The sequence below is a fragment of the Hyperolius riggenbachi genome, chromosome 8, assembly GCF_040937935.1.
Source record: "Hyperolius riggenbachi isolate aHypRig1 chromosome 8, aHypRig1.pri, whole genome shotgun sequence".
In the NCBI taxonomy this organism is placed as follows: Eukaryota; Metazoa; Chordata; class Amphibia; order Anura; family Hyperoliidae; genus Hyperolius; species Hyperolius riggenbachi.
In genome coordinates, this window is record NC_090653.1 from 69,928,895 (window position 1) to 70,217,252 (window position 288,358).

Sequence of the window (288,358 nt, forward strand, 5' to 3'; positions counted from 1 at the left end):
CTTGTATGTTTGGTGCAAGAGGACTGCGATCCAATATAGTATATTTAATGTTTTTTTCACAGGTGGACTTTATTTCAGAGAATTCATTTACAGGTGGACATTTTTTGATTGGTGGTGCATAGACACCTTGAGGGGGGTTTGGTAATAGATACGTTAAAGGCCCTTGATTGAATAGAGGGCGGAATTATTGCACCATTGAGCGCACTTTTTTTGACAAGAGTACATAGATAAAAACAATTGATTGCGCCAAAATATTGGTTTATTAAAATCTGATTGAATTTACTTTCCCATCCCCCACCCCCAATTTTTGTTGGTTGGCGATGGTGGAAAATTCAAATGTATGATACATTAGTTACATTTTTCAAAGGTTACAATCGGTCCCAAAAAATGTTTGTAATTCAAAAGAAATATAAAAACTGTATAGTGTTTTGCCACCTTAACCACGCTATTACCCACTTTTAGAGGGAAAGGGGGAACCTTAGAATATATATATTTAATAAACTTTTTGATACGTGTTGTAAGCAGACACTTGTGGAGTTTTGAATTGTATTTACCTTACAGAGTAAAGCTGCTTACACACTTGAGATTTCTGTCGAGGATTGAGACACAATCCCTTGGGCAACAGTTCATAGCCGAGGCTGAATAGACGCGTCTCTGTTCTGTCACTATGGAGGGTGGCGGACGTACGCATTGGGAGAACAATGGAGTTGGGATTTGTTTGGTGATCTGGCATGATATTGGTCTGTAGCCCCACCCTCCCAGTGAGGTTTAGCTATTTAATATGCAGACTTCTGCCCCAGAGCACTCCATAGAGACCAGGGGCCGTATGCAACTCGCTTTTTCTCCTCTGAGATCATTTTTCATCTTCAAGTTATAATAACTTTTTAGCACTTTACTATGGAAAAAAAAATACCAAAAAGTAGGTGAAAGTACCGTCAAAATTTTGAGTATTTGTTTGCTTGTTGGTGGTTTAAAAGGCATTTTATTTATGTTGTGAAAATGTCCCCTAGGAAAAAAAAAAAAAAAAAAAAAAAAACAGGAGAAAAAAGTGAACTGCATATGGGCCCAGGTGCTATTTTTGCTTACTTCGGAACATACAACAAAACCGCAGTGATGCACCTTGCCAGCACTTAAAGAGAACCAGAGGTGGGATTTACTTATGCTAGTGGGGCACAGAGGCTGGTTGTGCACACTAACGCCAGCCTCTGTTGCCCCATGGTGTGCTTTCAAGACCCCCCTGCGCGCCGCTATATCCCCCGCAGTGCTGGCGACACGCAGCGTGTCGCCAGCACAATGTTTACCTAAGCCTGTCTGTTAGCGCCGCTCCCCCGTCTCCTCCGTATCGGCGCTACCCGCCCGCGTCCCTTCCCTCCCGCTGATTGGAGGGAAGTGACGTGGGCAGGTAGCGCCGATACGGAGGAGATGGGGGAGCAGCGCTAACAGACAGGCGAGAGGTAAACATTGCGCTGGCGACACGCTGCGTGTCGCCAGCACTGCGGGGGGTATAGCGGCGCGCAGGGGGGTCTTGGAGGCACACCATGGGGCAACAGAGGCTGGCGTTAGTGTGCACAACCAGCCTCCGTGCCCCACTAGCATAATAAAATCCCACCTCGGGTTCTCTTTAAGATGTTGCCACCTTTGATTTAAGAATGTAAATCAGGGTGAGGAAAAAATTAACAATGAGCAAACACTGACTACTTTATAAATATTGTAAAATATAAACAATATTCAATCATTGTGTTACATTCAGCAAAGTTCCCTTCAATTCAACCTTAAAAAAAACACATATATCCAGGCACATCGCATCTAGTTAGGACATTAAATAAGTTATTAACCAGTTCACCCCCAAGGGTTTTTATCCTAACGGACCAGAGCAATTTTCAGTTGTCAGCGCTCCTCCCTTTTATTCCCTAATAACTTTATTACTACTTATCACAAGAAAATGATCTATACCTCGTTTTTTTCGCCACCAATTAGGCTTTCTGTGGATAGTACATTTTGCTAAGAATTTTTTTATTCTAAATGCATTTTAATGAGAAAAACAGAAAAAAAAAGAAAAAAAATCATTATTTCTCAGTGTTCAGCCTTTATAGTTTTAAAATTAAACATTCTCCTGTGGATAAAACAAACACGTTTTATTTGCCCAGTGGTCCCGATAATTAAACCGTTTAGATTATGTCCCTACCACAATGTATGGCGACAGTATATTATTTTGAAATATAAGTGGTTATTTTTCTGTTTGTTCTGGCCATAATTACAAGCCCCTATGTAATAAATTAAAATTAATTTTCCCCCATAAAATATAGAATAAAAAAAGCTGAGTCCCTAAGGCAACTATTTATTTATTTTTTTTAAGCTGATTTTTTTTTTTTACAAGTGTTTTTTTTGGGGGGGAGGGTTGGAAGTGTAATTTTATTAATGATGTGTATATACTTGAAAATTTATGTATTTTGTAGGTGTAATATACTTTTTGGCCACAAGATGGCGCTGGTGAACACTCATAGGACGTGTTCACTTTTTTTTTTTTTTTTTGTACACACTTTATTAAACTGTTACATTTCCTGTTTATGTGAATGGACGTAGCCGCTGTTCGCGGTCACGTCCATTCACTCCAGGCACTGCGATTGGGTAGAGGACTGTTCAGTCCTCTTCCCCAATCGCCCAGCACGGGATCCCGACGGTAATGGCGGCGGTAGCGGCGGACACACGGCGGTAGCAGCGGCGGGAATGCGCGACGTATTAAAACGTCATGTTGCTGTTAATAGCGGTAAGCATGACGTTTTAATACGTTAGGATGGCGGTAAATGGTTAAGAAAAGGGGGAGCTGAAGGGGGTGTGGCTAGAAAACAGCAAAAATCTATTAACCCTTCGCACTCTCGCATGCAAATGTTCAAACAAATGCATTCACAGATTTACTCATCCAGGCACAACTATTATCCCTACAGCGAAGTTAAAAGCAGGGGTCTTAGTTCACAGAAGAATGAATTCTTATGCTTAGTCACCTATACTGCGCAGAAGTACACAGGTAAACATAGGTGTCCTAACTCTGGCCCTGTAACATGCATAGTGCAGACATGCAAACACATTCATTGCATCAAACCTATCAATGGATTAGGAGCACACATCCTGACGTCCTCTCCTGGGACAGATAGTGTATCTTACCAATCGCACAAGGGGGCTTAATGTATCCATGTGCACCATGCACATACACCAGCATAAGCTGTGTGCATGCTGACAAACACATACAGGAGAAGGAGGAAGTGCACTGAATTAGACCCTAGCCACAGGGGAGTTAGGACACCTATGTTTACCTGGGTACTTCTGCGCAGTATAAGTGACTAAGCATAAGAATGCATTCTTCTGTGAACTAAGACCCCGGCTTTTAACTTAGCTGTAGGGATAACAGTTTTGCCTGGATGAGTGAATCTGTGAATACATTTGTTTGAACATTTGCATGCGAGAGTGCGAAGGGTTAATAGATTTTTTCAATTCAACCTTGGCCCCGCCTCATCCACTTCCCAAAAGCATGGGGAGCACAGTAGTTAGCACTCACGCGTTGCAGCGTGGGATCCTGGTTTGATTTCCAGCCAGGGCACTATCTGCACGGAGTTTGTATGTTCTCCCGTCTCTTTGTGGGTTTCCTCTGGGTATTCTGGTTTCATCCCACATTCCAAAAACATACAGATAAATTAAGTGGCCCTAGACTACGATACATACACTACACGTTACATACAGACATAGGACTATGGCAGGGATTAGATTGTGACAAGACAATATACTCTGTACAGTGCTGCGGAAGATGTCTGCGCTAACTAAAAATACTAATAATAATTATTGGTTTTATTTGTAATTACTAACCAATCTTGAAGTTGTGGTGCTCAAGTCACTTTAAAATTTCATTTTCACTGGGTTTTAGCCGCCCAAATCTCTGAATTATAATAATTCCAGTATTTGTATAGTGCTTTTCTCCTGTTGGACTTGAATCGCTTTCAAGGCAGCAAGTAGAGCACATTCAGTAGGCAGTAGCAGTGTTAGGAATTCTTGCCCAAGAACTTACTAAATAGGTGCTGGCTTACTTAATAGGAAGAGCTTAGGTTTGAACCCTGGACAGAGGCAGAGCCCTTAACCAGTACACTATGGTGTTTACAGTGTTTTTTATGGAACATGACTGTACGTCACAAGATCAGACCACACTTTGTTAAAGAAAAAGTAAGTTTAATGAATTTTACAAAAAAAAAAAAACGTAACAAGAAAACCGAGTGAAGAAGACAAAACAAAACTGTGCAAGCACAACAGTCACATTAAAATGTAAACAAATACAACTCATTAAGACCTGTAATAATTTTTTTTTTTTTTTTGTTAAACTCAGCCAACCAGCAGCTTTCCTCGGTCTACACTAGAGACGGTCAGTGAGAGGTCAATCATGTCAATGCAAAGGTTTTAGGCTTAGACCCATCAAAATCATGAGTTCCTGCATTTGATTGGTCGAATTCCCTAGCAGCATAAAAATTAAAATTTGCATTAACTTGAAATTATAAACATCTCACGGACCATCTCTGGTCTATAAGCTAAAGAAAGGGGTCATATTTGTGTCTGTGGGAACCTCAGGTAAAGGAATCATCAGCGAATCTATGCTACCCCCAGATCTACTTACCTGTGGCTTCCTCCAGCCCCTTGCAGTTGAGATGTCCCACGCCGCAGCTTCGCTGTCAGACCCCAGCTGGAGTCCCAGACGGTGTCTCACCAGGCCGTCCTCTACTGCGCCTGCGTGAACGCCGCTGTCAATCAAGTCCACGCTGTCTGGACTGCGCAGAAAAGTCAGGGCAACGTGGACTTGACAGTGGCGCTCACGCAGGCGCAGTAAAGGACAACCTCGAGGATGCCCTCTGCACCGGCAGGGACCCTGTGCCAGCAGCTGAGAGCGGGCTGCGGCGTGGGACATGTTAGCTGCAAGGGGCTGGAGGAAGCCCCAGGTAAGTAGATCAGGGGGTAGCATAGATTCGCTGAGGATTCCTCCTGAGAGCCAATTGGCTGCAGCTTCGTGTTTCTTTACATAAACCCATCTGCCATTGCGGAACAGATTTTAAAATAATCTACTGCTGATATAGGCAGTGTTAGGCAAGGAGAGTCAGAACACCTAATCTGTATGCCCGTTCTGGGACAGCGATTTAGAAAGCAGTTAAAATCTACGGATCAGTGCAGCAGCCAGGCAAGTACAGGTTTGAGAATAAAAGATGAAATTACAGTTTTCATTAGCTCCTATTCAGTAATCTATCAGCCTTCCATAGGTTGCTGCACTGTCAGATACGTAGCAATGTGTCTCTGAATGACTGACATCATCACTCAGCACCAGCAGCGGATAGCTTATATATTATTCATGTTCAAGAGCAATTGTCTTTGGAGATTTGTTTGATATTTGCTAGCAATTTGTACACTTTAAAAACAACAATTTCTTTAGTTGTGCCAGCAGAAAAGCCGGAATTACATAAAAAACAATACACTGCAATTAAAGTGATCATTATTACACAACCTTCATAAAAAATATGTCCATCAAAAAGTAATGCAACCATTTATAGTGACAGATAATGGCAACAAGCGGTTTAATAAAAAAATAATGATACTTGCCTTTCCTAGCCTCTCCCCATCCCTGCCTGCCCGAAACTGTCTGGGTGTCAGGAGATTCCTCATTGGCCAGGGACCCTGACACCCGATTCAGAGTGGTGGGGACCTGGAACCAGGGGAGGGACTTAGGTTCAAATAGGCAGGTATAATTTTAGCTACCGCCTACTCTCCATGGAGCGGTCTTCATAATACACAAAAAAATAAAATTATTTTAAAAATCTAAAAACAGATTGGTTGCACACTATCCCAGATTGATTAACATTTGTTTCAGCTGCTCTCCAGTGCACATATATCACTGGGGCGTTTTCACAGTCCTGTATCTGTCATTTATCTCACAGCACCTCCTTTGCAGATTTTAGCCACTCCTCAATTTTCATTGCGATTTCCTGCAGAGGAAAATAACAGATTCATTAAAATGCTCATCAGATGAATGAAAATTACTAGAGCAAAAGCAGAAAAAAAAAAAAAAAAAAAAAAAAAAAAAAAAATTTATATATATATATATATATATATATATATATATATATATATATATATATATATATATATATATATATATATATATATATATATATATATATATATATATATATATATATATATATATATATATATATATATATATATATATATATATATATATATATATATATATATATATATATATAAAAAATATTGTGCAAAGGTTTTAGACAGGTGTGAGAAAAGTGCTGTAAACTAAGAATGCTTTCAGAAAGCGAAGTCTTAAAGTAAACCGGAGGCAAAATAATAATAAAAAAATTACACGTATGATATACTGTAATTGTATGTGGAGTACGGATAATGAATAGAACATTAGTAACAAAGAAAAGTCTCATATTTTCAGTTATATAAGCACAAACCACACTCTTTTAGGCTATAAAGCTATAAAACAAAGCAGACATAATGACCCTTTGAACTTCCCTGCAGTAAAACCTTATTTCAAGCTGTCTCTCCCTGTTACTTGCCTGTTTAAGTGCTTCAGAAAACAGGACTGTATTTGACCCAGTGGATCTAACAGCTCAGAGAAGCTCTATTGTACCGATAACTACTGAAGTTTTTCAACAATTCCTGTACTGGAAAACAATGAGACGCTTTTCTTTGCTACTATTCTATTTTTTAGCTGTCCTAAACATACCAATTCATCATATCAGAAGTCTATTATAGCTTCAGTTTTCTTTAATAGTTTATATTTATCGATTAGCTTCAGACAAAAGTCTGTATCAGCACCTGAACCTGACGCTACATCCTGATGCAGGTTTCCTCCCACCCTACAATGAATGCAGAGGGTGGGTGGAAGTGCTGGAACAGCTGGCCTTGCAAGGCTGTTCCCTTACAAGCTGCATGGACACACGCATTTAGGGTCAGTAAGGCTGCCCATATGCTACCCCACTGTCTATGCATTTTCGTTTTCTATGCTTACTAGTTCTCTTTCGTAAGTGGAGATTTATGTTATGTGGGAGTTAAGCTCTTCTTTCCTGTTCAGCCATAGTATGTAAACAAGACAGATAACATTTATATTGCAAGTTTCTCCTGGCGGACTGAAAGTGCTTGAGCTGCAGCCACTAGGGCGCAGTAGGTATACAGCGTTAGGGAGTCCAGCCCAAGGACTTCTTACTGCATAGGTGCTGCCTTACTGAACAGGAAGAGCTAAGATTTGAACAAAGGTCGCCTGTGTAAAAGGCTGAGCCATCAAAGGAAACCTGAAGGGAGTAAAATTATTTAAAATAAACATGATATACCTGCAAATGATTATTACATAGTTACCTCGCTGTCAGTTATATATATGTTGCTGCCAGTTAAACCGGAAAGGACAACGGACGTGCAAGGTAGAGGCCTGCAGCGGGTCGTGCACCCGCGGGTCAACCGAAATGAGGGTCGCGTGCGGGTACCCGAATGGATCTGAGCTGCAGGTCGGGTCGCGGGTAGCGTGCCGGGAGTTGCGGGTAGTTTAAACATACATAAGATATTTTCTTTTGCCTTCCCCAAATCTGTGATTAATGCTGGCACCAGAACACTTTCTTGCTTCTCATCTTTAAAGAGAACCAGTGATGAAAAAAATAACATTTATACATACCTGGGGCTTCCTCCAGCCCTATCAGCCTGGATCGCTCCCACGCTGCCGTCCTCCACTGCCTCTGTCCGCCGGTACCGGGTCTAGTCATTTCGGCCAGTTGACGCAAGCGCAGTGCGCTCCCTCCTTACTGCACAGGCGCACAGAGCCGGAGGGAGCCCCTGTGCATGCGGAAGACTGGCTGCGTCCGGCGGAAGTGACGGGACCCGGTACCGACGATAGAGGCAGCGGAGGACGGTGGTGTAGGAGCGATCCAAGCTTATGGGGCTGGAGGAAGCCCCAGGTATGAACATCTTTTTTACATTTTCAACATACGTTAGTCTCTGGTTCCCTTTAATGCTTCCTGCTCTCAAGCGGAGACCTTCCCTCCCCCCATACTGGTGCATATAACTGGGAATATGCCAGTGTGAGAATGAAGATGTGTTTTTCATAGATGGCCAGAAATCACTGGGGCATGCTCTGTTAGAAAAGGTGCATACCCCGCAACCGCCCTGATTTCATCGGGATTGTCCCGGTTTGTGAGGCTTAATCCCCCCTCCCGCTATAGCCTGCCTGAGTCCCGGGCTGAGCACTCAGGATGGAGAGTGGCAGAGGGATTGCAGAGAACAGAGCTGTCACCGCGGGACTTGCATCCGCTACAGGAGTAAAGATTTATATTTACAAAGCCCCGCGGTGACTGCCCAGCTCTGCAGATATTCTCCGCACCTCGCTGCCTTTGCTTTACCTGATGGGCAACAACACTGAGCGCTGTGCAGGAGGGTGGAGAAGGGGGAGCAGAATGCGGAGAAGAGAACCTGGGTGACACCTGCTTGTAGGCCAGGCACTAGGAAGATACGGGCAGCACTAGTAGATACTCCCGGGTGCAGAGACAGAGCAGCATGCTAGTTCCCAGCTACTGCATCCAATTCTGCTGGCTGTCTATTCATTGCCCCGCCCCTCAAGCATGTGTTCCTGTCACTATCGTGGAGAGGAAAGCGAAGAGGACTCCAGTCTCCATCCCTGAAGTTATGGATCCTGCCTGACTACTCAGGCAGCTGCTGATCCGGAGTCCGTGCTTCATGCACGCTGGCTGCACAGTGTGTAAGTGTGTTGTCTGTGCAATGTGTGTGAGGGCTTGTTTCCACTGTTGCGACGCGATTTCGGCCGCATTCCGACGCTTGTAAAAACGCATGCGGATGCGTTTCCACATGCGTTTTTACCCGCGATTTCGCATGCGATTTCGCATGGCAGGGTGCCATGCGAAATTAACCATGACACTGCCAGGGCTAAATAAAATTGAAAAAGGTGCGAAATCGCACGCGAAATCGCAGGTAAAAACGCATGTAACAAACGCATGCGTTTTTACTATTAAATACATTAGCGGCGATTCGCACGGATTCCCGACGCAGGCGAAATCGTTGGCTCTTTTGTGCGTTTTTTTCACGCTGAAAAAAACGCACCTCAACAACGCTACAGTGGAAACAGGCCCATCCACTTGTATTACATGTGCGGATCTGCATGCGTTGGACGCATGCAGATTCGCGATAGTGGAAACGAGCCCTAAGTGTGTTGTCTGTGCAATGTGTGTAAGTGTATTATCTGTGCAATGTGTGTGTGTTCTTTGTGCAATGTGTGAGCCACTGTGCGTAACATAGCTCCCAACTTGTCCCTCTTTGAGAACCCTGTCCCTGTTAATTTTTTCTACTGAAAAAGTGTTTAATTTACTGTAAACTTGATTCCCATTCTTTAAAAATTGATGAATTTTTTATTTTTATATGTTAATATGAATGGAAATGAACGAGGATAGAAGGAATCAGTGTGGTTTGCATTATAAAACATTTTTCCTACAAAAGGTTTACGATATGCGTGACTAGGGGTGTGTCTGGGGCGTGAGTAGGGGTGTGGCAGGGGTGTGGCTTAAGTGTCCCTCTTTCTCATCTCAAAATGTTGGGAGGTATGAAGGTGTGATAGGAAAGCTCTGTCAGTTAATGACAGGGGATATTTGATGTTAGTGACTGGGGATATTTGATGTTAGTGACTGGGGATATATGATAGGACAAGAGCTAGCGAATGTTCTGGCATGTTCACTAAAGCTGGAGGGAGGAGGCAGAGAAGCACATGGCAGATAGAGAAGCACATGCCACATGTGACAAGATCTGCAGACAGTGTAGCTGCATCCACAGCCATCTAGCACACACAGGTATGTGTTTGCTGTATATGATAAGAATAATTAAATACAGGATTTTATTATCAGACAGGTACAGGACAATGTGGCAGATTTATCAACACAAGAGCATGCAAAATGGTGGGAAACCTATTGCAAAAGTGAAACGATTGATGTGTGTGCTGCTTTTTATTTTCTTTTGGTTGTGATAAATCTGCTCCTGTTAACTTTGATTCAGATTGGTGAGTCCCAAGTAGGTGCGCATTTACAGTATATTTGTTCTCCCTGCTTAAAAGCTGGCTTGTTGTACTCTTATGCAATCCTGATTTTCTTAATGAATTACCATTTATTTTGCTGTTGAGCTACAGTAATGAAGAAAAGATCATTTAGGGTATATATACACATCCAATTTGGATTGGCCAATTATCTCCCAATTTTACATCTTCCATGTAGTATGAGAGATTACCTACTCAATTTTCTCATGGTCGTTACAGCGGCATGAAGCAAAGCCTAGTCCACCTAATCGCACACACTAGAACCCACGTCGTTACAAGACAAGTTCATTTTGGCACATAATATTTCTTCTCAAACCTACATGCTTTTGCGCAGGTAGATCTGCCAAGCACCCTCATTCAGCAGTAGCTAATCATTAAAGAGATTCTAACATCAAAAAGGTCCCCTGGGGGGTACTCACCTCGGGTGGGGGAAGCCTCCGGATCCTAATGAAGCTTTCCACGCCGTCCTCTGTCCCACGGGGGTGTCGCTGCAGCCCTCCGAACAGCCGGCGACAGAGCCGACTGTCAGTTCAATATTTACCTTTGCAGGCTCCAGCGGGGGCGCTGTGGCTGCTCTCGGCTCCGAACTACACGGAAATACCCGATCTCAGTCGGGTCCGCTCTACTGCGCAGGCGCCGAAAACTTGCGCATGCGCAGTAGAGCAGACCCGACGGCGATCGGGTATTTCCGCCTACTTCGGAGCCTGAATGCCGTCAGAGCGCCTGCGCAGGAGCCAGGAAGGTAAATATTGACGTCATTTTTCTCAGAGGGCTGCAGCGAGACCCCTGAGGGACGGAGGACGGCGTGGGAAGCCTCATTAGGATCCGGAGGCTTCCCCCACCCGAGGTGAGTACCCCCCAGGGGATCTTTTGACGTTACAGATCCGCTTTAACAAATTCCACTAGATGTAGTGTAGATGAAGAGCAGCCTACAGCACACAGGGACAGGGATGTGGGTGCTCTGCTGTTTGTTGTTTGAGCAGGACTGTTACTTCTCGTTTATTGATTTATATAAGCTTAAAAAAAAAAAAAAAAGTGTTACAGTTTTACAGTCTGCTGAACTGTAAGCTTTTTTTTTTTTTTTTTTTTTTTTTTTTATTAAATGGAGGACGGAGAATTCCTTTGATCAGTCAACAAACATAACGTAGGAAAGTAAGAGATTGAGGCGTAGACTACACAGGAAGTATGACATGTACATGTTTATTTTGACTTAATTCTCAGTACAGGTTTTCTTTAACCACCTTGGTGGTAATGACAAGCTCAGCTCGTCCATTACCGCCGAGGTGGATTGCTCAGCCCCTGGATGGTCTTTTTTTATAACATTTTCTGTACGGGGTTTGCTAGCACTTGGCTAGCTACATCACCCCTCCCCCCCCTCGATCACCGCCAGCCCGCTCTGACCTCCCCTCCCCCCCGATCACCGCTGAATACATACACCCCCACCCCGGAGCCAGTGCAGCCTCTCCATAGCCTCCAAGGGTCGCTATGGCAGCAATCAGAACTGCGCATGACGTCGATGACGTCAGACGTCATGCCCGATCCTTGCCATAGCAACGCCTGAAGCTATGGCGGAAGTCTCGCCCATCGCGGGACCACGGCCAGGTAAATATCACCAGCGGTGATCGGAGGGGGTGGGGCAAGTGCTAGCTACACTAACAAACACTAAAAAAAAAAAAAAAAAAAGCCACCCGCGGCCGCAATAAATGTAACGACAGGGTGGTTATCCAGTACACTATCCAGCCACTGACATGTAATGGAGAAGTGATTCAACCCTGAATGGTCAAAGAACAAGATCACATTCCTTGATGTTAGAATCATCAAGGATCATGGCAGATTCAGACCACATTTTTTCAAAAACCAACTGACAAACAGTTTGTTACACTACGACAGCTTCCATCCTGAACACCTTAAACAATCACTTCCCATTCCCAGTGATATATCGATATCGCGATACTTCACTAGTGTGGCCGCTACTATATTAACACAGTATCGGCCGCACTAGTGAAGTATCGCGGTATCGATACATCACTATGGTGCGGCTATTATAAGCAGTGCCCGGTGCTTATTTACGCACGCTATGCTGCCACTAGTGTGCGTAGCATGCAGAGAACTAACATAAAAAGGACTCACGAGGCAAAATACTAAAAAAAGTTAAATACCTGCATGAAATTTGAATACTCGGAGGACGCCATCCGCGCCGTTCCGTTGGGTTGCCACAGCCCGGGTTGGGCTCTCCTGCCTCCACCAAAATGGCCGCTGGAGCTGGCCACGGCGGCGCAGTCCGCATAGATGCGAGTGCGGCTGCGCAGCTCTAGGGCCTCCCCCCGATCCATGCTACAGGAGCCAGCCTGTAGCGTTGATCGGGGGGGGGGGGGGGGGGTAGATTGACCTAGTGTATGGTAAGATGTGATAAAAGCCTAAAATGTTATTTACTGACCTTTCTAGCCTGCTGCAGGGATGGAGGGTCTGTGCTGTGAGAGGGGCTCATGTTGGCACAATGGGCTGTTCCATTGATGTAGATGGCGATTTCCGAGCGAGATTGATTCTTCAGCACACTAAGCGCATGCCAAGGATCTACATCACCTGGGGAGGAAGACACAGGATGTAACAAAGAACAGCCGCACAGCAAATGCAACATGGTTTCCTTTATATAGGCATATCTAATGCATTTCAACTGCATAGTTCAAGCAAATCTGAAGCAAAAATAAACTTCTGAGATAACGAATTGTATGTGTAGTACAGATAATAAATAGAATATAAGTATCAAAGAAAAAAAAAAAAAAGTCTCATTGTTTTCCAATACGGGATTAGTTAAACTTCATTCGTTATCTATGCAAAAGAGCTTCTCTGAGCTCTTCGACCAACTTGGGTCAAGTACAATCCTGTTTTCTGACGCACTTAAACAACCAGAAAGTAGTCAGAGACCGCTTTAGATAAGGTTTTACTGCAGGAAAGCTCAAATGGTCATTATTTCGGCTTTGTTTTATAGCTTAAAAGACAGTGTGTGGTTTTAAAACTGCAACTGTCACAGTATGATGCAATGTTGGGGGGGGGGGGGGGGGAGATATATAAATTGAAAAAGAAAGAAAACATGAGACTTTTCTTTGCTGCTAATGTTCTATACATACTACACATGCAATTCTTTGTATCATACACTTTTTTTTGCTTCAGGTTTGCTTTGGGTTGTATAAATAAAATAAATTAAACTCTGCTCAACATTGCCACTATGACATTTCTTAAGTCCTCTTATGTTTTTTGTAATAAAGAAAATACCTGCTGCACCTGCGCGGCTTAAGACCGATCTGGGAAGTAAAGTAAAGCCAACCATACACTAATCACAAGATTTTATTTTCGTTTGATCTATATTACAGTTGACCCAGTGAGTGACCTTCATTCAATCAAGCAATGTCAATAGAATATGAACAATTTAAAATCTTCTCATGATCCATCAGATGGAAAATGTTGCATCGACTGTCTAATCAAAATAGCAACGAAGATTTTGCATACTCTGTGTACACGATCAATATATATAAAAAATAAACAGATATCATTTATGTATTTTCCATGTAAGGAATCTTAAAATGATAGATTTTATATTGAGCATGTGAAAAGCATATGAACTGCCACCTTATCGATTATTATATATTTGAAAAAAAAAAAAATTATCGATCAATCTTTCAATCAGTTTTTAGCACTTAGGCTAATTTCACACCAGGACGTTGCGTTAGAGGGGGCGTTAAGGTCGCATAACGTCCCCCTAACTCAACGCCTGGTGGTGCTGGATCTGGACGTCAGAGTGAGCCGTGTTGTGCAGCTCACTCTGGCGTCAGTGATGCCGTGATGCGCACTCTTGTGCGCATGCGGCATCACGTGGTCCCGCCGGCCAATCGCCGCACAGAGCGGCTGCTCCAGGATGTAAACACTGCACGTCACAACGTGCAGTGCATAATAATTAGCCATGTGCCTGGCTGCTCTCCGCTCCTCCCCAACATTACTGAGCATGTGCAAGCAGTCTAACGCGGCTCAACCGCGTCCAAAGTACTGCATGCAGTACGTTGTCTTGTGACGCAGCGTTACAATGTAACACAACGTCCGCACTGTGAACAGCCTCATTGATTTTTCATTGCTGTGCGGTGGGCTGCGTTACAGGCTGCTCTAACGTGCGCCTGTAACGTCCCACTGTGAAACCAGCCTTAATATGGATTGAGAGAAGTTACATTATTTAGCGATCGCGTGTTTAAAAATTGACTTCAATTCCCAATTCATTCAACATTTTGTCTAATCGAACGTCTAATTAGCAAATAAAATCAAATTGTACAGTGTATGGCTACCCTTAACCAATGGCTGGATGTTGCTGATGGCCTATACACTAGCGCTGCAGTTATCTGTACTTTGACAAAAACACTGCCACTTATAAAAAAAATGCACAAATAAAAAAAAAAAAAAAAAAAAGTTTAAAAAGCTTGTGTCTGGTCCAAAACAGTTGTATCTGTGCCTAAGGTCACAGGAGAGCTTTTTCGGATTTATTATCATCTCCATGCATAGAGGTTTCTGACTAAACAGGATATGATGTAACCATGCACAATGGCTCGTTTCACACTAGATCTGCTAGAAGCAGAGTGACAGCTTCTCCAAACAGTATGGATACACAGTACCATGCTGCAGGTACATTGCAGTGTCTGCTGCTCCTGTAGGTAAGTAATGATGCTACCCTCAGTGGCACACTCCATTGAGAAACTCCCTTATGAGGGTCATTTAAAAATAAATAATAATAATTGCAGTAGTGCTTGGTAAAGGTGTTTAAAGGGACCCAAACACTTTAATATAAGCATATGATTTTCAATTAATGGTGACCATATACTAATAAATGGGCACCCTGTGTGACCAAAAGATCACTATCTGATCAGCGAGGGGCAGAATCCTTCCACACTCTAGATACAAATTGTTCATAGATTTCTGACCCTTCCAGACACTATTGAAGTTCAGAGATCAGCAGGACAGCCAGGCATTAGTTTTTATAAATTAATAAACATGGCAGCTTCCATATTCTCCTCTGTTCACCTATAAATACCATTAACAAAGATGATGCGGCTGGATTTTGGATGATCAGCTCCATAATATTCATTGGTGAACTGGACGGCTTGGCTGACAGAGTCTGTAGGGATCTGGAAGACTTGTATGCAGAGGTCCAGCTGGGACTGAAGGTTTATCCGGGGGGAGAATGGACAGGACACATCCTCACAGGTCTGATCTGTAGGAGGGAACATGTGTAGTGAGAAATGACTAAAGGCTAAAACAATGGTTGCATGTAAAATGTTGTGTTACCAACACTCACAGTATCCGAACTCCGTGCAGGTCTGGTAATACCACTGCCGGTCTCCAACACCCTGTAGTTTCAGGTCAGTTTTCTTTAACTCCTCCAGGGCTTTCTCATGGGAGTTTTCCACACACTTTATCCCTATGAAATCCATGTACTCCTGAGAGGGAAACACACTTACAATTATTCATGTATTAATCCAAATGATGGCCCAATCTAAGGCCAGGTACACACCATGCAATTTTCACTTCAGATCCTATTTGTGACCGAGAAAATGATCAGATCTGGGGGGGGGGGGGGGGGGGGGGGGGGTTGGGAAATATATAATATACAGCCTACTAATAACCAGTGACCGATCCCAAGCTCGATCTGAAGCAGATAGGACATGCTGGAAAATAGCGATGGAAATACTGCCTATTGTTGCATGTGTATGTCCTTTTCGATTCATTGTTGGTTTGTTGCTTACTGAACAGGAAGAGTTCCCTTTAAGAGTACTATGTATAACTAAGGTCTCCTGTGTCAGAGGCAGAGCCCTTAAAGAGAATCTGAAGCGAGTATAAAACTCGCTTCTCTTATATTCAGCAGGGACATGTGTGCCCCTGCTAAACTGCCGCTATCGCGCCGCACAACGGGGGTCCCTTACCCCCCAAATCCCCTCCGTCCTCGCCGGGGATCTCTTCCGCATTGAGGCAGTGCTAACGGCTATAGCCCTGCCCCACGCGCGTCTGTCAGCGCGTATCTCCGCCTCTCCCTCTCAGTCTTACTTCACTGAGAGGGGCGGGGGAGAGGCGGCGATGCTCCGCTGATAGACGCGCTGTGAGGCAGGGCTGCAGTCGTTAGCCCTGCCTCTAGGAGTAGCAAAATCTACGACCAATTTGGTAGTTGATTTTGCAGGGGGGGGGGGGGGGATTGGGGAGTAAGGGACCCCCGTTGTGCGGCGGGATAGCGGCGGTTTAGCAGGGGCACACATGCCCCTGCTGAATATAAGAGAAGAAGCGAGTTTTTTTACTTGCTTCAGTGTCTCTTTAATGGGAACCTGAAGTGAGAGGAATATGGAGGCTGCCATATTTATTTCCTTTTAAAACAACTAGCCAACCCGCGTTGTAGCATACGCCGCATCTATCTATCTAATAGAGTACGTGCCTCAACCTTGAAGCAAGAAGAAGTAGGCTTTCCATGAGAAAATGTATGCGTGCTCAAACACCAAGTTTAACCCCAGCAAGTCTGGCTTTGCAAATCCGGCCTAATTGGCTATTCATGAGGCAATGCTCATGCAAATATGCATTTGCTTTCGCATGCCAAACTATGCAGGGTCAAAAAACCAATACTGCAAAGTGCTCTCTCGCTGCCTGGGAACCACAGCGGCACCCCGGAGTGGGAGGCTGGGTGGCGCAGCCGCCCCCCCCCCCCCCCCCCCCCCCACACACACACACACACAAGCGTGGCCAGCGCTGGGGAGAGCCATCCGCACCCACCTCCTAATATTAAAAACCCATTGGGGTACTCTCGTGGCCTTTTCAATTAGTTTTCAATTAGTCTTTATGTTTGGTAACCTCACCCATTTGGTGATATACTTGTCCCATATGATTGGCACCACATGGATATTCTCTAGGGTGCCTATTTCATCCATGGGACACATTATCTTATGTCATGATATTGTATTGGCTGCTGCCCTATATGAATATGAATCTGTTTTAGATAAAAGGCTAGTTATAATGCAATGATAGAATATTTGAATTTTGTAATCATTTGATTATTGACGTTCTGTGCGCGCTTCCTGTGCGTCCCTGCCGCCCGATCCGGCTTCCTGGTCTCCCTCGCCCCTGTCCCCGGGCCTGCGTGCGTGCGGGGGGGCGGGGCTTGGCGGACGCGCCGGGCGCACCATTGGTTGGCTCGCCCGTCGCGTCTGCCCGCCCCGCCCCCCTGCTCGCATTGGCCGGGGGGCGGGGGCGCGGGTGGCAGTGTGGTATGGCCGGATTGGGCGGCGGCGACTACATAGGAAGCGTGTCACGGCTTTTCGGACACGCCTCCTGAAGAAGCCGGTAGTAGCCGGCGAAATCGATCGAGGACGCCGTCCTCTATGGCGGTGGATCCCCCTGGCACCTGAGTCCCCATGCTCCTCTAGGACATCACCTCCTCCCAGCCTACACCGCTGCTAGTTGCCGGAACCTGCCCGGATGAGTAAGAGCCCACTGGGCAATCACACACCATTTATTTATATGCTCGGCTGACATACAGTGCTATTATGCTTCATGGCCATTGCTGCTGCTGATTTTTCATCTACTGGCTGTTTGACCTGCTTTCAGCAATGATGTGCTTTCTTGCAAGGATCTGCTAACATCAATACTGCCTACATCTGGTAACCTGCTTGTGGCCATCAAGCCCCTGCTGCATGGACTTTTGTTTCCATTTATGCTGCTACATACTAGCCCTAGTGCTTCTGCAGATTTGCAAGGAACTGCTGGCAATAACGCTGTTTTCATTTATCTGCTGTCTGCTAATGAGCCATTGCTATATGGACTTTTTGCTTTCAACTAATGCTGCAATATATTTGCTCTTGGTGTGTGTGCAACAACTAACAAGCTGTCAGAATTGACTTGTCGGCATGGTGTGCTGGGAGTTGAGGATACCTGCTCCTTGCTTTGACCTCTCTCTACACCGGAATGTTTATATCCATTAGGTGACCAGTCTGAACTCCTTTATTGCATCCTAATTTTTGATTCTTGATTTTTGAGTTTTTTGCTTATGCTCTGGAGATTTTTTGATTTTTTGATTTTTTGTCATTAAGCTGCGCAGCTTTGAATCATTATATATGTGCACTAAGTCCACTGGCTGGATTTCATCAGAGTAGAGGGTTCTGGGTATAGCGGGTTTTGGGGTGTGGGTGCTTTGGGAGCTGGGGGTTTTCCTTCTGCTATACATGGTTTTATGTTATTTCTGCATAGTGTCTTTTGTAAATGAATAATAAAGTTTTGTATTTTTACAAATATCTGAGGTGTTTGTATTCAATCAGGCCATACCCCTTCCGCATTATATCTCACAAGTATGTTTCCTAATATTAAAAACAGCCACTTACCTTAACGTCCATTGGGTTCTGCTACATGCACATTAATTTTCTAATGGAAAGCATTTTGTGCAGTTTGTATCCTTTGGAGGCAGGTGGTGGATGGCTTGCTCCGGTGGTGTGAACCCTGGAGTGAGTGTGCCTGTCCTCCCTCCCTTCCCCTCTGGAGTGCTGTATGTGAGCCAGCCCTGAGCTCTAAAGCTCGGGGTGACCCATGCTTCTCTCCTTTCTCATGTGGTGCCCCCAAATTAATGCGCATGTAGCAGAACGCAATGGACGTTAAGGTAAGTGCCTGTTTTTAATATTGGGAGGTGGGTGCAGACGGCTCTCCCCGGCGCTGGCCACACTTGGGGGGGTTGTCCATGCCACCCAGCCTCCCCCTCCGGGGTGCCGCTGTGGTTTCCAGGCAGTGAGAGAGCCTGGGACCCTGCGGTCCCCCAAGTTGTATAAAAAGGGGGCATTGGGAATCCTCCCCGTGGCGCTCCTGGAGGCCTGGAGCACACCAAAAACTGCTAGCAGATCCGCAAAATGCTAGCAGATTTTGAAACGCTTTTTCTTATTTTTCTGTAGCATTTCACCTAGCATTTTGCGGTTTTTTAAAGCGGTTTTGGTGTAGTAGATTTCATATATTGTTACAGTAAATCTGTTACTGAACAGCTTCTGTAACAAAAACGCCTGCAAAACCGCTCTGAACTGCCATTTTTCAGAGCGGTTTGCGTTTTTCCCATACTTTACATTGGAGGCAGAAACTCCTCCGAAATCCAAAAAATGCCTCACCTCGGGAGTATGTGTTTCAGCAAAACGCCTCCCGCCCTGGTGTGCACCAGCCCATTGAAATACATTACCCAAGCGTAGCCGCAAGTGGATCGCAAAACGCTGCCGAACCGCTCTGGTGTGCACTAAGCCGGATAGTGCTAATGTAGCATGTAGCAGGGTGACTGCTTTGTGGTATTGGTTTGTGCATGCATTTGCATGAGCATTGCCTCATGAATAGCCAATTAGGCCAGATTTGCAATGTCAGACTTGCTAGGGTAAGGCCTCTTTTCCATGGACTGTGAATAGGCAGTGAAATGGCTCTCAAACTCTCACAACTGCTCGCTGCTGCTGCCTGGTAACTGCTCGCTGCTGCTGCCTGGTAACTGCTCGCTGCTGCCGCCTGGTAACTGCTCGCTGCTGCTGCCTGGTAACTGCTCGCTGCTGCTGCCTGGTAACTGCTCGCTGCTGCTGCCTGGTAACTGCTCGCTGCTGCTGCCTGGTAACTGCTCGCTGCTGCTGCCTGGTAACTGCTCGCTGCTGCTGCCTGGTAACTGCTCGCTGCTGCTGCCTGGTAACTGCTCGCTGCTGCTGCCTGGTAACTGCTCGCTGCTGCTGCCTGGTATCTGCTCACTGCTGCCTGGTATCAGCTCACTGCTGCCTGGTATCTGCTTGCTGAGCACACAGCTCAACAGTCCGTGGAAAAGAGGCCTTAAACTTGGTGTTTGAGCACGCATACATTTTCTCATGCAAATTACTACTTCTTCTTGTTTGAAGGTTGAGGCACTTAGTTATATATATATATATATATATATATATATATATATATATATATATATATATATATATATATATATATATATATATATATATCTATATAGATATAGATATATAGATACCAGTTGCCTGGCAGCCCTGCTGATGTATTTGGCTGCAGTAACTGTTCAGTAAGCAAGCACCTATTTAGTAAGGAGACCTTGGGTAAGACCCTGCTACTGGCTCCTAAGCGTGTCCTGGTGGCTGTAGCTTTAGTGCTTTGAGTCCGCCAGGAGAAAAGAACGATATAAATGTTGTGTCTTTTACACACTGCCTACACCTTTGAAAGTATCCACTTGAAAACTCACTGAATTTACGATTTTCAGCCCTTGGTAGGGAGTGCTGGCCTTCACCATGGTGTCACAAATCTTCCTGACGTCACTGCTCGGGATCTCGTTGTTGTACTGCACGGCTCCCATAAATATGTCGGCCAGGTTGCTGACAAACTCGGTGTAGTCATCAGGCGCGTGAAGAGGATTACAGGAGGAGAAGTCCTTCTCTAACTGAGTAGCATTCCCAGCCTGGAGAAGAGATTCCACCACTCGGAAGCTCTCCCTCACTCTGTCCAGACACTGTGAAGAGATCAGGGCTGTTACATTGCAGAAGATCAACTGCATGCAAACAACAGACAACAGCTCGCTATGCAAACAGCTTGCATCATTTCTACAATTTTTGGTACATTTGCTTCTTTCCTCCAATCACAAAATAAATGCAGCATGTCTGCCCAAATCAGTCAAGCCCAAATATCTTTTCCCCCAAAAAACTGATGGTCACATGAGTTTGGGATCTGTTTTTGCTATGCCATACCTGTTCAAACATACAGGGAGTCTCACACTTATAAATGCCCAAGACGCGAACGATTTGCCACTCCTGCTGCACGCCTTGGGGACTCCCATTGTGTTACCTTCTGTCCCCTTGCACTCCCCAAGCACAGAGTATATTGCCTCTGGAAGCTGCTCACTCCCCACTGGAGTCTACCTTCCTCTCCACTCACAGCTCCCTCTGGTGCCAGCATTTCCTGCTGCATGACGCGCAATTCCAGCGGCAATATATTCTGTGCTCAGGGACCACAAGGGGGCAGAAGGTGACACAGAGGGATAAAAAGGACACAGTATAGGCACAGGGGGACACACTGGAAGCACAGAGGACGTACAGGGGACAGAGAGGGAACAGTGTTCCAGCTCATACAGATTCAGGTTAAGAAAACACCTACAGACCCCATCTCGTTCATTAAACAGGCACTACAAATCTTGTTGACAGTTCACACACACGCAACTCGGCTGCAAATGTCTACCTGGTGTTCAGCTGATCTCTTTGATGGGCTGGACACTGAAGGCTCATACACACCTATAACTTTACCAAGTATGCACAGGTGTATCCTGAAGCCTGCTAACACCTATTGGGCAATCAGTAATGCTGGAAGCCCAAGCCCAATCACAGCCACAGGAGCTGAGAGCTCGCTCCCACAACTACAACTCCTATTTTCTCTACAGAGTCCAAGGACTCTGCTTGACCAGAACCAAACAGCATTTTTGTTCAGCTATCGTTCCAAAACTTCCACCCAAAAACGATATGTAATAAGTGTTTAGGGCCCAGTCACACTTAAAAGCGTTTTGTGCAGGTGATTTTACTGTGATTAGCGTGGTAAAAAAAATCACTTTACGCTCTCGCTATCAGCGCTTTTATAAGCAGTGTATTGCGATTGCTCCTGAATTGCGAGAAATTTTAATTGTCAAACACCCATGATCAGCAGCAATGAGATCACTGCTATAGGGTTAATACTGCTCTAGCGCTTCAGCAATTAGTGGGGATCACCTGCTAATCGCTCTAGTGTGAATGGGCCCTTAGGGTGACAACAGTTTAAAGTGTACCAGAGCTGATAAATGTAAAAGATGTTATACATACCTGGGACTTCCTCCAGCCCCATTCTCTCCGATCACTCCCACGCCGCCGTCCTCCGCTGTCCGCAACTTCGGGAGCCGGGTCACCGCACTTCCATCAGTCGGAGCCAGTCTAATGTATCTCTCCAGCAGCTGCTGGAGAGATACGTAGAGGGCGCACCTCTCCTGCGCAGCTGGCCGCGACTGACGTCAGTGACGGGACCAGGTTCCTGAAGCTGCGGGCAGCAGCATGGGAGTGATCGGAGCGAATGGGGCTGGAGGAAGCCCCAGGTATCTATAAAATCTTTTACATTTATCAGCTCTGAGCCCCTCTAAAGAAGAGTGTACAGGCACCAGGATATTGGCATGAGCACTATATATAGAGAATTATGAGATTATTGCGTGATGTGTACCTGCTCTGATCCTCCAATGACTGGGTCTGATAAGCTGAAGGCCACCACCTGGGGAAAACACAAACACAAATTAAATTTATTTAATCTCTTTAATGTTGGCCATACATGGTACAATTTTTTCATCCAATCTTACCATTTCTATGTAATATAAGGGAACTGCCTAAATTATCCTTTCAGTATATTCACTTAATTTACCCTTATACTACATAGAAATGGTAAGATTGGATGAAAAAATTGTACCATGTATGGCCACCGTAGATTAAGCTTATTTTTAAATTCCAGGCAGCTCAGCACATCACAGTCAACACCCCCACCCCCCTCCCCCCAAAAAAATTACCCTTAATGAGGAACTGTAATGAAAACATGAGTAAAAGCTGCTTATTGTTTACAATATTCATTTATAAATTATTAAGTCAGGGTTTGCCAATTGTAAAATCTTTCCTCTCCCTGATTTGCATATAATAAAATGTATCACTGGTGGTGACATCTCTAGTTCTGCCAGGTGATTTGTGTGGGAAGTTTGTAAATGAGAGTTCTATGCAGAGGGAGATATTGCTTGCTTGGCAGTTGGAAAAAAACATTATTTCCTACAATGCCACGACAGCAAAGTGTCAGGACCATGGTCATGACATCACACTAAGGGAGGGGGTTTCACCACAATATCGGGGGTTGGGGTATTAGTTTGGGTATTTGGCTGAGTTCAGATCCTGTTTATTGTATCTACATACATCCTAAGACAGTAGCCAGATTTAAGCATTTGCAGTATTGGGTAAAAAACAAACAAACATAAAAATGTGCCCCTTTCTATAGTACTAATCAGGAGGGTGGGGGAAGTGGCCAACATAAATACAGGTAGGCCCGTTAATCTCAGATGTCAACTGACAGTCAACCTATTGTTACCCTCACTGGTCGATTTGCCATCAGATTCGACCAACAGATAGATCCCTCTCTGATCGAATCTGATCAGAGAGGGATCGTATGGCTACCTTTACTGCAAACAGATTGTGAACCGATTTCAGCCTGAAACCGCGCCGGCGGAGCAGGTAATGTATGCGGGCTCTATTGTGTCGGTCGTCGGGCACTCGAACGCCGCTAGCGACGCGCTCCCTACCCACGGGCGATCGGCGGTAATTTTCCACACAGAGCGATCGGACGGGATAGATCGAAATTCGGCGTGTAGCGGGAACGATGTGACAGCAGATTCGATCCCAGTGATCGAATCTGCTGTCGATCTGGCGGGAATCGGCCTAGTGTATCGCTAGCTTTATTGTTGTATCTGTTTTCCTAATGCTGAATACACACGGTTCATTCCCGCATCGAATGCGTTGCTCAATTCCCGACGAATCGTTTATTCCCAAACATTTCCGAGCGCATTTCGATGATTTTTAGGTCGATTGCCATGTAAAGTATGGCAAATCAACCTAACGATCCATTGAACCGCAAATCGGACATGTCGGAAATATACGAATCGACGGGAATAAAGCGGCGCATCGACGGGAATCGAGTGTGGGAACGAACCGTGTGTATCCAGCATTAGACTGTTGGTTGATGTGATGTTATTTTAAGCTGTATGCATTAAAAATAGTGTTACCCAAAAAATACTCTACGCCTCTTCCAATCAAAAAAATAAATAAATACTGAGAAGCAACTATACCCACCCCCCAGATAACACTAAGGCTGCATTTCCACTTGTGCGGTATCGCCGGGAAATCACCGCAGACGAAATCGCATGCGTTTTTTCCCGCGATTTCGCATGCGATTTAGCATAGGGTAGTAGGTGGGCGATTTTAACCATGTCACTGCCTGTGTAAATTAACATCACCTCCTATGCGAAATCGCGGGGAAAAACGCATGCCAAAATCGCATGCGATTTCCCTATTAGATACATTGAATGCGATTCACTTAGCGGTGTGCGGGGAGCGAATTCTGACGGCTCTGCCGTGCAGATTTTCCCCGCACACAAAAACGCTCCGCACAACGCACAAGTGGAAACAGGCCCATCCACTTGTATTGGCTGTGCGAATCCGCATGCGGATTCGCTATAGTGGAAATGAGCCCTGAGGGAGGCCAAGCCACTGTGACCTCCCCAAGAGCAACATTCAGGGCTCGTTCCCACTGTTGCGACGCGATTTCGGCCGCATTCCGACGCTTGTAAAAACGCATGCGGATGCGTTTCCACATGCGTTTTTACCCGCGATTTCGCATGGCAGGGTGCCATGCGAAATTAACCATGACACTGCCAGGGCTAAATAAAATTGAAAAAGGTGCGAAATCGCACGCGAAATCGCGGGTAAAAACGCATGTAACAAATGCATGCGTTTTTACTATTAAATACATTAGCGGCGATTCGCACGGATTCCCGACGCAGGCGAAATCGTTGGCTCTTTTGTGCGTTTTTTTCACGCTGAAAAAAACGCACCTCAACAACGCTACAGTGGAAACAGGCCCATCCACTTGTATTACATGTGCGGATCTGCATGCGTTGGACGCATGCAGATTCGCGATAGTGGAAACGAGCCCTAAAGGTACAACATTTTCCTCAAATGTGAACATTTGTTCAGATTCTTACACTTGAAAAAACAATGGAGTATGTGGGGGGAAAATAAAAAATCAATGTGAAATGATCCTATGGGCGACTGGAATACAGAATTTTGTTGATCCAAAAGTTGGATTTTATTGTTAAAAATGTGAAATATCACCTAGGTGAAAGCTCAGGAGAAAAAAAAAAAAAAAAAAAAGGATTGGTTCGGGCCCAAAGTGCCTGAACTGGCCCATTTATGGGAATAACCGATAATTACCTTGCAATAACTTACGAAAATATAATCAAATTATTGCATCTGAAAAAATATTGTATGGTGAATGGCCACCTTAACAAGACAAGGCTAACAGACACCATGTGACATCACCAGATGGTTTAAAGCGGATCCGAGATGAAAAACTAACTATAGCAAGTAACTTGCCTATATTTCTTATCCAAAGTTTAGATAGTTTACACAGCGAATCTAGCTGCAAACAGCTTCAACAGTATATTATTATTATTTAGTAGTTATACAGCGGCGACATAATCCCTACCATTGCCATATGTCTATATTATGTAGTGTAAGTACTGTAGTCTAGGGCCAATTTTTAGGGAGAGCCAATTAACTTATCTGTATGTTTTTTGAATGTGGGAGGAAACCGGAGTGCCCGGAGGAAACCCACGCAGACACAGAGAGAACATACAAACTCTTTGCAGATAGTGCCCTGGCTGGGATTCGAACCAGGGACCCAGCGCTGCAAGGCGAGAGAGCTAACCACTTTGCCACCGTGCTGCCCATATGATTATATGATATATGATTATTTCTTCCTGTGATACAATGAGAGTAGTCATATTCTGCTTGTCATTAAACACAGGCAAGCTGCTCTGCATCTCCACCCCTCAGCCTGTGCAAACTCCACTCCTCTCTCCACCCCCTTGCCTCTGAAGTCTCTGGCTGGTAACACCTCCTCCTCCCGAGACAGAGCTCCCATGAGCTCTTGCTACATGGGTCTCCGAATGCCTGGGCGCTTTAAAAGCTGTGGGCCCGGCTTGTTTAGTTTATAGGGAATTAGGTTATTAAAACAAACAAAAGTATTTGGCTTGAGGAATGCCCCATAAACTATACGTAAGGGGCACAATTGTGCAATGAGTAAAAATTCACCTTGGATCCACTTTAACCTTTTTACGTAATGGTAAGCTCGCAGTAATGAATGGGAAAAAAAGCTGTTAAGTACTATATAGGTCTATTTTTAAGGTCCCACACAACTCCTTCTCAAACCAGATCTGCCGTTTGTCACTTTTAGGTGGTATCTAATTATAAAAGTAATAGCCATTTGTTCCAGGACCTTGTTGTAACCTTTGAAGTTCAGCTCGGCTCTGACCGGGGCAGAGGAGGCCACAGCTGCATAAACCAGGTGGGGGAACTGTAACAAAAATAAAGAACACAACATAAAAATGTAAGTATTAAAAAAGGTGGCAAATCTAGAGAATACAATTTAAAGTGAACCAGTGACGAAGCACCTATATTATTATATATATATATATATATATATATATATATATATATATATATATATATATATATATATATATATATATATATATATATATATATATATATATATATATATATATATATATATATATCCTGAGCAAACCCAGACTGAATGCTCAGTCAGGGATTTTATCAGGTCTGATTAGAAGCAGGCTGAACAGTGATGAATGGAAACAGAGAGCACGGTAGGTGTTTTCTCTAATGTTCCCACTGATATATATACTGTATATGGTAAAATACATGAGAGGTGCTTCGTCTCTGGTTCACTCCAGAGATCATTTGTGTGTTACTACTGCATAATCCCACAGGATTAGATTCCACATACAACTCAATATCTGGAAAATCCAAACCAGGGGATCACTGATCATAAGTAAGGCCTCTCTTCCATGAGCACCTGACAGGCGGTAAATTCCAAGCCCGTCGGCTGCATCTCTCCCCCAGCAGGGGACTTGCTAGTGGTGGACAGGCCCATGGAGTTGAAGACGCAATAGGAGACGGTTTTGCGCCGTATGGTAACGTCACCACATGCCAGCCCTGGTCACGCATGGTGTTATAACCCCTGCAATTCGGCTGCATTACAATTGCACCCGAATGGCATTCATGGGTGGCAGACGGGATTCTGAACTAATCGACAAATGAGCAACTCAGAAGTCCGTGGAAAAGAGACCCAAGATGGCCAATGGCTGCTTGATGTCAGAGGCACGCGCAAATCAAGTCAGGTGCCAGTCATCAGACCCCTGAGCAAGGTTAACTTATGAGTCACACATTCAGTGCAACACTTACCTTTACGCATGCACATCGCCTAAAGCTTCATTTTAGTACAAAGGAACAGGTGCCAAACTGCCTCTGAATTATTATGAAGCTTGTTAATCAGACGATGGCAGCTTCTATCACACAGCGATTCCTTTAACCTCCCTAGCAGTACAATTACTGCAGATTTTAGGGTTGAAAAGCAGTGCAATTTTTTTCACAAGCTTTTTAGACCCTAAAACCAGTAAAAAAAAAAAATGTATATATTATATAACGTTAGAGAGATTGGATCCAGCGCTGCTATTCTCCCTCCGTCCCCGGGTGTCGCCCTACCCCTATTGCGAGATCACTGTCTGTCGGCGTCTGAAACCCAGGGGATGCGAGTTACAAACGCCCGCTGCGCGCAGGCTCTGCATATTCCTCTTGAGGCCACCACAAGTCAGGCTCGGGGTTACTGCTCTGAACCAACCAACCCCATCACTGCCACATAACGCCAGTCCTGCACTCCCTTCACTGGCTACCTATAGAATGGAGGGTCCTATTCAAGATCGGCCTACTGACATTTAAAGGGACTCCGAGCAGTACAGAAACTATGGAAAGATGCATATCATTTTAAAGCTCTCTTTCTCCTCTTTCCAATGATATATAAACCGCCACCCTACGCCTTTTAGTTTTTGCTATTTTCGCGATCGAAATTGCTGCGGCCGCGATTTCGAGCGCAAAAATAGAGAAAACTAAAAAGGCGTATGGCGACGATTTAGGTGTCGTCAGAAAGAGGAGAAAAAGCTTTAAAATGATATCCATCTTTCCATAGTTATATTGTATTACACAGGGCGACTTTTTCTCAAAGTCAGCAGCTCCATTCCGCGGCCATTTCGATCGCGAAAATAGCGAAAACTAAAAGGCGTAGAATGGCAGTTTATATATCATTGGAAATTGGAGAAAGAGAGCTTTAAAATGATATGCATCTTTCCATAGTTTCTGCACTGCTCAGAGTCCCTTTAAATCACTGAATAATCTGGTCCCTGGATACATGAAAGATATGTTGCAGCTGTGTAGCAATCCCTGCATTCTCAGATCCACAGGTTCTAATAATCTAGTCATACCCAGAGTCCACATGGAAACTTTTGGTCCCAGAGCCTTCTGTCATGCTGCTCCTACGTTTTGGAACTCCTTACCTCAACAGATCAGGACAGCTCCATCCCTGGACGTGTTTAAATCCAGACTGAAAACCCACCTGTTCAGTTTGGCATTTGCAAAATTATAACTTTTGTTGTGTGAATACTTCATCCTATTACCAATTACTGAATCTGAGAGAGCCTTAGCGCTTGGAGTCCTATGGGAGAAAAGCGCTATAGAAATATTATTGTATTGTATTGAACTGCGGATTTCTGGCCAGAGCCTGAATAGGGACTACCACGAAATTAAACCACCACTTAAAACAAGAAGTTTACCATCCACATGCCACCAGCCTTCGGGTGCATTTACACATCCAATTTTAACTGCAAATGTTACCGCTTCCATGTAGTAGGAGAGCTTACCTACATAATCTGTTCAAAGTATTTCAAATCTGTTTGACCTCATGCCACATAGAAGTGTTAAAATTGGATGTGTGTACGCACCATAAGCACCAAACATGGTGTAAGAATGAAGCCTCACCTTTAATCTGAACCAAGCAGAGAGAGATCCGGGATAGGAGCCTCCAAAGCAGATCCAGCTGTTATGCTGGGTTAGGTTGTACTTCTGCGAGATGTAGAGGTGGAAGGAAGCCAGGTCTGCAAGTCTGACAGAGACAAATGTGTGCACAAAATCAGTGGCAGAAAACCATGTCCCATTTCATACAACCCTGTATAGTTCATTTATGTGTCTCCCCATTACCAGGATGGGAGGGATAGCTTTACATACACTGGTAAATGCTTTAAAGTGGACCTGACCTGACCTCATGCACAGGACACAAAAAAACACAGATTAATGCACCCAGTTTGTGTTAAGAGTAAAGAGCCTGTCTAATTCCACCTTAGCTGCAAGTAATCACAATTGTTAGCTTATGAATTCGGCAGAACAGCTATTTTTTAAACACAGGATCTTAACCCTTTATCTGCTTCCATGAAAGCAGGAAGCAGACACACTGCAAATTTTTTTTAGGAAGTCTGTGGCCTGTAACAAGTTCTGAGTTTTCTGTAAAAGTTATTATGCTGTTGCTTATCTTTTAGAGTGGGAGGGGAAGTTCTGAGTTCAGGTCCGCTTTATGGATGATGTGATGAATAGGTTTTTAAGGGCAAAATCAGGCCAAGCACTGATATAAACAGGTTATGCGTGGCACACACAGTAATGTGTCAATCATGGAGTCAACATGCTCTGAGTCAGGGCTGCTAATTCTGCCTTGTTGGGTACTACCAAGCTGTTCAAATTGTCAGGGGAGGGGCACAGACACAGCTTTATCCGGAAACTGCAACCTACAGCTGTGGAAGTCCATTTTCAGGATGTGTCCCACATAAAAACCATTCCCCATTTCAAGACCCAATAAAAACTTTTTCTTCTTAACCTCCTTGGCGGTACATTGTTTTTGCCAATGAGGCTGCATTGCAATTTTTTTGTCATTTTTTTTTTGTTTCATGTAGCTACCTGAGTGGTAGCTACATGAAACGCCACTAGAGGTCGCATATGCCCCTCTAGTCCGATCGCCGCCGGCAACAACAGCAAACAGGAGATTGCGTATAGAACGCGATCTCCTGTTTGGCTTCTCCTGTCGCCATGGCTATGATCGGAATGACGTCATGGACGTCAGCCGACGTCCTGACGTCAGGAGCATCCGATCCAGCCCTTTGCGCTGCCCAGGACTGATAGGTCCGGGCTGCGCAGGGCTCTGGCAGGGGGGCCCTCTTCCGCCGCTGCGTGCGGCTCATCGTCGATCAGGCTGTACACGCGGCTAGCAAAGTGCTAGCTGCGCTTACGGCAGTTTACAGACTGAAAAGCGCCCCACCAGGGGCTGAGATATCCTCCGCGGCGGCTTACCCCGTGTCCAGCACGGGGTTACCGCTAAGGAGGTCAAACAAAACAGACATTAAAACAAAATGCCAGCACTGAAGCATTTCAAAATCATTGGGAAGGTCTATAGGTCAACACGGAAGCATTTACTCCAGTGGTCCTTCCCACTTCATTGAATGCTTCACAATGGCATTTTTTTTTAAAGGGGTTCTTTTGCGAAAAAAGTAGGCAGTTAAAAAATGTGACAGATGACAGGTTTTGGGCCAGTCCATCTTTTTATGGGGGATTCTCAGGGCTTTCTTTGTTTTCAACAGCATTTCCTGAACAGCAGTTTTACTGCCAAAATAGCAAGATACCAGCCAGCCTCCCTAATCACTTGCACACTATTATGTCAGTTAGATTTTGCAACTGTTGTTCAGGAAATGCTGTTGAAAACAAAGAAAGCCCTGAGAATCCCCCTTAAAAAGATGGACAGGCCCAAAACCTGTCATCTGTCACATTTTTTAACTGCCTACTTTTTTCGCGAAAGAACCCCTTTAAGTCCCTCTCCAGGCAAAATCTGAAAATATAACCAGAGGTGTAACTACTAAATTACCAGTCCACCCAGCAAAAAAAGTCTTAAATCCACCCCCACATGCATCCTGCCATCTCTTGGTGACTCCTACAGTCAGGAGGCACACCAGTCAGAGATTTTTAGTATTTATATAGCGCTGACATCTTCCATAGCGCTGTATAGAGTATATTGTCTTGTCACTAACTGTCCCTCAGACTGGCTCACAATCTCTGTATGTATCGTGTAGTGTCTAGGGCTAATTTAGGGGAAGCCAACAGCAATGATTATATAGTAATTCAAGTCTATGGCGACGCAGTAAGTGTAAACGACAGGAGTGCATTGCCTGTGGGCATGCGGACCAACGGGAATCCCAGTGAAGTACTTCCTGTCCAGCAGGAAATATGTCACAGAATAGGGGCGGGCCTATGCAGGTGACCATGTCGTTGCACTCTGTCGCAGGGTCATTTAAAATGAAGATTCATGAGGTAATCCCATGGCAGTTGTCTGCACATTTCTCCTAATTACTTTGGGGGTCCAGCCAGTGAGTGAGTCCTCATCTAGTGAACAGCTTATGAATGGCAAAGAAAAAATATACTTTTTCTAAATAAATACGGAAGCTTAACCACTTCACCACTGAGGGGTTTTACCCCCTGAGCACCAGAGCAATTTTCAGCACTCCTTCCATTCATTCGTCTATATCTTTATCATTACTTATCACAATGAAATGAACTATATCTTGTTTTTTCCGCCACCAATTAGGCTTTCTTTAGGTGGGACATTATGCCAAGAATTACTTTATTCTAAATGTGTTTTAATGGGAAAATAGGAAAAATGTGGGAAAAAAAATTATTTTTCAGTTTTCGGCCATTATAGTTTTTAAATAATGCATGCTACTGTAATTAAAACCCATGAAATTTGCCCTTTTGTCCCAGTTATAAAACCGTTTAAATTATGTCCCTATCACAATGTTTGGCGCCAATATTTTATTTGGAAATAAAGGTGCATTTTTTTCAGTTTTGCGTCCATCCCTAATTACAAGCCCATAGTTTATAAAGTTACAGTGTTGTACCCTCCTGACATAAATATTTAAAAATGTTCAGTCCCTAAGGTAACTATTTTTTTTTTTTTTTTTTTTAAATTTAAATTACAAAAAAAAAAATTAAAAAAAAAAAAAAAGGGGGAGTGTGGGAGGTAATGAGTTAATTTTTTGTGTATAATTAATTAATTTGTATGTGAAAAATGTTTAGGGTGTAGTTTTACTATTTGGCCACAAGATAGCAACAGTAACTTTTTGTTTAATGCGACCTCCAAGCGTCCTTCCGGATGCTTATAGGAAGTACTAGGAGGCTGGGTAAGCTGTTTTTTTTTCTCACAATGATCGCGCTGCTTAGCGGAAAAGCAGCGGATCATTGCGGGGCTTAGAACAACGAACGGGAATGGATTTTCCCATTCATTGATCTCCGGGCGAGCGGTGTGTTTACCCGCGGGAGTGCGCGCTAGAGCGAACGGGAGCGCGGGCAGCGGCGGGAGCGCGGAAAGTACGGATTTCTCCGTCCCTGGGGGTTAAAGGATGGAAAAAGGGACGGAGAAATTCGTACGGGCGGGGGTAAACTGGTTAAACTCCTCTTCCATCACTGCTGCAGTAAAGAAAGCTCTAACATTCAGATAAAAGAAATGAGGAAGAGATGATTAATTCCTGCTGAACAAAGGAGTTCTTTTATCTTTTCCACGTAGCAATAAAGCAAGAAGCCTTCCTGCTACAGAAGCTGCCAAGCTGTGATTTGTGTATACGGAAGCAGAGCATGTAAAATTATGCCCGTTATACTCTATAGCAGTTTTTATCCTAAGCCCCGCCTTCCAGTACAGTTCAGTGCCAGTCATGCGGGTGGAAATTCTAATTACACTTAGACATTAGGCAGAACAAGGAGGTCACAGTGCTCCTATTATGAAAACCAGCAATATAAACCGAAGGAAACTAAAGGGGAACTCCAAGTCAGGGCTGCAACAGTACCAGTCTCTACATTACATTAGAGTAACCAAGCAGCTCGGGGTGACCCACACCACAAGGAATGTATAGGGCAGTGATGGCAAACCTTTCAGAGGCCGAGTGCCCAAACTGTGACCCAACATCAACTTATTTATCACTGAGTGCCAATGGAGGGGGGGGCGCTTGTATGCGAGTATATACGGTATCTGTATATGTAAAATGCTTTAGGGTGTAGTTTTACTATTTGAGCTACTGAGCCTGCGCAGTACAGCCCGGAGGATGTCCGATGACATCAGCGCGCACCAGTGAGACGCAGATTGGAGCGCAGAAGAGGCCCGACCTGGCTAGAAGAGGCCCGACCTGGCGCGCCACCGGAGGGTACCTCCTGCCTGCCATGGGCTGGAGGAAGCCCCAGGTAAGTGGATGTGGATTTTTATTTTTTTTGGATCTTTCCTGAACCTTCCCTAAAGGTTATTATGCTGATGATTATCTATTAAAGCAGTGAGGAAGTTCTGAGTTCAGGTCCGCTTTAAAGGGGAACTTCAGCCTAAACAAACATACTGTCATCAAGTTAATTAGTTATGTTAATTAGAATAGATAGGTAATATAATCTCTTACCCACCCTGTTTTAAAAGAACAGGCAAATGTTTGGGATTCATAGGGGCTGCCATCTTTTTGGTTGAAAGGAGGTCACAAGGAGCAGGAGACACAGTTCCAACTATCCTGTGTCCTGATTACCCCTCCCAGCTGCACACGCAAGGCTTCAAAATGTCAAATTCAAAATGTAAAAAAAAAATAAAATAAATATTTGCACCAAAATAGCAGAATGAGAATAAAATCAGAAATCCCATCATGCTTTACACAGCATCAGGGGAAAAAAGCCCAGGCAGTTTTCTTCTGTGCAGCTAAAAATGAGGCTTGTATAAAAGAAAAAAAAAGTTCTGATGCTGTGAAACTGTTAAAGAAACACAAAGCCTTTTCAGTGCTGCTGAGTCGATTTTTAGTCCGGAGGTTCACTTTAAGATGTGATGGCAAAATAATGTACATTTCATCATAAAGTGCAGCTGCAGAAGTGGTCAAGCCTGTCTAACAAGCAGAAGTGCGAGTGGGCACTGAAATGTTACAGGATATTGTGGTTTTCTGGACTTCCCCTGTTAAGTGGTTTGATTTGATCACACTGTGACTAGAAGCAAGCCTGACTATTTGCAGTTGGCTGACGTGAGCTGTGGATGGACAGTCCATGATCAGTTTGTCCCGCCCATTGTTTATGCCTCAATACTTACGCCTGTTGACTAGACAGGTATCTAATGGCTTCCAGGGTGAGTCCATCTTTGTTAATGCTGGCTCCATAATACCGATGTTCCAGGGACACTAAGAGTGCACCATGCTTCTCGGCCAACTCCACATGCTCTCCTAGATAGACAACACAGAAACTCTGGTGGGCATATTATCTTATATATTGGAGGGGAGAAGGTGAGGATCACACTACAAGAGTAACACTGCTTTTATTCCTTAAAGAGTAACTGTCAGGCTGCAGAAGCTAATTTAAACCTCTATTCTCCTGTGTTAAACAGTTTAGAAGGAAGCCAAAAAGGCATTACCGAAGATAAAAATCTCTCTTACCTTTGATGTGTGCTTATCAGCAAAGCTGTTAGACCCAAGCAGGACGCAAGCCGCATACCATACTGCAAAGCATTCTGGGGCCCTCCCCTCGGCTGCTAATGAGACTACAGGATTGAGTTTCAGCAGCTTGTAATCAGTCCAGCGCATAGCACTGATAAATCTCCGGGCAGAGTACACTGCAGGAGTCCGCTATTGTTCCTAGCCACATGGCTAATTAATATTCACTGCACACTGTGTTATTCAGTACGAGCTTTTCTGTGATCAGGAAGCAGGCAGGACTTGACGACACATTTGGCTTCATAGGAGACAGACAATCATGGAACCTGCCATGAGCTGTCAGGAGCATCAATCTCTGCATATACTATATAAAAATTCTGTGAAATTCAAACCTGGACAGTGAAATGCATATGTAATGTAAGTACAGCCAATCTTTAGCTACTGATATATGTGTTTATTTTCTCTGAGACCTTATACCTAACAGCTCCTCTTTAAACATTAAGCCCTGTACATAAGCTCAAGCAGTGTTGCTCAATGAGGACCGGGATCTAATTACTGGGGAGACATTGCAGGGATGAGGCTGTGCGGTCTGCAGCAGCTGGCAGCACAGTGTTTGGTCTTACGGAATTGGGGGGGGGATGATTGGGGCGTGAAGCAGCAGCACAGTTATGATGCCACACGGCAGGCAGAACGATGCTCTTAGCCAAAACTGGTCGAGAGGGGTTCATGGCTGCCGTACACACGGTGGCTTCTCATTTACAGAGCTTCACAAACATCACCAGCTAGTCACTATGTTTAGAAGTCTATCTGAACTTAGCCTTGCTCAAAGGAATACATTAACTTTAGCTTCCTATCTGCATAGCCAACAGAATTCTGAGATGAAAGAAGGGAGACACAGAAAGCCTGATATACTGTAGTATGTACTGGAAATGTGAGATTGAAAGGGTAAGTATAATGTTATACTGACGTCTAGGTTAACATCCAGGCAACCACTGTATAGGCAGGTGGGAAGTATTAGACCTGTCCCCACTCAGGAACAAGAAGTCGCTCTCTGTAGATCGGAAAAAGTGGCCAAATCCCCTCCACCAGGGGTGGACACGGTAATTGTACAGTTGTACAGAGGCGCCAATAAGAGAAAAAATAAATAAATAAAATTATATTTCAACAAAAACAATTTACATACTCTAGACAAGTGCAATGCGTTTCGCGGGTATATCTCACTTCATCAGGCTATAATTTAAAGGCTATAAAAACTCATGCAATCTAGTAGCAAGCTTAGCGCCTCTGTTTAGAGGCCAAAATGCGCTAAGCTTGCTACTAGATTGCATGAAAATGTTTACTCCACATTATAACCCGATGAAGTGGGATACGCCCGTGAAACGTGTTGCACTTGTCTGGAGCATGTAAATAAATTGTTGTTGAAAAAAAAAAAAAAAAAAACACAGCATCTTGTGCTTACCTCAGGAAGGTAAGTCTGGTGGACGAACACCCCAGTTTTTAATCTCTCTTTTACAGTACTGGCGCCTCTGTACAACTGTAGAATTCTGAGATGAAACAACATTCATCCGCCATGTCCAGTAAGGAGTAGCTGGCCATAAGCACAAAGTGATGTGATATGTCAAATATTTTGGTACCAACCTGCCAGGACTGAGAATTCAGATTCAGCACTCTCGCCACCAATAAAAAGGAAAACAGGTCCTCCTGGACGCTGCCAGAACTCTTCGTTAATCCAGAAGCGCTATATACGCAGGAAGAAAATAGGATAGCATAAGCAACAAGAAACTAGTTCTACAGACCCATACAAAACAAGCAGTATTCACCCTATGTAGAATACAATAGCAATCATCCCAAAAAATCCAACATGGATGATTGCTGAAGACTAAGCAGCAGGGGGATGTGTGCACACTTGGTACTGTCAACTGAAAACAGTCATGAAGGACCATTTTGAGAGAGACAAAAGGTTACTGCAGCTGAAGCGTAGCTAAGCAGTCCATTGTTGGTATTCCATTCCTTGCAGCAAGTGTTGCAATCTGTGAATCTGTAGAGCTCTGGAGAGGCACTGACCGCTCACAGCAAAAAGGAGCACAGGGCACAGATGCTGCATGTTTCTATACAAACTCCATGCTGCAGTTAGGGTTGGGACCCACTAGAGCAATATTGGCAGCGTTTTCCGATCGCTGGCAATCCCAAAAAAAGCATTGCCAGGGAATTCAAATGGTGGGGAACCCAAAAGTGTGATTGTGATTAGGGTTAATCGCAATCACAGGATATGCAGTATTTCGGGCAATCAATGCTATGTATAGAAGCACTGCAAAATCACGTTTTGATTTTTAAATAAAGTTAATTATACTTACTGAGTGTTCCCATGTCCTGCTTCCGCTCGTAGCCCCGCTTAAGGTGCGTACACATGAACTACTTCCGCCAACGGCGGGTCCGTCAGACCCTCCCGCTGAGCGGATCGTTCAGAAACAGCCTTATCAGTCTGCCGACAGCACGTGCACACGCGCTACTGTCGGCTAATGTCCGCCCAGCGGGAGGGTCTGACGGACCCATCATTGGCGGAAGTAGTGCGTGTGTATGCACCTTTAGCAGAAGAGACCACAGGCTCTTCTCTGATTGGTCCTAGAGAAGCACCTATGTCCTCTTCCATTAGGGGGTGGGGCTATGGATGGAAGCCGGGTCACCGGTTAATAAGTTAATAACGTTTATTAAAAAAAAAAAAAAAAAAAAAACACACGCAAATTGGAAGTGATGCACTTGCGCAATTTAAAAGTGCTGCAGCGATTCCTAGTGGGTAACAGCCCTATCAGTCTGCTCTTCACTGACCCATGTAAAGATCTGCCCCTGTATCCACTGACCTGCTGGTAGGTGCCGTTGTTCCTTCTGTTGAAGTGGTCCAATGGTTGCGTGATGTAGCCTTCTACAGCTGGCAAATAGGAAGGTACTCCCCTTGGTACTCCAAAGCGCCTGCTGATGGATTTATAGTTCTGGATCTCTCTTTGCTGGAGAATCTTATTCCGGATCTGCCTCTGGTTCCAGGCTGCAGGGAAATAGAAGATGGGTAACTTCATGAGAACTGGGATTACAATAGAGCCGAGGCTTAGATTTCACTCGCTGAAAGCTTAAAAAGTAGGAAAACAGCTCAATACACAATACATCTAACGTGAGGTGTTTTATTTGCCAACATGCTTCTAACTCTATGTAGCTAGTCAGGCCCGGCCATGATGCCACCTGAATGACGTGAATCAGGCGGCATCATGTGTCAGGTAGCGTCCTGCTCTCCCTCCGCAGCAGCTGCTCATTTGCCTTCTGAGCAGCGGCCGCCGCCTCCAGGATAGCTTGTCCCCCTCTTCGCTACTACTACAATAGTCCTCAGATCAGCAGCGACCTGCAGCACCTCACTGACGGGAGGAAAGAGTCTCCCATAGTGGTGCATTACAAGAAGAACTTGCTTCCTATATATGCACCGCTACCAGGGGAACCGCACTCCTGCCTTCACAGTGAAAGGAGGGAAGTGGTTCACCTGGTAACGGCACATATACAGGAAGTAAGTACTTTCTGGAATGCGCCATAGCAAGTTTCCCTCAGGCAGCAAAAAGTCTAGAACTAGCCCTGTAGCCAGTCCTGTCTGGTTCTAGACAACCCAGCAGCGTAGAGAGAGAACAGCAAACAAGCAGACCATGTGTCGTACACAAGCTAGATAACATCTGTTGCATGCTTGTTTAGGATCTATGGCTAAAAGCATTAGAGGCAGAGAATCCACAGGATAGCCAGGCAACTGGTATTGTTTAGAAGGAAATAAATATGGCAGCCTGCATATCCCTCTTGCCTCAGTTGTCCTTTAACGTGAACTTGAACCAAGTAAAATTATTATTAACAAACACATGTGGTACCCACAAATGAATATTACCCACTTACCTCGCCCTCAGTTCCTCTCAGAAGCTCACCACTTTCTTCTAACAATTTCTTTCAGTTCTGACAAGATTTTGTCAGCACTGAAATATATCAGATGCTGTCAGTTATACCTGAAAGGCCAACTGGTGAGCAAAGGAATGTCCATGTTTCACTATGGCTTACTATATGACCATATTTCACTATGTGCTGATCTGGGTGCAGTTATGTGGTCATTGCCATTTATAAAATGGAGGACGGAGAATTCCATTGATCACTGTGGACAAACAAGATGTGGAGAGAAGAAACAGATTGAGGAGCAGACAACACGGGAAGCAAGTATGACCTGTGTATGTTTATTTTGACTTTTAATACTTTTCAGTTCAGGTTTTCTATACATTCTTGTAAGAATTGATCTAGCATAGATCAGCAATGCCGGCAGCCATGGGCAGGAGCGCAGGGCACTCAGAGAATGGGTGCAGGATTTTTGTGGGTAGGAATGTGGAGAAGCTGTGCATGTAAGATATCCGATTGGTCACCATAGGTATCTTTCCAACTTTAGCTTGAAGTTATAGATATTAGCCCTTTGGAGAGTATAGATCTCTGTGAGAGGCCACAGTACTGGGTGCTGGTAGAGTTCCTAGTGATGGCCTATATGAATTAGCAGCAGTGGGCTGGCCAGTGTCTGTGCACTAGGGTTTAGGGCAAGGCAGGGCAGAGGGAAGTAAAGGGGGGGGGGGGGAAGGAGATCATTAACAAAAACAGCTGACAAAATCTCAAGCTTCATACGCATAAACTGAGACCAAAAATACAAAAGTCACACTATCTAGTTATCCATTTCAGCATTACACAACAGGCCCCACAGAGTGACGACAGCATTTCAGTCACGCGTCTCTAGAGCTTGCCTCAGCAAAGACAATCTCACTTCACCAATGGGGAAGCGATGCAGGAAACTCTATAGCCTGGTCATGAAACTTAGAGGAGAGCTTTGGGGCACTCTGATCCACAGACAGCACTGATCCACTCCTGGCTTTCATACAGGAAATTATAACTGAAGTCAAATAAAGGTTATGGCACACAAAAGCAGGGCTGTGGAGTCGGTCCAAGAATCCACCGACTCCGACTCCTCAGTTTAGGATTCCACCGACTCCGACTCCACGACTCCGACTCCTCTAATTTGCATATTACAATTTTGTTGATTAAAAGTATGTAACATGAAATTCGTCTCTTAACTGCCAACGCTTAGGAATTTTACAAGACAACTGAAGTGAGAAGGATATGTAGACTACTATATTTATTCCCTTTAGACTAAAACTAGTCCTTGGTAAGAGTACTTGTAAAAGGTACAAACCGGAACAAAGAACATCTATCAGGCCCTAGGCAATGTAAGTGTGGGTACATGTAAGAATGATGTGCAGGTACTCTGCAGGGGAATGAGGAGATTCTTCCTCTATTACACATTCTTCATGCACAATCTGAACAAGGTTTATGGGTGACAGACAACACCTCTGTGTTCAATGTGCACAGCATTCTCAGTGGATTCCTGCAGCTCTGTGGGGAGTGCATATGTAGAGTATAGTACTACTGTGTAACAAAGTAAACCTGAGACAGATGAAATTAAAGTTTTATACATACCTGGGGCTTCCTCCAGCCGCCTTCAGGATAATCAGTCCCTGTATGTCCTCCTCCACCACCTGGATCTTCTGCTATGAGTCCAGGTACTTGAGCCAGTCAGGCGTAGTGCGCATGCACACACTCCGCCGCCAGGAGCATACTACACCTGTGCAGCACTATTGCGCAGGTGCAGAATGTTCCTGGCTGTGGGAGCGGCATGCGGCCGGACAGCGCTGACTGGCTGAATTACCAGGACTCATAGCAGAAGATCCGGGTGGTGGAGGACAGCGAGGGACTGATTAGCCTGAAGGGGGCTGGAGGAAGCCCCAGGTATGTATAAAACTTTACTTTTCATCCGTTTCAGTTACCCTTTAATTTGTAGTCACCAAACCAAATTTTAATAACATATCACATTATTTGATTTCATCAGCAAAGGGAGTGCATACATTTGCATAAATCAGCATCAATGCAGAATTATTTCCATCTCGTTGACCATCTCTATTAGTGACACAGCTACACATCAGGCTTTATTCTTACAGCATAGATGTTATTTAGTATATATAAGAGATTCCTGTGTACACATCATATTATATACAGTCACAATCAGATATGTATATCTGACCTTAAAAATACGGGGACTGCTTTATTGAAGCAGCACAAGTAACTAATTTTGACTGGTTTATTTCATTTTTGTGGACTAAGCACAGCTATTACTGTATATATATATATATATATATATATATATATATATATATATATATATATATATATATATATACTGTATATATACATTATTTTTAATGACTATTATCTGAGAAATAGAACATTTTATCATATTTTCTATTTTAATTACAGTTACAAATTCATTAGGAGTCGGAGTCGGAGTCAGTGCATTTTTTCCCGACTCCGACTCCAGGCACCCAAAATTGCCCGACTCCACGACTACGACTCCACGACTACGACTCCACGACCCTGCACAAAAGACCCATAGATGGTTGCTGTGGAGTTGGAGGTTTTAGAAAATGATGATTCGGATGATTTTTGTACCAAATCCACAGCCCAGGCAAGTATTAGCCTAAGGAGTCAGAGTCGAGGCCATGTTGGGTACCTGGAATCGGAGGTTTCATAAACTGAGGAGTCGGATGATTTTTGTACCGACGCCACAGCCCTGGTTACATCTATGCAATGTGATGCAATGCGTTTCCTCTGCATGTAACCTAACTGGAATATTGAAGGGCCATTATCGTGAAAAATTGTAAAATTAAAAAAAAATAAAAATACATGTAAAGGCATAAAAATAAGAAGTACATTTCTTCCAGAGTAAAATGAGCCATAAATTACTTTTGCTGTCACTTATTGTGGGTAGTAGTAATCTGACAGAACTGACAGGTTAGTCCATCTCTTCTTCTTCTTCTTCTTCTTCTTTGGGGATCCTCAGCATGGCCTTTATTCTTTATAAAGACACTCCCTGACAAGGAAAATATCCGATATGTTTTCGATCGAATAAGGGATTGATTGATTGATTGATTGATTTCAGACCAGTACTAAACAAAAAACGACCCTTTTCTTGATCGACAGCAGATTGGACAAAAAAATGATTAATTATCTGGAAATTTCCCATTGATCAGACAGACAAATTGCATGGTGTGTATTAGCCTGCAAACATAGCAAGTGTGTTTGGATCCTTAGCCAGGGACACTACAAATGCAAGGGGGATACTTAAGAAATCACTTGTGTGTTATGCCTGGTACACACTATGCAATCTCCCATCCGATCGATGGGTTGAACTGATCATTTAAAGAGAACCCGAGGTGGGTTTGAAGAATTTTATCTGCATACAGAGGCTGGATCTGCCTATACAACCCAGCCTCTGTTGCTATCCCAAACCCCCCTAAGGTCCCCCTGCACTCTGCAATCCCTCATAAATCACAGCCGTGCTGTGAGGCTGTGTTTACATCTGTAGTGTCAGTCTCAGCTGCTCCCCTGCCTCCTGCATAGCTCCGGTCCCTGCCCCGTCCCTTCCCTCCAATCAGCAGGGAGGGAAGGGATGCAGGCGGGGACTGGAGTTCTGCAGGAGGCGGGGAGAGCAGCAGACTGACACTATAGAGATAAACACAGCCAGCTCTGACAAGCTGTTTGTCAGCAGCGTGGCTGTGATTTATGAGGGATTGCAGAGTGCAGGGGGACCTTAGGGGGGTTTGGGATAGCAACAGAGGCTGGGCTGTATAGGCAGATCCAGCCTCTGTATGCAGATAACATTATTTAAACACACCTCGGGTTCTCTTTAAGACAGATCCGATTAGGTTTACAAACAATTTTGTGCAGAAGCGATCAGAAAAAAAAACAGAAACCTGATCAGACCTGTCAGAAATTGTCGATACGACCAATCAATCTGACCAAACCTTTTTACAGGCCCAGGCAGACCGGGTGACCGCCAGGTGAAGTGGCAGACAGGGGGGGGGGGGGGGGGGGGGCACGGTGCAGCAACAGAGGGAGCGGGCACAGCGCTTAACAACCGAACTTCCTCGAGCCACGTTTCCTTAATCTTCTTCCTCCCAGGCGTCGGTTGCGCTGGTAACAACGCCCCCTGTGATGACGTAACTGCATGTCATCACAAGGGGCGCTGTTATCAACACTGTGACGGATGCCTTGGAGGAAGGAAATTGAAGAAAGCGTGGATCAAACATGAGTTCTTCAGTGTTATGCCCGCTCTCCTCGCCGCTGCCTGGCTATACTGGGAGCATCTTTGCCAGGCTACCTATACTAGGGGGCCTTATACCTGGCTAACCGATACTGCGCAGGCCATGGACAGGTAATGTCTACTTTACACTGGGCAGTGGGACGACAGCGGTGGATGCAGGGCACAAGGCGGATTCCTGATCAATTTAGGATGAAATTGAGCGGGAATCGGGGAGTGTGTAAATGTGTGTGTGTGTTTTGTCTCTTGCATACAGTAGGGACTAGAAAATTGTGAGAACCTCTGAGGGACATTAAGTGACAAGACAATATACTCTGTACAGCGCTGCGTAATATGTTGGTGCTATATAAATACATTGCTAGATGTATGGCTACCTTAACACCAGAAACAAGCACGCAGCTTGTCAGATCTGACAATGACGTCAGAAACACCTGATATGCTGCATGCTTGTTCAGGGTCTATGGATAAAAGTATTACAGGCAGAGGATCAACAGCACAGCAAGACAACTATTATTACTAATGCTAGGAATACACGGTACGTTTTGTACCGCTGAATCGATTGATAAAATCCGACGTGCCGGATCGATTCCGCGCTCGATACCGCAGGCAGGACAATGGAAGAAAACGAGCAGAAGATAAGAAGCGCCCGCGGGGACGCGCTGTAATCGATCCAGCGGCTCGATTCAGCGGTACAAAACGTATTGTGTATTCCTAGCATTAGAATGAAATAAATATGGCAGCCTCCATATCCCACTTGCTTCAGTTGTCCTTTAAAGGACAACTGAAGTAAAAAGACTATGGAGGCTGCCATGTTTATTTCCTTTTATGCCAGTTGCCTGGCAGCCCTGCTGGTCTGTTTGGCTGCAGAAGCATGCAGCCAGTCAGTCAGGTCTGACAATGTCAGAAACACCTGATCTGCTGCATGCTTGTTCAGGTCTATGGCTGAAAGTATTAGAGGCAGAGGATCAGCAGAGCTGCCAGGCAACTGGTATTGCTTAAAAGGAAATAAACATGGCAGCCTCCATATACCTCTCTCTTCAGTTGTCCTTTAAAAGAGGCAGATAATGAGCAGAACAAATTTGCATTGTTTAAAAAATAAATACAGCAGCCTCTAATATTCCTCTCACTTCAGGTGTCCTTAAAGTGATCAGCAGCACACTTTAACCTATGGGTCTTGCCACTATGAAATGACTGAATACCTATAGAGTGATCGGCATAAATATGGTAAGGGAGTCTGAACTGCTGTTTACAGATGTCTAGTGATTTTATAATAGTGGGGATCTATCAGCTAATCACCACTGTAACAGCAAACATTATATATATATATATATATATATATATATATATATATATATATATATATATATATATATAGACACAAATATACTTCAGACTGCTTGTAAAGGAAAAGGGAAGGAAGTATACAGGGGTTAGCCTTGGCTCCCTATATTAGATACTTAGTGACAGAAAACATCAGAAGGGTTTGCAACAGTTAATCTAATATAGCATTGCAATATATTCTACTTACTTCCATCGGATTCCCTCAGGAGGGGCAACAGGAGCAGCAGAGGCAGCCACAGACCAGCCATGATGTTTAGGAGAAGATGTGAAACAGAAAGTGTGTCTCTATTACCAGGCATTGTACATGCAGTCACATGAGTGGAGGCGGGTCACATGATTCCGGAAACTTCTGATTGGCTGATAGAGTTGCACACTCAGCTCGGAGGTTTTGCTCATTTGCTGAGTGGGGAAGCAGAAGGCACGTGACCTGTGGCTGGACTGATTCACTAACTTCTGAGGCTACTAATGACGAAATGCTGCTGTTTTAACATTGAGATGACGTAACGTGTTATATTCATATGTTCCGAATGATAGCAACGTTCAAGTTGATGCGTCTCCCGGTATTACAGATCTGCTGTAGTAGTGCATTAGCTAATGGAAGGAAATTGGGAATGAGTCTGGTGTTTTTATTTTTAGGTTGGCCCTACACTACATGCACTGATTTCTGCACCTGATTTGGTCAGTTGCCCTTATGGTGCACTATTTCTCCCTACACAACTGTAGTGGGAGGTATATGGAGGCTGCCACGTCACCACTCGGCCTCCTGAAGAAGGCCAACGTATATTGGCAGAAACGCGTTGAGGTTTCTATCTTCTATGTATGAAGTTGGTGGCGGAGACCGTGGATAGGGTAAACCGCGGAAGCGCGCAGCGGCTACCTATGTAACAAGATCCAGAGGTCTTCTTCCGAGTGGTGACGTCACCCGAAAAGAAAAACCAACACTAACGAAAGTTACGTTGAGCAGGAAGTGCGGCGAGCGAAGCTCTGTATCTTCTAAGCGGAAGTGACGCGAACTGCACTGGGAGGCCAGCGTGGAGTGCACTGAGGGAGCCGTACAACAGCGGACGTTCCCGGCTGACGACTGTATCGCCAGGAGGGGTATGTGGAATATATAAGGATCCGCACAACGGACTGTCACTTGTATAACCCCCTGTTAGGCAACTGGACTGTATTGACACTTGCAATCCGTAATTGGAATACGGGATATGATTGGAGGAGGTCCATCAGAACGGACTTCTAACTAACACAAGTCCCTGCCTAGATTTGTATATGCATATAGGGGCAGGATCCTAAACATATTGGGAAAGCACTATATCTCCATTTTTGACAAATCTTTTACATATTTTTTACACTTTTATATTTTTTATTCTCTGCATATTTTTCTGAAGGGCCCTTCAGTGGTGTGCATGAAGGAATGGTGTGGAGTGGATGAACGGACTGGGGTATGATATGCTCTTGTACTTTTTATCAATAGATTTATGAAATAAAGTGAACTGATTATAGTAGCGCGTGTCTGACATATATAAATTTAACAGTTTAGTACAACTTGAGGGTTTGAGGGACCCCTCTGTCGTACACGCTGCTTATTTGTTGGGGGTTTCCCCTCTAGCGCATGGTAGCAATTATTATTAGATTTTAGAAATCGCCCTAAAAGCCCTTGTGCAATGATTCCTTATGAGAGTGTTCACATATGAGTGGTTCCGCTTCCAAAAGCGACATCTGTACCATTTTCTGAGCGCTTTGGCTCAATGGAAGGTGTAGGGAAATCGCAAAGTGCTTGAAAAAGCGATTTGTATAGCAATTTCCCTAGTGCTTTTATGAATAAATACATTGTATTTATTCATTTCCGGGTGAAAGAGTTCACTTCCTGACTGGGGTCAGGAAGTGAAAAAACGAATCGCTCTGCAAAAGCACTTAGAATAGTGCTTACACAAAATTAGTCAATGCTCACAAAATGCCGGGAATCGCTTTAAAAAATCGCACACAAAAGCGTACATCACTTGCGATTTATAATGTAAACATAACCTTAGTGCAGCCAATAACTCATCCAAGCCCCCAAGTGCAGCAATTATTCACTCTCCTTCCTGCAGCCCAGTAAGGGACTACAATGGTCCTAAAAGCCCCCTTACTACTACTTAGTAAGGAGGGTTTTAGGACCATTGTAGTCCCTTACACACTCCAGTGAGTTCTGGTTTACCATGAGCTTGCTGGTTAGTCTGTACCTCTCGGTGTTACAAGCCCTACTCCATAGACCCAAATTAATCCATGCCATGCACTGATGAGGATCAAACAATCCGAAACAGTCTGTATGCATGTTGGATTATTCTGGCTCTGTACAAATTAACAAGCTGACACATCATTGCATTCCAGCGGTTCTGGAGGTGTGTTTAGCTTCTAAGGGTGACGATGCTTAATTTGCATATATTCAGTGGTGATGCACCGGAGACATCTCAAGCTCACTCCAACCTGAATTATCACAAATTCTTTCTGTTTTAAGAAAGCAAACTTTTGTTTTTCTTTATCAAGAAAGTGTCACTTACCACTGGATAAATTGCTGCAAATGGGATTGTCACTATTAGTACACGCATTCATCAGTATTGCCAGTGACTCGTGTATAAGTCGACCCCTATACTTTTATATAGTGAGTCAGACCTAAATTTCTAGACTTATAGTTGAGTATATACGGTGCTTGTAATTACGTGAAAATGTAAAATATGCTTCTTTGGGAATAAGTTAGGACACTTTCACATGCGCAGCTGTCAAGCGCTGAAGTCTCCTCCTGTCAGCTACTCTCCTGCATGGCGGTACCGGTGCTGTACAAGCCACGCACGGTGTGAGATCTGAGTGTGGCCGCAGCTGTCGCTTTTCTCTGACGCCCAGTAACACCAACGCGTGACACACGTGGTGTTAGAACTGCTGTAATTCTGCTGCATTTAAATTGCACCCAAATTGCCCTGGCGGCAGAAGACGGGAGGCTGAACTGCTCAGCAAACGCGCAGTTCAGTCATCTGTATGACAAGGGGTTAAATATGCTTGAGAGGGAGGACCCAACGCTGTCTGTATTGTATAACTCTGTATTGTATGACTCCATGGGGGGGCCACCTGTGCAGCACTGGTGCCGAGTGCAAACACACTGACTTCACCACCTGTCAGTTGCCCGTGTGAAAGGGGCCTAAGTGGTGTGAGTGTAGTTTGTTGCTCCCTTGTTAAAGGACAACTGTAGCGAGAGGTACGTGGAACCTGCCATATTTATTTCCTTTTAAGCCATACCAGTTGCCTGGCTGCCTTGCTGATCCTCTGCCTCTAATGCTTTTAGCCATAGACCTTGAACAAGCATGCAGCAGATCAGGTGTTTCTGACATTATTGTCAGATCTGACAAGATTAGCTGCATGCTTTTTTCTGGTGTTATTCAAACACTACTGCAGCCAAATAGATCAGCAGAGCTGCCAGGCGACTGGTATTGTTCAATAGGAAATAAATATGGCAGCCTCCATATTCTTCTCACTTCAATTCTCCTTTAAAATATTCATTGGTAAATGCCCATTCCCAATTCATTTTTGAATATTATTTTGATTGAGATTGGTTGACTGGAAACCTAGTTTTTAATTGTGGTTCCTTTTTTTTTCAAACCAAACGTCTGATTAATTAAAGAGGAGCTGTCAGCCATACTATCTCAGAAAAAAAACACATATATATAAGTAGATAAATACTTGCTCTACTTACATATGTATTGCACTGTCCACATTTTGATTTTAGTGATTTTTCTACAGAGAAAAAAAGAGAAAACCCTTCTTAGCATTTTCCATTTTCAGTGTGGCTATTTTAAAGCCAATCATAATGTAATTTCCTCCCTTAATCTCCTCTGCCTGATTTGCCCGCCCTTCACTATAGAAAGTGCATTGGCTCAGCATGCAAAATATTGGCCAATCAAAGAGGAACAGAGGTGTGGGAGGGGAAAACAGGAGGGAAAGAGGCTTCAGGCTGCATTAGTTAAGTCTGAGGGGAAGTAGAGAAGCAAAAGAGGACAACCCAGCATGCCCTGCAACTTCCTTTTTGCGTACCAAATTTTGTGTGTACCAAATAGGAGTCAGGTACACTGGGGAATGAGCATTTATCAACAAGAAAAGTAATAGTGATTTTTGGATTTCCTGGTTATCATCCTTATTACTTGTTTACCAGATAAAAAGAAATAATTGATTTTTGATGTTATGCCCGACAGTTACACTGTTACAAGATTTAACTTGTGTAGGTCCACCTGTATTCAGCTAATTTTTTTTGGGGGGGGAAATCAACAACATATCAATATAACTGCATGTTCAACTGCAGCTTTGCATGGTAATTACCCAGAAATGCATAAAATGTGAAATATGTTGTCTTATTTTTACCCAGCATTCTCCTGGTGATGGGAACAATGGAGAAACTGCAGCGTTGGTTGCTGGTGTGCACAAATCCCACTTCAACAACCAAGGGAGAGAGGCTGGGAGATAACTAAAGAGTGTTTATATCATCAAAGGTCAGTGTTCAATGTAAAGGTGGCCATACATCAGGTGACAGATTATAATCCAATCAGATGATTATTGGTTGCATGTATCAATCGGACATGCTGCAAGATGTGAGGCCGCCATGCCAGACCGTGTGCCTGGCGGTAACAGCGTGTGATATTGGAATGCGCGACGATTGCGACAGAACCCCCGAAGCTGTCCCCATTAATGTAAAATGTGCCCCGTGCATGAATACTTTACCTGCCGGTGTTCACAGCTGGCTCCCTCCTCTTCCTCACATACATGCGCCCCACATAGTTGCCGACATATGGCACATGGGCAACCACATGGGGTGCGTGTGTGTAAGAAAGAGGATGCTTCTGTACATGCATGTTATAAGGACGACTATCAAGTAAAATGCACTATAAATTACTTTTTTTTTATGTCGCTGTCACTTAAAGTAAACCTGAGATGAATTAAAAGAAAAAATCCTACATACCTGGGGCTTCCTCCAGCCCCCTCTGGACTGATCACTCCCTCACTGCTGCCGCCGTCCTCTACCTCCTGGATCCTCCACTACGGCTCCCAGTAATTTAGGAGTCTGGGCTTACTACGCATGTGCAGCCCGGCCGCGCAAACCCCATCGCATTCTGTACCTGCGCAGTACTACTGCACAGGCACAGAACACTCCCAGCTGCGGGAGCATTGTATGTGGGGAGGGTGAGGCCGAACTCTGCCTGTGCCAAGTGACTGAAGCAGGCCCATTTCTACGGGCGTGCAAATGGTGCAACCCCCGGGGCGCCGGATTGAGCGGCAGGAAGGGTGGGCTCAGCAGCGGGGGGTGCTGGCATAGCGGAGTTTAAACTCACCTTCCTCGATCCCTGCATGCAGCCTCTATCTTCTTCCTGTCTAAGGCGTCCATCGCATTGGTAACAGCGCCTCCTGTGATGACATAACCACATGTCATCACGGGGGGGGGGGGGGCTCTTACCAATGTGACAGACACTGGAAACAGGAAGAAGAAAGAGGCTACAGGAGTGCGGGGATCGAGGAAGGTGCATTGAAACTCCACTCTACCCAATCTCCCCCACCCATGCTTGCTACCTATGCTGGAGACACCTACCTATCTAACCTATACTACGGGCACCTACCTATCTAACCTATACTGCGGGCACTGGCACCTACACATCTAACCGATACTTGCAGAGCTCCTAGTTATGTAACCTATACTGGGGGCAACTATACTGGCTACCTATACTGGGGGGGATCTATAGCTGGCTACATATACTGGGGGCAACTAGACATGGCTAACTTATACTGCAGACACCTATACTTGTCTCTACGTGGGAGGATTTTTACACCCTCGCAGCAATTTAGCCTAGAAACTGCCCTGGGCCGAAGTTACTGGGAGGACTGCAGAGGATCCAGGAGGCGGAGGACAGTGGCAAGGAAGCGATTGGGCCGGAGGGGGCTGGTGGAAGCACCAGGTATGTATGATTTTTTCCTTTGAATTCATCTATGGTCATATACAGATTGCCACCCGACGTGCCCAAAAGATAGATCCTTCTCTGATCTGAATCTCATGAGAGGGATCTATTCCTGCCACACACTGCACATAGATTTTTAATAGTTTTCAGCTTGAAAACAAACAAAAATCTGTTGAACTATGCTCTGTAATGCTAGGTACAAACCATACAATTTTCTGGCAGATTTCCCTGCCAGATCGATTATTTCCAACATGTTCAATGGGAATTTCGATCGATTTTTTTTATTTTATTTTATTTATTTTTTTTGATTTTCCGTTTTTAAATTATTTTTTAATTGTTTTTTCGATGTATTTTCGTTCAGTTCTACGAAAATCGATTACAAAAAGATTGAAAAAAACAATTAAAAAAAGATCGGAAAATCGAAAAAATTGATCGAAATTCAGATCGGACATGTTGGAAATAATCAATCTGGCAGGTAAATCTGTCAGAAAATTGTATGGTGTGTACCCAGCATTAGATCCTCCAGCCACCACCCTCCACCCCCCCAGGCCCCAGAGATGCCTGATGCCTCCCCAGGGTAATAGTGCTCAACAGGGCCCTGTGCTGCTGCAGCAGTGGTGCGAACTCTCCTTCATCTCTATCTCCAGTGGCAGTTGTTCACAATGACCCAGTGGCATACACATACCCGTGTAACATGGGAACAGGTCACAGAGAACAGGTGTCTGCTTGGATGGAGACGGAAGGGCACAGACTTAAGGAGGAAGCACATTTGCCGGACAGGTGAGCTGCCACAAGTGAATAAGGCCCCGAGGAGAAGCACTATTAACTTGTGGGAGACCTGGGGGGAGCACCAGCCAGCTCTGGGACCTGTAATCTACCGCCATGTCCCTGCCCCCCTTTCGAGCAAGAGACGTCTGGTACTATCGATAATTCTGATAGATTCCAGGCAGAAATTGTTCAAAATTATGATCGCTTGGCCATGTTGGGGCATTGATCTCTGGCAGATTTGATGGTGAAAATCATTTAACAGTAGGTAGTGAAAATCTGACAGGTTTAGAGCTAGTCAGTCTCCTTATGGGGTATTTTCAGTCATTTCTTTATTTAAAAACACAACTTACTGAAAGGGAAAGTCCGAGGATTAATAAAAAATATCTACTTACCTGGGGCTTCCTCCAGCCCCTGGCAGCCCTCCTGTGCCCTCGCCACAGTTCTGTTTCCAACAGAGGTCCCTTCCGGTGTAGATGCCGACCTCGGCAGGTCGGCACCTACTACGCCTGTGCGAGTGCCGCATGGTCACCGTGCTCACATGGTCTGGAACGCTCTGCGCAGGCACAGAAGTTCTGCGCAGACGCTCCAGCTTACGTGAGTGCGATCTCCAGCGGCGCTCGAGCAGGCGCAGTAGGTGTCGACATGGCAAGGTCGGCACCAGAGGGGACTCCAGTTGGAAGTGGAGCTGCGGCAAAAGCACAGGACGGCTGCCAGGGGCTGGAGGAAGCCCCAGGTAAGTAGATCTTTTTTTTATTATTAATCCTCAGACTTTCCCTTTCAGTATGTTTCCTTGAACTGCAGTTGCTCAGTCCAACTGCCAAAATAATGTGCAAACGAGTATGGAAGCTATTTGGAATCTTCGTATAGATGCTTTTCAGGGAGTGCTTTTGTAAACAACAAAGGAAATTCTGAGAGTCCCCCATGAGGAAATGGACTTGTCTAAAACCTGTCCGATTTTTACTTCCTACTGTAAGCGACAACAACATAGGGGAAAAGTAATTTATAGTGCATTTTACCCTGGGAGAAATGTACATTTTATATGTACGTATTTTAAATGTTATTTCTTTTTTAGCTTGCAGCTACCAGTAATCCAGTCAGACTTCAGTCAGAAACACCTGATCTGCCTGCTTGTTAGGGGTCTATGGCTCATGATGGTCTATGATCAGCAGATAAGCCAGGCAATTTGCAGTGTTAAAAAGAAAACAAATATGTCAGCCCAGGGCCGGTTCTAGACTTTTTACCGCCTGAGGCAAACTTGTAAAAAAAAACGCTGCTCCCCCCAGTTTAATATTCACCCCTCCCAGAATAGGTAGCGAGCAGGAAGGGGGTATTGGGCACAGTGGCGGGGAGGGGGGTCGGACCCCCCTCCCTCACTTGAGTCCCCCGGTCTGAGCTCCCCCTCCGGCTAGTAAGTGCAGCAGCGTATATTGTCAGGCAGCGGTCGGAGATGACTCACCTCTTCCGCGTTCCACTCTCGTCACTTCCTGCAATGCCGTCCACTTACAGTACAGTGGGCAGCATCGCAGGAACTGTATACAGTGGAACGCGGAAGAGGTGAGTCATCCCTCCCCGTCCGCTGCCTGACAATATACCGGTACGCTCGCTGCTGCATTTAATAGCCAAAGGGGAAGTGCAGGTCAGGGGACCCCTCCCCGCCACTGTGCCCAATACCTCCTTCCTGCTCGCTACCTCCTCCAGCTCGGCTTCCCCTCCACCCCCTGAATTTGCCACCTGTGGAACCCGCCTCAACCCACCTCATGGACGGACCGGCCCATTGTAAAAGTAGGACAGTAATTGTAATCTTACAGAATGGTGTTGGTAATGTGTTTGGCTTGCAATGTGTTTTTTCAAACACAACCAATCTCGTCCTGTGGCATTTAAAGTACCCCTGACCTGGTCTTAAATACTTTTAAAATTGTTTTATTATTTGTGCTGTGACTTTGTCACAGCACACAGCACGATCCTCCCCCCTCTAGCCCCCCTTGTGGCCCCGTTTTAGCAACAGTTATTAGTGAGGAGGAAGTGAAAGTTTTTCCTCCCCTCTGTGTGTTCTTAACTCCCCTCCACTCGTGGCTTTAGGTCTGTATATGTTTCCCTGCACACAGCGCGCAGTGGAGCTGAGTTGTGCACGGGCTTGTGGTAATTGAGATCTGAAGGATATCCAATCTCAATTATCACAAGCTCGCACACAGCACAGCTCCCCTGTGCGCTGTGTGCAGTGAAACATAAAGCGGAACTAAAGCGGCAGGTGGAGGGGTGGAATTATAGACGCGCACAGGGGAGGAAGAACTGACACTTCCTCCCCGCTCGTATTCGACATTCTGCTTAGTTGAAGATTACGACTGAGTAGAACGGGGGCTACAGGGGGTACTGGAGGGGGGAGGATGGTGCAGTGACTTAAGGTGGCCATACACTGGCCCGATTCGCGGCCGTTTTGACAGCAGATTCGATCCTGGGATCGAATCTGCTGCCAATCGTTCGCGGTAAACGCACCCGCCGGTCTGTCGATCGCGCCGTGCGGGAAATTACCCTCGATCGCCCGCGGGTAGGGAGCGCGTCGCTAGCGGCGGCCGATCCGGTCAGGTATACATTACCTGAAACTGGCTCCCGGGCATCCTCTCCGCGCTGCACGGCTCTGTTCCGGCTCCATCCCGCCGCTTCCTGTGTCACTCCGTTACCAGGAAGTTCAAATAGAGTGCGCTCTATTTGAACTTCCTGGTCACGGAGTGACACAGGAAGTGCCGGGATGGAGCCGGAACAGAGCCGTGCAGCGCGGAGAAGATGCCCGGGAGCCAGCATCAGGTAATGTATACGGGGGGGGGGGCAGGCGGCAGGAGTAGCTCAGCAGATTGTGATCGGTTTCAGGCTGAAATCGATTCACAATCTGTTTGCAGTAAAGGCAGCCATACGATCCCTCTCTGATCAGATTCGATCAGATAGGGATCTGTCAGCTGGTCGATCTAATGGCAAATCGACCAGTGTATGGCTACCTTTAGTCACAGCACCAATAGTAAAACACTATTAAAAGTTTAAGGGGATGGGGGGAATCGGGCAAGGGGTACTTTAAGCTATCCATACATGGGTCGATTATGCCCTGATGTGCCAAGCTGAGCGATCCCTATCTAATTAGCTTTTGTTTGGATTGATCTATTCCTGCAGTATATGGCAAACTTGGTTGTCAAAGGTTTCAGCAGAAGACTATCAAGCATCAGTGTAACTGCAAGTCTTGCACAGCTTAATGCAGTGCGTCACAATGGGACATTGATCTTTAGGGCTGGGACTCACTACAGAGCGCTATTGGAATCACTTGTAGAAGCGCTTTGTAAGCGATTTTAGAAGCAATTTCCCAGCTCCTATACTATACATTAGAATGGAAACGCTCCCAAAATGCTGCATGTCCTGCGATTGTGACTTGCCTAATTGCAATCGCTCCAGTGGGATCTGCTCCATCCACTTACATTGGCAAAGCGTTGTGGGAAATTGCTAGCGATTGAAAGCGATCCTAAAATGCTGCCAAAAATGCTCTAGTGGGTCCCATGCCCAACTCCCCTTCTTCCTACCCTACCCTCTCCAAAGGTGGACATGCGTGACTCAACAGAATCAATCGATTTTCCATTATTTTTTTTTTTTTTTTAATAAAAATGAATGATTGAGAAACTGAAAATGTTTTTTTTTTTTCAATTGAGAATAATAAACAAACGATTTTTCAGGATTTTGCGGTAAATATCTGATCAGATGTATTGGAAACGTCAGAGACAACAAAACAAAAAGTGAATGCTTTTTAGATCCTTTTTTTATTTTTTATTTTTCATAAAATCGATCATATGTGTATGGTATATTGATTTGATTTTTTAAATTATTCAATCAAATGGAAAAATGTGTCATTTTTTTGTTTGCCAAACCAATCAAAAAATGCAAACATAAAAATAAAAACAGCATACAGAATGCAAAAAAAAAAAAACAAAGAGAAAATTGCAGTTTTTTAAAATGTATTAGACTGATTATGACAAGTTCAAGTACTCCCTGAACTCTCCCCAAGTACCCCAGGAATCCGCATACTATATGTAGAGAACGGAGGTTCTAGACTGGGGTGGCCGTTATAGTTTGTGTGCCCTGAAAGCTGCCTACACTCTTTTTTTTTTTTTTTGCCTATGTTACTGTTAATATGTATTATGAGGGACTGCCTAAAATATCCAATCACTTCGTACTGTATACTGTATTCACTCAGTATACTCTTGTATGTGGATTTTGTAAATATTGGCTTCTGCCACTAGATGGCGGTGTCTGTCAGGATTAGGAAGATAAATTCCTGTATTGCGCTCTGTTGGGCTGTGTTGCACAGAACATACCAGGGTGTATGAGAATGATGCACTTTATGCAGATGAAAAAGTCCAGCATTGCATACTATGATGCCATACTGAGCCTATTCAGTGACTGCACTGTGTACATGTCACAACACATTGGCAAGCATTGCACTGCAGCTACAGTATTTACCATTGTATATTACTACTTCTGGCACGCCGGTACACAAATAACATGAGGGGAGGTTAATGTTAGGCATTGGACAGGGGAAGGTTAGTGTTAGGCATTGGAGAGGGGAAGGTTAGTGTTAGGCATTGGAGAGGGGAAGGTTAGTGTTAGGCATTGGAGAGGGGAAGGTTAGTGTTAGGCATTGGAGAGGGGAGGTTAGTGTTAGGCATTGGAGAGGGGAGGTTAGTGTTAGGCATTGGAGAGGGGAAGGTTAGTGTTAGGCATTGGAGAGGGGAAGGTTAGTGTCAAGCACTGGAGAGGGGGAGGTTACTGTTAGGCACTGGAGAGGGGGAGGTTAATTTTAGGCATTGGAGAGGGGGAGGTTAGTGTTAGGCATTGGAGAGGGGGAGGTTAGTGTTAGGCATTGGAGAGGGGAGGTTAGTGTTAAGCATTGGAGAGGGGGAGGTTAGTGTTAGGCATTAGAGAGGGGAGGTTAGTGTTAGGCATTGGAGAGGGGAGGTTAGTGTTAGGCATTGGAGAGGGGAGGTTAGTGTTAGGCAATGGAGAGGGGAAGGTTAGTGTAGGCATTGGAGAGGGGGAGGTTAGTGTTAGGCATTGGAGAGGGGGAGGTTAGTGTTAGGCATTGGAGAGGGGAGGTTAGTGTTAGGCATTGGAGAGAGGAAGGCTAGTGTTAGGCATTGGAGAGGGGGAGGTTAGTGTTAGGCATTCCAGAGGGGGGAGTTAGTGTTAGTTAGTCATTGGAGAGGGGAAGGTTAATGTTAGGCATTGGAGAGGGGGAGGTTAGTGTTAGACATTGGAGAGGGGAAGGTTTGTGTTAGGCATTGGACAGGGAAGGTTAGTGTTAGGCATTGGAGAGGGGAAGGTTAGTGTTAGGCATTGGAGACTGGAAGGTTAGTGTTAGGCATTGGAGAGGGGAGGTTAGTGTTAGGCATTGGAGAGGGGAGGTTAATGTTAGGCATTGGAGAGGGGAAGGTTAGTGTTAGGCATTGGACAAGGTAAGGTTAGTGTTAGGCATTGAAGAGGGGAAGGTTAGTGTTAGGCATTGTAGAGGGGAAGGTTAGTGTTAGGCATTGGAGAGGGGAGGTTAGTGTTAGGCATTGGAGAGGGGAGGTTAGTGTTTGGCATTGTAGAGGGGAAGGTTAGTGTTAGGCATTGGAGAGGGGAGGTTAGTGTTAGGCATTGGAGAGGGGGAGGTTAGTGTTAGGCATTGGAGAGGGGAGGTTAGTGTTAGGCATTGGAGAGGGGAAGGTTAGTGTTAGGCATTGGAGAGGGGGAGGTTAGTGTTAGGCATTGGAGAGGGGGAGGTTAGTGTTAGGCATTGGAGAGGGGGAGGTTAGTGTTAGGCATTGGAGAGGGGAGGTTAGTGTTAGGCATTGGAGAGAGGAAGGCTAGTGTTAGGAATTGGAGAGGGGAGGTTAGTGTTAGGCATTTCAGAGGGGGAAGTTAGTGTTAGTTAGTCATTGGAGAGGGGAAGGTTAGTGTTAGGCATTGGAGAGGGGAAGGTTAGGGTTAGGCATTGGGAGGGGGAGGTTAGTGTTAGGCATTGGAGAGGGGAGGTTAGTGTTAGGCATTGGAGAGGGGAGGTTAGTGTTAGGCATTGGAGAGGGGAAGGTTAGTGTTAGGCATTGGAGAGGGGGGGGGGGGGTAATGTTAGGCATTGGAGAGGGGAAGGCTAGTGTTAGGCATTGGAGAGGGGGAGGTTAGTGTTAGGCATTTCAGAGGGGGAAGTTAGTGTTAGTTAGTCATTGGAGAGGGGAAGGTTAGTGTTAGGCATTGGAGAGGGGAAGGTTAGTGTTAGGCATTGGAGATGGGAGGTTAGTGTTAGGCATTGGAGAGGGGAAGGTTAGTGTTAGGCATTGGAGAGGGGAAGGTTAGTGTTAGGCATTGGAGAGGGGAGGTTAGTGTTAGGCATTAGAGAGGGGAGGTTAGTGTTAGGCATTGGAGAGGGGGAGGTTAGTGTTAGGCATTGGAGAGGGGGAGGTTAGTGTTAGGCATTGGACAAGGGAAGGTTAGTGTTAGGCATTGGACAAGGGAAGGTTAGTGTTAGGCATTGGAGAAGGGAAGGTTAGTGTTAGGCATTGGAGAGGGGAAGGTTAGTGTTAGGCATTGGAGAGGGGAGGTTAGTGTTAGGCATTGGAGAGGGGAGGTAAGTGTTAGGCATTGGAGAGGGGAGGTTAGTGTTAGGCATTGGAGAGGGGAGGTTAGTGTTAGGCATTGGAGAGGGGAAGGCTAGTGTTAGGCATTGCAGAGGGGGAGGTTAGTGTTAGGCATTTCAGAGGGGGAAGTTAGTGTTAGTTAGTCATTGGAGAGGGGAAGGTTAATGTTAGGCATTGGAGAGGGGGAGGTTGGTGTTAGGCATTGGACAGGGAAGGTTAGTGTTAGGCATTGGAGATGGGAAGGTTGGTGTTAGGCATTGGAGAGGGGAAGGTTAGTGTTAGGCATTGGAGAGGGGAGGTTGGTGTTAGGCATTGGAGAGGGGAAGGTTAGTGTTAGGCATTGGAGAGGGGGAGGTTAGTGTTAGGCATTGTAGAGGGGGAAGTTAGTGTTAGTTAGTCATTGGAGAGGGGAAGGTTAATGTTAGGCATTGGAGAGGGGGAGGTTAGTGTTAGACATTGGAGAGGGGAGGTTAATGTTAGGCATTGTAGAGGGGGAGGTTAATGTTAGGCATTGGAGAGGGGGAGGTTAGTGTTAGGCATTGGAGAGGGGGAGGTTAGTGTTAGGCATTGGAGAGGGGAGGTTAGTGTTAGGCATTGGAGAGAGGAAGGCTAGTGTTAGGAATTGGAGAGGGGGAGGTTAGTGTTAGGCATTTCAGAGGGGGGAGCTAGTGTTAGTTAGTCATTGGAGAGGGGAAGGTTAATGTTAGGCATTGGAGAGGGGGAGGTTAGTGTTAGGCATTTCAGAGGGGGAAGTTAGTGTTAGTTAGTCATTGGAGAGGGGAAGGTTAGTGTTAGGCATTGGAGAGGGGAAGGTTAGGGTTAAGCATTGGAGAGGGGGAGGTTAGTGTTAGGCATTGGAGAGGGGGAGGTTAGTGTTAGGCATTGGAGTGGGGAGGTTAGTGTTAGGCATTGGAGAGGGGAGGTTAGTGTTAGGCATTGGAGAGGGGAGGTTAGTGTTAGGCATTGGAGAGGGGAAGGTTAGTGTTAGGCATTGGAGAGGGGGGTTAATGTTAGGCATTGGAGAGGGGAAGGCTAGTGTTAGGCATTGGAGAAGGGAGGTTAGTGTTAGGCATTTCAGAGGGGGAGGTTAGTGTTAGTTAGTCATTGGAGAGGGGAAGGATAATGTTAGGCATTGGAGAGGGGGAGGTTAGTGTTAGACATTGGAGAGGGGAAGGTTAGTGTTAGGCATTGGACAGGGAAGGTTAGTGTTAGGCATTGGAGAGGGGAAGGTTAGTGTTAGGCATTGGAGAGGGGAAGGTTAGTGTTAGGCATTGGAGAGGGGAAGGTTAGTGTTAGGCATTGGAGAGGGGAGGTTAGTGTTAGGCATTGGAGATGGGAGGTTAGTGTTAGGCATTGGAGAGGGGAAGGTTAGTGTTAGGCATTGGAGAGGGGAAGGTTAGTGTTAGGCATTGGACAAGGGAAGGTTAGTGTTAGGCATTGGAGAGGGGAAGGTTAGTGTTGGGCATTGGAGAGGGGAAGGTTAGTGTTAGGCATTGGAGAGGGGAGGTTAGTGTTAGGCATTGGAGAGGGGAGGTTAGTGTTAGGCATTGGAGATGGGAAGGTTAGTGTTAGGCATTGGAGAGGGGGAGGTTAGTGTTAGGCATTGGAGAGGGGGAGGTTAGTGTTAGGCATTGTAGAGGGGAAGGTTAGTGTTAGGCATTGGAGAGGGGGAGGTTAGTGTTAGGCATTGGAGAGGGGAAGGTTAGTGTTAGGCATTGGAGAGGGGAAGGTTAGTGTTAGGCATTGGAGAGGGGGAGGTTAGTGTTAGGCATTGGAGAGGGGAAGGTTAGTGTTAGGCATTGGAGAGGGAAAGGTTAGTGTTAGGCACTGGAGAGGGGGAGGTTACTGTTAGGCACTGGAGAGGGGGAGGTTAGAGTTAGGCACTGGGGAGGGGGAGGTTAGTGTGGGGCATTGTAGAGGGGAAGGTTAGAGTTAGGCATTGTAGAGGGGGAGGTTAGTGTTAGGCACTGGAGAGGGGAAGGTTAGTGTGGGGCATTGTAGAGGGGAAGGTTAGTGTTAGGCATTGGAGAGGGGTAAGTTAGTGTTTTGGCATTGTAGAGGGGGAGGTTAGTGTTAGGCATTGGAGAGGGGAGGTTAGTGTTAGGCATTGTAGAGGGGAAGGTTAGTGTTAGGCATTGGAGAGGGGGAGGTTAGTGTTAGGCATTGGAGAGTGGAAGGTTAGTGTTAGGCATTGGAGAGGGGAAGGTTACTGTTAGGCACTGGAGAGGGGAAGGTTAGTGTGGGGCATTGTAGAGGGGAAGGTTAGTGTTAGGCATTGGAGAGGGGTAAGTTAGTGTTTTGGCATTGTAGAGGGGGAGGTTGCCTGCCGCAACTGAACCTCCAGTGCCCAAACTAATCCTTCAGCACTTGACTATAGCATAGTTGAGCGCAATAACCGATCTCCTGCTCCCCGCTGCAGCTGAACCACTGGGGCCCAAGCCTCACAGCTAAACCTCCAGTGCTGCTGCAAAGCCAGCACTGCTACTGATCCTGCCCTGCCAAAGCCAGAGCCGAAGTGGGGCGCCAGCGCCCAAATAATCAGGCAATTGCCAAGCCTAATTCACCTGTTTTGGAGGCTGGGGGAAGGTTAGTGTGAGGCAGAAGAGAGGTGGAGGTCGGAGTCGGTTCCAAGCACAAATGTTAGGGGGGCAGCATTTTACTGCCTATGGGGATATATCATCATTATTTTTTATTATGATTTCTTCCACGGTGCTCCACAGAGTGCAGGCATGTTATTAACTGTACCTCAGTACATAATCTGTAGCATAGTCATCATAGTCTAGTGGCCCTACCATAGTCTAATAATCAGGGCAAACCTATAATTTTATAAACCTGTTTTTGAGATCTTGGAGGAAACTGGAGGTGCCAAAGGTATCCCACCCTCATCTAAAAAGAGGCCATGGCAACTGTTTACTATGCACATAAAATTGCATCCCTCATCCATCAGATATGAGACTCCATGAAAGTTCTGGTTACTCTAAAGGGGCCCAAACACTCAGCCGATTTCTGGCCGATCGATCGATCAATATCGATTGATCGATTGCAAATTGATTGACCAGTCGACCGATTTGCAGCAGATTTCGATCGATTTCAATCGATCTGGCAGGCTGGAAAATCTAGATCGATATGTTGAGATTGCTTATCATTTTGCATTGGCCCTAATGGAAATCTGATGGCAAAAAAATGCCATCAGATCAATTTTCAATAGATTTCAAACTGAAATCTATTGATAATCTGTTCCAACTTCCTAGTAAAAAATGTTCCTAAACACATCAGATAGATCAGAAATCTATCTGATGATCTATCTGCTGCTAATCTAACTAGTGTATTGCCACCTTTAGGGGGCCCATACAGCTAACAATTTTCCCGCCTATATACAGCAGATTTGATCACTGTGATCGAATCTGCTGTGAGATTGTTGCGCAAACGCTGACCGAACGATCGTTCCCGTCGATCCGTCCGTGCTGAAGTTTTCGCTCGATCGCCTGCGGGTCGGGAGTGTGTCGATAGCGGCGTTCGAATGTCTGACACATTACCTGCTCCACCAGCACATGTCCCCGCTGTCATCGCTGCTCCTTGTCCGCTGGATTCCGGCAGGCTTCACTTCTTCCTGTCCCGACAGGAAGTTTAAACAGTAAAGTGCCCTCTACTGTTTAAACTTCCCCAGAAGTGAAGTGAAGCTGTAGCCCAGAGCGGAGAAGAAGACAGCGGAGACCGGGGGACTCGGGCCGGGCCGGATCAGGTAATGTATGCAGGGGGGGGGGGGGGGGGGCGGCAGTGGCAGCTTCACAGATGGTGAATCGATTTCATGCGAAATCGATTCACAATCTGTTTGCCGTAAAGGCAGCCATACGATCCCTCTCTGATCAGATTCGATCAGAGTGGGATCTATCTGTTGGTCGATCTGATGCCAAATCGACCAGTGTATGGCCACCTTTAGGCTATGTTCACAATATAAATCACCAGCGCTATCGCAGGCGCTAAGCGATTTATTGAGCTTTTCCCTGCACTTTTTAGAAAACACTTTGTAAGCGCTATTGCTGAGCGATTAGTTTTTTCACTTCCTGACGTTAGTCAGGAAGTGAACTCTTTGACCCAGAAATGAATAAATACAATGTATTTATTCATGAAAGCGTTGGGGAAATGGCTGTACAAAGTGCTTTTTTAAGCGCTTTGCGATTTTCCTATACCTTCCATTGAGCCAAAGAGCTCAGAAAATGGTACATGTAGCGCGTTTGATTGCAAAGAAATCGAAACGCTCACATGTGAACACTCTCATTGGAAAACATTGCCCAAGCGCTTTTAGGGCGATTTCTAAAATCGCCAGTGGTTTAAAAAAATAAAACGGAAGTGCTCATAGTGTGAACAAGCCTTGCTCTAAAAGATACACAACAGCATAATAACCTTTTTAACAAAAAAAATTTCTTTGTTACAGCTGATAGAAATCCTAAAATAAATCTGCACTGTTTCTACTTCCTGATTCATGGAAGCAGACATCTTGTTTACAGCCTGTGCTTTCTAATGGGCTTATCTGCCATAGGCAGTCATGTGACACAGGGGAGAGATCAAATTACAACTTGTGATTAGACACCTATGAGGGGGAATTAGACAGTCTAAACTGTCAAAAAACATTCAGGGTGCATTTCTCTGTTTTTCGTCTGTCATGTGCAAGAGTTCAAGTCCACTTTAAAGTACCCATACATCTAGCAATGATGGGCAGATTCCACCAAGAGACAAATCTCCCTCTGATTGAATCTGATTAGAGAGAGATCTTTAGGCTTCCCACACACCGCAGGCCGATTCCCAATCGATTTTAGCATGAAATCTCTCAAGAATGGGCCAAGCCAGCCGCCTCGCTGCTGCCCCCCTGTGTATAAATTGCCCCCGTGTGTGTATTTATAAATTACCTGTCCTATGTTGCCCGCCGTGTGGTGCCCATCCGTCTTTGAAATCTCCCGCTCTTCCGTTAGCGCTCTACACACCAGCAGCGTATAGCGTGGGGCGTATATAATGCTAACAGAAGAGCGGGATTCTGAGGACAGATGAGCACCTTTGCATTGGGGGACATAGGACAGGTAACGTATAAAATAAATGCACACATGGGGGGCCACATTGATATACTGGGGGGCCGCGCACCCGATCGACCTCAGCGGCCCAGCAGCTTGCAGCCTGTCCGATCGATACATGCAACTGATTTCAGCCTGAAATTGGTCGCATCGTCAATCGGCGATGCTCTTTGCAGCATCGATTTTCATTCGATCCTATAATTAGCAAATCGGATAGTTGATCGCTGCCAAGTCAAGAGATGTTAGGCCCCAGTTAGGACACTCACAGGCCAGCTGTGGTTATGGAAATCATAATCTGCTTCCTTTTCTTGTGTTGTGAGCTGCGGCAGAACTTCCCCTGCATGTGTCAGATCATCTGTGAGCCGTGTGATGATGTGTAGGTATGAATTCCTATACAGATACATGGAGCCATATTATGGCTACTGACTCATCTGCATCCCCATCACAGGGCAGTATATTGGCTCATATTGCTTTTACAGGCCAGACACACTTAGGAACAGCAAGCAGAGCATCTATCAGCTGCAATAGCAGCTGACACAGCACTGTTATCTCTCCATTTCCTGTTAATATGCAGAAGGCTGATGAAGCTGTGACAAGTCCCCAGCAGCTAGCTTTCCATTCTGCCATGCTTCCAGTATGCACTGCTCTCCAGCTTCCTTCACTAACACACTGTAAAGCAGGCTTAGCCCCTCTGCCCTGGCTCCCCTCCCTGCGGATTAAAGGACCGTCGTCTTGCTACACCTCAAGGTTTCCCTGTTCATGGCTCCATCTGTCCCCAAAGGATAATAAAAGATTACATATCCCAATCTGTTCTCCTGCCCTGCACCAGTTTTAAACTTGCTGACAGGTTCAAAGATTACCGCTGCCTCCTCCCCACCTGTCCACGGCTGGCTGCCTTCACTCTGTCCTCCACTGGACCGAATGGCTGAACTGCGCCACTGGGCGGCAGATGGTACCGCTCCGGCCTCAGCAATGCTTTACTGGAAGCAGCACAACCTTCATTCACAAAGAAGCCATTTAAAGGGGAATTTTACCCATGGCGCAACTCCAGAACCATAGGCCTAGTTTTACACTGCACCCCCCAGCATTGTATGTACTGTATAATAATCACATAATTTAAGGTGGCTATACACTAATAGATGGACATCATATAGATCCCTCTCTGATGGAATCTGATCAGAGAGGGATCTATTAGCTGCCCACACACCGTTTTCCCTGCATTCCCTGGCACGCTTCTCAATGGCTTCTCTCACTGGGGGGCCCAAGTTATGTGACAAATGCTAGAGGCCAAACACTAGAGGTCTGCTGTATGTACTGCCTGGCCTCTAGTATTAGGCCTCCAGTGTTTGTCACATGACACAGGCGCACTGGGAGAGAAGACACAAAGAGAAGCGCCGCAGCATGAAGGAAAGACGCTGAACATGGGACTAGGCACGCTGGTGAACTGGTGAGAGTTAGCTCTGCTGCCAATACTCTGCATCGGTCTGCCCCAAATCGAACGCTGGTACTGCTGCTCTCCTGACCTGCCACAGATCGAGTGATATCTTTTATCTGGCGCGAGACGCCAATCTTTGGAGGCACTAGGGCAGTGATGGCTAACCTTTCAGAGGCTGAGTGCCCAAACTGCGACCTAACATCGACTTATTTATCACTGAGTGCCAATGGGGGGGGAAGTTTGCGCCGCACCGAAAAATGGGTGTGGCCATAACATTGTATGGGTGGAGCTAACATAATGATGTAACAGCGAGGCATAAGAAACCAGTGTTTCCACCATGATGTGGTGAAATGAGGATTCGCATCATGGGTGTGCAGAAACTGTGTGATGCTATTTACTGTATTAGTATACCTGCCCTAACCCCAAAGCAGCAAACATAGCCAACTATGACCATTAAATAATAAATGCAGCAACAGTTACCCCAGACACCAGAAAATAACGCAATGTGGGCAACATTTCACCAGAAAATAAATGCAGTGGGCAACATTTGAGCAGAAAATAATGCAATGTGGGCAACATTTCACCAGAAAATAAACGCAGTGGGCCACATTTCACCAGAAAATAAACGCAGTGGGCTACATTTCACCAGAAAATAAACGCAGTGGGCTACATTTCACCAGAAAATAAACGCAGTGGGCCACATTTCACCAGAAAATAAACACAGTGGGCCACATTTCACCAGAAAATAAACGCAGTGGGCCACATTTCAGCAGAAAATAAACACATCAGGCAACATTTCACCTGCAAAAAAAGGAATGTACTCACCTGACAGAAGTCTCCTCTCCCGGCCGGCCTCTGGCGCGCAGCTCCCCCGGACGATCCTCCTGCATATCTCTCACGCTCGCGCTGAATGCAATAGCAGGGCTACGGGAAGATGGCGCCTGAAGCCCTGTACTGGAGACACAAATAGTCTCCAGTACAGGGCTTCGGACGCCATCTTCCCGTAGCCCTGCTCTGCCTCCCTGGAGACTGCGGGCTGGAGCGGGGCTGCGGGCTATGAACTGGCGCGGCGTCAAGTAGATGCTGCGGCAGTTCATGCAGTTCATAGCTCTGCAGCGTTGGTGTGCCAGCAGATTCGGCTATGCGTGCCTGGTCTGGCACATGTGCCATAGGTTCGCCAACACTGCACTAGGGGACACAAGTGCTTCCAAGGACTCCCAAAGGCATATTCGCCCCATGTTTATTAAATAACTTTAACAGGGAGGGCAGTAGTGGACCAAGGACATAAAGAGAGGACCAGAAAAGCTCTATGGCACAGGTGACAAACTCAAGGCCCATAGGCCAAATTCAGCCTTCCACTGCACTTTATGTGGCCACCGAGAGCTTCAAATGTGCATCATTGTAAGCAGTAAAGGAACAACAGCACTCTGCCTTGTCATCCAGAGGAGTACACCAGTGTCATAGTTTGAACCAGGAATACTGCCAGTCAGACAGGTTCCATCAACAACCCACAGGTCCCCTCCAGTGACATTAGCATGGGGCCCTCTCCTTGGATGCAACCCCCCCCCCCCCCCACACACACACACACACACACACACTCTCTCTCTCTCTCTCTCTCTCTCTCTCTCTTTTTTCTTCCCCATCACTCTCTCCAGACATAGCAGAGTAGCTAATTTCCGGCTGCAGCGCTGTGTTGAATCTCTTCTGTTCTTCTTGGCATCTCTACGCTCTGATTGTATAACTCCAGCTCCCGATCACATGGTATGCATTTTGAGATATTTATGCTATGCAGCATAGAGCGTGTGTCTGTCAGGAAGAGAAGATGAGACCCAAAGCAGTAGTGGAGAAGGTAAGTATTAAACTGCTTCACAAAGCTACTCTGCCGAAAGTGGAGGAGCAGGGCCTTATAGGGCTCAGGCCTTCCCACGGTCACTGTAGTTGCACAATTTAGCCTAACCTACTCCTCACTACTTGAATGGTGTATGAGATAAAAGTGCATATGCCATTCACTTTTTCTCCCTAGTTTTCAAGTTTATATTTTCCCACATTGGCCTCAATTCACTAAGCTTATCTCCTGTCTTTAATAACGTTTCTAGAGTGGTCACCATGGTGATGAGGCATGTCGTATTCAGGAAACATTTTACCTCAGGCAAACCTAAAGTTACATCTTCTGTCTTTAAGTTAACTCTTCAATCCTTAAAATAACTCCACAGTTAAAGACAGGCTGTTTATTAACTGCATGTAAAAATAACTACAGAGGAGGTAAATTAAAGTGGACCCAAATTAAAAATACAAGATTTCAGAAATAAAATCTATTTTCTAAATTATAATAATAAATAGCAGCCTTTTTTCAGCTGCATGATGACAAATATAAAATATTTTACATTTATTGGAGGAACCCCTCCCTTCCTTACAAATTTCCGGGACAAAATCCAGCAAACTGATGGAGTAAGTGGTGTCCGGCAATGGAGGAATTGCTAATGGCTGCCACCTGTATAACCCTATTTATGAAAAGAGAAGGATGAAAAGCATGCACTGAAATGCTCATAGGCTTAAAGGAGTGTTTATTTATCTTTGTATGTGTCAGAATGGTGCAACTAAATATTTTTAATTAAAAAAATGTTTGGTTTGGGTCCACTTTAAGGGAAACCTACAATAAATGTTAAATTTTAAGGGAAACCTAAAGTCAAGGGAAAAAAAATCCAGTTTAACTTACCTGGGTCTTCTACCAACCCCCTGCAGCTATCCTGTGCCTTGCCACTACATACCGATCCTCTGATCCCCCGCAGCGATCCAGTTTAGTTTTCAGCAACTCAGCCCCCTGTGCCTGTGCGGCTAAGGCCATGTGCGTCCTCCATCGCGCTCCCATCGCCGGGATTTCTCGTATTGCACATGCGCAGTATTCTCCTGGCAACTGGAGCGTGATCAAGGACGTGCGCAGCCAGGGACACGCAGGCACAGTGGGCTGAGCCGCTGAAAACTAAATTGGGTCGCTGCGGGGGACTTGAGCATCGGTATGTAGTGCCGCGGGCACAGGGCGGCTGCAGGTGGTTGGTAGAAGCACCAGGTAAGTTAAACTGAATTTTTTCCTTGACTTTAGGTTTCCTTTAAACAATTTTACCCTCAAATTAGACTATGATTTACATTTTGGCTCCTTAAGTGATTGAGTATGACAACCCTGCTCTATGGGATCCAGAGCCTTCCCTTTACACAGCTGTAATACTCAACATTAAGCTAGCCCTGCAGTCTATCTTCTACCATTTGATTTGCTGGGGGCTTAAAGTGTACCTGTAGGGAAAAAATTGCCCCATTTAGATACCTCAGTAGAGGTAAGCCTCTGGATAATCCGGAGGCTTCCCCCCACCCCCTCGCCTTCACCAATCCAGCGCAGGGACCTTTTCAGCCTCGTCTATATGGGTTTGCCAAGAGGTGTGCGTGGCCACGCTCCTGTCCTTGAAGGAGTCCGCACTGCAGGGGGAGGATTCCTTGCACAGTAGCACAAAACCGCTCAAGTGCGGCTTTTTTTCTGCCAAGCCCAAGCGGCTCCCTGCTACTGTGCAGGCGTGAGGCATCCTGTGCAGTGCGGCCACGCTTGTTCACGACCGGGAATGCCGCTGCAAACTTCAAGAGGGTCCCAGCCCTGGATAAGTGGACTCGCGGAGGAGGTGGGAGCCGCTGGAGGATCCAAAGGCTTCCCTCTATTGAGGTAAGTACAGGTTGCCTTTAAGTACAGGTCAACATCTGCAAGGTGTTTGTATGTTTTTCCCGTGTCTGTGTGGGTTTCCTCTGGGCACTCCGGTTTCCTCCCATATCCCGAAAACATACAGATGCGTTAATTGGCTTCTCCCTAAATTGGCCCTAGACTATGATGCACACACTATACAATACATACAGTGGGTTGCAAAAGTATTCGGCCCCCGTGAAGTTTTCAACATTTTGTCACATTACTACTACAAACATGCATCAATTTTATTGGAATTCCACGTGAAAGACCAATACAAAGTGGTGTACACGTGAGAAGTGGAGCGAAAATCATACATCATTCCAAACATTTTTTACAAATAAATAGCTGCAAAGTAGGGTGTGCGTAATTATTCGGCCCCCTAAATCAATACTTTGTAGAACCACCTTTTGCTGCAATTACAGCTGCCAGTCTTTTAGGGTATGTCTCTACCAGCTTTGCACATCTAGAGACTGAAATCCTTGCCCATTCTTCTTTGCAAAACAGCTCCAGCTCAGTCAGATTAGATGAACAGCGTTTGTGAACAGCAGTTTTCAGATCTTGCCACAGATTCTCGATTGGATTTAGATCTCGACTTTGACTGGGCCATTCTAACACATAGATATGTTTTGTTTTAAACCATTCCATTGTTGCCCTGGCTTTATGTTTCGGGTCATTGTCCTGCTGGAAGGACCTCCGCCCCAGTCTCAAGTCTTGCAGACTCCAAGAGGTTTTCTTCCAAAAGTGCCCTGTATTTGGCTCCATACATCTTCCCATCAACTCTGACCAGCTTCCCTGTCCCTGCTGAAGAGAAGCACCCCTAGAGCATGATGCTGCCACCACCATATTTGACAGTGGGGATGGTGTGTTCAGAGAGATGTGCAGTGTTAGTTTTCCGCCACATATAGCGTTTTGCATTTTGGCCAAAAAGTTCCATTTTGGTCTCATCTGACCAGAGCACCTTCTTCCACATGGTTGCTGTGTCCCCCTCATGGCTTGTGGCAAACTGCAAACAGGACTTCTTATGCTTTCTGTTAAGAATGCCTTTCTTCTTGCCACTCTTCCATAAAGGCCAACTTTGTACAGTGCATGACTAATAGTTGTCCTATGGACAGAGTCTCCCACCTGAGCTGTACATCTCTGCCGCTCGTCCAGAGTCACCATGGGCCTCTTGACTGCATTTCTGATCAGAGCTCTCCTTGTTTGGCTGTGAGTTGAGGTGGATGGCCTTGTCTTGTTAGGTTTACAGTTGTGCCATACTCCTTCCATTTCTGAATGATTGCTTGAACAGTGCTCCATGGGATGTTCAAGGCTTTGGAAATCGTTTTGTAGCCTAAGCCTGCTTTAAATTTCTCAATAACTTGATCCCTGACCTGTCTTGTGTGTTGTTTGGACTTCACGGTGTTGTTGCTCCCAAAATTCTCTTAGACAACCTCTGAGGCTCTCACAGAGCAGCTGTATTTGTACTGACATTAGATTACACACAGGTGCACTCTATTTAGTCATTAGCACTCATCAGGCAATGTCTATAGGCAACTGACTGCACTCAGATCAAAGGGGGTGGAATAATTATGCACACACCACTTTGCAGTTATTTATTTGTAAAAAATGTATGGAATGATGTATGATTTTCGTTCCACTTCTCATGTGTACACCACTTTGTTGGTCTTTCATGTGGAATTCCAATAAAATTGATTCATGTTTGTGGCAGTAATATGACAAAATGTGGAAAACTTCCAGGGGGCCGAATACTTTTGCAACCCACTGTGCATAGACCATAGACTATGGTAGGGATTAGATTGTGAGCCGCTCTGAAGGAAAGTTGGTGACATGACAATATACTCTGTACATGTCTGTATGACGCTATATAAATACTTAAATGAATAAGTAAAGTGAACCTGTAATTTAAAAAAATGACCACAGTAGAGGGAAGCCTCGGAATCATTCTTGACCCCACTGCTCCCCCGCAGGGTCCCTCTGAACATATCTGACAAGAGCTTGTGTGTATATATATATATATATATATATATATATATATATATATATATATATATATATATATATATATATACACTTGGCAGCGCTCTCTTCCTTGCACAAGCGCGGCCATACATTTTCCCTGTGTGGAGGTGTGGGCTGTACTTGCGCATGCTCAGCACAGCTGTGCTCGTACCTGGATGGGAGAGCGCCCGCAAAAAGGAGGAGGGTCCTGGTCAGCAGCAGTGGGGTCAAAGAGGGCATAGGAGCATCCAGAGGCTTCCATCTACTATGCTGAGTATCTTTTTTTTTTTTTCTCCTTTCTTTTCTTACAGGTTTGCCTTTAGTTAAATTATTTCAGTAATACTTCCTTGAAGCCTTCCTTGATTAAACACTACTTCACATACAGGATCTTCTCAAAAAATTAGCATATTGTGAAAAAGTTCATTATTTTCTGTAATGTACTGATAAACATTAGACTTTCATATATTTTAGATTCATTACACACAACTAAAGTAGTTCAAGCCTTTTATTGTTTTAATATTGATGATTTTGGCAGCTCATGAAAACCCAAAATTCCTATCTCAAAAAATTAGCATATTTCATCCGACCAATAACAGAAAAGTGTTTTTAAAACAAAAAAAGTCAACCTTCAAATAATTATGTTCAGTTATGCACTCAATACTTGGTTGGGAATCCTTTTGCAGAAATGACTGCTTCAATGCGGCGTGGCATGGAGGCAAACAGCCTGTGGCACTGCTCAGGTGTTATGGAGGCCCAGGTTCCATCGATAGCGGCCTTAAGCTCAAGTGTTGGGTCTTGCGTCTGTCAACTTTCTCTTCAGAATATCCCATAGATTCTCTATGGGGTTCAGGTCAGGAGAGTTGGCAGGCCAATTAAACACAGTAATACCATGGTCAGTAAACCATTTACCAGTGGTTTTGGCACTGTGAGCAGGTGCCAGGTCATGCTGAAAAATGAAATCTTCATCTCCATAAAGCTTTTCAGCAGATGGAAGCATGAACCCACTTTTGAACCAGAAACAGCGGCAGAAGCACCTGACCTGGGCTACAGAGAAGCAGCACTGGACTGTTGCTCAGTGGTCCAAAGTAATTTTTTTGGATGAAAGCAACTTTTACATGTCATTCATAAATCAAGTTGCCAGAGTCTGGAGGAAGACTGGGGAGAGGGAAATGCCTGAAGTCCAGTGTCAAGTACCCACAGTCAGTGATGTTCTGGGGTGCCATGTCAGCTGTTGGTGTTGGTCCACTGTGTTTTATCAAGGAGAGGGTCAATGCAGCTAACTATCAGGAGATTTTGGAGCACTTCATGCTTCCACCTGCTACAAAGTTTTATGGAGATGAAGATTTAATTTTTCAGCACGACCTGGCACCTACTCACAGTGCCAAAACCACTGGTAAATGGTTTACTGACCATGGTATTACTGTGCTCAATTGGCCTGCCAACTCTCCTGACCTGAACCCCATAGAGAATCTGTGGGATATTGTGAAGAGAAAGTTGAGAGACGCAAGACCCAACACTCTGGATGAGCTTAAGGCCGCCATCGAAGCATCCTGGGCCTCCATAACACCTGAGCAGTGCCACAGGCTGATTGCCTCCATGCCACGCCACATTGAAGCAGTCATTTCTGCGAAAGGATTCCCGACCAAGTATTGAGTGCATAACTGAACATAATTATTTGAAGGTTGACTTTTTTTTGTTTTAAAAACACTTTTCTTTTATTGGTCGGATGAAATATGCTAATTTTTTGAGATAGGAATTTTGGGTCTTCATGAGCTGCATGCCAAAATCATCAACATTAAAACAATAAAAGGCTTGGAACTACTTCAGTTGTGTGTAATGAATCTAAAATATATGAAAGTCTAATGTTTATCAGTACATTACAGAAAATAATGAACTTTATCACAATATGCTAATTTTTTGAGAAGATCCTGTACATAATTATGTTAAGGATTGTCCTGAATGCAGAGAGGGACTGAGACCACCGCATTTTCCATTGCAATGTGTGCATGGGCTGAATGTGAAAGGAATCGGTGTACTCGCAACCTTGACCATGTGACCATTACAATAGGATATGTATTGATTGTACTTTCGCTCTTTGCTCTATTTGTCATCCCAGACAAGTACTTCCAGTGTAATGAGAGTGTCCATTGAAATGTGCCGATCATTCTTATTCTGCTGCTTCTTCTCATTGAGATGTTTACATCAAGTTCAGCTGTGCCTTCATAGAACTGGTGGAAAGTGCTAGTATTCTGCTTTACATGCGATAAGGGTTACTTCCATAATGCATCACTTCATGTTTATAAGTGAAAATGCAAATCAATTTTTATGTCCCTGAAAAGCCCATCCTGTGTCCAGAACTGCCAGTTTACAGCACACCTGTATGTAGCCTACTCATATTACATAGTCATATCATGCAACTGGCAGACACCTGCTTCAGGCTTTTATGGTCTGTATCAGTGCTAGAGATGTTGGCGAACCGTTCGCCAGCGAATCTCTATGGGCCACTACTACTTCCGGGTCGCTATGACCTGTAGTAGTACGGCTGCGCTGGACCGGCGGTGCGCATCTTTGATCGCGCGCCTGTTGCCGGGCACTCTCTGCGCATAAGCGTAATGTCACTCATGACGACACGCACATGCGCAGAAAGTGCTCGGCAACAAGCGCGCCATCAAGGACGCGCACCGCCAGCCCAGCGCAGCCGTACTACTACAGGTCATAGCGACCCGGAAGTAGTACAGGGTGAGGAGTTCGCCAGGTGAACGGTTCCCGAACCGCTCACCGACTTCTCTAATCAGTGCAACGCTGTGATATTGCTCTATGGCAGGACTTGTGAGGCAGAGATGGATTAGGAGGCTGACATACCTATATTTATTTCCTTTTAAACAATGTAAAGTGCCTGGCTATACAGGTAGTTCCCAACTTACGAATGCATGACTTACGAATGACCCGCCGATACGAACAGCATGGATTCTGTGGGAACAGGTCACATTTTTTTTTTTAAATTGGACTTGTGTAAGCAGGTACAGGGGGGCAGAGGTGACACAGAGGGGGGTCACTGGAGTCACAGGTGGCACAGAGGAGGTACAGGGGGGCAGAGGTGACACAGAGGGGGGTCACAGGTGGCACAGAGGAGGTACAGGGGGGCAGAGGTGACACAGAGGGGGTCACTGGAGGCACAGGTGGCACAGAGGTCGTACAGGGGGGCAGAGGTGACACAGAGGGGGTCACTGGAGGCACAGGTGGCACAGAGGAGGTACAGGAGACAGAGATAATTATTATTACAACATAGGAAATATTGTGGATTGCATGATCGATATGCAGTTGCGCTTGCAATCGCGCTTTTCAGTGTAAAAGCCCTTGTTCTGACAATCGGTGTCATTTATGCTAAACTTCCTTTTGAAGTGGACCTGAACACTTGCACAGGACTCAAGGAAAACATAGAGAAATTCACTCAAAATGTGCTTATAGAGTTTAGCCTGTCTAATTCTCCCTCATCTGCGACTAAGCACCAGTGTAATTTGATCTCTCCCCCTGTGTCAGCTGACTGCCATGGCAGATAAGCTGATTTGAAAGCACAGGATGTTAACAATATGTATACTTCCATGAAAGCAGGAAGTAGAAACACTGCAGATTTATTGCAGGATTTCTATCAGCTGTAACAAAGAAATGTTTATTCTTTGAAGATTAGTATGCTGGTGCATATCTTTTAGAGCAGAGAGGAAGTTCTGAGCTAAATTCTATTTCACTATAGATCTTATTCTTGTTATCTCACTAATATTATAAGTGCGGAAGGTTGGATGTTTGTTACTTAATCATGCAACAATGGCTGATTGGATTTGAATGAAATTTGGCACACACATAGTACATTACCTGGAATAATATATAGGATACTTTTTATGCCCATAACCAAAACGTGGGCGGAGACAAATGCAAATTTCACTGGGAAAATGTACACTGTTAATGGCAGGGTTCTCAAACTTTGCACAGTTGGTCACTGGGTGACTGGGATTAATATTCAGAAAAGTGGGTGGAGCATACAAAAGCCAATCAAAATTCACCTTTTGATTTTCAAGGGGAATATTTAATTGCTGCCATTTTTGCACTGTCAATGGCACAAGCCTCAAACCTGGTACAGTTGGTCATTGGGTGACTGGGGTTCAAATTCAAAAAAGGGGGTGGAGCCCCAGCCAATCAAATTTTTTTCATTCCATTGCAAATTATTGATGCCAAAGACTGCAAAGCTCACAAACTAGGTCATTGAGTAAATTGTGTTTTAGGGTTAGAAAAAGTGGGTCGGAGCCAACATAGCTAAATACATACCCGGGCAACGCCAGACCATTGCCATATAGATCACTACATCACAAGTCTATACAGTATGTAATGTAAGGTTATTAAAAATTATCTTTCCTTTTCAGTTTGCAAGATCAAATTGTACTTATTTGAAAGATCAAATTGTAAAAAAAAGGTAGAAGAAAGTCCCTTTAAGAAAGCTGTTCAATTGAAAATGGTATACAGAGGTACATGATAAAAAAAATACAAGATGCTACAATTTAAAGCCAGTTGGAAGGTAGAGATGGCACGAATGGTTCACACGAACTTCGGTGGTTCGCGTTTGCGGTAGACCGCGAATTATATGTGATTTCGACCCGCCCCCTATACTACATCATTAGGGTCAACTTTGACCCTTTACATCACAGCCAGCAGACACAGGGTAGCCAATCAGGCTACACTCCCTCATGGAGCCCCCCCCCCGCCTTATAAAAGGCAGGCAGCGTCAGCCTTTTCACTCACTCGTGTGGCTGCTGTAATTAGAGAAGGGAGAGAACCTGGCTGCTGATATAGGGAAAGCTTTGTTAGGCTCTTGCGTTAGGCTTGTTAGGTTGCTCCTTCTTGCTGATACTTATTGCTAAAAAGCACTCCTCATCCTCAACAGCTCTTTTAAGAGCTAATGTTGTTCTTGTGATCTATTTTTTTTTTGTTTGTTTGTGTGTCCCACAGACACTTGTGTTGCATATACAGCCCTGTCAGTCAGTCGCAGCTGCTGGACCTTGGCCCCTTGGTAATTCCTACTGTGCCACTGCCAGGCAGTGACTACCTGTGTGTGTGACAGCTGCACATTTGTAATACCAATCACTGCATACCCACCTGTTCAGTGCACCTACCTAGCTACGTGAGCGCACGCAGTTTCACTGCACCTGTTGACGGTACCTGTGTGTGTGACAGCTGCACATTTGTAATACCAATCACTGCATACCCACCTGTTCAGTGCACCTACCTAGCTACGTGAGCGCACGCAGTTTCACTGCACCTGTTGACGGTACCTGTGTGTGTGACAGCTGCACATTTGTAATACCAATCACTGCATACCCACCTGTTCAGTGCACCTACCTACCTACGTGAGCGCACGCAGTGTTATATACCACCAGTCGCTGCACCTGTTCACGGTACCTGTGTGTGTGACAGTTGCACATTGTATTGATACCAGTCACTGCATACCTGTTCACTGCACCTGTGTGACTGCACATTGTATTAGTCAAGTCAGTGCATACCTTTCACTTTATCCCCCCCAATATGGGCCGCTATAATAATTTTTCTGGTGCGTGTACATGCCTGCCTAATTTTTTTGGCTGCACTGCAGCTGCAACAACAAAACAAAAGGCATGAGCAAGTGTCAATTCCCCTTTGTGATCGTTACCTTGTCGCGGTGACGGGGCTTGCGCATCGCAATGAAGCAATGACCGCCGGCTATTTGAGTGTCTCGGTGGGGGTGGGCACACCCAAGATAATAAGGTCGTTGCTTCATTGTGGACAGACCAAATTCGATCAGCTGGACAGTCACTGTTCTGTCATTGAGCTACCTCAGCCCGGCGACCATATGGGCTGGAAAGCCGTCATCGCCTGCACTATGGCCATGGTGCGCACCAGTCCAGCACAGCCGTCACTACACAAACAGCTGTTTGTGGTGCGTTACACAGTGAGTTTGGTCTGTCAGTGTGAACCAGTACACTAATTACAATACCTGATTGATGTATACACATGCAAGATGTTTTAAAGCACTTTAGGCCTCCAATTTAGCTTGAAATGTGATTTCTGCCCTTAAAACGCTGCTGTGTGCGTCAAATCCAGATTTTTCCCCAGGACTTTTGGCGTGTATCCCACTCCGCCATGCAAAAACTCAGATGTTAGACCCCTTGAAACATCTTTTCCATCACTTTTGTGGCCAGCATAAATGTTTCTAGTTTTCGAAGTTCGCCTCCCCATTGAAGTCTATTGCGGTTCGCGAAAGTTTGCGTGAACCAAACTTTTTGCGAAGGTTCGCATTCAAGGTTCACGAACTGAAAAGCGGAGTTTCGCGCCATCTCTATTGGTAGGTCATTATGCAATAAAATTTCCTAATCAGGTTTCCATCTAAATTTCCATCAAAATCGATTGAGACCCTAGGCTACAATTTAAAGTCAATATCCTGGGTTCTGAATAAGATTAGCCTTGTTTTTAATTCAACCCTAATAAAAACAATTCATTTCAGGATTTTTGTGGAAATAGCATAATTTCACAAAGATGAGAGACTTAGAATTTTCGTGAAAATGCCCATTTTTGCAAAATGGATTAAAGTGGACAGGTCATGAGAAACTATTTTCGCAAGATGTCCATTTTTGCACAATTTTTCTTGTAAAGAAAACTCTTTTCATAAGTGTTCTTTAAAAAAAAAAAAAAAACTACGTAACTAGGTGGAAATCCAGTGTATACTGTATATGCAAACATATCGCCACTGGCAAAAACATTTTTGTGGTAAGTTGTTTTTTTGTGTTTGTTTATGAATTTCACCTCCGTGCTCAACAATGAATTTCCTTCCTGTGGTCGCTCTACACCCTGCCACAGGTCACATGGTACTAAAGTCAGACAGAGGCCAATTTTTAGGGGCAGGCTAGGTGGGTTTCTGCTTGAGATGAAGTGGCGTGGGGTGGATCAATAGAAATTGGGTCATATAGGAGATAGGTTGTGTGCATTGCTGGAACCTAGAGAGGTGAGAACCTTCACCCGTCTGCTCTGCTGCGTACTTTGCATGATGGGGGCCCTCTTTTGCTACCAAATACTGGGGGCTGCTCTATAACACTGGGGGTCATATTTGGCTACCTATACTTGGGGGGGTCTACCTCTATAGCTACCTAATACTAAGCGCTCTTCTGGCCACCTACACTGGGAGTCACATCTGGCTACCTATACTAGGGGCTACCTCTGGATACCTAATACTGGAGGTCCCTCTGGGTTCAGGAGGCCCCATGTTAATTTTGTTTGGGGGGGGGGGGGGTCGTCCCTTCCTCTGCACCAGCTGTTTTGCTACCAGAATTTCTCTATTTTTCTGTAAGCCCTGTAAAGTCCCATGTGTAAAAAAAGAGTGTAAGGCTTTGTCACATCTGGGTCCTCCCCCTTTTTAGTCTCAGCGATGGTTTATAGGCTGATGAATGCCATCAGAGATGGGAAAGTCTCCACTTACACTAAAAGGAATTGCAGAGAATAGACAGAACCCAGTGGGCTCACAGTGGTGTAATTCTGCACGCGGCCATTACAGAGGCTGCAGCCAATTGATATGGTTTTAAGTGGTCACTAATCCTCTGTGATTGCTGGTGAAAGAGCAAAACAGATTTTCCTCTTGTTTGTGCATATTGTGTTTTACAATCTCAGCGTCCAACTAATGAGTACAAATTGATATTTATTTGCCCATTGCAAACAGTCAGGCTTATCTTCCCATCTGCAACCCTGTACAAAAATCCAGCTTTACAAGTAATTTACATACACATACTACAATTATATCACTCAATGGTCGTTTGTGTAGTACGTGTTATACTAGATACCAGGGCTGTGGTATCGGAGTCGGAGCAATTTTTGGGTACCTGGAGTCGGAGTCAGAGTCGGAAAAAAATGCACCGACTCCTAATGAATTTCAACTGTAATTAAAATAGAAAATATGATAAAATGTTCTATTTCTCAGATAATAGTCATGATAAATAATTTCTATATACAGTAATAGCTGTGCTTAGTCCACAAAAATGAAATAAAAGAATCAAAAAATAGTTACTTGTGTTGCTTCAATAAAGTAGTCCCTATATTTTTAAAGTCACATATACATATCTGATTGTGACTGTATATATGATGTGTACACAGGAATCTCTTATATACAGTGGGTTGCAAAAGTATTCAGCTCCCTTGATGTTTTCCACATTTTGTCACATTACTGCCACAAACATGCATCAATTTTATTGGAATTCCACGTGAAAGACCAATACAAAGTGGTGTACATGTGGGAAGTGGATTGAAAATCATACATCATTCCAAACATTTTTTACAAATAAATAACTGCAAAGTGGGTTGTGCGTAATTATTCGGCCCCCTGAGTCAATACTTTGTAGAACCACCTTTTGCTGCAATTACAGCTGCCAGTCTTTTAGGGTATGTCTCTACCAGCTTTGCACATCTAGAGACTGAAATCCTTGCCCATTCTTCTTTGCAAAACAGCTCCAGCTCATTCAGATTAGATGGACAGTGTTTGTGAACAGCAGTTTTCAGATCTTGCCACAGATTCTCGATTGGATTTAGATCTGGACTTTGACTGGGCCATTCTAACACATAGATATGTTTTGTTTTTTAAACCATTCCATTGTTGCCCTGGCTTTATGTTTAGGGTCGTTGTCCTGCTGGAAGGTGAACCTCTGCCCCAGTCTCAAGTCTTTTGCAGTCTCCAAGAGGTTTTCTTCCAAGTTTGCCCTGTATTTGGTTCCATCCATCTTCCCATCAACTCTGACCAGCTTCCCTATCCCTGCTGAAGAGATGCACCCCCGAGCATGATGCTGTCACCACCATATTTGTCAGTGGGGATGGTGTGTTCAGAGTGATGTGCAGTGTTAGTTTTACACCACACATAGTGTTTTGCATTTTGGCCAAAAAGTTCAATTTTGGTCTCATCTGACCAGAGCACCTTCCACATGTTTGCTGTGTCCCCCACATGGCTTGTGGCAAACTGCAAACGGGACTTCTTATGCTTTCTGTTAACAATGCCTTTGTTCTTGCCACTCTTCCATAAAGGCCAACTTTGTACAGTGCATGACTAATAGTTGTCCTATGGACAGAGTCTCCCACCTGAGATGTAGATCTCTGCAGCTCGTCCAGAGTCACCATGGGCCTCTTGACTGCATTTCTGATCAGCGCTCTCCTTGTTCGGCCTGTGAGTTTAGGTGGATGGCCTTGTCTTGGTAGGTTTACAGTTGTGCCATACTCCTTCCATTTCTGAATGATCGCTTAAACAGTGCTCCGTGGGATGTTCAAGGCTTTGGAAATCTTTTTGCAGCCTAAGCCTGCTTTAAATTTCTCAATAACTTGATCCCTGACCTGTCTTGTGTGTTGTTTGGACTTCACGGTGTTGTTGCTCCTAATATTCTCTTAGACAACCTCTGAGGCCCTCACAGAGCAGCTGTATTTGTACTGACATTAGATTACACGCACTCTATTTAGTCATTAGCACTCATCAGGCAATGTCTATAGGCAACTGACTGCACTCAGATTAAAAGGGGCCGAATAATTATGCACACACCACTTTGCAGTTATTTATTTGTAAAAAATGTTTGGAATCATGTGTGATTTTTGTTCCACTTCTAATGTGTACACCACTTTGTGTTGGTCTTTCATGTGGAATTCCAATAAAATTGATTCATGTTTGTGGCAGTAATCGGACAAAATGTGGAGAACTTCAAGGGGGCCGAATACTTTTACTACCCACTGTATAAAGGAATCTCTCTTATATATAAATAACATCTATGCTGTAAGAATAAAGCCTGATGTGTAGGTGTGTCACTAATAGAGATGGTCAATGAGATGGAAATAATTCTGCGTTGATGCTGGTTTATACAAATTTATGCACTCCCTTTGCTCATGAAATCAAATAATTTGATATGTTGTTAAAATTTGGTTTGATGACTACGAATCAAAGGGTACCTGAGACGGATGAAAATAAAAGTGTTATACATACCTGGGGCTTCCACCAGCCCCCTTCAGGCTAATCAGTCTCTCGCTGTCCTCCACCACCACCTGGATCTTCTGCTATGAGTCCTGGTAATTCAGCCAGTCAGCGCAGTCTGGCCGCGTGCCGCTCCTACATCCAGGAGCATTCTGCACCTGCGCAATAGTGCTGCACAGGTGTAGTACGCTCCCAGCAACGGAGTGTGTGCATGCGCATTATGCCCGACTGGCACAAGTACCTGGACCCATAGCAGAAGATCCAGGTGGCGGAGGAGGTCAGCGAGGGACTGATTAGCCTGATTGGGGCTGGAGGAAGCCCTATGTATGTATAAAACTTTAATATCATCTGTGTCAGGTTTACTTTGTTACACAGTAGTACTATACATATGCACTCCCCACAGAGCCACTCCACTGAGAATGTTGTGCACATTGAACACAGAGGTGTTGTCTATTACCCATAAACCTGGTTCAGATTGTACATGAAGAATGTGTAATAGATGAAGAATCTCCTCATTCCCCTGCAGAGTACCTGCACATCACGCTTACATGTACCCACAGTCACATTGCCTAGGGCCTGATAGATGTTCTTTGTTCCTGTCTGTACCTTCGACAAGTACTCTTACCAAGGACTAGTTTTAGTGTATGACTAAAAGTATTAGAGGCAGAAAATCCGCTGGACATCCAGGTAACTGGTATTGTTTGAAAGGGAATAAATATGGCAGCCTCCATATCCCTCTCAATTCAGTTGTCTTTTAAAATCCCTAAGCGTTGGCAGTTAAGAGATGCATTTCATGTTACATACTTTCAATCAACAAGATTGTAATATGCAAATTAGAGGAGTCGGTGGAATCCTAACCTGTGGAGTTGGAGTCGGTGGATTTTTGTACCAACTCCACTGCCCTGCTAGATACGCACAATTCAATTTTTTGCCAATCAACGGATAAAAACAATTCCCACTTGTCCGATCAGCTTCCAATACCGGATCGGTTTTGACTTATGCAGTAGCGATTGTAAAATCGTTCCTGTTCTTGATTGTGAGCTGATCAGACATGTCAAAAATAATGCAGTTCAATACTCAATACAGTAGAAAAGAGAGAAATCGAGAGCCCAATATGGTGTAGTATGTCAGAGATACGAAGAGAAATGAATAAGTGAGATGGTTATACTCACAAACATGGGTTACCGCTCAGGCAACCACTGTATAGGCAGGTGAGGAGATTAGACCTGTCCTCACTCAGGATTAAGAAGTCGCTCTCTGTAGATCAGAAAAAATGGGGTAGAATCACCCCTCCACCTGGGGTGGACTCAAGTATACTGGTAAGTGATCAGAGGCGCCAGCAGAATAAAATTGATATAAAATTGTTAAAAATTGCCGAGAGGGAAAGTGGTGGACTTTCCCTCAATAATTAGACACCAAGGTCTGTCATCAAATCAAACTAATACATTTATTCAATAGTACCCCAAAATCTGCAACGCGTTTCGTGGGAACAGACCCACTTCTTCAGGCAATAAAACGGGGACAACAAACACTGTGAACAAAGGACAGAGGGTATTGCTATAAGATTGCCACAAATAACAAACAAAAAAAAAATAAAAATCACAAAATGATGATATAGCAATAATCATATATCAAAAAATCAGGATAATGGTTATGTAACAAAAGTAGGGACTAAATCCATAGGTGGCACATGAGCTGAGTGGAGTATCCAGACGTATACATAGGGGTATCAACATATGTACAGACAATAAAAGTTGATGAAATTATAATAACAACAATAAGTATAAAAGATAGGGACAATAACTATATATACTAAGTTCATACGTTTGCTAGATCAAAAGAGCCATAACAATGTAAAACAGAATAATAATATATCAATGAAAGAACAAAATAAAAAAAATGGCAATTAAATTTGTACAGATGATAAAAAGGATGAAAAAATAGGGATAATATTTATGTGTTAAATACTTGAGGCAAAAAAATAATATATATATATACACACACACACACACACACACACACACACACACACACACACATATATATACATATATATATATATATATATATATATATATATATATACACATACATACACAGATACATACATATACACATACATACACATACATACACATACATACACATACATATACACATACATACACACACACATCGCTGTAGGAGTGTCCCAATATAGGGTGGAAACATGTGAAGGTCATGATTGACCCTATTTTTCCCGTCCTTATAACGTGAAGGGACGGGAAAAAAAGGATACTAGGTATGTGCTTAGTGTCAAAGAACCCGTGGTTTTGCTAGTAAGAGATGGCCATGGTGTATAAGGTTTTGCATTAGATATACCACCATTAGAGAGAAGGCTATAGGAGTGGAGGATACAGAAAAGTATGAACATATGGGGAAAGATAAAAATAATAATAATAACACCACCTGGGACAGCGGTTACATGGTGCTAGAGTCATATTAATTAGTGACATGTTTAGGTGAACATATTGGGGCAAAACAAAGGGGGTTAAAAATAGGCAAAAAGAAGAGCATAAACAGCATAAATAACAGATGCAAACTTACCAGCAATCAATGTGCAGTGAATTTAGCACCTCTGTACTGGTCTGAGGATGCTGGCTGGTTTAAATGTGAAAGCAGAATGTCATCTAGCCAATGGGAAGGCTCGTTTGATGTGGGATGGGGGTGTGGATGGTCGTGGTGATATTGATCTAACGAATCAGACTGCGGTGAGCCGCTGAGTCTGATTGGGCTGCTCTTTTTGGTGGGAAAGTGTCATCAGTGATGCGTACTGTCATGGGCGGAGGGAAAAAACAAACTATCTGGACAGTTTCCCCTCTTTTTCTCTTCTCCTCCCCTTCCCTTTCTCTTATCCCATCCCCTCCCGTCCTCCTTTTTCCCCTCTATCATTTCTCCTTCTCCCTTCCCTCCCCCCCTTTTTTTTTTTCTTTCCCTTCCTCTCTCCTCCCCTTCCCTCCCTCCCTCCCCTTCCTTTCCCTTCTTTCCTTCCCTAATCACGCTGTAAATAAACGCGGAAGAGCCGCCGCCAGGAGCCAGCGGCAGGCGGCTCTTTCCGCACGCAGTGTTGCTGCACACGGAGAGGCAGCCGCCTCCTCTCAGCGCGAGGCGGCTGTCTCCGTGCAGGGACCCAATAAGAGCGGAGAAACCGCCGCGTTGGACGCGGCGGTTAGTGCGCATACCCCCGCTGCGGAGACACCGCAGAGCGGGGCTGCTGTGGCTGGGACTCTTAGTCCCTCTGGATTAAGAATGACGCGCGCGCATTGAGGCAGAACATTTATGCCAGCCAGAGATGGGTCAGCTGACCCTGGCTCCCCTCCTGATTGGTCCAGCACTTAGGGAGGTGCTGGAGATGCCTCCGTGTATATATACAGCCAGCTGTTCAGTTGTTGGGTGTCTGGCGTTGCGATCACTTATGTGGGAGCACCCAGATCCGTAGTCAGATCCGCAAGTGTGCCGGGACCAGCTGGAGCTGTAATCCTACACTTAGCTAGATTGTTGATAGCTAAAGTACTAGTTTGATTGTGTTTATCTGTTATGACCTATTGCCTGCCTGACCATTCTCCTGAACTCTGACCTTGTACCTCGATATTTCTGATACTCTGTTGCCGAACCCCGGCTCGTTCCTAGACTCTGTTTCTGCCTCCTGATCTTGTACCTCGATCTATCTGATACCCCGTTGCCGAACCCTGCCTGTACCTTGACTCCGCCTTTTGCCTCCTGATCTTGTACTTTATCTGTCCGTGTGTGTACGACCTGGCTAGTCCGACCTCGAGAACCGACCTTGCTGTTAGAGCCGGTTCTTCACACTGTTAGTGACCCTTCCTCTTGAGGGTTCCTTTCAGAATATCCTTCCTACTGTCAGCCTGACTCCTCCCGTCTTGGAGAGCTCAGGTCTGCGGAAGGAATCTGTGCAGTACTCCTTGCTGTACTGAGGCCTAGTCCTCTAAGTGTTACTGTTACACCAAACACTACACTCTACTCAGGTGAACAGAGGTTAGCTAGTATATCGGATTATCGGTGATACTGCAGATCACTTATAATCTGGTATACATCTGTATTCCCCGTGATACTGCAGATCACCGGTAATCAGATCCTCTCTGTGCTTCACCGATCGTTACAGAACGCCAGACCACAATACTGATGGACGCACGCGCTGACCCTCTGACTGTGCTTGCCACTTCGGTGGATACCATCCATCAAGCACTGGGCCAGCACAAAGCCTTAATTGATGCACTAAAAGGCTCTGTGCAAACCCTTCAGACGTCAGTTGATTCAGTGCGATCTTCTCCTAGTGATGACATACGTATGCCTGTACCTGATAAATTTTCCGGCCACAAGTCTGACTTCCGGAATTTTAGGAGTAGAGTGTTGTCATACTTCGAGCTGAGACCCCGATCCTCGGGGACTGAGACTCAACGGGTCATTTTTATTAAAACATTGTTAACCGGTGACTCCCAGACCTGGGCATACAGTCTGCCTCCCACTGATACTGCTCTAACTTCGGTAGAGGAATTTTTTAAGGCCATGGCCGTGATATACGACGACCCTGACCTTGCGGCTACCTCTGAGCGCAAGCTCAAACTTTTGCGGCAAGGCAGAGGCTCAGTCGAGGATTACGCGGCAGAATTCCGCAGATGGTCAGTCACTGCCAGATTTGATAATTTTGCCCTGATGGATTACTTCTTGTCTGGGTTGTCGGAGGAGGTCTCCGATTTAATGTTAACTGTGCCCGAGCCCAGGACAGTCGATGAGGCCATCACATCGGCCATCCGAGTCGACCGTCGATTACGCCATCAGAGGCAAATTCGAGGCAGTCACCGTGTAAGGCGACATCCTATGCGGCACCCTCTGCTGCACCCTTAGTAACACTGTCTCCCTCTGTCTCATCCCCTCCGGCCTTGCCTCCACCCGAACCAATGCAGATTGGTCGATCGAAATTGATCCAGGTGGAGCGAAGGCAGAGGATGACGGAACAGATGTGCCTGTATTGTGCAGCAGCAGGGCATAGGGTGCGAAACTGCCCTAACAGGTCAGGAAACGAGTTTGCCTAGGAGTAGTGGGGGGTGACACCCTGGGCACACAAATTTCACCCCTTAAAGAGAAAAAATTGCTTCTCCCTTGTACAGTTACATGGGAGGATAAATCTGTATCCACTGAAGCTTTTATTGACTCTGGCTCAGCGGCTAATTTTATGAATTTCGAATTTGCTCAGGAGTTGGGTCTTCCACTCACTCCCGTGAGACCCCCCATTCAGGTCACAGCAGTGGACGATTCCCCTCTGCAACGGAATCGTGCTCTGTCGCAGACTCCGGTGGTGAAGCTCACCATAGGGGTATTGCATGGGGAACAGTTAAAATTTTTTGTGTTACACATGTCAACCTCCACTATTATCCTAGGCATGCCGTGGTTGCAGATCCATTCACCACAAATAGACTGGGCCACGGGTCAGTTAACCTCCTGGTCTACTCATTGTTTTCAACAGTGTTTGGGGAAGTTAGCATTGGGGCAAACCAGAGTTCAGGTGGGAGGTGTACCAGACCAGTATGCTGAATATTCGGATGTATTCTGCCCCAAAGCAGCCGAAAAATTACCTCCACATTGCCCTTTCGATTGTCTCATTGATCTCCGTTCTGGTTGTGTACCCCCCCGGGGTCATTTGTACAATTTGTCGGGACCCGAAAAAGTGGCTATACAAGAGTACATCAGGGAGAATCTGGCCAAAGGTTTCATTCGCCCGTCCCGGTCGCCTGCTGGGGCAGGCTTCTTTTTCGTAAAAAAGAAAGGCGGAGGCCTGCGGCCTTGCATCGATTACCGCAGTCTCAACAAAATTACAGTAAAGAATCGCTATCCGCTACCCCTAATAGACGATTTGTTCACTCAGATCACGGGCGCCCAGATCTTTTCTAAGCTGGATTTACGGGGTGCGTACAACCTGGTACGCATAAGAAAGGGCGATGAGTGGAAAACGGCCTTTAATACACCGGACGGGCATTACGAGTACCTGGTGATGCCCTTCGGGTTATGTAATGCCCCGGCCGTTTTCCAGGAACTCATCAACGAGGTCTTCAGAGAGGTGTTGGGAAAAATTGTTCTAGTCTACCTAGACGATATTCTTATTTTCTCCAACAATCTCTCTGAACATAGGACCCATGTGAGGTTCGTTTTGAACAAGCTAAGGCAGAACCTATTGTACGCAAAAATAGAAAAGTGTATCTTCGAAGTAACATCTGTCGCCTTCCTGGGGTACATAATTTCCACCACAGGCCTGTCTATGGATCCTGCCAAGGTCTCCGCTGTTCTGGAATGGCCTCAGCCGGTAGGCTTGAAATCTCTTCAGCGGTTTCTTGGCTTCGCCAACTATTATAGGAGGTTCATAAAGGGGTACTCTACGGTCATTTCGCCACTTACCAGTCTCACCAAGAAAGGGGCAGATACCACTCACTGGTCTCCTGAGGCGTTACAGGCTTTTGCCACCCTGAAGGGCCTATTTTGTTCTGCACCCATCCTCAGACATGTGGATACATCTTTTCCATTTATTGTTGAGGTGGATGCCTCGGAGGTCGGGGTGGGGGCTGTGCTGTCTCAGCGATCTGGCTTGCAGGGTAGAATGCACCCCTGTGCTTACTTCTCCCGTAGGTTCTCCCCTGCAGAAAGGAACTACGATATTGGCAACAGAGAGCTTTTAGCCATTAAGTTAGCTTTCGAGGAATGGCGACATTGGTTAGAGGGAGCGGAGCATACGGTCACGGTCTACACTGACCACAAGAACCTAGAGTACATTGAGGGGGCTAAGAGGTTGAGCCCTCGTCAGGCTCGTTGGTCATTATTTTTCTCCAGGTTCTCTTTCATTATTACGTACACCCCGGGTAGCAAAAATGTCAAGGCGGATGCTTTATCCTGGTGCTTCGAGTCAGAGACAGCACAGCCCTCCATTCCAGAGACTATTATTCCCCAGAGGTTGGTACTAGCCGCAACTGAGACTTGGGAGGATTGGAAGGGGACTTTAATTCCCTTTCAACAAGACATCCCGGAAGGAAAGCCCACAGGGGTGCTGTTCATTCCGCTACCGTTCCGTCTCCAGGTTCTAGAGATGTTCCATGCGCATAAAAATGCTGGGCATCCTGGGGCATCTAGAACACAGGATCTGGTAGCCAGATGCGCCTGGTGGCCGTCCTTGGCAGCAGATTGCAAGGAATACGTGAGGGAATGTGCGATTTGTGCCAAGAGTAAACCCTCCCGGCTGGCACCTGTGGGTACCTTGCAGCCTTTACCCACCCCGAGTGAGCCATGGACTCATTTGTCCATGGATTTTGTGGGTGAACTTCCTAAGTCAGAAGGTATGTCGGTCATTTTGGGTGGTAGTCGACCGCTTCAGCAAAATGGCCCATTTCGTGCCCTTGAAAGGACTTCCTTCGGCCCAGGAGTTGGCTGACCTGTTTATTACACATGTGTTCCGGCTGCACGGCATTCTGGAAAACAGTGTCGGATCAGGGAGTCCAGTTCGTTTCTAGATTCTGGAGGGCATTCTGCCAACAAATGGGCATGAAGCTGTCATTTTCATCGGGCTACCATCCACAGACCAATGGGCAGACGGAGAGAATCAACCAGTCATTGGAGCAATTTTTGAGGTGCTATGTTGTGGAGACACAGAGCGACTGGGTCAAATTTCTGCCCTTCGCGGAGTTCGCACAAAACAATTTGAAAAGCTCTTCCACCAGATTCTCTCCGTTCCAGGTTGCGTTTGGTAGATTGCCCAAGTTCTCACCGTTGCCAGTGGCCTCCACCCCGTTTCCAGCTCTGGAGGCCTGGCAGAGGTCTTTTAAAGACATTTGGCGTACGGTGAGAGATAGTTTACAAAAGGCGTTTCTTACTCAGAAGGGTCAAGCTGACAAGAAACGTTCAGTAGAGTGGAGCTTCCAGCCAGGAGACTTGGTTTGGGTGTCCACACGTCATTTGGCCCTGAAACAGCCCTCAGATAAATTGGGCCCCAGGTTTGTCGGTCCATTTCCGGTAGTAAAAAAGATTAATAATGTTACTTATACCGTTGACCTTCCCACCAGCATGCGGGGGGTAAGGTCCTTCCACGTGTCCCTTCTTAAACCAGCAGTCCAGGTGGGTCCCACTCCTCCTCCTCCCGTGTTGGTAGATGCCCAACCTGAGTATGAAGTGGAAAAGATATTAGATTCACGCATGGTACAAAACTCGGTGCAATATCTCGTACATTGGAAAGGGTATGGCATTGAGGAGAGGCAATGGGTACCTGGGAACCGTATGCATGCGGATGAGTTAGTGAGGGAGTTTTATGCTTTACATCCAGAAAAGCCCAGAAGGAGCTGTCCGGAGTCCACTCCTCGGGGGGGTACTGTAAATAAACGCGGAAGAGCCGCCGCCAGGAGCCAGCGGCATGCGGCTCTTTCCGCACGCAGTGTTGCTGCACACGGAGAGGCAGCCGCCTCCTCTCAGCGCGAGGCGGCTGTCTCCGTGCAGGGACCCAATGGACGCGGCGGTTAGTGCGCATTCCCCCGCTGCGGAGACACCGCAGAGCGGGGCTGCTGTGGCTGGGACTCGTAGTCCCTCTGGATTAAGAATGACGCGCGCGCATTGAGGCAGAACATTTATGCCAGCCACAGATGAGTCAGCTGACCAGGTTGGTCAGCTGACCCTGACTGCCCTCCTGATTGGTCCAGCACTTAGGGAGGTGCTGGAGAAGCCTCCGTGTATATATACAGCCAGCTGTTCAGTTGTTGGGTGTCTGGCGTTGCGATCACTTATGTGGGAGCACCCAGATCTGTAGTCAGATCCGCAAGTGTGCCGGGACCAGCTGGAGCTGTAATCCTACACTTAGCTAGATTGTTGATAGCTAAAGTACTAGTTTGATTGTGTTTATCTGTTATGACCTATTGCCTGCCTGACCATTCTCCTGAACTCTGACCTTGTACCTCGATATTTCTGATACTCTGTTGCCGAACCCCGGCTCGTTCCTAGACTCTGTTTCTGCCTCCTGATTTTGTACCTCGATCTATCTGATACCCCGTTGCCGAACCCTGCCTGTACCTTGACTCCGCCTTTTGCCTCCTGATCTTGTACTTTATCTGTCCGTGTGTGTACGACCTGGCTAGTCCGACCTTGAGAACCGACCTTGCTGTTAGAGGCGGTTCTTCACACTGTTAGTGACCCTTCCTCTTGAGGGTTCCTTTCAGAATATCCTTCCTACTGTCAGCCTGACTCCTCCCGTCTTGGAGAGCTTAGGTCTGCGGAAGGAATCTGTGCAGTACTCCTTGCTGTACTGAGGCCTAGTCCTCTAAGTGTTACTGTTACACCAAACACTACACTCTACTCAGGTGAACAGAGGTTAGCTAGTATATCGGATTATCGGTGATACTGCAGATTACTTATAATCTGGTATACATCTGTATTCCCCGTGATACTGCAGATCACCGGTAATCAGATCCTCTCTGTGCTTCACCAATCGCTACACGCGCATGACACAGAACATCCTGATATGCAACACTGGTGGCAAGTTGTTCAAACCGATATAGAGCAAAGAAATGCAAAAGACAGGGACAATTGGAGACAAAAAAGACAGGGACAATTTCTAAAAGTGCATGATATACAACATCCTGATATGCAATACCAGTGGCAAGTTATTCAAAAAATATGTATATATATATATATATATATATATATATATATATATATATATATATATATGTCTATCAAAGAAATGCAAAAGACAGGGACAATAGGAGATAAAAAAGACAGGGACAATTGAAAATAAAAACGTAAAAATGCGTTAAACAGATCCATGTTAAAATACACGATACATAAATAATAACAGATTGTAAGGTATAAAATAGTAAAACAAAATAGCCATTAGAAGAGAGTGACTAAGATAAAAGAAAAACTGTCAGAATGTATAATTAATGTATTTTTTCTAAAATTTAATTGAGGCCCTCCGGAACTAAAGTTTTTAATGTTTGAATCCAAAACATTTCTCGTTTTTTGAGGTGCTCAAATGCATTTTGCTTACTTGGATCCACTGAGTCAATCAGTGTGATATTGAATAGTGATGGGTTGCTGTCGTGGTGGGTGCTGAAGTGGCGTGAAACACTGTGCAGTGGAAAATTCTTGATAATATTTCTTTTGTGCTGTCCTATTCTGCTACGTGCTAATTGTGTGGTTCTACCCACGTACTGAAGTCGGCATGGACAAGAGATCAGATAGATCACGAATTTACAGTCGCAAGTGAGATGTTTATTTATGGAGAAGTGGCAGTTGGTACTCGTGGAGGTGAATGAGGTATCTGTACGGATAAACTGGCATGCTAGGTAACGCATCCTATTGCATGGGGAGCAGCCGGGTACAAGCGCTGTGGAGCGATTTGGAGCATCCTGTTGGAGTGGGCGCAATTTGCTTGGTGCTAGGATGCTCCGAAGGTTGGGTGCTCTTCTGTAGGTGATTGGTGGGGTTTTGGGTAATATTGGCCGTAGGTAGGGGTCCTGTAGCAGGATTTCCCATCTGTTATTAAGTATATTTCGGATCTTTGAGTGTTGCGCATTATATTGGGTGATGAATCTAGGAGGGCCTGTCTTAGTAATAGGTTCGGTGGGAGTCCCTGGGGTAGTGTGATATTTGGCCCTTGATTTGGCATCTTTAATAAGTTTTCTGGGGTATTGGTGTTCTGAAAATTTTGTTATCAAGATGTCAGATTGTATATTGTATTCTGTTTGGTCTGTGCAGTTTCTGTATATTCTCCTAAATGGGCTGTATGGTGTATTGGTAATCCAGGGATGGTGATGGAAACTGTTGAAGTGTATGTAGTTGTTGGCGTCAACCGGTTTAAAATAAGTCTTTGTTTTAATTTGATTAGATTCTATGTAGAGTACCAGGTCTAAATACTCAATAGTGGAATGGTGGTGGTGGTGTGTGAACTGAAGTCCCGCTGGGTTGGAGTTAAGGAAAGCTATGAAGTGGGGAATGATGGAGGTGTCACCCTTCCAAATGAATATGAGATCATCAATATAACGTTTATAGAATACAATGTTTCTAGAAAATTGGCTGTCTTGTGAAAATTTCATATGTTCAAATAGACCCATAGTGAGGTTCGCATACGAAGGGGCGAAGGAACTACCCATAGCTGTCCCGCTTACCTGATGGAAAATTTGGTCATTGAAAGTGAATATGTTATTATGAAGAATGAACTCTGCACATTGCAGTAGAAAGGTTTGTTGTTGGGCTGGCATGGAGGGATTGGAGGCCAGGAAATGTCTTAATGCACTAAGGCCAAATGAGTGGGGAATATTGGTATAGAGGGCCGAAACATCACATGTTTCACATCACATTCCCTCCGCCCATGACAGTACTCATCACTGATGACACTTTCCCACCAAAAAGAGCAGCCCAATCAGACTCAGCGGCTCACCGCAGTCTGATTCGTTAGATCAATATCACCACGACCATCCACACCCCCCTCCCACATCAAACGAGCCTTCCCAGTGGCTAGATGACATTCTGCTTTCACATTTAAACCAGCCAGCATCCTCAGACAAGTACAGAGGTGCTAAATTCACTGCACATTGATTGCTGGTAAGTTTGCATCTGTTATTTATGCTGTTTATGCTCTTCTTTTTGCCTATTTTTAACCCCCCTTGTTTTGCCCCAATATGTTCACCTAAACATGTCACTAATTAATATGACTCTAGCACCATGTAACCGCTGTCCCAGGTGGTATTATTATTATTATTTTTATCTTTCCCCATATGTTCATACTTTTCTGTATCCTCCACTCCTATAGCCTTCTCTCTAATGGTGGTATATCTAATGCAAAACCTTATACACCATGGCCATCTCTTACTAGCAAAACCACGGGTTCTTTGACACTAAGCACATACCTAGTATCCTTTTTTTCCCGTCCCTTCACGTTATAAGGACGGGAAAAATAGGGTCAATCATGACCTTCACATGTTTCCACCCTATATTGGGACACTCCTACAGCGATGTGTGTGTGTATGTATGTGTATGTGTATGTATGTATATGTATGTGTATATGTATATGTGTATATGTATGTATATGTGTATGTATGTATATATATATGTATATATATATATATATATATATATATATATATATATATATATATATATATATATATATGTGTATATATATGTGTGTATGTGTGTGTGTGTGTATGTATATATATATATATATATATATATATATGTGTGTATATATATGTGTGTATGTGTGTGTGTGTGTATGTATATATATATATATATATATATATATATATATATATATATATATATATATATATATATATATATATATATATATATATATATATATATATTTTTTTTTTTGCCTCAAGTATTTAACACATAAATATTATCCCTATTTTTTCATCCTTTTTATCATCTGTACAAATTTAATTGCCAATTTTTTTATTTTGTTCTTTCATTGATATATTATCATCCTGTTTTACATTGTTATGGCTTTTGATCTAGCAAACGTATGAACTTAGTATATATAGTTATTGTCCCTATCTTTTATACTTATTGTTGTTATTATAATTTCATCAACTTTTATTGTCTGTACATATGTTGATACCCCTATGTATACGTCTGGATACTCCACTCAGCTCATGTGCCACCTATGGATTTAGTCCCTACTTTTGTTACATAACCATTATCCTGATTTTTGATATATGATTATTGCTATATCATCGTTTTGTGATTTTTTTTTTTTTTTGTATGTTTGTTATTTGCGGCAATCTTATAGCAATACCCTCTGTCCTTTGTTCACAGTGTTTGTTGTCCCCGTTTTATTGCCTGAAGAAGTGGGTCTGTTCCCACGAAACACGTTGCAGATTTTGGGGTACTATTGAATAAATGTATTAGTTTGATTTGATGACAGACCTTGGTGTCTAATTATTGAGGGAAAGTCCACCACTTTCCCTCTGGGCAATTTTTAACAATTTTATATCAATTTTATTCTGCTGGCGCCTCTGATCACCTACCAGAATACTCAATACAGGCACCAATCAAATTCATATGTTATAGCACTAAAGACCCACAAATAATACAACATGAAGTCCTTTTCTTACAATACAATACAATAACATTTCTATAGCGCTTTTCTCCCATAGGACTCAAAGCGCTTAGGCTCTCTCAGATGTTTCCAGGTCCCTCTGCTTGCATAACACAGTACACCTCCACCACACCCAATCAGAAGCCACTCACCAGATGTGATGACTACCAGGGTCTAGTAGTGCGTTGGGGATTTTCCCAAGTCACCCCAGACCTCCACAATCAGATACAATCCAATTCCTATTCCACCTTCAATATCCCATTCATTGCCAATGTGAAAACCTCAAATAAAAACCTCTCATAGTGTAATAGTGTATAACTAATAGTATAAAAGGGTATTGCACTCACAAATGAGATGTAAAATACTGTAGAATTTTATGTATGGGCTGTCCCCTGTTCAGGTGGCCAGGGTTGGCTCCTCCCTATGTGCTGCCCTCGCATTGTATGGTCAGCTGACGAACGCGAAGCCTCCATCTCACCGCTTCCAAACACAGCTTGCTTCACTAGTACTGGGAGGTTTTTTATCTGAGGTTATAAATGGATTCTCCACTGAACGTGAGTGGAGAATGGACAAAAATATCCGTTCTCTGCTCTACTGGGAACAGAGCCTTAAGCTGGCCACTAACAGTCCTATTTCTAGCGAAAAATCATTCGAGCGATCAGAAATTCTGATCGGATTGGTTGTAAATAATCTCAGTTGATGGGCACAATCGATAATGAATGATTATAAAAACAATCGTCCGATTCAATTTTCGTCGAACCAAAATTTGGATTTTCTTGTTGGTCATGATAGATAGGAAGCAATGATTGGTTAGTTGATGGTGTAGTGAACGATTTTTCGTCCGATCAGAATTTCTGATCGCTTCGAACGATTGTTCGATAGAAATTGTACCGTTAGTGGCCACTTTAAAACATAGCACTTTCTTTTTCAATGGAAAGCTTCCTGCTGCATCCAAGGTCATTATCTTTATTTTACATTCTTTTCTCAGCTACAATTAGTATACATTCCTGGCAGTGCTGAAACTGAGCTGCACACATAGCAGAAGCAAAGAGAGCTGAGAAGTGATCACTGGATACAGTATAATATATAAATACAGCAGCGATGCAGTAAAATGCAGTGGCAGCTTTCAGAGCAGATAAACTGTACTTTGGGAACTTATTTGTAACTAAACAATAAAACTTGTCCACAAAAGCAAATTTGACAACTTTGTGAGTAATAAAAAAGTAGGAAAATGTGTTTTTATTGAATATTATGTCAGAGTTTAATCCTGCTGGGTTATATTAATTTAGCCTAGGTACAGGGCTTTAGGGTAGGGATTGGTGATTTCACAGATTAACTTGTTCAGGACGATCGCTACTGAAAGGATACCCTAAGTGACATGATGAGATAGATATGTGTATGTACAGTGCCTAGCACACAAATAACTATGCTGTGTTCCTTTTCTTTCTCTGCCTGAAAGAGTTAAATATCAGGTATGTAAGTGGCGGACTCAGTCCTGACTACAGTGTGATCCTCACTGATAAGAAATTCCAACTATAAAACACTTTCCTAGCAGAAAATGGCTTCTGAGAGCAAGAAAGAGATAAAAAGGGCAATTTCTTATCAGTGAGGGTCACACTGTAGTCACTTCCCGTCTGAGTCAGGACTGAGACAGTCACTTACATACCTGATATTTAACTCTTTCAGGCAGAGAAATAAAAAAGGAACACAGCATAGTTGTTTGTGTGTTAGGCACTGTACACACCCATGTCTATCTCATCATGTCACATGTCACTTCGGGTATCCTTGAAGTCTACGTCTTGTTTACAGGCTCGTATATCTGCCAGGAGGCAACTTCACATGCTCCAGGAGCAATTGCACTTCCATCACCACTAAACCCAACTTTCTAAAGATAAGTGAGTTTTGTGTACTGGTCAAGTTGGCAGCCATGCCAGAAAAGTGATATCAGCAATTATGATAAGGCACCCATTGAGCCAGCTCTGTCAGTGCTGGGCGTAATGGAAAAAACTACGCTTACGGATCATTACACGTAATTTTACGCTATTACGCATTACGGAATTACGCTTACGGCATAGATATATATTTACGGTTCATGTCTGTAATTACGCATAGCCCTTACGCAATTACGCGTAAGAATACCGTAATGCAGGTTGTTACGTTATTGCCTTACGCGTAATTTCCTATTAGCAATTAATGCGTAAGGCCATGCTCCCAAGTGGAAAAGTTGACGCATGGATCAATGTTAGGTAGCCGCCGACTTTAAGGGTTAATAGCAAAGCCCCCTTAATTGCTTAGAGCCTCAAATTTAGAGAATATATTAAGGAGATCAGAAGGAATAAGAGGAAAACATTTTTTTTCAAAAAGACCTTATAGTTTTTGAGAAAATCGATGTTAAAGTTTCAAAGGAAAAATATATACATTTAAAAACCCGCCGACTTTAACGGTTAATAGCAAAGCCTGCTTAAAATTTAGGAACACCAAATTCCCAGGGTGTATTAAGGGGATCAGTGGGAATAAGAGGAAATTTTTTATTTTTCAAAAAGACCTTATAGTTTTTGAGAAAATCGATTTTTAAGTTTCAAGGGCAAAAATGTCTTTTAAATGCGGAAAATGTCAGTTTTTTTTGCACAGGTATTTATTTTCATAGATTCCCCGAAGTGGGAAGAGTTTTCCTTACTTCGTTCTGAGTGTGGGAAATATAAAAAAAAAACGATGTGGGGTCCCCCCTCCCAGACCTCTTTAACCCCTTGTCCCCCATGCAGGCTGGGATAGCCAGAATGCGGAGCACCGGCCGCGTGGGGCTCCGCACCCTGACTATACCAGCCCGCATGGTCCATGGATTGGGGGGTCTCGGAAGGGGAGGGGCAGCCAAGCTTTCCCCTCCCCCTCCGAGCCCTTGTCCAATCCAAGGACAAGGGGCTCTTCTCCACCTCCGATGGGCGGTGGAGGTGGAGGCCGCGATTTCCTGGGGGGGGGGGAAGTTCATGGTGGCATCTGGGAGTCCCCTTTAAAAAGGGGTCCCCCAGATGCCCACCCCCCCCCCTCCCAGGAGAAATGAGTATAGGGGTACTTGTACCCCTTACCCATTTCCTTTAAGAGTTAAAAGTAAATAAACACACAAACACTTAGAAAAAGTATTTTAATTGAACAAAAAACATAACCACGAAAAAAAGTCCTTTAATATTCTTAATTAACCATTAATACTTACCTGTCCCTTTAAAAGCCAGTTCCCACGCAATATCCTCGGAAATTGGCTAATCAGTTACAATGTAACAAAGTTGTTACAATGTAACAACTTTGTTACTTTGTAACTCCACCGCACCCGACGTCACTCGCCGCTCACCCGCCGGCCGCCGCATACACTTACGCTAAGTCCCCGCCGGCTCCCGCCGTCCACTCCGCCCACACCTGTCACCCATATACATGCTGGCACCCATTGGTGCCAGCATGTATATAGGTGACATGTGGGAGAGGCGGGGAGGGCAGCGAACGGCGGGACTTAGCGTCCTGCACACCCGACAGAGCTCTGAGCTATATAGCTCAGAGCTCTCTAAAGCATCTTTGTATTTGGGCTCCAAGGAGCCCCATTGGTCCTTAGCAGACCAATGGGGTTCCTTCTGATTTGAAGGAACCTCATTGGTCTGCTAAGGACCAATGGGGCTCCTTGGAGCCCAAATACAAAGATGGTTTAGAGAGCTCTGAGCTATATAGCTCAGAGCTCTGTCGGGTGTGCAGGACGCTAAGTCCCGCCGGCTCTCGCTGCCCTCCCCGCCTCTCCCACATGTCACCTATATACATGCTGGCACCCATGGGTGCCAGCATGTATATGGGTGACAGGTGTGGGCGGAGTGGACGGCGGGAGCCGGCGGGGACTTAGCGTAAGTGTATGCGGCGGCCGGCGGGTGAGCGGCGAGTGACGTCGGGTGCGGTGGAGTTACAAAGTAACAAAGTTGTTACATTGTAACAACTTTGTTACATTGTAACTGATTAGCCAATTTCCGAGGATATTGCGTGGGAACTGGCTTTTAAAGGGACAGGTAAGTATTAATGGTTAATTAAGAATATTAAAGGACTTTTTTCGTGGTTATGTTTTTTGTTAAATTAAAATACTTTTTCTAAGTGTTTATGTGTTTATTTACTTTTAACTCTTAAAGGAAATGGGTAAGGGGTACAAGTACCCCTATACTCATTTCTCCTGGGAGGGGGGGTGGGCATCTGGGGGACCCCTTTTTAAAGGGGACTCCCAGATGCCACCATGAACCCCCCCCCCCCAGGAAATCGCGGCCTCCACCTCCACCGCCCATCGGAGGTGGAGAAGAGCCCCTTGTCCTTGGATTGGACAAGGGCTCGGAGGGGGAGGGGAAAGCTTGGCTGCCCCTCCCCTTCCGAGACCCCCCAATCCATGAACCATGCGGGCTGGTATAGTCAGGGTGCGGAGCCCCACGCGGCCGGTGCTCCGCATTCTGGCTATCCCAGCCTGCATGGGGGACAAGGGGTTAAAGCGGTCTGGGAGGGGGGGACCCCACGTCGTTTTTTTTTATATTTCCCACACTCAGAACGAAGTAAGGAAAACTCTTCCCACTTGGGGGAATCTATGAAAATAAAACACTATTGTTACCTGTGCAAAAAAAACTGACATTTTCCGCATTTAAAAGACATTTTTGCCCTTGAAACTTAAAAATCGATTTTCTCAAAAACTATAAGGTCTTTTTGAAAAAAAAAAATTTCCTCTTATTCCCACTGATCCCCTTAATATACCCTGGGAATTTGGTGTTCCTAAATTTTAAGCAGGCTTTGCTATTAACCGTTAAAGTCGGCGGGTTTTTAAATGTATATATTTTTCCTTTGAAACTTTAACATCGATTTTCTCAAAAACTGTAAGGTCTTTTTGAAAAAAATTTTTTCCTCTTATTCCTTCTGATCTCCTTAATATATTCTCCAAATTTGAGGCTCTTAGCACTTAAGGGGGCTTTGCTATTAACCCTTAAAGTCGGCGGCTTTTTTATATTATACGGGAGCGTAATATTACGCGATTACGGCAGACTGTGTAATTTCAATAGGAGTTTACTGTCTTACGCGTAATTTGCTACGCGTAATAACGTAACCTACGGTCTACGCGTAATTAATTACGTGTAATACCGTAACCTTACACGTAACGCTTACGGTGCATTTGTAGTGAATTACGATGCGTAATTACGCTAATGCGTAATTTCGGCCCAGCACTGAGCTCTGTAGAGATAGTCACAGCTGAATAGTTATAGGAGGACAATGACTGTAGGAATCCGGCTCCCCAATGTTTATAAACGTGCAGTGTATTTGTGGAGAGTGCACCACCGCTTTGTTACTAAATGACACACATGTGGTATCATTTTAACCATGACAAGTAGTAGAATACGTTTTGGTGGGTCTTAAAGGGACACTTAAGTCAAACCAAAAAAAATGAGTTTTACTCCAATCTTCCAATAGCCTCCTGCAGCTGTTCGGTTCCAGACCGTCTCCCTCCGATCCTCCTGGCCCCGCCGGCAGCCACTTCCTGTTTCGGTGACAGGAGCTGACAGGCTGGGGACGCGAGTGATTCTTCGCGTTCTTCGCGTTCCCAGACACATTAGCACCCTCTATAGCAGCATAGATAGCGCTATTGTGGCCAGGAACGCGAAGAATCACTCGCGTGCCCAGCCTGTCAGCTCCTGTCACCGAAACAGGAAGTGGCTGCCGGCGGGGCCAGGAGGATCGGAGGGAGACGGCGAGGGCACCGGACAGCTGCAGGGGGCTATTGGAAGCCCCAGGTGAGTAAAACTCATTTTTTTTTTTACTTAAGTGTCCCTTTAAAGCTTGGATACACATCACATAAAAATAGGTACGGACAAACTCAATCCAACATAAAAAGTAATTTTCAAAATTATTAGCAAATTTTGGAAAGTTTTAGCAAAACTAAGAGACATAGGTGGTAACCTTTTAACCGTGATAAGTAGTAGAATACAGTTTAGACAGTTTTAGGGTTGAGGCCCATGTCTTGTGTATTCTTTTTAGTCACAAACTGAATCAAAGGCAATTACATTTTTGCATATGCTGTGACTTGTAAAATGAAAATAAAGTGACAGAATATGAAAGAAACAACATAAATTGTTACCTTAGGAACTTGACTTTTTAAATATGTATTCCATGAGGGTATATTACTATTATTTTTGCAAATAAGGTCTTTATAATCATCAATAGTATACAATGAGAAAGCAAAAAATGAAAACCGGAAAAAAGGACACCTTTATTTTCCAAATACAATATTGTCACCATACATTGTGCTAGGAACATAATCTAAACTTAGTTATGTAAGAATCGGAGTCAGCACACAGAGAGAATCTGATTATTGGTGATCTGCAGTATCACCAACAATACAGATGTCACCCGATTATTGATGATCTGCAGAATCACCAATAATACAAGTGCGACTAACCTCCGGACACCTAACACAGTGAATAACAATACAACAGCAATAATATCACAAGATCGTGGAAATATCCACCACACGGCGATTCCTCAGAGGTGTGGTTACCTCTGAATGGGAACCCCGTGTGTGAGATCCTCAGTCCAGGCAAAGAGAGGAATCTCAGCCTCTGGCAGTAATCGTCTGCCAGGGCAAGCGTCTCGGAGAGGCAAGCCTCAGAGATAACCCTACAGTGGGAGACGTTCCACTGGAGGGAGAAAGGTCAGACGAGCAAAGGTTTGGCAACAGAGAAGGCGGCAACAGTACAGAAACAGAAGGCTGATTCAGAGTCGTTTAAACAGGCAGGGTCGGCAACTTGAATCAGATAGGCAGAAGTACAAGAGCGGCAAGAGTAAAGAGAAGTCAGGGAAAGCCAAGGTCAAAACACAGGTAAATATACAAATACAATCCTAATCTAAGGTGTGACGTCCTTGGTGACAACACCTGGGAAACTGGAATAAGGTCTGAGCGCTAACACAATGTGTATTCATGACAGCAGACAAGGAGCAACTGACATCCAGCTCCTTTTATGCTGAGAATCACTCAGCCAGCCCGCCCAGAAGCCCAGCCAATCCGGAGACCTCCTGAGGTCAGCTGACTGGAGAGTCAGCTGGCCCTCCTTCGTAGGAGGTAAAGGTAAAAGTCCTGCCGCCTTGCGCGCGTGACCCTCTGCCTCTGAACACCAGAGAGGCCAGGTCCCAGGTCAGCGCACGAACGCGCACCGAAGTCCGCCGGCTGGATTGTGGGACCCGCCGCCATATCGCCAACCGCGGCGGTGTCCCCCCTGCTCTGCGCCGGCGGCTCCGTATGTGTGTCGGAAACCGCCGGCTGGGAAGTGGAGACCGTCTCCATGCTGCCCGCGCGGTGGCGTCTCCGCTATTCCTCACAGTACCCACCCCCCCCCCCCCCCCCCCCCCTTGAGGAGTGGACTCCGGACACTTCCTACACGGCTTCTCAGGATGTAACTGATGAAACCTCTTTTTTCATTTCTCAGCATGCATGCGATCCTCTGGTACCCAGGATCTGTCCTCCACCCCATACCCCTTCCAATGGACCAGATACTGCACAGAATTCTGCACCAGTCAGGAATCCAAAATTTCTCCAACCTCGTACTCTTTCTGGCCCTCTACTACCACTAGTGGGTGGGGAAGGGGGGGGGGGAGGAATCCACATACACTGCTGGTTTCAACAAAGAGACATGGAATGATCTCCCACCTCTCATGGTGGCTGGGAGATCAATCACATAAGAAACCTCCTTGATCTTTTTGGCCACCGGATAAGACCCTATGAACCTGGGCCCCAACTTGGTGGACGGTTGTCTGAGTGCCAAATGTCTCGTTGACACCCACACCATGTCTCCAGGAGAAAAGTGCCACTCAACAGACCGTCTCTTGTGGGCCTGTTTCTTTTTATTCTGGAAGGCTACTCCCAAATTTTTTTTCACTTGTCCCCAAAGTTCCTTCAAAACCTTCTGCCAATCTTCCAGGGCTGGGAAGGGAGAGGAACACACCGGCAATGGGGAAAATTTAGGAGACCTTCCTGACACAACCTGAAAAGGGGACAAGCCTGTTGAAGCACTTCTCAGGTTGTTGTGTGCAAACTCTGCAAAGGGCAAAAACTTAACCCATTCAATTTGCGCATCTGCCACATAACATCTAAGGAATTGTTCCAGTGCCTGATTAACCCTCTCGGTCTTCCCGTTGGTCTGTGGGTGATACCCAGACGAAAAGGACAGGTTCATACCCAAACTACGGCAAAAGGCCCTCCAAAACTTCGATACAAATTGGACTCCTCTATCAGATACCACATCATCCGGAATCCCATGCAACCGGAAGATGTGTTGTATGAAGAGGTCGGGTAACACTTGAGCTGATGGGAGTCCTTTAAGAGGAACAAAATGGGCCATCTTGCTGAACCTGTCCACGATCACCCATATCACAGTCATACCCTCAGACTTGGGAAGCTCGCCAATGAAGTCCATGGACAGATGGGTCCATGGTTCACTTGGGACTGGTAAGGATTGTAAGGTACCCACTGGAGCCTGGCGAGACGGTTTGCTCCTGGCACACACCACACACTCTCTGACAAATTCCTTGCAATCAGAGGCCAATGAAGGGCACCAAACACACCTCGTGACTAGATCCAGAGTGCGGGTGACCCCAGGGTGGACCTGCGTTTTTATGGGCATGGAACAGCTGCATGATTTGCAAACGGAACGGAAGTGGAACAAAGAGGACCCCCTCTGGTTTCCCTTCTGGGGTATCTAGCTGGTAAGCAGCTAATGTGACTGCCCAATCTTCCCAGGTCTCAGTGGCTTCCAGCACCACCTTGTGTGGTAAAATGCTCTCGGAAGTGCGGGCTGAGCTGTCTCAGGCTCGAAACATCTGGAGAGAGCGTCTGCTTTAACGTTCTTAGAACCTGGAGTGTACGTGATAACAAATCTGAAGCGCGAAAAAATAATGACCAGCGTGCCTGTCGAGGAGTGAGCCTCTTGGCCCCCTCAATGTACTCCAGGTTCTTATGATCAGTATATACAGTAATGGTGTGTTCCGCACCTTCAAGCTAATGACGCCATTCCTGGAAGGCTAGCTTGATGGCCAGGAGTTCCCTGTTGCCCACATCGTAGTTTCTCTCAGCAGGAGAAAACCTGCGTGAGAAATAGGCACAAGGATGTGTCTTGCCCTGTAGACCCAAGCGCTGAGACACCCCGATCTCTGAGGCATCTACCTCTACCATGAAGGGGAGAGCGACATTAACATGTCTCAGTATGGGTGACGAGCAAAACAGCCTTTTCATGGTATTGAATGCGGCCTGGGCCTCCGATGACCAGTGATAAGGGTCAGCCCCCTTCCTGGTAAGCCTAGTCAGAGGGGCTACTACCGAAGAAAATCCCTTGAAGAATCTCCGGTAGTAGTTAGCAAAACCAAGGAATCTCTGAAGTGCCTTTAAACCCACTGGCTGTGGCCATTCTAAGACAGCACAGACCTTTTCTGGATCCATAGAGAGACCTGAAGTTGAAATAATATAACCCAGAAAAGGGATTTGAGTGTCCTCAGAGACATTTCTCCGGTTTTGCATAAAGAGAATTCTGTCTCAATTTCTTCAACACGAATTTTACATGATTACGATGCTCTCTAAGGTTGGGGGAGAAAATTAATATGTCATCAAGGTAAACCAACACAAACCTCCCCAACACTTCCCTGAAGACCTCGTTTATTAACTCTTGGAAGACGGCCGGAGCGTTACACAACCCGAAAGGCATCACTAGGTACTCGTAATGCCCGTCGGGTGTATTGAAGGCCGTCTTCCACTCGTCACCATCCCTGATGCGCACCAGGTTGTATGCCCTACGTAAGTCCAATTTAGAAAAAATACTGGCATTGGTTATCTGAGCAAAAAGATCATCTATCAGAGGCAAAGGGTAACGATTCTTTACGGTGATCTTGTTTAGACCCCTGTAATCAATACATGGTCTAAGACCACCGTCTTTCTTTTGTACGAAAAAGAACCCGGCCCCGGCCGGTGACCGAGGCGGACGGATAAAACCCTTCGCCAAATTTTCCTTAATGTACTCCCGCATAGCCAACTTCTCTGGCCCCGACAAGTTATAGAGATGTCCTCTCGGGGGCATACAACCAGATCTTAAGTCTATGGGACAGTCAAAACTTCGATGGGGTGGAAGTTTATCTGCGGATCTAGGGCAGAACACATCAGCATACTCAGCGTATTGTATCGGGACTCATGGTAATTTTCCCCAGACAAGGACTACGGCAATGAGGTGACCAACTGAGCAACTGACCTGAGGCCCAGTCAATCTGCGGAGAATGGAGTTGTAACCATGGCTTCCCGACGACAGTGGTGGAGGTTGTCATGCGCAGTACAAGGAACTGTAAATTCTCTTTATGTAGAATGCCAACAGTGCAAGACAACATCGGAGTTTGAGAGAGAGGCTGTTTGTACTGTAATGGGGAGTCGTCAATTGCGGTAACTACCACTTGTCGATCCAAAGGGTGTAGTGGAATTCCCAGACCTTTCACAAACTCGTAGTCTATAAAGTTGGCCGCAGACCCTGAGTCTATGAAGGCCTCGGTGCAAGTGGTCAAATTCCCCCAAGAAATGGAACAAGGGAGAAGTAAACGATTGTTCTTATTTAGAGGTAGACTCTGCTCGTCTAGGGTATTACCTCTGACTACACCTAGACTGCAGCATTTCCAGACTTCTTGGGGCAATTCTGAGCAAACAAAGCCTCTCAGCCCTTCTGCGTTCCTTCTCAGCCCGAGTCAATTGGGAGTGTCTGATTTGCATCGGTTCATCAGTAGGCGGGATAGGTGAGGAGGACGCATAGGAAAGTGCCCTAACCGCATTCCTGCCTCTGGATTGACGCTGATAACGTAACCGGCGGTCAGCTCGCACCGCCAGAGAAATCTCGTCATCGAGTGACTTCGGTTCAGGATGACCTAACATTAATTCAGAGACTGCGTCTGATAAACCTGAAAGGAAGCAGTCTAGCAAGGCATAGGATCCCCACCTAGATGACACAGCCCACCTTCTAAATTCTGCCGCATAAACCTCAACCGTATCTCTACCCTGCTTGAGCGTTTTGAGCTTCCTCTCCGCAGTGATAGAAGCATCCGGATCATCATAAATGATGGCCATTGCTTTAAAAAAACTCCTGGATGGAAGTTAATGCCACGTCTTCTGGCGGAAGACCATATGCCCAGATTTGTGAGTCCCCGGACAATAAGGTTTTTATAAATGTCACCCTCTGAGGTTCGGTACCCGACAAAGTTTTAGCAAAACTAAGAGACATAGGTGGTAACCTTTTAACCGTGATAAGTAGTAGAATACAGTTTAGACAGTTTTAGGGTTGAGGCCCATGTCTTGTGTATTCTTTTTAGTCACAAACTGAATCAAAGGCAATTACATTTTTGCATATGCTGTGACTTGTAAAATGAAAATAAAATGACAGAATATGAAAGAAACAACATAAATTGTTACCTTAGGAACTTGACTTTTTAAATATGTATTCCATGGGGGTATATTACTATTATTTTTGCAAATAAGGTCTTTATAATCATCAATAGTATACAATGAGAAAGCAAAAAATGAAAACCGGAAAAAAAGACACCTTTATTTTCCAAATACAATATTGTCACCATACATTGTGCTAGGAACATAATCTAAACTTCGTTATGTAAGAATCGGAGTCAGCACACAGAGAGAATCTGATTATTGGTGATCTGCAGTATCACCAACAATACAGATGTCACCCGATTATTGATGATCTGCAGAATCACCAATAATACAAGTGCGACTAACCTCCGGACACCTAACACAGTGAATAACAATACAACAGCAATAATATCACAAGATCGTGGAAATATCCACCACACGGCGATTCCTCAGAGGTGTGGTTACCTCTGAATGGGAACCCCGTGTGTGAGATCCTCAGTCCAGGCAAAGAGAGGAATCTCAGCCTCTGGCAGTAATCGTCTGCCAGGGCAGACGTCTCGGAGAGGCAAGCCTCAGAGATAACCCTACAGTGGGAGACGTTCCACTGGAGGAAGAAAGGTCAGACGAGCAAAGGTTCGGCAACAGAGAAGGCGGCAACAGTACAGAAACAGAAGGCTGATTCAGAGTCGTTTAAACAGGCAGGGTCGGCAACTTGAATCAGATAGGCAGAAGTACAAGAGCGGCAAGAGTAAAGAGAAGTCAGGGAAAGCCAAGGTCAAAACACAGGTAAATATACAAATACAATCCTAATCTAAGGTTTGACGTCCTTGGTGACAACACCTGGGAAACTGGACTAAGGTCTGAGCGCTAACACAAGGTGTATTCACGACAGCAGACAAGGAGCAACTGACATCCAGCTCCTTATATGCTGAGAATCACTCAGCCAGCCCGCCCAGAAGCCCAGCCAATCCGGAGACCTCCTGAGGTCAGCTGACTGGAGAGTCAGCTGACCCTCCTTTGTAGGAGGTAAAAGTCCTTCCGCCTCGCGCGCGTGACCCTCTGCCTCTGAACACCAGAGGGGCAGGTCCCAGGTCAGCGCACGAACGCGCACCGAAGTCCGCCGGCTGGATTGCGGGACCCGCCGCCATATCGCCAGCTGCGGTGGTGTCCCCCCTGCTCTGCGCCGGCGGCTCCGTATGTGTGTCGGAAACCACCGGCTGGGAAGCGGAGACCGTCTCCATGCTGCCCCGCGCAGCGGCGGCATCTCCGCTACTCCTCACAAGTTATAACTAGGATGAATAAGTGTAAAGAATAGCGGAGATGCTGCCGCATGGGCAAGCGGCATGGCGGCCATCTCCGCGTTCCAGCCGGCGGCTTCTGCCGCGCAGCTACATGCTGCTGGTTCGCCTGGTCCTTCTTTCTCAATTCCCTTTTATTAACCCTTGCAGTACCAGCGGTCTCTGTCCCCTTAAATGGAAAATCCGTGGTACAATAAAAAAAAATAAAAATCCAAATCCACTTACCTGGGGCTTCCTCCAGCCTGTGGCAGGCAGGACGTGCCCTCGGCGCCGCTCCGCAGGCTCCCATTGGTCTCCAGTGGCGCGCCCGACCTGGCCAGGCCGGCTGCCAGGTCGGGCTCTTCTGCGCTCCAACGTGCGCCTCAAGAGGGCGCGCTGACGTCATCGGACATCCTCCGGGCTGTACTGCGCAGGCACAGTAGTTCTGCGCCTGCGCAGTACAGCCCGGAGGACGTCCGATGACGTTAGCGCGCCCCCGTGAGGCGCATTTTGCAGCGCAGAAGAGCCCGACCTGGCAGCTGGCCTTGCCGGGTCGGCCACCGAAGAACACCAGGAGCCTGCGGAGCGGCACCGAGGGCACGTCCTGCCTGCCACGGCTGGAGGAAGCCCCAAGTAAGTGGATTTGGATTTTTTTAACTGCGTGAACCTTCCCTTTAAGGACCAGAGACCGCCGAATACCATCGAATTGCCACATATTACCGCCGAACATATGTCACCTCAGGCCACACACTCCACTATCTTTATCATGGCGGAGCTCTGTGAGCCGGTCAGGAGCTGCTTTCATTCACTTCCTGCTTCGGATATGCGGATGTGCACGGATAGAGAATTGTAAAAGTACGCTTCCGTGCATGCGTGTCGCGACACCAACTTCTTTAAAGAAGCCTGCATCGCCATAGACTAACATGACTTCCGGGCCGACGCAGGTTGCCGCAGGAGCCGCGTGGTAACGTAAGTATGCACTAGCGTTAAATTCTGGTGCAGCGTACCGCAACGTGGGACGTATGAACTTCCCCATAGGCTATCATTAGGCTGAGGTAGCAGTGCGGCAATTTGCAAGGCAGTAGCATCCATTCACATCAGTCCATTCAAAATGGATCTGTTTGTTCCGTTCCGATGAGCAGGCTAGTCCACGCGTGCATTTTGCTAATTTTACTCACCTGCCCCCCCATCACATTCGGTTCCACTGCGATTGCCGGAACCGCTGTTTGGGTCAACCACACAGGAAAGCACCGGTATACAAATTGGAGCCCCTGCAGAAACGTGGCTCCCCATTGGATTGCAACAGACCAATAGGAGCTTTTCTCCCCAAGGAGGGTTTTTCATTGGTTTATTGAGTGATGGACCAGTGGTTCGATGGGGGTTTACCATTGGTGTCTGGCAATCCAGTGGGGAACTCCATATGCTTTTCCAGATGCACAATAGAAGATAATGGCTATCATTCATAAAAGTATGTTCGGTAAAAAAAATCCGGGTGGGAAAATACCGCATTCATTATTTTAGACTTCTGTGTGCTCATTCATAAAACTGTTTACAGTTACGATAGAACTTCGGTGATTTCCCGAACTAAAGCTGGCGGTAACATGAGAAGCTGCCTGAGTTGATACATTTCCTCCGTGCAGAGATAGTGTTACAATAAAAGAGGCATCCCCAACTTCCCTTTAGATGTGCATTTTTTTTTAACTGCCTCTGTTTGCGTGAATCTGTCTATTAGTCTTTCGAAATAATCTATTTAATTGCCACAGCTTAGAAGAACTTCAAGAAATGTTACACATGCAGCCTTTCTAATGTAAAAAACATATGAAAACGGGTACCCAAGAGGTTAAAAAAAAAAAACACTGGGGTATTCTGGAAAGCCTTTTTTGTTCTGCTTTGACCACCTCTGCCTGGGAGATCTGTCTCCATTAACCGGGTTATCTGCACTCTTATCACCTCTTCAAAGCAAGCGGTATTCTCAGTCCCAATACCGCCTGCTCTAATCTTTATGAATTGACATTTGCTGACATGTGTTGAGGTAATTACCGCACAAGGCAGTAATTTCCCGCACTGCTCAGTAATTTCAGCTTTTCATGCGGTAACAGCTTTTATGAATTGACATTTTGCTAAGTGCTCGGTAAAGTCAGCTGTTTTCAGCATTACTGCATGCGGGAATGCTTTATGAATGATAGCCATCTATTCATAAAACATTTGTGGTGAAAAAATTAGTGGAGGGAAAATACCGCATCAGTATTTTAGACATCTGGGTGGTCATTCATAAAAATGTTGCCAGCTGCGATAGCAGTGCGGAGATTTCCCGCTGTAGGCTGGCGGTAGCCGTGCGGAAACACACGAGCTGGCAGAGTCCCTCCATGCGCTGCTCTCTCTGCTGCTGCTTGGGAGGTCTGTCCCATTCAGTTACATGGTCTCCGCACGCTTCTCGCTACATCCGAGGAAGCTGTATTTTCCGTCCGCATACCGCTTCCTCTAATATTTATGAATTGACATTTTGTTACTTTATCTAGATAAATCTAGAAAATCACCGCACGAGGCGGAAACGTATCGCTCTGCTGGGGAATTGTAGCTTTTCATGCGAAAACAGCTTTTATGAATTGAGACTTTGCTAAATGGTCGGGAAAGTCAGCTGTTTTGAGCATTATCGCATGCGGGAATGCTTTATGAATAGAGGCCATGTGAACTACGCATGCGGATCTGCTTAGAAAGCACCATTGTGCATCCATACAATGTGAACCCAGCCTGTAAAGCAGGAAAAGAATTGTGATCACACATGAGTAGAATGCTCTTGGACAGCTACTGTGCAATGAGTTAGGCAAAATGGCGATTTAACAAAGGTGAATTTTTATGTCAACGTGTTCCATTAGATCGAAGCAGTTCCTTTAGTTCAGCTTATGTCACTTTTTTTACCACTGGGTAACCCCCACCGCTCGTCTAAATGCTGACATACTTGGGGTTACAAAAGCTGTCATATGACTGCATTAAATTGCAGTTGAAAAGCGCTCAAAGGACAGCAGGCGTGAGACTGAACTGCCCAAAAAGCGCACTGTTCAGCTGTCTGTGTGAAAGAGGCCTAACTGAGTCTATCCGATTAGAAATGTGAAAGCCATTGTCGACCAATGAATTAGCAAAGGTGTGGAAAATGAGTTCCAAGGTTTAATGCCCTGCGCAGCTAATGGTTCATACAGGAAGAGGAAAATATCTGGGCTGTCTGTACTGCAAACAAAGTACAGATCCCAGGCTTGAAAAGACGTGTCATTTGTATTTAGGGTCAGTTTTGTAAAGAAATAGCTAACTGCTAGAGATGGTAAATGACATGCAAATAGTTCTGGCTTGCATGCAGATTTCATGCTAAAATGTATAATGCTTGAAACTGGGCCAAACAAAATGTATAGGAAGTTAATTTGATAAATCCAGTTCCAAGCTGCAGCCAAACTGCATGACAATTGCGCACCTCTCATTTTGATTGGTCAGTGAGTGACTGTGAATATTATGAACAGATTGAGTAGGTCATCTCTCATACTATATGAGAGTGGTAAAATCAGATTCCATTTACCCACTGATCTGTGTTCATTATGTAGCCTGGAACCTCATCCTGCATTGCAAGCACTCCAATCTAATCATAAATGTTCCTGCTGTATTAAATCTTATCTCAGCCAGTCTGGCTCTATTTGGTACATTGCTGATGAGAAGGAAGCTTGTCATCTCCCATCCCACATTCCTGCTCCTCACTGATTGGCTGAGTGCAGTTCAGTGCAGCTGAAATACAATCTATGTCTATGCTCTCATGTGTTTACAAAGCAAGCTAGCTATGACAGTGCTGATTCTAGGAGGGGGGGGGGGGAGTATGGGAGTAAACTACATCCGGATTGGCTTCAGTCAGAGGGAATTAAAGTGGCAAATGCCAGGAACAGAATTCTCTTTATTTACTGTAAAAAAAATCACTGAAATCAGGATGTGGACAGTACAATACACCTGTTATATAAGAAGAACAAGTAGTTATCTACTCATATATGTGTTTTTTTTCTTGACATAGTATGGCCAAACCTGCTGCTATAAAGGGATATGGAGGCTGACATATTTATCTATTTTTAAACAATACCAATTGCTTGGTTGCCCTGCTGGATAGTGTACTGTTCCTGTTCAGTAAGGAGACTTTGGGCAAGACCCTAACACTGCTACTGCCTACTGAGCGCATCCTAGTGGCTGCAGCTCAAGCGCCTTGATGTCCGTCCGTCCACCTGTTATTGGCTAGTGCATACTTAAATGGGTTTTCCCCATGCAGATAAAAACAGACAGCAGTGAAGCACTGCAGGCATTTTCTCTATTAATTACATTGGCTTCTGTGATAAAACTTGCATGCTTTCACACATACAGACACACTTGGTGTGCAGAAAACGCATACAGAAAACCGACAGATGAGTGCGCTCCCAGCCTCAGCTTCTTACACTCACTCTGTCCATCTCTGATGGAGCAGAACTGGCTCTGCAGACTCTGCCAGCATCACTACAGTACACAGCACTTGGGGAGGGGGTTGAGAGGCTGGTGGTAGAACTGACTCTGCAGACTCCTCCAGCATCACTACAGTATAGAGCACTTGGGGAGAGAGTGGATGGGCCAGATTCCAGGCACTGTAAATAAGACCCTGCTGCACACTGAATAGGGACTGTCTACCAATCTATGTCTACAAAACGTTGTATGATTCCTTATCAGTGGCTGAGCAGACACAGTCGTTAGAACAATTGTGCAGAGAGCAGAAAACTTTCTCTCTCCGTGCCCTTAGTTGTCAATCTCTCAGGACAGGGAAAAGAAACCTGCAGCTTCTGGGCCCCCTTGTGGCTGCATCCCTTGCAGGGTCTTTTGTTACGCCCCTGCACCTGATCTAAATGCTTGTTCAGGGTCTGTGGCTAAAAAGTATTAGAGGCAGAGGTTTAATGGGACTGCTGGGCAATTAGCATTGTTTAACCACTTAAGCCCAACTGTACAAACATTCTCATCCAGTTGTGCTGCGCGCACTCCCGCCGCCGGCCGTTAGCCCAGCGATCAATGAATGGGATTGTAGATCCCATTCATTGATCTTAGCCCCCCGCAGAAAAACCTACAGCTTCTAATCAGAGCCTGCGATTTTTCTGAGTTACAAAAAGTTCCCCGTCTTCATTCTTCTTCCTGGAAGCGTACAATGACGCTTCCAGGACTTTTTCACTGTGGCCATCTTGTGGCCAAATAGTAAAACTACACAGACATCCATTTTTGTATAAATAAATACATTTTTTTACATTTAAAATTAGCTGTTTGCCTTCCACACCAAAAATTACCCACATACAATTTTTAATACAAAAAAATAAAAAAATTACAATAAAAAAAAACCAAACAAAACAAAAAAAACAAATAGTTACCGAAGGGTCTGAACTTTTTAAATATGCATATCAAAGTAGTATATTAATATATATTTTTTTAAATTATGGGCTTGTAAATAGTGATGGACGCAAATTGAAAAAATGCACCTTTATTTCCAAATAAAATATTGGTGCCATGCATAGTGATAGGGACATAATTTAAATGGTGTAATAAGTGGGACAAATGGGCAAATAAAATTCATGGGTTTTAATTAATTACGGTAGCATGTATTAATATATAATGGCCAAAAACTGAGAAATAATGATTTTTTTCCATTTCTTTCTTAATATTCCTGTTAAAATGGATTTAGAATAAAATAATTCTTAGCAAAATGTACCCTCCAAAGAAAGCCTAATTGGTGGCGGAAAAAACAAGATATAGACCAATTCATTGTAATAAGTAGTGATAAAGTTATTTGCAAATGAATGGGAGGTGAAAGTTGCTCAGATGCAAAACATAAACAACCCTTCGGGCTTAAGTGGTTAAAAGGAAATAAATATGTCAGCCTCCATATCACTCTTCAGGTCAATTGTCCTTTAAACCTGACTTATCTATAGCAATGGAATGTCGCTTTAAGTGCGAGCATTCCATTTTGTTTCCAGGTGTGAGAAATCATCCCCAGGATTGCAGCTGATTTCTAGATATGACAGCCGAACAGTGAGCTGTTATTAACACTAATCAGCTTCCAGCATATGAAAGACATCCATTTTGTGCTGTGAGACAAACATAGCCCAGTAACTATACACTCTCTCTGTCAGGAAATCAGAAATGTAATTAATATGAAGCATTGAAAACTTCCAATTATTTACTGCAGGAGAGGAAAGGGAGCAGAACGCATAAACAAACTGTTATTTTTCTATTTGGCAGAGTTTGTCTCTTAATTAAAAGTGGTTACCCAGAATGCACTGCAGCTCCCAGGCAGCTGTCATCCTCTATTGCAGAACCTATTTGTCATGTTGCCGGGATAGGTAATCCCTCCTAATTCAGTTACCAATCTGCTGGGGAGCACAGAGCATAAGAGGATTGGGACATTTGCTAAATTAGATAAGTCAAAATAACGTATAGGGTCGGAAGGGGTACAGGGGGGTTGAGGGCAATACGAGAACGTAGTTCTGGCCAGCAACACGTAGATAAATACCGCATTGTTGTTTATTTCTCATTGGTCGCAGACTGTTGTCCTATAGGGTTATTGGCATGGGCTTTCTAATTTCAGCCGTTTCGGGTAGTAACTAAGAAGATGTTTGTCCTTTACATATTTCTATAAAAATATAACCAATCCACCAAATTAAGGGCTTGTTCAGAGTATGTACTGTGTTGTCAGTTATGACGCACCTCACATAGGACATTATTCAATTCACTTTTTCTCTGAATTTTTTCATCTTCTGTTTATAACTTTTTAGCACTCCGCAACTGAAAAAGTACCAAACAAAAGGAGGTGGAAAATTACTGTCAAAATTTAGATTTTTTTCTTTTTTTTTTCTTTTTATTCTTAAAGTGTGACAATATCACCTAGGGCCGTAGGGCCCGATCCAATTTACTTCCATGCAATATGTTTCAAACTGGGACACTGCGCATGCAGAGCAGAGGGCTGTCCCTGTTGCCATGATGATGTGTATACAGTTGATCCACCGGGCAGCGGAAGTGTCAGACGCGTCTTCAGCTTCTCTTGGGTTTCAGCAACATCAGCAATTTCCCCGAGAGCCAGACAGGAGAATTACAGACTAAGGCTGACTCCAGCGATTTACGATTTTGTGGGTGATTTTTTTTCTCTCTTCCCGGCGCTCGGATGGGCCAAGCGGTTTTTGTAAAGCGCTTTTATAAGCGCTTTTACAGAGCAAGTCAGGAAGTGAACTCTTTGAACCGGAAAATAATAAATATAATGTATTTATTCATAAAAGCGCCTGGGAAATTGCTATACAAAGCGCTTTTTCAAGGGTCTTGCGATTTTCCCTATACCTTCCATTAATGGTACAGGCACCACTTTGCTGAGTGGATCGGAAATGAACCGCTCAGATGTGTACTCTCTCTCAGAGAATCATTGCACAAGCGTTTTGAGGGCAATTTTCAAAATCGTCTGCACTTGAAAAAAGGCCGAAAATGCCCTAGTTGTGAATGAGCCCTAACAGCTTGCTCAATTACCTAGCTGACTCAGGGGTTGATTCACTTTGTAGGATGAGATCCCCGCACTTTGGCCCAATAGACTGCCTGCCAAGTGACAGGCAGCCTATTGGGCCAATCAAAGTGCAGGGATCTCGACCTACAAAGTCACTTGGACCTGACACGGTCCAGGGTTGGACAGTTGGAGCAGCCATTAGTTTTGGGGGGAGCGTGAGCAAGTTAGTAGTGCACTCTACAGCAGTAGCATGCCTACTTTGAAAATGTTACTTGCGCTGCTTGAGCAGAGCAGCTTAGTGACTCAACCCTACTGATTTGTCTGTGAGCCAGATGTAGCCATCAAAAGAGCCACATCTGGCTCCCGAGCCATAGGTTCCCTATCCCTGATCTAGAGAGACAGATGATCTCTCTGATTGAATCTGTTTGGAGAGAGTTCTGTTGGCTGCCCATACACTGCAGGCCTTGTAGCACCGCCTCCACCGCCTGGTCTGCTCCTGTCACTGTCCCCCCAAATGTAAATGTGTCACTCCTCGGTGCCCGTGCAGTGTAATTTCAGCAGCTCCAGCGACTGTCTAGCTACTCCCGGTCTCGTCCACCGCTGCCCCTAAGCGCCACAATCACACGCAGCCACCACGTTTACACTTGCAGGCTAAACCTGCGTTGCGGTACCCTATTTTGCCGCAAGGGGACGCAAAAGCAATGGAAGTCTATGGAGACTTTTAGACCTACTGCGGTCCCTTGTGGTGTGCCGGAAATACCTGATCCAATGCAAGGCCAACAGCACGTTACCACAAGCAAAGCTCTTAACGCATGATGCTTGGGGTAATGTAAGCCTATGGGCACCGCGTGTAGTGCAAACAGCGGTGTGGAGCGCATGCACAGACCAACGAGAATCCTAGTGACGTACTTCCTGTTTAGCAGGGAGTACGTCACTTAGCAGGGAGGCTGCGCTATGCATATGACCTTGTTGGCGCACTCTGCCGTCATGTTGCAATGTTTTGTGTTGCGGTGGGATGCGGCAGGAGCATCAAATTACCACTGCAGTGCAAAAAATATGTGTAAAACCGGCCTTAACACCTTCCCGACCGCCTAACGCCAATCAATGTGAAGTCCTGGGGGCGGAGATTAGTGGGGATCGCGCAGCCCCACTTAAGTGAAAGAGCTCCGCTCCATAAACAGCCTGCCAGCGGCAATCATTGCTGGCAGACTGTAAAGAAAGTAATTTTTTCATTGTACAGCGCTGCGATCTAGTGCAGTGCTCTACTGGGGACAGCCCTGCCACTTGGTTGTCCCCTGGAGCAGATCCCCACGTGATCCCCTCTTGCGGATTGCCGTGATTGGACCTCTGGGGGAGGGAAGAACAAAATAGACTTTTTATTTAAATATAAATAACAATAAAATTAATTTTAAAAAAAGCCTGCAGCAGCAATCAGATGCCACCAACAGAAAGCTCTATTGGTGGCAAGAAAAGGAGGCAAGATTCATTTGTGTGCTAAGTTGTATGGCCGTGCAGCACACTGTTAAAGCTGAAGTGTGCTGAATGGTAAAAAATAGCCTGGTCACTAGGGGGGTGTAAGCCTGTGGTCCTTAAGTGGTTAATGGAGAGAGTAAGCAGCTTGAAACTGGGCCAATCGAAATCCACAGGAAGTTTATTTGATTGGTCCAGTTCTAAAGTGCATACAAATTGCATGAAATCCGAATGCATGCCAGAATTATTGGTCACATCTAGCCACCACACTCTGCTCAGCTTCTAAAGCCAATGAGGAGTGTGTTCCAGATCAGTCCTTATGTCCTTAACAGGACTACAAAAATGAGCCGTCTTCAATATTGATTTCTGAGGTTCATCTGTAAATGTGTGCTGACCAAGCGTAGTGTGCAGAAAGAGGAGTCTTTGTGACTCAGTTGCTGGGAGCATTCTTTCTTAACACCTTTGTTTGGAGAGACGATTGTGCAATGATCTTAAGTCCGGTAATCCAAAGCAGCTGATTTCCGCTAATTCTTCTCTTCCCTTGAAAAACAACAACATTAACCACAGCAGTCCAGGACTGAGCACAAAGTATGAGGCAGCAGCGGGATGACAACAAACAGCGTTCCACAAGCAATATTCAGAGTTCAGATGTTTTCACACCTTGTATAATTAATGCTCGTACTCACGCGCGATCAAAGTCATCTGAGGCCTCCAATAATGATCGCCTCAGCCAATAGTCATGTGTGTATACAGCGGCCCCTGACCGCCACTCCGCAAGCAATTCAGGCAGCGGATAAAGTTGGCCCGAGCAAACGACCACCCCCATTGTGCATGCTGCTCCCCCACCCGTCGCATTATGTCACGTATGTGCCGTTCCATCGTCGTGTCCCCCCCCCCCATAGCAACATGGCATGTTCTCAGCTATGCAGCTGACTTTGTCTGTTCATCCCGGCCCGGCGATATCACCCGAGGGAGTCAAAGGTGTGTACGCACATTTAGTAAGGTATTACTTGATTTTCTGATCGAATCATGTAAAAATAAGACAATTCATTGAAAACAAGCCCTAATGCATCTATATGAGCAAAATTTAATAAAGGCTATCTAAAGGCCCAGAGCCACAGATAGACCATCAGTAGGGGAAGGGGTGTATGGGGCCCATGGGGATTCTGGGGCCTAGTCAGGGGGTCCTACTATAAAGCAAAAAAAGGCACGTATCAGACACTTGACCAGAGCAGCATGTTCTGAGGGGGATGCTTGCTTTGTTTAATGTACAGTAGATTCTGAATGTCATTCAATAGCAGCACCAGCTCCCCCTTTGCGCTCCCGCGGCAGGGAGTGTTCTGCGCTTGCGCAGTACTACTACGCAGACGCAGAACATTCCCAGGGATGAAAAAGCGCAATGGGGGAGCGTGCCTGGCGGGGCTGTGCATGCGTGTTGAAGTGCAACTTGACCAGGCTTTCACGCACTATTGCGGGTGACAGGAGCCACCCGGGGAGATGACGAGGGGCCTCAAGGGGGCTTAAGGAAGCCCCAGGTAAGTATGGAACCTGAGATGCTTCTCATCTCAGGTTCTCTTTAACTAAGTACATGTTTCCAAGAGCAGCATTTCCCAGTGAATTTTGTAACAAGACAAATGTTTGGCCACGTTCACAGTGGTCGTTGCAGTGCGGTGCAATGGGCTTTTTGTAATGCGGCTTACCACACTGAATGGTGCACCTCCTATGCGGCATTCACAATGCAATGGGAGCATTAAAGTATAATGGGTTGCGGTTTCATAACACACGGCATGCAGTGCATTGCCTCTAAACGCACGCTTTAAAAGTAAAGTGAAGCATACTTTTTTTTACTGTATGCGTCTATGAATCTGAGGCAAGGCAATGTGCGCCGATGCTTTCACGATCCACTGCATTGTGTTCCTGCTATCACAGGGAATGCAACAACCACTGTGAATGTGGCCTTAATCTGATAAGAGAGGAAAGGACACTGGAATTTGAAAAGCATTCTTTAACCTTTTGGGGAACATCTGTATGTAAATCCTACGCCGCACTTGTGGCTGTCAAAGCCTGATACGGCGTAGAATTTACGCCACCTGCCATTTTCACTCCTGACGCGATTGTGTGCACCCAAGAGGGGAGATTCATCTGTCATATGACAGCTGACATCTCCCGTCAGTGTTCAGAAGCCATAGCGATTGGCTCCTAATCACGTGATCACTACGGTCGCCGGCGGATCGTAGTGATCACTAACAGATTAGCAGCGGTCTGAGAGGAAGAAGAGAATCCACCCATCTTCTTGACGTTCCCCCTGCGATCGTCGCTCCCCTCTGCTCTGGCCGGCACCCCCGCTCGCTCTGACATAAGTGTCAGGTCCCGGCTTGATGACGTCAGTGCGTGCGAGGATGCCAACCAGAGCAGAGGGGGCTAGAGCTTCTCATGGCTGTTGATACGGGGTACACCTGCCCACACTGGGGACACCATGCCCAGCTAGCCTTACCAGGGATCCGGCTGTACCAAATGCCCCCCCCCCCCCCCCCCACACACACACACACACACATGTAAAATGGCCTGGTCCTTAAGGGGGATTAGGCAGTAGGTCCCCAAAGGGATAAACAAGCTTTACAAGAGGAACAATGAAGTACAGTTTTAATTAACACCCCTAACAAAAAGCACTAATGCTGGGAGACACGGCTCGATTCTGAGCCATATAGTTGGCTCGATAGATAATTTCCGACATGTCCAATCTCCGGCCCAATCGTTTCACCTCTCAATTCCGCATTGAAGACAATGCAAAAAGATAAGAAAAACAAGCGGAAGATAAGAGAATCGCCTGTGGAATCGAGCGGGGAATCGATCGAGCGGGAGAATCGAGTGGCAAAATCGAGCCGTATATATCCAGCATAATACCTGGAGGGAAGTTCATATTTTTTATTTTTGCTTCATGTGGCCAGTTTTACACTTGATTTTTGCGTTGCAGTGTGATGTGTTGCTCCTGCTGCAACCCACCATAACACAAAAAACCACAATCATATGTCGGCAGAGTGGCAGAGCGCGCCGACAGGGTCATATGCACAGCTCCGCCCCCTGTTCAGCCATGTACTTCCTGCTGGGCACCACCATAACCCGCTGCTCGGATCGGATACTTCTGGCGCACCGCAACTGACTGCAATAGGTGTTCGTGTCCTTAGACTTTTCTCGGCAAAATAGGGTAACGCAAGTTTAAACTGCAAGTGTAAAAGGGGCCTAAAGGGAACCTGAATATGGAGGCTGCTATTTTCATTCCCATAAAAGTAATGCCAGTTGCCTGGTTGCCATGCTGAAAGGATAGCCCAGGTGACATGTGTCTTGTTCTTTATCTGCCTGAAATAGTTAGATATCTGTCCTGACTCAAACAGGAAGTGACTACAGTGTGACCCTCACTGAAAAGAAATTCCCACTATAAAACACTTTCCTAGCAGAAAATGGCTTCTGAGAGCAGGAAAGAGATAAAAAAGGATCAATAGTTCATAGAATTTAGCTCTGGCATACTTCAATGAATGTGTCATTGAGGAAAAACAATAAAACAGTTAAAACTTAAAAAGTAGATTTAAACATAAAATAAAACTGTGGAATATCCTAAGTAATTTTTAGGAAAAGAAAGATAGAGGAAATCGTCTATTTTCGCCTCGGGTGTCCTTTAACTTAAAGCCTGGTACACACATTCAATTTTGATTGAAGTGGTAAAATTGGCCAGTCATTGGCCGAACACAATTGCATATGTGTACCAGGCTTTAGGGTGCATACTCACAATTAAATATTCATTAGCCAATCACTGACAAGACAAGACAAATAACATTTATATCGCACTTTTCTCCTGGCGGACTCAAAGCGCCAGAGCAGCAGCCACTAGGGCGCGCTCTATAGGAAGTAGCAGTGTTAGGGAGTCTTGCCCAAGGTCTCCTACTGAATAGATGCTGGCTTCCCGAACAGACAGAGCCGAGATTTAAACCCTGGTCTCCCATGTCAGAGGCAGAGCCCTTAACTATCACACCATCCAGCCACTGGCCAATTTTACCACCTCCATGTAGTATAAGAGCTTATCCACACAAAATAGTATTTAAAATCTGCTGGCCCTCATACTACTTGGACGTGGTAAAATTGCCCCATCAAAATTAGATGTGTGTACTAGGCTTTAGGCATTAACACGCATACACACCTGGTATACACTGTGAAGTTTAGAGGGGGTCGCAGCCAGCACGCAGTACACAGATGTATAAAACAAAGTCCGTTTATTGTGCAGTAGAAGAAAACAGCTTCAGCTCAGCAGTAATAAGTGGAAAATAACAGTTCAGCTTACTTCAGCTTGGTAATATAAAGTCCAGTAGGATCAAACAAAGTTCAGTTTTCATCAGGCCAATACCATACAAACAACAGAGCAGGGTATGGTTTGGCTTCCATCAAATACTCCAATATTCCTTGTCAGGAGATTCCACAGCATACATGCTACTCCTTCAACACCTCTCCTCAGACTGCCTCTGAGGCTGCTTCTTAAGCATAAATTTGCATCTCATCAATACCATAATTAGGGAGGCTCTCAGCCTCACTGACAACCAGGTGTGTACCTAGGTGGGATGGGAAGGCCCGCCCTTCCTTCCCTCCCATCCCAGGAGTCCGGCCCTGAGAAGAAAAACCAAGCAGCAACTGCTTGCTGCTAAAATCCGGACTCCCTTCCTAGGACCACACAGGGTTTTAAAGTGACCATAGTCCAAATACCGGGGAAATGTACCTCCCATCTATTACCCAGCCCCGATGGCCCCTACAACACATACAATTTTGATTTGCCAATCACTGACCAATTTTACTACCTTCATAAGTATGAAGATTTTATTTTATATTATGAACAGATTGTGTAGGTTAGCTCTCATACTACATGAGCGTTGTAGAATTGGCCATCCTTAAAGGATACCAGAGGTGAAAAATATATAGAGAGAAACTGATAGCTGGCATGTATGGTGAGCCGTCCTAAAGCCCACCGCTCCCCCCGTTCTCCTTTCTGCCCTTCCGATATTGGTAATTGCCCTCCGGCACCCTCTTCCTGGTCGCCGGAGTCGGGCATCCCTGTGCCTGCGCTGGCCCGGCTACGCGTGTCCGACAGGGTGCAACCGTAGCCGGGAGCACTCTGTGCATGCGTGGGATGTAATCGTGATGTCATGCGCACAGCTCTCCCGGTCGTGGTCTAGCGCTGTGGGATGCGCACAGCCAGACCAGCGCAGGCACAGTGATGCCCGACTCCGGCGACCGGGAAGAGACTGCCGGGGGGGGGGGGGGCTTTAGGTAAGGAAGGAGGGGGACACAGGAAAATGTTTCTCCTATATTTTTCGACTCTGGTATTCTTTAAGTTACATACCCTCTGATGATCTATTAGATCTCCGTCACACAAGGGATCGGGTACCAATCCCTATGGGGTGACAAAGCACACATGTCACTGCACATATGTATCACCAGCATCTGGCTTACGACGCGTATGTTGCTATGCAGGATGGGGGGAGGGCGGAGGTACAACGAGTGGCTTCCAATGGGCGGAGAGTGGTGAAAGCAATGGCGTTGTGTGGTTCTCAGGGCATCAGGCATCACTAAAGATCTGGCATGCTGGACCTTTAGCGATCACAATGTGGCCGCTGTACCCGCGCTGGTCTGACCACCCAATTCTCGTCTGCCACGGGTGAGATCAGACCAGCGGGGGTTATCTGCCTTTAGTTATTTTGAGTCACTCACCTGCAACAAGCAGCCTGTGGTGTCAGACCAAACTCAAAGCAACTGATCAGCATGCTTATTCTGGGCCAGTGACTTCAAGTATTAATGATGGCCATACATCAGGCAACTTGGTGCGGCTGATCGACCATGGAATTTGATTATTATAATCGAATTGGATTAAAATATGTGCTGGCAAGAGCTTGCCCGATCGATGTGACCAATATCGGAAGGAAATTCATTGCATGTATCAATCAGACATGCTGCAAGATGTAGGGCCGACATGCTTGATCAGGTGCATGGCGGTAAGGGCGCATGATATCAGGACCAGCAACGAACATGACGGGACCCCCGGTGCTGTCCACCTAGTGTAAAATGTTCCCCTTACATGAATACATTACCTGCTGTCGTCCGCTGCTGGCTCCGTCTCTGCACTGCCTCCCATACACGCATCCCATATGGTTGTCAGCGTAACGGTAACTGTTAAGTCCCCTTACCCCAGCTCATCCTCAGCCACCTTTGATAGGTAGGAGGTGGGAGGTGCGCCAGCTAGTCTTTCACTGGGAACATAGAGCTGGCCCACCCACTTCCTCTGTGCTGCTGAAAGAGATCAACTCTTTGTGTCCAGCACTGGAACAATACTGCTCTGTGAAGACTTACATGACATACATAATTTAGAATACGATTTACATTCTGAGGTGCTGAATAATAATAAAGTATGTATCCTTCCAACATCCTCCCGAGTGTGTTTATTTATTAAAAAAGAAAGAAGAAATACCTTAATTCAGAAAAAGGCAGGGTGATGAGAAGCACACATGGCTTTTATAAAGTTGAAGTTCTGACCACAGACATTTAATCTCAGTCAGCAGTGGGAGGAGGTGGGCTGAGTGGGATAATATGCTTTATATTGGGGAAAGGGCTCCCACTCACTTGGCAGTAAGGAACGTCTGGATGCTGCCTGACAGACGCTAGACAAATCCTTTCAATATAGTTATTGTAAAAAGTACAAATACACCATGCAGAAAGGCGTGGCTAAGCATAGCTCACTAGTGAAAATGTACAAATATGTGCTTATTAAATGGGGGTAACAACAAGAGCTATAAAGGAGAGGCAATATTAGGTATGCAACAGTACAGTTTTCATCAGTGCAGAATGCTGGGTGCCAGAGAGACAGATCTCCCCAGACAAATTCTGCTATAGTTCTTGTGACTATGAGCAGCAGATTCTGCTGTTACAAGATGCCAATTACATTGGGGTTATTTCAGTTTGTCAAACTAGTTCCATGCAGTTGATTAAGTAAGGCCATGTACACACTACCAACTGATATTGCCTGTCAGGGATCAGGACCTGATCCCCTTGGGCGACATTGCTGGGTCGGGCTGCAAACGACGCGCTGTGTAGCTAAGCGTGTGGGGCGACAGAGGGACATCGAGCAGCCCGTGCATGACGTCACGAACTGGGGGGGGGGAGTTGCACAAACAATGGGTTCGGCTGGGGTTTGGCATCACTGGGGTTAAGTAGATTCGCCGGGCGGATCGCTCGCAGGTTGGGGATAAGCTGCTGTCGTACACGCGCCTGATTATCGACTCAGGAAGCCGTTACCTCAGCTGACTTAAGTGAGGCATGTGTAAGTTGTCCAGTTACTTAATAAGGCTCAGGGCCCACTACGTGTGCTCTTTCGAAATCAGAAAGCATCAAGCTTTTTGTAATCGGCAAACACTGGAATTTTGTGTTCGATTCCCGGAGCGACCATGAAGGAATGCAATTTGCTCCTGCATTAATTCAACGTGATTGCTCCAAAAATGCTGCTTGCAACGCTGCACTGGAACTAGCCTCATAGGGTTCCGCTGTTGCAGGGCTTTGACGAGTGCCAGTGATCAGCACGTGGTGCAAAATTGCTTGGAGTAGGCAACAGCCCTTATACAGCAAAACTGGAGGTGGTAGGCCCAATGATCAAAGCAACCAATGTAGACTCTGTTTCAATAGTCCTGTTTCTTTTCTTTCTAGTGTAACGGGTAGCAGCATTTCTTTATGTCCCTATAAGTGGGCTAGAAGGCAATTACATGTGGTAGTGCACTTGTTGAGAAGCATTTTGTATGTATGATGGTTGCTGTAAACCTCTTGATATATCATCCTGGAGCTCTGGTGCACACATTCCTTAAAAAGCTATGATTTCTGACACACATACAGTTAAATTGCATAAAGTAAACCTGTGAGTTTAGTGGGGAGAAAAATTAGATACTTACCTCGTGAGGGGGGGATCCTCTGGATCCTGGAGAAGCCTCTCCCCCTTTACTCCACCAAGCCGTTCGCAAACAGAGACTCCCGAAGTACGCTTGCACTGCTCCTGTGCAGTACCCGCTTGGGCTCAGGTGAAAAAAGCCAAGCCCAATGGGGTCTGAGCTATGCAGGCTCAGACTGCTCGTGCATGGGCAGTAGCATGGTCCCGATTGGGCTCAGGGGGAAAAAGCCAAGCCCAATTGGGTCTGTGCTATGCAGGTTCAGACAGCTCGCACGTGCGCAGTTGCATGGGCCCGATTAGGTTCTGGTAGAAAAAGCCAAGCCTGATTGGGTCTGTGCTATGCAGGCTCAGACGGCTTGCACATGGACAGTTGTATGGGTCCGAGTGGAAAAAGCCAAGCCCAATCCAGTCCGTGCTATGCAGGCTCATGTGACTCTTGCATGCACAGTAACATGGGCCCTATTGGGCTCTGGTGGAAAAAGCCAAGCATGATCGAGTCCGTGCAATGCAGGCTCAGATGGCTCGAGCATGCACAGTAGTATGGGGCCCGATTGGGCTCAGGAGGAAAAAGCCAAGCCCGATCCGGTCTGTGCAATGCAGGCTCAGATGGCTCGAACATGCGCAGTAGCATGGGGCCCGATTGGACTCAGGTGGAAGAAGCCAAGCCCGATCCGGTCCATGCTATGCAGGCTCAGATGGCTCGAGCATGCACAGTATCATGGGCTCTAGTGGAAAAAGCCAAGCCCAATCGGGTCTGTACTATGCTGGTTCAGACTGCTCGCACGTGTGCAGTAGCATGGGGCCCGATTGGGCTCTAGTAGAAAAAGCCAAGCCAGATCGGGTCCGTGCTATGCAGGGTCAGGCAGCTCTCGCATGCACAGTAGCATGGGGTCCGATTGGGCTCTGGTGGAAAAAAGCCAAGACCGATCAGGTCCATGCTGTGCAGGCTCAGATGGCTCTTGCATGTGCAGTAGCATGGGCCCTATTGGGCTTTGGTGGAAAAGGCCAAGCCCAATCGGGTCCGTGCTATGCTATGCAGGATGGGTAGTGCATGCGCAGTAGCCTGGGTACCATCAGGCTTGGCTTTTTCCCCAAGAGCCCAAGCTGGTCCATGCTACTGCCTATACATGAGCCATTGACAAGCGCCTTTTCAAGGCTCCCATTGCTGGCTTGGAGGATGAGGGAAGCCTCTCGAGGACCCACAAGCTTCCCCCTCCCGAGTTGAGTACCCCATAGGGGCATTTTTTTCCCTACAGGTATACTTTAAATTGACAATCCAAAGCTGGAATTATTAGCAACTTATTGACCATCTCTAATGATAACTGATGATTCTGCATGTGGGGAGTAATCAGCTGGCAAGGCGTTTGTGTAGTATTAAGTGCTATTAACATCATCAACAGTATTCTACACAATAAACACACAGGGATAGTTTCTTGTATTTTTAATAATGCTTCACACATTGTTTTTGAGATAACAATTAACAACGAAACCGATCTACAGGAACAAGCTCTTCTCTTAACAACCATTTGCAGCGGCAGACACACAGACTAATTACAACACTACACAATTTTACACAGTAACAGTGGTGGAAACACAGCGACACATTTGAACTGTTATGGGTTGGTGGGGGGGGGGAGGGGGTTACAAACCCTAACAAAGGGGCATTGGGCAGGCTATAACTTTTTATAAAATAAATTAGGCTGCATTTAAAAATATTATACATTAAAAAATAGACGCTGATTTCCATGACTGCACATGGGTTACATTTTGCAACAGTTCCTCCGGGATTGGAAGGTTAGGGAAGCAAGTGGAATCACCTTAAGGACGCATGCCTATCAAAAGTGATATATCCGCGTTTGACAGATGTCACCTGGATGATGAGTTCATCAGCTTTATACAGCTATCAGGGACCATGGTGGAGAGATTCCTGCATCTCAGTTGGAAGCCCCATCTACATTGTATAGTAAAGCCACATGCACACGCTAGACGGAACTCAGATGAGGCAGCCATTTGGGCCCGTCTTGGCCGAGAATGTACCGCTTGCATAGGTGTCTCACAAGGTTGTTTAAAGATCCAACAAACTGATCTTTAACAAACGGCGACAGCTGAGCTCATTGTTCCCCTCCTTACTCCACCCTCTTTTGTGTGCCATATCGCTCCTCTGCTTCCCATAGTAACTGTACTCGTCGCTCTGCTGTAGTCAAGAGACACATCTGTATGAGCTTGTGCCCAGATCTGTGTGTACGATGCCGGTGAGCTGGGCGCAGGGTGAGCCAAATGACAGCTCACCCTGCTGCCGCTCAAATCCCTGGCAGCATTAAATACTATTCCCCCTCCAAGTTGTCGCAACTCAGAGGGAGATGTAATTCAGGTGATCGCCTGAAACCTGAATTACCCTTACGTGCCCTGCACAGTATAATATTGCTGCTATAGCCTAGTTTCAGTGCTCGGCACTGAGCGCCGAAACAACCTGCTTTGGGGTCTGTTGCCCTAGGGGTCAATTCCCAGTCCTACAGGGGACAGTTAATCCTGTGTACGCACCTTTACAGCCATAGAGTTTCATTCTCCTTGCAGGAGCAGAAAGACAGCTTGGCTGAATCAGGCAGAGAAGAGATCTCTTCACCACCAACATCTATAAGTGGCATGAAAAGCCACTTTTATGCCTACCTACCAGTGTCCATCCATAATGAAAAAAAACATTGTTGGAGGGACTGACCATTTTTACAGCCATAATATTTTCAGGTAGCCACCGACAGGAAGATCTTTTAGATCACCTCAATGTCTCCTGGATTGTACGCAGCGGACAACCATAGCTCATGATGGGTGTGACATGGCATGCCCTATGAAACATCTGAAAAAGATCTGATGTGTGAGCACCTGGCATTGGTTTTACCATCTTCCAAGTCATATGCAATCATATTGTGCATGCTTAAGCATCACCAACATTTTGTAGGCCAAGAAATATGCTTTGGAGAACTACAACTACAGTATTCGCTAAATATGAAAGAACAGAAGAACTCAGTTTCCAAAATCCAACACCTCTAGACACCTCGTACACTGTAGAGACTTTTGTGGTCTTCCTGCCTCCCGACATCGACAACCTAATGGTCAAGTATGAAAAGTAACGGTTGTACTGGATTTTAACAACATTTTGGTTAATTACGCATAACACATAATGAAAGTCAAAACCAACATTAGAACACATGTGATCAACAGAAAACCAAAGTGCTTTTATCTTTCAGATTGAAATCTCTCAATACTGACGAGTATGGATTTGTAGAGGAACTGAATATCTGTGATATTTTCAGAATTTTGAACTTTCGTTGGCCTACTATTTACCCAAGGTTGCACTTCAGCCATGCAACTGAATCTGGTTTATTGAGGACTGATAACGATACACTGATTTACAAGACTTGGAATTTCCATGAACTTTGGTCCTTGTAATCAAGACAGTCAGTGGCATTGAAATTGAGCTTCCAAGCGGAAGATTGGTCCTTGTAGTCTAAGCAATCCACAGAGGTAAAGCCAAGGCTGGAAGCTCCATAACCCTGGGCAGAAAGGGAGGCCGGAGACTGACTGAGATGACTGCCCATGGTGGGAGTGGCAATAGGACTCAGTGTTGCCCCTGGAGCAGAGAGCTGTGGGTGCATGGGAGATAGGTAGGAACTGCAGTCCAGGCCTGTAAAGTATGAAGAGGATCCACCATAACTCTGGGTGTAGGCTGGGGCCTGGCTGTATGTCATTGGATATCCAGCCGATCTCTGCATGCAAGGAGTGTTGGCCGCAGAAAGAGGATCTGGGATTGGGGATATCGAGGCTGGACTCCAGATAGAGACTGTGGCACTAGCTGTGGAACTGGGGGTCACTGCTGTGCCAGGTGGTGGTGGACTGTACTGGCCATTCGTGCTGGCTTCAGAGTTTGTCTCTCTTGCAGGTGAAGTTTTCTTCTTGGCTGGACGAGGTTTTGCTTGTCCACTGCTCTGCTGCTGTTGCTGGCGACATTTAGCCCGTCTGTTTTTGAACCACACCTGGAAGTCATGAAGGAAAACGTTATTTCGCCATACATAAATATGTATAACTGATTATCATGGCTTAAATTTGAATATGAGCTTGCAAGGGCAGGATCATCTACCGTTTGCATTTTGTAAGTTGCAGTACATGTTGCTAATCAGTATACATTTGTCACTATGTCAATTATATTGTCTACTGGGGTGTTGCTAGGATCCTGGAAGATGCAGGGTACCAGGAAGGTGCTTGAAAGTGAGTGTAGTCATGATTGGTCATACGCTGAGCCCAATGTACATGAACCTAGCAGCAGTGTTATTTAAAGACAACGGGCCTGCCCAGCAAAACTTTGCATAAGGCCCCTCTCCTTTAATACAAAAATGGGGCCCTTGTTATCATACAAACTGCCTTATGAGATATAACAAAGTAGACATTTATCACAACATCCTCCTCTTAATTGATATCTAAGCAGGCAGATCTCCTATATAACAATTAGGCCCCATGTTACCCCTAAACACATAATTCAGCAGTGTGTGTGCAAAACATCACATTGTGTACCCCTAGAAAAAAAAAAAAGATTGGGTTGCAACCTCAGTCAAGATGATAAGGCACACCATCACATTTTTCTGCAATGCAGGTGGCCATGCTTTTACATAAAAACGCACAGCACCTGTGTTGCTCTCCACTGCAGAGCTGTGTTCAACTATACTGAATGCGAAAGCTCTGCATTGTGCACAAAATGCATGCAGTAGTGCATTGTCAGAACATGTTCAGCAACGTGACAGCGTGCCCATGCCCTTAGGTTGCATTTCAGTCCCCAACACAAAAAGACTAAGTTTTCCCCCACAAAAAAAAATTGAAAAATAACAACAAACAATCAGGCAGTGCCTCCTCCCCACAAAATGCATAATTAGGCAATTAGGCATGTTCCTCACATAATTCCCTGAAACATAACATGTCCCACCAAAATCATAATTAGGCAGAGATCTCCCAAAATCATAATTAGGCAGGGTCCCTCCCTAAAATCTACAAACATAACTAAGCAGAGTGCCCCTTAAATCTCCAAACATAGATAGACATCCCCCTAAATCTCCAAACATAATAGGCACAGCTCCCTTTTACATCTTGCTTTGTGTAGACTACTGAGCCAATGATATAAATGGAGAGAGGTGGAATATGGGTATCTAACAGGATTCCCACAAAAAAAAGTTTTAGAAGTTGCAAACTAAAGTTGAAAGAGAATGTTACTGTATAATAGATTTAGGATACCATACACTGTACAATTGTATTGTAATAGATTAGATTTTTGATTTTATAAAAAGTATATCTAACAAAAAAATTTTAAATGTGCCCATCAGTGATACATTCTTAATTGTACAATCTTACCAAATATATGCAGTAGAAGGGTAAACTGAGTGAATATACTTTGTATGGATACTTTAGGTACCGGTAATCTCACATATTACAAAGAAGTGGAAAAAAATTGTACAATCAAGACTGGCACCTTAATACTAGAGCAGCCCAATCCATGTTGATTCAAAAATTTGATCGAACATATCCATTTTTTAGAAAACCGCGTTTAGAGTGTGGGGGAGGAAGGGGGGGAGGGTTGTCCAAGGGCAGCGTGCGCAGTACAGAGACGCTCAACTTCCAAAGCCTTCCAAGGACACCAGAAGGCTTCTTCATCATAATAGGCGGATTGCTGCAACAGGGGCCTGGCGGTGGAATGAGGGGACGCAGAGAGGACCGGTAAGGCTCTAAGGGGTCTAGAGCCTTCCTGCTTTTTAGGTGAGTATGCAACTTTTTTTTTAGGTGGCTACAGGTAACCTTTAAAGCTAAGAGAATTTGAAAACAAAAAAAGATACTTAACTAAAGAGAGGGAAAGCTCTGGGACCTATAGAGCCTTCCCACTTTTCTCTCGGTCCCCTCGTTGCAGTGCTGGCTTCTCCGTTTGAATAACCTGCCGGAGGAGGGTTCGGAAGTCCTCCTTCAGCAGCAGAAAGCAGTATTTGACCAATTTGGTAGAATACTGCTACGGGGGAGCCAGTGTTGTAACGAGGGATCTGTGAGGAGAACGGGAAGGATCTATAGGACCCAGAACCTTCACTTTAAAGCAGGACAAATACTATGCAGTGTATTGACATTGCATTAAACTGAACGTATGGTCAACCCTGTGGAGTGCATGCTTCTGTGAATTTAGTACGTCACTGTGTGGAGCAGGAGTAGCGAACCTGCTTGAGGGATTACACTGGCTAGTGCACTCTCCTGAACCAGGATTGAGTGTGAACCAGGAGTGACCAGCCAGTCTGCATTTGAGGTTGTCACACACTATGCAACCATAACTTAGATCAGCACCGCAATCAACATTAGGATCAACATCACTAAGAACCAACATTGCGGTTCTGTATTTTGATTGTGATGTCTATAAGGGTGCCTATTAGAAACACAAAAAAACACTACTACTCATGCACAATTATTATTATGATGTTAGATGTTTTATGCCCGGTGCACAGAAACCGTGCAATTTCCCCTTAAGATAGATGTGTTGAAACTTATTTCTGATAATTTTTCTGATCGATTTTCAGATCACTTCTATACAAAATCAATCAGGAAACTATTGGAAATCAGGTTGGACCTGTTGTAAATAATCGATTTGACTCGTCTTTCTGATGGGAAATTGCACCTTGTGAGCTGGCCATTAGTCTAATGAAATGTCTAGTTGGTCTAGTGTAATGTTGGGAACACACGATGCAATTTCCAGTCCAATCGACGAGAATCAGGCGATTATTAACGACATGACCGATCTGTTTCCGATCGAGAAAGGGATAGATTTTGCTAAATTATCATTGGAAAATGGATCCCTTTATCGATCAGGTGCAGTTTGAACTTGTGCACACGGTACAACTTCCTGTCAGATTACCGTCGATCGAATGGGAAATTGCATTGTGTGTTCCCAGCATAAGTATTGTCTAATAACTGCTGGTGCAAGGTGGTGTACCAACTAAGCAATCAACAGAAGGCACATGTAGATTGTTCACCTGATCTACCACAAATTGTACTGGTTGAACTTTGTGCTGCTGATTCCTATAGTGTTCCTCCACAGTGACCTGCCTCCTCTTGCTTCTCACTATTATCTTCTCTCCACAGCAAAGATGATACATGCACAGCTGAGATGGGCATCTATGTTCTTTGCTGCGGAGCAGGAAAGTTAAGAGGCATAAGGGATCATTAACCACAAAACAATACAAATGGCAATGATCTTCGGCTGGCATTAATTCAAGGTAGTCAGATTTAGTTTTGGGCATTATCTAAGGGTGCGTACAAACCTGCAACATAGGTCAACCCAAATGATCTTCTGTGATCATTTTGGGTGCCTTTCCATAGTGTGTACAGGAACATCTCAACATCTACAGGTTCCTCAGATTCCAGAGCACCATGTCCAACTACTATTGTCTTCTACTGAGGCTTGCTCCTGCCCAGGTCCGGGCCGAGGCAGAGGCGAGAGAGGCTCCAGCCTCAGGGCGCAGTTTAGGAGGGGGTGCACCACTCACTCAGCTATCATTCCCCTATTGTGTTGGAAGCAGAGAGAAATAAGAAAAGGGGATACATGACAGTAACTGCAAGCCAGATAACTAGAAATTAAGGTGTTGGGGGCCCTGGGGTGCCTCTTAGTCTAATAGCAATCAGTGTGTGACAGCTGGGGTGAGAGGGATGGAGGGGCGCACTTTGGTGTCTCAGCCTTGGGTGCTGGAGGACCTTGCCCCGACTCTTCTCCTGCCTCCCCCCCCCCCAATCTCCATAGGTAGGATGGGTTGCTTGGCAGAGAGCCCAAAAAGAATGTTGTACAGGTAACAGTCACCTGAAGGATCCTTTTGAGTGACCTTAGTATGTGCTATATAAATCAATAATAATAATACTAGGCCTAACATTTAGTGTCTGCACCAGACCTCACACCTAGACTGCACCTGCTGCCTCCTGAGCCATTTGTCCATTTTAGTTTATATACTGTAGAGAAAGTGAGATGCTCATCGCTATTAACTAGTAAGGAATTCTGTTGGCTTCTTACCTGAACACGAGATTCTGGAAGATTTATTTTTAAGGCCACTTCCTCCCTCATGAAGATGTCTGGGTAACGGGTTTTAGCAAATAAGGCTTCCAAAATATCAAGCTGTGCTCTAGTAAACGTTGTTCTCTCCCTCCTCTGTTTCCTCGGAGTGTCTATGGCAATTAAAAGACAAATACGCATTTAGAATCAGGAATATTATATAGTGATTACCAACAGGTCTTATGCTGGGAATACACAATGAGATTTTTCAGCAGATTTACTGTCCTATCGATTCTCCAATCGTTTTTCTGATTGATTTCCATTCACTTCTATGAGAAATCGATCAGAAAAATGATCGAAAATCAGATCGGACATGTCGGAAATTATCTACCGAACCATCTATCTGCCCAAAAATCTCATGGTGTATTCCCAGCATTATGTTTTCTTAAAGAGACTCTGTAACAAGAAAATACCCAGGGGGTGTACTGACCTCGGGAGGGGGAGCCCTTAGGGTACCAGTGAGGCTTCCCCCATCCCTGTAGCTGCAGCAGTCCAGCACTGGCTCCCCGAAGCATCCCGGAATCCTCCCCCGACAAACCTGACAAGCGCTGATATATTTACCTTCCCGGCTCCAGCGGGGGCGCTGTTGCGGCTCTCCGCACAGAGATAGGCAGAAATAGCCAATCTCTGTCGGGCCCGCTCTACTGCGCAGGAGCAGGAGACTTGCTCCTGCGCTGTAGAGCGGACCGACAGCCGATACTGCGCCTGCGCTGGTGCCCGGGAGGTAAATATTTACATCCCCACTATTCGGAGAGGTACAATGAGACTGCCGTGGAACACAGGAGGATTAAGGCAGCCTCGATCGGATTCGGAGGCTTCCCCCACCCGAGTTGAGTACCCCCCAGGGGAACTTTTTTTAGTTACAGGTTTTCTGTAAAGGACACCTGAAGTTAGAGGGATATGTAGGAAGCCATATTTATTTCCTTTCAAACAATAATAGTTGCCTGGCAGTCCTGCTGATCTCTTAGGCTGCAGTAGTGTCTGAATCATGTACCTGAAACATGTGGCCAGTCTAATCAAACTTTAGTCAAACATCTAACCTGCATGCTTGTACAGGGCCTATGGCTAAAAATATTAAAGGCAAAGAATCAGAAGGACAGCCAGCCAACTTGCATTAAAATAATAAATATGGCAGCCTCTATATCCATCTCAATCTAGGTGTAACAACAAGCTATGGATGACCAAAACAAGTTAGCTAATCCCGGGTTAACTTTCTAGCCAAAATGTTAGCATTCTATTACAAGAAAATGACAGGAATTTAAATTTAAAGTGCAATGTTCATATGTTCCTCGCAGGTATTTCAAAAAATAATGGAATCTTCTAAATACAAGTGAAAAGTTCAGTTAACTCTTTTCTCCTAAAGGTGTGCATACATTTGGTGGCAAATCGACTACCCGAATCAATTATTATAATCAGATGAGAATCAGTGCCGCCAAGTGCATGCCCGATCGACAATGTCATCAATTTCGGGGCGAAATTGGTCACATTAATCAGTCAGACATGCTGCAAGCTGTTGGGGCGACTTGCCGCTGTGCAGCGGTAACGGCAAGCGATATCGGGATGAGTGATAAACGCGATGAAACCCCCGAGGCTGTTCCTGCAATGTGTATGTAAGTATGTAATGTGTACATGTGCTGTAAGTGTGCGTTTATACATTACATGTCTTGTGACACGGTTCCCGTCCCGTCTTCCGCCGCTCTCCTGTTAACCGAATAAACGCTGCCAGCATAGCGCGTGTGTGACATCTCATGCCGGCGTGCTATGTGCCAGCAGCGTGTATGCAGCTAATAGAAGAGTGGCGGTAGACGGACGGACACTGCGTCACAGGACAGGTAAATGTATAAATGCACATTACAGCAAATTTACACATTACGTACATACATACATACACAAACTGCAGGCTCGGACAATTCCCGAGAGAGATTTCATGCTGAAATTGATCAGGAATCGGTCTGCTGTGTATGGGCAGCCGACATCTCTCTCTAATCAGATTCGATTAGAGAGAGATTTTGGTTGAATCTGCCCATCATCGCTAGATGTCAGTAGATGGCTACCTTAAGTTTTCTCCTAGGGTATATTTTCACACCTGTTGTCAACAAAAAAAGAAAAAAAGCACATTCCATATAACACTAAAGCAACACTTTAGACCCTTCAGCAGTACTGTGCCTGTAAAGTTGTCTCTAGGACGTGTGCTCCGCTATCAATATGAAGAAAGAAACAGATCATCCATGCGGCAAAAGAATGTAACAGAGGCGTGCACCTTATGTCCAAGGGTTTATTGCCAATATGTAGACAGTATGTGAATCATACAAGGCTCTTCAATGTGCAGTACTGAATACAATAATATTACAAACACGGTGGATCTTACATATCCAAACGCTGATGGGTCTGAGGTGGGTGGTGGGCACAAGGGTGGCTGGCGACGGACGCTTTGCGTCTCCTGACGCTCGGTCACGCTCGTACCACTTGTCTGTACGTGACCAAGCGTCAGGAGACGCGAAACGGCGTTTGGATATGTAAGATCCACCGTGTTTGTAATATTATTGTATACAGTACTGCACATTGAAGAGCCTTGTATGATTCACATACTGTCTACGTATTGGCAATAAACCCTTGGACGGAAGGTGCACGCCTCTGTTACATTCTTTTGCCGCATGGATATTTTCACACCTTATCAATAAAATGCCCTTTAAGCCACCAAGCAAGCAACAGAATACTCAGAATCATTTTGACAGTACTTTTTTTAACCTACTTTTTCAATTTCTAAATGCTGAACTGTTATTTTAAATGGAAGATGAAAAATTATCTACTTGGAGAAAACTTAGGAGAAAAAAGTGATTTGAATTGGAGTCTTTATGGTTACCTTTGCTTTATACAAAGATGAAGCATGTTTTATAATGAAATTATAGCCATTATTGAGAATACCGGTCTCTTAACTACATCTGTAAGAACTATGAGCAGTGGCTGTACTGGTTATGGGCTCTTTCACATCTAGAACGTGTGCAGGAGCCGTTCTCCTGCACACGTTATGTGCCCTGCGGCGTGTCGTCGGGATGCTGCGGTGCGACGCAATCAGCGGTGGTAGTAATTAACCCCGACTGGAAAATAAAAGCTCCCGGGTGCGTCGTACTGCAACGCATCGAAATACAGCGTCGGGTGTGAAAGGTAAAATGAAAGACTATGGACTATTATTTCACCTTGGTTAACACAGAGTTTCGACTTTGCGTTAAAATGCAGCAAATGGGCTCTGGTGTGAAAGAGCCATAAGGGCTCTGACATAGGAGACCGGGGTTCGAATCTCATCTCTACCCATTCAGTAAGCCAGCACCTATTCAGTGAGGAGTCCTTGGGCAAGACTCTCTAATACTGCAGCTACCTATAGACCATGTCTTAGGTCTGGTGCTTTGTCTGCCAGGAGAAAAGCACAATATAAATGTTCTGTGTCTCGTGTTATCAAATCCCTGATTACATCCAAAGAAATAACTATTTACTGGTTTTGATTATCTGTTGCACTTCAAAAAATCCTTTAGCTGCAAAAATGTTGCCAGATAATAACAAAATGTAATAAATAGTAAAATATATGGTGCTTTCTAGTTGCATTTTATCTAGGATATACATTGCAAGGAACACAAAGGTGATAGCATGCAACAATAAAGTTTAGTATAAAAAAATAACATTATTATATTATAAAAAGAATACTCACTTGGGTATCCCACTGCAGAATGCAGTAGATCCATCCCTGTCCCAGCTAGTGTCAGCCCATTCACTGCATAGTGAGGCTGTTTAATGTAGGACATCATTTCAAGACTCGGGTGATAGGAGGCCTGTATTTTCCTGGTGGTTGGTGGGGACTGGTTAGTCCCTAGAAAATACTTCTTTACTTGACCACAGTCTGGATCACAGTCTGGATCACAGATGCTTTAAAGTCTCCTTAAGGATTTTCTGAAAAGCACAAAAACCAGAGATGAAGCTGTCCACAAACCAGGAGCTGGTAGTCCTCATTTTTACATAACTCTTTCCTATGTCCAAGAAATGTCCTGAGCCTACTGAGTACAGGTGAGATCAAGGATTGCTTTAAAAGCTCCCCCTCCAAACCACTAGCTAATTAAATCATGGGTTGCCTGAAAATCTCCACCCACTTCCCACCTCCCCCATTATTCTCCAACACTTTTTGCCTTTGGTTTTGGGTGGAGACTTTACAAGAATTTAAGATTGAGTTACACATTCTAGACAAGCTAATGTTGATTAGAAAAGAGTAAAGTTTACAGCTGTGAACTTATGGATGTATTTGTTTTTGGGTAAGTTTATTAACGGAATCCGTTAATATGCGCACAACAGATTTAATAATGAGTGTCGTCCGCAATGAGTGGTACCTCATCACCGTTCAGGTGTATTGTGTAAATTTGTCCAGTAGCACACGGTATTATGTCTGCTATTGCGATGGAAGCTATGGCACCATTGAAGCAACGTGCGGATGTAAATGGACCCATTGTGGACTCATTGCAGCATGTTCCTAAGTGACTAATGCACATTATCATAATGCACACAGCATGAATAGTGTGAACGTATTTAATGGCCATATTTAAAAAAAAAATAGAAACTACCATAACTGCCTGTCTGTAAAGAAATGGTCACAAAAGGTCCTACAAGTGGCTGGATAGCGCTCTGCCTCTGACACAGGAGACCAGGGTTGGAATCTCGGCTCTTTCTGTTCAGTAAACCTGCACCTATTCAATAAGGAGACCTTGGGCAAGGCTCCCAAACACTGCTACTGCCTACTGAGCGCACCCTTGTGGCTTCAGTTTTGGCGTTTTGAGTCCTCCAGTAGAAAAGTGCGATATAAATGTTCTTTGTCTTGTCTTGTCTTGTCTACAATATCTTGGCTGTTTAACAGTCCAACTGATAGTGGAATTTTGGGGACAATTTTTGATGACATTTTCTGCTGGCTTGTCATGCAGATGATGAGACCTCCAGATAGATGAATTTCTATAGTCCTCAGTGCATAAAAAGACAAAATCAGTCTCACAGCCATTGATAGTCAAATGCTCCTCCTTGCTGTGTATTCACCAGGGGGGTAATGAGATAGGACAATTGTTCCCCATTGCGTTCCAAGGTACACAAAGGGATTTATTTAACATAGGGTAAATGCGTGAGGTGTTTTCCATCTTATATCTGATTGCACTTTTTGTTTGGGTGTCAGTGACAGCCAAAGAGGTTGAGTTAATTCTGTGCTAATTGAATAAACAGAGATGGGGGATTGTGTTAGCCTTCTCCACCAGAATCACATCTGCTGGGGAAGATTGTGAATTATTCCCATTACCCCCTTCAGACTGTATCCCCAGGAGGTGGGGTCTGTAGCTCTTCCAGCTGCAGGAGAAGATCTGGATATAAGTACGAGTTAATAACCCGGCAGTAAACTACTCAGCAGCAATGATACTAAGTAATTGGCTCAAGCTCTTGTATCTTGTCAATTATTGGCCCGAGAGGGTATTCCCTCATGGGACATGCTGTTATTTACACTTCCAATTAATAGACTCTCTTCTATAGTTTCCTGTAGGTCCTAAACATCAGTGGCTTGAAGAATTTTAGCACATATAGGGCCCATTTTTCAATTAACTTTTTCTCCTGAGTTTTCTCCTAGGAGTTAATATTTAATCCACTCTTTAAAATATCTTTTCAGCACTCTGCCATTATAAAAGTACCAAAAAGTAGGTGAAAAGGTACTATCAAAATTATCTTGAGTATTTTCTTGCTTGCTGGTGACTTAGAAGGCATTTTATTGACAAGTTGTGAAAATATCACCTAGGAGAAAAAGGGCCCATATGCAATTCACTTTTTCACCTGAGTTTTCTCCTAGGTGAAATTTTTTAAACTTGTCAATAAAATGCCTTTTAAGCCACCAGCAAGCAAGAAAATACTCAAAACAATTTTGATAGTACTTTTTAACCTACGTTTTGGTACTTTTTTAGTTGAAAAGTGCTCGAAAGTTATTTTCAATTGAAGATGAAAACGTATCTCCTAGGATATGCATATGGCCCTAGGTGAATTACATAAGGGCCGCAAAGTTGTTAACTGGAGATATCCAAAAATTACATTCTTAAAGAGACTCTGAAGTCTCAAAAAAACCCATCTTTTTATTTAACAAATATGTTTAATATGTTAGCCCTAACTAAACCGCCGCATTCCCGACGCTGTACACTATCTAAATCCCCCCGAACTCGCTGGGGGCAATCCGGGCAGCGCTTCAGTGAGAGGCAGAGCTATGAGCCGCAGCTCTGCCTCTCAGCGTATCTATCTGCCCGGATCGCCGCCTCTCCCCCTCTCAGTCTTCCTTCGCTGAGAGGGGCGGGGGAGAGGCGGAGATCCGCCGCTGACAGATGCCTGTGAGGCAGGGCTGCAGCTCATAGCTCTGCCTCACACGGAAGAGTAGAAGGCAGCAAAATCCATTAAAAACAAAGTCGTGGATTTTGCAGGGGAGAGGGAGGGCGAGTTAGGGGGGATTTAGATAGATTACAGTGACGGGAATGCGGCGGTTTAGTTAGGGTAAACATATTAAACACATTTGTTATATAAAAAGATGGGGTTTTTTTGAGACTTCAGTGTCTCTTTAAAGTGCATACACACATGTTGCCCGTCTAGGGCGACATCGCTGACTGGCCTGTACAGGCGCATGTCAGCTATGTAGCTGACAATGCGTTCTGTTGCTATGTGGGAGGGGGGGGGCGACAGAGGGGCGCGTGCATGACTTCACACAGCGGGCAGGGGAGAGGCGCAGACAATGCGATCGGCTGTCGATGGGTAGAGTTGATTTGCTGGGCGGATCGCTTGCAGGTGAGGGTCATGGGTAGGTGGCCACTGAACACATGCCTGACTATCGGCTGAGGCGGTTGTTATCGGTGGTCATACAATACCAATTAAAACAGAGTGATGTTGTTCCACCCCTAATATCTTGGTCTCTTGCCATTCATGGATGCTTGCTAGCGTCCAGGATATCGTCGGTGAACACTTGTCTTTGATTGTTACCAGAATGCGGTCATATACTTTTTGTGGGTCAACTGTTGATGTGTGTGTATACTGTGTGCCTCTGAGGAAGCGGTCTTTGGCCGGGAAACACGTCAGGTGGTCTTTTTGTGATTTGGAATTCGGAAATTGTGTTTTCATGCTTGTCCGCAATCTTAAAAAAAACTTTAAAGGAAGAATAAAAGACTTTGTTTGTGTGGAATTTGCATAGGACTGTTATTGGTGGCCGTCAGACCTGTGTATGGACTGTAACGTATTTCTAGCGTGTACATATATTTTAGGGGGCGTTTTCCATTTATTTTCCATGTGTAAGCAAGAGGAGGGGGGGATAGTTGAGTTTTCGTAGAAGAACTGGCACTGCACAGACCGCATTTAAGATAAATTAAGCACCACTTTCTACTTTAAGAAATCTTTCTAGTAAAGAAGGCGGATCAAAGGCTAAAGGAATCCATAATAACAAATGAATACACAGTTGAAATTAGTCAATTAGCATGGTGTTCTTCTTCCAATTCATATCTGTGGTCTTGCTTTTCCTGTCTGTCTGGCACATGGTCCAGCAACTTGCTCATCACTAGCTGACTGAAAGGAAAGTTTATGGGCAGCAAGGTGGCATAGTGGTTAGCACTCTTGCCTTGCAGCGCTGGGTCACTGGTTCTAATCCCAGCCCGGGCACTGTCTGCATGGAGTTTGTGTATTCTCCCTATCTCTGCATGGGTTTCCTCTGGGTAGTCTGTTTTCCTCCCATAGCCCAAAAATATACAGATATGTTAATTGGCTACCCCTACAATTGGCCCTAGACATATGGCTATGGTAGGGATTAGATTGTGAGCCCTTCTGAGGGACAGTTAGTGACAAGACAATATATGCAAATGAGGTCAGTGCTATATAAATACTAAATAATAATAATTTAGTTGTGCATTGAGTGCCATCGGCTAACCTACTGGTCTAATTTCAAGAACTGTAATTGCACTTGATATTAGTGAATGGGTACTCAAGTCTCATTATTTGCTGCTCGTTCTCCGCTCTCTTTCTGTATTATTGATATTCTGACTAGTTGTATACTTAATGAATAAAGCGTTTAAGTGAGAAAATAGCTAATATCTTAACTGGTCTATAAATTATATTGAATAAAATACACTGAATAATATTCATAATTTTTATCATCATCATCTTATGAAATTTACTAAAAATGAGACCACTTTTTTTTTTTTTTTAGCCTTCAGCTAATTACAGCTAAATATATATTATTTTATTACTTTTTTTACTTGCTGCCTAATGAATATATTATATATATATATATATATGTATGTATATTAAAAAGATTATTTAAAATGTAATTTCTTTCAATTAATTTGTAATTTATAAAATGCACCGCAATAATAACTGTTGAAACATAACCAAAAATCAATATAGATTAGTATTTATAATACTTTTTTAAATATACTTTAATTAATTTTCTGTTAGAATTTAAGCAATCTTTTTATATTCTTTATCAATTTATTAAGATTCTAAATTAGAACTATTACCTTTTAACTGACTTTTACATCCTTTATGATATCCCTTTGCAGTCACTTGAATTTATTTGTTTTTTTAGTTAATGTTGTTACTTTTTACAGTACAACAGTATTAACTTAAAGATTATCTTTACAGATATATCTCACCCATTCCATAAGTGTGCAGTTTGCTGCCCATTCTGTTCAGATAATGTTTTCTAGGATTTAAATACAGTCATTAACACCTGCACTTAGTTAATTACTTCCCATTGTACAGGAGTCATTGTCTTGAAGGATCTGATAGGGATTTGTGTAATGGACACAGAAGGTTATGATCCATTATCGCAAACCCCCTATGCTAGGCTACACAAAAGTCATTTGTAATAATATATACAGTTCACAGTTGCTGTTCATCTTCACATGAAATTCAGTTTTTGCAATATTTGCTACTGTGTATGTTTTCTAAAGAAAAAAAATGGTATCAGAGGACTTATTATTTTTATTTTGGTTGAAAAAAGACATACGTCCAAAATAAAAATAATAAGTCCTCTGATAAATAAATGTATTAAATTTTCTTTTTAAACTGTCAAACAGAAATATTTCAGATTTTTGTTTTTATTCCTGTTTCCATTTTTTTTATGGCTCTTTAAAAATGTTTAAACAAATTGTTTGTTCATTATCTTTTTGTTTTATACAGTTTTTATAGTTTTTACTTTTTTGTGTCCCTTCTATGATGTATTTTTATTTTTTTTCCTTTGCACTCTTATCTAATAGCTACTGTGTCTTTTTAAAGTATTTATTAAAATTTCGATAAGGAAAACGATATGCTTATTTTAGTGTGAAATGCTGTGTTTGTTGATAAACAACAGTAGTGTTCAGGTCAATTGTGTACATTGCAAAGGATTTAGCAGCTGTTACCTTGTTTTCGTTTGCATATGCAAATACCAGTCATAACAATGTGTTTGTAGCAGTAAACACTAAATGGGATTGTCAGTCTGCTAGAATTTGAGCAACCTCAGTTGTGCAAAGGAAAGTGAATTTTTATGGTTGTTGGGGGGTGGAAATTTAATTAGAATTTTTGACAGTTTTGGATTTTTTTTTCTTTTTGGAACAGACACTTATTAGTCAACACAATATAATAAAGAGTTTACATGGTGTGGTTTCTTTTACAGACTTTTCCTGCTAGGTTGATATGATTGCAAAGTATAATCACTTTACATTGATGTCTGTATGCATATTTCTGAGGGCGGATGCACTTTAATTGGTTGCTATTGGTAACTGCAGTTTGCTTGCTTTACCTCTTGTAGTGTCTTAAGTTAGCATTACAGAAAAGCCCTCCCTTATCATCAGAACACGTTCTACAAGTCACTCAGCAGAGCTACATCTCTGCAGAAGATTAACGTGGAAGTCTTTGGGAGGAGTAGCAGTGAAATGACAGACAAAAGACCATCCCAAATTATTAGTGCTGAGCAGTTTGTCCCTGATAATTAAAGAGAAGAATTGACCATCCCCAGCTGTTACAGCAACAACCTTATGTCTGTCTGCACGCCTAGTTATGGGGCATTACACATATTTACATGACTTAATTAGGACAGGATATGAATAGACAGAAAGACAGACCCTGATGCACTAAAGTTGTTGTTTTTTTTATGAATGATCGACTCTTATCTCTTCTCACTTTATTATTATAAAATCTTTTCAGCAGCCAGCTAGCAAGCAAAATAATTGAATAAATAAAATTAAAAATATAATAAAAAAGGTAGAAAGAAAGGGAGGCAAATTCATAATGGGCTTAAGTCAATTCCAAACAACTTTTTGGAGTCCTTTTTTGCTTGCTATAACTTACAAAAAGTGTCGGAAAGATAAGGTGAGAAAAATATAAGAAATTATAACAAGTAAAAAATATGTGGATCAGGGCCCTTAGCTTTTTCTCACCTCGGCCCTTATGCAAGTCACTTTTTCTCCTGAGTTTTCAAGTTATATTTTCACAAATTGTTAATAAAATGCCCTTTAAACCACCAGCAGGTTAGAAAATATTTAAAATAATTTTTGGCACTTTTTCAATTGCAAAGTGCTGAAAAGTTATTTTAAAACGAAGTTGAAACATTATCTCCTAGGAGAAAACTCAGGAGAAAAGGTTAATTACATATGGGCCCTTTGGGCCTTATACAGTTAATTTTTCTTTCTGTTTTTTTTTTTATTGGAGTTTTCACTTAGGAGATACATCTTATCTTAGAAAAGTTCTATTCAAATTATTTGGAGTATTTTCTTGCTTCTGGGTGGCTTAAAAATCATTTTATTGAGAAGTTTGAATATCTCACTTAGGAGAAATTACAGTACATCCATATTTTACTCTCTCTCTCTCTTCACTGGATGTGTGCTGACAAAATATTATCTAGAGAAAGTGAAAATGATAAAGTGAATGAATTTATGAGTAAAGTTTGTGCGATAGATAGATAGATAGATAGATAGATAGATAGATAGATAGATAGATAGATAGATAAATAGATAATACACAAGGGGATTGATTCACTTAGACAAATAGCACGCCTTATCAAAGTTAGCACGCCTTATCAAAGTTAGCACGCCTTATCAGAGTAGCATAGCGAGCACTACGAACTTATGCCTGCTAGTTGGCACTCCACTTGTCCTGCCCTGAGCCCCTGCGGGTTCGTTGCGTTCACTTTGCTACACTTATAAGGCGTGTTAACTTTGATAAGGCATGCTATTTGTCATAGTGAATCAAGCCCAATGAGTTTTTTTGGTAGATAGATGGCTCTTTAGATAATTTCCGACAGGTCTGAAGACGATCGGAAAAACAATTTGAAAATCGATTGTCCAGTAAATCTGCCAAAAAAACTGTGTATTGCCAGTATTAGCACAGTGGCTTAGTGGTTACAATTGGGGGAAAGAGGTGCCCTGGTTGGATAAAAGCATCTAAAATTAGTTTAAAAACGACAAAAGTAGAGGCTCCCTTTGCCATATGGACTATTTTCTTTTTTGCACTGCTATTGGCCTGAGGAAGCGGGCTTAGACACGCGAAACGCGTTGCCTGTGCTAAATAAAAAATCTTTTGTATAAATTACAGAGATTTCGTCATTGAGGTAAGCTACAACACTAAAGAGAGAAAGGACTGGCCCTGCAAGAACCGCACCACATATACTTTGTAGAAAAATACAAAAAAGCCTTTATTGTACTAGTTGGTACAATAAAGGCTTTTTTGTATTTTTCTACAAAGTATATGTGGTGCGGTTCTTGCAGGGCCAGTCCTTTCTCTCTTTAGTGTTGTACAGTAATTATTATTATTATATACTCATTAGCCTACTTTATCATTTGATGGTGCTTGTCCATTTCTCTTTTTGATCTCTTGATTGAGGTAAGCTACCTCATACCTTTTGTCGTTTTTAAACTGATTTTAGATGCTTTTATCCAACCAGGGTGCCTCTTTCCCCCAATTGTGCTTAGTATACCCCCGTACTCTCTCCGTCCGAGGGGTGGTGACAGACTAGCGGTGGCCCAAACCTCGGTGGAGGTCTGTCCCCCTTTTTCCTAAGAGTGCGACCACCCCCAGGTCCTGGCCAGGACCACCCCAAGTGGAGTCGGGTTCATTGTCTCCACCTGCTTCCTGTGGTCGGTTGCCCCCCCCTGCAACCCTCCTTTGTGAGTAGCATTCCTATTTATTTTTCCATTTGTGAATCATAACATATTGCACTACTGGGCTCCCGTTCTTTTGTCTCCTGTGTCTTTCCTACAGGGTGCTGAGACACCCCGACCACAGTTTCGGCTTAGCGGTTAGCACTCTTGCCTTGCAGCGCTGGGTCCCCGGTTCAAGTCCCAGCCAGGGCATGGAGTTCGCCATGTCTGTGTGGGTTTCCTCTGGGCACTCCGGTTTCCTCCCACAAGCCAAAAACATAAAGATAAGTTAATTGGCTTTCCCCTAAAATTGGCCCTAGACTACGATACATACACTACAGTGACAAGACAATATACTGTGTACTGCACTGTGGAAGATTTTGGTGCTATATAAATACTAACAGTAATAATAATTAAACGGTAGTAATAGTAATAACAGTAATAATACTAAACAGTAATAATATATTTCTCTGCATCTCATTGGATGTCTAATAATTACTCTTCCTCACTGCACACGTGCATCAATATCTCACCCACTAAGAGACAGGAAGCACACACTAAACATTGAAATTACGTGATAAGATTATGCTACGATTTACTAACGCTGGAGAATGGTTGAGAAAGCAGGTGAGCATCCAGCAATATGGTGCAGAATTTTTAAAACAACTAGCTGTTAGGTTAAGCGTAAACAACTTTGATAATTTCTCGACCCAGCGAGGCTTGCTGAAAAGTTTCCAGAGGTAACAAACACGAAACATTTATATTGCGCTTTTCTCCTGGCGGACTCAAAGCGCCAGAGCTGCAGTCACTAGGGTGCGCTCTATAGGCAGTAGCAATGTTAGGGAGTGTTGCCCAAGGCCTCCTTACCGAACAGGAGATTCAAACCTAGGTCTCCTGTGTCAGAGGCAGTGCCCTTAACCAGTACACTTTCCAGCCACTGCTAGAGGTTATCATTTTCCTATATAAATCTAGAATTTATTCCAGATACATTCTTGCTTTGGGTGTTTGCATGTGACTGCATTAGACCAATCCATAATGCACTATCCCTTTCGGGCAACCTTGGCTATATTCTGACACAACCCAGGTCAGGGATGCTAATGTTTTTCTCCTAATACCAGACAATGTTTCCCAGTCTAGGTTTTATGGTCCACTTATGTCCTCCAGTGCTCTCCAACCTTATTAAATAAACTGCATTGTCTCCTGGGATGTGTAGGAATGGGATCTCTTGACCAATAGTCTCACTTACCTCATACAGTCCTTCTTCAGTCAGTAGAGCTGGCAGGCTTGCTGGACTCTGCAAGAAAGCACAACAGAACAGGCATGTTTAACAACTGTGATCCAAGTACCAGGTGGTCTCAGGGCCATAGTGACCCCGCTCAGCGGAGTCTAGAGTGTGACCGTCACCTGCGCTGTGTGGTCCCTGCAGGGTTAATGGGCTGAGTAATACAGATCACATTGGGATTAATGAGCAGGCATAAAGGAGACTTGTCCTGGGGTCCTGAATGGTTAACCCTTCACTTTCCTCATCCTGCAGGAGATGAATGGTGCCTTGCAGAGCTGTCGGGGGAAACAAGGACTTTTCACCCTTTAGGAATGACTGCAAGGCTGCTTTCACCCTATGCACGTTGCGTGTGCAACGATGTTGAAAAATCGCATTGTGCATTACGAGAGTGATGCGACACACACCGTGAAACATACAGTTGCATTCTTCATTGCAACTGTAAATGTATGAGTCATCCAGTAAATGCACAGCATTCTGACGGAATCCGCCACACCACCAAGGTGCGGATGTGAGCGTATTGTTGCAATATGATTGTATAGGGCAGCATGGTAGCATAGTGTGTTGTAGCACTCTTGCCTTGCAATGCTGGGTCCCCAGTTCAAATCCCAGCTGGGGCACTATCTGCACAAAGTTTGTATATTCTCCCCAAGCCTGTGTGGGTTTCCTTTGGACACCTTGTTTTTCTCCCACATTCATAAAAACATGCAGAAATTAATTGGCTTCCTCCTAAAATTGGCCCTAGACTACAATGGACATAGAGGTATGGTAGGGATTAGACCGTGAGCCCCCCTGGGGGACAGTTAGAAATATGACTATATACACTATACTCTGTACAGGACTAAGGAAGATGTCAGCGCTATATAAATACTAAATAATAATAATTGTCTGCTGCGCTGCACTGCAGCAAATGCAAGGTGAAAGCACCCTGAGGTGACTGTAAGCAGCATGTGGATGTACACTATGGGGATATCTGTGCTCATTGGGGTGATATATTAAAGGCAATGTGTAGGGAACCAATGCTGTGTTGACTCCCAGCACCCGAAAGGGTAGAGAGAAATAGATTCTTGTTTTCATGTCAAATAATTAGACGTGAACACAGCTTCACCTTTTATGGCTCTCGGCTGCATATTGCGTTTAGTAAATCACTTGCAGTAAATCACTTGCAGGCCCATATGCTATTAACTTTTTTTCTCCTGAGTTTTCTCCTAGGAGATCATTTTTCATTTTCTCTTTAAAGTAACTTTTCAGCACTCTGCAATTGAAAAAGGACCAAAAAGTAGGTAAAAAAGTCCGGTCAAAATTATTGTATTTTCTTGTTTGCTGGGGGATTAAAAGGCATTTTATTGACAAGTTTAAAAATATCACCTATGAGAAAACTCAGGAGAAAAGTGAATTGCATATGAGCCAGGGTTTTATTTTTTCTGCCCTATATTTGTCCAGTCGGTTGTTTTCACACTGTGATTGCGTTTGCAGTTTTCCAACAGTTCATGCATAAAAAATACAGGTTGTGTGTATAAGGGCAAAAATGAAATTGCATTAGTGGACAATGGACACTACAATGTCCATTCTAATAAGGGGCGCTCGCGATCAGAGAATCCTCACCAAACGCATGCATTCCAAGATATGGATCAGAGTGCATGTAGTAGGAAAGGGTACATTACTTTTCAGGCACAGTGTTGTTCAGGCTTCCAATGGCTGGATTTGAGTGGGACCAGTTTGAAACATGGCCATAGACATGTTTTCAGCTGAACTATACCTCATATATATATCTGTGCCATGGGCAACTGCAGATAACACACCAACCAAAAGATCTCAGGTTATGATAGAGATTTTTATTATTTAGTATTTATGTAGCGCTGACATCTTCCGCAGCGCTGTACAGAGTATATTGTCTTGTCAGTTAACTGTCCCTCAGATGGGCTAACAATCAAATCTCTACCTTGTCTATGCATGTAACGTGTAGTGTATGTATCGTACTCTAGGGCCAATTTAGGGGGAAGCCAATTAACATATCTGTATGGTTTTTTTTGGGATGTGGAAGGAAACCTGAATACCAGGAGGAAACCCACACAGACACAGGGAGAATATACAAACTCCATGCAGATAATGCCCTCGCTGGGATGTGAACTGGGGACCCAGCGCTGCAAGGCGAGAGTGCTCACCCATAGAGATAAGAAAAGCTGAAAATGTACTAGTACCATCCATAGCATACAGACATGAGACGACAGCTGGCAGTCTACATAGACTGGGTGAAAATCTCATGTCTGTAGGTGATCTGCAGATACAATGGGTTAGATGTAGTCATGTAGAATCAAGATTTGGGGTACTTTGCCTGGTTGCTATTGCTTTCTCTTGGTGCTGCAATCTGCCCTCTCCTCTCTCCATCCTCTGTAAGCACAGAGGCATTAAACTGGGCCGTGCTGTTAGCAGCATAGTCAGATAATAGGAATCCAACCATCTCCTGATATTTATGACCTACTTACGACTATAAGTGAGGGGAAACATCTACCCTGAAGCATTGGCCAACCATGCAACTTTAACTTTAAGAACTTGAACTTGAGCCTTTATCATTCTTCATATATATCCCCCATATGGCTGTGAGATATTAACATCATCCGTGCATTACATGACTCGAAAGATGGACAACAACAAACAATTAAATAAACAACAAATAAACAATATCTGTAACAAGAGACAGGAGATTCATCAATTGTGCAGTACGTCTCTGATAAGATATTGCACCCATGTTATACATCCATCTAGCATTGTGAGCTGTCTGTCACGACAAACTTAATTGTTTACTACCGCTGCAAGATATATCTAAAATATCAGAAGCCCAAGAGTAAGAAAAAACAAGCTAGGTACTAAATATTTACAAGATGATCACTTCAGAATTAGAATCGACTTTATTCGCAGAGTATGCCGTTTGACGTACTCGAAATTGATTTTGGTATACATGGCAATGGCAGTACAAGAACCTGCCCTCCATTTTAACTTGAAATTACTGATCAGTACAACAGTGAACACTGCATCTGACTCGTAACTGAGTTTATCACTATTCCTGGACATAGTTATCTAGGATGAAAAAAGTCATGCGTCCATCAACTTCAACCCAATTGCACCTCAAACCACTCACTGCTGCAGCTCTATTACAGCACATAACTTGGGTCACCTGTAGGAAGTGGTCTAGGGAAGGTTTTATTCTGACACAACAGAGAGGGGAGTTTAGGAATTTATCTGCATTGTTACGCTAGATAGATCTCATAAAATTCAACTTTCCACCATCTCCTTGCTGTGCAACCAGTCTACGAAATCATGGAGCCCTAGCAGGGCGAGAACACTGCTACTTTTTTGATCTCATAAAGAGAATCATCTGAGATCAGTAAAAAAAAGTAGGCCAAACCCACCATTTCCAAAAGCAATTTTCACATTGGTCACATTGCTTATGGGTTTCATATTCAAACACATATCATGTAGCTTAAACAAATACAGCAGAATTGACACTTACATACAAGACAAGGTAACTTGCTCCTGGCGGCTAAGGAGAGGGTTTAACAGTAAGAATAATAACGTCTTCAGTGATGGTGGTGAGAGGAGAGAAGAAAAGTGTTGGGTTTTCCAAGACAGAGCTGTGAAAACTAATGAAATTTCCGCAGTGGGAGGGTGTTTTAATGACAGATTTGGTACCACAGGCAGTTTGTGCTTTTAAAAACACACCACGTCCTTTGTTAGAAACATGTTAGGGCTTTGGCGAGTATGAGTTAAAAAAACAAAAATTCCAATAAAACTCTTGACGATAGGAAAGGACATGTTGGAGCGATGAAAATAATTATTTGTCAGTAATTCACAGCTGATGTCAAAATGTCTATACCATATATACAGTGTGCGCAAGCAAGCATAGGTGCTGTGTTCTTGTAATATATATATATATATATATATATATATGTATATATATATATATATATATATATATATATATATATATATATATTCTTTATTTATATAGATATATATTATTTATATATAATGAATATCTATATATTTAATTTTTATTTTTTATTATAGTACATTTAATAATTTAATGTTTAACAACATTTGTGTTTGTACATCTGCAAATGCATGTTTGTTTTGCATGACGGTAAGAAAATGAAAATGTATATTTATATTAACTACTTTAAGTTCTCAAAGTTCTAACTTGGTTGAAGAGCTAACACTCAGTATGTAAACTTAACTGGGATTGAGAGACAAGAAGCTGATGAAAAATATGTAATTCTGATTTTCATTCTTTTTCGTTTTTGCTCTTTTCCAGTTCTTGAAATTGTAGTGTGTAAAACTCACAGGCATCCAAAGGCTTTAGAAATCAGCATGTAAGTAAAATTATCTATCTATCTATCTATCTATCTATCTATCTATCTATCTCTATGGATCCTTGTCTCTTGTATGTGTCTATCTGTAGTTCTGTGTCTTTTCCTCTGTCTGTTCATCTGTGTGATGCAAGTTCTTTGAAGTTCAATTGTTTTGTCGTTGAAATATCTTCTTGCAGGATACTGCAGAATAAGTGAACGTTAGTGTGAAAAAGATGTATCTGGATAAAGAGACCCTTGTGCTGTGTTTATTTCCCGAGCTGTTGACCCCAACATAAAGAAGTTAATCTAGATCAGAGGAGCAGAGCTGTATTATCGGGGTAAGGACTTTAAATCATTAGTCATAATTTTATCAGGATGGCTAAACCTCTCTATTTTAAATCTGGATCAGATATCCTGCGGATAGAAAACTGGAAGAGGAATGAGATTCGGAGACTTACCTCGGAGCAGAGCACAGCAGACGGGCAACAAGGAACGCAGGTAGAGATGGGTGTCTTGCTCAGGATAACACTGGAGGAAGCTGGAAGATGTGGGCATCAGTAGAAAATAAGGATCACCAAAGATAGTTGGGTGACCATCTTTAAGCCGGACGCGTTGTGATGTCATGGAGCTTTGTGTGAATTTCACTGGTTAATATGAGGCGTGTGGCAGTGGGTGGACTGGTGAAGGGGAGGGCGAGAGGTCTACCATGGAGGTGACATTGCTACTGTGCCCACCCTGGCTCGTGTGCTCTGTGTGTCGACTTAATCCCGAGATGACATGCCGGGACCAATTAGTGTTTATCTCTCTAGACGGGATGCTGACACGTAGGCTCCCTTCTGGGGCCTTGGGCAGATGTCCCCACGGACAGATCTGGTCCCTTTTCTGGTAGGACGTTGGGGGGCAGCTGGTGGCTTCTTAGGTCGGGTTGGCATCCATATGGCCTGGTAGTGGTCACTATAGAACATATTTTGTATTGTCTGCAACCAGCATTTCATTGATCTTCCCTTTTCTAACCTTTCTGAGTATACAATAATCATGTCTGGGGATGTTTCCTTCTGTGATCTAGTACTCTAAGATTATTGTGTCTACACATTCATGTCCTCCTGAATGTTTGTCAGTGGTCTTTACCATATGTGTTTTTATTTTATACAATTACCCAGTTTGCAACACACGTAGCAATGACAACCTGTAATGTTCTATATTGCTGTCCAACATTTAGAAACCGGCAAAACATTGATGTGGTCCTAACAGGCAAATTTGTCAAAGCGAGAATCTTAACTTGGGACGGTTTACCAGTTTCTGCCGTTAGATGAAGCAGATTTCATTAATAGTCAAATAGGCAAGACATATCATTTGTATAAGACATTTGCATCTACCAGATACCGTAGGCTCACAGCTGGCAAATCTGCTAAATGTGGCCATACATTACTTGACTTTCCTGTTTCAATCGACCGTTCGATTCAGTCTTTTTATTGAGGATTGGTTATACTTCATTCTGCTTGATCGATGGAAATTGGCCAATATCTGTATGTGAGTCAACAAACGTACTCAATGGAACAGAATTGATTTTGGCTTTCAGAGCATGGAGGCACAACATTGATCAGATCAATTCGTGTAGGAGAATCTCCAGTACCTCCATTGCAGTGTGTGGGTCGCTAATCAATACAATTTCGATCAACCGCAATACATTGATTGCTCAAAGTGGGATAAAACTCTGGCATAACATTCAATAAAAAAGTGTTTTCCTACTTTTTACTACCCATACAGTTATCCTATTTGCATTTGTGCACAAGTAATATTGTCTGTTTACAAATTGCAAATTGCCAAAGTACAGTTTATCTGCTCTGAAAGCTGCCATTGCATTTTATTGCATAGCTACTGTATTTATTTATTAAAATCTATCTAGTGATCACTTCTCAGCTCTTTCTGATTCTCAGCTTCGTACAGCTCAGTTCAGGCGGTTTGCTAATGTTTACTAAATGTATCTGACAAAGTAATGTAAACAAAAGATGATGCTATCACCTCTTTGGATGTGGCCAGAAGCGTTGCACTGAAGCAAGGAGCTTTCTACTGAATAACAAAGTGTTGTGTTTAACTGTTTGAATGCTGTTCTGCTACACTTTTTTGTGGTAGTAGATTTTATGCTGTAAATAATCTTTTAGAACAAAGAGGAAATACTCAGTTTTATACCAGTTTAATCTCTTGATGGAAAATATTGTATTTTATTGGCACTTTTACTGTTACAGCGAACATTTTCAGATTCAATAATTAAATCTGTGAGCTTGATTAAACCAGGAGGTTTTTTTGCTAAATAGTTAATTTGTCTAAGTCTACAAAATCAAATGCAAGTTGAGGTCCCTACAGCCAATAATCTTGCTACGAGCATACATGCACAGCTTGATCAATAGGTGGGATGGGGAGAGAGATGTCCATGGTGCTGATGTATGTTGGAAAATGACAATAGCTATCAGCCTGGAAAGCTTCAGACTGCTGTTCTGCGGAGCACTGTAAGCCCAGCATGTCATGGTGGCCTTTACTAACCTACAATCTAATCCAGGGGTCCCCAAATATTTTGGGTCAAGTGCCGTGTCAACATACTTCAGACTGCTGGGGGGCGGAGTATACATAAAATGATGTAGAAGTCTTTGCGGGCCAGACAGTGAAGCATACCCAGGTGACAACCTGCAGTTCAGTTGTACAGCAGTGGCACCTGATGTGGAATTTGATTGGAAACCAGCAAATTACTGCTTTCTGGCTTCCATATGGATGGGTGGTGCCAGCACTGCTATTCTATATGCGGAACACCAATATTTAAAGCTGTACCTAACCGCATCTATAAGTAATACATTTTGTGTGTGTGGGGGGGGGGGGGCTGGTAAAAAAGCCTTAAGGTAGCCATACACTGGTCGATTTGCCATCAGATTCGACCAACAGACAGATCCCTATCTGATCGAATCTGATCAGAGAGGGATCGTATGGCTACCTTTACTGCAAACAGATTGTGAACCGATTTCAGCCTGAAACCGATCACAATCTGTTGTGGTGGTGCTGCCGCCGCTCCCCCCCGCCCGCATACATTACCTGCTCCGCTGGTGCGACTGCCCCCGGTCACCGCTCTTCTTCTCCGTCTCCGCTCTGGTCTGCTCTGGTCTCTGGCATGCTTCCCTTCTTCCTGTCTGGGGGAAGTTTAAACAGTAGAGCGCCCTCTACTGTTTAAACTTCCTGCTGGGACAGAAATAAGTGAAGGCATGCCGGAGACCAGAGCGGAGACGGAGAAGAGCGGAGACCCGGGAGTCGCGCCGGCGGAGCAGGTAATGTATGCGGCTCTATTGCGTCGGTCGTTGGGCACTCGAACGCCGCTAGCGATGCGCTCTTTACCCGCGGGCGATCGACGGTTATTTTCCGCACGGCGCGATCGACGGGATCGGACGGAATGGATCGAAATTCGGCGTGTAGCGTGAACGATTGGCAGCAGATTCGATCCCAGTGATCGAATCTGCTGTCGAAACGGGCGCAAATCGGACCAGTGTATGGCCACCTTTAGTTTGAGGACTACTGGTCTAATCTAATCATAAACAGATGGATCTGATGATGAGCATCATTTTGGTACATGACTTAAACTGGAACTGTATTGAACTTCATCCCAATCAGTAGCCGATACCCCCTTTCCCATGAGAAATCTGTTCCTTTTCTCAAATAAATCATCATGGGGTCTGTATGGCTGATATTGTGGTGAAACCCCTCCCACAGTGTGATGTCAAGACCCTGATCTTGACAGTTTGCTGTCTGTGAACCTCGTTGCATTGTGGGAAGAAAACCGCTTTTTCCAACTGTCAAGAAAGCAGTATCTCCCTCTGTGCATAGAACTCTCAGTAATGAGCATTCTGTATAGATTACCTAGCAGAACTAATGATGTCACCACCCAGGCCCGGATTTACATCACAGGAGCCTATAGACACAGATGTCTTGGCACCCTAGACTTTGCCCTCCATGAACCTAGAAACCTCCCTTACCACTTGTCCCTTACTTACCCTGCCCGTTATTGCTCGCTACAGGTGTCCCTTAGCATTAGGTAGTTAGAGGACCCTAAGTATTGAGTAGCTAGAGGTGCCCCTGACTGAAGGGAGATCTGGTCAGTGGAATGCAGAGACCCGGGTGAGTAACCTCTCATTTACACTCTGCTCAGGACTCTACATAGGGAAGGAGAGAGGGAGGCATTAGAGGAGATGAGTGAGACGCCTTTCTGTCATCAGGCACCTGTAGGCATGTGCTTACATTGCCTAATGGTAAATCCGGCCCAGTTGCCACCAATGATAAACTTCAGAGTGTAAATCAGGGAGAAGAAAGATTTTACAATGGGCAAACACTAACTAAATAATCTATATATTAATATAGTAAACAATAAGCAATTTGATTTATTGTTATTTTCACTACAGTTCCTCTTTAGAAAGGAACTATAGTGAAAATAATGTAATGAATAAACGTGCTTATTTTCTTACAATATTAATTTATAAATTATTGTGTCAGTGTTTTGCCAATTGTAAAATCTTTCCTCTCTTTAATATACATTCTGAAATTTCAAAGGAGGTGACATTTTTAGTCCTGCCAGGTGATCTGTACGGAATGTTCGTTGCTGAGAGTTCTATGCACAGAGGCTGATATTGCTTGCATGACAGTTGAAAAAAGGTGTTATTTCCCACTAAGCAACAGGGTTCACAAACAGCAAACTGTCAAGAACATGGTCCTGGCATCATATTGTGGGAGGAGTTTACCACAATATCAGTCATACAGATGTCCCTGATGATCTATTCGAGAAAAGGTAAATATTTCTCATGGAAAAGGGGGTATCAGCTACTAATTGGCATACAGTACAATCCTGGGTTAAAGTTCCTCTTTAACCTGCCTGGCGTTCTGATTCCCGCGGCCCTGCGGACGCGGGAGCGCCAGCTACATGATTCCCCCCTCCCTGCGGCATCCCTCCCTACCCTCTGATCGCCGCCGGCGCAATGGCCCGTCCGGAAATCCCGTTCTGAACGGGATTTCCTTGAGGGCTTCCCCGTCGCCATGGCGATGAACGTGGTGACGTCGGCGACATCGTGACGTTACAGGGAGACCCGATCCACCCCACAGCGCTGCCTGGCACTGATTGGCCAGGCAGCGCATGGGGTCTGGGCTGGGGGGGGCCCTGTATCGCGGCGGATCGGTGGCGAGCGGCGGCGATCGGGTAAGGCACGCAGCAAGCAAAGTGCTTGCTGCATGTTTAAAAAAAATTGTTCAAAACGGCCCAGCGGGGTCTGAGCGGTGACCTCCAGCGTCTCTGGATGAGCCTAGCTCATCCAGAACGCTAGGGAGGTTAAGATCAGCAACTACCAAAATGAGGCAACAAATCGTAACCAATCGGAAACCATATTATATTCATGTCTATAATTATTAACTTACTGAAAAAGAATGGTCGAAATGGCTTCAGTAGGTTACTGTGTGTCACTGCTGATTGCTTTGCTTTAACCTCCCTGGCGGTAAGCCCGACCTACGCTCGGGCTAGCCTCCGCAGAGGATCACATGGCCCCGGGAGGATTTCTTTTGATGAAATGTGATTTGTGTGCTTTGGTTAGCACTTGGCTAGCTAGCTATGTCCCCCAAGTCCCTCCGCTCTGCACCGATCGCCACCGTAATACGTACCCCCCAGGGATCCCGCAATGGTGCAACCTGCCAATCAGCTCCACGCTTCACTATGGGGAGGATCGTGACTGCGCATGACGTCAATGACGTCAGACGTCATGTTCGATCGTCGCCATGGCGACGAGTGAAGCTGAATCGTGAAGCTGTGGCTCTCGCGGGATCGCGGAGGGGTAAATATTGCCGGTGACGATCGGGGGGTTCAGTTATGGCCCATACTCACGAGGGACTTTTGTCACCTCAACACGCGGCGCGCGCGCGCGCACCCCGAACTGTCGCCCGTCGCTCATGTCGCCATGCGATTGAAAGTTTCAATCGCATGGCGACAGTCGCCGCCGCACCTCCGCCGCAACTGTCGCTAGTCCGCGTGAGTACGCGGACTAGCGACAGCAACCTCCATTAAAGTATATGGAGCTTCCGGCGGAGGGAGGAGGAACGTCGGCGACAGCTTCCACCTCGCCGCTGGTCCCTCTTCCGTGTGTGTACGCGGAGGGACCTGGCGAGGAGCTGTCGCCGGCCTGTCGCCCACACGCTCACGTGTGCTGGCGACAGGCAACATTTGCAGCCCGTGAGTACGGGCCATTAGGTGCCGCAGGTCTTGGGGGACATGGTTGGCTAGCGGAGTGCTGGCTTCAGCATGTAGATCACATTTTATTAGAGAAAATCCCTCCTGCGGACGCAGCCTCTGAAACTGCGTACCGCCAGGAGGGTTAATTAAAGCATGATTCTACCTTGTTTTTGGATTTGGCTGATCAGCTTATCATTGTGTTTGTGATTATATTACCCTTAACTTACCCTTTTCCATTAGGAGAATATTAGAGATGGGTTAAAACCTTATATTACTCCTCTTATCCCCATAGACATAAACATAAATGCGCAGCTAAGCCATCAGTATAGGTGATTCCTGTGGTTTACAACCCAGGGTCAGTTAAGGATGAGACAAGAAGAGAGTCCAAGAGCCCAATGGTGCAGTATCATTGTAAATTATTGTAGATATATAGGAATTAGTAGATTTAGTACATTTATACAAATCAGGGTTGCAAATCCTTGCAACCACTGTTAGAGCCTGTGGGAAAATTAACGTCCCCACTCAGTTCTCCAGGTCTGCGCAGAGGAACTGGATGGTCTCTCTCCTCAGGATCTTTACGTTTTTCTAAAAATACTACTGTAAACCTAACCCCTGCAATGGAGGTTTAGGCTACCATAATAACAAGGGTGGAGGCGCCTGGTAAATCCAAAAACTAGCTGAAAACCTAGCTAATAATCAGGAGAGGCAAAATCTTAACTCTCCAGAGGAATTCAAACCAGTTTTACTGGAAATAGTTTTTATTCAAGCACAAAGCAAGACGACACATTTCGCGGGTACTTGCCCGCTTCCTCAGGTCAGTGCAAAAATGCCTTTTGAAATGCACTGCTATGAGTGTGAGCACCTCTGTATCAGATACACAGGAAGGGGCCATAGGTAGCTAGAACCAGCCTTGGGTATTTGTATATGTGCAGGTACTTACAATGGTTTCAAGGGGTACATGACCTTTTAACTGTTTTAACCCTCCTGGCGGTAACCCCGACCTACACTCGAGGTAGCCGCCGCAGAGGATTTCTCTGCCCCGGGAGGGTTTTTTTTAATACATTTTTTTTATCCGTTGTAGCTAGCAGTTCGCTAGCTACCATTGCCCCCCAGGTCCCTCCGCTCTCTACCGATCCCCCCGATCGCCGTTGTTATACGTACCCCCCAGGGATCCCGTGATGATGCAGCCTCTCCAATCAGCGCCAGGCTTCGCTATGGGGAGGACCGGGATTGCGCATGACGTCGATGACGTCAGACGTCATGTCCGATCGTCGCCATAGCGATGACTGAAGCACATTGGGGAGACTGCGGCTCTTGCGGGATCGCGGCTAGGTAAAGTATAGCGGTGGCGATTGGAGGGATCAGAAGGGTGCGGGGAGACTTGGGGAACAATGGTAGCTAGCCTAGTGCTACAGCAGATACAACAAATTTAATTAAAATAATCCCTCCCACGAACGCAGCCTCAGAAACTGCGTACCTCCAGGAGGGTTAAGTCTAATGCACTGAGATACTGCACTGAGCTTTGGGATAAAAAAAAGAAAAAAAAGAAAAAAGATAGCTCATATGTAAATAAGCCTGAGCATGGGCAGTGCTACACTGGGGCACTGCCCCCCCCCCCCCCCCCCCCCTTCCTGCTCTGTAACATACAGTTAACTGTTTCCAGGCTCCAGCAGCGTTCAGTGAACAGGATAGGGTCTGTAAAAAAAAATCTACATGAGTCTATGTAGGCGTTAAAGCGGATCCGAGATGAAAAACTAACTATAACAAGTAACTTGTCTATATATCTTATCTAAAGTTTAGATAGTTTGTGCCTCTGAAATCAATGGCTAGTAACACCTCCCCCTCCTCCTGCCCAGACTGAGCTCCCATGAGCCCTTGCTACTGCCAAGGCTCTCTGGAGAAGCTGTGGGCGAGGCTTGTTTAGTTTATAGGGAATTAGAGTATTAAAACAAAAACAAAAAAGTATTTGGCTTGAGGAATGCCCTATAAACAATAGGAAAGGAACACAATTATGCAATGCGTAAAAGTTCACCTCGGATCCACTTTAAGCAAACCAAGGGTCTTATCTATTTGCCATAAATACCGCACAATACTTACAAGATACCTTGTAATTAATGTATCTGGATGGCACCGATTTACAAAACAAAATCTCTCCACCTCGTTCTGATTGTATGCTCTAACATTGTCATTCAACAGGAATAGAGTCTGAAGAATACTGTTCTTCTGTACAAGTTGAAAGCATACTGTTTTTCTTTTAAATTAGCCAATAAACTAGAGCTTGTATTTTACAGACAGGAAGTATTGCATCAACTTCATGTCAGTAAAATACAAGCTCTAAAGGCTCATACACACGGGGTACGGCCGTCGCCGCAACCACGTGGCACGCGCGTGTTGCGGCGACGGTTCGTCCGTGTGTATGACGCGCGCGCCCCGAACCGTCGCCCATCGGAGCTGTCGCCAGGCGATTGACATGTTCAATCGCCGGCTACAGCCGTCGCCGCAACATCGCCGGAACTGTCGCTAGCCCCGCATGTGTATGCGGGCTAGCGACAGCTACCCACACACAGTACACGGAGCATCCGGCGGGGGGGAGGAACCTCGGCGACAGCTTCCGCCGCATCGCTAATCCCTCTGCTGCCGTGTGTATGCAGAGGGACTTGGCGATGAACTGTCTCCGAACTGTCTCCGAACTGTCGCGCACACGCTCCCGTGTGCAGCGACAGCTACAATTGTCCCCCCGTGAGTACTTAGCTCTAATGTCCAGCAATGCTGAGCTACTAAGATAAGGAATGACACACACAGTGTTTCTCTCCCTCTGGCATCTTCCACCTCACCTTGTTTGTAGAGTTACCAGACACAGGTTGGGGACTGGGATGATTTTTCTGTGACCTGTCCACACAGGAGCAGCTTGCTAGCAAGTAAGGATTAAAGCATGCCAGCAAACTAGCCAAGTTCATCTGTAGATAACTTTTCTTCAATAATAGCACCATCATTTGGACAATCTGCTCTGCTAAAAAGCATCTCAGTTCTGTTTGTGATGTTTACATTTGGTTCCTATCATTACTGAACTAGTTAGCCTTCAAGGACCTCTTTCACGAAAATCTTAAAAAATGTAAAATCCATGTAAACATATACAAATAAGACGTTTGATTCTTCCAGAGTAAAATGAGCCATAAATCACTTTTCTCCTATGTTGCTGTCACTTACAGTAAATAGTAGAAATCTGACATTACCAACAGTTTTTGGACTAACCCATCTTTTCATAGGGGTTTCTCAGGGTTTTCTTTATTTTTAAAAGCACTTAGTGAATGGCAGTTGCTCCGTCCAACTGCCCAAAAAAATGTACGGTGAGCAGGGAGGCTGGCCAGCATCTTTATATAAATCTTTTTCAGGGATGTCTTTATAAAGAATAAAGGCCGTGCTGAGAATCCCCTATGAAGAGATAGACTAGCCCAAAACCTGTCGGTAATGTTGGATTTCTCCTACCTACTGTAAGTGACAGCAACATAGGAGAAAAGTAATCTACGGCTCATTTTACTCAGGAAGAAACGTACTTCTTATTTGTATGTGTTTTAAATTTTAAGATTTACGTGACCTTTATCACCTGAGGTAGGCAAAAAATATCTACAGCTCGCCATACAAAGATCAATTTTGATCACCCAAATGGGCCCCACCAGCCAGCCATTGTTCCCCCTTTGTGACCCCCCCCCCCCATTTGAAGTTGGAGCCACCACTGAGTCTGAGTAAGAATCTTCGTTTATCAAAGTCATTAAAGAGTACTTAAAGTGGACCCAAATTAAAAATACAAGATTTCAGAAATAAAATCTATTTTCTAAATTATAATAATAAATAGCAGCCTTTTTTCAGTTGCATGATGACAAATATAAAATATTTTACATTTATTGGAGGAACCCCTCCCTTCCTTTCATATTGCCGGGACAGAATCCGGCAAACTGGTGGAGTAGGTGGTGTCCGGCAAAGGAGGAATTGCTAATAGCTGCTACCTGTATATTCCTAGTTATAAAAGAGAAGGGTGAAAAGCAGGCACTGAAATGCTCATAGGCTTGAAGGAGTGTTTATTTATCTTTGTATGTGTCAGAGTGGTGCAACTAAATATTTTTAATTTAAAAAAATGTTTGGGTTGGGTCCGCTTTAAAAAGCAATTAAACACAAATATTGGATGCTTGAGATGATGTTATTGACAATAGGGAGTGCTGAGCAAATGCTACCTTTCATAAAGGGGTACTTGCTGTAATAATGTGGAGAAATGCTGATCTACAGCAAGGTTTCCAGCTTGTCCTCCTGGAATCTTGGTTTAAAACTAAGCTTTAAATTATGCAACAAAATACAGTACCGATGTGTCCTGTTTTAAGTCTGAATTTGAGCTGCAGAGAAATTTCCTTTCTCTGCTGTTACCGATTCCAGGAAACTTTTTTGTTTAAGAATATTTAGTTTCTTTCTGTAATGTTTTTTAAGCTGCACATAAAAAGCAAGAGATTGGTAACAGTTTTCCCTACTTATAGCTTCTGTAGGTAAGCACAGGTGTGTAACTACGAATCATGGGGTTCCCCAGCAAACCGTTGATCGGTTCCACATACACACCCAGACACAGAGTTGTAACTATCATTAACATACCCCCTCATGATTGTGGGGTTTGCTTTAGTTTGCTGGGGTTTGTTACATCCCTGCTCACACCCCTTTCTCCGTGACACTCACAGCCTGGGAAAGCATCTTCCAGGGGTTATATAACAAGTGAGGCCCAGGGCCATGGGCTGGGATGGGTGGGGGCAAGGGGCACAGTATCTAGGGGTGCTGTTACATACTTAAAGCATACTGGTATGTTGAAAGTTAGGTATGTGCCCTTATGGCATACTTACCTGCTGCTCCGGTGGCCCGCCTCCTGGTCTCCACAGAACCTGTACAAAAACCAAGATGGGGCAGATCTTCTCCCCTGCTCCCTCCTGCTCTCCACCACTTCTCATCTTCCAGCCCTCCTCTCCTCATCATCAACTAGGGAAGGGATGGAATGAGGTGGAGAGCAGGAGGGGGCAGGGAAGAAGATACGCCTATTCCTTTTTTTTTTTTTTTTAGAAGGGCACCACAGGACTGGGAGGCAGCAGAGCGGAGGACAGTGCAGACGGGGCGACAGGTATGTGTGCCATATTGGCACATACCTAACCTTATCTGGTCATGTGATAGGATCTCTCTATGTAGCATGTAGAAAACACTGCAACTTACAGTACACGTGATTGCTCTCCAGCTATAACCGTTGGCAGTCTGTGTCTTAGATTGGCGGTCTGTCTCTTAGGTTGGCGGTCTGTCTCTTAGGTTGGCGGTCTGTCTCTTAGATTGGCGGTCTGGTCTGCCTCTGCAGGGCAGTTTCAACCACAGACTCAGAATTTAGATGTTGTTTTGCACACAAAGTTTGGAGTGTGACAGCATGAAAGTGTCTAAAGGTGCCGATTCATGGTACAATTCTGCTGCCGATAAATTGTTTCAGATCACCACATTAATCGACCGGAAACGCATTGACATCTGAATTCCTGCTAGTCAATTCAATTGGATTAGTGTAATCAATCCGTTTCCACATAAATCCCATAAATCTGATCAGAGCACAATCGATTGGCCGTGGAATGGGCACCTTAAATCTGCACACTAACACAAAGGTGTGAGCGGCATCTAGGGGAGGTGCTGCGCATATTTCTGACAAAAATCTGACAAGATTAGCTGCATGCTTGTTTTTGGTGTAATAATTCAGACACTGCTGCAGCCAAATAGATCAGCAGGGCTGCCAGGCGACTGGTATTGTTTGAAAGGAAATAAATATGGCAGCCTCCATATTCTTCTGACTGAATAAATGTGGCAGCACACGGAAGGGTTGGGCAGCAATGCGAAGCTTTGGAGAACATCCTTTCTGGGCCTGTTTGTTAGATGGTTCATCTCTGTAAGAAAAGGAATAAAGGAGTTCATTATATACTGTACATAGTTTCATTACCTCCTAAGTTTAAAATAATAATAATTGCATTTTGTGTATATTTTCTTTACAATGGATGTATGACAAAAATCACACTCTCGTGTAAAGTCTCGTACACCATACATTGTTCCTGGTTTATGCAGCTATTCGGGGGCCACCTCTGCTTGAATCTAGCATATGGGCAGCGGTCCCCAAACCCTCCACGACTCCATTTCATCCAAACCTCCCTCCAGTCCCTTCTATAGTAACGAAATGCATGGCTAGCAGTGAAGCGGTAAAATGGGTGCTGCCATAGGCGCCTATGTTATTAGCCACGATTAGTGGATATCACAGGTAATGGACACCGGAGGCACCTAATAAAATAGCAGGTGCTATGCAAACTGTGGCTACAAGTAGTGGCCATGCGCAGTTTGCACAGCGGGCAGCTATTAACATAGGTGCCTATGGCAGCACCCATTTTATCGGCAGATAGGTTTATACATCGGCAGGGGCACCTCTAGCCATTTTGTCACTCCGGGTGAGAAAACCTGTGCCCCCCCCCCTCCCCCTATGAAAATAATCATAATGCGGCAATGTTTCACCAGAAAATAATCGTAATGCAGTAATGTTTCACCAGAAAATAATCATAATGTGGCAATCTTTCACCAGAAAATAATCGTAATGCAGCAATGTTTCATCCAAAAATAATTTTAATGCGGGCAGCATTTCACTAGTAAATAATCATAATGTGGCCATCTTTCACCAGAAAATAAATGTAATACAGCAATGTTTCACGAGAAAATAATCATAATGCGGCAATGTTTCACCATAAAATAATCATAATGCAGCAATGTTTCACAAGAAAATAATCGTAATGCAGCAATGTTTCACTAGAAAATAATCATAATGCGGCAATGTTTCACGAGAAAATAATCATAATGCGGCAATGTTTCACAATAAAATAATCATAATGCAGCAATGTTTCGCTAGAAAATAATCGTAATGTGGCAATATTTCACTAGAATACAATTGTAATATGGGCAGCGTTTCACCAGAAAATAATGTGCGCCTGTAAAGAAAGCATTTACTCACCTGCAGAAGACTCCTCTCTCAGTGCACAGCTCCCCCAACGATCTTCCTGCAGCCAGCCGCTTAGAAAGTCCCGCGCTGACAGTCAGAGATCAGGGCTACGGAAAGATGGCTCCCAAAGCCCTGTACTGGAGACACTAATAGTCTCCAGTGCAGGGCTTCAGACGCCATCTTCCTGTAGCCCTGCTCTGCCTGTGGGAAGACTCCACAGGCTCGGGTGAGCTGCGGGCTTTGAACTTAGACGCTACAAGCCAGTTGACCACCTGGGGGGTTCCACAATCTGATGGGGGGTGGGTACGGTCGTCCGCCCCATACGACGCCCCAGGTGACCGCTTGGTTGGCTTGGTGGACCAGGCGCCCCTGGACATCAGCAAAGGGGACCATAGGATTAGAGGTTGGCATCAGAGGGGGAGTCCTTAGAGTTAGGAATCAGCGGGGGGATTGGTTAGGGTTAGGCATCAAGAAAGAAAGCTCATGTGAGGTTAGGCCATAATAAAATATTGGTAAAGATAATCGGTTCTACTATAGTAATGAAGTAGTGGAATATTGGTCATTTTGCTGTGCACTGCATGTGCATAGTGCTTTCATGCGTGTGCAAACAGACGGTTCACTGTTTCCCTATTTATTTAAAGTTTTTTTTTTTACATCATATCATACAGACATTAGGTATCTCACCACCTTATCCCAATTGGAAAATAATCACATTTGGTGGAGATCATACCTATAAGCCCCTGAAGTGAGAGGGATATGGGTGCTGGCATATTTATTTCCTGCCTGGCGTTCTGATTCCCGCGGCCCTGCAGCCGCGGGAACGTTTTTTGTGCATATTTTTTTTTTATCATGTAGCTAGCCTAGCGCTAGCTACATGATTCCCCCCTCCCTGCTTCCTCCCTTCCACCCCCTATGTGAGGGTCACATAGGCTGCCAGGGGCTAGAGGAGGCCCCAGGTAAGTAGATCTGTTTACCACCCTTTAAGGGTGGCCATGCACTGTTAGTTCAGGTATACGTTCTGATATTCATCATTTACATGCCTGACAAGTTGCACCAACCAAGATTAGATCAGATTTCAGCAGGAGTCTGATCTCATAGAGTCTGATCTGCTGTACTTTCACACACTGTTGCTACTGGCTTTATACTGCCTGATGCAGTTGTGAGGCAGTTACACATGTACTGCAGCTGAATGGCTAAAACTGCCTTCCCCGATCAATTTATGATCAGTAAAACATGTCCTAATTGCTGTTGCTCCTCCAGATTTGAGCTGCACCACCAACATCTGTTACTTGCTTCAGCAAGAGCAGTCCAGTCAATCAGTCATGTCCATCTATCCATTATACTGTGTGTGGCCGGTGTACACCTGCTGAGCTGTAAGATCTTAAGCCCCATCTACACAAGGCGATCCGGTGGCTTGATTAGCCACCGGATCGCCTCTTCCGCGTACTCGCTCCGTCGGATTCGATCCGCCCTCGTCCCCGCCCGGCGCCGCTTATCTTCCGCTCGATTCCCTGGCATTGTCCCCTCGTGGGGAACGAGCAGGGAATCGGCGGCGGCAAAATCGGACCTGATGGATCTTATCAATCGAGCCGCATCAGATAAGTAACATCGGAGCGTCATCTACGTGTGTAGATGAGGCTTAAGTGTTGGGATTCCTGGATCCATTCCTAGTCACTCACCTTCCAGTTTCATAAATATCTCACCACTTGTGGATGTTTTGGTTTTGATTGCATCTTAACAAAGTAAATTAGCAACTTTCTTTCTTTCTTTCGTGTAGGGATCACCATAGCAGCTGCTATGAGGCCCTTAGCCAAGGGGGGCATGGTGGTTTCTCCGGGTAATAAAGGGGTTCAACAGCAGGCATGAAAGAGACCCACAGCGTGCCCCCTGAATTGCATAGTATTACAGCAGAGCACTACATCTTAGGGCTCCACCGACAATCTACTTTCCTCCAAGCGTACTCAAATCCATGAATACAGCAGCCCCTCTCATCACGTGGGCTACATATGAGCTGCATATGAGGAGCTGATCTGGCTACCCTTAGTTTGGGGGGCTGCTTATACTTGGGGGGGCTAATCTGGCTACCTATACTTGGGGGCTACCTACAGTATACTTATAGAGCTAATCTAGGTACTCTTTACTTGGGAGGCTACCTATACTGGGGACCCCTCTGGCTACCCATACTGAGGGCAGCTCCTCTAGCTACTTATACTTTGGCTGCCTATACTGGACACTACCTAATATTGGGGGATATCTCTAGCTCCCTATACTGGGAGGGAGGTGCTGCCTAGCGCACAAAGGTACCTTAACATTTTGTGGGGGGGGGGGGGGCATTCAAAATGTTGCTATGGGGCCCCATGATTTCTAGCTACGCCCTTGTTAACTTCCTTCCTTCCTTAGTTAACTTTTTCACAGTTGTCTCCTAGGCTAGGGGAACTTTTCAACTTCTGTTTAAAATAACCTTTCAGCACTCTGCAAATTTCTCTCTCAGTCTCTCTCAAATGTCCCTTCATAAGGAACGCTAGTTAATAAATTACGTGGGTCTTTAAAAATAATGTCTGCCTTGCTGGATAGAGTGTGTGTGAAATTAGCATTTCAGACTGAGAGTACATCGATATTATCTTACTGGAGACATTAATATTTTGCTGTGTTGATGACCATTTTTTCCATTGGAGGAGAATGCTGTCTCTCCCTCTGTCTCTCCCTCTCTCCAGCTTCTGGTGAAGTCGGTGAAAGGAACATGTTCTCTGTCTGTCCGCTAATCCCAGAACCCAACAGCACACGCGCTTTTAATTAAGGAAACAGATTAGCCCCATCTGTCCATCAACTTAAGTTCTGCTTCAAACTGGGGCAGCAGTTAACAACGAGTCACTTCATTAGCCGGCATGCACTTATGCCAGTGAATGCATTGTCGGCTTTTGCCGTTGTCATAATAATTTTTCCATTTCCTATTATTGTTTTATGGCTAGATATTCGCTGGTATGCCATTCTTTATCATGCTATTTTACCTTAAGGAACAATAAAGACTAACCAAAGGTTTTTCTATACTGCTTCATAAGATGAAAGGATGCAATTAAAGGAGTTATCAGGCAAAATAAATAAATAAATAAAAAAAATGAGTTTCACTTACCTGGGGCTTCTACCAGCCCCATGATGCCATCCTGTGCCCTCTTAGTCACTCACTGCTGTTCCAGTCCTCCGCCGCCAGCTAGGGCCGCATTGCGTACATTTTTACGCATTCCCGCTGGTGCAGGAACATTAACACATACATTGTTACGCGTTGGTGGTTTCAATGCGTAAAAATGTACGCATTGAGCCACTAACGCGTAACAATGTATGTGTTAATGTTCCTGCACCCGCGGGAATGCGTAAAAATGATCGCAATGCGGCCCACCGACCCCGAGGTCGGCAAAGACAAAACTAGCTGGCGGCGGGGGACCGGAGCAGCAGTGAGTTACTACGAGCGCACAGGATGGCTGCATGGGGCTGGTAGAAGCCCCAGGTAAGTGAAACTCATTTCTTTTTTGCCTGATAATTCCTTTAAACTGATAAGCATTCAGTGCAGAATCCTAATGATACATTTTGTAATCACTTTACAAGACCTAACTATATTTTATTACTCCCTAAGATTGCAACAGGGCTTCACTCTTGTGAGTGTTTCATTTTGTTTTATTTATTTTTACACATGAGTGAAGAGAGGAGTGTTGTTTCTCTGTTCCACCTGAATGTTACAGAAGAACTTTAACCCAGGATTGAACTTCTTCCCAATCAGTAGCCGATAGCCCCTTCCCAAGAGAAATTTTTACTGTTTTTTTTATAAAACCCTCCCACAGTGTGATGTCATGACCATGGTCCTGAAAGTTTCCTGTTTGTAAGGGAGGGAAAGAAAATTCCGTACAGATCACCTGGCAGAACTAAAGATGTCCCCACCAGTGATAAAGAGTGAGGAAAGATTGTACAAAGGGGAAACGCTGACTAAATATTTTATAGATTAATACTGTAAAAAGTAAGCAATTTTATTCATTATGTTAAGTTCCTCTTTAACTTCTGTTACCTGAAACAATCTTTCGTGATCGTTTAAGTTGACAGTTTAGGCACAAGCAAGGCCACAATTACATCCTGAGAGCTTATAGGCACAGTTGTTCTGGCACCTAAACTCCACCCTCCATTGAATCTGCAAATTCTGAAGTGGACTTAGCTGGATAGGCTGGCTAGACGGCAGTCACCTCCAGGTGTCTGTGTTAGAGGCCTGCGTGGGTCTAATTTTTCAGACCCGCACCCGACCCGCAACCTGATTACAATCAAAATGGGTACCCAAACCCGACTTGCATTTCGGGTAACCCACAGGTACCCGACCTGATTCCCTCTGCGGGTCTAATTTTTTAGACCTGCACCCAACTCGCTCCTGCAGCCCCACTACTTGCACCGACCCGCAACCCGCTTTCTGGTGAATCTGCTACCCACACCCGCAGATCCGCCACCCGCACCCGACCCACAAATCGATTAAAATCAAAACGTGTACCCAAACCCGACCGCATTTCAGTAACCCGTGGGTACCCAACCCGATGCAGGCCTCTGTCTGTACTACATTAATGGAGCCAGGCTGGCCACCACTGAGGGAACAAAAAGAGATGGGAATGCCCATCCATCCCACCTGTCCAGCTCTCTGTGTTGTGGGGGTGGTGACGTCGATGGTGAAGTAAGGAGACAACTGGAGTTGCTGCATTTGATTGCTCATTTTCAATTTGCATATAATGACCATAAAACTTGCATCAACTTGGAATTATTAGAATCTCAATAACAATCCCTACAATCTACACAACTTGCCCCAAAGTATGGCACTGGTGCCACTAGTAAGACTTTCCTTTTACGTGGGACATTAAAGTGGAACTGCAGTCTGGCATACGGTACATTTGGAATTTCACATTGAATAATGATGGACACTTCTGGCTGTCTCGTTCAGCCCTTGGCATGCTCATTTTTTATACCATTGGATAAACTTTCCCGTTGTTTCAATCCATATAAGCCTACTAGAGGCTTAAACGGCTGATAGGGGATGAGAATCAGAGAGAATTTTAGTTACGGTATATCCTATAGAGCATATAATGTAGGCACATAGCTGGTGAATGGGGGCTGTTACAGACATGCTTATGTTCTGTAACTCCTTGGAGTGCTTTCATCTGTTCTGGTACTGTAATTATCCTCGAATGCTAGGTACACACAATGCAATTTTCTGACAGATTTACTGTCAGATCGATTATTTCCAACATGACTGATCTTATTTCCAATCGATGTTTCGAAACAATTTTTCATGGAAGTGAACAGAAAATCGTTCGGAAATCAGATCGGACATGTTGGAAATAATTGATCTGACAGTAAATCAGTCAGAAATTTGTATTGTGTGTACCTGGCATAGCCTCTGTGTAATTCTACATAAATTATAAATTGAATGCTGAAATGTCCCGTACAATTCTATGTATTCCTACTTATAACACTACATAGTTCTACTCTATTTCATTGAAGCAAGTGAAAACAGCTCCGGAGACTTCGGGGCAGCCAGCGCCTCTATAGGCCATAATAGGAATTATGACTAAAGCGGCACTCCGACAGTAATTAGGGCACCCAAATTACTACAAAAAACGCATAATTCGGCCAGCAGCAATTATGTATTTCCCCCACTGTCCACGGCAACTTGGAGGGGGAATAGTAATAGGGGCTTTTGAAGATGCAGGGTCAGCTATTTTTCAGCTTTACCTGTCCAAATTTCCCGGCGGCTTAATTACAGGTAAGCTAATTAATCCCATTAACCATTTGCAAATCCAAATATTTAATCATTTTCAATGCACCAATTGTCATATTTAGACTCATAGTATTATGTTACAAATCAAGTGTATAACTCGTAGCAGTCTCCAGTAAACATTTTCTGTTTGTAAATTATTTATCATTATATTTTAGTTGGCATAAAGATGTCTTTCAGATAAACAGTACTGTAGGAAAATGGTACCCATAACGATCATTACATACAATGCAATGAAAACATTTTTTTTCAATAAAAACAATTGGTTGTATAGAAACATGTAATGTTTGAATTTTTTTTCCAATTATGTGAGCGAATTTTACAGTTTTTTCAATATTTTGCAATTGGCTATGGTGGAAACTTCTGATCAGTTTTTCAGAAAATTAAATGGTGTAAATTCTATCATTGTCTACAAACAGTGGCGTAGCTAGAAACCTCAGGGCCCCCGATGCGGAATTTGGAAGCGGGCCCTCCCCCCCACCCTACATTAAAGAGAACCCGAGGTGGGTTTGAAGAATATTATCTGCATACAGAGGCTGGATCTGCCTATACAGCCCAGCCTCTGTTGCTATCCCAAACCCCCCTAAGGTCCCCCTGCACTCTGCAATCCCTCATAAATCACAGCCATGCTGCTGACAAACAGCTTGTCAGAGCTGGCTGTGTTTATCTCTATAGTGTCAGTCTACTGCTCTCCCCGCCTCCTGCAGGACTCCAGTCCCCACCTGCATCCCTTCCCTCCCTGCTGATTGGAGGGAAGGGACGGGGGCAGGGACCGGAGCTATGCAGGAGGCGGGGGAGCAGCTGAGACTGACACTACAGATGTAAACACCGCCTCACAGCATGGCTGTGATTTATGAGGGATTGCAGAGTGCAGGGGGACCTTAGTGGGGTTTGGGATAGCAACAGAGGCTGGGCTGTATAGGCAGATCCAGCCTCTGTATGCAGATAACATTCTTTAAACACACCTCGGGTTCTCTTTAAATAGCCAGGAGTAGGTGCCTTCAGTATAGGTAGCCAGGGATAGGTGCCTCGGTACAGATAGCCAGGGATAGGGACCTCAGTATAGATAGCTAGGGATAGGTGCCTCAGTACAGGTAGCCATGGATAGGGACCTCAGTATAGGTAGCCAGGGATAGGTGCCTCAGTACAGATAGCCAGGGATAGGGACCTCAGTATAGATAGCCAGGGATAGGTGCCTCCGTACAGATAGCCAGGGATAGGGACCTCGGTACAGATAGCCAGGGATAGGTGCCTCAGTACAGATAGCCAGGGATAGGGACCTCAGTATAGATAGCCAGGGATAGGTGCCTCGTTATAGATAGCCAGGGATATTTGCCTCAGTACAGAAAGCCAGGGATAGGTGCCTCAGTACAGATAGCCAAGGATAGGGACCTCAGTATAGATAGCCAGGGATAGGTGCCTCAGTACAGATAGCCAGGGATAGGGACCTCAGTACAGATAGCCAGGGATAGGTGCCTCAGTACAGATAGCCATGGATAGGGGCCTCAGTATAGATAGCCAGGGATAGGTGGCTCAGTATAGATAGCCAGGGATAGGTGCCTCAGTACAGGTAGCCATGGATAGGGACCTCAGTATAGATAGCCAGGGATATGTGCCTCAGTACAGATAGCCAGGGATAGGGACCTCAGTACAGATAGCCAGGGATAGGTGCCTCAGTACAGATAGCCATGGATAGGTGCCTCAGTACAGATAGCCAGGGATAGGTGCCTCAGTACAGATAGCCATGGATAGGGGCCTCAGTATAGATAGCCAGGGATAGGTGGCTCAGTACAGATAGCCAGGGATAGGTGCCTCAGTACAGGTAGCCATGGATAGGGACCTCAGTATAGATAGCCAGGGATATGTGCCTCAGTACAGATAGCCAGGGATAGGGACCTCAGTACAGATAGCCAGGGATAGGTGCCTCAGTACAGATAGCCATGGATAGGTGCCTCAGTACAGATAGCCAGGGATAGGTGCCTCAGTACAGATAGCTAGGGATAGGTGCCTCAGTACAGATAGCCAGGGATAGGGACCTCATTATAGATAGCCAGGGATAGGTGCCTCAGTACAGATAGCCAGGGATAGGTGCCTCAGTACAGATAGCCAAGGATAGGTACCTCAGTATAGATAGCCAGGGATAGGTGCCTCAGTACAGATAGCCAGGGATAGGGACCTCAGTATAGATAGCCAGGGATAGGTGGCTCAGTACAGATAGCCAGGGATAGGTGCCTCAGTACAGGTAGCCATGGATAGGGACCTCAGTATAGATAGCCAGGGATAGGTGCCTCAGTACAGATAGCCAGCGATAGGGACCTCAGTATAGATAGCCAGGGATAGGTGCCTCAGTACAGATAGCCAGGGATAGGTGCCTCAGTACAGATAGCCATGGATAGGTGCCTCAGTACAGATAGCCAGGGATAGGTGCCTCAGTACAGATAGCCAGGGATAGGTGCCTCAGTACAGATAGCCAGGGATAGGTGCCTCAGTACAGGTAGCCATGGATAGGGACCTCAGTATAGATAGCCAGGGATAGGTGCCTCAGTACAGATAGCCGAGGATAGGGACCTCAGTATAGATAGCCAGGGATAGGTGCCTCAATACAGATAGCCAGGGATAGGGACCTCAGTATAGATAGCCAGGGATAGGTGCCTCAGTACAGATAGTTAGGTATAGGTGCCTCAGTACAGATAGCCATGGATAGGGACCTCAGTATAGATAGCCAAGGATAGGGACCTCAGTATAGATAGCCAGGGATAGGTGCCTCAGTACAGATAGCCAGGGATAGGGACCTCAGTACAGATAGCCAGGGATAGGTGCCTCAGTACAGATAGCCATGGATAGGGGCCTCAGTATAGATAGCCAGGGATAGGTGGCTCAGTATAGATAGCCAGGGATAGGTGCCTCAGTACAGGTAGCCATGGATAGGGACCTCAGTATAGATAGCCAGGGATATGTGCCTCAGTACAGATAGCCAGGGATAGGGACCTCAGTACAGATAGCCAGGGATAGGGACCTCAGTACAGATAGCCAGGGATAGGTGCCTCAGTACAGATAGCCATGGATAGGTGCCTCAGTACAGATAGCCAGGGATAGGTGCCTCAGTACAGATAGCCATGGATAGGGGCCTCAGTATAGATAGCCAGGGATAGGTGGCTCAGTACAGATAGCCAGGGATAGGTGCCTCAGTACAGGTAGCCATGGATAGGGACCTCAGTATAGATAGCCAGGGATATGTGCCTCAGTACAGATAGCCAGGGATAGGGACCTCAATACAGATAGCCAGGGATAGGTGCCTCAGTACAGATAGCCAGGGATAGGTGCCTCAGTACAGATAGCTAGGGATAGGTGCCTCAGTACAGATAGCCAGGGATAGGGACCTCATTATAGATAGCCAGGGATAGGTGCCTCAGTACAGATAGCCAGGGATAGGTGCCTCAGTACAGATAGCCAGGGATAGGTACCTCAGTATAGATAGCCAGGGATAGGTGCCTCAGTACAGATAGCCAGGGATAGGGACCTCAGTATAGATAGCCAGGGATAGGTGGCTCAGTACAGATAGCCAGGGATAGGTGCCTCAGTACAGGTAGCCATGGATAGGGACCTCAGTATAGATAGCCAGGGATAGGTGCCTCAGTACAGATAGCCAGCGATAGGGACCTCAGTATAGATAGCCAGGGATAGGTGCCTCAGTACAGATAGCCAGGGATAGATGCCTCAGTACAGATAGCCATGGATAGGTGCCTCAGTACAGATAGCCAGGGATAGGTGCCTCAGTACAGATAGCCAGGGATAGGTGCCTCAGTACAGATAGCCAGGGATAGGTGCCTCAGTACAGGTAGCCATGGATAGGGACCTCAGTATAGATAGCCAGGGATAGGTGCCTCAGTACAGATAGCCGAGGATAGGGACCTCAGTATAGATAGCCAGGGATAGGTGCCTCAATACAGATAGCCAGGGATAGGGACCTCAGTATAGATAGCCAGGGATAGGTGCCTCAGTACAGATAGTTAGGTATAGGTGCCTCAGTACAGATAGCCATGGATAGGGACCTCAGTATAGATAGCCAGGGATAGGTGCCTCAGTACAGATAGCCAGGGATAGGTGCCTCAGTACAGATAGCCATGGATAGGGAGTGGGACCTCAGTATAGATAGCCAGGGATAGGTGCGTCAGTACAGATAGCCAGGGATAGGTGCCTCAGTACAGATAGCCATGGATAGGGACCTCAGTATAGATAGCCAGGGATAGGTGCCTCAGTGCAGATTGCCAAGGATAGGGACCTCAGTATAGATAGCCAGGGATAGGTGCCTCAGTACAGATAGCCAGGGATAGGGACCTCAGTATAGATAGCCAGGGATAGGTGCCTCAGTACAGATAGCCATGGATTGGGACCTCAGTATAGATAGCCAGGGATAGGTGCCTCAGTACAGATAGCCAGGGATAGGTGCATCAGTACAGATAGCCAGGGATAGGTGCCTCAGTACAGATAGCCATGGATAGGAACCTCAGTACAGATAGCCAGGGGTAGGTGCCTCGTTATAGATAGCCAGGGGTAGGTGCCTCGTTATAGATAGCCTGGGATAGGTGCCTCAGTACAGATAGCCAGTGGTAGGGACCTCAGTATAGATAGCCAGGGATAGGTGCCTCGGTACAGATAGCCAGGGGTAGGTGCCTCAGTATAGATAGCCAGGGATAGGTGCCTCGGTATAGATAGCCAGGGGTAGGTGCCTCAATACAGATAGCCAGGGATAGGTGCCTCAATACAGATAGCCAGGGATAGGGACCTCAGTATAGATAGCCAGATATAGGTGCCTCGGTATAGATAGCAAGGGATAGGTGCCTCAGTATAGATAGTCAGGGATAGGTGCCTCAGTACAGATAGCCATGGATAGGGACCTCAGTATAGATAGCCAGGGATAGGTGCCTCGGTATAGAAAGCTAGGAATTGGTGCCTCGGTATAGATAACCAGGAATAGGTACCTCAGTATAGATAGCCAGGATTAGATGCCTCAGTATAGATAGCCAGATATAGGTGCCTCGGTATAGATAGCCAGGGATAGGTGCCTCAGTATAGATAGCCAGGGATAGGTGCCTCAGTATAGATAGCCAGGGGTAGGGACCTCAGTATAGATAGCCAGGGATAGGTGCCTCAGTATAGATAGCCAGGATTAGATGCCTCAGTATAGATAGCCATGGATAGGTGCCTCAGTATAGATAGCCAGGATTAGCTGCCTCAGTAATTTTAGAGTGAGATGTTATAACATTGGCATGTGTCCCCTACAGTGTGCACAGCATGAGTAGTTCCTCTCTGCTTATACTGATAGTAAAACACCTATAGTGTGTGCTGAATTGTGCTTGGATAATCAGTTTCTCTCATGTTCCTTCCCGCTTGCTCATGATTGCAGCAAAATACAATTTTACCAGGTGTAAAAAAAACACAATATATTTTTCCTCCATTTGCATATTTTGAATGTCTGTTTTTTTTATTCCTCCTTAGTATACCTCCCTTGTTTCTATACTGAACATAGTATTTCTCAGTGTAGATCTTTACTCTTCCTTCCGGGCAATGACATCACTTCTGGTCTTCTACCTTTCATGTGTGTGTCTCTGGTTACAGCCTGCAAGTTGATAACACAGTCCTAGTGTAAAAAAAACTTTACTAATAATCCCCAATAAACACAGGGCCCCGGTGCCTTTGGGCAAAAGTAACCTGGGAGCCCCCCCCCCCCCCTAAAGAAGCCAGGAGGTGGACTGGGTGCCCATAGCGGGCAGTGTTTATCAATTGCCCTCGAGGCAAAGATTAAAAAGTGCGACCCTCCCTCATGCTCGCCCAAGTATAGGTAATAAATATTTACACACACAGGTAGTCCCCGACTTTTTAACATCCAACTTACAAACAACTCACCAATACAGACAGCCCAAAAATGTAAAAATGATTATGTGGGAACAAGTAAAAAAAACTTTTTTTTTTTTTTTTTTAAAAGACCTTATTTTTGAGAAAATCAATTAAAAAAATTCAGATAAAAAATGTTTTTGAAACTGGTTAATTGACATTTTGCTGCAGTACACTGAGGGACACTGAGGGCACAGGGGGACAGAGATGACAGGGGGGAGACAGAGGGACAGAGGGGGACACTGGAGGCACAGTGGGTCATAGAGGAGGTACAGGGGACAGGGATGGCACAGTGTTTTGGCTTATGGACAGAATCAGGTTACAAACTTATGCTAGGTACACACCATACAATTTTCTGACAGATTTACCCACCAGATAGATTTTTTCCAACATGCCTGATCTGAATGTCGATCGATTTACTGATCGATTTCCACAGAAGTGAACGGAAATCGATCAGAAATTCAGATTAGACATGTTGGAAAAAATTGATCTGGCAGGTAAATCTGCCAGAAAATTGTATGGTGTGTACCTAACATTACAGTCTCTATCTCATTCATTAGCCAGGGACTACCTGCCATTTTTTGGTGCGTGGGGTTATGTTTGTGTATTTATTGGAAAGGGAGAAGGCCAGGAAAAGAAGGTCATAAGCTTTAACTAAGTGGGCTTCCACTTAATGTCCCCTTTCTCTTTAAATCCATGAAAGTTATACCTGCAGAGTTTCTCTGTAAGTAGCACTATTAGTTTTTAGGACTTCCCTAATTGTTGTTTCCATTCTTTGCAGACATGGCAGTGGCTCAATGTGGCCCTCCCTGGAAGGAGGCACGGCCCCCCTTGTTCCGGGGCATAATGCCTCCATTGTCCCGGCCTGATCAGGTCTTTGGCGTTAGCAGTCATGAGAATTTTTCTGTAAATGGCAAACTCTTTTGGGGGTGAGATAAAATCTCTATAAGAGGCTTCAGTTTCATAATTGTTCCTGGGGAAAATGAACACAGAGATAGTGTGCTGCTTAATCCTGTACCAATAACAGCCACGTGCTGTTTAATTACATGGCGGCCGAGCTGCGCAGCCCCCTTCCCTCCATCCACCTTAATTAGAATGCACAAGGGGATTAAGGGCCTCGTCCACCAGGCATTTCATCTGCGGACCTTCCCTCCTCATTAGGCAAATGGAGGGAGAGACACACAGCGTAAGTCCTCTTAATTAGAAATCCCTTGTCTTGAAATACGAGAGGGATTAAATGCCATATTATTGCTACAAGTTGCGGCAATGAAGTGGAAGCTTGGTGGCCAGGCCTGCTTCCTGCTAACGTGCACCTGTTACTGCGCTGAGTCTTATACCGCTGATGGTGCCCGTGTAGATGGCAGGATTCCTGCCAGAGTTAACAAATTACGTTTAAAAGCTTGTGAGGGTGATAATAAGGAATGCTGAGCACTAAAGTGAAAATAAACATGTGACATAATGTATTGTATGTGTAGTAAATAGAGCATAAGTAGCAAAGAAAAGAGTCTCATTTTTTGAATTTTGAATTTTATAGCTTCATCTTTACAATTGCTTCAGACTGTCACAGTTGCAGTTTAGAATCCACACTCTCTTTCAGCTGAAAAAAGCAAAAGTAATGCCCCCTTGGACTATCCTGCAGCTTCCCTCTAATTTGGACCATTTTGTGTGAATCGGCAGTAAATGTCTATTCCCATCCATTAACCTCCCCGGCGTTCTATTGAGATCGCCAGGGAGGCTGCGGGAGGGGTTTTTTTTAATAAAAAAAAAACTATTTCATGCAGCCAACTGAAAGTTGGCTGCATGAAAGCCCACTAGAGGGCGCTGCGGAGGCGTTCTTCCGATCGCCTCCGGCGCCCAGAATAAACAAGGAAGGCCGCAATGAGCGGCCTTCCTTGTTTTGCTTAGATCGTCGCCATAGCGACGAGCGGAGTGACGTCATGGACGTCAGCCGACGTCCTGACGTCAGCCGCCTCCGATCCAGCCCTTAGCGCTGGCCGGAACTTTTTGTTCCGGCTACGCTGGGCTCAGGCGGCTGGGGGGACCCTCTTTCGCCGCTGCTCGCGGCGGATCGCCGCAGAGCGGCGGCGATCAGGCAGCACACGCGGCTGGCAAAGTGCCGGCTGCGTGTGCTGCACTTTATTTGAAGAAAATCGGCCCAGCAGGGCCTGAGCGGCAGCCTCCGGCGGTGATGGACGAGCTGAGCTCGTCCATACCGCTCAGGAGGTTAAAGAACAGTTAGCCACACTATCCCAGAAAAAAAACACATATATCAGTAGAGAACCACTTGTTTTACTTGCATAACATATGTATTGTACTGGCCACATTTTGATTCCAGTGAATCTTATGTAGTAGTGATTACAGAAAAAAATGTTCCAGGCATTTCCCATCTTTACTACCTATGGCTGGAGCCAATCCTGATGTAATTTCATCCCTTACACTTCTGCCTGAAATAGTGTATGCAGAACTACGTCATATCTAGCTTGCTTTGTAAACACATGACGTAGTGTACTGGTTCAGGGCACCACCTTTGACATGGGAGATCAGGGTTCGAATCCTGGCTAAGGTCAGTACCTATTCAGTAAGGAGTTCAACGCAAGACTCCCTAACACTGCAGGGTGGCGTCTTGAGTGCGTCCCAGTGGCTTCAGCTCCTGAGCGCTTTGAGTCCGACAGGAGAAAAGTGCTATACAAGTGTTTGGATTATTATTATAGATTGGATTTCAGCAGCTTCTGCAGAGGGGTGAGATGATTTATCTTCTATTTCCCTTTTGAGCCCCATGTCACACTGAACTGCCCTCGGCCAGTCAGCAAGGAGCAGAAATGTGGGAGGGGAAGAGGGGGAAGATAACGGAATTTTTTAGCTTCCCTCTTCCTGGAAATGTACAAAAAAAGCCAGGCTGACTTAGATAAGAGTCATTACAGCAGACACATTTATGATTATATTGGAATGCTTGCAATGCAGGGTCAGATTGTAGACTACATAATAAACACAGAGCAGTGGGTAATAGGAATTTGATTTTATGGCTGACAATACCATTTTAAATTGATATATTTCTTATTTTTAAATGTTAATATGAGGGAAAACTAATGATGATAGAAAGGACCAGTGTGGTTTGAATGATTAATCTATGTATTTTGCTTATGAATTCATTGGGGTATGCAAAATGGGTGTGTGGCAAAAGCATTATTAGAAGTGTGGCAGGGGCGTGTCTTAAATGTTGTCCCTCTTTCTTACCTCTAGAAATTGGGAGGTATTATATCAGCTCAGCACACCTGCCAGTCTCTGCTTGTGAATGCCAATCATATTCTCCCAGGGCCACCACTACAGTTTTCTGTGCCCTGTACTAGGGAAACTTCTGTGGTCTTCCTACTTGTATCTAATTATAGCTGGTCTCATTTACTAACTCAGCACCAGAGATCTACAAGATTCTCTAGTAGGGAACCCACGTTATTTATTCATAATTTATTTAATTTCTTTTTATAGCTAAAATAATAAACTGCAGCCTTTGCCAGAGTCGTATTGAAATATAGTGGGGTTTGCAGAAAGTTTGGTAAATTAGTAGTTGTGTGATTGCAGTTTCATGCAGGCTGCCAAAACTGATAACATTAGTAATAAATTCAGGCTGTCCTGTATACGTGCGGCATCCAAGATGGCTGCTGCTTTCTTCAGCACAAGCATGTAACATTAGAGACATAAGTCAGTGCAGGTTTCCAAGATCACTTTAATATCCACCTAGGTGATACCTTGAAATAGTTGGAGATCTCTGGAGATGAATCGGGTGGTTTCAGCACCGTGTGCCGGCCGTCTAGCGCCTGAGTTGGGCACCACTATAGCAGAAATGCTATAGTCCGTGTTATAGTCCGTGTTCCGTGGATAGGTAATTCGGGGTTTCCGGTGATTGCCGCCCCCTAAATTACTTCTCCCTCCGAGTTGCTATGACTTGGAGGAGGAATAGTATTTAGTGCCACCGGGGTTTTTTGCGGCAGCAGGGTGAACCGTCAAATTCAGCTCACCCTACGCCCAACTCACTGGCGGCGTAACCATACGTAGGCCTCTGGAGATGCCTCCATAAATAATGCAACCTATTATTCCAGGACCCTCGTAGCGTGCCACAGGTCTTTAATCCCCCCCAGCTTCCAAGTGTCCAGAAACCCATAAAGTGTCTTTCAACTTTTCAGTGTCCCCCAAGTATTCCCCAGTTTTCCATTGCCCCACACAGTATGGCCACTAAAATGTGTCCCATCTTTTCATTGTCCCAAAAATGTGTCAGTGTTCCAGCATATTGTAGGGTGTCTCCACTCAGTGGCATAGCTAAGGAGCTGTGGGCCCCGATGCAAGTTTTGCATTGGGGCCCCCCAAGCACTCTATACATAACAATTGATACGTTGCACCAAAACCTGTCAATGGCACCTACAGTGTCAGAGGTGCAAGAAGGAGATGGAGAGCAGTTTGTTAATGATTACCACTATTAAAAGTATCTATAGAAGTGATTATTATGGGCACAGGACCAATAGAGAGCTAATACTGTAGTTGAGGGAGGGCCCTTCGGGAGGCCCCTCTGACCCAAGGGCCCTGATGCGGTCACAACCTCTGCAACCCCTATTGCTACGCCCCTGTCTCCACTCTACATTGATCTGCTAAGAATATCCCAGGTGTCCATAGCATGATCCAGCTTTCTACCACCCGCAGGGCCCCTGAGCACCACTCATGCCCCCTACTCAACTCACTGTCAATGAATAGTGCACCTCTGGGTCCCTGTAGAGTATCGTATTTGGGACAGCAGAGACTGCACTCACTAGTGATGGGTCGTTCGCGAACGAGCCGGCTCTAAGAGCTGGCTCTTTGCTGCGAACGACAAGAGCCGGCTCTCAGTTTTAAAAGAGCGATGCCTCAGCCGCCCCACAGAGCTCTGCTTTGCTCTGTAATAAAGGGCGCTGAGGCATGCTGGGAGATGTAGTCCTCCTCTTCCAGCTTGTAGGAGTGTATGGGGCGGAGCAGAGCAGTAGCAGGAGGGATTGCACCATTCAGAGAAGCAGTCTGGAGTTGTCATGGAGACTCTGTCTTCATCCCCGAACACCAGGTCTTGTTCTCTGTGACCCGGCAGCATGTTGCATGAGTACATACACAACACTGGGTCACAAGAGACGGCCTGCAGGGGGAAAGTAGATGGAAACACACAGACTGATGGAGAAGCGCACAGGCTGGAGAGGAGAGGTGAGTTTGCTCTGCAGGGGCCCAGGGGACCACTATTCATTTGTGAAAACAGAGGTCCACCTAATGCAGTTTTCGGGGTAGAAGGGGTTGGGGGGGGGGGCTCATTTTATTTTTGCCCAGGGCCACATTGTGCCTATAATAACCAGCTCTGCTATAGGGTAGACTTCCTGAGCTGTAGTCTGCAGGCTTCTCAGAGAACTCTGTGCCCCGCCCCCAGCCTCTGCGAAGTCTCAACAACATGGTGAGAATGAACAAGAAGCAGCAGCAATGTGAACCCAGTCTATGTTCTTCATCTGGCTGTGCTTGGTCATGTAACCACATCTTTCAAATGGGATTCTAAGGCAGTCATACACTAGTCGATTTGACCGTCGATATACAGCAGATTTGATCATTGTGATAGAATCAGCTGTGAAATCAGTAACTCAGACATTGCTGATCGATTTCCAGCTGAAACGCTAACAAATTGATAGTGATGGAGAATCGTATAGGATATTGCTTGTAGTGTGTGGACCACTAGGCTTTTGATCATTTGCACTGTAGTTGATTGTCCAATAAAGTCGATTGCTTTATTGCTCAGTGCAAAATCTCTATGTATGGCTACCTTAAAGTGTACCAGAGAAGGCGATCCCCCAATAAAATATACTTACCTGGGGCTTCCTCAAGCCCACTCCGGCTTGACTGCTCCCCTTCTCCCTCTCCTTTCCTCTGGTACTGGCCATGAAAAATCCATCAGTCGGGGGCCAGTCAGCGCATGCGCAGTCCGGCCAGGCACGCACCCGTCTCGCTCCTGTCCCAGGGAGCGTTCTTCAGGCAACGTTAACTCGACAGGAGCAAGCTCGCGGCTGGGCCGTGCCTGCACAGTTGGCCCCGGACCGGAGGACTTTCTGGGGACAGTTGTGGGCCAACAGAGAGGGAGAAGAGGACATCGTGGGAGCAATCAGACCGGAGGGGGCTGGAGGAAGCCCCATATTTTATTGGGGAATCGCTGTTTCAGGAGCACTTTAAAGGTTTGGCTGGCCATAGATGGATTGACTACCCTAAATCAGTGATGGGCAGCTTTACCCATTTTTAACAAGTCTGCTTGTAATCTGCTTATCCACAAAACCCATTGATGATGTTTGATTGATTTTGAGAGAAGAACAATGGGAACAGAGATGGGGCAAGACAGAGAATATAGATCTATCAATGGATTGCAGCACAAATCTGCTGTAGCAGCAGAGTCAATAGATTTCAATCAATCTTCTACTAGAATTGTAATCACAATCTAGAATATTGATACCCACCTGTTGTACGCTTGGTTAATGAGAGGCAAATAATTCCTGCTTACATGCAAATATATTGCAGCCGATTTCCACTGGCCCAGTTGCGTGCTGCATGCAGTTTGTTTTAAATTTGCGTGTAGGTTGCAATGTTAGCATTTCGTTGGTCATTGATCAGCATATCTAGTAGGAACAATTGATGAAGAAAGGCATCAGGTTATGCTTCAGCTGTATGTGGCCAGCTTTTGACTGTAAGGCCGGTTTAACACAAGAAACGAGCGTTGTGATGCGATGCTCCGCCCCCTTACATCGCATTGGCAAAAGATTCATGTGACCTTGCGGCAAAGTGCGCCAACTTGGTCACATGCATAGCGCAGCCCCCCCCCCCCCCCCCCATATTCCCATCGCCTCCCCTCGCCAAGTGATGTAGGGAGCTGGACAGGAAGTATGTCACTGGGATTCCCGGTTTCCCTGTCATATTTTTGTTGTTCCGCACATGTGCGCACTGCACCCCCCCCCCCCCCCCAACGTATTTATAAAGTTTCTGCATCACCCGCTAACTTACATGCATTTGGTTGCCACGGAAGTCGGACGGTAACGCACTGTTAACTTTTTGGCGGGTCGGCGGCGGATCGGAAGCTTCCAGGGCAACGCAATGTGGTTAGTGTGCTTAGCCCTATACACTTTACACTACATGCAGAAAGGGTAACACAATGCAAAAAAGTGTCTAAAGAAAAACCTGAGGGTTACCTGAGGCTTCTTTCAGCCGTCTGTAAACTATCAGGTCCTGCAATGTCCTCCAGGTCTTCTGCATTGTTCTGCTGTCACTCCAAAAGTTTACGGGAGCTGGAAGAACTTCTAGGTGAGTAAATGTCAACTTTTTCCCCCTGCCTCAGGTATCCTTTAAAGCGGACCAAAACCAAACATTTTTTTTATTCAAAATATTTAGTTGCACCACTCTGACACATACAAAGATAAATAAACACTCCTTTAAGTCTATGAACATTTCAGTGCATGCTTTTCACCCTTCTCTTTTCATAACTAGGGTTAGGCCCGGTTCACATTAGCGTTCGCTATCCGGATTTTCCGGATCTGATCCGGACCGCATACTGTACAAACGGAACGTACGTTCCGCATAGCAATGCAAAGTCTATGCGGACGTTCACAGGCGTCCGTTCCGTACGTGCCGGATCGGATCTGGACTCCGGACTCTTTTCCAACATGCGCTATTTTTTGGGTCCGGATCTCCGGCCCACGCACCCGGACCGGAGCCGGACCTGAGCCTGACAGCACCATCCGGAACACAGAAACCAATGGGAAACGGAAGGCACAGAACACACTGCCTACAAAAACCTGACGTTCTACCCCACTTCCTATGCGTATCCAAGCGGCCATTTCGGATGGGGACACATGGGCCAAGCATGTCTGGAGTGGAGCAGCAGTGACAGACGTGCTGGAGCTGTTTGGCAGAATGTCGGAGGTGGAGGTGAGGCCTACAGCGGAGGAACCTGATTCTACAGGTGCACCAGGTGCACCTTCTGCTGACCCCAACATTTTTTTCTTAAAATTTCGCTATTTTTTGCCCACGGATCCGGATGGCAGCCTGATGCATGCCTGATGCAAACGGACCGGATCCGGATCGGATCAGGTCCTGATCCGATCAGGATCCGGACCGTTTGCATGGCAAAACGCAAGTGTGAACGGGGCCTTATACAGGTGGCAGCCATTACTTCTGAGCTTAGCAGAAGGTTTTAGATCATGGGTGTGTTTTTTTGTCAGCTACCCTCCCTCACGGGGTGTCATCTATGTGAAACCGCACACAAGCTGAGATCACCTCCCCTGTGACATCATCAGTAGCAGCCTGTGTTTTGTTTTTTTATCTCCTCCACCACTCTGCCAGATTCTGTCCCGGCAATGTGAAAGGAAGGGAGGGGTTCCTCCAATAAATGTAAAATATTTTATATTTGTCATCATGCAGCTGAAAAAAGGCTGTCATTTATTATTCTAAGTTATAAAATAGATTTTATTTCTGAAATCTTGTATTTTTAATTTGGGTCCACTTTAAGCCTTTCTCATCCAATAAATGTATCCCCATGCTCCCCCCCCCCCCCTCCCCCAGCACTTACCTTTTTCTGGTGTGCAGGACACATGGGTGATTACGGGAGTGTTTTGCAGGAATCAGCGGGGAGGCAGAGCCTGCACCAGTTTTTGCACTGTAGCTCTGCCCCATTGCACGTAATTAAGATATTATGTAGTACCAAAAGAGATCAGACACTTTGATTTACATAGCCTGACATCACGCTGGACTATATCCGGCAACAGCACTCCTAGCATCGAGGCCAAATGTTCCCCTGTAATATTTAAATTACATGGTTCAGCGGCAGAGAATGGGGCCAGTGGTGAGCAAAGTGTTGTACTTTAGTCCGACACTTTGGTCTAAAGGGCCTGATGCTGTGCCAGACTAAATCTGGCCACGGTTCCCCTAGCAGCGGCCATGTTTTTCTGTGTCAAACATTTAGGCCTGAACTGGAAAATGCCAATGTTGCGCATAGTATGACACAGGATTGGAAAGGGTTGGAGAGGAACCCTAAAAGCTCCTAGAAAATCTCCCATACGGATCAGTAAAACAAACTAGAAGGTGTCCAAAACGCACTATCTGTAATAAATACTATGAGATTGATAAAAATAGGAGGGTAAGGAAAGACTTACCTCCAAGCCAACAGAAACCGTTAGATTTAGAAATTTCATTAAAGGACAACTGAAGTGAGAAGAATATGGAGGCTGCCGTATTTATTTCCTTTTAAATATTACCAGTTGCCTGGCAGTCCTGCGGATGTATTTGTATTTTGCAGTAGAGTCTGAATCGCACCAGAAACAAGCATGCAGCTAATTTTGTCAGATATGACAATAATGTCAGAAACGCCGGATCTGCTGTATGCTTGTTCAGGGTGTATGACTACAAGTATTAGAGGACGAAGGTGACTGCAGAAGAGTGGCTGCCAGCGGAGCTACGGCCGATTTCAGACCAGTCTGGGTATGTGCCTTTTGTCAAATATCTAATTACATGCTTGTTCAGGGTCTATGAGTAAAAGGTATTAGAGGTAGAGGATCAGCAGGACAGCCAGGCAATTTGCATTGATTAAAAGGAAATAAGTACGTTAACCATCCATATCCCTTGCTTTATGGTGTAATGCCTTTTATAAAGTTTCAAGGCACCTCATTCACATCTGTAGCCCTTTACTGTATACTATAGCTTATAGATGACGGGCTAAATTCCCGATTTGTGTCAGATTGACCAGCAGCTTCTCCTTGGAGCAGCCAGTGACACGGTGGTGCCTCTAGTAGAGACAGTACGGTAGCACGCGCTGTCCCTCCGCTCGCAGAGACTGGGTGGGCGAGTAACTGGGGAACAAATGGGAGCTGGCAGGCCGACTGTGCGGACAGCAGGAGCAGGGTATTAAATCCTGATGAAAATTGATTTCCACGTCCTAATCCCTATTCTCAATCTTATAGACTGCACACTAGACAACTCATATAATATACTCCACAATTATACACTTACAATTTAATTTGTCCAACTGGCTTAGAGGAAATTGAAAATCGCAATAAAAAAATAGAGGAGGTCCCCCTCCTCTCCCCCGTCCTCCGCTCAGCACCGTTGCCAGGCAATTTCAATTTTTTTCCCCTCATTTTTTTGCAAGGTATTTTTATAGTTGGCATTTGGAAATAATGAAATGTATTGTCTGTTCTCATCTTTATTTTATTATGATAATGCACTAAAGCCGGAGGCGGAACCTGAGCACTCCTGCACGGCCGTCCAATCAGCTCTCTGCATTATAATAGATAGGACTGGAAACATTTTAGAATTAACTTTCGGCGATGTCTTCTCAACAGGTGCCTCTAATCCAGCCTAGTGGCGAAGCGCAGCAAGAATTCCATGTTCTACAATTCCCGCAATCAATTATTTACAGTGCTGTTACTGGGCATTTTTAGTCAATTGGATTGAAATCTCTGCATTGCGCGGGGCTGGTTCACATGCATACGCTGCGGCTCGGCGCGCGTTTTAAGAAATAGGACATGCAGTGCTTTTGGGTATGGAAAAAGGAATGAATGGTGACTGTACAAAAATGTTTGTTACCAGATACCAACCCAAATGCTGTCTATGATCAGCAGATGACCTTCTTTTGTCCTCCTCTAGAATCACCTCCTCGCATTTCCGTATACATGACTTCTCACGGGCTTCAACCCTTCTCTGGAATGCCCTTCCACAGCACATCCATCACTCTCCAACCTTTGAAATCTTTACACGCTCCCTCAAAACTCACTTTTTACGACAATACTCTACCTTAGGCCATTCCCCCTTCGACCTCTGGCCAAGTCGTACTCCTAACTAGATAACCTAAAAACATTGTTCCCTCCCATTCCTTTAGATTGTAAGCTTGCAAGGGCAGGGCTCTCTCACCATTCTGTGTCTTGGAAATTGTTATTCATTTTGTAACTTGCAATCTGTTATACGTTTTATTCATCATGTCACTGTAATTACCAACTTTGTATTTCGTACCAGTGTCCCTAATTGGTGTATACCATTGTCTGCATTACTATGTAACCCATGTTTGTTTTTCTTACTTTGTACAGCGCCATGGAATATGTTGGCATTTTATAAATTAATAATACAAATATACTGGTATTGTTTCCTGCTCTGGCACATCCTCGCCCACCTCCGACGGCCGAACAATATGTCTGTACGGCAAACTGTTTAAGCTGTTAAGGTGGCCATACATCAGGCGACTTGGGGGCCGACCATCCAATTCGATTATTATAATCGAATTGGATGAAAGACGGAGGCGCCGCCAGGTGTATGCCCGACTGACAAAGCAACCAATTACGGGATGGAAATTGGTTGCAATGTCGATAGCGCATGCTGCAAGATGTCGGGCCAAAGTTGGTTGGTCAGATGCGCGGCGGGAATGGCGTGCAATTTCCCGACTAAACCATCTGCCGCCTCCCCCCCCAATGCCCGCCGTGCCAAAGTGTATATTTTACCTGTCCGCGGCCTCCGCTTGTCACACGCGCGCCCTTACTAGGAAACCACGTGGGGTGTATGTGTATGCGGAAGAGGAGAATGTGCCCAGAGCAGCTGGGGACTAGCGGAGGCCTCGGACTGGTAATGTATACACTTTGGCACGGCGGGCATTGGAGGGCATAGCAGTGAGGCAGCGCACAGGGCCGATTCCGAATCGATTTCAGCATTAAATCGATCTGGAATCGGCCTGTGGTGTATGGGCAGCTGACAGATCTCTCTTATCAGATTCGATAAGAGAGAGATTTGTCTCTTGGTCGAATCAGCCCACCATCGCTAAATGTATAGCTACCTTTACCCAAAACAATCTCTATTGATTGTTCCGGGTGACAGTTATTTGACTTACCTGTGGTTTCTCCTCTCGGTCTTCGGTCTTCTCCATTATGCCACGGTGCCCCTCTGAAAGATCAGCAGTTGTGGGCTACTGGGCATGTGCACCTCCTCAAACGTCCACGGTGTGCGGAAACCCACAACTGGTGATGGGCACCACAGAACAACAGAGAAGACCGGCAGGAAAGCGAGGGGCCTGCTACAGGGGCTGGAAGAAGCCCCTGGTAAGTAGAAGAGATATGAGTGTTACCAGCAAACTGCGTACATGCATTACTCCTTGGGGCATACAGCGGAGCAATTCATCAACATATAGAACACAATTACCATAGAAATGCACAAAAGCATACTGCCAACAGTTCTTTAAAGCCAGGTATCCATCATGAATGTGAATTGTTGATATGTAAATGAAGCCACGGGACCCCAACTATGGCACAAAGAGGGGTATAGAGGTATAAAGAGGGGTATAGAGATATAAAAGAGGCTCAGAGGCACTAAAAGGGGTGCCGAGGTGACAGAAAAGGGGGTATAGATACACAATGGCAAGTATAGAGGCATAACGGGGGAACAAAGGGGCTCCAGAGTTTTGCTGGGAAGGGGAGGGGGGTCAATAGCATCTAGTTATGCCCTTGAACCTTTGTTATTTTGTTTTTAACACCTGGGCAAATCCGAACAATCCTGTCTGCCAGTTTCTGTAAGGAGCAGTGTATTTTATATGCATAGGAAACAGATTCTCCAACAATGTCAAGTGCAAACTGGAAACCCTAACTCTTTCATTAAGTGACATTTCCCTTTAAATGTACAAGTGCCACTCATTGCATATCTGGGCCCTGGCTTCTGTGTGTGAATACTTGGGGAGCTACCATTTTATATTCAAATTGGGTTTTCTTTTTTTAAGAGTTCATGAAACTCAATAGGGGGAATGCCTGCAGGCAAGTCTGCCGTGCATCTCACTGCTTTGCATTCCTTTTCTTTGTGTTTGCATTTGAATGGCAGCAGCCATGCCAGGCTGACAGAAGCCCCCTACCTGCTGAACTATGTAGTGTACAATCCCACAGCTCCTGAGCTCTCAATCAGTGTCCTTCAACTTTCCGGTGCCTTCTATAGATGCTGCCAAGTTATAGGAAAGCTATAGCGTATGATAAGATCCAGGCTTAGTACATCTTCTCATCCCTCCACACTTATTGCACTTCATACTGCTTTTTGTATCTCCATATTGTATCTCCATATTGCTTGTACTCCACCAAGCACCTAATAACTTGAAGGGAGTCTCCATAGCGTAAAACTGTTGCTTTAATATAAAACATTAAAAGTAGTGCACTCACATTATCCCATTTAAGACGAGCGTGTAACATCCATAAGCCAGCTGTAGTCCATGTCTTTAGGCTGAATGGGAAGTGAACTATGTAGTGCACCACTGTGTAATATGTTAGTTTTATAACTAATGCAAATCGGGAATGTAGACAGTTCCCTGTTGGTGCGATCTGGCAATCCTCCTTAGGCAGCTCTCAGTATCCACTAGAGAAAGTAAAAACATGCAAAAGAGAGAGCGCTCTGAGTGACAAATAAATTAGAGCATTCACCCTGCCAAGGACAGGTCTCACCTGTTCAGAAATGGCTGCTCGTAGGACACAGCCTCTGATAGCGTTTGTCCCTTTAGGGGCCAGGGACCAGGCTCACGATCCAGCTCCAGGCGGGGAATCCGGAGGGCCACCAGGGAGTCACGTTCTCAGTTTGGACACTTCCAGGGAGGCTGTAGGCAGGCCAAACGTTAGATCCTGGTGCACACTCACTTTACGGGACCAAACGGGAGTGAGCAGCGTCTATGCGATGTCAGTAGCGTACTGAGTAGTATTGTGCGGCTAGCAGATATAACCGCTGACTTGCCGCAAATAAAATGGAGAGTGGTGAGGTAGTCAGGTATAAAAGGGGGGCTTATTTATTAGTAAAAACAACAGGTTTCAAAGAGAAAAACGTTCTCTGTTTCATCAGGCTAATATAAAACAAGATGGCGGCATCTCTTTTTATAGGAAATGCTAAACATTGGTTCTTTGGGATTGGCCAATCCACATTACATGGGCAGTACTATGCAAAATAGTGTGAGGTCATAAAGGTGGTGATAATGATGTAACTTCCACTAGGTGGAGTATGTAAAAAGGAAGGAGGAGTTAGAAAACTGCTCCTTTATCACAATACTATAAAGATCACTGAATGAAACAATTGAAAGTTGTATATATAGCAGTAACATTTTTCAGAAAGGATCTTCGTAATTTAAATTACTCGATCTTAAAGAGACTCTGAAGCGAGAATAAATCTCGCTTCAGAGCTCATAGTTAGCAGGGGCATCTGTGCCCCTGTTAAACCGCCGCTATAGAGCCGCAAAAGGAGGGTCCCTTCACCCCCAAACACCCCACTGCAACACTTGGTCGCAGACTTGGTCGCTCCTGGAGGCAGGGCTAACGGCTGCAGCCCTGCCTCCAGTCGCGTCTATCAGCGGCGCATCGCCGCCTCTCCCCCGCCCCTCTCAGTGAAGGAAGACCGAGAGGGGCGGGGGAGAGGCGGAGATACGCGCTGACAGATGCGCGTGGGGCAGGGCTGCGGCGGTTAGCCCTGCCCCAACGAGGAAGCGCTCCCCCGCTGCACTGAGGGGATTTGGGGGTGAAGGGACCCCCGTTTAGCGGCGCGATAGCGGCGGTTTAGCAGGGGCACACGTGCCCCTGCTATCTATGAGGTCTGAAGCGAGATTTATTCTCGCTTCAGACTCTCTTTAAGAGGAAAGTAATATTGAAATTTCCCAATAATCAGTCACCATAATGGGGTGCCATTAATGGTTCCCTAGGGTATATATAGATAAAGAAAGGGAAGTGGTATAATGTGAATTCGCTCACAATTTCACATGGTTACAAACACAACAGGCATCATGCACACAGATCCACATATGTATGTATATGTAGCATGTGGGTTTGCCTACCAATGGCTGTACCCCACAGCCACACATACCTGTTGTTCACAATCAAATCTTCCATTATATACTTTCCCCCCTACCCTCCTTATTTACTTTGTAAATAAGGAGGGGAGGGGGGAAAGAAAAAAGTAAGGGAGAGGGGGATGGAATAAAATAGGAACCAGAACAGTGAGATTGATTGTCATCAAATATAAAATGTATGCATTAATATCCTATATCCCTATTAAGGAATATATGGGGCCTGACCCACAAAAGAGCGCCAACTCCCTTGTGAGTGAATTCAATATTACTTTCCTCTTAAGATCGAGTAATTTAAATTACGAAGATCCTTTCTAAAAAATGTTACTACTATATATACAACTTTCAATTGTTTCATTCAGTGATCTTTATAGTATTGTGATAAAGGAGCAGTTTTCTAACTCCTCCTTCTTATTTACATACTCCACCTAGTGGAAGTTACATCATTATCACCACCTTTATGACCTCACACTATTTTGCATAGTACTGCCCATGTAATGTGGATTGGCCAATCCCAAAGAACCAATGTTTAGCATTTCCTATAAAAAGAGATGCCGCCATCTTGTTTTATATTAGCCTGATGAAACAGAGAACGTTTTTCTCTGAGAAACACGTTGTTTTTACTAATAAATAAGCCCCCCTTTTATACCTTACTACCTCACCACTCTCCATTTTATTTGCGGCAAGTCAGCGGTTACATCTGCTAGCCACACAATACTACTCAGTACGCTACTGACATCGCATAGACGCTGCTCACTCCCGTTTGGTCTCGCAAGGTGAGCGTGCGCCAGGATCTAACGTTTGGCCTGCCTACAGCCTCCCTGGAAGTGTCCAAACTGAGAACGTGACTCCCTGGTGGCCCTCCGGATTCCCCGCCTGGAGCTGGATCGTGAGCCTGGTCCCTGGCCCCTAAAGGGACAAACGCTATCAGAGGCTGTGTCCTACGAGCAGCCACTTCTGAACAGGTGAGACCTGTCCTTGGCGGGGTGGATGCTCTTATTTATTTGTCACTCAGAGCGCTCTCTCTTTTGCATGTTTTTAGTTTTATAACTAAAGCATAATCATATAGTTGGAAAAGAAGCAAGGCCTAATTATAATGTTGGATATAGACTTCAGCAGTTTGAGAGAGGAGGGATCACTTTACGCCCGCCCAAGTGGCATATGAGTCCTTATGGAAAGGGGGGCAGGAAACGTTAGCTGCAGAGTTATACAATGGCCATACACTATGCAATTCAGGGAGCGTACTTACATACCATGGGCCAGAGACGTCACTAGGGTTGGTGTCACCCGGTGCGGTAACTCATGGTGTCACCCACCTCTCCCCAAGGTACGCCTCTCTCCTAGCAGTAGGTCTTAGCACAACTCCCCCTCCCCCATAACTAGTGAAGGTCATGTCTAGGAGAACTCATGGAGAAGCATGTGATCAGTTTGGTCAGGTGATATATATGCTAGTCACGATCATGTGCTAAAGCAGGATGTGACCACAACAAATCAGAGTTTTGCAAATCTATCAGCTCATCAAACAAATCACATGCTTCTCCATGAGATCTAGACCTAGACCATTGCTATAGATATCCTTAGCTTTGTGCCCCTCTCCACCCATATAAACATTTTAGGTAGCCTTTATTTCCTCCCTTGCCATAAGAAGTGTGTACATTTTTTTTCTGCCTTCTACATCCCTAAAGGTGCCCATACAACTCTCGACTTGGCAGCCGATCGACCACCCGTTTTCAATAATTATTATTGAATCACATGGAAATCGGTGCTGAGAGCATCCCTGATCGACGATGTGACCAATTTCCGGTCAAAATTGGTTGCATGTATGGATCAGACATGCTGCAAGATGTCAGGCCATCGTGGTTGATCGTGGGGTGCGGCGGTAACGGCAGGCGATATCGGGACGAACGTGACTAAACCCCCGGCGCTGTGCCTACTAGTGTATAAATGTGCCCCTGTGTGTGCATTACCTCTCCTGTGTCACCCACCATGCGGTGCTCGCCCATCTTCGGATTCCCACCCCCTTTTCCATTAGCAGTATACACACCCCCGGTGTATAGCACGTTGCGCATGTGTGATGGGGAGGTGGCGGACGTAACTGACTTGGCTGATTCCGGAGAGATTTCATACAGAAATCAATCAGGAATACCCATCTGTCTTCGGAATCCCCCCACTCCTCCATTAGCAGTATACACGCCCCCGGCTTATATCACGTGACGCGTGTGTGACGGCGAGGTGGCGGATGTGGCTGACTTGACCAATTCCCGAGAGGTTTCCTGCTGAAATCTATTGGGAATCGGCCTGTGGTGTGTGGGCAGCCGACAGAACTAGGACCCCTCTCCTTTGCTTCCCTAATACTAGGCAGAGAGTAGTGCAGCAGACATGCTAGATACTCACCATCTCCAGTACCATTTCTCTTCAGTCCTGACCATCCTCCACTTTCGGCCTTCTGTTCTCTACCTTCTGCTTCTACTGCATGTTATATGATGCGGCTTGCAGTAGACGCAGACGGTAGAGAGAGAATGGCCGCAGTGGATTGTCTGGACTTGGAACTTGGAACACACGGCGCTGGAGATGGTAAGGCAGCAAAGTGGGGACCCTCAGAGAGGGGGGGAGGAATGAAGTTAGGCCCCCCTTCCTTCAGCCCTTCCTAAATTGTGGCCAGAGGCTGGAGCCTCAATCCCCTTTATGTTAAATCACATCTCCCCCCCATACTGAAGTGATGCAGCATCCACAGGTGCCCCCAGGTATTAGGCAAACCCCCAGTGTAGGTAGCAAGAGAGGGCAGGCACGGCCAATATTGGGTAGCCAGAGTCAGAGTGTGCCCCCCCAGTATAGGTGGCCAGATGTCCCCCCCTCCCATACATAGGTAGCCAGATGACCCCCCAGTACAGGTAGCCAGATGCCCTTCCCCCCAGTATAGGTAGCCACATGACAACCCACAGTATAGGCAGCCAGATGTCCATTCAGCATAGGTAGCCAGATGCCCTTCCCCCCCAGTATAGGTAGCCACAGACAAACCCCAGTATAGGCAGGCATATGTCCCCCCAGCATAGGTAGCCAGATGCCCTTCCCCCCCAGTATAGGTAACCACATGACAAACCCCAGTATAGGCAGCCAGATGTCCCCCCAGCATAGGTAGCCAGATGCCCCTGTAACGATTGTGGAATTGTATTCGCGGTCAGCGCACCAGATGTGCGCTGACGCGGCGGATTTCCTCCACAAGCGTATATTTGAGGACACCCAGGCTAGGTGCTATGCACCCGCAGAGGGCAATTCCCTCTGGCAGATGGCGCTGTGGAGTGCAGGCGAACACAGTCGCTGCACAGCCACAGATGCCAGACGGGAATTGTACAGATCCAGGACAAGGTACGATCAGGCAGGGCTGGATAGCCCACAAGAAACAGAGCAAAGGGACAGAACCAATGTGTGTCCACCAAACTAGTCGCCACCCAGCGACGGTGAACACACAACGGCGGAAACGAAGTGGGAATGCAATCGCAAGAATGGCGATTGCCGACAGAGACACAAGACTGAGCAAAACAGGGCACGAGGGTAGCAAAGGCACAGCAAATAATACAATAAGGAGATACGAAAAATAACAAACGCTAGCTAACCGCGAACACCGCATTCATTCGCAACAGTGCACGCGGTTATGCGCGGTCTCCACGTGATAAGCACAATAGAGACAAGCACGCCTAACTAACCATTAACAGACAAACATGAAACAGAGGACGCGAGCGCTTGCTTAACGGTTACCTCACCGAGCCTCCAGCAAGCGTAGCAGACAAGACAGACACACGAAAACAGGGACAAGCGAGAGATAGGATCCACAGCACTAGCGAAAAGTGGCTAGCGCGATCCAGGTACAGAGTAGCAGAACAGAAGGATCCCTAGCGCTAGCGAAAAGTGACTAGCGCGATCCCAGAAGACAGAACAGAAGGATCCCCAGCGCTAGCGAAAAGTAACTAGCGCGATCCCAGAAGACAGAACAGAAGGATCCCCAGCGCTAGCGAAAAGTGGCTAGCGCGATCCCAGAAGACAGAACAGAAGGATCCCCAGCGCTAGCAAAAAGTAGCTAGCGCGATCCCAGGAGACAGAACAGAAGGATCCCCAGCGCTAGCGAAAAGTGGCTAGCGCGATCCCAGAAGACAGAACAGAAGGATCCCCAGCGCTAGCGAAAAGTAGCTAGCGCGATCCCAGGAGACAGAACAGAAGAGATAGCTGGTAGCAACCGCTGCACCAGCTATACTCCAAGAACAGAGATTAGAACCATTTCCTGTCGACCACCGTTGGGACAGGACAATGGCAACAGAACATACAAACAGATAATACAACCTGACTGGGCTAGAAGGGGAGCCTAAAGCAACCCCCAGGAATTAACTATACTAGATAGCAACGGCTGACACTCCAGCAGTGTCCATCAGGAACAGACCATGGAAGGGAAATGACCAGCAAAGCCTTCTGGGAAACATAAAGCTCTTATAGTGCCAGTAATCAAAGAAGGCAGGTAGGGGATTTGCATAACGAATGTATGCAAATTCCCCAGCAAGAGAACAGACCAGAACTTGCAGTGGAAAGACAGGTCTCTGTTCCAGAGTCCTGCAGCATGCAAACCTAAACAATGGTCAAAAGGCTGCCTGCCTGCGCAGGCAGCTGAGCGGATTCTCACAGCCCCTACCCCAGTATAGGTAGCAACATGACCACACCAATATAGGTGGCGGATGCCCCTCCCCACATGACCAGATGAGACCCCTCCCCCATATAGGTGGAAAGACAAGGCACACCCATCCCCCTGCAGAGTATGCAGTGGAGGTGTAAAGAACTCACCTCTCCAGGATCTATCTTCATCCTACTAGGCACCCCTTCTCTATGGTGTGAGCTCTGTCTGTCATCACATGACATATTTACATATTTGGAAAAAAAAAATTTAGATACCTACCGCTGTAGAGCACCCAGAGCCTTCCCCGATGTCCACAAACCCTCTACTGCCGGTTGGGACCCTCTTCCCATTTGCAGTTGCACTCCTGTCCATGTACAAGCATGGCCGCACTTCTCTAGCGCCAGTAGGGTTTAAGCCTGCGCAATAGCACAGAGCCACTCATGCAAGGAGGGAAAAATGTGCATGAGTGGCTCCATGCTACTGTACAGGCCGTACTTTGCGCCTGCACAATGCGACTGCATTCATACACTGAGGAGAGTGCGGCCACTACCAATATTATACATTAAAGTGGTCTGAAACTCAGACATAACATTCAGGCTAGATTCACAGTGGGACGTTGCGTTTTGATGCCACTTTAAAGTTGCACCGCAAGCTTACAACGCAACGCGCCCAAAAAGTGGCAACGCAGCGTTACCGTCACATACAGCAGATACAGTAGAAAATACAGGCAATGAAAAGTATGCTTCCAAGTCATTACTGAGCATGTGCAAACAGTCCAACGCAGCTAATAACGCGTATAACGCACTGCATGCAGTACTTTTACTTAACGTGCAGCGTTAGTCACTAACGCAACGTGTGCACTGTGAATGGGGCATTGATTTTTCATTGCAGTGAGTTATTCTGCGTTAAATGCTGTTTTAACGTGCGACTTTAACGTCCCACTGTGAACTTAGCCTCAATAAAAATGTGTTTTCCTACTTTTTATTACTCATACAGTTATCATATTTGCTTTTGTGCATAAGTAATATTGTCTGTTTACAGATTATAGGTTTTGAAGCTGAATAGCAGGACAAAGTGCATTGTTCAACCATTTCAGTGATGTTCTGCTAAAAGAAAATTCTGGGATATTAGCTTTCAAGCTGTGAGGAATCTTTTAGAGCAAAGTAGAAATGCTGGCTTTCAGACCACTTTAATGTTGTAAAAAGGGTTCCAGTGCAGGAACAGAGTGGTTTTTTTTTTTATTGCTTCAGAAATTCTTTAAGGCGGCTTTCACATTAGGACGTTAAAGGAATACTTAAGTCAAAAAAAAAAAAAAATGACATTTACTCACCTGGGGCATCCCTCAGCACCCCGAAGCTGGATGGTGCCCTCGCAGCCCCGCTCCGATCGTCCTGTCCCCGCCGGCGGCTACTTCCGGTTCGGCGACAGCCGCCGACAGGCTGGGAACGCGGCTGATTTTCCGCGTTCCCAGCCGCTGCTATCACCCTTTATGCTGCTATAGCGTATATATATAGCGTATATATAGCGTATATATATATACGCTATAGCAGCATAGAGGGTGATAGCAGCGGCTGGGAACGCGGAAAATCAGCCGCGTTCCCAGCCTGTCGGCGGCTGTCGCCGAACCGGAAGTAGCCGCCGGCGGGGACAGGACGATCGGAGCGGGGCTGCTAGGGCACCATCCAGCTTCGGGGTGCTGAGGGATGCCCCAGGTGAGTAAATGTCATTTTTTTTTTTTGACTTAAGTATTCCTTTAAAGTCCCACGCTACAGCAGCCTGTAATGCAGAACAACTCACAGTAATGAAAAATCAATGGGCTGTTCACAGTGCCCACGTTGCGTTGGAGTATAACGCTGCACGATAAATGAAAGTGCAGCATGCTGTGCGTTATACTCGTATTTAGCTGTGTTCGAATGTTTGCACATGCTCAGTAATGTTTGTTTTTTTTAAAAAAAATGTGCCACGTGCGCCGTTTTCGTTCTATCGGTATTCGTCAAAAAGTATGCATCAAGAGACGCATAACGCAGTTCAATATAACGTCCAACTTCAACACTAACATGCGATGCGTTAGGGGCACGTTATGCAACCTTAATGTCGCATCAAATGCAACGTCTTAGTGTGAAAGAGCCCTTAGGCTAAGGCCCCTTTCATACATAACAGAATTCATGTGCGATTTCTGCAAATTTGTGTTCACTGCACATCTGAGGCAAGTCAGTGGCATCGCATGTGACTTGTGTTGTGCGATTTTTCAGATGCAAATTTTCTATACAATAATTCGGGTGGCATTTATGCTTTTAAATTTTCACAACACACATGTGATTTGCATATTAATGCAGGTCAATGGGAATTACACATTTTCGCATTTGCAATGCAAAAAAAAAACAACATGTGAACTTGAAGTTATTTAAAGAGAACCCGAGGTGTGTTTAAAGAATGTTATCTGCATACAGAGGCTGGATCTGCCTATACAGCCCAGCCTCTGTTGCTATCCCAACCCCACTAAGGTCTCCCTGCACTCTGCAATCCCTCATAAATCACAGCCATGCTGTGAGGCTGTGTTTACATCTGTTGTGTCAGTCTCAGCTGCTCCCCCGCCTCCTGCATAGCTCCAGTCCCTGCCCCGTCCCTTCCCTCCAATCAGCAGGGAGGGAAGGGATGCAGGCGGGGACTGGAGTTCTGCAGGGGGCGGAGAGAGCAGCAGACTGACACTATAGAGATAAACACAGCCAGCTCTGACAAGCTGTTTGTCAGCAGTGTGGCTGTGATTTATGAGGGATTGCAGAGTGCAGGGGGACCTTAGGGGGGTTTGGGATAGCAACAGAGGCTGGGCTGTATAGGCAGATCCAGCCTCTGTATGCAGATAACATTCTTCAAACCCACCTCGGGTTCTCTTTAAATACCTTTTCCTGTAAATTAACATTATTGGTATGGATGAAAAATTTCTATTTCTAAAATTTGCATAAATTGATATGGGCAGCATGATGATGTTTTGGATCGCACTCTAGCCTTGCAGCGCTGGGGTCCCAGGCTCAGTTTTGGGCCAGTAGGACACTAATCTCTATTGAGTTTGTATTTTCTCCAAGTGTTTGCCTGGGTTTCCACTGGGCACTCCAGTTTCCTCCCACATTCCAAAAGCATACTGAGAAGTTAATTTGCCCCCCCTTCCCCCATGAAAAAAAAAAATTGGCCTTAAACCCTGTAGACTGTGGTAGGGAATAGATTATGCACTCCTCTGAGGAGCAGTTAGTGATATACAATAACTATGGACTATTTAAATAAACAAGTTATTTTTGAATGGAATATTTGTGGGTTTTTACATTTACTTTTTTTAAAAAATAAGTCTTAAAGAGAACCTGAGGCGGGTATTTGAATTTCTTAAGAGAGAGGCATGTCCTGTGCATAATGACATGCCTCTGGGTCTCGCTATTGCCGCCTCTAGTCCCCCCCCCCCCCTTCCCCGGGGTCTCCTGTGCCCCCCTGTAAAAAGCGCCCGGCTAGTAGGGATGGTCGTAGTCAGCCAACTTCGCTACGCTGGAACTACGCGTATTTTTACGCAAATACGCTTCGCAATCTACGGCTACGTAATCAGAAACTTCACTACGTTTGCATTCCGTAGACTACGTGTTAAAATACGCAAGCCTTGCGTAGTGCGAAGCATAGTTGATGCGACCGCTTATGCCCTTATGCGGAAAAATTTCCGCAATAATCTTCAACCTATTTGCAAATATAAACTAATAAAAGCGTACTTTCCACCTTCCAATGCGGAATTGTATGCGTATAAAAGGGCAATAATATTTCTGCGCATGCGCAATGATCCCTATAGATGCAGTTACCGCACGCGTAGTTGACTTTGCAATACATACGTCAACTACGCGTAGTGGGCGAAGCTTCGCATAGCGGGACTACGACTATGCGGAAATGCGTACAGGTAGTTCTTAAACTTCGCCTACGAACTACGATGCGTAGTTGCGTACTACGACGCGTAGATTCGTGCTGGCGTAGTTTACGAGCAACCCTGCCGGCTAGCGACAGTCTCCTTGTCGATAGCCGTCTATTTACCTTCTGTATGCCATTCAATGAGTGCTCCCCGCCTCTGTCCCCGCCGCTGCCCGCCTCCTGTGAGCTTCCTCCAATCGGAAGCTAAGCCACGACCTGGGAAGTACTTCCTGGCATACAGAAAGTAAATAGACGGCTAGCGAAAAGAAGACTGTCGCTAGCTGGGCACTTTTTACAGGGGGGAACAGCAGACCCTGGGGGGGACTAGAGGCGGCAATAGCAAGACCCAGAGGCATGTCATTATGGACAGGACATACCTCTGTGGTCTCTTAAAGAGAATCTGAAGTGAGTATAAAACTCGCTTCTTCTCTTATATTCAGCAGGGGCATGTGTGCCCCTGCTAAACTGCCGCTATCGCGCCGCACAACGGGGGTCCCTTACCCCCCAAATACCCTCCGTCCTCGCCAGGGATCTCTTCCGCATTGAGGCAGGGCTAACCCCTGCAGCCCTGCCTTACGAGCGTCTGTCAGCGCGTATCTCCGCCTCTCCCCCGCCCCTCTTAGTCTTCCTTCACTGAGAGGGGCGGGGGAGAGGCGGCGATGCGCCGCTGATAGACGGCGCTGTGAGGCAGGGCTGCAGCCGTTAGCCCTGCCTCTAGGAGCACCAAAATCTACGACCAAGTTGGTCGTAGATTTTGCAGGGGGGAATTGGGGGGTAAGGGACCCCCGTTGTGCGGCGGGATAGCGGCAGTTTAGCAGGGGCACACATGCCCCTGCTGAATATAAGAGAAGAAGCGAGTTTTTTACTCGCTTCAGTGTCTCTTTAAGATTTCAAAAAGCCACCTCGAGCATAGCTCCCAACTGTCCCTCTTTTGGAGGGACAGTCCCTTTTTGGGAGCCCTGTCCCACTGGCCCTGTCCTTCTGTTCCTCTTTCCTCCTCATTTGTCCCTCTTTCAGGAATTTGTCCGTTTTTCTACATAAATATGTATATTTCTTTACTAAAAAATGTGTTTGACTCTAAACTTTATTCCCATCTTTTAAATTGATGTATTACTAATTTTACATGATGTATTAATAATTTTCACATTTTAATATGAAGGAAAATGAACCAAGATAGAAAGGACCAGTGTGATTTTTTTTTCTTATGAAATCTTTATGGTATGCGAGACTAGAGGTGTGACGGGGGCGTGATCAGGGGTGTGACAGAGGCATGGCTTAAAGAGGAACTCCAGTGAAAATAATTTAATAAAAAAAAGTGCTTCATTTTTACAATCATTATGTATAAATGATTTAGTAAGTGTTTGCCCATTGTAAAAACATTTAAATCCCTGATTTACATTCTGACATTTATCACATGGTGACATTTTTACTGCTGGCAGGTGATGTAGCTGCTGCTTGCTTTTTTGCCTGTTGGAAACAGCTGCAAACAGCTATTTCCCACAATGCAACAAGGTTCACAGACAGGAAACTGCCAGGACCATGGTCCTCAGAGTTTCTTGCGGGAGGGGTATCAGTCATACAGCGCCCCCTGATTGTCTGTTTGTGAATAGGAATAGATTTCTTATGTAAAAGGGGGTATCAGCTACTGATTGTAATGAAGTTCAATTCTTGTTCACGGTTTCTCTTTAAGTGTCCCTCATTCTTATCTCAAAAAGTTGGGAGGGATGACCTCGGGTTCTCTTTAATATGGCATATAATGGGGCCAGTTCAGGGACGTATGAGAGGAAGTGCCGCTGGGAGACTTGGACGCAGGATACAGCCGGTATATGGCTTATCCTGCTCCTGCACAAGTTCCCAGCGACGTTAAATACTATTCCCCCTCCAGGCTGCCATGGATGGTGGGGAATTAAATAATTTGGCTTCCAGCAATTGCTGGAGGTCGAATTATAGTGTTTTATAAGTAACTTTAGCTCTGTCTTCTGACGGCGCTGAAGTTACTCACTGTGCGCCGCTGTAATTCCTATTATGGCCTATGGTGGCGTCGGCTGCGCCCAAATCTCCTGCGCTGGAATGGAAATGTTCAAGTTCAGGATGTTATCTAAGTACAGTATTGTGGTTTATGTAATTTGCGACTGGTCTAGTCCAATATGAACCGTGAGTGATACCAACCACAATTTTAACTCATATTGACAGAACATTGATGCAATCAAGTACAGCTGAGGAGCAGGAGAGCTGGACAGAAGCAGTGCAAGATCAACACTCATGTAGCATCGTACTATAATGAGAAGCTCCAGACAATCGTCATAATGGACCAGCTTGAGCACAAACGCAGTGGCCTCATGGTGACCTAGAATGACTAGTTAAGTATAAAGGGTTTAAAGAGACCGAAAAGCCGTCTTACTAAAAAAAAAAAAAAAAAAAAGAAGCTATTATAAATAATAACTTTGGCTTCTTAAAACAGAAGGTATTTGCAATAATTTAGTTTTAAGTGAGCAAGTAAGATCTCCCATGATGCAGCACTGCTGAATTTGCAAATCATCTCTTTATGCCCCTCAAAGGCATTTGGCAGTGATGCATCATGGGAGACCTTACTTGCTCACTTAAAGGAATCATCAGGCAAATACAGTGGGTTGCAAAAGTATTCGGCTCCCTTAAAGTTTTCCACATTTTGTCACATTACTGCCACAAACATGCATCAATTTTATTGGAATTCCACGTGAAAGACCAATACAAAGTAGTGTACATGTGAGAAGTGGATTGAAAATCATACATGATTCCAATCATTTTTTACAAATCAATAACTGCAAAGTGGGGTGTGCGTAATTATTCGGCCCCCTGAGTCAATACTTTGTAGAACCACCTTTTGCTGCAGTTACAGCTGCCAGTCTTTTAGGGTATGTCTCTACCAGCTTTGTACATCTAGAGACTGAAATCCTTGCCCATTCTTCTTTACAAAACAGCTCTAGCTTAGTCAGATTAGATGGACAGCGTTTGTGAACAGCAGTTTTCAGATCTTGCCACAGATTCTCGATTGGATTTAAATCTGGACTTTGACTGGGCCATTCTAACACATAGATATGTTTTGTTTTAAACCATTCCATTGTTGCCCTGGCTTTATGTTTAGGGTCATTGTCCTGCTGGAAGGTGAACCTCCGCCCCAGTCTCAAGTCTTTTGCAGTCTCCAAGAGGTTTTCTTCCAAGTTTGCTCTGTATTTGGCTCCATCCATCTTCCCATCAACTCTGACCAGCTTCCCTGTCCCTGCTGAAGAGATGCATCCCCCCGAGCATGATGCTGCCACCACCATATTTGACAGTGGGGATGGTGTGTTCAGAGTGATGTGCAGTGTTCGTTTTCTGCCACACATAGCGTTTTGCATTTTGGCCAAAATGTTCCATTTTGGTCTTATCTGACCAGAGCACCTTCTTCCACATGGTTGCTGTGTCCCCCACATGACTTCTTATGCTTTCTGTTAACAATGTCTTTCTTCTTGCTACTCTTCCATAAAGGCCAACTTTGTACAGTGCACGACTAATAGTTGTCCTATGGACAGAGTCTCCCATCTGAGCTGTAGATCTCTGCAGCTCGTCCAGAGTCACCATGGGCCTCTTGACTGCATTTCTAACCAGCGCTCTCCTTGTGCGGCCTTTGAGTTTAGGTGGATGGCCTTGTCTTGGTAGGTGTACAGTTGTGCCATACTCCTTCCATTTCTGAATGATCGCTTTAACACAGTGCTCCGTGGGATGTTCAAGGCTTTGGAAATCTTTTTGTAGCCTAAGCCTGCTTTAAATTTCTCAATAACTTGATCCCTGACCTGTCTTATGTGTTCTTTGGACTTCATGGTGTTGTTGCTCCCAATATTCTCTTAGACAACCTCTGAGGCCCTCACAGAGCAGCTGTATTTGTACTGACATTAGATTACACACAGGTGCACTCTATTTAGTCATTAGCACTCATCAGGCAATGTCTATAGGCAACTGACTGCACTCAGATCAAAGGGGGCCGAATAATTATGCACACACCACTTTGCAGTTATTTATTTGTAAAAAATGTTTGGAATCATGTATGATTTTCGTTCCACTTCTCATGTGTACACCACTTTGTGTTGGTCTTTCATGTGGAATTCCAATAAAATTGATTTATGTCTGTGGCAGTAATATGACAAAATGTGGAAAACTTCAAGGGGGCCGAATACTTTTGCAACCCACTGTATATCACAAATCTGATTTACTTACCTGGGGCTTTCTCCAGCCCCTCGCAGCTGTCTGTCCCACGCTGACAGCTCCGTTCTCAGCCGCTGGCCCGGGGTCCCCGTACGGCGCAGAGGTCCTTACTGCGCCTGCGTGAAGCGCCGCTGTCAATCAAGGCCACACAGTCCGCGGCATACTGCTCAGGGGCCGAACTACTGCACCTGCGCAGTACGCCGCAGACAAAGTGGGCTTGATTGACAGCGGCGCTTTACGCAGGCGCAGTGAGGTCGTCCTCTGCATCATGCCGGGACCCCGGGTTGGCGGCTTCGAACGGAGCTGTCAGCATGAGACAGACAGCTGTGAGAGGCTGGAGAAAGTCCCAGGTAAGTAAATCAGATTTGTGATATATTTGCCTGATGATTCCTTTAAAGGAAACCAGAGCCGAGAAAATATAAAAGTTTTATACATACCTGGGGCTTCCTCATCCGTACGGATCGCTCCCACACCTGCTTCCCCCGCCTCCTCCTGCTCCGGTATCAGGGCCCGTAACTTCAGCCAGGCGCAGCCAGTCTGCACAAGAGAAGTGCGCTCTCTATCTATCTCTCCGGCAACCACCGGAGCCTGTCATTAGTCGGGGGGGGGGGGGATTGAGGGGGATTAGACAGGCTAAACTCTCCAAAAACATACAGGGTGCATTTCTCTCTTTTTTTTCCTTCTGTCCTGTGCAAGAGTTCAGGATCCATCATTATTTCTGCCAATTTCTGATTGGGGAAGTAGTTCACTCGATCCCTCGCCATTAGAGGCGTAACCAATGAGGGATTCAGATGAAATGGGGCCCTGGGTAAGGTAGTAGCTTTGTCTCATCCTGATGGTCCTTTTGGCAATCTGAGGTGCCAGACAGAGAAAGTGTTAGATGGGCTCCCTGACCCCCACTAGGCCTCAGGCACTTGCCTAGGTTGCCATGTGGATGATCCCGCCCTCCCCTTCCTCCTTGCAAAATAATTCAGCAGTCCAGGCAGCGGAGCTTCATATTGTACCTTGTTCTGGCGGTGGGACAGGTTCTCTTCACTTCCTCTGCAGTGTAGCTGCCGTGCAGCCAATCACCTAGCAGTTCCCAACACTGAAAGCCACCAGATGATTGGCTGCACGGCGGCTACACTGAGGAAGAGGTGAAGACTTGGCCCATCCCTGGAACAAGGTACAATGTGAAAATCCACTGCCGCACTACTCTGCATCTATCAATCGATTTGCTGCCAATTTCAATTGATATGATCTATCTGACTGGATGGAAAATCTAGGTTGATCTGCTGCTGGCAGCAGATCGATGGCTCATAGAGTTACATTGGATTCAATAATGCATTTAGATCGATTTCCAATAGATTTCATTCTGAAATCTATTGGAAATCTGTTCCTAGTGCGTGCCACATATCAGATAGATTCCTGTCAGATTCGACTTAACAGATATCTGATGGTCGAATCTGCTGCAAATCTATAAGTGTACGGCCACCTTAAAGGGGCCCATACACTGGTCGATTTCAGCCATCGATCGATCAGAAATTGATTTTTTCAAATCGATCGATCGATTTGTGGCTGATTTTGATTGATATCAATGGATTTGATCTATCTAACAGGACGGAAGATGTAGGTCGATCTGTTGCTGGCAGCAGATCGATGGCTTATAGAGTTGCATTGGATCTAATGGTGCAATAATGCATTTAGATAGATTTCCAATAGATTTTTCAGAATGAAATCTATTGGGAATCTGTTCCTAGTGTGTGGCACACATCAGATAGATTCCTGTCAGATTCGATGTGACAGGCATCTGACAGAAATCTATCTGATGGTCGAATCTGCTGCAAATCTATAAGTGTATGGCCACCTTTACTCCCTATAGACATAAACAAGGGGGTCAGCGGATAAAATTGCTTGAGAGTCAGGGTTGGCTCTTCCATAGAGGCGAAGGGGGCAATTGCCCCAGGGCCCCAGAGCTTGTGGGGTACCCCAAGGTGCCCCCTCCAGCTATGGTGACCTATCAGAGTGGGGATGCTGTGTGTTTATTCGGTATAGGAAAAGAAGGAGGTGAATAATGGTAACCCCAAAAATGCTTTGTTGGGGACATATGATGGACACCTTATGATATTGTGTGACCGGGGGGTAGAGGGTTGTATCAGGCCTGTCAGTCAGCTCAGGGGCCCTACTGGTGATTTGGTTGGAAGGGGGAGCCCCCAAGTTACTTTTGCCCCAGGGCCCCATTGCAGTTAGAATCGACCCTGCTGAGAGTGATGACATCATACCTGCATGTCAGCCATCTTCCCTCCTGCATGGCAGGCATTAGGACCTGGTAGAGGCCTTCCTGCAAGGATCAGGTAACAGGGACATGTCATCAATGTTCTCTACACAAACTAATTTAGTTTCTAGGGTGCAGGAATGCAAACTCTAGTCACACACCCAAATTGGATACAATTAAGGAAGACTTCCCCCACTGTGGTCCCCTGGGCTTCCCCTGGAGGGAGGACTGATTCAATTATGCAGCATCATTAATGTGGACAATGGGGAACACTGACCTGTTTATCATATCAATGCTTCTTATCTGTAGACACAATTAGGCAGCTAATTAGCCCTTGAATCTGGGGCTGGGTTAGCATTGCATTTAAATCAGTGTATTTGGGGCTGGGGGGACTGGATAAAGGTTTTAGGTTGGTCTTTAGAAAGGAATCATTCCTGTTATTATAACAAGGCTTATCCTGCCATTCAAATAGCTCTGTCAAGTGTGTGTATTGGATCGGCTAATATACCACAAAACCATTAGTAGCAAATGATACCCATTAGATGAAGGGCTCTGCTGCTTGTCTGTAACCAGGACAACCTCATCTGGGGAAGTCAGAATCTCCATCCTGACTGGACTGATCCTGATGTTTACAATAACCTGTTATTTGGGTAAATCTATCCAGCGTTGGCAGCGGTTTTCTTTGTAGTTTCTGGCTCCACCTAACCACTAAGCCCAATGCAAGGGCGTCATTTCCTCCTTACCGCAGTTATGTATTTGTGTCACTTAAGGTGGCCATAAATCTCTCGACTTGGTGGCCGATAGACCATCCGATACGATAATTATCGAATCGGATGAAAATCGGTGCCACCAAGAGCATGCTACCAATTTTGGGCCAAGCATGGAGATCGCACATGCTGCAAGATGTTGGGCCATCATGGTCAATCGAGGTGCACAATGGTAACTGTGAGTGATTTCGGGTTGAGCAAACAAACGCAACAAAACCCCCGGTGCTGATACCCCTAGTGTGTAAATGTGCCCCCCCTGTATGCATTTATACATCATCTGTCCTATGTTGCCTACCGCGCAGTACCCATCTGTCTTCTGCTTCTTCCTCTTCCATTCATGCCTCACACGCCATGGCGTATAGCGCGTGGTGTGTTTGACATCACATACGCCACATGCTAAAGGCCGACGGTGTGTGAAGTGCCAGTGGAGGAGCGGGATGTGAAATTAGGATGGGCACTGTAGGGCCGGAAATGTATAATGCACACAGGAGGCACATTATACACTAGGGGGCCAGCAGGGGATGCAGCGGAATTAGACGATTACCGAGAGTGTTCATGCGGAAATCTATTGGGAATCGGCCTGCAGTGTATTGGCAGCCAACAGATCTCTTTTTGATCAGATTCATTCAGAGAGAGATTTGTCTCTTGGTCGTAACTGCCCATCAACACTAGATGTATGGCTACCTTCACTGGAGAATCCAGCAGGAGCATCACACCCTCATTTGTTAATAATGGCCTTAAAGAGACTGAAGCGAGAATAAATCTCGCTTCAGAGCTCATAGTTAGCAGGGGCATGTGTGCCCCTGCTAAACCGCCGCTATCGCGCCGCTAAACGGGGGTCCCTTCACCCCCAAACCCACCCCCGCAAACCTTGGTCGTATAATTGGTCGTTCCTGGAGGCAGGGCTAACGGCTGCAGCCCTGCCTTCAGTCGCGTCTATCAGCGGCGCATCGCCGCCTCTCCCCCGCCCCTCTCAGTGAAGGAAGACTGAGAGGGGCGGGGGAGAGGCGGAGATACGCGCTGACAGACGCGCGTGGGGCAGGGCTGCGGCGGTTAGCCCTGCCCCAACCAGGAAGAGGGGATGCGCTGCACGGAGGGGGATTTGGGCTGAAGGGACCCCCGTTTAGCGGTGGTTTAGCAGAGGCACACATGCCCCTGCTATCTATGAGGTCTGAAGCGAGATTTATTCTCGCTTCAGACTCTCTTTAATAGGAGAGAGAGAGAAACTCTGGAGGGAATATCTTTGCACAAGAGTTAAGGTGGCCATTACATTAGCCAATGGTCACCAGATCGACCATTAGATAGATCCCTCTGAACGAATCTGATCAGAGAGGGATCTATAGCCTGCCCACACACTGCAGATATATTTCCAATACATTTTGAATTGCCACCGCAAGCGTCTGTACCCCTTGACTCCGCCACACGTGGTGACGTCACTACATGCAGCGGTGTCACAAGGTCTGCTGTAGCGCATACATCGGTATGCACCACAGCAGACAGGTAAAGTATTTTAATACACGGGGCACATTTACGTTTGGCGGCGGCGCATGCGGTGTGACGAGACTGATTCCCCGAGACATCTCACGCTGAAATTGATCAGTTATCGGCTTCTATCTGACCTCTCTCAGATTCGATCAGAGAGAGATCTTTCTCTTGGTTGAATCTGCCCATACATTTTTAAGCATCCTATCACTTAAAGTGATAATAACAATAATATTTATATAGCGCTTTTCTCCCTGGGGACTCAAAGCGCTGTGACCCTGCATTATGCAGTCTCAAAGGCTCGGGAAAAGAGGTGAGTTTTTAGCCTTTTTTTAAAGCTGTCCAGAGAAGGAGCCTCTCGTACTGATTGTGGAAGTGAGTTCCATAGAGTAGGGGCTGCGTAGGAAAAGGCCCGAGCACCAAATGTTAAGTGTATCCTGGGAATAACCAGCTTCATCTTGTTGGCAGAGCGGAGGGTGCGTGAAGGGGCATAAAGTTCCAATAGATCCGCTATGTATTTGGGTCCCATGTGGTGTAGAGCCTTGAATGTCAGCAGGCAGATCTTAAAATTGATTCTCCATTTTACTGGCAACCAGTGAAGAGTTTGCAGTACTGGGGTGATGTGTGAGCTGCGGGGGGCATTGGCTAGGAGTCTGGCTGCAGCATTCTGTACTAGCTGTAAGGGGCGCAGAACCTTATCTGTAGATCCGATGAACAGGGCGTTGCAGTAGTCTAGGCGGGAGGATACAAATGCGTGAACCAGGGCAGGTAGGTCTTCAGCTGGGATAAGGTGTTTGATTTTCGCTATATTTCTTAGATGGAAGAAGGAAGACTTGACGACAGCTGATACCTGCTGTCTGAGTTTTAGATTTCCATCCAGGATCACCCCAAGGTTTCGCACAGAGTCTTTATACTGTACAGTATCTCCCCCAATTGCTAGTTTGAGGTGGTGAGTGTTTTGAACTTTATCCATCATGTGTGGACCACCTACCACCAACACCTCTGTTTTGTCAGAGTTCAGCCTCAGCCAGCTGGTGTTCATCCAATTTTGTAAATCCACTAGACACGCATTTACGGATGCTGATGGGTCTTGGGTGCCAGGCTTGAAGGACAGATACAGTTGTGTGTCATCTGCATAACAATGGTATCCTAGGCCATAGTTCTGGATTATTTTGCCCAGTGGGAGCATGTAGGCTGCAAAGAGTAATGGTGATAGTACAGAACCCTGTGGAACTCCATAGGCAAGTGGCACTGGATTAGAGTAGTGTGTGCCCAGACATACTTGCTGTGTCCTGCCAGATAGGAAGGTCTGAAACCATCTAAGAACAGTACCCCTTAGGCCACAGTAATTCTTCAGTCGCTGGATAAGAATTTCATGATCCACAGTATCAAATGCTGCTGACAAGTCAAGAAGAATCAGAATTGAGCAATCACCCTTGTCCCTTGCAGTGAGCAGATCATTCATTACTCGGACTAATGCTGTTTCAGTGCTGTGCCTTTTCCTGAATCCTGACTGAAAAGTATCAAAGATGTTGTTATCTGTAAGCCTGGCTTCTAGCTGGTTGGCGACTGCTTTCTCGATAACTTTTGATAGGAATGGTAAGTTCGCCACAGGTCTGTAGTTGGTTACAGAATCAGGATCTAGTGATGGTTTCTTCAGGAGGGGTTTTATGATTGCTTTCTTTAGTTCTTCTGGGAAAAGACCACTTTGCAAGGAGCACTGAGTGATTTTGTGAAGTGCTGGCCTGATCAGCTCTGGGCACTGCATTAAGGATCCAGTTGGGCCAGGATCCAGGTCGCAGGTAGTGGGGCAGAGACTTTGAATGAGAATTCCAAAATCTTCTACACTCAGAGTGTCAAAGACTTGCCATGGTGGTACGGTAGTAGGCATATGCAACGTCCAGTGATCAATTGATGTAGTTGGTGTAATGCTGGCACGGATGGTAGACACCTTGTTTGTGAAGAAGGCAGAGAATTCTTCACACCTTTCCCTGGAGTATGTGGTTGGGGCTTTTAGGCAGGAAGGATTGCAGAGTGATTCCACTGCGTGGAAGAGTTGAGCAGCTCTGTTGTTGGCTGTAGATATTTTGTGCGAGATAAAGTCTGATTTTTTCTTGGTTATTGCTTGTTGGTATTGTCTGAGGTGTTGAACTAGGCTAGATTTGTGCTCCTCAGTCCCTGATTTACGCCACTTTCTTTCTAGTCTGCGCCCTTTCTTTTTTAGATCCATGATGGTTTTGTCAAACCAATTAGCTTTCTGCTTTTTGGTTGCTGATTTGGTGCGCCATGGGGCAATACTGTCAAGTGTTTCATATATCGTGGTGTTGTACTGGGTTACTAGAGTGTTTGGGTCCATTTGACTGTGGAGCAGATTTGTAAAATCCAGGTTGGCAGTTATCCTCTCCGGTGTTAATTTACTCAGGGGACGGGTTTTGATTGTTTCTTTAGGGAGCTGCTTGATAGGGTGATGTTCAATAGTAAACTGTATTATGTGATGGTCTGACCACACCACTGGGGATACTGTTATGTTACTAATGTCCATTCCGAGGTGGAACAGTAAGTCTAGCGTATGCCCTCCTCTGTGGGTAGCTGATTTTACAACTTGTGTGAAGCCTAGTCCACCCATGAGATTTATTAGTTCATTTGCATCTTGTGATTGAGTGTTATCAGCCCGGACGTTGAAGTCACCAAGGATGATCCATCTCGGATAAGACAGAGTTAGCATGGCCAGAAGTTCTGGGAATTCCTGTAGGAAAGGGTCAGCATCTCCGGGGGGACGATAAACCACTAAAATTTTGAAGCCTTTACCAGCTGAGATCTGGGCACCTATACATTCAAAGGACTTTGTTGAGCCAACATTCAGGGCCCTGAGCTGCAGAGTTGTTTTGCCACAAATTGCTACACCCCCTCCTCTGCGGTCTCGTCTTCCCTCACTTAGGACTGAGTAATTGTTTGGGATGGTTGCTTCCAGTGTGGGGCCCGCATTGGCATCAATCCAGGTTTCAGTGATGCATGAAAAATCGCATGTCTGAATAAGGTCCGCAATAATGGCTGTCTTATTGTTTATAGAGCGGGCATTGCAGAGCAATGCGGTGACTGCATGGGGCTTAGCAATGGCGACTGGGTTCACTGCCGGGGTGTTACTGCATCTCTGACTAGGGGCATGGTAACTTCTGCTACTTTCAGCCTCTGATTTCCAGTGAACCTCACTGGAGATCGATACACTGTACAATTTAAGGTAAAGACTGATCTGCAATAATAGTCTTTTGTCAGTTGAAAAATAATTGATTGTTATATCTATTGTCATATCAATTGAAAACAAGATCAGATGGAAACTCAGTGGTGTAGCAAAGGGATGCTGATGTTGCGACCGCATCAGGGCCCCCTGACCAGAGGGACCCACCAGAGGCCCTCCCTCATCCACCTTATTAGCTTTTCATTGGTAATGAACACCTCTATATGTGCATTGCATAGTGGTAATTCCTAAAAAGCCATTTCCTTACTCTGATTACACCTCTCTGATGCTGCAGCTGCCCTAGTAGGTTGTGGGGCTCCATATCAATAGAGTGCTTGGGGCTCCATATAAAAACTCGCACCGGGGCCCCAAGCTCCTTAGTTATGCCACTGTGGTAACTGAATAATGTATGGCCGGCAGGGCTGGGCCGAGGCATAGGCTGGAGAGGCTCCAGCCTCAGGGCGCAGTGTAGGAGGGGCGCACAATTCATTCAGCTGTCATTCCTAATTGTGTTTGAAGCAGAAAGAAATAAGAAAAGGTGATACATGGCAGTGACTGCAAGCCAGATAACTAGATATTAAGGTGTTGGGGAGGTTGTGGGCCCTGGGGCACCTCTTAGTTTAATAGCAATCAGTGTGTGACGGCTAGGGTGGGAGGGATGGAGGGGCGCACTTTGGTGTCTCAGCCTTGGGTGCTGGAGGACCTTGTCCCGCCTCTGATGGCCGGCCATCTTTAGGCCTCTTTCTCCCAGACGAATAGCCACATGGTTCTTGTGAGGATGTGCTGGGGAATGAGCGCCCCCTGGTTGCTATGTAGTGCAACTAAATAGCAGCATTAGCAGATACACTACATGTCTGTGAGTGGTTGATTGGCACATGTAACGCCTAGAGACAGCTTCTGCTTGCTCAGGTGTACATGTAGGGGGCGGGAGCCTGCCTCTGCCAAATGCTTTCAGCTTCCTGCCAGTGCCCAGGAGAGCCATGGGATCAGTGAAACCCCTGCCATCGCAGGGGGGCCCAGAGGTTTTTGGGGGCCTCTTCACCTCCCTCTCCCCAGCCACAAGTGCAGCCAATTAGCAAAGATACCTCCCTATTCACTCATGAAAACCGTGTGCAGGAGTGTGTGTCATTTTTTCCTGCTTTCAGAGGCTGCTTCACAGCAGAACACTCCCTGCTGCCATTCGCCGACTCCCAATCTGGGACAAAGGGGGCCCATACTATCATTTTTACAGGGGCCTTTATTAAGTCTAGTTACACCCCTGGCCTAAATAGGTATTTTTTGTACAGTGTAAAATTCACTAGCGCTACTTGGGTTGTGTAATCCAAACACAATTACCACGTATGCTCAGGGCCAGTTTTAAGTTCTGGATCACTTGTAAAAACAGTAACTTCTTTTAATTTTTTTTAAGTGAACAATTTGTTATATATCACTAGCATTTAGTCTTCATTTTCATGGATGATTTTCACTGCGATTAACTACTCATTTTTTACTTCCTAGGGCTGAGGTGTAAAAACCCTATGCACCAGTACACAGTTACACATGTATACACACAGCTAGCGTGAGGAGGAAAATCAATGGCATCCTGAGTGTGCAGTTTTAACAGTTTTCTGCCAACCCACGTCAAAAAATAACCTCTAGTACTGATCGACACGTCCTGTACTCCAAGTCTGCAGGGCAGAGAGGGTTAATTTACATATTTATAGCACTGAGAGGACAGTTAACGGACTGGAAAACTCTATCAGCCAAACAATACCTGCTGAAAAAAACTGCTAGACAGCCTCAATATACTACCATGTAAACTAGGCCTTGGTGATTGTATCATGCTGTCTTGGAGGTTTTGCCCCCAGGTGACAGTGGCCAGTGATTTTGGCAGGAAATTATACACAGGCCCTAATTTAATTCACTACTGGAGTCCATTCTCCAGAACAGGTGTAATCATACCTCACAACTTTTTGAGATGAGAAAGAGAGACACTTAAGCCATGCCCCTGCCACACCCCTAATCACGGGCGTTTCTAGGGTCCTTGGAGATCAGTGGCACCTGTGGGCACCAGGAGGGGAGGTACATGCGGCGCGCGCAGCGGCAAAAAATGGGCGTGGCCATGCGGTGAGTGGGCGTGGCCATGGGTGGGGCCAAATGTACATGAACTTAGCAGCGGTGTAAGCTACGGATAACGGGCCTGCCCATCGAAATATTGGACGGAGCCCCCTGTCCTTTATTTCGATCATTTACAATCAGTATAGGCATAGATCAAAGATGTATACGCACATACAATTTTGATTGGTCAATCACTGACCCCCAATTTCCCACCCCCGTGCAGTAAGTGGGCCAACAGACAATGAATTTTATGAACAGAGCTAAAATTGGCTAATCAAAATTGTATGTGTGTACCAGGCTTTACAGCTAATACTGTACATACTGAAAGTAGCAGGGATCAGCATACAATACAGCTGGTTTACAATCAATAAAGGCACAGAGTAACACCTTACACTGTACACACTGGAGGTAAATCAGCACACAGTGCAAGCACTAGAGAACAGCGTATACTGTACAAACTGTAGGCAGCAGAATTCAGCACACTGCAGCTAGCGTGCCAAAAATATGACGATCACGTTGTGCGGCGTGCTTATCGCGCCGCACCAAAAAATGGGTGGGCCATGGACCAGAATATAGGTGTGGTAACGGGTGGAGACAAATTTACATGAACCTAGCAATGGTGGGACATCAGATTAGGACAGTGGTGGCGAACCTTTTGGAGGCCGAGTGCCCAAACTGCAACCCAAAAGTCACTTACCGGTATCTACCGCAAAGTGGCAACAGCAATTTAAACTAAATACTGTACAAACGTTTTAACTCATACATGAACATTATGGAAAATCCAAGTTGAAAATAAACTGTGAAGATAAACAATTTCATCCATCCTACTCCTGAAAAATGTATTCAATTTTTTAGAACCTCCCAGTTTTATTTTCTGTTTTAAAACGGTAAAAAAGTAGGTTTAATGCTATTGTCTCATATGATAAGGATTCAGCTTTTCCCATAGTCTCGCAGTTAGCAATCATGTGACCCCCAACAAGACATATTCAGCAATCACGAGGCCCCCAACAAATCAGGAGGCCCCCAACAAGACAAATTCAGCAATCATGAGGCCTCCAACAAATCATGAGGCCCCCAACAAGACAAATTCAGCAATCATGAGGCCCCCAACAAGACACATTTAGCAATCATGAGGCCCCCAACAAATCATGAGGCCCCCAACAAGACAAATTCAGCAATCATGAGGCCCCCAACAAATCATAAGGCTCCCAACAAGACACATTCAGCAGTCATGAGGCACATAAATAGACAGCATTTCACATAAATAGGCAGAATGCCCCCTTAATATGGTAGCCCCCCCAAGTTAGGTAGTGAGTGACAGGGACCCCCAGGTTAGCTAGTGAGTGACAGGCGCCTCCAGTTAGGTAGTGAGTGACAGGGACCCCGATAGTGAGTGACAGGGAGCACCTTTAGGTAGTGAGTGAGTGCCAGGGAGCCCCTTTAGGCAGTGAGTGAGTGACAGGAAGCCCTTTTAGGCAGTGAGTGAGTGCCAGGGAGCCCCTTTAGGCAGTGAGTGAGTGACAGGAAGCCCCTTTAGGCAGTGAGTGAGTGACAGGGAGCCCCTTTAGGGAGTGAGTGAGTGACAGGGAGCCCCTTTAGGGAGTGAGTGACAGGGAGGCCCTTTAGGGAGTGAGTGAGTGACAGGGAGGCCCTTTAGGGAGTGAGTGAGTGCCAGGGAGCCCCTTTAGGAAGTGAGTGAGTGCCAGGGAGCCCCTTTAGTGAGTGAGTGCGTGCCAGGGAGCCCCTTTAGGGAGTGAGTGCGTGCCAGGGAGCCCCTTTAGGGAGTGAGTGCGTGCCAGGGAGCCCCTTTAGGGAGTGAGTGCGTGACAGGGAGCCCCTTTAGGGAGTGAGTGACAGGGAGCCCCTTTAGGGAGTGGGTGCGTGCCAGGGAGCCCCTTTAGGGAGTGGGTGCGTGCCAGGGAGCCCCTTTAGGGAGTGGGTGCGTGCCAGGGAGCCCCTTTAGGGAGTGAGTGAGTGACAGGGAGCCCCTTTAGGGAGTGAGTGAGTGACAGGGAGCCCCTTTAGGGAGTGAGTGACAGGGAGCCCCTTTAGGGAGTGAGTGACAGGGAGCCCCTTTAGGGAGTGGGTGCGTGCCAGGGAGCCCCTTTAGGGAGTGGGTGCGTGCCAGGGAGCCCCTTTAGGGAGTGGGTGCGTGCCAGGGAGCCCCTTTAGGGAGTGGGTGCGTGCCAGGGAGCCCCTTTAGGGAGTGGGTGCGTGCCAGGGAGCCCCTTTAGGGAGTGAGTGAGTGACAGGGAGCCCCTTTAGGGAGTGAATGCGTGCCAGGGAGCCCCTTTAGGGAGTGGGTGCGTGCCAGGGAGCCCCTTTAGGGAGTGGGTGCGTGCCAGGGAGCCCCTTTAGGGAGTGAGTGAGTGACAGGGAGCCCCTTTAGGGAGTGAGTGACAGGGAGCCCCTTTAGGGAGTGAGTGCGTGCCAGGGAGCCCCTTTAGGGAGTGGGTGCGTGCCAGGGAGCCCCTTTAGGGAGTGAGTGAGTGACAGGGAGCACCTTTAGGGAGTGAGTGCGTGCCAGGGAGCCCCTTTAGGGAGTGAGTGAGTGCCAGGGAGCCCCTTTAGGGAGTGAGTGAGTGCCAGGGGAGCCCCTTTAGGGAGTGAGTGAGTGAGTGACAGGGAGCCCCTTTAGGGAGTGAGTGAGTGACAGGTAGCCCCTTTAGGGAGTGAGTGAGTGACAGGGAGCCCCTTTAGGCAGTGAGTGAGTGACAGGGAGCCCCTTTAGGCAGTGAGTGAGTGACAGGGAGCCCCTTTAGGGAGTGAGTGAGTGACAGGGAGCCCCTTTAGGCAGTGAGTGAGTGACAGGGAGCCCCTTTAGGGAGTGAGTGCGTGCCAGGGAGCACCTTTAGGGAGTGAGTGCGTGCCAGGGAGCACCTTTAGGGAGTGAGTGAGTGACAGGGAGGCCCCCCCTCTAGCCGCCGCCGCTCCCCACCTACCTCTCAGCAGACCTCAGGATCAGCGGCGACCCGACCAGATGTACGAGCGGGCGCTGGACGCACCCGCTCGATATGCAGAAGTGATGTCACTTCCGCATATCAGTGCGGGCGCTGGGTCCTAGCGCCCGCACGATTGGTCGCCGGCTCGCCGCCTGATCCTGAGGTCTGAGACTGTCAGTGACGCGGCGGCTGGAGGGAGCCGCTGAGTCTTGACAGAGGGGGCGGCCGGGCGGAGATCCGTGGCACCCCAGGAAAGATTGGGGGCACGTGCCCCCCTAAAACAGGGCTAGCGACGCCCCTGCCTCTAGTCACACAGTCCAATATGAGAGTAGTGGCTGGGCACATCCAATATCAAATGCCAAAATGTAAACATCATAAAATCAATGGTACAGACCACCTTGAGGAGAGAGGGTTACAGCATGTTCAGAGATCGACAGACGTTTTGCACCCACATGTGGGGTGCTTCATCAGCCCTGATAATAAGGCCCCTATCCTGGAGAAAAACAGGCTAACACAACACACTTGCAAGGGACCTGAATGATAATTCATGATCACTTCAGATGACAGTTTGTTCCCCAGTGTATCTGTTGAGTAACCATATTCTGACGTACAGTGCTGCCCATAATTATTCATACCCCTGGCAAATTTAGACTTAAAGTTACTTTTATTCAAATAGTAGTTAATTGTTTGACGGGAAATGACATAAGTGTCTCCCAAAATATAATAAGATGATGTTCAAGAGGCATTATTGTGGGGGAAAAAAACATTTACAGCAATCAAATGCTTCCTATAATTGCAGACCAACTTTTTGCATGTCTCCACAGGTATTTTTCTAATTCATCTTTAGCAATGAGCTCCAAATCTTTCAGTTTGGAGGGTCTTCTTGCCATCACCCCGCTCTTTAGTTTCCTCCACAGATTCTCAATTGGATTCAAGTCAGGGCTCTGGCTGGGCCACTCCAAAATGTTATTGTTGTTGTCTGCTAACCATTTCTTCACCACTTTTGCTGTGTGTTTTGGGTCATTGTCATGCTGAAATGTCCAATGGTGCCCAAGGCCAAGTTTCTCTGCAGACTGCCTGAGAATCCTCACGTATTGCTCTTTTTTAATGGTGCCGTTTACTATGATTAGGTTCCCTTGTCCATTGGCTGAAAAACACCCCCAAAGCATTAGGTTCCCACCACCATGTTTGACAGTGGGGATGGTGTTCTTTGGGTTGAAGGCTTCTCATCTTTTACGCCAAATGAAGGAAACATCATTGTGACCAAACAATTTAATTTTGTTTCATCTGACCATAACACAGAGGACAAGAGGTCTTCTTTGTCCAAATGAGCATTTGCAAAGGTCAAGCGAGCTTTTGGGTGCCTTATACAGAGAAGGGGCATCCTTCTTGGTCTGCATCCGTGCAACCCAGCAGTGTGCAGTGTCCGTTGGATTGTCTGCCTTGAGACATTGCCACCAGCAGAGCCCAGATTCACCAGGATGGCCTTTTTCACCTTGCTCACTATCCTTCTGGCCAGCACAGGTGTGGAATATCTTGTATCTTTTAATAATACTTTGCACTGTAGCCACTGGAACTTGAAAACATTTAGAAATGGTCTTGAAGCCCTTTCCTGACTTGTGAGCAGACACAATGCACAGCCGCAGGTCCTCACTGAGCTTCTTTGTATTAGCCATGACTGTCCACAAACTTACTGCAGAGAGCTGCTGTTTTTCACCTGTTGAGTTGATTAAACAGCTGTTCCAAATTAATCAGGGTAATTAGGATGCTTTACAACAGCTTGGACTATTTGGAATGGTATAGAACTTTGGATTTTCCCTCAGACTGTGACAGTTTGTGAAGGGTATGAAAGATTTTGGACTGGACACTTTTTGCTCAAATGTAAATAAAAGCTGAGAAATGTTTTTTTCCGACAATAATGCCTCTTGTACATCGTCTTATTATCTTTTGGGATACACCTATGTCATTTCCCATCAAAAAATGACTTGCTGGTTGATTAAAAGTAACTTTAAGTCAAAATTTGCCAGGGGTATGAATAATAATGGGCAGCACTGCATATAGAGGGGAGGGTGGAGAACAAGCAGCTCACAGCATGGCTTTTATGTGGCACTTTGTGTATTGCACCACTTTTGCTTTCAGTTTACTATAAACCTGATTGACTATGCGGTGCAGGAGACCAACCCCCCCCCCCCCCCCCCCGTCACCCTTGGGCAGTGCTTGCGATCCCAATCATTATAATGAATCAATCGCCCCAACATGCAGGAAACCATGCTTGCAATTCAGTGGTGAAAGGCAGCACATGTATGCAAACAGCAGACGGTGCAGTCTATGCACTGTCTGCTGTACCGGCGATCACGTTTCCATAAGCGCGCGTATAGAAACAAGCCCTTAATGTTTTCTTCCTTTTAGCGTAACAAGGGGACGCAGCTTCTGCCCCTGCATTGGAGAAGGGTGATGGAGACACTAAGCTGATACTGATGGTGCAACCTACTTGTTCATAGAGAAGCCTATTAACAAAGAGGCACTCTATGTAAATGTGCTGATTAACACAAGTGGCAATCAAGTGCTGGTGATTATATTGGATATACATTTTGTTTACTAGACTCTGCCTACAGCTTCATAGTTATAGTATCCATTCTCTCGTTACAGGGATTGATTTTGTGCTTATAATCAAACCTGATTGAATCACCATTTTGGAACGGTCTATGGCTTCAATTCACTAAGCTTATCTCCTGTCTTTAATAACTCTTCTAGAGTTGTTACCATGGTGATAAGGCATGTAGTATTCAGGAAACATTTTACCTCAGGCAAACCTAAAGTTAACTCTTCAATCCTTAAAATAACTCCAGAGTTAAAGACAGGCTGTTTATTAACTGCATGTGAAAATAACTACAGAGGAGGTACATTAACTACAGAGGAGGTAAATTAACTACAGAGGAGCTAACTTAAGGAATGAAGAGATAAGATAACTCTCTCTTATGTGGAGGTAAGTTTTCTCTTGCTTTATTATCTCCAGCATGATCTTAGTGAATTGAGGCCTATGTCATGTTTGTTTCACCACTTTTGCCGGTAATAGCGATTTTAGCGATTTGCAAAACTAGTTCTCTTCTGCTCAGTGCTAGTGAAAAGGGGATAGTGATCACCAATTTAGGGGTATTACAGTACTGCCTATTGTGTCACGTTTAAAGCCCAGATCACCAGGGAACAATAACTTGTTTCCATTATCATAAATATCGCATTATAAAACTTCATATATGTGATTCAGACACTATTGCAGCCAAACAGATCAGCAGGGCTGCTAGGCAACTGGTATTGTTTAAAAGGAAATAAATATGGCAGGCAGCCTACATATACCTCTTGATTTAGGTTCCCTTTAACCTCCTCCCTTTCCTGATTAAGGATAAGAATCAAAAAGTGCTCAGTACATACATTTGCAATCGTTGTGCAATAATATGGTATTTCTATGAGATGCTGCCAAAGATCACTGATAGCCAACTGATAGCCAACAATACTTAACAACATGAATAATAGATGGCCCCAAAAAGAAGTGCCAGTGTTTATAATTGTTCCTCTTGTTTAATCGAAGTACAATCATCAATAGACATATTGAGTATAGAGAAAAGTGATAACTACCGATAAGTATATAAGAGAGCTGACATCTCACCCTAGATGTACCTTATTATGCACTTTCACAATGTGTGTGCTAATTATTGAGCACTTCCCTATAATGAAAAGGTCCAAGCAAAAAATAAATAAATACAAAAATATACTTACCCGGGGCTTCCTCCAGCCGCCCGGGGGTCCTCTCTGTTGCAGATTGCGAAGTGGGCAACTACTGCGCCTGCGCAAGAGCCGCCTGCAGTCGCACTATGTGGTCTGGAATGTATGCGGAACACTCTAGAACATGTCAGCGTGACCGTGAGCGGCTCTTGCACAGGCACAGTAGATGCCCGTCGGCATCTGCAACAGAGGGGACCCCGGCAACTTAATACTGAGGGTAGAAGACAAAGCAATGGAAGTCGGCACTGCAAGCAATCCAGTTGATTCAATAGTAAAAAATAGCGACCAGCGACATAACAGAGTGTTGTCCAGTGCAACAAGAACTATGTTCACACATACCAGTCCCAGTGGGCAGTCAGTGACTGGTGGGTGCAGGGCACAGCTGCCTGATGGCCGCTTAGTGCTCAGATGTGCTTCTACGGAGGTCACCACCCACTGACTGCCCACTGGGACTGGTATGTGCACTTCATGGTTCTTGTTGCACTGGACAGCACTCTGTTATGTCACTGATCGCTATTTCTACTATTGAATAAACCGGACTGCTTGCAGTGCCGACTTCCATTGCTTTGTCTTCTCCTACAGTATTGAATCTTGCGGTCTGAGCATGCAGAGCTTGGATACTGGCTGACCAGCCGGCTCTGAATGGTACGGCCACAGCCCTCCTCAAGTGCACTGCAGGGCCAATGCTTGGCTTTATATCTCCTACTTTCTTAATACTGAGGGTACCTCTGGCTACCTAATGCTAAGAGACACCCGTAGCCACCTATGACAGGCAAGGGAAGTAAGGGAGAAGTGACAGCTGGACCAGCCAGCACACTTGCGGTGCAGTTTGGTGGGGGTTGTAGTTTCATGAAGGGCGGAGTCTAGGGTGCCAGGACATGTGTGCCTATAGGCTCCTGTAATGTAAATCCAGGCCTGAATATACTGTATGTATAGTTTCTTCCGAAATATGGTTTGAATTGACTATAAACTTTATTCTCATCCTTTAAATTGAATTTTTTTTATTTTTTTAGTTTCAAATGTTATTATGAAATAAAGCTCATGATGATAGAGAGGACCAGTGGCGTAGCTAAGGAGCTGTGGGCCCCGATGCACGTTTTACATTGGGGCCCCTCAAGCACTCTACACATAATAATTAATACGGCGCACCAAAACCTGCCAAGGACAAACACAGCGTCAGAGGTTCAAGAAGGGGATGGGTAACAGCTTGTTAATGATTACTACTATTCATAGCATCTATAAAAGTGATTATTATGAGCACAGGACCAATAGAGCGCTAATACTGTAGTTGAGGGAGGGCCCCAGTGGCCCAAGGGCCCCGATGTGGTCGCAACCTCTGCAACCCCTATTGCTACGCCCCTGGAGAGGACCAACTTGGTTTGAATGATAAAACATCTTTTCCTTTTGAATTCTTCATGAAAGGCGTGACTAGGGGTGTGGCAGGGCGTGGTTAGAGGTGTGACAGGTGTGTGTCTTAAAGTGTTCCTCTTTTTTAACTCAAAAAGTTGGGAGGTAAGACATGGGAGTGATGGTGGAGGAGGCTGGGAATTGCACCAGCGGGACAGGTGAGAATATACACTGCACATGGGCATCGGGGAGGTGGACACCTTACTCTTGGGAGGATATCGGCCACAGGTGCCTCGCGTACGTTGCGATATCTAATGCTGTTACCACCATGCACCCGATCAACCATGTCAGACTGAGGTTTTTCAGCATGCTCGATCGACACATTAGACTGAAATTGACCAAATTGTACATTGGGCATGCTTGTTGCAGCACCGATTTTCACCTGATTCAATAAAATTATTGAATCTGATGGTCGATCCGGCCGCAAAATCACCTGTATCACAGTTCTCTGCTGCCAGGTAACACCACTGTTGGCAGAGAATGGCTAGCCTGCCAGGCTACATATAGATTACATTTTTTTTCATATATAGATGACATTATGTTATATAAAGAAATCTTTATTTCTGGGCTGTGACTGGTGATGGGTCAGTGTTAACAGTGGTTGCTTATGTGGTGGTCCTGAAGGTGTGAAACTGCCACGAAAATGTATTGGATAATTATTGCACAATAGTGTGGAACCCTGCTGACCTGGTGAGGTCCGGCAAGGGACAAATCGGCTGTCAGGAGCTGCCGATTTCCTTAGATCTTTAAAGCAAACTTGAACTTAGAACTTCCTCTCTGCTCTAAAAAACACGCATAATAACCTTGAAAGGAAAACATTTCTTCGTTACAGCTGGCAAATCCTGCAATAAATCTGAAGTCTGTCTACTTCCTGCTTTCATGGAAGCAGACATATTGTTAACATCCTGTATTTACCAGCTTTATCTCTACCATGGCAGTCAGCTGACACAGCTGAGGGCTCAAATTACAAATTGTGCTTAGTCACATGATGAAGGGGAATTAGACAGGCTAAACTCTCTAAATACATACAGGGCGCACTTCTCTCTGTTTTTCTTCTGTCCTGTGCAAAAGTTCAGGTACATTTTAAAGTGTAACTGCAATTATATCCCTTCTTGGATATCTGTATGCCTTGCACATATTTCAGTGTATATTTTCCAATGAAGTTTTACCTCTTTCCTTTGCTTTCTTTATCTCAGCTGGAAGCCTCCGGTGTACTGACCAAGGACTGAACTCGTGTGGCTGCACATGGGCTGTGAATGGACATTTGGGAGCCTGATATTCCTGTAGATGTGAACAGTCCTACCTACAGACTTGAATGATCCACTCACGGAAGATAAAATACAATTTGGAGCGGTTCCAATCGTACAGAAGACTGTTACCAGAACACAAGGGCAATTCATCAGGTCTAGAACACCACAGCTTGCTACAAACTAAACTGGAAAGATCATTTTAATACTATTATGATACAGAAGGCTTTTTGTATCCATGATATATACAATAATTTTTTAAATAAACTTTTGTTGCATTTTAAAGGTTGAATTCGTCCTATGCTTTCTGTTACTTGTGTAAAGCTTGTGCACACATGTACAAGGCATGATGCCAGACGGATTGCAGGGCTGAGGGGGTACAGATGCGTCTCCAGCCTGCGTTCTGCAGCTATGTGGGAGGAAGGAGTGATGTCACGCGTGGGCAGGGTGAGTGGGGAGAACAATGCTGTCCGATCGGCCGGTCTGGCGGATGCCTAGGGAGTGCTGTACCCACGCTAGATTTTTAGCCACCTCTGCCAAGTTTCATCTAGTGTCTGTTCTTTAATATTGCGTCTGGAAAGCGTTATCAAATATATAAAACAAATCAATTCCGGTGTTTTTTTGTGGACTGACTGTATTACTGTAACTCTATTCCACTGAGCGCAATTTGATTCAAATCTCAATTTTTTTTTTAAATCGTTAGGGTTGTTACTTTAAAATAGTAATCGTGGAAAGTACTTTCCATTTTCGCAATTCATTTTTTTGTGACTTGCAATCGCTTTTTGGAGAGATTTTAAGGGCCCTCTATTACTAGCAAGTGTGATCGCAGGCGCAATCGGGCTGCGTTTGCGATCACGCAGGCTGCTTTTCCCACATGCAGTGATTGCGTTGCATAGACGTCGGGGCGCAGCGATCGTGGCGAGACTCACGCTGGCCAGGGATTGCAATGAATTGCGGTATAGAAAAAGAGCACTGTAATACATGTAAAATGCGGTGCTCTAGCGATCAGCAAAACTGCAGCGATCTGCTTTTTTAAGCAGATCGCAGCCAGTGGAAAAGGACCCTAAGTGCGATTGTGCTTTTGATTGGGATTTTCAAAGAAAAATGCATAATCTCAATCTCTTGCATTTAGGCAATTGCTAATGGAAAAGAGTCCTTTTTTATTTTTTTGCGGTTCACGTGTTGCAGTTGAAAACCTGTGTTATAGCAGGGAACTTTCCTGAGCACGGCTCTCTGGCTCCATCTAGTGGCAGATACACGCATGTTATATAAAATCTTACCGTGGAAACAAATTTCAAAGTAACGCTTATACTGACATCTTGTGGCAAATCGTTGAATAGTTTACCAATCTATTCAGTATTTTTTATTCTTATAAAAAAAAGACGGATCTTGTGTATTATACTGAAATTACATGTTTGTGGAGTAGAGATTTTAGCAAGCACTACTTCAGAATCTTCATTTTTATAAACATGTGCAAACGTCAGCCATTGTAGTGGTTTCGTAACAAAATGCAATTGGAATTCAGACACATTCCCAGGTGTGCAGAAAAAGTAGCAAAATGTTTGTTTTATTACAAAATTTAAGTATCAGAAAAAAAGTATATAGGAGGAGTTTTGAACCATGTAACCCATCAGTTAAAAACAGAGTTTTGAAAAAGGATAATACAATTTATTGGGCAACACAATAGATTAAAAGAACAAACCTTTACCATAGTAACTTTTTTTTGAATTTCCATCCTTTGCACTAGATAAATCAAGTATAAGGATTTAGACTTACCTAGGCTCTGGGGTTTCCTCCAACCACCTGTAGTCTGTCTGCTCGATCACCGTTTTCCAGCAGTGTGGCCTGGTTAATTCCCTGACTGTACAACCGCGCTCAGAGGCGTATCTACAGGGGTACAGGTGTGGCATGCGCCATAGGCACCACTTACTGGGGGCGCTTCTCCATAGCATCCCTGGTGTTCGCTATACAGATTCTAGTTTTTATCTGGGGGACATTCTGCTGCCTGGTTACATCTTTTGGGGGTACAAGCTGCCTGTTATTTGGGAGATATGTATAGGCTGACCTATTACGATACTCCATTCTTACAGGTCATGCTTCACCTCAGCTTAGACAATTAAACCAAGACTAAGTATTTGGAGGAGCACCCCCCTCCCCGCTGGCGGTTTCAGTGTTTGCCATAGGCGCTGTTTTCCCTAGATACGCCTCTGACCGGCGCATGCCCGGTCCCAGTTGCACGTACCCCCAATCACGCTCCCATAGCTGGGAGTGTTCGGTGCAAGTGCAATTTAAACTGTGCTTGCACTGAATGCTCCTGGCTATAGGAGCACGATCAGGCCGCGCATGTGCAGAAAAACGCGACTGGGCTGGATTGTGGAGTTCACTGCAGGAGAATGGAGATTGAGCAGATGATCTACAGGGAGCTGGAGGAAGCCCCAGGTAAGTATAAAGCTGTATAATTGATCTCAGGTTTCCTATAACTCAGCATACATTATTTTACCTATTTATATTATAAGTAAATACACCGGACGTTCCGGATGTCTGTCTGGATTTTAGGGGCATAAAGAGAGGATTTGCATATTCAGCACTGATGGGAGATTTTTCTTACTCGCTTAAAGCGTACCCATGAAAAGGTTAGATGCTCACCTTAGTAGAGGGAAGCCTCTGGATAATCCTGACGCTTCCCCCGTTCCCTTCAAGCTTGATGTTCCAGTACAGAGAAGCCTCTCACTCATCCAGAGGATTCCCTCTACTGTGGTATGTAAGTTTTGCCTTTTTTTTTTTTTAATTCACAGTTTTGTTTTAAAGTTAAATGACTGAAAATACCTTCTGTTTTAAAAAAGCAAATTCATTTCACTGCTGGAACAGGTGTGCAAGGACTTCCCTAGCCTGCAGGTGGCACCCCCCAGGCGCTAATTGGGCTCGTCCAACCGAAAAAAATTTAGGGGAGGATTATTGGTTTGAAAATTATTGCTTTGAAATTTGTTTTGAGAATTATAATTTTGTAAATGTATTGTTTTGAAATTTGTTTTTGAAATGTATAGCTTTTGAATTTACGCTATTTGCAATGGAGGAAGGGGGGTCTTAGGGTTAGCCGCCAGGAAGGGGTGTTTTAGGGTTAGGCATCAGGAAAAGGGGGTTTTAGGGTTAGGCATCAGGATGGAGGGGGGGGGGGGGTAGTTGTTCTGTTTGAGAGTAGGGTTATAGGTTTAGTTGTAGTATAATATCAGTAATATTTACCAGTGTGTGTTATTTGCAGTGGAGGATTAGGTGTTTAGGGTTAGGTGTCAGGAACGGGTGTTTTAGGGTTAGGCGTCAGGAAAGGGGGTTTTAGGGTTAGGCATCAGGAAAGGGGGGGGGGGGAGATTCTGTGTGAGAGTAGGGTTAGGTTTAGTTGTAGTATAATATTAGTAACTAGCCGTCCCGCGTCGTAGCATACGCCGCATCTTCTATCTATCTAATAGAGTACGTGCCTCAACCTTGAAGCAAGAAGAATAAAGGTGGGTACACACATCAGATAAAAGTCTTTGGAAAAATGAAAGATCACAGACCAATTTTACCCCCTTCCATGTAGTATCAGAGCCACACCTACACAGTCTATTCTATTGAGTTGCACTCCCCATTAGATAGAAATATTTGCAAGATGCTGCACACAAAGATGCTGTACACATTCAAAAGATCATTTTCTGCAAAAGATCCGTTCCTGCAAAAGATCAGTACCTACAAAATACATTCATAGTCTATATTTCCATGCGGATTATTGTGGACATTTTTCCGCATAAGGGCATAAGCATCCGCATACAATGAATTTTCGATGCTGGTCGAAAACACAAATATTTCTGAAGATTTTCGTGAAAATTCGCCAAAAACCGAAAACAGGATTTTCGATGCGAAAATGACTTAGGCGAAAATTCGCAAGCAACACTGCTACATGCTACATTAGCACTATCCAGGAGTGCCACAGGGAGGATTCCCAATCAGGGATGCTCAAATTCGGCTTCGGGAGATATCCGGATTTTTGCTATCCGGATATCTCCCAGTAATGCTGTGCGGGCTGTGCGGGGGGGTCAAGCTTACCTCTCTGACGTCTTCTTCGGTCGTCCCTCAGCGCCTCCCACGATGCGGTCCAAGCGACCGTCACCTGATTACAAACACTTCCCACTTCCGGGTTGAAGGAGGAAGTGTTTGTAATCACGTGACGCGCATGGAGCGCATCGTGGGAGGCGCCGAGGGACGACCGAAGAAGACGAAGAAGACGTCAGAGAGGTAAGCTTGACCCCCCCCCGCCCAGCATTACTGGGAGATATCCGGATAGCAAAAATCCGGATATCTCCCGAAGCCGAATTTGAGCATCCCTATTCCCAATGCCCCCTTTTTATACAACCGGAGGGACCGCGGGAACCACAGCGGCACCCCGGAGGGGGAGGCTAGGTGCCGCAGGCGACCCCCCCCCCCCCCCCAAGCGTGGCCAGCGCCAGGGAGAGCCGTCTGCACCCACCTCCCAATATTAAAAACAGGCACTTACCTTAACGTCCATTGCGTTCTGCTACATGCGCATTAATTTTCTCATGGAAAGCATTTTGTGCAGTTTGTATCCTTTGGAGGCAGGTGGTGGATGGCTTGCTCCGGTGGTGTGAGCCCTGGAGTGAGTTGTCTGCACCTGTCCCCCCCCCCCCCTCCCCCTCTGGAGTGCTGTATGTGAGCCAGCCCTGAGCTCTAAAGCTCTAGGTGACCCATGCTTCACTCCTTTCTCATGTGGTGCCCCCAAGTTAATGCGCATGTAGCAGAACGCAATGGACGTTAAGGTGCCTGTTTTTAATATTGGGAGGTGGGTGTGGACAGCTCTCCCCGACGCTGGCCACGCTTGGGGGGGGGGGGTCGCCTGCGCCTCCCCCTCCGGGGTGTCGCTGTGGTTCCCAGGCAGTGAGAGAGCCTGGGACCCTGTGGTCCCCCCGGTTGTATAAAAGGGGGGCATTGGGAATCCTCCCCGTGGCGCTCCTGGATAGTGCTAATGTAGCATGTAGCGGTGTTGCTTGCGAATTTTCGCCTCGAAAATCCCGTTTTCGTTTTTTGTCGAATTTTCACGAAAATCTTCAGAAATATTTGCGTTTTCGACCAGCATCGAAAATTCATTGTATGCGGATGCTTATGCCCTTATGCGGAAAAATGTCCACAATAATCCGCATGGAAATTCAATCTATGCGGACGTTTATACGGAAAAATGCCCGCAATAATGCGCAAGAAACTTCTCTGAATGCGTGCGCTAATGCCCTTATGTGGAAAATGTCCGCAATCATACGCAAGTAATGCGAAAATGACTGGCCTTAGGCGAAAATTAACGTGAAAAAATTAGATGGAAAATGTGCCTGTCAAAACGAAATTAGGCGAAAATTCGGTAAAAATTTATCGAAACAAATTTTTGCATTTTCGCTCATCACTGGCATGTAGCAGGGCGACTGCTTTGCAGTATTGGTTTTTTGACCCTGCATAGTTTGGCATGCAAAAGCAAATGCATATTTGCATGAGCATTGCCTCATGAATAGCCATTCAGGCCAGATTTGCAAAGCCAGACTTGCTAGGGTAGGCCTCTTTTCCACGGACAGTTGATAGGCAGTAACATGCCTCTCAAACTCTTACAGCTGCTCACTACTGCCTGGTAACAGCTTGCTGCTGCCTGGAAACTGCTTGTTGCTGCCTGGTATCTGCTCACTGCTGCCTGGTAACTGCTCGCTGCTGCCTGGTAACTGCTCGCTGCTGCCTGGTAACTGCTCGCTGCTGCCTGGTAACTGCTTGCTGCTGCCTGGTAACTGCTTGCTGCTGCCTGGTAACTGCTTGCTGCTGCCTGGTAACTGCTTGCTGCTGCCTGGTAACTGCTTACTGCTGCCTGGTAACTGCTTGCTGAGCACACAGCTCAACAGTCCGTGGAAAAGAAGCCTAAAACTTGGTGATTGAGCACGCATACATTTTCTCATGCAAAGTACTTCTTCTTCTTGCTCGAAGGTTGAGGCACTTACTCTATTATATATATATAGATATTTACCAGTGTTTCATTATCATAATTTACACTGCAAATATTTTCGTGTTCATTTGGTGCGTAATATACAACAGTATTTATTGTTTACACTTATTTTAGCTTCACCCTGCGCCCTTTTAATACCGTTTCTTTTTTACCATATTTATTAGTAAAGGAGTTATTACTGACAAAACCATGACAAAACAGTGTTATATACAATATTTTTAAATGTCTGCTTCATCTTGCGCCCTTTTAATACCAGTATTTTAAGACATTATTCTAATGGAGATAAAGATGGGAAAACAATAAAAACATTGTTATAAACAAGACAAGACAAATACCATTTATATCGCGCTTTTCTCCTGGCGGACTCAAAGCGCCAGAGCAGCAGCCACTAGGGTGCGCTCTATAGGCAGTAGCAGTGTTAAGGAGACTTGCCAAAGGTCTCCTACTGAATAGGAGCTGGCTTACTGAATAGGCAGAGCTGAGATTCGAACCCTGGTCTCCTGTGTCAGAGGCAGAGCCCTTAACCATTACACCATCCAAATGTCAAAAACGATATTTTGACATTTCTGCTTCACCCCAGGACCTTATTTAAGGTACACGTTGTAGGGTAATGAGTTCTTCCTTCCACATACAGCTGCTCTTTTCATGAGGGTCTTACATGCAGGTTTTGAAGACAAGGCCCTTCTTCAAGACACAGCACATTTAGGCCTAGGGCACACTGAGCGGATTTGGATGCGATCCGTCGGCCGCATCCACCTGCAAATCTGCTTGGCTAATGTATTTCAATTGGCTAGTGCACACCGGCGGTTTGAGGTTTTTAGAAAACCGCAAACGTGCCTCCTGCTGCATGTTTGCGGTTTGCTAAAAACCTCAAAACCGCCGGTGTGCACCACACATTGAAATACATTAGCCAAGCGTCTTCACTGGCTGATGCGGCCGACGGATCGCATCCAAATCCGCTCGGTGTGCACCCGGCCAAATATCGGTTCTCTGCTCCCAAAACCGCCAGCGTTTTGACAATCTGCTAGCGGTTTTGGTGTGCACTGGGCCTTACAGTGGGTTGCAAAAGTATTTGGCCCCCTTGAAGTTTTCCACATTTTGTCATATTACTGCCACAAACATGAATCAATTTTATTGGAGTTCCACATGAAAGACCAACACAAAGTGGTGTACACTTGAGTAGTGGAACGAAAATCAAACATGATTCCAAACATTTTTTTACAAATAAGTGCAAAGTGGTGTGTGCATAATTATTCGGCCCCCTTTGATCTGAGTGCAGTCAGTTGCCTATAGACATTGCCTGATGAGTTCTAATAACTAAATAGAGTGCACCTGTGTGTAATCTAATGTCAGTACAAACACAGCTGCTCTGTGAGGGCCTCAGAGGTTGTCTAAGAGAATATTGGGAGCAACAACACCGTGAAGTCCAACGAACACACAAGACAGGTCAGGGATCAAGTTATTAAGAAATGTAAAAGCAGGCTTAGGCTACAAAAAGATTTCCAAAGCCTTGAACATTCCACGGAGCACTTTTCAAGCGATCATTTAGAAATGGAAGGAGTATGGCACAACTGTAAACCTACCAGGACAAGGCCATCCACCTAAACTCACAGGCCGAACAAGGAGAGCGCTGATCAGAAATGCAGTCAAGAGGCCCATGGTGACTCTGGACGAGCTGCAGAGATGTACAGCTCAGGTGGGAGACTCTGTCCATAGGACTATTAGTCATGCACTGTACAAAGTTGGTCTTTATGGAAGAGTGGCAAGAAGAAAGGCATTGTTAACAGAAAGCATAAGAAGTCCCGTTTGTAGTTTGCCACAAGCCATGTGGGGGACACAGCAACCATGTGGAAGAAGGTGCTCTGGTCAGATAAAACCAAAATGGAACTTTTTGGCCAAAATGCAAAACGCTATGTGTGGCGGAAAACGAGCACTGCACATCACTCTGAACACACCATCCCCACTGTCAAATATGGTGGTGGCAGCATCATGCTCGGGGGTGCATCTCTTCAGCAAGGACAGGGAAGCTGGTCAGAGTTGATGGGAAGATGGATGGAGCCAAATACAGGGCAATCTTGGAAGAAAACCTCTTGGAGTCTGCAAAAGACTTGAGACTGGGGCGGAGGTTCACCTTCCAGCAGGACAATGACCCTAAACATAAAGCCAGGGCAACAATGGAATGGTTTAAAACAAAAACATATCTATGTGTTAGAATGGCCCAGTCAAAGTCCAGATATAAATCAAATCGAGAATCTGTGGCAAGATCTGAAAACTGCTGTTCACAAACGCATCTAATCTGACTGAGCTACAGCTGTTTTGCAAAGATTTCGATCACGAAAATAGAGAAAACTAAAAGGCGTAGGGTGACGATTTAGGAGTCATCAGAAAGAGAGCTTTAAAATGATATCCATCTTTCCATAGTTACATTGTATTACACACGGCGACTTTTTCTCAAAGTCAGCAGCTCCATTCAGCAGAAAAAGTCGCCCTGTGTAATACAAGTAACTATGGAAAGATGGATATCATTTTAAAGCTCTCTTTCTCCTCTTTCTGACGACCCCTAAATTGTCCCCCTACGCCTTTTAGTTTTCTCTATTTTCGCGATCGAAATTGCGGCCGATTTATATATCATTAGAAAGAGGAGAAAGATCTTTAAAATGATATGCATCTTTCCATAGTTTCTGCACTGCTCGGAGTCCCTTTCAGTCTCTAGATGTGCAAAGCTGGTAGAGACATACCCCAAAAGACTGGCAGCTGTAACTGCAGCAAAAGGTGGTTCTACAAAGTATTGATTTAGGGGGCCGAATAATTACGCACACCCCACTGTGCAGTTATTCATTTGTAAAAAAATGTTTGCAATCATGTATGATTTTCATTCCACTTCTCATGTGTACACCACTTTGTATTGGTCTTTCACGTGGAATTCCAATAAAATTGAATCATGTTTGTGGCAGTAATGTGACAAAATGTGGAAAACTTCAAGGGGGCTGAATACTCTTGCAACCCACTGTATATTGTGCTTTTCTCCTGGCAGACTCAAAGCGCCAGAGCTGCAGCTAATGCATTTGAATAGCTTTTTGCTTTCTCTGCACACCACTGATGTAGTGAGAGGACTAATGGCTCCTCGTTGTCTCTGTGAGTCACTCTGCTGTGTTGCATAAAGCATAAATCTATCACCACACTATAAAGAGACCCCAGAGAACCCATCAGGCTTTGAAAATCATTAACAAGACTACTGCTTTCATCTGGCTGCCACTATATTCAACAGCAAGGCTCCATAGAGGATATTCCAAATTTAACTTTTAATTGGTACTCAACACATGCGTTGTATTGTACCAGTAGAATTTTCTTTACATCAAACATTCGGTGAAAGATATATACTACAAATAAAGAACAAAGTAGAACATTGCATATACATAACTTCCAACTGTCCCTCTTTTGGGGGGACAGTCCTTCTTTGTGAGCCCTGTCCCTCTTTCCTCCTCATTTGTCCCTCTTTCAGGACTTTGTCCCATTTTTATGTAAATATATATTTCTCTACTAAAGATATGTGTTTGACTTTAAACTTTATTCCCATCCTTTAAATTACTAATTTTAAAATGTTACTATGAAGGAAAATGAACCAGGATAGAAAGGACCGGTGTGGTTTGAATTATAAAACAACATTTTTCTTTATGGTATGCGTGACTAGGGGTGTGGCAGGGGCGTGGCTTAAAGGGACTCCGAGCAGTGCAGAAACTATGGAAAGATGCATATCATTTTAAAGCTCTCTTTCTCCTCTTTCCAATGATATATAAACCGTCGCTCTACGCCTTTTAGTTTTCGCTATTTTCGCGATTGAAATTGCAGCGGCCGCGATTTCAATCGCGAAAATAAAGAAAACTAAAAGGCGTAGGGCAACGATTTAGGTGTCGCCAGAAAGAGGAGAAAGAGAGCTTTAAAATGATATCCATCTTTCCATAGTTACTTGTATTACACAGGACGACACTTTCCCCAGTGTCAGCAGCTCCATTCAGCAGAAAAAGTTGGCCTGTGTAATACAATGTAACTATGGAAAGATGGATATCATTTTAAAGCTCTCTTTCTCCTCTTTCTGGCGACACCTAAATCGTTGCCCTACGCCTTTTAGTTTTCTTTATTTTCGCGATTGAAATCGCGGCCGCTGCAATTTCAATCGCGAAAATAGCGAAAACTAAAAGGCGTAGGGCGGCGGTTTATATATCATTGGGAAGAGGAGAAAGAGAGCTTTAAAATGATATGCATCTTTCCATAGTTTCTGCACTGCTCGGAGTCCCTTTAAGTGTCCCTCTTTCTCATCTCAAAAAGTTGGAAGCTATGCATATAGTATTCTGACATCTTTTATTCCATGTTTATTGTAGTAGCAGGATTCAGTAGCTGTTTAACCCTGGAATGTATACAGCTGGTGACTACATATATCATCATTACAGTTATCTTGTTGCTGTTAAACTTCTGAGTAAAGGTGCCCACACCAGGGCTACTCATCACGGATGAATCACGAGTAACCATGGTGGTTACTCGTGATTCAAATTAGCTTTAGTTGCTGCAGCTGATCGGCTAGATGCGGCAGGGTTAATTACCCACAATGCCGCTCTTCGCCCAGCGTTTCACGAACTTGCAAGCGTCTATTGGACGTGTTGCAAGCCTCGCTATGGAGCACTTCTTCCTTCTGTCTTGAAGGAGGAAGTGCTCCATAGCAAGTATAGCAACACGTCCAATAGACGCTCGCAAGCTTGTGAAATGCTGGGCGAGGAGCGGCATTATGGGTAATAAACCCCGCCGTATCTACCCGCTCAGCAGGAGCAATTAAAGCTAATTTGAATTACGAGTAACCACCATGGTTACTCATGATTAATCTGTGATGAGCAGCCCTGGTCCATACACGTGTCGATTTTCCCTGGCAGATTCGTTCATAGTGATAGAATCTACCTAGAGATCAATGCTGCAGCATTGTTGCGTGATCTTAATTTCAATTGCTTTCCATCTGGAATCAACTGAAACTACCAATCGTGCAGGCCAGAAAAATCTGGGCAGGTGGGTGCGCAGCACTCAATCTCAGGATGCCCACTGGACTCATGGAGGCCCCCCCCCCTCAAAATGTGCTTCCCCACGTCATGCAGTCACATGCTATTACTGCTGGGCATCAAGTCGATCATGGTGGCCTGAGATTTTCCAGCTTGTCCGATCGATACACGTGTGCAATTTCATCCCGAAACTGGTTGAATTGTGGATCGGGCATGCTCTTGGCAGCGCCGATTTTCATCAGATTCGATAGTTATTGAATCTGATGGTCGATCGGCTGCCAAGTCTACAGGCGTATGGCCAACTTTAATGTAAACGTAGCCTAATATTAATTCTGTTAAAATCAGTGATTTGGTAAAACTGCACAGGCTTTTTAAAAATATAAAAAATGGATAAAGCAATTAAACATAAAGGTCCTTTAATGTCCGTACATTCAAAAGCAAAATAATCTAATAAGGAGGATATACTTTTCTGATAGGGCTAAAGCAATGTGGGCCAGGATGTAGTAGGGAAAACTATACATGAACAAGACCAACCTTTTAAATGACCCCCATGTTAAAATGCTAATTCATTTTATTGTGGATATGTCCAAGTACATAAAGACAGGTTAAAGAGAACCTTAACTGAGAGGGATATGGAGGTTTCCTTTTAAACAATACCAGTTGCCTGGCAGTCCTGCTGATCTCTTTGGCTTCAGTAGCAGCTGAATCACGCACCTGAAACAAGCATGCAGCGAATCCAGTGTGACTTCAGTCAGAGCACCTGATCTGCATGCTTGTTGAGGGGCTGTGGCTAAAAGTATTAGAGATACAGGATCAGCAGGGGAGTCAGGCAACTATAATTTTAAAAGGAAAAATCCACATCCTTCTCAGTTTAGGTTCCCTTTAATGACCTATATCTTGTTTCTTCATGACAATCTAGGCTTTGTTTTTTTTTTCTTCTTCTAAGAATTAGTTTATATTAAAGAGAACCCGAGGCGTATTTTCTAAAGAGAATAGGACACAGAAGTTTGTTCTCTGCACGGCATGCCTCTGTGTCCTTCTAGTGCCGCTGCCAGTCCCCCCCCCCCCTTCCCCCGGGGCTCTGCTGTCCCCCTTGAAAAATAGCAACAGGCTACCAACAATCTGATGGTCGCTAGCCTGCTGTTTAGCTGCAGCCAATCAATCATATGCTCCCAGCCTGGCTCCCCCACCTGCATCCTCACTCCCCACCTCTGCCGGCTTCATCCAATCGGAAGCTAAACCGCGACCCAGGATGTACTTCTGCTGGTAATCAGACATTACGCCAGCTGCAGAGGACGAACAGGGCCACAGAGCAGCATGAAGCAGTGCAGATGCATCCGGGAGGCCGAGTGGAGCAGGTAGTAGTTTTTTTTTTTTTTTTCCCCAAGCTGCCTCGGGCTCTCTTTAAAGTAAACCAGAGCTGTCATAAAAAAAGATTTGATACTCGCCCGTGGCTTCCTCCAACAGCATAAACACGAGTCCCACGCCGTCCTCCCACGATCTGCCGCAATCAGACCCAGTAACTGGCTCAGCCGTGTCAGTCCAGGTCTACTACGCATGCGCAGAAGACCCAGACTGGACCCAACAGAGCCCATTATTGCGGCTGAACAGCAGACCGTGGGGGACTCAGACGTGTTTATGCTGCTGGAGGAAGCCGTGGGGGAGTATTAAATCTTTTTACGATAGCTCTGGTATGCTTTAAAGGGAATAAAAAATAAAAAAGTCACAGGCCCTGTTCACAGTGGTCAATTGCATTGTAGAATAATTGTGTGTCAACTCACTGCCCACATAATTCTATGGGGCTGTTAACAGTACTTCATTGTAATGCATTGTGTTATTGAACTCTCTACATGCCAGCTTTGTATTAAAGAGGAACTCCAGTGAACATTTTACTGTTGGCAGGTGATGTAGCTGCTGCATGGTTTTTGGCAGTTGGAAACAGCTGTAAACAGTTATTTCCCACATTGCAACAAGTTTCACAGACAGGAAACTGACAAAAGTTCGAACTTTACTTGTGGGAGGGGTTTCACCACAATATCAGTCATACAGCACCCCGATGGTTTGTTTGTGAAAAGGAATAGATTTCTCATGTAAAAGGGGGTATCAGCTGCTGATTGGGATAAAGTTCAATTTTTGGTCAGAGTTTCTCTTTAAAGTCTATGCCCAGTCTCCATAGCTGTTCAGTGTCACTATAATGCATTGCAATTTGAGCGTTGTGCAACTGACCACTGTGAACCTAGCCTCGTTCTCAACCATTAAAGTTTGAAAATAAAAGTGCTACTGTAGGTAAAAAACTCACTTATGCCCATTTGTCCCAGTTATAACAATTAAATTCTGTTTTTCTCATATCACAAGCTCTTATTTGCAAAAATAATAGTAATATACCCTCATAACATGCACATTTAAAAAGCTGAGTCCAAGGTAACTATATGCATTCTATTTAAATTCCGTTACTTATGTGTTTATAAAATTAAAAAAAAACAAACCCAGTTTTATTTTGGTAATTATGGGGGGTGGGGAGGAGTCAGAAGGGGCTAATGGGTTCTTTAAAAGTACTGTTTTATGTAATATAAAAATGCATTCAATCTGAAGCCGTGTTCTAAGTTAACAGGAAAGTGAAAGTTTTCTTATCTCTCATTTATCAATGAATGATCATTGCTACTGGCTGCAACAGGAGATAAAGGAGGTGTATACTCAACCACAAGACAATGTAGATAAGATATTAAAGTAGAAAAACCATATATCAAATGTAATCTAAAAAAAAAAAAAATGGACAGGTGGGTGATCAAGCCACCTCCATATCACTCATCCAACTCACTCCATGCATACAAAGCCAGCCTCACATGCCGCAACCTATAAACATTGGTCTGGGTAGCAAAGTGGAAAACAATGTCCCCCCCACTCTCATAAACAGCTGAGTTATTTTAAAAGGATCCAGCACAATAATCAAAAAATAGTCCTGCCAATGAAAAAAAATCATCAAGCTAGGATAAGGTAATATAAAACACTATCCACAGATGCAATCACATGACAATGGTGCAAGCCTTATAATCCTCAACAGCTGATTCAAAGCAAAAGGATTGGAGTGTAATCAATTGTGAGAGAATACCATGCAGCAATTTGTCACATGGTCAAGCCTTGGATGAGTTAAGCACAGTTCCTCATGTGGTGAAAGCAGACACTGGGGCCCATATGCAATTACTTTTTTCACCTGAGTTCTCTCCTAGGAGATAATTTATCTTATTTTTAAAATAACTTTCCAGTGCTAAGTACTGAAAAGTGGGTGGAAAAGTAGTCAAAATTATTTTCTTGCTTTCTGGTGGCTTCAAAGGCATTTTATTGACACATTTAAAATTATGTTCTAGCAGAAAACTCATGTAAAAAAAAAAGTTAATTGCATATGAAGGCATAGAAGCATACAGCACAGCGGCATATAGGTCCTCTCATGGGACAGATCGCACTTCGTAGTAAGTAGGGCGCTTCTGAAGCACTAACTATACTATGAGAAGACACTTTTAGAGATCGCCTGAACTGTTTGCCAGCAGACAGTATTCTGCAAACTTCCACTGTTCACATTCGTGGCAAACAGCTAACATTTGGAGTGTTCAAAACACCCCCTATACATCGAGCTAAACTTTGACCCCTTACCTCACAGTGAGCAGACACATGGCAGCCAATCAGTTGTATTCTGATAGTACTATTGCATTTCTCGGTGTGAGACACTCCACCGCCCACCGACACCCAGAGCTGTGCATAATGTGATTTCTACCCTTTGGGGATTAAAACCTGACTTTGCATCAACTCCATTATTTTTTGGAGTGTGAAAATAGCCTAAGGAAAACTATTAATAACCCCCATGTCTGCTACCCTCAGACTCCATCTTAAATAAATGTGTCTGGGCCACGAGAGTGTTCCTTACAAGCGTTGCTAGAACAAATTGAAGGGGGAGGGGGTGTAGCGGAATCTAATCACTAAAATTATAAAATTTGCTGTGGTCACCAGGGCGTGAAATCTCCAGACATTTTCAACAGTTCTGGTCTACGAAACCTGCACAGCCGCCTTCATTTTCCCAGGCAAAGGGCATATCATAAAATACTTCTTTGCCTGCCAGTTATACCTCACAGATGAGTCAGAGCTGTCTGCACTCTCCTTTAGAGCATATTCACAGTGGGACGTTAAAGTTGCAGCATTACAACGCAAAAAAAAAAAAAGGGTAGTAACACATTAATGCTGCATTACTGTGGCATACAGTAGATACAGTGGAGCATACAGGCAATGAAAAGTATGCCTATGTTTAACATCTGCATTTAGAGGTAACACAGTGAGTTACCATAACGCAACATTTACAACGTTAACTTCACACTGTGAATGTCACATATGCTTAACATTAGTGAGTTAACGCTTTATAACGCAGGACTATAACATCCCACTGTGAATGCACCCTTATGCTGGGCATACACGGATGCAATTATGCGCTGATCGATTCCTCATCGGACCTGTCGGATATTATCAATCGATCCATCAGCAGCTCGATTGATAAGGAAAAGAAACTCCGTGTATGCCCAGCATTAGAAGTAGTAAGTGAACAGATTGCAAGCTGGAGGAATGTAAGTGGATGTTACTGACTGCCTGCCCTATACCATTAAAGATTAGATCAACATGGTGCTAAATTGGCTGCAGATAACTTTGCACATTATGTGGATATTATACATGGAATTATATTCACCAGTTCAAATAAAGTCACACAATAGACAAAACCCCATTTATGTGCCATATGATACTAGGCACATAAATGGTTCGCTGATCCGTGCATTTTGACGGATCACTCCTAGGATGCAGGAAGTGGGGTAACCTGAAAGTCTATTGACTTTCATGTTACCTTTCACATTAGACAAAGTGTTCCAGAGCGTTACACTAACGCATCTGGGAGTGTTTAAATTGTCCGGCACAAGTCATTTCCCGCCAGGTAAATTAGACCTGTCGCTGATCAGGGTCAGGCCTCTTGCACACTACATGCGATTCTGTGATTTATTTTTAAAAACAAAACACAAAAACCATGGAATCGCACGCACAGTAGTGTGCAAGAGGCCCGAAACCGCAACTTCCTGACAGCACGCTGCAGGTCATAACGCGTGCACGAAATCAGGTTCCAGCACAAATTATGTAATGTGAGAAAGCCCTTACACCTGGGGCTCACTTTCAGCAGCAATTTATACTTTTTTTTGCAATTACGAGGGGGTCCTAGGCCTATCTGAGAGGTTTTGGACTGGTCCATCTCCTCATGGGGATTCTTGGGGTATTTTTCAAAAGCATACTGAAAAGCTGTTGCTCAGTCCAACAGCCACAATAGGTAGCTTTAAGCTGCAGCACTGCCTCTTTGCATATCAATACCCGCCCCTCAGTCTTCCTTCACCGAGAGGGACGGAAAGAGGCAGAGCAGCAGCTCAAAGCTCTGCGTCCATGAGCAGCAAAATCCAGGACCAAGAAAGTTGTGGCTTTTGCAGAGGGGATTTAGGGGGTATAAACCCCTCATTTTTCCGTGGGATAGCGGCGGTTTAGCAGGGATTATACTGCTCAATCCTGATCCTCCGCAGCCTCAATCTCCTTCCTCTCCCGGCATCCGTTGCATTGGCGCTGTGGCCCGTGATGACGTGACCGCATGTCATTACAGGGGAACGCTGTTACCAAAGCAACAGATACCAGGGAAAGGAAGGAGATAGAGGCTGCGTGGGATCAGCGTAAGGAGAGTTATAACTGCTATGCCCCCTCCCCCTGCAGGACACCTGCCTATCTAACCTATACAGCAGAGCCCTACCCATCTATCCTAGACTGTGGGCACCTACCCTGAAATTAGTGCAATATATTCCATTTTAGGCTTTTGTGTTCAGATTGTCATCATCCATGTGATCACCTCATGCAAAGGGAAAAAGCGGCTACATTTGATTGGTCCATTTGTAAGCTGCCTAAATTCAGCATAAACTCTGGTGCAAGATGGGGCAGATGCTAGCAGTTCAGAGACCATGAGCACACCGATCTAGTAAAGCATTTTATTACAGATTATTCAATAACAAAACCAGGAGGAAATATTAACAGATGAGAGATGGAAAGCCGTCACTTTCTTCATCTTGACCAGCCGCGCAGCGAGCTCTGGGATTGGCCATGCTTGGCAGCGTTTTAGCGTCTCCCGTCATTAAGCGCTTGGAGAAAATGAAAGAAGCAAAGAGATCTTTCCACCTAGGAAACAAGAGAAGTTTATACTGTATAGAAAACCAGGCTAAACGAATGTTTCATAGAAACAGAAGGTAACTGCAATTATCCAGCTTCCTGGATAAACAAGCAGGAACAATCTCCCATGATGCATCACTCAGTGAGCAACTAATTTATGTCTCTGGAAAGTGGACTGTACACCCAGAGCCACTGCTGTATGTTGTGTATACAGAGTAAGGCCAGTTAAAGACCACCTCCTGACAAAAAAAAAAAAAAAAAAAAAAGTCTGAATGGCAATACATATACAGTTGTGTTCAAAATTATTCAACACCCCCCCCCCCCCCCCAAAAAAAAATTGAGCGTTTTGGCCAGTTTGACATTGATCATTTCAAACATCTTGTTTACAATTAAAGCAAAGAGACACTTGTAAATCAGACAAACAACATTTATAATGAAAGCCACAAATGTATTTTCTGTGCTCACATAATTATCAGTTTTATTCAACCCCCAAGTGACATTAATTCTTAGTAAAACATACTTTTCCAGTTACAACAGCTGTTAAACATGAAGCATAGCTTGACACAAGTGTCTTGCAGCGATCTACGGGTATCTTAGCCCATTCTTCATGGGCAAAAGCCTCCAGTTCAGTCACATTCTTAGGCTTGCGCGCTGCAACTGCTTTCTTTAAGTCCCACCAGAGGTTTTCAATCGGATTTACTTTGGTGACTGCAATGGCCACTCCAAAATGTTCCAGCCTTTAATCTGCAACCATGCTCTAGTGAACTTGGAGGTATGCTTGGGATCATTGTCCTGTTGAAAAGGTCCCATGGCTCCCAAGCCTCAGGTTTGTGACGGACTGCATCACATTTTCATCCAATATCTCCTGGTACTGTACCTTACACACGCTGAAGCTTCCCTGTACCTGCAGAAGCAAAACAGCACCAAAGCTTGATTTTCCCCCGCCATGCTTCACAGTAGGCAAGGTGTTCTTTTCTTCTTAGGCCTTGTTCTTCCTCCTCCAAACAGTGTTGATCCATGGGCCCAAACAGTTCTAATTTTGTTTCATCAGTCCACAGAACACTACCCCAAAACTTGTGGTTTGTCCACATGGCTTTTGGCATACTGCAGGCAACTCTTATTCTTTGGAGATAGCAAGGGGGGTGCGCCTGGGAGTTCTGGCATGGAGGCCTTCATTACGCTGTGTGCGCCTTATTGTCTGAGCTGAAACTTCAGTACCCGCATCTGACAAATCTTTTTTCAGTTCCTCAGCAGTCACACAGGGACTTTTCTCCACTTTGCACTTCAGGTAGCGCACAGCAGTCGAAGTCAGCTTCTTCTGCCACGACCAGGTAGCGTTTCAACAGTGCCCTTTGCCCTGAATTTGCGAATGATGCTTCCTATGGTGTCTCTTGGTATGTTTAACATCTTATAGCCATTACCCTTCCTGTGAAGAGAAATCATCTCTTCTCTGGTCTTCCTGGACCACTCTCTTGACTTCACCAGGTTTGTAAACACACCAGTAAATATCTAGAAGGAGCTGAGTATCCATCATTTTAAGTCTGCCCAATTAGTGCTTATGCTCGATTTCTGCTTGTTAACATCCACAGGTGTTTTCAATACCTGATTGAAAACACTTGAATGAACCTCAGTTCTTAAGAGTGGTAGTCTTTAAAGGGGTTGAATAATTGAGTCAATGAAGAAATCACACAAATAAAAAAAAAAACAAAAAAAAAAAACCCTAACCTCCCGCAGCCGACCTGGCGATCTTAATAGAACGCCAGGGAGGTTAAAGAGACTCTGTAACTTCAAAAAGATCCCCTGGGGGGTACTCACCTCGGGTGGGGGAAGCCTCCGGATCCTAATGAGGCTTCCCACGCCGTCCTCCGTCCCACGGGGGTCTCGCTGCAGCCCTCTGAACAGCCGGCGACAGGCCCGACTGTAATTTCAATATTTACCTTTGCTGGCTCCAGCGGGGGCGCTGTGGCTGCTTTCGGCTCGGAAATAAACGGAAATACCCGATCTCCGTCTGGTCCGCTCTACTGCGCAGGCGACTTGCGCCTGCGCAGTACAGCGGACCCGACGGCGATCGGGTATTACCGCCTACTTCGGAGCAGACAGAGCGCCTGCGCAGGAGCCAGGAAGGTAAATATTACGTCACGGCTGTACGGAGGGCTGCCGCGAGACCCAAGGGACGGAGGACGGCGTGGGAAGCCTCATTAGGATCCTGAGGCTTCCCCCACCCGAGGTGAGTACCCCCCAGGGGACGTTTTGCCGTTACAGTTCCTCTTTAAAGCATCCTTGTATGATTTCATTCTGAACACAATTACAGATGTACACTAAATTCCCTTAAACCCCTTACAGCATTGGGGTTGATTTTGAACACAACTGTATGTAGTCTAGGCACTGTGTACAGTTAGATGAACATATAAAGTTTAAATCTGGTACAGCATATTGGATAGAACAGACTCACATTTATATCTAAGTAGCATTTCCTTATTCCTCCTGATGCTGAAAGCATTGTGCCCACCTCTTCAGCCTGGTTCCCTCCCCTGCCCCTCCCTCACCTGCTGTCTGCCGGTATAATGTCTGATTGTGCTGCCCGGAAGCTCCCTTACGCACTGAGTAGCACGCATGCTCAGTGTGAAGTTAATTATGGTGCTGATGGTAAAATAATAAGTATCTCCGCTTCCACACATGCTACACTCACCAAATTCTCAGGGTAGGGAGAGGATCCCCCGAATGACCTCTGCCAAAAATTGCAGCCCCCAAGCTCCGCTGGTTCAGGAGATGGTTTCTGTAATCTATCTCCTGAACCAGCGGAGCTTGGGGGCTGCAATTTGGCATAGAGGTAGTTCGGGGGGGGGTCCCCTCCCTACCCTGAAAATGTGGGGAGTGTAGGATGTGAAGAAGCAGAGATATTTAGTATTTTACCATCAGCAGCATAATTAAATAGGAACTGTGGCCGCACAGTCTCCTACTGCGCATGCGGGGCAGCGCAAAGGCAGCGTAATCAGACACAACACCGGCTTGGATCAAATTTCTCTGTACTACAATTTGTGAAAAGAGAAGTAAAGACAGGAAAACTGCAGTAGCCCATCTTATGCTAGGAATAAACCATTTGTTTTTTTTTTCCAGCAGATAGATGGTTCGACAGACAATTTCCGACATGTCCGATCTTGCTTTTGATAGGTGTACTGCTCAATTTCTCATAGAAGTGAATGGAAATATATAAGAAAAGAATTGAGCGGGAAAAAAAAAAAAAAATCCATCATGTGTACCCAAGCATCATGTCTATTTGCTATAATTCATATTTTAGAATTCAGTCTGCCTGCCTAGATTAGATCACATGGACATGAGGGGTGGAGTTATGACATCAATCCCCCATCCTTTGCACCTATGGTTTGGAAGGAGGGGGGGGGGGGGGAAATGGAAGGCCCCGGGTCCAATTTCACACTGGGGGTAGGGATTTCAAGCCCATATGTGGAATACAGACCCAGGGGTGAGAAAAATCACACATTATTATGTGTGAGTTTATATATCTTGGCAACTTATAGGTTTAAAGCTAATTTATAATTGAAGTACTCTTTAAAGAGACACTGAAGTGGAAAAAAAATATGAAATAATGAATTGGTTGTGTAGTACGGATAATTACTAGAACATTGGTAGCATAAAAAAAATAAACCCCAACTCATTTTTATTTTCAGTTTTACAGCTTGTTTTATAACATTACATCATTCTCTAATATTTGCAATTTACACACTACTCAGCATTCTAAATGTTTTACAGAACAGGCAGTGAACTTTTGACCTGTCCTCTGCAATAGAAAAACAATACAGTGGAGATAAAAAAACATCAGAAATCAGAGCTCTCTGCAACTTTGAAAGTCATAGAGCTCAATGGCTATTTGCATAGATAAAAACTGGAGTTTAACTCCTGTACTGGAAACAAATATTAAGGTGGCCACACGATACAATAAAATTATCGGATTTTACAGTAATTGGATAAAACGATCGGATCTCTCGAAAATAGAAAGCTTTTTTTCCCTTCGACCGGAAAAAAACGGGAAATTTTTTTTTTTATTTTTTTTTTCAATCGATCCGAAATGCCAGATATTTCTCTTAAATTTCTACTAAAGATTGTATGGAGTGTGTTGGATTATAAATTTATTAATATACACACCCAAGCAATTTTCTCAGCGTTTCCAATCATTTTTATCATAATTGGGGAAAAATTTAAACTTAAGTGTGTGTAACATTTCAAAAATATGACCAATGTACCAATCACTCAGAAACACTGATTGCAATTCTTAAATTGGACATAAAAAAAAAAAAAAAAAAAAAAAAAAATTGTACGGTGTGTGGCCACCTTTAGACTTATGTCTCTGCTACTAATGTTTTATTTCTTAGCTGTATTACACAACCAATTCATTATATCATAATTTTTTCGCTTCAGTGTCTAAGCCAGAAACAGCTGTTAGCAAGTTTGGCCTGGCTCTCTAATCAGTGTAAGGCATGAATTAGTATGTCTTTTAGAAAGGGGTGGGGGGGGGGGGGGGGGGGAACAGTACTGTTCCTCCACTCAGTGACCCCTCCATCGTTCCCCATTCCTCTCCCCCACACACATGCTATATCTCCACCCGCCTGTCCTACTGCCTGCATCCCATTCAATCTAAGACCGTCATTTGGGCCTGTCACAGACGAGCTGTGAGAAAGTAGAACGCAATCGGTTTACTGCCCGATTGTCGTTGCGTTGCCCGACATAGATTGGCTGTCTGTGGCTCTCCTCCTCAGCAGAGAAATAGTTCAGTAACCTAAGGTACAGGATGCCTGATTTTTAATTAGCATATGACTGGAATCTGGACCTTAACAGAAGTGTCAGTTGCTCAGCCATATGGCTGCCTGAAAGGAAGCCAGCAAGCTAGCTCCCCAGGTGGCCTGGACGAGCTAGCCAGTGCAGCACCACTAGGGGCAGATTCAGATGCATGTGTGTTGATTCTTTTTTTGTGTGTGTGCATATTTAGGGAATACCTTAAATAGCATAGTAATGAGAGCGGTATCATTGGATTTGTAGAGTCGTGCTAAATCTCTTGATACCAGTCTAGAGGGGCCAGGGGCACCTACAACCAAGTTATTAAACTTCTCAGGAACTGTACCCTCGACCCTAATCAAGTCTAATGTCATAGGAATGGTCATCATTTGAGGATTATTAAGCGGTTATCTGCACCAATGTAGCATTTATCGGTTTTGAATTAGTGTTTTATAGGTTTAAACCTAAATCTCTCTCAGAGGGGGCAGGTGTTGCCACACCCCCAAACCAGCTTCATCAAAAGAGCATTGCTAGCAGGCGGGCTTTAGTCCTCCCCTGTGTACCATCACCTGATCAAGCCAGCCAGAGGACCATGTGGCTGGCGGCCATTTTCCTGAACTGAAACAAAGGACATTTTGCATGTGCTCAGATTTTCCCAGAAGGACATATTTCCACGAACTTTAAGTATTTTTTTCCCTCATTTTTATTTTCTATACTGTGCTATTTGTCTCTATAATTGTTGATTTTAACGATTTTCTGTATATATTAATATTGCATATTTAATAAACGACGCTAACATCATTTGTTTACTCAGCTACTCTGCTATTCAGCCGCACAAACTGAACCTTGACTTCTGAAGAGTCGCTACCATTGTTGCTAGCTAGACAGAATAGTGTGTGTTTAACCCTTTTTATTTGCAAGTCTAGACTCAGCCAGTCAGTGGGCTCCTCTGTCCCATGATAACAGAGGTGGTGACAGTTATACCCTGAAAGAGTGTGCAATTTGTAATTACCGTAACTCACAGGCTCCTTCTAGTCGGTCTGCTTCCAAAATGCCATCGGTTACTGCGCACCATTTGCGACCACAGCTTGCATGGTCTGCGTGCTGAAACCGATTGGAAGGCATTTCACGGTCCAGCCACTAGGGGCCCTGTGACAGCGCCCCATTCACCCAACCGCTTCACACCCCAAATCAGACCTGTTCCAAACTCCTTACCCTCCACTATGCCTACAAGTACACACCACCTCTGTGAGGCCCAGTTCACACTTGCGTTACAGTGGAAAACTGATCCGTGAAAATGGATCTGATCACTGGTCAATCTAATCCATTTTCACGCTGTTGCTGACTCTGAAGTCTCTTCCCTCTCCTATGGTGGAGGAAGGTTTATCCTGCACCATATTGGGGTGGGGAGGATTTAAGAAATCTAGCCACACTTTTTCCCCGAATGGCTAAGAGATGCACTGACAGATCCCCCTCATCCATGCCACCAGATGAATTCCACCACCACCACTATACTCTGTATAGGGCAGGACCATTAGTATAGCTCTTCAGAGTTACAACACATTGGAAAAGTACAGGTCTTCAAGAGCTGAACCCTTAATAGCAATAGAACAGGCTGCAAACGGAAAAAAGTGTGTCTGCTGTACTGCAAATACAGTGCACAGCATTTTAATTCAAAAGTACAATTTCACAAAATTTACCTGAGCCCCTATAGAGGCAGCTGCTGGGAAAATCTCAATAGTCAGCCTCTATTTCTAGGCTTTATCTTGGAAAGCCAAATCATTTCTCCAAACTTTAGATGAATCAAATGTGGAACATTCAGATGTGGAACACTGGAAGACTAACATGGAGTTAAGTCACAGCCCTTTATTGCTGGAAAGATTGTGGTTTTGATCAGATTACTGAAATGTTATAAGCGCCATGGCTCATCATCAACTGAAGAATTGCAATTTGTGATCCCTCGGCTTGTTGCAGCCAAGCTATGAAAAGTGACTGCAGCCAGCCACCAGCAAGCTCTCCTCTCCAGTTTGGTACCCCCAGGATCATACACATCCACGTGACCTACCTCCCCACCCAGTGGCTGCATAGTTAGTGTGTGTGGTGTGTGTATGTGGTGTGTGTGTATGTGGTGTGTGTGTGTGTGGTGTGTGTGTGTGTGGTGTGTGTGTGGTGTGTGTGTGTGTGGTGTGTGTGTGGTGTGGTGTGTGTGTGGTGTGTGTGTGGTGTGTGGTGTGTGTGTGTGTGGTGTGTGTGTGTGTGGTGTGTGTGTGTGTGGTGTGTGTGTGTGTGGTGTGTGTGTGTGTGGTGTGTGGTGTGTGTGGTGTGTGTGTGGTGTGTGTGTGGGTGGTGTGTGTGGGTGGTGTGTGTGGGTGGTGTGTGTGGGTGGTGTGGGTGTGTGGTGTGGGTGTGTGGTGTGTGTGTGGTGTGGGTGGTGTGTGTGTGTGTGTGTGGTGTGGGTGTGGGGTGTGTGTGTGGGGTGTGTGTGTGTGGGGTGTGTGTGTGGGAGAGAGAGAATTGATCAGAAAGATGGATCATTTAAAGTAATAGGGGTGGGGCAAGAACATTGGCAGATCGATGGCCTATAGCTTTGCACTGCATAGAACAGTGTAACTCTGCAATTCCATTGAATTTCAATAGATTCCCTGCTGGAATGTGATGTTCAGCGTAGGGAAGAAAGCCATTTCATCTGAATGGATTCTTTTTGGACAGAAATAGATAATTTTAAAACATTGGGTGAAATTGAAAAATAGATCGGTTGAAAGCATTTAACACAATTGGGGTGGGGCAAAGGCATTGAACCGTGCAACTCTGCAGTTTTATTGCTTTTCAATAGAGTCCCTACTTCAGATAGAAACATCTATTGTTTTGGAACATGATAAACTTTATATTAAAACAGAGGTCAAAATGAGACCAGATACCTTGTGGGGCAGTGTGGTAAATCATTTACCACATCTAGTAGATTTGATGCCAAAACATAAGATAGACCTTAAAGAGGAACTCCAGTGAAAATAATGTAGTAAAAAAGTGCTTCATTTTTACCATAATTATGTATAAATGATTTAGTCAGTGTTTGCTCATTTTAAAATCTTTCCTCTCTCCGATTTACATTCGGACATTTATTACATGGTGACATTGTTACTGTGGGCAGGTTATGTAGCTGCTCCTAGCTGTTTTGGCCGTTGGAGACAGCTGTAAACAGCTATTTCCTGTCTGTGAACCTTGTTACATTGTAACAAACTGCCAAAAGTACCGAGGTCCAAGAGCTTCTTGTGGGGAGGGGTTTCAGCACAAAATCAGTCATACAGCGCCCCCTGATGGTCTGTTTGTGAAAAGCATTATATTTCTCATGTAAAAGGGGGTATTAGCTACTGATTGGGATAAAGTTCAATTCTAGGTTGGAGTTTCTCTTTAAAGAGACTCTGTAAGGGGAAACACAAAACCCCTCTGGGGGATACTTACCTTTGGAGGGCAGAACCCTCATTTTGGGGATGACTGGATGTCACAGCACTGGATTGCCAGGACACTGGGGGAAAGAGGAGGCCCAATTAGGAACCAGAGGCTTCCCCTTCCAAGGTAAGTATCCCCCCAGAGGGTTTTTTTTTTTTTTTTTTTTTTTTTTTTTTTTTTTTTAAGCTGCAGTGTATAAATAAAGTTAGAACTTTGTGTCCTTGGAGTGTCCTTGGAGAGAGAGGGGTCTCCATTCAATTATTGTTCCTGGGACATCCATGGAGCTTTTTGACTTCAAGTGTAGTCCCAAGTATAGATTAATGAAAATCGCACAGACTCCCTTCCCCTATGGCTTGGAAGGCAAGCAGCTGTAGCATCTCACCTCTGAAGTTCACATCCCAAAGTCCATCAGCATTGCAGTGCAGCCTCCACAGCAGACACTATTTTGTTCACCTTGGAGTCCTTGTCCACGTAGCCATCTCCGTTCTGTGAGCACAGATAAAAAGATTCAAGAGGATGAAACTTACTATGGAAAAAAGTACTGTTATGAAGAGTGTCTGAATTGTAAGTCAGAAGTTGAAGAACCAACAGTCACTGGCTGCATAGAACTTCTAAGGAAGTGGGATGAACTAAGAACAAGGTGACTGATGTGCTTTACCTCTTTCCCTACATGACATTGCTTTGGTTTTGCTCCCTTAAAGTGGATCAGAGATAAAAAACAACACTTTACTCATTGCATAATTGTGCCCCTTACATATAGTTTATAGGGCATTCCTCAAGCCAAATACGTTTGTTTTAATACCCCAATTCCTTATACATTAAAGGGAACCAGAGAGGATGCAATATACATACCTGGGGCTTCCTCCAGCCCCATACGCACGGATCGCTCCCACGCCGCCGTCCTCCGCTGCCTGGATCCGCCGCCACCGGGTCCAGTCATTGCCGCGAGTCGGCAAGTCGGCCGGCGGACGCGGCCAATTCTCCGCATCACAGGGTGCTCTCCCCATACAGATACGCATGTGGCTGCTTACTGCGCTGCCGCATGTGTACATGTATGGAGGGAGCCCCTGTGATGCGGACAATTGGCCGCGTCCGCCGGAAGTGACGGGCCCGGTACCGGCGGATCCAGGAAGCTGAGGACGGCCGCGTGGGAGCGATTCAGGCTTATGGGGCTGGAAGAAGTCCCAGGTATGTATAAAATCTTTTTCTTTTTTCACCCCCCCGTTCCTCTCTGGTTCCCTTTAAACAAGCCTCGCCCACAGCTCCTCCAGCACCTAGGCTTTCTGAGTCCCATGTAGCAAGTGCTCATGGGAGCTCAGTCTGGGAAGGTGGAGCCAGAGATTTCAGAGGCAAGGGGCAGAGAGGGGAGTGGAGTTTCCACAGGTTGAGGGGTAGAGATGCAGAGCAGATTGCCTGTGTGACCACAAGCAGAATAAGGCTGCTCTCATATCACAGGAAGAAATAATCATAGTGTTGCAGCTAGATTTGCTGTGCATCTAAACTTTAGATAAGATATATAGACAAGTTACTGGTTATAGTTTTTCATCTCGGATCTACTTTAAAATTCAATTTAAAAGACAACTCTGGTACCATAATGCCCCATGTACAGCCTTCTGCCAGCCAAAATGATTACCAAGTTATTTGACACTGCCTGCACTTAGACTGTTCAGCTTGGTCAAGGCTACTGCTTCCCCCCTGCTTTTTATGGTTATAGGACACTCAGAAGAGTACTGTCACCCACAGGCAATGTGGACTCCAATACCTTAAAGGGAAGTATTAGAGGACATTTATACTTACCTGGGGCTTCCTCCAGCCCCCTTGTGGGCTCCCTCGTCATTTGCCCCCAGTTGCTCTAGTCTCCCAGGATTGCTTCTTGTATCAGGCAGTGTCAAGGCCAGTTGTGGTGTTCTGCACAGCCCGGCTGCATGGACGCAGGAGCACAACGGAGGCACGCGCGCAGCTGGAATGCGCAGAACATTGCGACTGTGCCAGATACTGGAGGCAATCCTAGGAGAATGGAGCAGCTGGGGAGGAGGAAGCCCACAAGGGGGCTGGAGGAAGTGCCAGGTAAGGTATAAGTGGGCTCTAATACTTCCTCTCAAGTTCCCTTTAAACTGAACCTCCAAACTAAAAATCTACTCAGCAGCACTGAAAAGGCTTGGGGTCTTACAGTTGGACAGCATCAGAACGTTTTTCTTACCCAAGCCTCATTTTTAGCAGCACAGAAGAAAACTGCCCGGGCTTTTTCCCCTGAGGCTGTGCAAAGCATGATGGGATTTCTGTCTGATGTTCTCATTCTTCTGTTTTGGTGCAAATTTCTTTTTTAGAGATTTGAAACCTAGCGCACACAGCTGGGAAGGGTGATAAGGACACAGGACAATTGTAATGCTCCCCTTCACCTCCTTTCAACCAAAAAGATGGCTGCCCCCATGAAATCACAAACATTTGCCTGTTCTTTTAAAACAGGGTGGGTAAGAGATTAGATTACCTATTTTAATATAACTTAATGACAGTATGTTTAGGCTGAAGTTCCCCTTTAAGCAACAGTTCGAGGTGGAGTGCTGTACTACGGAGCAGCAACATCCACCTCAATGTGCCAACAGAGGCAAATAAGCAGCATTATTGTTAAACTTTGGGAGATTTCTAGACGGTACGGAGTTGGTATTATGTCTAGTCCTATATGTAGTATGGCTAGTTGTGGAGTTAGGGTAAATGAGGACCAGATATGAGAGGTGATGTATAAAGAGATTTCTCTCCAGAGGTTTCTTATGTGTTTGCAATACCAAAAAAAAAAAAAAAAAAAAAAAAAAAAAAAGTGGGGGAGTGATCCTAAGGATCCACATGTTCAACAGTCTGGAGAGTGATCCTCATATTTTGCTAGGCGTAGAGGGGTGACATACCAATGTAGTAAAAGTTTTTGAAAGGTTTCCCAGTGGGTGGTACATCTGGAATATTTAGATATGTGGGAAGAGGCACGTTATCAATTGAAAAGTCATAAGACCAATAACGCAGATATTTCTTAAGTTGGAAATCAGAAGACCTAAGGATTTCCAAGTAGCATAAAGAGATACCTTTTTTGGGAGGAGTAGAAGCTCTGACAAGTTGAAAAGATCTAGTTTTAGGGATGTTAGGGAGAGAATTTTGTGTAGAAGCCCATAAAATGTTTCAATTGTTGTATGTTAAAAATTCAGAGACTGGAATTCCGATTGGAGTTGCGTAAAAGATTTGAACCTTTCTTCAATGAGGAGGTCTCCAAAGTTGGAGTGTGACGGGCGTTTCCAGTGATTTAGGGACTCTATTAGGAAGGGAGCGACTGACAATGGAATTTTTGGAACGTGCGTTACTTCTGGAAATTTGTTTTATAATGAAATGCCAAAAGTGGACTGTGGCATTTATGGTCAGGAAGGAGAATTTCTTGTCAGGGCCTCGTATTAATTTCACCAGTAGGCAATCACTTAGGTCTCCTTTAACCTCCCTGGCGGTAAGCCACCGCGGAGGATTGCTCAGGCCCTGTTGGGCCGATTTGTACACTTATTATTGCACGCAGCTAGCACTTTGCTAGCTGCGTGCATACCTCGATCGCCGCCGATTCACCGCGTTAGAGCCCCCCCTTAGACCCCGTGCGCAGCCTGGCCAATCAGTGCCAGGACAGAGCTGTGGGGTGGATCGGTACTCCCTCTGACGTCAGACCGATCGTCGCCATGGCGATGGGGGAAGCCAAACTGGAAATACCATTCTGAACGGGATTTCCTGTTTTGCGCTGATCGCCGGAGGGGTTGGGGGATGCCGCTGCAGTGTGGCTATCATGTAGCTAGCGCTAGGCTAGCTGCAGGATTGAAAAAGAAAAAAAAAAAGTAAAGTGCTGCACTGCCCCCTGGCGGTTTTAATGGACCGCCAGGGAGGTTAACAATAGAACGCTCTATTGATACCCATAGTGGGACTTCCCTGGCTTTATGCCACCAATATTTAGCCATTTCAAGGTTACATGCATGGTATAGAGATAAAATACAAGGGACTCCAATCCCACCACTTCTTTTAGTTACTATTAAGTTTTTGAAAGCAGTCCTGTGTCTTTTACCTTGCCAGATATATTGTGCAATTGTATTTCTGTGAAGAAAGAACGATGGATTGGAATATTAACTGTCCTAAGAATGTAGGTATTTAAGGCAGTGTTTGCATTTTAAATGCAGCTATCCTTCCAGCCCAGGATAAATGATGGGAGGATAGGTCTTGTAGCTCTAGTTTAATTTATACAATAGGGGTATATAATTCACTTTGTAGAGGTCTGCTGATTTCTTAGCTAATTTAATGCCCAAGTATGCAATTGAGTCTGAGACCCAAGGGAAAGGATAGCAGTCTTTAATGGATTGAGAAATGTGCTTAGGGATCCTAGTAAAAAGGATTTGGATTGATTAATTTTGTAATAGGAGACGGAGAAGTTTAAGGCATCTAGTAATGAAGGTAGGGATGATAAAGGGTCTGTAATTGCAAAGATAGTGTTGTCTGCAAAGAGATCAATTTTATGAGGGTATTCATTAATAGGGATTCCTTTAATTTGGGGGTGTTAGAGCGGATGGCTACTGCTAGTGTTTCCATGATTAGTGAAAATTAGAGAGGATCGGGGTACCCCTGTTGAGTACCATTTGTTATTGAAAATTCCTTAGAGATGAAGCCAGAGGCTACTTTCTGTGGCATGAGAATATAATGACATTATGCCTTGATGTATAGGGCCTAAGATACTACATTTTTGTAAGGTTGCAGCGAGAAAACCCCAGTGGACCCCATCAATAACAGAAGAGTGCCAGAGTTCATATGGTGGTGGTGGTGGGCGGGGGGGGGGGGGGGAGGGGTTTGGAGAGGATAGAATGCCCTAGCAAATAGGCTTGCGATCTACTTTGATATATACAGGTAGTCCCCGGTTAACGAACGAGATAGGGTCTGTGGGTTCGTTCTTAACCTGAATCTGTTCTTGAGTCGGAACACTGTTCCACCTCTGTCCCCTGCCCTGTGCCTCCACTGTGTCCCTTCTATTTCTACTTCCTTGTGTTCCCTTGTTACTCACTCCATCCCCGTGCCTCATTGTTCCCCTCATGCATCTTTCGTGTCCCCCTGTGCCTTTTTCCCCTGCCTCCTGCAATCCCAGAGTATAGCAGTGTTCTCCCGAGAATTTTTTTCCAGCCGGGTGGCATGAAATAGTAGCCAGGTGGGGCGAGATGAGAGAATGGAGGGCCAATGTTTCTGTGTGCAACTGCTTACAGAATAGAAGGAGGTGAGCAGATGACAGCCGGGTGCTCACCAAAACTAGTCGGGTGAAGCACCCAACTAAAAGAGCCTGGGGAGAACACTATAGTGCAATGTGAGCTACTGACCTCCCTGCCGGAATCCATCGCTGTGCGACATTCCTCTGCTCACCCTAGTGTCCAGCATTTCCTCCTGCATGATGCATAGTTACATGCGTCACACAGGTGATGCTTCACATTAGTTTGAGCTTTGAGTGGAGAGGAATGTCACCTGCCGATGGACCCTCACGGGGGAGGCGAGTAGCTTACATTGCGCTATTTTTGGGTTTGCAGAAAGACGGTAGACGGAGGCACAAGGGGAGTCCTCAATGTCACAAGACTGATGGCTCGTTCATATGTCAGATGTTCATAAGTCAGATGTTCATAAGTCAGGGACTCCCTGTATTGCTCTTAAGCAACCACATTGCAGTGTGCATTCTGCAGCTCATGAACCAGACAGGTTGATGCAGGATAACAGACGGCATGACATACCTTCTTGGAGTGAACAAGCTTCCCATTGACAGACACTTCAAACCATCCTGTGGCAGTTGGGGTACCTTCTCCCTCCTGACGATACAGACAGCATTAGAAAAATATACCACCACCAAAACTGCAGAATTAACAAGTTAGGATGGTTAACTTACAAATTCCAGCAGGCCTGGGAACCGTTTCTCCAGTTCCTTCTGCAACTGCTGAAACTGGAAGATACAACTGTACATTAGAGAAATCCCCACTAACCACAGACTGCACAACAACCTAGCTTACATCAGCTAGCTTACCCCCCCCCCCCCCCCCCCCCCAGATTGAGATCTGAGTGTGGCTGTGCTCAGACTTAACATGTCGCGCTCCTCTGCCAACCAGTAACACCAGTGCATTACAATGTTTGATACCAGTGGTGTCAAGTGCTGCAATTCAGCTGCATTTAAATTGCACTGGCAGTCCGGAGACCGAACTGCTCTGTAAACACGCAGTTCAGCGTCCATCTGAAAGAAGCCTGAGGAATAGAAAAGTTGTGATCAGACACATGGGGCTAAACAGGGACGTTGAACTCCCGTCCTCAAAGGCCGAGATCCTCACACATTTGTCACAGCTCAGATGACTTGGTGGGACTAAAGGAAAAGGTGTGGTTCCTCAAGCAGAACACCTTTCTCTGTCCATTCTAAATACTGGCATGGATATGGCCCTCGAGGACTAAAGTTGACCCCTGTGGGCCAACACGGATAAGTATTAGCCAAGTTTCAGAGGCTCAAAGTTTTAATTTTCATCTCTAAGAATTCCTTGGTGTAGTCACATGACTGAAAGCCAATTGACGTTTGCAGTTTCTCCCTGAAATTGATATGGAAACATGGCCACGACAATTTGTTTTGTTTGGTCGCTGAGAACTACAGTTCCCATGAGCCCCAACAGCCGAGTTTTGTGGGAGTAGGTAGGGGAGATTGGTAGCAGTTATAGACACATTTAAGGGGGACAGAGTTGGGCCAGCAAGCCGGCATCACAGGGCCAATTCCAGCATGAAATCAATCTGGGAATCGGTCTGCAGTGTATGGGCAGCTGACAGATATCTCTTGGTCAAATCTGCCCATCACTAGTTGTGTGGCCACCTTTATTGGAACAGGATTTTAGTTGTCATTCAATAACAACTTACAATTTTATTGCAGTTTAACTGGCTTTATGGACAAGATTGTTTCCCAATCAGCATGGATCTCACACTGGCACGCATGCACATGACTTACCTTGGGGCGGTACCCTCAGGCGCCACTGAAAAGGGAATAAAAAGGCACATCAATCAATTATTCTTATGTCACCCAGGTATGGCAGGTCATGTATAAAATCAAAGGCAGACATAACAAGACTCCGGCAGAGCACCCTAAAGCCCCATACACATGCTCAACAGCGGTCTTCTATGCTTTCACAACTTTGGTTGTAAAACAGGAGGGGGGGGGGGGGGGGGTCTAGGGAGAAAAAAAAAAAAAAAAAAGGAAAAAAAAAAAAAAGTCCAGAGGCTTCCCCTCATCCTCCTCATGCCCTCCATTCCATTGTGTTCTGCCAAACATTTGACAAGAGCTCATTGAACAAGTTCTCCTCCTGACCACACCATGTCCATGCACAAGCTGTGCATGCGCGATTATAGTCTGCATCTGGCCAGCAGCACCACGTTTAGATTGCTTTCACAGCAAATCTAGCTGCAAACAGCTTCAATGGAATGATCATTTCTTCCTGTGATACAATGACAGCAGCCATGTTTGTAAACATTACAAACAGGCAAGCTTATCTGCATCTTGAGCACTCAGCCTGTGAAAAAACCCTAATCCACCCACATACATAGTACACCTGTGCTTGTAAATAAATAATGGAGTACCATTGGCAATTAAAAGAAATGTACGATTTCACATTGCAATATATATATATTTTATTATAAATAAATGCAGCCCAATCCATATACACTCCTCCCCTATCCCAATCACCGCCTACAGATGAGTTGGGGAAATGGAGCAAGGAGGGAAGATCATCCAGTCTGTCACAGAACACAGCTGACTGAATTAATAGCAAATACCTTCTATTTTAAGAATGCAAGCCACACTAAGCATTTTTTTTTTTTTTTTTTTAGTAGGAGGGCGTTTTGGTCTCCTATACTTTCCTAGTGGTTTTTGGTCAGCCTAAGCTGCTTTGTTACAGCCTAGACATTTTCCAACTACAAAGAATCCCTACCATCTCAGCATGGTACAGGTCTCCATATTATTGCCCACAGTGAAGACGTCTGTACAGGTCATTTTCTACACATAAATTAAGGGGGGGGGGGGGGTAAGGCCTTGTATGTGAAATGACTAGACTGTCTTAAACCAAGGCTACTGAAAACTTGTTTTGCAAGATTATTCTCTAGCTACGCAGTTTGTCACTCATTGTTCTACCACAAGTCAGAAGCCTGGTTGGCAAGACAGTCCAACACATCAATCCTGTCATGTGATTGTTTAATGTCCCAGTTACACTAGGCAACCCAAGCATAGCAACCCTGTACTAAACAATGTGTCATTGTCTCCATTCAGTTTATGGAGTCCAGCCTTAGGATGAAGCCTATTCAGTTGACCTGAAAACTAACCGTAGAGAAAGAATGCAGTGCACCCCCTCCATATGTGATGCTATCGTATCCAGCAAGCAGACGTGAGAAAAAAAAAACAAAAAAAAACCCTCACACACCTGTCCAGTCACATAATGGGACGGTACAGCTTTTATTGTGGTCAGCAGGGCTGTGAAGTGGGTACAAAAATCATCAGACTCCCAACTAGACTCAATTTATGAAACCTCCAATTCTGACTACTTAGTCTAATACTTACCAGGGCTGTGGATCTGGTACAAAAATCAAACTCCAGACTCCTCAGTTTATGTAACCACAGACTCCAACTCCAGGTACCCAAAATTGCTCTGACTCCCAACTCCACAGCCCTGGTGGTCAGTTAAAGTTCAGTAAGACTTAAAGGGGAACTGAAGAGAGGTATATGGAGGCTACAATGTTTATTTCCTTTTAAGCAATACCAGTTGCCTGGCAGCCCTGCTGATCCTCTGCCTCTAATATTAGCCATAGCCCCTGAACAAGCATGCAGCAGATCAGGTATTTCAGACTTTAAAGTCAGATCTGACAAGACTAGCTGCATGCTTGTTTCTGGTGTTATTCAGATACTACTGCAGAGAAATAGACCAGCAGATCTGCCAGGCAACTGGTATTGATTAAAAGGAAATTATGGCAGCCTCGGTACACCTCTTCAGTTCCCCTTTAAAGTGAATTTAAACTTTTGATGGATGTCCCCCAATCAGGGCTCAGGACCTGATCCCTTTAGGTGTCATGGCTAGCTGCACAGAGGCAAGTCAGCTGTGTAGCAGAGGATGCGCTCTGCAGAGAGGTGGAGGGACAGAGTGGAGTGTATGTGATGTCACTGGGTGGGGGAGCAGCGTGCATAAGGTAAATGTGCAGAGGCTGGTGTTCGCTATCGAACAGCAGACTTTAATCAAGTGTGTGTACGAGGCTTTAGGCACAGCTTTTGTAATATACTGAAAGATGCACCTCAAAACCCTCCAGCAGCAGATTGACCTAGATTTTCCATCCTGTCAGATCAAATCAGTGGAAATCGGCCGCAAATCGATCAATCTGGGAATTTGATAGAATCTATTCTATAGAATTAATCGATGGCTGAAATCGATCAGTGTATGAGCCCCTTTATTCCTCCTATTTTAGAATAGTTTAATAAGGAAACTGCACCATCTAGTGATTTCTTAAGATACCTGAGACAGTTCTGCACGTATTTCTAAAAACCTACCAATATTTTGTCTCAGACACTTGATAAATGTCCCCTCATGCGCTGCCAAGTAATTGCGGTAGCTGTCAAACCAGGCATCCAATTGAGGGGACAGACAACTGAGAAACATGAAGGGCCATTTCACTCAGGCAGTTGATAGTGGTGGTTTCACTCCCTGTTAATTGCCCTCACAGATCTTCCAGTGAGCTGCAAAGTGTTCAGAGTGGGTGGGTGGTAGGGCTGGCACCTGTATGTACATCTCAGTGGGCGACAGCTGCTTGCTAGTTATTACATAAGGTGGGTTTCAATTTAAAAATACCACACATAGCCATTTTGTTTAGTTACATGGCAACTGGCTTTTGCTCATTCCCTGGTAGATTGATAGCTAAATAGCATAGCAAGCACGTTCAGGCAAATGTGAATCAGCCCTAAAGCAGGGAAGAGGGGGGGGGGGGGGGGGATGTGGGGATTCTGGAGTACTGTAAAGAACTGATGACTCTTGTAAAGTAGTGAGACATTTGGAGGGCATCTCTTCCTCTTCAATAGACACAGACCATTTATATCGCGCTTTTCTCCTGGCAGACTCAAAGCGCCAGAGCTGCAGCCACTAGGATGCGCTCTATAAGCACTAGCAGTGTTAGGGAGTCTTGCCCGAGGTCTCCTACTGAACAAGCAGAGCTGAGATTTGAACCCCGGTCTCCTGTGTCAGAGGCGGAGCCATTAACCAGTACACTATCCAATAGGTTATTCTTACCCAATTTCATGGGTAAACTTGGGAGGGGTGGTGGGGAATAGACAACAGTGAGAAAACACAAAGGACATGAGCAAACTAGTGTTGAGAAGCGGATATACTGCAATGCTCAACCAGCACATTTGCTTTTCTGCCCACATACTATAATACAGAATGGGGTAAGTAAGGGTGTCAAAATCCCACCACATGGTGCTGTGCAATAAACACACTGCTGCATTAGTGCAGTCTATACGTTATACATATGTGCCATCTGTCCATCTGTCAAGACACTAGACAGTCTGCATAGTGTGAACAAGGCCTAAGAGCTACATACTGACCACTAGGAATGCTCATCACAGACTAATCACGTGTAACCACGGTAGTTACTCGTGATTCAAATTAGCTTTAATTGCTCCTGCTGAGCAGCTAGATGCGGCAGGGTTAATTACCCATAATGCCGCTCTCCGCCCAGCATTTCAAGGAGCTTGCAAGCGTCTATTGGACACAAGCCTCGCTATGGAGCACTTCCTCCTTCACGCCGGAAAGAGGAAGTGCTCCATAGCGAGGCTTGCGTTCATTAGGACGCTTGCAAGCTTGTTGAAATTCTGGGCAGAAAGCGGCATTATGGGTAATTAACCTCACTGCATCTACCCGCTCAGCTGGAGCAATTAAAGCCAATTTGAATCCCGAGTAACCACCATGGTTACACGTGATTAATGTGAGGAGCATCCCTGCTGACCACCAGACGGGTCCAGTGACATCCCCTTGACAACTGTCGTTAAGCGACGCCTCTTCCTGCTCACAACATCACACGACAGGTGCGAACGGGAAGTAAGCGATCACGGTACTTTGCAGAGTCGTCGGGGATTATAACAATCCGATCCGCTGGATCTGTCAAGCAATCGCCGCAGGAGCAACACGGTTTAACATGATTATGCTAAACAATGTTCCCGTATGTCAGGTGACATCGCCACAAATATCACCTCACGGGTATGAGACTTTTGGAAAATCTACATAAACACACACCCTCCTTTTAGAAACAGATGACTGATTTGTATTGACAGTATGCAGCACTTTACATTGGGAGTACACCGGATGCACAAAGACAAAAGAAAGGCGCACCTTTTCTAAAAGACCTTCCTAATCACAGCATGGAAGGCTGCCCAGTTTATTTTTGCTATGAACAGCCATTAGTCTCCTCTGGTTTATATAACTCCACTACCCCACCTCCTCCACACCCTGCAAACAGTGTTGTGAGCAGAAGTATGCAGGATAAGAATACAGCCTAGTATAACGTCACCTGCTCACAAGCAGGGCTGTGGACACAGTGGTTTCATAAACTGAGGAGTCTGAGTATTTTTGTACCAACTCAACAGCCCTGGTAAGCATTAGGCTAAGGAGTCAGAGCAGTTTCGGGTACCTGAAGTCGGAGTTGTCATAAGCGAGTAAGGAGATTTTTTTTTTTTTTTTTGTACTGACTCTGCAGCCCTGATCACAAGGAAGAAAACTAGCACCTGTGTAGCAAGACATCAGGACAGGGAGAGGAATAACCAAATCACCTCCATACTGCAGAGGGCAAGTCTGAGGTGCCAAGTGGAACAATCCCTATCCACCAGATTCAGTGTACAAAACAGATCTCCAGTGAAAGGGCTATGGGGACTCGCCTTTTGGCTACTGCTGGCCTGGCTGTTGTGCCAATCCTATGTCCAGAAGGTCTTGCTGAAATGGTAAACCAGCACAACAAAGATTCCCACCAAGAGTCCATGAACTAGGATAACAAGTGGTGTCACCCACATGGTTGGCTGATTGGGATTAATAGTTAGCCATACAGTTGACAAAGGCCAGACTATGCCACCCTCAGATGCCCACAAATTGGACAAGAACTGTTGTCCTGCAAAAATCCATTTCAGGCAGATCTAATGTCAGTACAGATGTCCAAAGATATCAGTGACCCTCCATGGTCAGACCACAAGTGTCTAGCTGATACTATATCCCCCATAGTGGGAGGTCTCCCAGCAACCCCCCTCCCCAACAAAACAGGGTGCTCAGCAATCCTGCTCTGCCAACTCTTTGGGCTCTTATACACTGCCAGCTTTTGTACTGCTTTTTGCAATGTGATTCACAGAGAGCAAGCATGTATGTTTAAAATAGAATATGTGGGATCTATATTAAAAAGGCATTGCAGGTGAGCTGCCATTTTTACACAAATCAAAAAAAATCTGGTATTGGAGAGACAGTATTAAAGCAGGAGCAGATAGGAGCTGCAGAAGAAGCATATGGGGATCCCTACTGGATTGCACAAGAAGACTCAAACCACCCAGGATTCCCACTGGTCTGTTGCAAGCCAATGGGGAGGCCCAAATGCTTCCGCCAGGGCTCTGATCTGTATACCAGAGCTTCTCTGCTGCAGTGGACCCGAGCAGTGGTGCCAGCAGCAGCAAAAACAAGTGTGACAGGAGGCAGGTGAGTAAATTGATGAAATGTGCATCACATACAGTGCAACCTTCAGTTGCACTCACCAGAACCGAACAAATTGATCCATTCTGATCGGACAGATGTGAACAACTTATACATAGAACCTAGTCATACCTTTGCTGATCCAATACAGTGAGAGGAAAATACACACACACACACACTTTACCTAACCAGCAAGGAAGCTGCAACATAGTGCAGTATCCCTGTCCCGCTTCATAACAACATTTCTCAGCTATAGTCAAAGAGATGTGTCGGTATAACAGCCAAGCCTGTATGGCAGTCAACAAAATGCCAAACCCTATGGCAGTACAGTCAGTGGCATAGCACTTAGCACTCTCACCTTGCAGAGCTGGGTGCCTAGCCCAGCCAGGGCACTATCTGCAAGTAGTTTGTATGTTCTCCCTGTGTCTTTATGGGTTTCCTCCAGCCACCCCAGCTTCCTCCCACATACCAAACTCATACAGATAAAGTTAATTGGCTTCCTCCTACATTGGCTCTAGAGTTTAGACTACAATAAACGCATGACTATGGTAGGATCAGATTGTAAGCTCCTCAGAAACAACAGTGGTAGTATATACACTTACAAGAGCACCCAACCCCCCTAAAATTAAAAAAATAAGAACCAAAACAACCCATCCACAAAATACAGGTAATTGTGTCAAAAGACATAAATGGCAGCCCCTTATCCCCATCACTACAGATCACAACATAGAGCTCTATTCTGATTGGTCACTGCTGTCTGGGTATTCTCACCAGGCACAACACAACAATAAAGGAGGCATAAGGACTCACCAATACACCACATAGACTTTCACGCGCTGACCCACAACAGGCATGGCTAGAGCAAGCAGATCCCTGACCGTCTATAGAAGCAGAACGAAGTGTCACAGGCTAGTGTCACTCTGACTCAGCATCCGCCGCCTCCCCCACATATGTGTCTTCTAGCCACGCCCCCTCCTGCCGGACGGTACCACAGCGGAGGGCAGGGGGAGCCTGCAAGGAGTAACCCTCTTACTCACAACACACTGCAGCTGCGCATTACACGTATCCTGTACGTCTATGTATCAAGGTTGACACTTCAAATGAAACCCCCCCCCCATGTGGAAGATTGATTCGCCCACACCAGGTCGGACTCGGATCAGTTTACAAAGGTGGAAATGACTGAGAGTGCATTGGCTAATGTGGGAAGGAACTCATTGCTGCAGGCATAGCAGCGATTTGCATGGCATGACAGGCGTGACTAGATTTGGCAGTAGTAATGCTTGTTACACATTCTGAATACCATGCTAGTGAAATTCTGCTTTGTTCAGAAAACAAGCAGTTCTATCTGGCAAAGACTATACTGCAAGCATTGTTCAGGCCCCTTTCACACGATTGCATTGCTGTAAGCTCCCCTGCCCCCCCAGTGCGCATTATTCTCAATGAGATTGGCCATAGTACCCACAGTGTGACGTGATTAGACAGAAGTGCTTTAATTGACAGAGAGGCCAAGCAGACTTTGCAGTGCATTGCTGAGTGGTGCAGCTCAGCACATGGTAATGCACACCCCATGCTTATATTAACTTATTATAAATGACCACATACAACAATTGGCAAAAGGCCGCGGCCATTTATTGGGGTAACCAGAATGGATTAAGCTTAATAATCAAGTTACCTTCAGTTCAGGTAACCAATCCTTTGTTTATTAATTTATTTTGATAACATAACATCAATAATATAATCAAGAAATCAAAATGGCCGCCCGCAGGGTGGCATTACCCTTAGTGTTACCCCATACTAATGGCCAGCGATCTGGGGGGGGGGAGGTGGACTGATTTCATGCGGCTGGCCCTTTATAGCCCCTTCTGGCCTCCGCCCTCCAGTTGGCTGCCTGTCCTTTGCCCACGAATCTCCTGGCAAATTAGTTGCTCTCCTCCGAATCCATACCCAGATACCTGGGAAAGTGCACCTGCCTGTAATTAAACACGGGAGAAGCCAGCAACGGAACTTTTAACCCCACGAGGGGCAGGAGCGGCACTCTCATCTAGGGCCAGGTCAATCACCTGTCCCTTCACATGATTGCATTAGAGTCAATGGCACTGCAACAATTTTGTATAAACTGCTGCGGGGCAGTGCGCATGCCCAGATCGTCAAAAATCCAGTAATGTACTTCCTGTCCAGCAGGGAGCACATCACTGAGTTTGGAGCAGAGCTAGTCAAGTAACCCTGTCTGTGCAGTGTGCCGTAGGGTGTATAAAATACGAAATGGTGCGGTGCGATTGTGCTGTGTATAAAAGTAGCCTCAAACATTGGGCTCCATTCAAAATGCATTACCCGATAGGGCAGGGGTAGGGAACTTATGGCTCGGGAGCCAGATGTGGTTCTTTTGATAACTGCATCTGGCTCACAGACAATTCAGTAGGGGCTGATGTTGCTGAAACCCAACAGAAGTTGAAGACGTGTCTGACACTTCCGTTGCTTGGAGGATCAACTGCATACACATCACCATAGGAACAGGGACGTGAGCACTCTGCTGCGCATGCACACTGTCCCAGTTTGAAACATATTGTATGACTCTCAGGGAAATACATATTAAAATATGTGGCATTGTAATGATCGGCTCTGCTGTCTGCACAGGCAGACAGCTGTTTGACCATTTTGTAAATCTGAGTGCGGCAGGTCTCTGGAAAAGAGACCTGTCTCCACTCTGCAAGCTGCAGAGTTGGTGTTCTGGGGAGGAAGTTGCATTTACTTGTCATGCAAATTGCTTATCTGCTTCCTCTGATGGCTTGCAGTATAAAAACCATTTCTTCCCAGAATTCCTGGCTGGTCATGATGGTTTGTTCCTGCTTACTCACCTGGAGTATCAGCCTTTTAGTGATTAAGATTATCTTAGAGTAATTCCTTGGGGGTGCACTAGGCATTCCTTCTAGCGTAGTCAGGTTGTATTATCTGTTTGCCTTCTACTGTTTGTCTGTTGCGATTGTCTTGTCACCAGCGGCGGTCGACAAGAAATCGTTCTGTCTGTTGGGATCGCATTCGCCCTAGCGGTAATGCCGGTGGTTCCTTCTGTATTATGCCTTAGGGGTGCTAACCAGAGCAGCGGTTGCTACTAGTATCCCCATCTGTCTGTCTGTCTGGATCGCATTCGCTCTAGCGGTAGGGGCGGTGGTTCCTTCTGTACTCTGTCTGGGAGTGTAGGCCAGAGCTGCGGTTGCTGCTGGCTACTCCTTCTCTCTGTCTTGTCTGGAACGGACGCTTGCTGTAGGCTCAGTGTGGTAACCGTTTAGCAAGCGTTCGCGGTCTCTATTTTCGTGTTTGTGTTACATTGGTTAGTTAGGGTCTTACTTATCACTGGGCTCCTAACGCGCGGTGATCGTGTCTTTAACGCGTTCGCTGTTGCGAATGAGTGCGGAGTTCGCGCTTAGCTAGCGTTTGTTATTTTCCTTGTCGTTCTGATCATTGTTATTTGCTATGTCTTTCTTGCTACACTTGTGCTCTGTCTGATTCGGTCTTGTGTCACTATTGGCAATCGCCACTCTTGCGATTGCGTTCCCACTTCGTTTTCGCTTTTGTGTGTTCACCGTCGCTGGGTGGCGACTAGATTGGAGGACGCACATACATTCTGTTTCTGTGTTCTCTCTTTCTTTAAGGGCTATCTTGCCCTGCATTGCTTCGACTCATGCAATTCCCATCTGGCATCTGTGGCAGGGCAGAGGCTGTGTTCCTCTGCACTCCACAGCTCCATCTGCCGGTGGGAATTTCCCTCTACAGGTGCATTGCACCATAGCTGGGTTCTGTTAAATTACACGCTTGTGGAGGATTTCCGCAGTGTCAGCGCACATCTAATTCCGCAATCGTTACAGGCATTTATGGCTTTCTCAGCCAAAAAGGTTCCTGGCCCCTGTGATAGGGTAATTCAGAAAACAGCAGATTTTACCCACCTGTTAGTCAAGCAGCAATTCACTGCAGCTGTTAGTGCATGGAAAAGTTAAATTAACCGATTAGTGAGGTAAATTCCTAATGTTATGTGTGGGGTAAATACCTCAATTATTGTTAATTCACAAAGTTTTGTGCCTTTGGTAAAACAAGAGCAGAGAGATGAAGCCGGCACCATCAATAAAGTACTATGCTCTTTTATTCTTCATGGCAATCCGTCACATAAATATGCGACGTTTCGGGGGGACCCCCCTTTCTCAAGCAAGTGACAGGATGTGAAATAACACATATACAAGACAATTTATATATAGCCACCAAACATTCCACCAATCATTGGTCCAAATTTTTTGACCAATCACACAGTCCAGTGGGCTGTGCGGACCTGATAGGAAACTTAAAAGTTAGGAAGGGAGCCAATAGGAAAATAGAGACACTCGGCCACAAATGGTGTCCTCCATACATGGATGCGGCGTGATTCGGTCTTCGGAGGTTTTGACATGTGGCCGAGTGTCTCTATTTTCCTATTGGCTCCCTTCCTAACTTTTAAGTTTCCTATCAGGTCCGCACAGCCCACTTGACTGTGTGATTGGTCAAAAAATTTGGACCAATGATTGGTGGAATGTTTGGTGGCTATATATAAATTGTCTTGTATATGTGTTATTTCACATCCTGTCACTTGCTTTAGAAAGGGGGATCCCCCCGAAACGTCGCATATTTATGTGACGGATTGCCATGAAGAATAAAAGAGCATACTACTTTATTGATGGTGCCGGCTTCATCTCTCTGCTATTGTATATCCGTGTGGTTTACGGACAGCCTGGCACATCACACCTGGTTTTGGAAGGAGTGCCTCCTCCTCATATCCTTTGGTAAAACAAGAAAAATGTTTGGTATTTAGAGGAAAGCAGAGCTGAGGGACAGGAAAGACTGTATACTCACCCAGAGCTTCCTCCAGCTCCATAACCATTTGTGTGTCCCTCGCTGTCCTCCTGCGGTCTGCCATTCAGCCGCAATCAGCCCCGGTAATTGGCTCAGTTGGGATCAGTCTGGGCTACTGCACATGCGCAGTATCCCAGACTGATCCCAACTGAGCCTATTACCGGGGGCTGATTGCGGCTGAATGGCAGGCCGCAGGAGGACGGCGAGGAACTCACACGTGCTCATGGGGCTGGAGGAAGCTCCGGGTGAGTATACAGTCTTTTGCGTCCCTCAGCTCTGGTACACTTTAAGACCAGCCAGCAATTGTCAGTAACTGGCAAATGGGCATGCGGTAAAATTGACAGGCAAAGGAGACGGCCAATAGGAGGAGCCACCCCGGCCTACTCCTCACTCTATTTGTGCCGATATACTGCTGGGTGGGACATCAGGAATGTAATCAGTAGACTAATAAACTTAGGGAGCCCAGCGGCTCTGTTTCTTCCCTCTGCTCTGCCACCAACTTCTCCCCAGTCACTCCACCAGCAGCCCAGACCCCGGCAGAAATGGATTAAGATGAAATTGGGCCCTAGGCAAGATAGCAGATTTTGCCCACTGCTGATGTTTTTTTTTTTTTAGTAAGAATTGGTCGGGGCTAGCAACCACCAGGCCCCTAGACTCTCTCCAAGCCCTAGGCAACTGCCTAAATTTGCTTTGTGGATGATCCAGCTCTGAGCCCCAGGCCTGACATGCTGTAGCTCAGACATCAGTGGTATGCTCTCCCTCCTGCACACTTGGGTCGAGGTCAGTGGTGTGCTCCCTGGTGGCCAGGAGGGGATGAGCTGTGCACCGCAGAGCTGCTACCAAACGGCTGCTGAACATATTGTTTGGTAACTTATCAACTGACTCCCGCATGCAGGAAAAAGAGAGTGAATTTAAAAAAAAGTAGAATAGCGCATGCGGTATTTAACAAGTGTTGCCAACTCATCACTTTAATTACTGACATATACCATAAATCATACAGGTTTTGTGGCTACGTAGATGCAGTTTAGGTACTGATTATGTGTAAGTAGCCCTAGAACCTGCATAACTTACATGTGTCAACATTTAAATGTATGATTTGGCAACACTGTATTTAACTGACGGAAAGATGATTATTGACCAGCCCTTTGTGAACGAATTATGTTAGATTTCTTGTTTCTATTTGCGTAAACAGTCAATATAGCGTAGCACACACGCTAGCTTGAGTTTTTAAAGAGGACCTCCAGACTTCAGCCCTATCCTACAGGGGTCTACACCTCAGCCATACCCCAAGACCAGATAACAGGCCTGGGGAGGGGTGGGCCTGCTCCTCTCCCCGACCTGCACTTTCCGTGTCTATACCACTCCCCCTTCTCTTAACTTTAACGCCTTTGAGGCCCATGCTATCCGCCACTACCATCCCCTCCCAGCCATTATCGCAGTCCTGTACAGCCCCCCTCTAATACAACATCGCACATCCTAGACAACCTTGCCTTTTACACATCCTGTCCTTTGACCTCCCAACCATCATCCTTGGAGACTTTAACATTCCACTTGATAAACCCACCATCTCTGCCGCCACTCAGCTTCTCTCCCTCACCAACTCCCTTGGCCTCACTCAGCACACTCCCAAATACAAGGAGAAAGCCATCCATATAGCATAGGATAATAATCAAATGTCATACAACAAAACCGTAAAGTATGAGCAAATTTATTAGGGACTTATCCCTTTAAAAACAAATAAAACATATCAAGGGATACAGGTCTGGCGTCACAGCAAAATGACACATACAATAATGGTCATCAACTTAGGCAGATCACAATAAATAATATATAATATAATATTAATGGAGAGATATAGGGCAAATGGTACATACACGTCCTAATAAGAAAGCCAAACCTCCTATCCAAGACAGTCTACATCTAATATAACGTGAGCTGACTATGGAATAAGCCACCAGAGTGCAAAAAAGGTTGGAAGAAAGGAAGAAGACTTACCACCAAGATCCCCGTGACGACAGTCTGGCCAGTACCCCCGCTAGATCTCACATGTATCGCAGACCCCTCTGCTTCCTCAGAGATAAAAATATCTCGATACATGTGAGATCTAGCGGGGGTACTGGCCAGGCTGTCGTCACGGGGATCTTGGTGGTAAGCCTTCTTCCTTTCTTCCAACCTTTTTTGCACTCTGGTGGCTCTGTATAACAGGTCACAGTGCTTCCCCTGCTGAAGAAACCTTCACTTGACCCTGCACTACCATCCAACTACTGTCCAATCTCCCTCCTTTTGCCTCGAAAATTATTGAACGTCTGGCCCACCAACGCCTGACTAACTTCTTCAATTCCAACTCCCTTCTCGATCCCCTGCAACCTGGTTTTTGCACAGCCCATTCAACAGAAACAGCCCCCACCAAAGTGAGGGTAAATACTCCATCCTGCTGTCCTGGACCTCTCCTCCACATTTGACACTGTCAACCACTCCCTGCAGTCAATGGGCATTCAGGCCTTAGCCTGGATCTCCTCCTATCTCTCCAACTGCTCCTACACAACATTCTTCAATGGCTCCTCATCCACTCCTACACCCATCTTAGTTGGTGTTCCTCAAGGTTCTGTCCTAGGACCACTACTGTTCTCACTCTACACTGCCTCAATTGGCAAAATCATCTCCTCCATGGGCTTCAATTACCACCTGTATGCCGATGACACCCAGATATACCTCCACACCCCAGATCTCTCCTCCACCATGGACAAAGTCTCCACCTGCCCCACATCCATTTCCTCCTGGATGGGCGCTAGGTTCCTGAAGCTTAATTTGGACAAGACTGAGCTTCTGATATTCCCACCCTGCACAGCTGCACCCCTCCCAGATTTACACATCACTATCGAAAATACTACCATCCGCCCTATCTCTCAAGCTCGCTGTCTAGGTGTTACCCTGGACTCTGCACTTTCCTTTACACCCCACAACAACTAAACTTCTCATCCATGCCCTTGTCATCTCCCGCCTAGACTACTGCAATTCTCTTTTGTCTGGCCTCCCCTCAGCCAGACTGATACATTCTTCTCATCGCAACGCCTCTACGACTCTGCTCTGTAAAGCCCTCCAATGGCTCCCCTATCCCCATCAGCTTTAGGATCAATTTCAAAATCCTGTGCTTGGCCTACAAATCAGTGCACAAGACCTGCCCGACCTACATCTCCAATCTTGTCCACAGGCACATAACAGCCCGCCCCCTCTGATCCTCCAATGACCTGCGCCTAGTTGCACCATGCATATCTCACTCCCATGCACGATGGCAGGACTTCACTAGGGCTGCCCCCACTCTCTGGAACTCGCTCCCACCAGCCATTAGACTCGACCCTAACTTTAATACCTTCAAACAAGCCCTCAAGACTCACCTTTTCATGCTCGCATACCCCCCTACACCAGCACCATAATACGTTCTGTTGGACACCCTCTCAACAGAGGCACCTATTGTCTCCACCCCTACCCTTTAGATTGTAAGCCTCTGGCAGGGCCCTCCTCCCTAGTGTTTCCAGCTTGATTGTGCAATCTTACTGTCATGGAGATGAAGATTTCATTTTTCAGCACGACCTGGCACCTGCTCACAGTGCCAAAACCACTGGTAAATGGTTTACTGACCATGGTATTACTGTGCTCAATTGGCCTGCCAACTCTCCTGACCTGAACCCCATATGAATCTGTGGGATATTGTGAAGAGAAAGTTGAGAGACGCAAGACCCAACACTTTGGATGAGCTTAAGGCCACCATCGAAGCATCCTGGGCCTCCATAACACCTGAGCAGTGCCACAGGCTGATTGCCTCCATGCCACGCCGCATTGAAGCAGTCATTTCTGCAAAAGGATTCCCGACCAGGTATTGAGTGCATAACTGAACATAATTATTTGAAGGTTGACCTTTTTTTGTTTTAAAAACACTTTTCTTTTATTGGTCGGATGAAATATGCTAATTTTTTGAGATGAGAAATTTGGGTTTTCATGAGCTGTATTCCAAAATCATCAATAAGAAAAACAATAAAAGGCTTGAACTACTTCAGTTGTGTGTAATGAATCTAAAATATATGAAAGTCTAATGCTTATCAGTACATTACAGAAAATAATGAACTTTATCACAATATGCTAATTTTTTTAGAAGATCCTGTATGTCCTACCTTGTATGTTAACTCATTTATCTATTGTGCAGCGCTGCGTAATATGTTGGCACTTTATAAATACAATAAATAATAATAATAATAATTTACTAAACCCTGCAGTCTTTCTGTAAGAAAAAGATATAGTTACCTGCGGTGTCTTGTCCCGCGAACCAGTCCCAAACTGCAATAAATAGCTTGGCGTTTTTTCTCCGGGGAGAAGGGGGGCGGGGGGGGGGGGGAGGTATGGGGGGAGGTGGGGCCAGGCGCCTGAAGTGAAGTGATGTGGGGTCCTCAGGACAGCTTCGCGAGACATGACACCTCAGGTAAATATAGCTTTTTCTTACAGCAAGGCTGCAGGATTTAGTAAATTAGTCTGGAAGTCCTCTTTAAACAATGAACAATATAATCGCACCATGATGTAATTATATTCCAGTGATATGTTCAGATCAGCGTGTCAGTGGTACAATGCGGTGGATTATGTTGGAATATTGTATGCGACACACCTGTGTACTGTTGCTGCGACGCATACTTCTCTGTACTGTAGGCTATACCACACTGCATCTCGTATTGCGTGATATGACTTTTCCACATTGCTGCGATCCTGCACTTAGAAGGTACAATGTCTGTAGTGTCACAGTAGCCTAATCAATGCTACTGATAAAAACCACCTCACCTTGCGTGAGAATCTAGTGTGTGCATGGGAGCACACCACATCTCCAGCTACGCCTGAGTGCGTTGTTCTCCCACTAACCCAGGTTATCAGAAGCTGATCTGTCCTGCACTGCACACCATTTCTCCACCAAAGGCAAACACAGGGGGGATTACAGCTGCCCAGAATCCCCCCTCAGACCAGGGCCGGTGCAGTGTCTGGGGACAGGCACAAGTTGAGACACCAGAATATCTGCAGGCGTCCTGCAGCTCACAGCACTGCCCCCTTTCTTTCCCTGCTACAGTTGATTTTGGATGTAGCAGTAGCGCGTGTAAAGAGCATGGAGCAGCAGTGTATGTACAGAGAGAGTATGGAGCAGCAGTATGTGTACAGAGCATGGAGCGGCAACGTGTGTACAGAGCATGGAGCAGCAGTGTGTGTTCAGAGCATGGCGCAGTAGTGTGTGTTTAGAGCATGGAGCAGTAGTGTGTGTTCAGAGCATGGAGCAGCAGTGTGTGTAGCAGCAGTGTGTATACAGAGCATGGAGCAGCAGTGTGTGTAACGCGAGCTTTCGCACTAAATCGTTATTGGTTTCGCTAGAAAATTCACGTTTGCGTGCGAAACCGTTTAATTGCGCTGCAAAAATTTGCAATCCCGCGCAAACGTGAAAATTCGCACGAAAACGGCCGTGCTAACAGTTAGCACTCTTTTGTGAATCAAGCCCAAAGATTGTAGATTTGTTTTGGCGGGAGGTGGCTCCATCCAAAGTTTCGGCAGGGGGGCCCAGTTGTTTTTAGTTACGCCTGGCCACCACAAAAATGAATCTCTTCCGGGATATGAAACCAAAGTCATCTGAAAACCAGAGGAGAGAGACAATTCTAACTCGTCTTGATCATCATAAATTGAGTTTTTAGATTATCATTTTATTTGGCAGAAAATCATAATTGGGTGTGTTTGTGTAACTGAAATGGACTGAAATGCTGATAAGGAACAGCAGAACGCAACCATTTATTCTGCTACATGCAGACGGAACAGGATGCACACTTGTTACTGCAAAATTCATTCCTGCTTCTAATAAGCACAGTGCATTCCTATAGACTACAACTGTAATGAAAGGACAAAACAAACATCAGTACAACCCGATTACTGTGCTTAAAGAGACCATGTAACAAAAAAAAGTTCCCCTGGGGGGTACTCACCTTGGGAGGGGGAAGCTTCAGGGTCCCAATGAGGCTCCCCCCTCCCCTGTAGCTGCAGGCTCCCTGGAAGTGTCCCGGAATCCTCCCTCGACAAGGCTGACAACCGCTGATTTATTTACCTTTCCTGGCTCCAGCGGGGGCGCTGTTGCGGCTTTCCACACAGAGATAGGCGAAAATAGCCAATCTCCCTTGGGTTCGCTCTACTGCGCAGGCACAGGACACTTGCGCCTGCGCAAGTGCACAGTAGAGCGGCCCGACAGCGATTGGCTATTCCCGCCTATCTCCAAGGCGGAGGGATTGGCATTTCCCACATTATGTGAATTGCAGCACGACCCTTGTGGTATACCTGCTGCTCTGCCCCTGTGGGGCGTTTTATGTGGGCAAGACCAAAAATGAATTCCGTTCAAGAATTTCACAACATATTACGAGCATTAAAAGCTCCAGTACGAACAACCTCACTCCGGTAGCCAAACACTTTAAGACTGTTCATGGAGGGGGATTCCATTTTTTGTGTTTTGTTGGTGTGGACAGGATCCATAGTTCTGCAAGGGGAGGAAATATAGACCGCTTGCTTTTGCAACGCGAGGCACATTGGATTTTCGACCTGGATGCAACTAAACATCCAGGCTTAAATGAAAACATGAGTTATGTCCCCTTCCTACCGCTTTAGTGAGGTGGATTTGGAGGTTACTGCTGTGCATGGTTGCCTTGATCGTACTGGTGTTTATGTCTGCCGCGGGTTGGGGGATTGTTCAAAGGCCATCGAGGCATCTCACGCTCCCTTGTTGGTCCCTATCTGGGACTTATGAATAGATTTTTTGATTATGATGCTGCATTCAGCATAAACCTTAGTGGAGCAGTAGTACACACTGACATCAAACAAATTACAGCGCTCATAGACTGCAACTGAATTGCAGACTAACAGAGGCATGCAGAGCCCCACAGGGCTAAATACATGCCTTGAATGCAAATCAGATGCAAATCATATATTAGTCCTAATCTATAATTTGAATGCAAATTGATGCACATGGATGCAGCTAGCCATAAGTATACTTACATGAGTTTTGTACAGCAGGAGACATTGGCAGCGCTTCCAAACAGAGGCTGCATTTGAATTGACTACCTGCAATAGATGTGCAGAGCTTTACAATTGTGGACTAAAATACACAACATGCGGGGGGGCGTGGCTAGCCGATGGCAGAGTAGGACGCTGAATCCAGAGCTCCCGGCATATAGCAGCAAAAACCCTGCATAACTTGCTGAAAAAGCAACCCTCATCACCCCCTGGTAATCACATTATGCCAACGGAAAGAAGGGCGACTAGGAGCCACAAGACAAAGCATAAGAAGACCTCATCTGGGCCAGATATTAAACACTATCTCCGAGAGGCGAACACGAAGACGGCCATGCTCTCCAAGATGGCGCCTACGCATCAAGGAAAGGTGGCGGCTTGGGGAGACGAGAACGCGCCACCGGCACCGGCTTCATGCGGCGGGAGCCCGATGGACAAACGGTTTGATCTAGGGACGATCCCCAAGCAGAGCCAAGAGAAGGGTCCAGCCGCTAATAGCAAGACAGGGGGCATGCCAAGGCCCCAGGCGCAGGAACCAGAATTTGAGGCTGAAAACATACCGCTAACACCAGGTGAGACAACAGAAAGACTAGACAGACAGCCTAACTCACCCGCTGCTCTAACTGAGATGGATAAAGAGCTTGCCCAAGAGCGTAGCAAAGAAGGAAGCCCCCCGGGCCGCACACCACCACTACACCATGGCGACATGCAGAGGGCAGGGGGCTCCTCCACACCACAGGAACAGAGAAGAGGGGGGCAAGCAGCACAGAATACCTCATCCCCCAAGCCAGCTAAGAAGACTTAGATTCCTTTGCCAACAGGATTGAGCGGTCTTTTAGAAGGGAAATGGACGAGTTACATAAGGATATTACAGCCATAGGACACAGAGTGGTGACCCTGGAAGATAAAAACGAAGAAAGGGATGCGAAGGTAACAGAGATGCAGACGCGAATAACAACACAAGACCGCAAGATAGATTCTCTGATCTCGCAACTAGACGACCAGGAGAATCGCTCCAGGAGACAAAATGTCAGGGTAAGAGGTCTCCCAGAAGCAGAGGGTGCGGAAGACCTGCGAGACAAGGTAACTGTCATTTTTAATATGATATTAAACCAACCAGAACAAACACAGATTGATATTGAAAGAGCCCACAGAGCACTAGGCCCCAAGAACAATGATCCGAATAGGCCCCGAGATATAATCTGCAGACTGCTAAGATTTACTGATGCGGAAAAACTGTTACGCACTATGAGGGACAAAGAAAACATAGATTTTGAGGGGGCACGCATCACTCTCTTTCTCGATCTCTCAAGAAGGACTTTGATGCAAAGAAAGGCGGTAAAACCTCTACTAGAGGCAGTCCGTAAAAAAGGCGGAATATACAGATGGGGCTATCCCTTTTCCCTTACAGCCACTGTAGAAGGAATATCAGCCACACTGAAGACAAAGGACGATCTTAAACAATTCACGGAGGACCTGGGCCTCCCATCAACAGACTTTGAGGACTGGCGAGGGGCTACGGAACAACCGCCTTTGCAGCAAAGAGAAAGGTGGCAAAACAAAGACACTAGAAGAAAAAGGGGCCACCCCCCGAACTCGCCTCCAAGCCCCCGGTCTCAGGCCCCGTGAGCGTCCTACAGCTTAACAGGGGTGATGAAGGGACACCTAGCTGAGTAGGGCTTATGCCCCAAAGATGCAACCAAGAGATATGAATAGCATGTATAGTAGCTAATATTTTATACCCATTATGCAATTAGATATGCCTCAGTTCTGCTAACATGTTCTCAATTTCTGTGTTGTTCTACTCTTATGCTGGGGTCTAGGCCTTTTACAGCCTATGCATATAATGTATGCGGATGCGGGGTTATATACATGGGCTAACATGGGAATATATGAATATGCCGGGGGAGGGCACAACTTAACGGAAAGATGAAGATATGGTGCGAAACCCCCAATAGGGTTCCCTCTCACGAGGGAAGTGCTTCTGAGCTATATACGTATAGCTCTGAAAGTAAGGAAGTAATGCTGGACCGCATGTATGGTCCGTTCGGTTTTCTTTATTTTCAGTTATCGGTTATATGTTATGACTTAGATGTTAGAATACGAGTGCAGATCCAAATGGGCCTAAACAAAAATTATCCAAACCATGGCTCAGGGGGAGAAAATTAGAGTAATGTCGTACAATGTTCGGGGAATGTGCTCTCCATGTAAAAGGGGCCGGTTGTGGACAGAGATTAAAAGGTTAAAACCACAGATCCTATTTTTACAGGAGACTTACTTTAGAGACGGCTGTGTACCACGTCTGCCCCACCACCTTTTTGATAGATGGTACTTCAATAACTTGCCGATTAGAAAGGCGAAGGGAGTAGCTGTAGCCATTGCCAAAAACACTCCCCTCCAAATAGTGGCAACAGACAAAGATGGATCGGGTAGATATTTAGCTGTTAAAACCAAATTGGGTGAGAAAATATTCACTTTTGTCAATGTCTACGCCCCAAATACCCGCCAAGTCCACTTCCTGAGATGCATATATAAGAAAGTAAGATCATTCGCGGAGGGGGTCCTGGTGTTTGGGGGAGACATGAACATATTAAGCAATCCCAAAATGGACACATCTGCAGGTACCTCCTCCCTCCCTAATAAAACCCTGAGAGAGTTTTCCCTCCTTATGAAGCAAATGCATATGGTAGACTGCTGGAGGTACCTACACCCACTAGATAAGGACTACACATATTATTCCTCAGTGCATGGGGTATATACACGCATAGACTCTTTATGGGTTGATCAGTTCTATTTACACGGTCTACAAAAAGCTAAAATTGAAAATCTTACGGTCTCTGACCATGCCGGGATCTGGATAGACTTGACACTGGCATGCACTAATCCCAGGGGTAGACACTGGAGATTAAATGACTCATTGTTAGACGACCTAGAAACAAAACTGAAAGTGGAAAAGGCAATACGGGACTATTTTAGAGAAAACAACACAGGAGAGGTCTCAGAAAGTATAGTGTGGGAGGCCCATAAGGCTGTAATAAGGGGGGAATTGATATCTCAGGGAGCAAGGAAAAAGAGGGAGGAACAGGGGTGGTTGTTAAAAACCCTGGAGAAGGTCAATGAGCTTGAAATGTCTCATAAGAAATCCCCCACAAAAGAACTAGAGAGGGCATTAAAAGAAAAGAAGGAGAAACTATACAAAATTATGGACAACCGAACAAAAACAAGACAGAAATTATGGTGGGCGAGAGTATATGAATACAATAATAAATGCGGTAAACTATTAGCAAATTGCATTCGAAAAAGGCGAGAACTAAACTTTATCCACAAACTCAAAGACCACAAAGGCCACCTAGAGTACGGAGCGGAAAAAATCGCAGGCCTTTTTAAAAATTATTATGAAGCCTTATACAATATCAGAAGGGGCCAAACCCAAGATAGGATTCAAAATGAAGTAGAGAAAATTAAAGCATACCGAGACAGAGTAGGAATGCCTAAGTGGACGGAGGAGTGGTGCAGGGATCTTGAACAGGAGATTTCAATACAGGAAATAAGGGGGGTTCTAAAAGAGATGCCAAATGGCAAATCACCAGGGCCTGACGGCTATACAAAAAAATATTATACCACATACGCAGACCACCTATTACCGAAACTATGCAGTATGCTAAATAGCATACATGAAGGGAACAGATTCCCCCCCCCAGAGTATGGAGGCCCATATAGTAGTGCTGCCAAAGGAGGGGAAAGACCCTGCCTTGTGCCCAAGCTATAGACCCATCTCGCTCATAAATCTAGACATCAAATTATTCTCAAAAATCCTTGCTAACCGTATCAAAGATGGTCTCCCGTCCCTGGTTCACCCTGATCAGGCAGGCTTTGTAGTAGGGAGAGAGGCTAGGGATAACTCTTATAAGGCCTTAAATGTAATACACTGGTCTAAAATTACAAACACCCCTCTGATGCTTCTCTCCACAGACGCAGAAAAGGCCTTTGACAGGGTGAACTGGGGACTCATGCATTCTATACTGGACCATATTGGTTTAGGCCCTATTATGAAAACCTGGATATCCAGTCTATACTCTAATCCGTCGGCTAGAATAAGAGCTAACGGCACGTTGTCCACGAGCTTTGGTCTGGCAAATGGCACGAGGCAGGGTTGTCCCCTTTCACCCCTTTTATTTGTACTCTCCTTGGAGCCTCTCCTTAGGAGTATCAATAAGAATCAAGCAATACTAGGGGTAGACATTGGGGAACACACACACAAACTGTCTGCCTTCGCCGACGATATCATGCTGTATGTTAGAGATCCCTGCACCTCGTTACCTCATCTAATGCAAGAATTTAGGGAATATGGGGCAATTTCCAATTTTAAAATTAATATGAACAAATCTGAGTATATAGGGATAGGTATCAGTCAAGAGGAAATGGGTAAATTAAAAGGGCAATTCCCTTTTACGGCAAAAGAAAGCTCCCTAAAATATTTGGGAATCACACTGCCTTCCAGTCTAGACAAGTTATTCACACTAAATTTCACTTCCCTGCTTGACACTGTCGGAAAGGATTTAGAACTATGGAATAAAAGAAGCTTCACCTGGCTCGGCAGAGTCAGTATCATCAAAATGAACATCCTACCTAGACTACTCTTCATTATGACAATGATCCCTATACCTCTGCCCAAAACTTTCTTCGGGAAGATACGGACCCTACTAGGCAAATTTATATGGAAGAGCAAAAAACCACGCCTTTCATACGAAATGATGACGAGAGCTAAAGATAGAGGGGGACTGGGAGTCCCAGACCTGAAACTATATCATCAGGCTGTGGCCCTAAATAGGATTTTAGATTGGCACCATAACAATGAATATAAAGGCTGGGTAAAGCTAGAAAAAATGCTATCAGGCAGAAATTTAGCAGGGGCCATATGGCTGAGGCGGGACACTAGGGGATTAGCGACCTCAACTCCATTATGGGTTAAACACACGCTTAGCCAATGGGATAGAATTAACGAAACCCTCAGATGGGCCCCAGATCCCTCCCCCCTGATACCCTTAGAGGGCTTCCCATATTTCCCCCCAGGCTTAGATAGGGGATTTTTTGGGAATTGGAAGAAGGATAGGCAAAATTTAACTTTAGGACACTTTCTAAGCGGCAATAAAATAAAGACAATTGAAGAACTCAAGACTATGGCCGATTTCCTCTAGATTATTGGAAAATTGGACAAATTACCCACTGGGCAAACACCATAGGGGCTCTAGGGACAATCATTGACTTGACTGAATGGGAGAAACTTTTTATTAGCAAAGGGAAAATACCAAGGGCAATATCTCATTTATACAAGTCTATACTGGAAGGCAGGAGCAAAGGGAAACCATATTTTCTATGCGAATGGGAAAGGGATATAGGACAAACAATCACAGAAATACAACAAACCAAAATATTGTCCATGACACACACCTCTTCTATAAGTACCCACATACAGGAGGGGGGTTACAAACTTCTAACTAGGTGGTATAGGACCCCGGAATTCCTTGCTAGGGTCTATGGAATAGATGGATCTTGCTGGAGGGGATGTGGGGCCAAGGGGACGATGCTACATATATTCTGGGAATGCCCAGAAATATCTGCATATTGGCTGAAAGTACTAGACCTGATAAAAGAAATTACAGGAATGGAACTAGAACGTAACCCTTGGCAAATCTTATTTCATATGACGCCGCTATCCTTTTAAAAAATACAAACATACGGTTACCCCATTCCTACTCAATGCAGCCAAAAGCTTAATATCAACCAAATGGAAACTTCCTGGCCCCTGTCCCTGAAGGACTGGTTCCGGAGGATTAACTTCCTCCAAGAGGCGGAAGAGACAATCCTATCAGGGAAAGATAAGTTTGAAAAGTACAAACTCATATGGCTAAATTGGATACTTTTCAAAGATACTGCCACATATCAAACAATCATGCTCCCCGGGGAAGGCGACTAAGTCTTAATAGTCATGGGTAAGAAACAATACATTTAGAACTCAGGAGGAATAATTAGAGGATCTGACACACGTGATATGGTTATGTTATATATGTTAAAATGTTCTGTTTTCCTTTTGTTTAAATAAGAGTAGACATATAGGTTATAAGAAGGCCACACTCGGAACAGACTGCTCGCTAGCAAAAGAAGGCCAGAGAATAAAACTGGGACTACAAACCAGAGTGCACTCAGTTATGATATCATTTATGCTTAAAGGGAAGGTCCAAGCAAAAAAAAAAAATGAGTTTAACTTACCTGGGGCTTCTACCAGCCCCATACAGCCATCCTGTGCCCTCATAGTCACTCATTGCTGCTCCAGTCCCCCGCTGGCAGCTTTCTGACCTCGGAGGTCAGGGCCAAATTGCGTACATTTTTACACATTCCCGCTAGTGCAGGAACATTAACACATACATTTTTACGCGTTAGTGGTGTAACGCGTACATTTTTTTTCCTGCACTAGCTGGAATGCGTAAAAATGTATGCAATGTGGCCCTGACCTCCGAGGTCAGAAAGCTGCCAGCGGGGGACTGGAGCAGCAGTGAGTGACTACGAGGGCACAGGATGGCTACATGGAGCTGGTAGAAGCCCCAGGTAAGTGAAACTTATTTTTTTTTCCGCTTGGACCTTCCCTTTAATGTGAGTTGCCTAGAGAAGGTATATGAAACAACAGTATGATGTTAACTTTTGACAACCTTCCTGCGCACTGTGTGCAAAATATCAATGTATTAACCTTGTGCCTACAGATTATTGAAATAAAAACTGATTATATAAAAAAAAAAAATACACAACATGCATTCAAAACAGGTACAGCATAGGAAGACGTTAGCTTCAGTATAAATAATATGTGCACAAATTATTCCCTACTAGACTTCCCCACGGCGGTGACGGGTCCTCTCGGGGAAGACCTACCGCTAGTCTAACGATAAAAATACGATTTTTTTCCTAGTGCTGCTAGTCATAAAATAGTATACACTAGTTAGGTGTCTGCTGCCCCTCTGGGTGGTGTATGATAGTTATTAGGGAAAGACTTGATAAGTTGCTGTCTTTTTTTATATGAAAATACACACAAAATTACGAGGTCACAATTGCATATGTGGCCGTTTATGTTTTTGCATATTTATTGTGTTCATGCTAGTGATTGGTATTTGGTGCACCCATATTGACTGTTGTGGGTTGCATAATGCGTCTTGCTCGCTTTGTGCCCCCGCCATCAGATCCAGCTGCCTTTTGTCTCTCCCGCCCCTTCCCTCGGGCCTGCGGGCGGGAGATGCCGTGCTGTGGCCGGATAGGACGGCGGCCTGCACTTAGCTGATGCAGGGCGCACAGAAGGACACGCCTCCTGAAGAAGCCGGCAGGGCCGGTGAAATCGATAGAGGACGCCGTCCTCCTCCATGATGGCGCTCCCCCCGCTCTCCTATACCATCTGATCTGAGCCCCAGGACCCAGGTTCCACCATTGCCACACATATGCTTGCCTCGATGCCTCCACAAGTAGCAACACCAGGGGACACAGTAAGAGCCCCTAGGGCCACAACTATGCCAATTGCTCTATCGCTGACACCTGCACACCAGTGGAACTAACACACTACTTCTGGCCATTGCTGACTGCATGTGAATTGCCAAGTGTGGACCCTTGTTCTGCATTGTCTGCTTGCTTGCATATGTTGCGCTTACCATCTTGTGCTATGAACAATGTTGTGGCAATGAACTTTGGATGATAAGAAGAAACAGCTTTGTTATACACTACATTGATGCCTTTATGCTGCTTGTTTACTTGCACCTGCTGAGCTTATCACCTATATGCTGTGCTATGCTGAACTATGTTCACCCTGATGTGGCAATGAACTTTTGATGATATGAGGAGACTGCTTGGCTATATATTGCACTTATGACTGTATGCTGGCTTATCTTGATGCTGCGGAGTACGTCTGAGGGCGGTGATATAAGTGGAATTATCGCAGACTATCAAGACTTACTGGTATTCACAATATAGTCCCTCTGTGGCTACTGGATTTGTCTCCTACTTGCAATATACCTTTCACTACATTGCACAATCCTGCTGGAATTCACTGGGACATTGCTTTTTTAGAGGCTGCGCAGCCATAGGATTTTCATGTGCACATGATTGACAAAGCTTTGTTCCTTTAGTGGGGATAGGAATAGGGAGTCTGGGGTTTGGGGATAGATGGGTTGGGGGTATGTGGGGGTCGAGCTACCATTGTGGGATTTGTATGCTGTTAAAGTAATCATTATGAGTGTTTAATAAAGTTTTGTATTTTTATAAACAAAGTTGTGCTTAATCAGGTCATACCCCTCCTTTACCTTATCTCAAAGTTTTTTGTTTCTTGTACTTACGGAGGGGGTGGCCTGCGTGACTACAAATTAACCACATCCTTGCGTACCCCAGAAGATTAATACCCACATTGTGTGGGTTCAGGGGCGTAACAATAGACCCTGCAAGGGATGCCTCTGCAGGGTGGCCCAGATGCCACAGGGTGCCCGTGGAGGGAAAAGTTTGAGAGACTGACAGCCAGGGGTGTAACAATAGACCCTGCAAGGGATGCCTACGCAGGGGGGCCCAGATGCCACAGGGGGCCCATGGGGGAAAAGTTTGAGAGACTGACAGCTAAGGGCATGGAGAAAAAAAACGTATTCTGCTCTCACAGCATTGTTATATTGACTGCATGTGTCCACCACACAGATAACGAATCACACACACTTTGGAATTTGTACACTGTCCCTGCTCCCTAGGGTTTGTAAAAAAACATCTGTCTCACACTGCAGCAAAGTTCTAAAGACTTGACAAAGACTTTACAAACAAAGGAGTCACATTTTGAAAAGAAAGTTGTAGACTTTCCCTTTTCAGCAAAAGGATTCCAAGATTCTTATCACAGGGCTAATGACTTTATGGCCCCTGAATACTTTTACAACTCTACAAGTGGAGATTGCTGTCTTACTATTGCTGACTTGCTGCTTCATTGAGAGCTTGTGACATTCTGAATGTTTTGCCAAAGTTACATTGATACTATATCTTAGGTTCAGCTAGAGTTGAGCTGAAATTTTCGTAATTTCGCATTACTATAATTACGCATGCGAAATTTGCGATTACGATGCGAAATTAGCGTAGCGAAATTGCCATTAAAATCGTAATTGAAAATACCGTAAGCGTAATTTTCAACGCGAAATTTCGCGTTTCGTTCATGCCGTAATTTCGCATTAAACGCTACCGTAATTTCGCATTAAACCGTAACGCTCCGTATAATATAAAAAAGCCGCCGACTTTAAGGGTTAATAGCAAAGCCCCCTTAAATGCTAAGAGCCTCAAATTTGGAGAATATATTAAGGAGATCAGGAGGAATAAGAGGAAAAAACATTTTTTCAAAAACACCTTATAGTTTTTGAGAAAATCGATGTTAAAGTTTCAAAGTAAAAATGTATACATTTAAAAACCCGCCGATTTTAACGGTTAATAGCAAAGCCTGCTTAAAGTTTAGGAACACCAAATTCCTAGGGTATATTAAGGGGATCAGTGGGAATAAGAGGAAAAAATTTTTTTTCAAAAACACCTTATAGTTTTTGAGAAAATCGATTTTTAAGTTTCAAGGGCGAAAATGTCTTTTAAATGCGGAAAATGTCAGTTTTTTTTGCACAGGTAACAATAGTGTATTATTTTCATAGATTCCCCCAAGTGGGAAGAGTTTTACTTACTTCGTTCTGAGTGTGGGAAATATAAAAAAAAAACGACGTGGGGTCCCCCCTCCCAGACCTCTTTAACCCCTTGTCCCCCATGCAGGCTGGGATAGCCAGAATGCGGAGCACCGGCCGCGTGGGGCTCCGCACCCTGACTATACCAGCCCGCATGGTCCATGGATTGGGGGGTCTCGGAAGGGGAGGGGCAGCCAAGCTTTCCCCTCCCCCTCCGAGCCCTTGTCCAATCCAAGGACAAGGGGCTCTTCTCCACCTCCGATGGGCGGTGGAGGTGGAGGCCGCGATTTCCTGGGTGGGGGGTTCATGGTGGAATCTGGGAGTCCCCTTTAAAAAGGGGTCCCCCAGATGCCCACCCCCCTCCCAGGAGAAATGAGTATAGAGGTACTTGTAGTACCCCTTACCCATTTCCTTTAAGAGTTAAAAGTAAATAAACACACAAACACATAGAAAAAGTATTTTAATTGAACAAAAAACATAACCACGAAAAAAGTCCTTTAATATTCTTAATTAACCATTAATACTTACCTGTCCCTTTAAATAAATGATCCCACGCAATATCCTCGGAAATGTTCTATCAGTTACAATGTAACAAAGTTATTATGTAACAACTTTGTTACATTGTAACTACGCCGCACCCGACGCCACTCGCCGCTCAGCCGCCGCATACGCGTCCGTGCAGGACGCAAAGTCCCCGCAGCTCCCGCTGTCCACCCCGCCCACATCTGTCACCCACATGTCACCCACATGTGGGTGACATGTGGGTGACATGTGGGAGAGGCGGGGAGGGCAGCGGAGCCGGCGGGGACTTAGCGTCCTGCACGGACCCGACAGAGCTCTGAGCTATATAGCTCAGAGCTCTGAGAAGCATCTTTGTATTTGGGCTCCAAGGAGCCCCATTGGTCCTTAGCAGACCAATGGGGTTCCTTCAAATCAGAAGGAACCCCATTGGTCTGCTAAGGACCAATGGGGCTCCTTGGAGCCCAAATACAAAGATGCTTTTGAGAGCTCTGAGCTATATAGCTCAGAGCTCTGTCGGGTCCTGCAGCGCAGACGCGGTGGCGGCGGCGGCGGTGAGTGACGTCGGGTGCGGCGTAGTTACAATGTAACAAAGTTGTTATATTGTAATAACTTTGTTACATTGTAACTGATAGAACATTTCCGAGGATATTGCGTGGGATCATTTATTTAAAGGGACAGGTAAGTATTAATGGTTAATTAAGAATATTAAAGGACTTTTTTCGTGGTTATGTTTTTTGTTCAATTAAAATACTTTTTCTATGTGTTTGTGTGTTTATTTACTTTTAACTCTTAAAGGAAATGGGTAAGGGGTACTACAAGTACCTCTATACTCATTTCTCCTGGGAGGGGGGTGGGCATCTGGGGGACCCCTTTTTAAAGGGGACTCCCAGATTCCACCATGAACCCCCCACCCAGGAAATCGCGGCCTCCACCTCCACCGCCCATCGGAGGTGGAGAAGAGCCCCTTGTCCTTGGATTGGACAAGGGCTCGGAGGGGGAGGGGAAAGCTTGGCTGCCCCTCCCCTTCCGAGACCCCCCAATCCATGGACCATGCGGGCTGGTATAGTCAGGGTGCGGAGCCCCACGCGGCCGGTGCTCCGCATTCTGGCTATCCCAGCCTGCATGGGGGACAAGGGGTTAAAGAGGTCTGGGAGGGGGGACCCCACGTCGTTTTTTTTTAATATTTCCCACACTCAGAACGAAGTAAGTAAAACTCTTCCCACTTGGGGGAATCTATGAAAATAATACACTATTGTTACCTGTGCAAAAAAAACTGACATTTTCCGCATTTAAAAGACATTTTCGCCCTTGAAACTTAAAAATCGATTTTCTCAAAAACTATAAGGTCTTTTTGAAAAAAAAATTTTTCCTCTTATTCCCACTGATCCCCTTAATATACCCTGGGAATTTGGTGTTCCTAAACTTCAAGCAGGCTTTGCTATTAACCGTTAAAGTCGGCGGGTTTTTAAATGTTTACATTTTTCCTTTGAAACTTTAACATCGATTTTCTCAAAAACTATAAGGTCTTTTTGAAAAAAAAATTTTTCCTCTTATTCCTCCTGATCTCCTTAATATATTCTCCAAATTTGAGGCTCTTAGCATTTAAGGGGGCTTTGCTATTAACCCTTAAAGTCGGCGGCTTTTTTATATTATACGGAGCGTTACGGTTTAACGCGAAATTACGGTAGCGTTTAATGCGAAATTACGGCATGATACGACTGTAATGCGAAAATTACGCGAAAATTACGCTTACGCGAAATTTCGCGAAATCCTTCTTCATTACGATTATGTACTTACGGCCATAATCGTAATTACACTAATTACGCGAAATTTCGCAAAATCGTAATTAGGTCATTACGCTCATCTCTAGGTTCAGCATGTCATTGTTATTCCTCCATATAGCATGTGCTCTCATGTACTAAAATAATACAGCTGTGTGTGTATGTATACTGGGAGCAGAGCTGCAACAAGGGACTTGATATCAGCTGCAAGGGGCTGAAGGAAGCCCCATGTAAGTAGATGTGGGGGCAGCAAAGATTGCCTGACATTTCCTTTAAGTCTAAGTGTTTTTATCTGCATGGGGAAAGCACATTGGTCCTCAGTTTTCCTGTGCAGAAAGTGAGGGGGGTGGGGGGCCCCATCCAAATTTTCGCAGGGGGGCCCAATGATGTCTAGTTACGCCCCTGTGTGGGTTAATTTGATCCTCAGGATCAGGGACTGTGCAAGCTGTGCTTTAGACGGCGAATTTTGTGAGATGCTTCGGTGGGATAATCTCCTGGCCCCAGTAAAGAAGGAATGCACACAGACGCAGGGTACGAGAGACGCACAGCAGCTAATTAATGGGGGTTTCAGGAAGTTGACAAAATTATATGAAAGAAAATCAAAACTTTGGTGGAATTTAAAATATAACAAAATATATTTGGATGACCAGTTTGCGCCACTCTGGCTACGGTTTCAGATCTTCCCCCAATGTCGGAATCTAACCGAAGATTTCAAAAAACGGTGGGAGAAGAATTTTGAATGCTGTGCAAAAATCTGTCTTACTTTGATGAACGAGCTGGACACAGCTGATCTGAATACATTGGAAGAGGAAATTCAAAAGGTCACGGAATCCCTAAGTGGATTCTGTAAGGACCCATTATATAAGACACGTAGTGAAGAACTAGATAAACACATCACCCAGTTTAATAAAAATCTGGTGATACACAGAGATCAGAAGGTTTTACGAGATAGGACAGCATATAAAATTGGCTCTGCCTATAGGTGGAGCAATCCGAAAAAACGATTTCCAAATAAACCCAAATCGCCCAAGAGAAATCCTCCACAGCAGCCATCAGCTGCAGAGGATTCTGATTCATCCATAGCTAGCAGCGCTGTGATTTCAGATAGTTCAGTTTTGGGTAACGAGAATTCTAAACAATATAATTTAAGACACAAACAGGTCGGGCATGCCACTCCTAAACCAGGTAATACCAAGAAAGGCAAAAAGAAGGACAATACACGGAGGGATATAGATTCATCATGTCAGGACGATTCAGATGGCACCTCACCCTCCTTGTCATCGGCCTCAGCTTTTTTAGCCAATGGCCAGATGACAGGAAGGTGATAAGTGCGGACCGTGGAGGGACTACCTTCTGGAATGCAAATCTTGAAGTTATTAATCTTACAGGGGAAGTGATCCCCGATGAATATCTTACATTATTATCTAAAGGATTGGGCTTTTGCCCTACACATACTGTAACATTAATGTCTTTGACACCATTGTGGATTTGCACCTATTTGGTAGATGGATTGTACTGCAGGCCCTCTATGGTGACAAATTGAAGAAAGTCCCCCCCCCCCCAAAATTTTTTTTGAGAAACCGTGGTCAGATGAGGATGTAGCTGCTCTCCAAATTTTAAACGAGCTGCAAGATGATATTGCGGATTATTCGCCAACTGATCACTTGGATGTATATGCATCCTACTTTGTTCCAGGACTGAGTGAGGTGGGGTTGCGTAATACCTCCCCAAAATTTCCGCCATTTTCTTTATTCCGGACACTGAAGCACTTTGCCTATAGAGGCCTAACCACATACAGTATGTACATTATGTATACACGGAGATATATATCAGTCTCCTTGTTCCCCTTTATGATTAGAAACACTGTATATATTCACAATTCATAAGAGGGTTTACTTTAAAATAAAGTGTGTCCAATGCAACAGTCATGGGTTTGTTAAAGTTAACAGCAAAGTGTATCATCAGTTGACTGCAAAACTTTAGCAAATACCTGCTGCTCTGCCCCTGTGGGGCGTTTTATGTGGGCAAGACCAAAAATGAATTCCGTTTGTAACAATTATGGGATTCTCTCCGTGATCAGAGCACAAGACGTGCGCTGACACTGCGGAAATCCTCCACAAGCGTGTAATTTGCGGGGACCCAGCAAAAGGTGCAATGCACCTGTAGAGGGAAATTCCTGTCGACAGGTGGAGCTGTGGAGTGCAGAGGAACAGCTCCTCTGCCCTACCACACACGCCAGACAGGAATTGTACAAAGGGAAGAACGCAATCGCAAGAGAAGCGATTGAGAGTGAGCACAGAGACAGATTGTGTGTGTGTGCACCAAACTAGTCGCCAACCCGCGACGGTGCACACACCACAGCAGATATAAAGTAGGAACGCGATCGCGAGAGGTGCGATCGCCAGACGTGACACAAGGCTACAGCAAGGCGGAGCACGAGAGTAGCAAAGGCACAGCAAATCATACAATGAGGAAATAAGGAAAATAACAAACGCTAACTGAACGTGAACACCGCACTCATTCGCAACAGTGCACGCGTTCATGTGCGGTCTCCACGTGATAAGCACAATAGAGACAAGCACGCCTAACTAACCACCGACAGACAAACATGAAACAGAGGACGCGAGCGCTTGCTTAACGGTTACCTCACTGAGCCTCCAGCAAGCGTTCGTAGCGGACAAGACAGACACATGAAAACAGGAGCAAGCGAGAGATAGGATCCACAGCACTAGCGAAAGAGGCTAGTGCGATCCAGGGAGACAGAACAGAAGGATCCACAGCACTAGCGAAAAGAGGCCAGTGCGATCCAGGGAGACAGAGAGATGGAGATCAGACGGATCCACAGCACTAGCGCTAGTGGCCAGTGCGATCCAGGAAGACAGAACAGAAGGATCCACAGCGCTAGCGCAAGATGCTACCAGTAACAACCGCAGTTCAGGTTAGCACCCAGACACACAGAACGATTTCCTGTCGACCACCGCTAGGACAGGACAATCGCAACAGACAAACAAAACAGATAAGCAATCCTAACTGCACTAGGGAATTTGCCTAGTGCAATTCCAGGAATTACTCTAAGCTGATCTTCAAACAAAGAGCAAGGCTGACACTCCTCCAGGAGTGTTTCACAGGAAGACTCCTTATTACCAGCCCAGGTCTGTGATATCACATGGTATATATAGAGCAAGCCCACAAAGGATGTGGCTAGGCAATCTGCATGACAAACGTATGCAAATTCCTCAGCAGAAGCAAGCTGCAAAACTGACAAAAGGTCTCTCTTCCAGAGACCTGCAGAATGCAGACCTGAACAATGGTCAAAAAAGCTGCCTGCCTGCACAAGCGGCTGAGCAGATCATTACAGTACCCCCCCCCCCCCTCTAGGGTCGAATTCCAGACGACCCTCAAAACTGCTATTAGCAAAGGACTCAAACTGAAGACTCATGAAGGTCGGGACAGCCCGACAAGGTCCAATTCCAGAGTCAGTCCAGCCGAAACCGACCTCATCGGAAGCAAACGCCACCGAAACATGCCCATCAGTACTTCCAGTCTCAGTATAACACCCATTAGGACTGTGAACGCCAGAGAAGAAGCCATCGACACCCTCCAGACAATACCCACCACCTTCCAAGGAGCGTCCGAAAATACCAAACCTGCCACAATACCTGTTCGAAGTGTCCCTTACAACACAAAAGCCACTGTTGATCTTATCCAGGGTACCAAGCAAAATTTCTCCCGGAATCTCCCAGAACCTTTTGAATCTCCACAGAGATCCCAAGAGGGCAGAACAATCACCAGGCTCACATGGAGAATTATCCAGAACCCCCATGGAACCAATGACAATTCTGGATTCAAAATTACGAGGACACTCATCAAGATCAAGACTTTCAAGGACCACTTCTGGGCATGCAAGCAGGCAGGCCATATCAGAGCATGTCTCCACCGAGGAAGCATCTGAGCATGCTGGTAACCGAGGCACACTTGGGCTATCTGGGTCACAGAGCACATTGGGGTACACCAGCACAGGAGAAACCTCAGAACATGTCGGGGAACTGCCAACCTCAGAGTCCGGCACGACAGGACCAAAACCAGTACCGGGCAGAGGATCATCATGAGCAGTGGTCTCAAGCACTGGACTTTCAAGAAAAAACTCATCATTGACTACGCATAACTGAAGCTCCACCAGAGCTGAAAAAGTAGTCAGCAAGGCAGCAATGCCTACTGAAGTGGGCAACACCTCAGAAGGGCTTGGGGGGCAGGAGACGTCTCCTACAAGTTCTGCACCCTTTGGGAGGAACTCGGAGGTCTCCAGGAAATCAGGCAAGACCTCAGGAACATCAGTTTTCAAGTTTTCTAAGAAGGATTCTGTACTATCCATGTTACAGGGAAAAACTGGAACTTTATTTTGTGAACAGGGCAGATGTCCCAGGAAAGGTTCCACCATAAACTGAGACTGAACTTCATCATCATGAGCGGAACGTACAGGAATATTTGCTGGAACACACACTGACTCCCTAACTTTAATCTTGCTGCACCCAGAATTCTGCGTAGCAGTCAAACTAGCTTGCAACTCCAAAACTGCAGAAAAACAGGTGAGTATAGTGGCAATACCTAGACGAGCCTCTAGGGACACTGCAGGAGACTCTAAACAAGGCCATCTTAACTCATCCAGAGTACAGGGTGCAGAATCAGCATTTTCCTCAGAACAAGAAAGGGACTCACAAATGTCAGTGTGATTGGACATCATATTGTTATTCATGGTACAGGGCAGGCTCAGAGAAACTTTCTCTGGACCCAGCAAAGATGTTTCAGAGTCAGATTCGCAAAACCGAAGCGCTGTCTCACTCTTAGATTCGGCTAACAATGTCAAATCCGAGGAGCCAGAACGCAAAACCTGCGCATCAAAAATCGCTTTAGGTTGTGAAACTGACGCTTCCATAGCGCAAACCTCCGCGATCTGCAGGGCAGACTGTAAGGTGTTCAGGACAGAAACACTGGAACAACTGTCACCAGGCAACGGGCCCTTACAGGTTTGAACAGGGTGAGACAAAGACGCATCTGCAGCGAAATAGCGACAACATCAGGAAAAACTTTATTAGACATATTAATTTTACTTTTGATGCTGCAAAATTTAGGAATTTTCCCCATGGCAGAATCACAGATGGAAGATCTTAAAGATCTGTCTCTAAATGATAAGGGGTCCCACACATCCTTGAGAAAACTGGCACATTCATGCTGATCACAATCTGCAGGAACATCCGAGAAACAGGCATCAGATCGCACAGATTCAAACTGCACGCAGTCAGGAGAGAATCCTCCAGGATTCGCACAGGAATCAACCACAGTGGCACACCCACTCATTTCAGATCACACAATGTCACGACTCACATGCTTTACCCCAGAAATGCAGGAACAATCATCCGACAACGATGTCTCTTTATTGGAATCAATTGGTTGGTGTGTGTGCAACTCATCCAAAATTGTCTGCCATACATAAATCATCAGATCCACATTACCCTCGTCACATTCATCGGAATCAATCAATAGGTACATAGAATCGAGACAATCATTCAAGACATCTTCGCTTTTTGCGATGTAAAAATCGCAAAAGGCTTTCCAATCAAAATCAAATTCCTCCATCAAGGCCCCAATGTCCCATGAGGCAAATGGAGGTTTAAACAGGCCAGTATCCAGATAATCTCCATATGGGTGGAGTTCAGGAACAAGAACATATTTTTTAACTGCTTTAATGTAGTGGGCGATCCTACCTATAGTAGGATCCACACAAGCTTTGGATTGTGGCAAAAAACCCGGAGATAAAGCAACATCATGGTAAACATCATTATCATACTGAATGGTTTTGCACATTTCAGACTTGACAGAAACAACCTCTTTATTTGTGGTTTCTATGGGCAACGGATCTTTCCGCTGTGAAGCCTTCTTAGATTTTTTACGTTTAGACTTAGAGGCTTTGGATGGCTGCTGTTTGGAAGAGGATGAGCTGTTAATGCAAATCTTTGCAGGCTGAGAGATTTTGCACTGAGTAGATGGAACAGCTGATTAAGCTGCCGA

The 288,358-nt window shown here is 45.3% G+C and overlaps 3 protein-coding genes and 1 long non-coding RNA gene across 7 annotated transcripts; 1 reads left to right on the top strand and 3 right to left on the bottom strand.

The window, feature by feature from the left end:
• Window positions 1–5,613: 5,613 nt before the first annotated feature.
• Window positions 5,614–44,189, bottom strand: LOC137528195 (thymus-specific serine protease-like). The gene is made up of 12 exons (XM_068249457.1): window positions 44,078–44,189; window positions 37,205–37,386; window positions 35,985–36,084; window positions 34,010–34,139; window positions 28,858–28,981; window positions 26,240–26,317; window positions 22,376–22,423; window positions 20,391–20,654; window positions 15,468–15,609; window positions 15,204–15,383; window positions 12,570–12,715; window positions 5,614–6,008 (listed from the first exon to the last, which is right to left on the bottom strand). Exons 1-12 carry the CDS (start codon window positions 44,187–44,189, stop codon window positions 5,955–5,957), a joined length of 1,560 nt encoding a protein of 519 aa, XP_068105558.1. The 3' UTR covers window positions 5,614–5,954.
• A 130-nt stretch (window positions 44,190–44,319) lies between these two features.
• Window positions 44,320–220,333, top strand: LOC137528900 (uncharacterized). 3 transcript variants are annotated; one of them, XR_011023494.1, is made up of 6 exons: window positions 44,320–44,988; window positions 48,281–48,404; window positions 148,152–148,209; window positions 148,386–148,526; window positions 148,598–148,686; window positions 219,998–220,333. It is a non-coding gene; the product is annotated as an uncharacterized lncRNA (long non-coding RNA). The 3 variants fall into 3 exon arrangements; XR_011023495.1 differs by having other exon boundaries at window positions 44,320–44,450; XR_011023496.1 differs by lacking the exons at window positions 44,320–44,988; window positions 48,281–48,404 and adding an exon at window positions 92,380–92,422.
• On the bottom strand, window positions 123,731–148,914 carry LOC137528899 (homeobox protein otx5). 2 transcript variants are annotated; one of them, XM_068250649.1, is made up of 5 exons: window positions 148,647–148,914; window positions 143,807–143,854; window positions 134,118–134,356; window positions 130,376–130,527; window positions 123,731–126,332 (listed from the first exon to the last, which is right to left on the bottom strand). In XM_068250649.1, the coding sequence occupies exons 3-5, from the start codon at window positions 134,212–134,214 to the stop codon at window positions 125,709–125,711; spliced, it is 873 nt and encodes a 290-aa protein (XP_068106750.1). In that variant the 5' UTR covers window positions 134,215–134,356; window positions 143,807–143,854; window positions 148,647–148,914; the 3' UTR covers window positions 123,731–125,708. The 2 variants fall into 2 exon arrangements, with proteins under 2 accessions (XP_068106750.1, XP_068106751.1); XM_068250650.1 differs by lacking the exon at window positions 148,647–148,914 and adding an exon at window positions 147,351–147,654.
• A 16,809-nt stretch (window positions 220,334–237,142) lies between the features above and the next one.
• Window positions 237,143–259,289, bottom strand: SELENOW (selenoprotein W). Its single transcript, XM_068249458.1, has 6 exons — window positions 259,135–259,289; window positions 252,582–252,606; window positions 251,493–251,546; window positions 251,341–251,415; window positions 245,952–246,055; window positions 237,143–237,343 (listed from the first exon to the last, which is right to left on the bottom strand). The coding sequence occupies exons 1-5, from the start codon at window positions 259,176–259,178 to the stop codon at window positions 245,978–245,980; spliced, it is 276 nt and encodes a 91-aa protein (XP_068105559.1). The 5' UTR covers window positions 259,179–259,289; the 3' UTR covers window positions 237,143–237,343; window positions 245,952–245,977.
• Between the last annotated feature and the right edge of the window lie 29,069 nt (window positions 259,290–288,358).

What these genes read in the sequence shown, in the direction of transcription:
- LOC137528899 (XM_068250649.1), bottom strand. Translation starts at nt 134,214, where the DNA reads ATGATGTCCTACATTAAACAGCCTCACTATGCAGTGAATGGGCTGACA. An exon ending in TTCTGCAGTGGGATACCCAA is followed by an intron (nt 130,528 to 134,117) that starts GTGAGTATTCTT and finishes TAATTGCCATAG; the next exon opens with ACACTCCGAGGAAACAGAGG. An exon ending in TTCCAGAATCTCGTGTTCAG is followed by an intron (nt 126,333 to 130,375) that starts GTAAGAAGCCAA and finishes CATGACTTCCAG; the next exon opens with GTGTGGTTCAAAAACAGACG.
- LOC137528195 (XM_068249457.1), bottom strand. Translation starts at nt 44,189, where the DNA reads ATGCCTGGTAATAGAGACACACTTTCTGTTTCACATCTTCTCCTAAAC. An exon ending in TGAATTCTCAGTCCTGGCAG is followed by an intron (nt 34,140 to 35,984) that starts GTTGGTACCAAA and finishes TTGTCTATCTAG; the next exon opens with GAGAGCATGTGGAGTTGGCC. An exon ending in GGCTGAAAATCGTAAATTCA is followed by an intron (nt 15,610 to 20,390) that starts GTGAGTTTTCAA and finishes TTTCCCTCTCAG; the next exon opens with GAGTACATGGATTTCATAGG.